The 260,974-nt window shown below is 44.1% G+C and overlaps 2 protein-coding genes across 2 annotated transcripts; both read right to left on the bottom strand.

Annotated features, from left to right (window-relative positions):
• Window positions 1-14,176: 14,176 nt before the first annotated feature.
• Window positions 14,177-44,060, bottom strand: LOC143939048 (NADH-cytochrome b5 reductase 2). Its single transcript, XM_077460938.1, has 9 exons — window positions 43,923-44,060; window positions 41,202-41,348; window positions 38,863-38,935; window positions 37,368-37,474; window positions 35,490-35,619; window positions 31,986-32,069; window positions 19,234-19,319; window positions 17,302-17,401; window positions 14,177-15,473 (listed from the first exon to the last, which is right to left on the bottom strand). Exons 1-9 carry the CDS (start codon window positions 43,923-43,925, stop codon window positions 15,301-15,303), a joined length of 903 nt encoding a protein of 300 aa, XP_077317064.1. The 5' UTR covers window positions 43,926-44,060; the 3' UTR covers window positions 14,177-15,300.
• A 4,697-nt stretch (window positions 44,061-48,757) lies between these two features.
• On the bottom strand, window positions 48,758-241,080 carry LOC143926238 (ovochymase-2-like). Its single transcript, XM_077450229.1, has 24 exons — window positions 241,062-241,080; window positions 240,811-240,908; window positions 236,444-236,535; window positions 225,910-226,082; window positions 223,077-223,172; window positions 198,483-198,634; window positions 192,468-192,663; window positions 183,079-183,105; window positions 182,907-182,997; window positions 178,579-178,712; window positions 160,651-160,791; window positions 159,069-159,199; window positions 150,908-151,001; window positions 141,096-141,227; window positions 129,088-129,162; window positions 120,209-120,395; window positions 119,967-120,036; window positions 110,301-110,496; window positions 106,333-106,469; window positions 79,359-79,521; window positions 68,592-68,696; window positions 66,470-66,593; window positions 53,089-53,219; window positions 48,758-51,024 (listed from the first exon to the last, which is right to left on the bottom strand). Exons 1-24 carry the CDS (start codon window positions 241,078-241,080, stop codon window positions 50,891-50,893), a joined length of 2,898 nt encoding a protein of 965 aa, XP_077306355.1. The 3' UTR covers window positions 48,758-50,890.
• Window positions 241,081-260,974: the final 19,894 nt, after the last annotated feature.

A 260,974-nucleotide genomic window follows, 5' to 3' on the forward strand; every position in this document is an offset into this window, starting at 1 on the left:
CAAACCAATCAATAATCGATTATTGCGATTTCCTGGTGCCTCCATGGCAGCATACCTGTGACAAGCTCCGCCTTGGCTCCTCCCTCAGGACTAGTGAATATTATAAAAGAAAAGGTTAGTACAGCCCCCGCATTCTCCTTTTTTTCCTCATACCTCATGGCAGTGAATCCTGGTCGGCGTCCTTACCTTCTGCATTCGGCAGCGTCCGTCCGGGTTCAAGCCTCTCCCGGACGCAGTTCCTTCTCTTGGGCAGCTAAATGCTCTTATAAGGTTGGAAGTCCCTTCTGTAGGATCTTTTGGGACAAGCAGTTTGTCTCTTAAGTAAGAGCTTTACCTGCAGTATGGGCGTTCAGGCTCCAGTCTATGGCAGCAGAGGTAGCAGCTTTGCTCTGTCCCTGAGGCTTGTTTTTTCCCTCCAGTCTCATCTGTCCTTCCTCTCTCCTGCGCTCTGTTTCCGCGGTCCCCATAGTCCTAGCAGGCCCCCCTTTCCTTTCCCATGTGTGTTTGTCACTCCCAGACTCACTAGGGGCCGCGCGCGGCGAGTCTGTGTCATTTTATAATAGTCTAGCGTTCCCGCCGTCGTCTGCGCATGCGCCGGCGGGTCGTATGTCTCGACGGTCTGTTTTGACGCTCGGCGCGTGCGCGGTAGCGTCGGAAGCTTCGGCGGCCATCTTTTTTGAGGGCGAATGGTTCTTTTTGCCCTCAGAGTGTCAGGGGAGGAGCTTTAGCACGACATCACTTCCCCTCCTCCTATTTATTTCCCCAGCAGCACAAGTCAAATGCCGGTGGTCAACAGGAGAATTACACTCTAGAGTTCCAGGCTATTCCCACCCCTGTTAAGGTAAGGCATGTTTTAATGCATTTGTTTTTGTACATGTGATCATCCGAATATATTGGTATAGCTCTGATGGAATGTCTCTTTTCATTAAAAGAGAATTAATTTATTAATATATTAAATTATTTAAATCGGAGCTTCCAAAAAAAAAAAAATATATATATATAAAAAATGTTTTTTAAAAAAAAAAAAAAAACACACAAAACACAACACACAGTAACGGGGGGTGGGAACCGTCACTTTTGTAGGCAAATTCCCTTCTTTTCCGTGAATCAGCGCACGACTGGTTGACGCCTTTTCCTCTGACTCTTTCCTAGCCGTTACCTCTGCTAAGCCGCCTAACATGAGCCTTTCGCCGCCCGCTCAAGATCCTACTCTACTCCCAAGGTAAGGACCTACGCCCAGGTAAGTTTAAAAAAAAAAAAAAAAAAAGAGTGCACTAAGGACGATACTTTTTGTATTTCAGTCCTGTACGCCAGAAGACGTCTAAGAAGACCTCAAGGCGATATGGAGATGACGATGATGATTCCTGTCACAGCAGAGACAGGTCACCCAGACATGGGCATTACAGAAGCGGCAGGAAAGCTTCAGCCAAGAGGCGCCGTCATTCGCGCTCCCCGAGACCTAGACCTACCAGATGTCAGGCCTGCGGAGGCTCCCCACTTCCGGACAAACTAATTTGTCGAGACTGCCTTAGAGACTATGCAGCAGACAGAGAGTCTGAGAGCCTACAGGTGGCAGATCTCCTTAAAAAGGCAGTAAAAGACTCCCTTACGGAATTGGTCGCTACAATGCCGACACAACAACCGGCATCTCCTCCTCAGGAGCTGATGGCTGAGGCCTCCATTCCTGGGCCATCCACCAGTGGAAGTGGTCATCTGTTCCCTCCCTCCTCCTCTAAGCATCAGGACGAAATGGCCATTTCAGAGGATTCCTCAGATGACACAGATGCCTCTGGCTTTGCCTTTGCCATGGTCCAGCCCTATGTGCAGGCTGTTAAACAAGCAATCGGTTGGGAGGATTCCAACGTGGAGGTCAGGAAGTCCAAATCATACTTCCCCTTCCTTAAGCGCCAGATCTCCTTCTTCCCTCTTATGGAGGAAATCAGGGAGGTGATCGAGGAAGAATGGGGGAGGACAGACAAAAGACTTTCCACCAATCGATTGGGAAAATTATACCCTCTCTCCGAGGCAGATTCCAAAATGCTGGACGGCCCGCCGGTGGTAGATGCCGCAGTGGTAAGGCTGGCCAAGAACGTCACTTTACCCCTAGATGATTCAACCTCCTTCAAGGACCCTCTGGACAGAAGGATGGACCTCGACCTTAAGAAGGCCTATCAGATGGCAGGATATGCCTGTAAACCTGCAATAGCTCTGACATCAGTGTCCAACGCACTACGCGTCTGGACAGATAATATAGAGTCGGCAATCCAACAGGATATCCCTAAAGAAGAGATAATAAGGGCATTGGATGAGCTGAAGCTCTCAGCCGACTCCATTGGAGAAGCCGCCATCGATTCCATTCGTTGCTCCGCAAGGGCAATGCTTCACACAGTAATGGCCAAAAGGACACTGTGGCTAAAACCATGGGCAGCGGACGTTGCCTCGAAGCAAAATTGGTGCAAGATACCTTTTGACGGTAAAGCCTTATTCGGGGAAAAACTTGACAAAGCCATCTCTCGGGTCACCGGCGGAAAGTCAGGCCTACTTCCTCAAGACAGGCGATCTAGACGTTTCAGATCCTCTGCACCAAGGTTCCAATATTCCAAAAATAGGGACTACCGACAATCAAGACAAGGGAAAGGCTTCAGGCACAACTGGAAAAGCACACAGTCTACGTTTCTCAAGTCCCGGAGGCAGAGGCCGGTACCTACCCCACAGGAGCCATCAAAATCTTTTTGACGCCAGGCCAGCCCAAGTGATCCCTGTGGGGGCCAGGTTGAAACAGTTCTCAAAGATTTGGGAACAAAAATGCAGGGATCCCTGGGTAGTTGCAACAATCAAACACGGTCATTCCTGGTCCTTCCTAAACCAACCCCCCAAGGACTATTTTTCTCCGACAAGGGTGTCAAGATCTCCTCAAAAGGCGGAAGCTCTGAAGCGATTTCTTCTTTCCCTACAGGAACAACGAGCAGTAGTTCCAGTGCCTCCATCCGAGAGATTTTCAGGTTTCTATTCCACCCTGTTTTTAGTCCCCAAAAGAAACGGAGGGTGGAGACCTGTGATAGACCTAAAGAGGCTAAATCGCTACATTTTTCTGGAAAAGTTCAAAATGGAGTCTCTTCAGACGATCATTCGCGTAGTCCAACCAGGGGATTGGATGTTGTCAATAGACCTGCAAGACGCCTACTTACACATACCTATACTCCCTACGTTCCAGAAATACCTGAGATTTGCGGTGGGGCAAGTACATCTCCAATTTCGGAGCCTTCCGTTTGGCCTCTGCACGTCACCCAGAGTCTTTACAAAAACCCTGATTGCCATCATAGCACCTCTGAGAGAATTGGGGCTCCGGGTGTATCACTATCTGGACGACCTTCTACTCCTGGCGAAGAACCCAACCCAGTTATTAGAACACAGGGATATCCTGTTAACAACACTAGTGGATTTCGGATGGAAGATAAACTACGAGAAAAGTCTTCTCTCCCCGACCCAAGAGATGGTCTATCTGGGAGCCCTGTTCAATACAATGAAAGGATCAGTGTCTCTCCCTCCTCAGAAGGTATCTTCCATTATCCAACAGATGAAGAAGGTGAGCTTGAGATCCTACCTGACAGCCTCGAATTGTTTGAGCCTGATAGGTCGGATGTCATCATGCATCCCTATGGTCCCCTGGGCCCACTGGCATTTGAGACATTTTCAGCTGGAGTTCTTAAGAATGTGGAACAAACGATATCTATCCCAACCCATACACCTGACAACCCGGATGCTGAGGAGTCTACATTGGTGGATGAAGAGACAGTCGCTTCTGAAGTCTCGCCCGCTAGGGCATGTCGACTGGATCATAATTACTACCGATGCCAGCGCAGCTGGTTGGGGAGCACATTCCAACAAGACCTCAGTACAAGGGAGATGGTCCTTCAATGCAGCAGGCGTGGTGTCCAATGTCCTGGAGCTCAGAGCGGCCTATCTTGCACTTCTAGCCCTGGAGTTCGAGATTTCGGGCAAACCAGTTCTCCTCAGGATGGACAACAGGGCCGCGGTATCTTATGTGCACCGTCAAGGGGGAACGCGCAGCAGATCCCTCCTGAACGAGGTGGAGCCCATATTCCTCTGGGCCGAAAGGAATCTGAAGGACCTGAGGGCAGTCTATCTGCCCGGCCATCTCAACTCAAGGGCAGACGGCCTTTCCCGCAGGTTCGCAGACATCAACGAGTGGTCCTTACACCCGGAAATCTTCAACTGGATAATGATCCAGTGGGGGCCCCTCGAGCTAGACCTCTTTGCGACAGCATCCAACACCAAACTTCCAAGGTTTATCTCGAGATTTCCGCACCCCCAGGCGGAGGCAACAGATGCCCTATCAGCCCCGTGGGCATGCGATCGGGCCTACGCTTTTCCCCCACGGCCCCTCATACCGAGGTTCCTGTCAAGACTCGTGAGGGAGACATCGACGGTGATAGCGGTTCTACCATACTGGCCAAGAAGGCCTTGGTTCCCTACGGCAATGGATCTGAGCACCAGTCCTCCAGTCAAAGTTCCAATAGTACCCCTCCTCCTGTCGCAAGGATGTCACACCCACCCAGATCCCCGCAGGCTGGACCTTCACATCTGGCAACTGAAAGGAAAAGGTTCCAATCCCTAGGGTGCTCCGACAAGGTGATCGCAACCCTGCTCAAGGCGAGAAAGCCATCCACAAACAACATATATGATAAAGTATGGAACAACTTCAGGACCTTCATGCTTGATAGAAACTGTGATCCAGGTTCCCCTTCGTCATCTCAAATTCTTGAGTTCCTGCAGGCAGGCCTGGACCTGGGTCTTGCATTGAGTACTTTGAAGGTACAGGTGTCAGCGATCTCAGCAGCAACCAGTAGAAGATGGGCGGAGGACCCATTGTTAATCCAATTTTTTAAGGCCGTCAGGAAGATCAGACCACCGTCCAAACAATCTTTTCCCACTTGGGACCTTACGGTCATCCTGGAGTCCTTAGCCAATCCACCCTTTGCCCCTTCGGACTCAATATCACTCTGGAACTTAACTTTAAAATTAGCCTTTCTGATAGCCATAACCTCCGGCAGGCGGGTGTCAGAGCTCCAAGCTTTGGGAGCAGATCAGGATCACATTATTTTTTACCCAGATAGAGTGGAACTTAGAACAGTACGAGGGTTCATTCCCAAGGTCGCTTCATCCTTGAGCATGTCAGAACCCTGGGCACTCCCAACATTTTCTGAACAGGACTCTGTCACTCTTCATGAATTAGACATCGCCTCCACTCTGAAATGCTATCTCCAAGCCACAGCTCCATTCCGGGCTTCCATCAGACTGTTCATAATTCCCTGGGGAAAACATAAAGGAAAGGAGGCATCAGCCAGAACGATCGCTTCATGGATCGTCAAACTCATCCACAAGGTGTACAGGACAAAGGGACTAGAGACCCCTTCAGCGGTCAGGGCGCACTCCACAAGAGCGGTCTCTGCCTCTTGGGCGGCAAGAGCGAATGTGTCGATCGAAACTATTTGTCGGGCAGCAACCTGGTCATCCCAACACACATTCCTGAAACATTACAGGGTGGACCCAGGAGCTCTCTCCTCAGTGGAGTTTGGCAGACAGGCAATCACTTCGGCCTTCGCCTCTTCTAAATAATAAATTCTTTAAATAAACCTCTAAGCATTATCCCACCCGTCTCAGCTAGTTATTTGTCACAGGTATGCTGCCATGGAGGCACCAGGAAAACAGAAAATTGTTCCATACTTACCGTAATTTTCTTTTCCTGGTGCCTATCCATGGCAGCATACATTCCCACCCTCGGTATTCTATATTAACGAGAATGCGGGGGCTGTACTAACCTTTTCTTTTATAATATTCACTAGTCCTGAGGGAGGAGCCAAGGCGGAGCTTGTCACAGGTATGCTGCCATGGATAGGCACCAGGAAAAGAAAATTACGGTAAGTATGGAACAATTTTCTGTTTTTTTTAACAAAAATATGTAGAATACGTATCAGCCTAAACTGAGGGGAAATTATTTTTTTTTTTACACATTTTTGGGGGATAATTATCATAACAAAAACTAAAAAATAATGTTTTTTTTTCAAAATTGTCGCTCTATTTTTGTTTATAGCGCAAAAAATAAAAACCGCAGGGGTGATTAAATACCACCAAAAGAAAGCTCTATTTGTGGGAAAAAAAGGACGTCAATTTTGTTTGGGAGCCACGTCGCACGACCGCGCAATTGTCAGTTAAAGCGAAGTAGTGCCGAATCGCAAAAAGTGGTCTGGTCTTAAGCCAGCAAAATGGTCCGGTCTGAAAGTGGTTAAAAAAAAAATGTTAGCATTCAAAAACGCCAATCTTGGCGTTTTGACTACTTTAAAATGCAAAGGAGGGATTTGGGGCCTTATAGACCCCAGATCCCCCCCCCCCCCCAAAAAAAACCTCAAAAATGCTGCAGTTGGTCCTCACTTTAGAACTACTTATTTGGGTGGTCTCTTCTTGACTCTCAGGTTCAATTTTGAGTATTTAAATTCTGTTGTTGAAGGACCTCCACCCTAATGATTCGCAATAAGCTGTAATCCTTGACTACTAACCCCGGTGCGTTTATCAATTATTTAATCATACCCTCCAAAAAAAATACCTGACACGTGACTATTGCTGATAAAAAAATAATAATTTAAAGTGAAAAAAATAAGAGAATTTTTTTTTTTTTTTAAAGCCCCCCCCATCCCTACATGCTCATGCACCAAAGTAAACGCATACGTAAGTCACGCCCACAAATTTAAACAGTGTCCAAACCACACATGTGAGGTAACGCCACGATTGTTAGAGCAAGAGAAATTATTCTAACACAAGACCTCCTCTGGAACACTAAATGGGTAACCATAAAATGTATTTTTAAAGCGTCGCCTATGGACATTTTTAAGTACCGAAGTTTGGCTCCATTTCACGAGTTTGCGCAATTTCAAAGCTTGATATGTTAGTTATCTATTTACTTGACATATCATCATCTTTCACATTATACAAAAAAAAAATGGGCTAACTTTTCTTTTTTATTTAATTCATTGAAGTATATTTTTCCCCCAAAAAATTGTGTTTAAAAGACCGCTGCGCAAATACAGTAATATTGCGCAAATACAGACATAAAATATTGAAACGGCCACCATTTTATTCTTTAGGGTCTCTGCTAAAAAATTTATAGAATGTTTGGGGTTCTTTGTAATTTTCTAGCAAAAAATACAGATTTTAACTTTTAAGCAACAAGTGTCAGAAAAAGGCCTGGTATTAAAGCGGTTAAATCCCTGTAGTGTTTTTTGAATACATTACTGCTTTTGAAGCCTGGGCTTTGTCCCTCTGCATGATGGGTTGTCACACACGGCTTACCTCTCTACTTCTTCCTGCCAGAGCTGCTGGGTAGGGATGAGCCGAACACCCCCCTGTTCGGTTTGCACCAGAACCTGCGAACAGACCTAAACTTCGTGTGAACTTTAGAACCCTATTAAAGTCTATGGGACTCGAACGTTCACAATCTAAAGTGCTAATTTTAAAGGCTAATATGCAAGTTACTGTCCTAAAAAGTGTTTGGGGACCCGGGTCCTGCCCCAGGGGACATGGATCAATGCAAAAAAAAAGTTTTAAAAAACGGCCGTTTTTTCAGGAGCAGTGATTTTAATAATGATTAAAGTGAAACAATAAAAGTGTAATATTCCTTTAAATTTCGTAGCTGGGGGGTATCTATAGTATGCCTGTGAAGGGGCGCATGTTTCTGGGGCTTAGAACTGTCCCTGCACAAAGTGTCATTTGTGCAGGAAAAAAAGTCTTTTAAAATCACTTGCGGCTATTGTCGGGTCCCGTAATACAGAGAACATTCAATGAGTGTTCTCTGCATTAGCCGACAATTCATTCATTCATTGATAAAAAAAAAAAAAAGCAAAGCGTGGGGGTTCCCCTAAATTCAATTACCAGGCCCTTCAGGTCTGACATGGATATTAAGGGGAACCCCGTGTCAAATTAAAAAAAAAAATTGACGTGGGGGTCCCCCTAAATATCCATAACCAGACCCTTCAGGTCTGATATGGATATTTAGGGGAACCCCGCATCAAATTAAAAAAAAAATTGACGTGGGGGTCCCCCTAAAAATCCATATCAAACCCTTTATCCGAGCACGCAACCTGGCAGGCCGCAGGAAAAGAGGGGGGGACGAGAGAGCGCCCCCCCTCCCTCCTGAACCGTACCAGGCCACATACCCTCAACATTGGGAGGAGGCTTTGGGGGTCTGTGACCCCTCAAAGCACCTTGTCCCCATGTTGATGAAGACAAAGGCCTCATCCTCACAACCCTGGCCGTTGGTTGTGAGGGTCTGCGGGCGGGGGGCTTATCAGAATCTGGAAGCCCCCTTTAACAAGGGGACCCCCAGATCCCGGCCCCCCCCTGTTTCAAATGGTAAGGGGGTACAAAAGTACCCCTACCATTTCACAAAGAAAGTGTCAAAATGGTTAAATAAGACAAACACACTTTTGAAAAATTCCTTTATTAAAAATAAAAAAAATAAAAAAAAGATTCCAGCGGTGCTAATCCACTCTTGCTATCCAGCGATGGGTCTCCGGGGTCCAGCGATGGATGATCATATCCAGCGACGGGGGATCTCTCAGTCCAGCGCTGTCCATACATCCTTCTTCTGTCTCCACTCCGGAGACACTGCAGAGATCCCAGCGCTGACGTTTCTTATATTAGGAGGGCGGGGCCACCCGTCACCTGACCCCGCCCCTCTGATGCTGGAGAGGGAAGCCAGGGGTTCCCCAGTGACGTGTGGGTGACCCCGCCCCCTCTGATGTAACTCAGGTTTCCGTTACATCAGAGGGGGGTGGGGTCACCCACACGTCACTGGGGAACCCCTGGCTTCCCTCTCCAGCGTCAGAGGGGCGGGGTCAGGTGGCGTGGTGGCCCCGCCCTCCTAATATAAGAAACGTCAGCGCTGGGATCTCAGCAGTGTCTCCGTTGTGGAGACAGAAGAAGGATGTATGGACAGCGCTGGACTGAGAGATCCCCCGTCGCTGGATATGACCATCCATCGCTGGACCCCGGAGACCCGTCGCTGGATAGCAAGAGTGGATTAGCACCGCTGGAATCTTTTTTTTATTTTTTTTATTTTTAACCACTTCCCACCCGGCCAATGTATATATACGGCGGGTGGGAGCCGCCTGCTCCTGATAGGACGTTCAGGAACGTCATTCAGGAGCAGCGGGATCGCGCGCGCCCGCGCAGCGGCGCGATCCCGATGTGCTCGTGTCACCCGGACACGGCACATCTCAGATCGGCAGGAGGGCTCTGTGATTGGCCCTCCTGATCACATGACGGCCGTGTCCAATCACGGCCGTCATGTGATGTAAACAAACAGCCGGTTGCTAGGCAATCGGCTCTCCTCTCCTCACACGGAAGTCACCGCTGAGAAGAGGAGAGCAGAACGCTGCAGCCGGCTGATGATCAGTGAGTATGGGCTGCTTTTCACAGCTTTTTACTCACTGATCATCAGTGTAGTGTAAACACACAACACACCACACAGTGAAAACACAGTCCCCACATATGTCCCCAAAACACACATGTCCCCAAAACATACATGTCCCCAAATAATAAAAACACATGTCCCTAATAATAAAAACATGTCCCCCACATATGTCCCACTAAAATCACATGTCCCAATGATTATCTGCACACATATGTACGTGATCACCTGCACACATATGTACATGATCATTTGCGTACATATGTCCGTGATCACACAAACCAATTATTATACACTTAACGGAATTTTTTTTACCAAAAACATGTAGCAGAATACATTTTGGCTTAAATTTATGACAAAATTTGATTTTATTGGATTTCTTTTCAAATAGAAAAAAGAAAATATTGTTTTTTTCCCAAATTTCCGCTTTTTTTTGCGCTTATATCGCAAAAAAAAAAAAACGGAGTCGTGAATAAATAACACCAAAATAAAGCTCTATTTGTGCGAACAAAATGATAACAATTTCATTTGGGTACAGTGTAGCATGACCGCGCAATTGTCACTGAAAGCGCTAGAGCGCTGAAAGCTGAAAATTGGGCTGGGAAGGAAGGGGGTGAAAGTGCCCTGTATTGAAGTGGTTAATAAAGGAATTTTTCAAAAGTATGTTTGTCTTATTTAACCATTTTGACACTTTCTTTGTGAAATGGTAGGGGTACTTTTGTACCCCCTTACCATTTCAAACAGGGGGGGGTGGGATCTGGGGGTCCCCTTGTTAAAGGGGGCTTCCAGATTCTGATAAGCCCCCCGCCCGCAGACCCTCACAACCAACGGCCAGGGTTGTGAGGATGAGGCCCTTGTCTTCATCAACATGGGGACAAGGTGCTTTGAGGGGTCACAGACCCCCAAAGCATCCTCCCAATGTTGAGGGTATGTGGCCTGGTACGGTTCAGGAGGGAGGGGGGCCGCTCTCTCGTCCCCCCCTCTTTTCCTGCGGCCTGCCAGGTTGCGTGCTCGGATAAAGGGTCTGATATGGATTTTTAGGGGGACCCCCACGTCATTTTTTTTTTTAATTTGATGCGGGGTTCCCCTTAAAATCCATATCAGACCCGAAGGGTCTGGTTATGGATATTTAGGGGGACCCCCACGTCAATTTTTTATTTTTAATTTGACACGGGGTTCCTCTTAATATCCATGTCAGACCTGAAGGGCCTGGTAATTGAATTTAGGGGAACCCCCACGCTTTTTTTTTTTTTTTTTAATCAATGAATGAATGAATTGTCGGCTAATGCAGAGAACACTCATTGAATGTTCTCTGTATTACGGGACCCGACAATAGCCGCAAGTGATTTTAAAAGACTTTTTTTCCTGCACAAATGACACTTTGTGCAGGGACAGTTCTAAGCCCCAGAAACATGCGCCCCTTCACAGGCATACTATAGATACCCCCCAGCTACGAAATCTAAAGCAATATTACACTTTTATTGTTTCACTTTAATCATTATTAAAATCACTGCTCCTGAAAAAAAGGCCGTTTTTAAAACTTTTTTTTGCATTGATCCATGTCCCCTGGGGCAGGACCCGGGTCCCCAAACACTTTTTAGGACAGTAACCTGCATATTACCCTTTAAAATTAGCACTTTAGATTTCTCCCATAGACTTATATAGGGTGTTCCGGCTTTTCAAATTTGCTGCAAACAGCCCAAATTGTTCACTGTTCGCTGAACAGGCGAACAGGCAATGTTCGAGTAGAACATGAGTTCCACTCGAACTCGAAGCTCATCCCTACTGCTGGGCTAGAGAAGAGCAAAAAGAGGACTCTACGGCTGCTGGATGGCGGTCCCACCTACCACTCAGACAGCAGAAGGGCAAGGATTGGTGGCAGAATATCCCAGGGAAAGCCCACCCAGGGAGCTGCTGGGAACTGCAGGGATTTGCGGAGGATGTTGTCCCCATCTGGAGATTTTAAACTGAGAGACTCGGTGGTACTATAAGTCTCAGGAAGAAGTTGTGCCAGATGGAGGAGGTAAAAGAAGAAGCCTGGGCTTTGAAGGGGCATGATGTAGCGCAGCGATCACGTAGGGCTGAATTAACATAGGGGCTATTGGAGCTGTAGCTCCAGGCCTCTACCTTAATATAGGCCCAGCAGTGACAGACTGACCATTTGGATACTGCACTGCATGAGACGCTCCTTGTACCTCCTGCAACAGGGGAATCTGAAAGTCAGGGGTGATCGGTGCGGCGGGGGGGGGGGGGGTCAATCACAAGCACCATCACCACGACAGTCTCCCTCTTTGGCTCTCCATGAAGCAGCTGAAAGCCACTTCACCTCCTCTAGAGGGAGATCGGTGCTTGTAATTGCGCCCCCCTGACTGTCCATTAGATTCCCCCTGCTCTGGACTCCCCTGTGTATGAAGTACTGACACTGCTCCATTCCCACAAAAAAGCATTGTGGAAAAAATAGAAAAACTGCAACAAATAATAATAAATGAAAAAATTATAAAAAAATGTAATAAATCATTTAAAAAATGAAGGACTCGTTCACATGGCTTCTCTTGCGCATACAGTGTGAATGAGTGGTTTGTTTCAAATATTTCATTTATTTTTTGTTTTCATTTTATTTATTTCTATAAAAATGCCCATCAAAATCCTCAGCACCAGGCCCATGATGCTCTTAATCCGGCCCTGCACCCAATATGCTGGTTCTGGGTTTGCCAATGTGTGTGGAGGCTGGAAATACAGGTGTAACGCGTAACATGGTGCAAATGGTGAACTTAGCCTTTAAAGGGTTAGTTTATCATTCCCAAAAAAACTGCTTATGTAGGTAAGAGGCACCTGTCAATAAAAACTAACCATGCACTGTGATTAAAGAATAAGTTACCTTTTACAAAAATAAATAAATGCACATTTTTGCAGCAAAAAAAATGTGCATTTACCATGTTCCGGTAGACTGAGTAAATTGCAGGTGTAAGATCAGGCTCCTGCACACTCTCTCCCCTACTTTCTGCCTGTACCGATATATGGGCTTCCAATTAGAAAGCTGAAAGAAGGGAGAATGGACTATGAGCTCGCTTATCAGCTCACTCATAGTCCATTGAGAACTAAAATCCGTCTACTGCATTGTCAGATGGTCTTCCACATCCTGCCTTTTCGCTAAGGCGTTGCCAACATAATCCCTGATTTTACTGGCTCACCCTCACAGAAGTCACCTCTGCCCGGTTCAAATCTGCACTCCCTCTTCCCTGTCACAGTACCTCTGAGCTTAGCTCTGCTGTGACACAGCAGACAGCAAACCATACATGCGCATAGATCATCTTGGCAACAAGGCAAGATGGGGGACACCATCTCTTGACGTTTTTCAGCCAAACTCTGGGAGGTAGACAAATGACATAGACCAATAACAGGGGCATTATCCAACTTTACTCAAAATGCACAGTTGGTTTGATCTATAAGCACCCCTTACCTGCATAATCAGATTTTGGGAAAAATTATGTAATTCTTTAGAAACAGTTTTTCCGTTTTGGATAAAGAGTAGAGTAATTAGAACAACTGTGAGGGTTGTATTGCTATCTGTCTGCTCGTTAGGACGAATTATCCCCTTCTATTACACCTGGTGACCATTATTACCAAGTGAAAAAAAACCCCCTAATTTCAAGTAGTCCCCAGAATAGTAATATGTGAGAAATCGTCCAATAGGAACACTAATTTGGGTGCTAGACCGGCCCCCAGCCCCCACAGCCTCTTCTCCCTTGCACTCTAGTTGTGTAAGGTCCTCTGGTGTCATGAAGACCAATGCGGGGCCTGCAACCCTCTATCATAAGTGAGGATGCCAAGGAAAAGTTTACTGCCACAGTATGGGAGGACACCATCTGCCTTGAGAGTGGAGGGTTGGGTAAGTAAATCTTCTTTTGTGTGTCCCCTAGACAGAAATGAAAACTTAAAGTGGTGGTAAAGGCAGAAGGTTTTTTTTTATCTTCATGCATTCTTTGCATGAAGATAAAAAAAAACTCCTGTGGGCAACAGACCCCCTTATTCTTAACTGAGCCCACTTCAATCCAGCAATGTTGCAGGACTGTCTCGGCTGCCCAGGACTCTCCCTCCTCATTGGCTGAGACGGCAGAGTAGCACCATTGGCTCCCACAGCTGTCAATCAAAGTCATTGAGCCAATGAGGAGAGGGGGCAGGGCCAACAGCGGCTCCATGTCTGAATGGACATACAAAGTGGCGGCTCAGCTGCTGGCTGTGGGGGCACTGGTCAGGGGCCAGAAGTGTCGGTTAGGAACGCAAGAAGAGGAGGATCTGGGCTCAAAGGCACAACTAGAACCTTCAGGGCCCTGGTGCAAGAAACCATTACAGCCCCCCCTGATCGCCAAGGTCCTATCGCTGGGGCCCTGTCCATGGCTCCTGGGACCATTTAAGCCCTTTATAAGCCTTGGTTCACACTACTGCAACTTGCGACACATAGGGGTTTATTTGCTAAAACTGGAGAGTGCAAAATCTGTTGCTGTGCATGGTAGCAAATCCGCTTCTAATTTCAGCTTGTTCAATTAAGCCTTGACAAAAAAAAGCTTTTGGGAGGTCAACTAGCCACTGTTCAAAGTACCCCTAGTAACCTCTGGAGGAACCCTAGGGTTCCACAGGACCCTGTTTGAAAATAGCTGATCTAGACATGTACTCACACAGCACTCATGGTACAGAATAACAGTTTAATAAATGAAACTTTAGGATGTAAAGACATCAACCAAAATGTTAACAAATTCACATTTTAGAATTATATTAGTCACTTCCAGGTATAAAATGTAAAGAGATTTTCTAAAAATATACAGCTGAAGTATACCTCCTGAGTTGTCCCTCACAGTGTGTCAGTATCTAGATTAATGCTACAAAGTCACTGCTGATTTCTTGGTAATAGTGGAATGTAAAAAGAATAAATAACTTTTGCATTGTGCCTGACTTCTTTAAACTATGATCTTATGTCATTTGTAGCACAATGGGGTTGATTTACTAAAACTGGAGAGTGAAAAATCTGGTGCAGCTGTGCACAGAAACCAATCAGCTTCCATTTTTTTTTTTTTTTTTTTGTCAAAGCTTAATTGAACAAGCTGAAGTTAGAAGCTGATTGGTTACCATGCACAGCTACACCAGATTTTACACTCTTCAGTTTTAGTAAATCAACCTCAATCTGTTTCAATGTGATCTCCATGGAAAATGCAGATCCCTATTTTGCTTATGAACTGGTCCAACCTGATCAACCCCATAATATAGAGTACTCCGCTCTTGAGCTTCTTTATCTTTCTGATTTAAATCACCTGATTGTTAAGGGAATCCTCTATTGGGAGAAATTGTGTCTGTACGTGCAATACCCATAGATCATAATCTATTGCAACAATGCAAGCCTAAATTACAGTACCAATGAAGTTTACTGCATATGTTTTAAAGGACAACTCCAACCAAAAACTGTTATTTTCATTTTGCATGATTACTGGCAAGTTGAATTACATACCATCTTTTTTTTTTAAGATGTCGTTGGTGAGATACCACCATAAGAATTCCCAGTTTCAATCAACTGTTGCAGCTGTTACAAAGCTAACACTTTCCTGAAAATTCTGTAACATTCAATAAATAACTGGGTCATTCCACCATGACAAGGTGACCTCTTTAATCTGGCTTTTTGGGAGAAGAAACTATCAGCTTTGGATGGAGTTGGCCTTAGGTCAACATGTGGCTATCTGCCAAATTTGAGGTATATTTAGTATTCTCAGTTGCCAGCATTCGGTTGTTTGGCACAGTAGCACCAGTCGTGGTTTGTTGAGTTTTTAGTAGGCGAACCTTCTGTCTTCAGGGTAGCCAAGCTTGGTCAGGTTGTCCTGACAGGCAAACTGGATCATGGGAGGGGGTCCACACATTAGCACAAGTGGGTTATCAGAAGGAGAAGGCAAGTGCTTCTTAATCATATCTGCCGTGACAAAGCCAGAGCCGTACTTCCAGCCTGAAGAAAGAAAAATCATATATAATACTTTTTGAACATGAACATAGTTTGTCAACTACCATACCGTATATGCGGCCCAAAGAAATAAGTAATTCAGACAAAGCTGGACTCTAGATTGAAGAGTAATTCAAAGGTTTAACAGCAAGGCAGCTCTCTATCACCCATTTACCACTTGCCTACTGGGCACTTAAACACCCCTCCTGCCCAGATCAATTTTCAGCTTTCGGTGCTCTCGCATTTTGAATGACAATTACTCAGTCATGCAACACTGTACCCAAATGAATTTTTTGTCCTTTTTTTCCCACAAATAGAGCTTTCTTTTGGTGGTATTTGATCACCTCTGGGGTTTTTATTTTTTTCGCTATAAATGAAAAAAACAAAAATTTTGTTTCTGTGATAAAATGATGCAAATTATTAATTTTTCTTCATAAATTTTGGCCATAATTTATACTACATGTCTTTGGTAAAAATAACCCAAATTAGTGGATATTATTTGGTCTTTGTGAAAGTTAGAGAGTCCACAAGCTGTGGTGCAAATCATAAAAAAAATGATCACATCTGATGTACTGGTGGCCTATCTAATTTCTTGTGACCCGAACAAGCCATGAAAGTACAAATACCCCCCAAATGACCCCTTATTGGAAAGTAGACATTCCAAGGTATTTAGTAAGAGGAATGGTGAGGTTTTTGGTGTTGTCATTTTTTCCCACAATTCTTTGCAAAATGAAGATTCTTTTGTTTTTTATTTTTTCCCCACAAAATTGTCATTGTAATAGGTTATTTCTCTCACATGGCATGTGTATACCACAAATAATGCCCCAAAATACATTCTGCTACTCCTCCCGAGTATTACAATACCACATGCGTGGGACTTTTTCACAGCCTGGCCACTTAGAGAGACCCAACATGCAGGGAGCGCCGTCACGTGTTCTAGGAGCATACATTACACATCTAAATTGTTGACTACCTATTACACTTTTGAAGGCCCTGGAGCACCAGGACAAGGATGGCAGATGGCACTGATATGTGGCACAGATGGCACGTGACACTGATGTGACACTGATGACAGATGGCATTAATACGTGGCACTGATGACAGATGGCACTGGGGACACATGGCACTAGGGACGGGTCGCACTGGAGACAGGTGGCACGTGGCACTGAGGACAGGTGGCACGGATAGGTGGCACTGGGGACAGGTGGTACTGGGGACAGATGACAGGTGGCATTCATAGGTGGCACTGGGGACACATGGCATGGACAGTGTGTGTGTTTTACTGTGTGTGTGCTTACTGTCACTGATGCTGCAGCATGGAAGCTCTCCCTCCTCAAACGCTGTCTCTGTGTGAGGAGGGGAGCCGGCGATGAGAGATGATCTCATATGTTTACATATGGGATCACCGCTTATTGGACAGGCTGATCGAGTGCTAAACGGCAGGCGCATTGGGGAAATAAACAGCAGGATGTCCAGGGATGACCTCTCGGTAGTTAGCTCTGTAGCCTTCTTTTGGCTATAGAGCGGGCGCGAAGTGGTTAAACTGTTTAACTGATGCATGACATTGGAGGATGGGAGTACCTAGTTGGTTTGACAAGTCTAATTAATTTTTATTTGCCACAATCAAAAATAAATAAATCAGACGAGCCCCCAATGTATTTCTGTGGCCTACCTGCGATACTTGCCACCATCACAAGAGGAGAGAAGAACTAGGTGGTCCAATGGACCAGGATTGTTACAAAACATGTAGACTAGTGCTTCAAAAGATCCACTTGATCCTTGAAAATCATCACAGCATGTCCATTTTTGATGAAATAACCCTCCTTGGTCTTACCTTGAGGAGTCCGGTCCAGAGTGTACCACAGCTTAAACTGATCCGGGTGACTCTTGGCTGCAGCCTCCAGTTCTGCACGCAACAGAATGTCCTCTTCAGTCTACAGGTAAACACCGGTAAATGACATAAGGACATCAACAGGTAGACAGCTAAATACAAAGATAATATACATTTGTGTGATCTATTTACCTGGCCAAAATTTTTTTCATTCTGCTCATCCAATACTGTGATTTACACAGCCCCACACACTGCACAGTGGAAGACCCCAAACCCCTCTTCTGCACTTCAAAGTATTCAAAAAGCCAAAATCAGCGTTTTTTAATGCTGTGGATTTTTTTTTAAATTGCCACCGTTTGCAGCCTAGTAAGCAGGAAGTGACGTCGTTACTACATCGGAGACCCGATCAAAGCCAATTCCGGCTTTGCTTGAGCCTCCAGACAGCCGGTGGACATGTCCGCTGGTCGGTCGGGTCTCCTGATGGGATGGGAGACCTGGGTGGAGCGGCGGCGGAAGGGAACATTGGCGTGGAGGAGCTTGACTGACCTGCACAGAGCCCCGACCTCAACCCGATTGAACACCTTTGGGATGAATTAGAGCGGAGACTGCGAGCCAGGACTTCTCGTCCAACATCAGTGCCTGACCTCACAAATGCACTTCTGAAAGAATGGTCAAACATTCCCATAGACACACTCCTAAACCTTGTGGACAGCCTTCCCAGAAGAGCTGAAGCTGTTATAGCTGCAAAGGGTGGGCCAACTCGATATTGAACCCTACGGACTAAGACTGGAATGCCATTAACGTTTATGAGCATGTAAAGGCAGGTGTCCCAATACAGGCATACAGTGCAAATTCAGGCTCACTTCTGCATAAAACCCAATGAGCTTCTAACCCCAGCTTGTTCAATTAAGCTTTGATAATAAAACCTGGAAGCTCATTGGTTTATATGCAGAAGTGAGCCTGATTTTACACTTTCCAGCTTTAGTAAATACACCCCATTGTGTACTTAAAAGTGGAGTATGCCTGTATAGTGTATATCTGCAAAAGAGACACACATGTGAAGATACACGCATCAAACAATTTTATAGGCTGTGATATGGGGTGATTACGCTCTTGTGGTAGATGGGTTTGTGAGATCACATCAGTCTGAATTGTATTTTTTAAAGGCTGCCCACTTTTTTTTGAAAAGGCAAAGCAAAGTTAACAAGTAAGAAATAAAAGCTCACACTACAGTAAAGTTGACAGGCTGGTTCTTTAATATCAAAAACTGAAAAAGGCTAGCCCACCTGGCTACACTTCAGCAGCAATGCTGCTCTTAGAACTGGTCTCCCAGACCATGAGTTCTTCAGGCTCACCAAGCCTTTTTCTTGTCACATCACCTTGCTGTATGGGCCCACTTCAGGCCCCCAGATAGGGTTCTCCCAGCGCCATTGTTTCTCTCACACATTGTGGGAAATCAGACTCCCTTCGGCCCCCTCTGTTGACTCGATAGTCACCTCAGACTCTCTGGACCCGCATAGCTGTCCCGACTTGGCCAGACCTATGGCCAATAAGTGCCCCCAACATAGGGTTTTGTCTCTCAAGTTGTCACCCTTCCTGGCTGGCTGTCCTGAGCTCTCACCAGACCATTGAATATTTCGACCCTGCACACATGTGCACAGACACAGGTTGCAAGCACCCAACAAAGTCCGGACGCGGGATTAAAGGTTCCATCCCACCCTGTACATTTTGGGACCTTGAAGTTCAGGCCCCAATCTAGGATTACAAAACTTGAAATTTTGAGATCCCTGTGCCATCTTTACATCCCGCTCTTAATCTCACACCGTGACAGAGCCTCGAACTGTCACAAGCTCAATGATGATCACAGAGAAGGTGGAGAAGGACCTTTATATGGATGTATGGGCAAGTTTTAAGATGGAAGAAGTTTTCTATTACCTGATTAGCAAAGATAAGATAACATTTTGTGTCATCAGTAGGATCCTGAGTAATGTGACGGATCAGCTGCAGCATTGGAGTGATACCTAGTGTAAAACAGAAAATAAATGGTTAATTAGATCTGTGCACCTTCCTAAAAATTAAGGGAAATCTACTAATTTATACTATCAATTCTTTGGTGTACAAATAAACATTTGAAGCAGAACTCCAGGCACCAAAAATTTAATTTAGGGTTCATTCATATCAGATTCCCTGGGTGTGTTTATGAGCGCATTGCCAACGCATGGCAACCAAAAATAATGGTTTCCTATTAAAGCAGTTCACACCAGTGCATTTGCCCCGCACTGAAAAGAATTACAGCATGGACTACTTTTTTTCAGCCACGTGTTCAAATGCACACAATAAATCCAACACACTGTAAGGCAAACAAAGCAAAAACATTTTAAAAAGCCAAACACAACGCATGTAAAATGCGAGTCAAAGCATTAAAGAAAACACAACATACTATAATGCAATGCGCATACATGGTGGTCTGAATGAGCCTTTAATTATATTCCTCAATAGCCAGGAAGCATATAAATCCACTTTGTGTGCAACGATTCCCCGAATGCCTTTTAAGTAGCAGTAATGTTATTACTGGAGGAGGGGATGAGGGAGAGGCCAAGCAGACTGCCTGCAGAAAACGACAGGAGGGGCAGAGATAAGACCGATCACCCAGCATAAGAAAAGAGAGCAGCAGTGACTGGTCTTTATTACAGGAAACTCCTGCCCAACGGAAAAGTACAGGAGTTGCTTAATGCTTTTTTTTCAGCAAAGATCTAGAAGAAATTCACAAAAAGACAGCGAGATTCAGGTAATTCTCATATACAGACAATATTAATTCAGCCCAGATTTCAGCTTCAGTATAGGGTGCTCCCATGGCACAAGATACACACAGTATAAGGGGTTTTCTAAGCAGACAGAGAACAGAAACTGTCTGCTTTCAGACTCTCTGTTTCTGAATGAAATTTGGTTTGCCCGTTTAAAAAGAGATTTGTGATGTAGGAGCGCCGAACCTTATGTGGATAGGTTTTAACAGGATGGGTGGCTTGTGGTCCTAGAGGCTGCTCACCAGCAACTGTGAGGTGTTGCTGGACCCCCGCAGGAGATTGTTGAAGTTTTGAACGGATGGAAGCGCCACACCAGCTTGTACAGACTTTTTAAAAGATTTATATTTTGTAACAGCCAAAATGTTTTGGGGGCTCGGCACCCTTCTCCCCCCATCAGGGCTAAAAACAGTATGGAAAGGCCTTTCCCATCCAAGTGCCTATTTCATCATCCTGTTTTTAGCCCTGATGGGGAAGTGCTGAGCCTCCGAGACGCGATGGATGTTACAAAATAAAATCTTTTAAAAAGTCTGGTGTGGCGCTCCCATCCTTTCAAAACTTCAACATTTAAAAAGAAAATTAGGGCAGTTAATGGAGGGCGGAAGGTCCTGTTATGACTCATTTATGTGTGTGTAAGCTTTAGTCAACATTTTTTAACCCAATATACAGTGAGGAAAATAATTATTTAACCCCCTGCAGATTTTGTAAGTTTACCCACTTACAAAGAAAAGAAGGATCTATAACTGTTATCATAGGTGTATGTGCTAATGTGGTACACAGATTAGTCCTGTCAATTTAAGAAGGTGCTCTTAACGACAACTAGCCACAGAATCTTTCTTCCATTCAGGGTGTCAAGTCCTGGGGAAAAAGGTGTGGGAACTCCCACCCTAGATCCACTCCCCCACCAAAAAAAAAAATAGGACACCGGGGCACATCAGGGCACAGGGCACCTCAGGTCATGGGGCACATCAGGCCACATGGTACATCAGAGCACGGGGCACATTGCACTTCAGGGCACATTATGGGGCACATCAGGGCACATTATGGGGCACATAGCACATCAGGGCACATAAGGGCATGGGGCACATCAGTCTACATGGCACATCAGGGCACAAAGCATATCAGGGCATGGGGCACATAGCACATCAGGGCATGGGGCACATTATGGGGCACATCAGGGCACATTATGGGGCACATAGCACATCAGGGCATGGGGCACATAGCACATCAGGGCATGGGGCACATTAGGGCACAGGGCATGGGGCACATTAGGGCACAGGGCATGGGGCACATAGCACATTAGGGCACAGGACATGGGGCACATCCTCTCTTCTCATCTATCCCCATTGGCTTGTGACATCATCTGGGATAGACGAGAAGAGAGGAGGGGCCGCCGGGGAGCGAACAGTACTGAGTGACATGAGAGAAAACTTACTACAGACAGGCGCTTCCTGCACTACTCGGCCTGCATTTCGACATTCGGCTCTGGCGGCTCTATTCCTGCAAGGGAATGGCGTTCCTGCTGTAAAAAAAGTGCAGGGACGCCGTTCCCACGCAAGACTCGAGCCCTGGCTGTCAAAGGACGTCAGAGACAAGATTTTAGACCAGCACAAGGCTGGAATGGGCTCCAAGACTATCAGCAAGGTGCTTAGTGAGAAGGAGACAACTATTTGATCGATTATTTGCAAATGAAAGAAATACAAAATAACCATCATTCGCCCTCGATCTGGAGCTCCATGCAAGATTTTGACTCATGGGGTGAGGATGATCATGAAAAAAGTGACAGATCAGCCCAGAACTACACGGGATGAGCTTGTGAATGATCTCAAGGCAGTTGGGACCACAGTCATCAAACAAACCATTGGTAACACAATACACCACCATGGATTGAAATCCTGCAGTGCCCGCAAGGTCCCCCTTCTCAAAAAGGCATATCTACAGCCCCATCTGAAGTTTGCCAATGAACATCTAAAGGATTGTGAGAAAGTGCTGTGGTCAGATGAGACAAAAATTGAGCTCTTTGGCATTAACTCGACTCGCCATGTTTGGAGAAATAAAAATGCTGACTATGACCCTACAGTCCCTACAGTCAAGCACGGAGGTGGAAACATTATGCTTTGGGGCTGTTTCTCTCCTAAAGATACAGACCGACTTTGACGCATTGAGGGGCCAATGAATAGGGCCATGTATTATAAAATCCTGGATGAGAACCTTCTTCCCTCAGCCAGAACACTGAAGATGGGTCATGGATGGGTATTTCAGCATGACAATGACCCAAAACATACAGCCAAGGCAACAAAGGAGTGGCTCAAGAAGAAGCACATTAAGGTCTTGCCGTGGCCTAGCCAATCTCCAGACCTTAATCCTATAGAAATAGAAGGAGCTGAAACTTTGTGTTGCTTAAGAAACTTTAAGGATTTAGAGAAGATCTTTAAAGAAGAATAGACCAAAATCCCTCCTAATATGTGTGCAAACCTGGTCATCAACTACAAGAAACATCTGACCTCTGTGCTTGCCAACAAGAGTTTCTCCACTAAGTACTAAGTCATGTTTTGCTTGGGGATAAAATACTTCTTTTACTCACTGAACTGCAACTCAGTTTATAACATTTGTATCGTGTGTTTTTTCTGGATTTTTGGTTGATATTCTTTCTCTTTCATTTAAAATACACCTATGATAAAAATTCATTTCTTTGTAAGTTGGCTAACTTAAAAAATCTGCAGAGGATCAAATAATTATTTCCTCCACTGTAGTATAAGCTTTTTTTTCAGAAAAGCAGGAAAGAACACCTTGTAAAACATTTGAAAATAATTCTAGAGCTCCCCCTGTAGCATAAGCCATATTACTTATTTACTATTAATACTATAAATTATTATTTTTTATGCATCCTACTTGTCCTGACCATAATATATACAGGGCCACCATGCATTACCTTAGTGGAGTGGCTTAGTGAACTCTAGCTACAAACACCCTCAACAAGCCGATGTAACTAATGCCTAATAACAGGACATTGATCGTCTGCTCCCTGTCATCGGGAGCAGCGATCAGTGTCCACGTCACACAAGCCCATCCCCCAATCAGTTAGAAACACTCCCTTAGGACACACTTAACCCCTACACTGCCCCCTAGTGGTTAACCCCTTCACTACCAGTGACATTTTTACAGTAATCAATGCAATTTTAAAGCACTGATCGCTGTATTAATGCCAATGGCCCCAAAAATGTGTCAAAATTGCCCGATGTGTCCGCCATAATGTCGCAGTCATGATAAAAATCGCTGATTGCCGCCATGAATAGTAAAAAAAAAAAAAATATTAATAAAAATGCCATAAAAGTATCCCCTATTTTGTAGATGCTATAACTTTTACGCAATCCAATCAATAAACGCTTATTGCGATTTTTTTTTTTTACCAAAAATATGTAAAAGAATACGTATCGGCCTAAACTGAGGAAATAAAACTTTTTTAATATATTTTTGGGGGATATTTATTATAGCAAAAAGTAAAAAAATAATGTGTTTTTTTCAAAATTGTTGCTATTTTTTTGTTTATAGCGCAAAAAATAAAAACCGCAGGGGTGATCAAATACCACCAAAAGAACGCTCTATTTGTGGCAAAAAAAGGACATCAATTTTGTTTGGGAGCCACGTGACACGTCGCACGACCGCGCAATTGTCAGTTATAGCGATGCAGTGCCAAATCGCAAAAAGTGCTCTGGTCAGGAAGGGGGTAAATCTATATCTATCTAATCTATCAATATAAAGGCATAGTAGTGGTAAAAAAAAAGCACTTGTGGATTTAATTAACCTTTTTTGGGGGGGGGGTTAATTCTCCTTTAAGGGGGTGTGGCGGGGGTGGGGTGTCCTATGCCTACATACATTTGCTGGTAGGTGTCCCTCATCCCCATCTCAAAATGTTGGGAAGTATGGGAATGGCTTAATTTTCAATTTTGTGTGTACCTTTAAATACAGAATGTGTCTGTCTGCCCTTCCATGATCAGCACAGGGACTACGTGCAGCCTCGCATGAACCAGCAACCTGCAAGAACTTTGGCCTTGTGCAAACATGAGAGTATACTGATCGAAACTATTCACTATGTGCTACTGAGAATCAGAGACTACCTTTTATAAATCAGCTTACTTCTTAAATCCTGCACTAGAAACATTTACTAATCACACTTTAAAAAAATATAATTTATCAAATTTTCTGTACATACAACACCCACATACTGCAAAGCATTTTACAGAGTACATAGAACTGTACACATTATTATTATTATACAGGATTTATATAGCGCCAACAGTTTACACAGCGCTTAAAGTGGTTGTATAGTCCTTTTTGGGACTTTTACCTACAGGAAAGCCTATAATAAGGCTTACCTGTAGGTAAAAAAAGATATCTCCTAAACCTGTACAGTTTAGGAGATATTCCCCTCGCAATGCGCCGCTGACTGCAGCGGCGCATGCGCACAGGGGATTCCCGGCTGAAAGCCCGGCAGACGACGGACCCTGCCGGGAAGAAATCTCCCGCGCGCATGCATTACTGAGAGCGCTGTCCTTTCCAAAAACAAAAATCTCGTCAAATAAAGTTATACTTCCGTATTGCACTCCAGTGCATATGAATTTTCACAATAAGAACCCACAGTCACAGTTTTCTGATAAGAAACACAGGAAAAAAAATCCTAGCACCACAAAGGTCTGGAGTTTGCATGTTCTCCCTGTGCCTGCATGGGTTTCCTCCGGGTACTCCGGTTTCCTCCCACACTCCAAAGACATGCTGGTAGGTTATTTTGCTTGTCTAAACTGGTCCTAGTATGTGTGTGTATGATTGTGAGTTAGGGGCCTTAGATTGTCCTCGAGTACAGGGACCGATGTGAACTTACAATATAGGGGTTGATTTACTAAAACTGGTGCAAAATATGGTGCAGCCGTGCACGGCAGCCAATCAGCTTCTAACTTCAGTTTGTTCAATTAAAGGGGTTGTAAAGACAATTTTTTATTTTTTTTAAAATAACAAACATGTTATACTTACCTCAACTGTGCAGCTTGTTTTGCACAGAGTGGCCCCGAATCCTGGTCTTCTGGGGTCCCTCAGAGGCTATCTCAGCTCCTCCCTGCAAGAACTAACCACCTTCATGCAAGCTCTCTCACATGGTGGTAAGTTCTTGCGGGCGCGCTTCCGTGATACGGCTGGCGGCTAAAGCCGCTCAATATATCACTCGGCCCGCCCTGGTGCACAGCGTCATTGGATGTGATTAACAGCAGCACGAGCCAATGGCTGCGCTGCTTTCAATCCATCCAGTCTAGCCAATCAACGGCCAGGCTGAGCGGCGAAGAGGACATTGCGGGGCGAGCGCAGCAGGTGAACGGGCTCAGGTAAGTAAAACAGGGGGGCTGGGGGGGGGGCGGTATTGTCAGATGTTTTTTCACCTTAATGCATCCTATTCCTTAAGGTGAAAAAACACGAACCTTTACAACCCCTTTAACCACTTAAGGACCGCCTCACGCCGATATACGTCAGCAGAATGGCACGGCTGGGCACAAGCACGTACCTGTACGTTGCTCTTTAAGTGCCCAGCCGTGGGTCGGGAGCATGCTGCCGGTGGCGCACGCCTGACCAGTGGACCTGGTAGCCGCTGGTGTCCCGCGATCGGGTCACAGAGCTGAAGAACGCGGAGAGGTCTGTGTAAACAAACCTCTCCCCGTGCTTCCTACTGTGGCTGTCACCGATCGTCTCTTCCCTTTTATAGGAAAAGACGATCAGTGACGTCACATGCCAGGCCACGCCTGCCTACAATAAAAAAAAAAACACATAACGTCATACATAACACCTACACTGCCCCCTAGTGGTTAACTCCTTCACTGCCAGTGTCATTTACACAGGAATCAGTGCATTTAAATAGCACTGATTGCTGTATAAATGACAATGGTCCCAAAAATGTGTCAAAAATGTCCGATGTGTCCGCCATAATGTCGTAGTCACAATAAAAATCGCTGATTGCAGCTATTACTAGTAAAAAAATAAAATATTAATAAAAATGCTATTGTAAACGCTATAACTTTTGCGCAAACCAATCAATAATCGCTAATTGTGATTTTTTTTACCAAAAATATGTAGAAGAATACGTATCGGCCTAAACTGAGGAAAAAAATGTTTTTTTTATATATTTTTGGGGGATATTTATTATAGCAAAAAGTAAAAAATATTGAATTGTTTTCAAAATTGTTGCTCTATTTTTGTTTATAGCGCAAAAAATAAAAACCACAGAGGTGATCAAATACCACCAAAAGAAAACTCTATTTGTGGGAAAAAAAGGACATCAATTTTGTTTGGGAGCCACGTCGCGCGACCGCGCAATTGTCAGTTAAAGCGGCGCAGTGCCGAATCGCAAAAAGGGGCTTGGCCCTTTGGCTGCAAATTGGTCCGGGGCTTAAGTGGTTGAGCTTTGACAGTAAAACCTGGAAGCTGATTGGTTTCTAAGCAGAGTTGCACCAGATTTTGCACTCTCTAGTTTTAGTAAATCAACCCCTATATATGTAAAAGCGTTGCGAACACTGACAGCGCTCTATAAGTACTTGTATAAAAATAAATACATTTCCATCCTTCTCCTTTGATTTAAGGTTGAAAATCTTCATGGTCTGGAGCACCTTAAACTGAACGAACATTTCAAACACAATACATTTTGAACAAAATTCCAGCATTACTCTGTTGCCTATTGACCTGTAACAGGAGTGTGATGACCATAACAATGGAGCTTGTTAGTTACAAGTATTTCTTTACTTCACATGGGATTTAGCTGGCTCACACCGGTGCAATTTATCGATATTGAACTGTCAAAGAGAAAAGATATACCTGTGCTTAAATCAGAATACCTTGTACATGTGTTTTAAACCCATCAGGTGCTAAAGGGGTGTGACCACATATTAACACTACAAATTCTGCATGGACCATCTGCACACTGCTATACACCATTTCCAGCAAACTATGCAATGAAAAACAGGGATATTTAGTTCACACATATTCGCAATACATATTTAAGCTGGCCAACTGCATCAAAGTAATCCCTTTTATGGCCATTCCTACACTGCTCGCTCTGCCACTTCAAATTCTACAGTGGACACCATGCCAACATGGGGCATAAAGACCCAAGGTGGGGCAAAGTGACTAGGTTCCCCATCTTGGGTCTTTATGCCCCACGTTGGCATGGTGTTCACTGTAGAATTTGAAGTGGTAGAGCAGTGTAGGACTGGCCATCAGAGGGATTACTTTGATGCAGTTGGCCAGCTTAAATATATATTGCAATGTGTGTGAACTAAATATCCCTATTTTCCATTGCAGAGTTTGCTAGAAAGGGTGTAGCAGCGTGCAGAGGGTCCATCCAGAATTTGAACTGCCAAAGACGCACCCCATTACCGGCAATGGAACTGTTCAAATCATTGCGACTCCGAAAAAGATTCCTGCTCTACATTTTGGCGGATTTCATTTGGACTTGCATTGACTTCTGTTAACTGAAGTCGCAACAAATTTAGAGGTCCCAATCGCACTGATCTGCGGCTGTGGAATCGTGCTGAAGCAGCGTGATTTTAAAGCCGCACTGGTGTGAACCAGGGCTTCGTCTACAGTTTTTTTAACCTTTTTATTTTTTCTTCCTTTGAAACCAAATGTCTGTAAACCGATCACCCAGAAAGTTCTCACTGAAATTAAATGCATTGTTGCCCAATGGTAAATACAGGGAATTACAGTTTAATCTATCACTCATATACACAATATACTCAATTTATCAAAATGTCTACGGATCATTAGTTTTAAGTGGCAATAAATTGGCACTGCTAATGTCAATCACCAAACTGTTTTCTGCACCACTGGTTTGGGCACAGCATAAAGTTAGTATGCTGAAGAAAAGGTTCGTTTGGAATTAGGAATTAGAACAGGGTAAGGAGTTATAGTACAATTAAAGGCAGCTTACATATTTTTAGTGTACTGTGAATAAAGTTCATTAAAGTGCCACATTTTAATAAGTATCATAAATAAAATCATAATTACCGCAGCATACACCTATTTGCTTGCTCTAACTACTCTATTTGTGTCTCCGCTGCTAGATCCTGATACAGTGCCTTGAACAAGTATTCATACCCCTTGAAATTTGCTGTTTGTTCACTAAGGTTATCTAACAAACCTCTGAGGGCTTCATAGAACAGCTGTATTTATACTGAGATTAAATTACACACAAGTGAACTCTACTTGCTAATTAGGTGACATCTGAAGGCACTAGATTTTACTTTGAGGTATCAGAGTAAAGGGGGCTGAATACAAATGCACACCACACTTTTCACATATTTATTTGTAAAAAATGTTGAGAACCATTTATCATTTTCCTTCCCCTTCACAATTATGTGGCACTTTGTGTTGGTCTATCACATAAAATCCCAATACATTTACGTTTTTGGTTTTTCAATTTTCAAGTGGTATGAACACTTTTTCAAGGCACTGTAGTGATGGCGGGAGGAGTATTGCAGAGCTAGCACGTTGTTGCCTTCCTCTATGCTAGCATCTGCATCTCCTACAGTAAACTACATTTCCCATGATTCAGTGGGCGGGACATAGGTGAAGCATAGGCGGGTCAGATGTGAGAAGTGGGTGGAGCCTTGACGCTAGGGCTTTCTAAGTAAAGAAAGCAACGCCCCACAATGATGTCACAGCTCCACCATTTATTTAATTGAATAACATCATAATGCAAAAAGGGGACTAACGGAACCATTTGAAAAAAGTGAGGAAGCTGCGTTGTCCCCAGAATAAAGGAAGCTGATAAGCTGGAGGGGGAGCAGGTACCCTGCTCTATATCCTTGCATTTATGTAACAAAGACAGACAATGTTTTATCACAGATTACATTTTAGTTTTTGACCTTAGTTCCTCTTATAGGGAGATATGCGCTCCCCTCAACACAGTCTGCACTGCTAGCAGTGGGCTGTATGCTGCAACTGTGGCTCCTAGACAGAGAATGTCACCCTAATGTACACTGTGTGGGCCTCTTGTGGCCATGTGCAGCTGTCTCTTCCTATCTGCAAGAGCTAGGTATATAGCTGACCAGAAGACATCACCACCACTTTTCTCCACCTCATCCAATCAGAAAAATTCAAGGCATATTTTGAAGGGTAGCCATGCCAAACGAGTGACTCCCTACAGTTACTATTAAAGAGGAAGTAAAGGCTATTTAAAAAAAAAAAAATGCAACCTGCAAGGCAAAGGCATAATGAGCTAGTATGCATAGCATACTAGCTCATTATGAATAACTTACCTGAGAACGAAGCCCCCGAAACGGTCCTCCTTCTTCATCTTTCCCGCTGCCATGTATCCCGGAGTGACTTCCGGGTCTCGCTGCTCCGGCGCTGTGATCGCCGGAGCTGCGATGATGTCACTCCCGCGCATGCGCACGGGAGCCAATGCGAGCAGCATATCGCCGTGATCTGCGGCCTGCTCAGTGCGCCTGTGCTCCGCTGTCTACAGCACATGCGCTGTAGACAGCGGTGCCTGTCTTTTTGTAAATATCTCCTAAACCGTATAGGTTTAGGAGATGTTTCTTGGACCTACAGGTAAGCCTTAATCTAGGCTTACCTGTAGGCCAAAGTGGTTTGTAAGGGTTTACAACCACTTTAAGAAGGGTAGCTGCTCAGCACAGGACCCAGAGGACGGAGGCCATCACTGTAGTAGCTTGGGCTACTACAATGACTTACAGTTTGCACAGAGGCAGATCAGGTAACAAATACGCAGTTTAAAATATAAAACAACAGCGCTTAGCTTTAAAAGAGTTGTAAACCCTTGTGTTTTTTCACTTTAATGCATCCTATGCATTAAGGTAAAAAAAAAAAAAACACCTTGCAATGTCCGGCCCCCCCAGCCGTCCCGTTTTACTAACCTGAGCCCCGAATTTCCGTGGGTGCAATCCCGCATCGCTCTTTCCCCCGGCTTCTCGGCTCTTCATTGGTTAGACTGATAGCAGTGCAGCTAATGGCTCCCGCTGCTGTCAATCAAATCCAATGACACGGGCGCCAGGGGGGGCGGGGCCGAGTCATACACTCTGCGACTATGGACGGCGAGTGTATGACACAGAAGTGCGCCCACAAGGTATCCGCCCAGCGGGAGAGAGCTTCCCAGAGGGGTTATCTAATGCGGGGAGAAGCCGTGAGAGCCGCCGTGGGACCCCAGAAGAGGATGATTGGGGCCACTCTGTGCAAAACTAACTGCACAGTGGAGGTCAGTATGATGTTTGTTATTTAAAAAAAAAAAAAAAACTTGAACCTTTAATATCACTTTAAGTGAATATAGTGCCACAGTACTGCTCAAAAACAAAAGCCATTAAACTCACTATGAAATAACTTCAGAGCATTCGGCATACACAAAGGACAAAAATAAAAACTAAAAACTGTGAAGACAACTTCAGTAAGTTGGAACACATTGAATTACATGACAAGTGAAATAACATCATTTTCTATTGAGCTCATACACATGCATGCAGTGCGACTGAGATCCTATGGAGTCACGAGGATGGGGTCTCCAAATGACATCATGGGGCAACTCAACTGGTGACATCACTGGTTGACCCTTGCCTCTTTGTTTACTTAATGGCAAGGTGAAGGGGGGGGGGGGGTTGATGGCCGGCATTCATCGTGGTTGATGATGGATTTACATTGAGGGAGATATTTATTTGTATTTTTTAATAAAGGACTTGTCAAAAACAGTGCTTGTGTTTTTGTTTACTTTTGACTTTTTTTATTTCCATAAATGAATAGGGTTACTATGTAGTCCATACTCATTCACATAGGAGTGGCAGAATCTGGGGGTCTCCTTCTTAAAGAGGGCTTCTAGATGCTGATAAACTACCCCCCCCCCCCACAACCTCTGGGCCAGGGTTGTGAGGAAGTGGACATTGTCCTCATCAACATGGGGACATTGTGCTTTGCCAGGGGATATCCCTCCCTGGCAAGTGTCGCCTCCATGTTGAGGACATGTGGCCTGGTATGGTTCAGGAGGGGGGGCTCCCTTATCCCCCCTCTTTTTGCCAGCTGGGCTGCATACTCAGATGAGGGTCTTTTATGGATTTTGGGGGGCCCCCACGCCATTTTTTAGCGTAGGATTCCCTTTAAACTCCATTCCAGGCCTTAGAGCCTTGAATACATTTTGGGTGGGTCCTCACACTTTTTGTTTTGTTTTGTTTTTGGTGTGAGGCCCCACTTAAAATCCATACTAGACCTGAAGGGCATATAGGTTTGTGGGGGACCCCCCATTCTGTTTTTTCTTTATGCTTTTGTTTACATTCAGCTGCCAGTGAGGACTCCCCTGCTGACAGCAGGGATGACTCATCGTTGTTAGGAAGCTGGCAGATGCCAACTCCTTAACAACAAATGACTCATTCCCGCTTCTGACAGCAAGAATGAGAGGCAGTAGTAAATTCATGTTTTGGAATGCAGATATGCAGGTGAAGTTGTGTTTCATTATCAGACATAAATGTCACTAAACTGGTCATACCAAGGCATGAATCAGGTAAGAGCAGGGGCGGACTGACCATTGGGCCACTCGGGCAATGCCCAAGGGCCCCATCAGGGTTGCCAGCCTCAGTAAAACCAGGGACAGTATGTTAAAATTTGTGTTTTTTTTTTTACATCTGTCTCTGAAATGTCCCTTACCGACATCCTTTTGGTCTAAAAATCCTGAGATTATAGCTGCCCCACCTCTCCAGTACCTTCTCAACCAATAGAAACATGTCTGTGTATACTGTGCGATTGTATACTGTGTGTGTTTGTGTCTACTGTGTGGCCCCATAATCTCCTATTGCCCGGGGGCCCCATGAGTTATCAGTCCGCCCCTGGGTAAGAGGTCATTTCAGCACTCACCAGTCCCTCCAGCCAACATCCCAATGTGTTTTGTGGTCTTCAGTCGAGGTTCAGACTTTTTGTCCGCTCGGATGGCAAATTCACCTGCAAAAAAAACAGTGATTATAGAGAAATTTGTATACAGGTACAAATCAGTCTTCAAAGAGAAGTATAGTAAAATAATAATAATGAGCAGACATTTTGACTTGTTATTGAAGTGGTTACCTTAAAGTGTATGTAAACCATTTACAACAAACTTCTCTTATTTGCTCACTTTTGGCCCATCAAATAGACCATTGAAAGTATTTTGTTTTATCTGTGCAAAAAATACCTGCTGATCCCATTATAAATCTAATAGGCTGATACCTTGTGCTCTCTGTCTCTGTTATCAGCCAATACTAATCAAAGTTCTCTCCATGGACTACAGAACACCTCCCCTTATATTATGGCAATAAGGAGAGGGGCTGTTCTTTAGTCCTAGTACAATTTCTGTCCTAGGGTGACAACACTCTATAGACACAGAGAGAGTGTTGTCGCTCTAGGACAAGTAGTGTGTTACGGAAAGGATCTTCAGGTGATGAATAAAGAAAAAAATGTTTTAAAAAGGATACAAATGTTTCTATCACATCTAAGGACAGATAAGCTGAATTATATTAAATTCATTTCTGAAGTGACTGTCACATTTTTACATGCTTGCTCTTCTATATTTGTATTATACATTGAAGTGTATGTAATCCCAAATACTAAAATGTAATATACACTATATATACTTTTTTTTCAACCAAACAACCTATGTAACTATGTAATAGCTACGAACACTACATACACTATATTACCAAAAGTATTGGGGCGCCTGCCTTTTACACACATGAACTTTAATGGCACCCCAGTCTTAGTCCATAGGGTTCAATATTGAGTTGACCCACCTTTGCAGCTATAACAGCTTCAACTCTTCTGGGAAGGCTGTGCACAAGGTTTAGGAGTGTGTCTAATACATTTGTGAGGTCAAGTACTGATATGAACGAGAAGTCCTGGCTCACAGTCTCTGCTCAAATTCATCCCAAAGGTGTTCTATTGGGTTAAGGTCAGTTTCTTCACCCCAAACTCGCTCATCCATGTCTTTATGGGCCTTGCTTTGTGCACTGGTGAGCAGTCATGTTGAAACAGGAAGGAGTCATCCCCAAACTGTTCCCACAAAGTTGGGAACATGAAATTGTCCAAAATGTCTTGGTATGCTGGCGCCTTAAAAGTTCCCTTCACTGGAACTAAAGGGCCAAGCCCAACCCCTGAAAAACAACCCCACACCATAATACCCCCTCCACCAAATGATTTGGACCAGTGCACAAAACAAGGTCCATAAAGACATGGATGAGCGAGTTTGGGGTGGAGGACCTTGTCTGGCCTGCAAAGAGTCCTGACTTCCATGCGAAAGAACACCTTTTGGATGAATTAGAATGGAGACTGCGAGCCAGGCCTTCTCATCCACATCAGTGCCTGACCTCACAAATGTGCTTCTGGAAGAATGGTCAAACATTCCCATAGACACTCCTAAACCTTGTGGACAATCTTCCCAGGAGAGTTGAAGCTGTTATAGCTGCAAAGGGTGGGCCAACTCAATATTGAACCCTACGGACTAAGACTGGGATGCCATTAAAATTCATGTGTGTGTAAAGGCAGGCGTCCCAATCCTTTTGACAATATAGTGTATTGCAGTTTACCAGTCCTTAGATGTGGTGGGTGCATTCGTTTTTTTTTTTTTTTTCCTTTCTTAGGCTTTTAGCCACTTTATTTTCACCTGGTGGCCCTCAATATAATACACATCCTGTCCCTTAAAAGTTACACTAATTTCTCCACTGTCTCTAGGAGGCAGCCATGGTTGTCACAAAGGCTGGACTTAAAACAGTTTACCTACTATGAAGCTCTAACTCAGCCTTTCTCAAGCTTTTCAACACAGAGGAACCCTTGAAATAGTTCTCCGGTCTCGGGGAACCCCTGCTTAAAATGAGAAATCTACAACTCATGATACATTAGTGTGATGGTCAGTGGGAAGAATGGTCCTTACACTTGCGGTCATTGGGAAGAATTTTTTCCTTACAGATAGCTAAAAAGATCAATGGTGTCGGTGGGAATTTATCCGAGAGGCAGAAATGGCCCAATGCTGAAGGAACCCCTAGCAACCTCTGGAGGAACCCTGCTTGAGTATCACTGATCTAACTGCGTTACAGCCACAGTGCACCATGTTTGATAGGTAGGCCAACCCATACATTTGCTTTGTAATGTCCTTGCACACATGGCTGTCTGGCTGCTGTGCATCCCTCCTGGCATTACATAGCACCCAGAAAAGATAGCTGCAGTGTTCAGCCCGACTGCCGATAGCCTGCCAAAGTTTATGGCAAGCTAAGGCTTAACTAGGCTGAACACTGTACAGAGTGACACTCATGATTAAGGCCCTATGCCTTGAGGGGTGAACTACTGGAATACAAAAGATCTGCTTTCCGAGCATTTGTCCCTGAATGCGTAGGAACCTAAACACAGGCACCACTTGGTACAATGTTGAGCAGCACAGTGGTGTAGTGGTTAGCACTCTTGCCTAGCAGTAAGAAGGTCGCTGGTTCAAATCCCAACCATGACATGGAGTTTGCATGTTCTCCCTGTGCCTGTGTGGGTTTCCTCCGGGTACTCTGGTTTCCTCCCACAATCCAAAGACATGCAGGTAAGTTAATTGGTTTCTGTCCAAAATTGGCCCTAGTATATGAATGGGGACCTTGGATTGTGGGCTCCTTGAGGGTAGGGACTGATGTGAGTGTGCAATGTACAGCGATAGGGACAATTGTAGACACTCACAGGTTTAACTGGATGGACTGGTGTCTTTATTCAACCTAACTATGAAAAATGAAATGTTCATCACCACTTGCCACAGAGTTTTCATAGGCTACAGGCAGTGGGACTGCACCTATCCCTCCCAGTGTACTAAAGCACCTGGAGGGACCCACAACAGCTAAATGTCTCTGTGGGAAAAAAGCTCAAGGAGCAGCAATAAAACACTACAACTGTATAGAACTGTAAAGCAGAGAAAAGAGCCCAAGTATGTAAAGGGCAAATCACTCCTTCTGCTGATCCTCTGCCTTCAGTACTCCAAGCCATTGCCCTGGAACAAGTATGCAGATTAGCATACTCAGAGTAAAGTCAGAAGTCATTATCTCTATACTTGTTCAGGGTCATCAACTCAAAGTGTTAAAGCCAGAGGTTCAGCATGACAACCAAGTAACTACAATTTGCAGAATGAGAATAAACCAACAACAGAATATATGGTGGAGATTTCCAAAAACTGGAGCATTTGGAATCTGGTGCAGTTGTCCATGGTCACCAATCAGCTTCTAACTTCAGCTTTTTCAATGACGCTTTGACACTAAAACCTGGAAGCAGATTGGTTTCTGTGCAGAGCTGCACCAGATTTTGCACGCTCCAGTTTTAGTAAATCCCCCCCCCCATGTTTCACTTAGGAAAAGTTTCCTTTTAACATACCTTTTCTTTTGTAGACTAGAAGACCATTAGGCCCCCGAAAGTCAATCGTGTCCCCTATTTTTAAGCTGTCCAAATACTGGGACATTTTTCCTCCATCTGGGAATTTGGGGTTCACATTTTTGTAATAAACCTGAAAGGCAGAACCGACTATTGTTAGAATTTCTCAAAACCTGCAGTAGATACCAATAAGATCCGGATTCAAACACCAGATTCCAAATGGTGACATTCACAGAAAGGTGCATCCTGGACCACGGACAGTTTACAGGAACATTTAGAGGGTATAATGCCCCATACACACGATCAGAAAATCAGATGAAAAATGCCACATTTAAATCGATTGTACGATAATCGGATCATTAGTACAGAGCTTTCGAGAGCCAATCGGGACAGCTCATCCGATATTATTCTATCAGACATGCACAAATTTTTTTTTCGTACGATGCCAGATCGTACGATTTTCGTTTAATCGGTACAGCTATCGTTCAAAAATGCAATACAGATGCATTACAACACATTACATCACTTCCGAATTTTTTCATTCTGTTGTATGAGAATTTTCATGACTTTAGTAAATTCATCAGATTCGACGAGAGATTAACATGCAAATAAAAACCCCCCAAAAAAAAAACGGACGATGATTTGTCCGATAATCTCATGGTGTGTATGGGGCATTAGTGCAAAGACAAACTTTACTACCTAGCCAACTGTACTGCAAAAGCAATCATAGTAATAAATTATATATTAGTGCACAACCTTTTATTTAATTTTTGGAGAAAATAACATCTTAAAGAAAGTTATGCCGGACAACTTCCTTTCCTCTGTCAGGCTCTGTGATCACAGGTCTGACTAGGGAGCAGATGGATATATAAAGCTCATCGCCTATCGCTGACTGCAAGTCTTGTTCTGAATGAGGTTATATTAGGGATGTATCACTATTCAGGGACACCAGCATTACAGCAGATATTATTTACACTAGCACTTATCAATTAGAACTTTGCGGCACCCTTGGGTACCATCTGGGCTCATCAGAGGTGCCCTGCTTCCTTATTTTTGGATGGTGTTATGCTTTTCCATGGTGCAGCAGGCCAAACGCAAGCATCATAAAGATGTGAACAATAATTCAGGGCTGCAACAGCTTTCAGAACAGGGGCGGACTGACAACTCATGGGGCCCCCGGGCAATAGTATATTATGGGGCCCCAGGCAATAGGAGAAGATTATGGGGCCCTCGGGCAATTGGAGATTATGGTGCCCCAGGCAAAAGATTATACACACGCAGACGCACAATATACACACACAGAATACACATACACACACTGAAAAGGTACTGGAGATGCTGAGCAGCTATAATCTTGGGATTAAAAAACAAAACAAAAAAAACATATTTTTACATACTGTCCCTGGTTTTATTGATGCTGGCATCCCTAATGGGGCCCTTTGGTGGCATGGGGCCCTCGGGCAGTGCCCGAGTAACCTAATGGTCAGTCCGCCCCTGTTTCAGAAGAGAATTAAAGTCTGCCTTTATCTAAACTTGATCTGCCTCCTGCCAACTGGCATGTAACCGCAGCTAGAAGGTAAGACTCGGATGTGAAAGTGGAGGGGCTGAGGACTCCAATGTGACTCTGACATAAAAGCATGGGATTGAGGACTCTGATGTGGAATGGTGAGATTTCGGACACTCCAGTGAAAGGGGGAAGGGGCTTCTGATTTCAGACTAAAGGCGCCAAGATTTTGCATATTTTTATAGGATGTTGTGACTGAGAAAAGATTAGGAAACACTGGTTTACACCAACGAAGGGGACAAATTCTCCCCACCTCCCAACCCAGTACTCTATTGTTCAGTACTACCTTTACTCGTATCTACATAAATACATTTTACCTTTACAACCAGATCAACGTGACCTTTCACCTCATCACTGGACACCGGGGTGTACGCCCGAACCACCAAGCTGCCATTGACTTTAGCTGAGAGGTAGATGTGCTGTCCTATAAAAAAGATTATATGTAATAAAAGTGTTATACTCAATAAAAAACATGCCATTTTTTTAGATTTTGCTAATTCTAGAGAATTGTAGATATCTAGACATTCAGTGGATTCACTAAAACTGAAGAGTGCAAAATTTGGGTGCAGCACTACATAGAAACCAATCAGCTTCCAGGTTTTATTGTCAAAGCTTAATTAAACAAGCTGAAGTTAGAGGCCGATTGGCTACCATGAAGCTGCACTAGATTTTGCACTTCCCAGTTTTAGTAAATCAACCCCTATGTTTATGTGAACATTCTGTGGACTATAGCTAATAGACAGCCATCATGGTATAAAGTAAGTGCCAGCTTTGCCACAAATTAATTGCATTCTCGATAATATATTTTTTTTTAAGAAATCCAACAGGGAGAACACCCACCCCCATTCGGTTCGCACCAGAACATTCGATCAGGCAAAAGATGTGTTCGAACACGCGAACACCGTTAAAGTCTATGGAACAAGAACATGAAAAATCAAAAGTGCTAATTTTAAAGGCTGATATGCAAGTTATTATCATAAAAAGTGTTTGGTGGAGTTTTTTTATTTTTTTTTATTTTGGTTCGGGGTTCCCCATGCCATTTTTATCAATGAACTTTTATGTGTATTGCCGGACCGACAATTCATTGTAGCCGGGAGTACTTTAAATTACTTTTTTTCCTTTAGAAATGCCATTTTGCTGTCAGACTGTTCTAAACACGGGAAACATGCGCCACTTTACAGGCATACTATAGACAACCCCCAGGTACAAAATTTTAAGGAAAATTACACTTTTATAGTTTCACTTTAATCATTATTAAAATCACTTCTCCCAAAAAATGGCAGTTTTTAAAACTTTTTTTTTCCATTGATACATGTCCACCGGGGTCAGGACCCGGGTCCCCAAACACTTTTTATGACAATACCATGCATATAAGCCTTTAAAATTAGCACTTTTGATTTCTCACACAGACTTTTAAAGGGTGTTCCGCGGCTTTCGAATTTGCCGCGAACACACGATATTCGAGTCGAACTTAGGTTTGACTCAAACATTGGGACCATCCCTAGTCATAATAGGTATGAAGACCCCAGAACTCAGCATATACATCTCACCAGTAAAGTCTGTGAAGGTCTTCATTTTTCCAGATCATAGTATAGCTAGTCAGTCTCATATAACTGGAAATGTGAAGTCGATTGTCACTACTACTAGCTCTCTAATAGAGTTCCAGAGAGATATAAGAAACTCTTAACCGGTCTAACTTTCCAGCAACTACTACATATGGAAAATTAAGGTTAATATTGATAATAATTTGCTGTGGCATGTACATTGATGTTGTTTTCTCCTTTCAAAAGGAGTCAATCTCATCATCTTTACCTATAGGAAGTCCCAAAATGTGCTCCGATGATGGTAGACCAAATCGGAATTTCTTGGTGTCATGACTTATTTCCTGCAAACAGCAATAATGATGAGTTAACAAAACAATTAAACCCCCCAATAAAATATATTACTGAGAGTAAGAAGAAGTAGGTTACAGTGCCCAGGATCCCATATGGGACCCAAGTCGCTATAGATGGATGACGCCCTGATTTTTTTTTTAAATGCTTATAATTAATACTGAGACAGTCTAAAGCTATTGTAGCTAAACCCGTAGTGCCCAATAATTATTAGTAAATACTTAGGCAGGCCATGCATTTTGCAATTTTCTTTCCTTCAACCATGGGATGAAAAAAAAGAATGTTGCTTGATTCCCATTCAACATTCACTCTATTGATGGGGCAATCCCTCCAGCACCGCTATTGTGTTCTGACAGCAGGAAGTGTGATGAACCTTCCCCAAAAGTAAAATACAATGATCACTGCTGGTGGATATAGTTACATAGAAGCTGAGGTTGAAAAAAGACAAAAGTCCAACCTGTGTGTGCTTTATGTGTATATTACATTGTATATCCCTGTATGTTGTGGTCGTTAAGGTGTCAGTTTTTTCAGTTTTTTTTAATTATTGATGCTCCCTGCTATAACCACTGCTTGTGGAATAGAATTCCACATTCTTACCGCTCTAACAGTAAAGAACCCTCTATGTAGTTTAAGCTTAAAGTGCTTCTCTTTTTAATAAATGGCCATGTGTCTTTTTAAATTCTCTTGCGTGGAAGAGTTTTATCCCTATTGTGGGGTCACCAGTATGGAATTTGTACATCGAAATCATATCCCCTCTCAAGCGTCTCTTCTCTAGAGAGAATAAGTTCAGTGCTTTTAGTCTTTCCCCATAGCTGAGATCCTCCAGTCCCTTTAATAGCTTTGTTGCCCTTCTCTGGACTTTCTCCAGCTCCATTACATCCTTCCTGGGGACTGGTGCCCAGAACTGGACGGTATACTCCAGGTGAGGCCAGACCAGAGTCTTGTAGAGCGGGAGAAGTATCGTTTTATCTCTAGAATTAATCCCCTTTTTAATGCATGCCAATATTCTGTTGGCTTTGCTTGCAGCAGCTTGGCATTTCATGCCATTGCTGAGCCTATCATCTACTACGACCCTCAAGTCTTTCTCCATCCTAGATTCCCCCAGAGGCTCTTCCCTTAGTGAGTAGGTTGCGTCTTTATTTTTGGCACCCAAATGCATTATTTAAAATTTTTCAACATTAAACCTCATTTGCCATGTAGTTGCCCACCCCGTTGATTTGTTCAGATCTTCTTGCAAGGTTTCCACATGCATAGAAGTTATTTCCCTGCTTAGCTTAGTATCGTCAGAAAATACTGAGATTGAGCTGTTTACCCCATCCTCCAGGTCGTTTATGAATAAATTAAATAGGATTGGTCCCAGAACAGAACCCTGGGGGACCCCACTTTCCACCCCTGACCATTCTGAGTGCTCCCCATTTATCACCACCCTCTGAACTCGCCCTTGTAGCCCATTTTCAATCCATGTACTCACCTTATGGTCCATGTCAACGGACCTTATTTTGTACAGTAAACATTTATGGGGAACTGTGTCAAATTCTTTTGCAAAAACCAGATACACCACGTCTACGGGCCTTCCTTTATCTAGATGGAGGCTTACTTCCTCATAGAAGGTTAATAGATTGGTTTGGCAAGAATGATTCTTCATGAATCCATGCTAATTACTGCTAATTATACAAGATTTTTGTAAAAAAAACAAAAAAAACAAAACAAAAAGGTATTTAGTCCCTTGTCATCCCCTATAGTGAAACAGCACAGCCTGCCCATAGACTGATCGAAATTTAGACGGTTTCTGCTGAACCAGCTGCATTTTGATCTGTCTATGGCCAGATTTACTTCTACCAGTACCCGCATGCCCACTGATGCAGAGAAAATCACACTTCTCCTGGGCCCCCACTGTGCTCAAAGAGCTGAAAAACCACGTAGTAGGTCACTACGTTCGTGATTGTTGACCAACAATTGTGTGGCCGTGTGTATGCAATACAAATTTGGGCCAACACCCTTTGCACAAAAGTTTACAGTTTTGTTGGCCAATAATCCGATCGTGTGTACGAGGCGTAAGACAGAACAAATACCTAGTTGCGAGGAAAATCCTGCATTGCTTTGGGGTAGTTTTGCATTTTTTAATGAATTCTCTACTTCATACATATACTTACCGATTTCACTGCATTTATGTGATCACATTTCGTTTCTATTGATTGCACTTCGTTTCTATTGATTGCACTACAATAAAGAGTAAAGGGAAGCTTGTAGGGTTTGTACCTGTTTTTCAATAAGAGGAAGAGGATACTTGGTGTTAGGGTCCAGGAGGGTGACCGGGTCCTTCTTTTCTTGTGTTCCCATAGATTTAATCATGAATAATAACGTGCTCACTACGACCACAGCCAGTGCTATTATCAGCATGGCGTCCTGATAAGAAAGAGAGATTGTGACATAAGGATGGGGAAAAATGCAGATATAAAAAATATACATAACTCTTGAGTTTTTTCCCCCAAAATATGAACACATACAGTATAGCATTTAGGCTCTGTTCATATTTTTACAGGCGTTTTTATGACATTTCCTGGCATTTTTGTACAGGCATTTTGAGTTGACAACCAATGTAAAGCAGTAAAATGCCTGTAATCTGCCAAAAAACAAGTTCATGTACATTTTTTGAGCGACGGGCGTTTTGCTTAAGGCGACAGAAGACTCAGATGTGAACAGGGGCCATTGAAATGAATGAGAATCGTCTTGTTGGCAGTTTTCAGAGCTGAGGCTTAGAGGAGAAAATCACCCAAAAATGCCTAGATGTGAACGGAGCCTTATGCTGCGTACACACCACTGGACTTTTCAACAGCAAAGGTCTGACGGAACGAATCCGCCGGACAATTCGATTGTGCGTGGGCATCATCAGACCTTTGCTGTCCAAAAATCTGACAGACTTTAGAAATAGAACATGTTTCAAATTTTTCTGCCGGACCCAGTTCCTATTGAAAAATCCGCTCATCTGTATGCTAGCCCGACAGATGAAAACCGACACTAGGGCAGCTATTGGCTACTGGCTATGAACTTCCTTATTCTAGTCCGGTCGTACGTCATCACGTTCGAATCCGTCAGGCTTTGGTGTGATTGTGTGTGGCCATGTCCATTCATTCGGAAAGTCTGTCGGAACTCCGCCGAAAGTCCGTCGGGAAGACTGTCAGACCTAGTCTGCTGCAAAGTCTGGTTGTGTGTACGTGGCATTAGGCTGCATTCACACTTTTGAATCCTGGGCAGATTTGCCGCGATTGTGCCCACAATTTGAAAGCGCCAATGTGTGCATAACAAATCTCGGGGCTCAAACTTGAGATGCCATTCATCTGAATGACACCTAAAATCGTGTTGTGGGTCTACCGCGATTCTTGCAAGGTAAATTGCGCTGCAATCACGGAAACCCGCATCGCATGTTGCCCAAAAAAAGTTCAGGAGCTACTTGGGTAACGTGCTTCACGCAATGTGGGTTGGAGGCACTGGGCAGCACGATTTATCGCGGCAGACCCCGCACAGCGATTTTAGGTGTCATTCAAATAAATGCCATCTCAAGTGTGACTCCCGCGATTTGTCGCTCACGCAGCAGTGCTTTCAAATGGTGGGTTAGAACCGCAGCAAATCTACCCATGATTCAAAACACTGAAGTGTGAATGCAGCCTTAGGCCCCGTTCACACCTGAGCGATTTTCACCTTGTAAAACGCTCAGCTCTAAAGCTCCAAAATGTCCAACAAGCAAAATTTCATTCATTTCAATGGTCCCTGTATACCTCTGCATTTTCTGTTGCCTGAAGCAAAATTCCTGAGGCTCAAAAAAGTACATGGGCTTCCAGTGCTCAAAGAAAGGTCCAAAAAGACATGGATGAGCGAGTTCGGGGTGAAGGAACTTTGCTGTGTTTTTCACGTTTCCTGTAACGCAAAGGTGTGATTGCAGCCCCCAAGTGCACCTATGGCAAACACTTGTCTAGGGAACTGATTCCAATAATTAAAAATATTGTGCTGCATGCTAAATTCTCTCTGTAGATAAATACTAAATAAAAAAATCAGTGGGGAATAGGTGACAGGTACTCTTTGCAATGTTAAACTCTTCCTACAAAACCTGTTTTTTTTTTGTAATCTGAGAGATGTTTGTGCATTTTAGAATTAAAAATGTGTTCCTGCTAATCTGCCAGTCCTGGCTAGGTGGTGGAGTTATGCAATCTTCTGTAATGATTATACACAGAGAGAGAAATCCATACTATACTATTTTGTGCTGCTTTATATCTATGGAATTTCCCAGAATCCTCGCCCAGCTCTGTGTGTCTGCAGACCATCCCATGGCCTGACACCACCTCATAACCTGACAGCGGCCAATAGAAACTCTCCCTTCTCTTGCTATACATCACACCAGACACGCCCCCCTCGCTCACACATGTGCTGCATTCCCAATGAACATGTTATACATTGATGGGGACACATTCTTCCTCTGACAGCCTGCTGGATGCCCAGATCTCACTCTTCATGTGAGAATCACTCCACTCATTTTTTTCCCCCATTGTATCAATCTGATCATATTAAAGATCTACATTACTGTAACAGTTCCAGTTCTCTATTATGGTGATAACTGTAACCATGTATATTGCAATGATCAAAAAGCATTCCATTGCTAGAAGTATTCATCTGCAGGCAGCAACTAAATAAACATGCATTGCAATCACAAAAAAAAAAAAAAAGGACCATGCAATAATTATACAATTATTATTATTGCACTGATGCAACCTGCAGACACTACTACAAAGAACAATGTCATTATTTCTACTATGTTTAAAAAAAGATTATTGCAAGCATGCAAATACCATGCAATCTGCAGGCATTGCACTACAAGTGTACAGCATGAAACTGCAGATCTGAGATAATATATTAGAAGTTGAAGGGTTAAATCACAAGTGGTAAAGTATTACAACACAAAGCAGGATTGAATTAAATGAAACTCACCATTGTGTATTCCTGCAGAGTCAGATGGGGATGCTTCTCACATCAAGACACCAGGCACAGCCTACAAGAGGCTCATGATTATAGTCCTCTGTCTGCCCCGCCCATCTACTACCAGCACCGCCCCCCTGCACAGGGGAAAGGGAGCTCTGATAGTAGTCTATGTGTTGGAGAATGACAGGTGGGCGGGGCTACGCTGACAGGTTGTGTATAGCAGGGAGGAATCTGCTTCTATCCCTTCCTATCAATAACAATAATAGTAAATAATATAATACTATAACTTCCAAATAATAATAACACATTTGCTTCCTATTATTATTGATAATATTAGTAGCAATTGAAAAATAATAATATTACTTCCTTATAGTAACAATAACAATGATATTTTTTCTCTTCCTATTAATAAGGATAATATAAATAATAATTAATACTATCACTTTCTAAAAACAATAATAATAATGATATATCTTCCTATCCTTAGTAATAATAATAATAATATAAATATTAATTGATATTAATGGGCTCCATTGACAACAATTCTTTAAGGACACGGATGCTTGTATGCTCAGTACTATGGCATAGGGATGAGGAGAGGGGGAGGTGTTCTGTAGTGCAGAGCAGAACCTGGGCTGGTTCTGCTCTGTGAATAAATGAACTACAAGTCCCATCTTCATAAAAATAATAATAATACTGATATATCTTCCTATCCTTAGTAATAATAATAATAACAATATTAATAATAATACTTCTTACCAACAATAATAATAGCAATAAGAATATCACATAATAATATTTCTTCCTATCATTAATAAAATGAGTAATAGTTATAATAATAATATTATTTCTTCCAAAATATAATAGCAGTAGTAGTAATAATAATCATAATACTATAAATAATAGTACTATATTTTCCTATCATTAATATTAGTAATAATTATAATAATAATATTTATTCCTAACAATAATAGTGATAGTAATATTAATACTATCACTTCTCAATAATAACAATACCAATAATAACACTAAAATCTCTTCCCATCATTAATAATAATAGTAATAATATTTCTTCCTGATAATAAAAGTAATATTAATATTAACAGTATCACTTCCAAATAATAACAATAATAATGCTATATCTTCCTATCATTAATAATATTCATATTGATAATAATAAAAAGCGTGATAGAACAGACTTGCATTTCTGTTTGCTATGGAACTACAAGTACCAGAACTTTTCCTGTCATTAATATTAGTAGTAGTAGTAATAATAAAAAGCGTGATAGAACAGACTTGCATTTCTGTTTGCTATGGAACTACAAGTACCAGAACTTTTCCTGTCATTAATATTAGTAGTAGTAGTAATAATAAAAAGTGTGATAGAACAGACTTGTATTTCTGTTTGCTACGGGCTATGGAACTACAAGTACCAGGACAAGGGCTCAATGTACAAATTATATCATTTCATATGATTTTTATATTGTTTTGAACACTGTTATGATATTGTATTTTTCAATAAAATAAATATTTTTTTCTACTTTCCTATTTGCTTCCATGCCTTAAAAGTCCGACCTGTTGATATCTATTTGGTATCTTCTTTGTTTTCCCTTGATACATTATGGATGTGGCACTGTGGGTGCTCCCTCCTTCCTATTTCTCCTACAAGTACCAGCACTCGATTTATTCCCTGGAGGTATCTCATTGAACTAATATACTGATCTCTGTTGTTCATATGCAGGTTATGTCAGTCAGAGAGGATTCCAACTCCTTAGTATTCACTCATTCAAACAGGTAGCAACCCTTGTTGCTCTTCTGGCTTGTGGTCCACTTGAATAGATAATTTTTAGCGGCAATACAGCTTTTCATTCTACTTTAAGGGGGGCAAAACTGTGGCTTAACTTTCTATTTAACTGCCCCCCCAAACATCCATGTGAATCCTGTCTAATGGGAAACAAAAAACTAGTAAATTTGGGCTCCATTGACAACAATTCTTTAAGGACATGGATGCTTCCGGTATATGCTTAGTACTATGACATGGGGATGAGGAGAGGGGGAGGTGTTCTGTAGTGCAGAGCAGAGCCTGGGCTGGCTCTGCTTTGTAAATAAATGAACTACAAGTCCCATCTGCCACTACAGCAGACAGGTGTGTAGCCCTCAATGGACTACAAATGCAATAATCAGCACACTTATTGTTGATCGATTCTTCCTTTAGATTTGTAACTGAAAAGCCGTACGGAGGTAAAGGCAGAGAGCTAGAGGAAGATTTTGCAGGAGCCTGACATTGCACCCGCAATACGCTGTTCATGGGTGCAATACTTTACAGACTCCTGTATAAAATAAATAAATGCACCTTTTTCTGTAAAAATATGTGCATTTATTATTCATTTAAAAAAATAAATAAAAAAAACATATCTATATATATAAATATATATATATATATATATATATATATATATATATATATATATATATATATATATATATATGTGTGTGAACCTAGCCTTTAAGATCCAGTTTGAGATTGGCACGCTGCTTGTACTGTACATCCTTTAAAATTATGCACCAGCTATTGTACAAGGTATATCAGCCTTGTGTAGTCAGACTGACACTTCCTTTCACGATCTTGCTATACATATATATATATAGCTTTATCTGGATTAGTTCTGCTTTAGTGCGGTTGTCTTTAACCCCCATTGTTTGTGGTTTCATTCTGTAGGAGGGAGAACTCATAAAACTAAGCTCAGTAGATGAACATGGCTGGTGCAGAGGACGTCTCCACCCTGGGGAAATCAGATTTTATCTGGAGAACTACAAGGAGGATGTTATGTCCTAACTCTTGACCAGGTCTTGGGTTTCCGTTAAAGTGGTTGTAAATCCTTACTTATAGCTAGTGAAGTGACTGGCCTCAGGTGATACACAGAGATTAAACAAATCCTCCTACATAAGTTTTACCTTTTTATCTGCAGTCTTCTCTTCATCCGTTCAAAGTGCTGAATTTACAGAAGGGTTCAGAAAAAATTGGTCAGAGTGCTGAAAGTGAGGAGAGCTCTGAGAGCTGATTGGAGGGAAGGGGCATACCCCCCCTTCATACAGTTCACAGGAACAGAGCTGAGGCTGTCAATTTGCTGGAGGTCCCTCCCCTGTCACCATTTTTCTCTTGGTGTCAGAAAAACTTGTCAGAAGTGATTCATGCTGATAGCAGAGGATTGAAGCAGCAGAGAGAAATGACACCTAGTGCTCTTAATTGAGACAAGTACACACTATTCAGGTATATGCTTTATTCGAATTTCATGTTTACAGTTTTCACCCACTTTAAGTTTTGTGTGCATGTGCCGCTTGCACAAGGACAGGTTCAAACATTGGATCCCAATAGTGACTCAATTGCTGCTTATATCATTTTATTTTAGACATGCAGTTATTTTGTTTATTTATTTTTTTCTTAATAAAACAACCCAGAAGATATTATTTCTGGATATTCTTAGCAGCATTATCAGAAAGGGAAACCTCACCTAAAACTGAAGTTTTAGAAGAAAGCTTAATGAATGACTCTAAATAAGTGTCACTAAATGAGTGAGATCTCTGTACCTGGGTTTCCAACTCTGCCTCCCTGCCATGATTGAAGGGAAGCCTTATTCCTGCCACCAAAGTTTTCATAAAGATAATGTACAGTACAACAGGGGTAGTGACACTCCCTTTGTTGCTATATGGTTGCTGGGGGCAGCACTCTCACCAAAGGATATACAGTAAATGAGTGGGTGACTAAACCTATCTGTATCCAAAAACTAAAAGATCCCGTTTTGGGTGAATTGTAAGTTTAAAGTTATTCATGGGTGTACATACTAAAGTTTTTTGCCCCCTCGTGCCAGGAATTAAAATGTAATGCCTTCCTGCTGAACAATGTTAAAGGCCAAATCCCAACAGAAACTGAGATTTCAATTTTGCATGGTTGCTGGCACACTGAAAAACATATTGGCTCTTTATACAATATATCTGATACACAAGAATCAGAAAACATTGGGTTGTATAGCCCCCTGCCTGATAAATTGGACATTGAAAGAATGAAGGTTTGTTAGCTATGCAGACATCTTTACCATACATACAGCATCTCAGATGTCTTGTCTTATGGGGTAGAAGCTAGGGGTTCACTCTCTGCCCTCCCCAGTTCATGTCCTCCAATTTAGCCATATTCCCACACAGGTTAGTAGATCTACATACAACCCTTACAAGTCATCTATATCAATGGGTTGTTACCCCATCTCCCAAAGCAGAATGGATTCAGGGGGGCTAAACTTTTCACAGTCAATAATGCAAAAGGGGGCATCTGCCTAAATTTTGATCTCCGGGCGCTAAATATGCTGATTCTAGTCCAAAAAATATGCATGGTATCCAACAGATATGTAACAGCCAGGGACACTTTCAGGCCAATGTAGAAATCAAGGATGGACACTTGCTTATCCCCATTTTTCTTTTCTAAGTATTACTGTACAAAAACAATATTAACAAAAAAAACAGAGATACAACCAGCTGTCTAGGGATGGGGTTGAGGGGTAGTGAAGCCACATTTAAGAGATGGATAAAGACACATAGGTGGTGGGTCAGGAATTATGCAAGGAAGTAGGGATCTCTGTAGGAGCATCTAATACATATAAGTAGCCAAGGACTCAACTCACCAGACTTCACTTCTAACTAAAACACCACTTCTGGATCTACTGGGCCTTTAGGTTTATCTTTCTTACTTGGGTATAGATAGAAGAAACATTAAAAGACCTCAGTTTTTTCACTGGAAAAATTCACAGACCCCAAAATTTTGTTAACAGTTTTGATTTATTATGACACTTTAATTAATTAAAATCTGCACATCGTAATACTGCATAACTAAATGACTTTTACTCACAGTGACATTCTAATGAAAATACTAGCAATGACAACCAGTTGCATGAGCAGACATTACCACCTAGTCTTTATCACATTGTGAAGCCTGTCTGATAATTTGAGATACAGACAAACTGAATTGAACTCAAAATATAAAACAGTAAACAAGACTACGTGCGAGTGTATCTATGTGTGTTTGAAACCTGCTGTAAGTTGGGTGCTTGGTTTCTATGCTTGATAAGGCCTTATTTTTTGCCTGGCACCATGAGCAACTGTGGCTGTGGCTCAGCGGGTAAAGTGTCAGTTGTACAACACAAGGGGGTTGATTTACTAAAACTGGACAGTGCAAAATCTGGTGAAGCTGTGCATGGTAGCCAATCTTCTAACTTCAGCTTGTTCAATTAAGCTTTTGGCAGAACTGCACCCGTTTTTGCAGTTTTAGTAAATCAACTCCAATGTCATGATTTTAGGTGTGAGAAGCCATGTGGTCATGCTGCAGTTGGTTGCAGATAGCTGGAGTGATAACAATTGCTTTGGGATTAGAGTCTGTCACCATGGGGCACTGTGACCCTTTTATAGTTGATTACAAGCCTGAAAAAAACAGATTCTCATGTGTTGAGTGGTCCTATGGGGATAGGTAATTGGACTAGTGGTGAAGGGAAAGGCCATTAATACCATACACATAAGCTGACAAGCTATGATGAAGGGCAAGGCTGGTCCCAGATGGTGGTTTGCCATCATGAGAGATGAAGATAGGCCTTGGGGGAGTTCTGGTGGGCAGCACAGTGGTGTAGTGGTTAGCACTTTCACCTAGCAGCAATAGGGTTGTTGGTTCAAATCCCGACCACGACACCATCTGCCTGGAGTTTGCATGTTCTCCCTGTGCCTGCATGGGTTTCCTCCAGGTACTCCAGTTTCCCCCCACACTCCAAAGACACACTGGCAGGTTAATTAGACCTTGTCTAAAAAAAAATTGGCCTGTGTATGTCAATGTTGTATGTGTTTGTAAGCATGTCAGGACCTTACAGGGTAAAGGACCATGCAAAAGCCACAGATGGACTCTGGTGGCAAGAAAGCACCCTGAGGCAATTCAGTTCACATAGGTAGTGCTATACAAGTCACTCACTCAAGTGGCTGCTCAGATGAAATGACAGGACACACAGTAGTATAAAGATGAGTTTATAGACTAGCAGCCAGGCTAAAAGAGAGAGACATTGGTGAGGCCAGGATGTGTGATGTGGATCTGACAGCATGGCAGTTGTGGAAGGGTTAGCTCAGCCTAGTCACATAGAATGGTAAGGAAAGTTGAAGAGCAAAGGTTGTGATCTGATGCAAGGGGGGTTATTATAAGGGAAGACTCACAGATGGAGCGAAATTAGTATGATGGAAAGATGGCATGGTGAGGGGGCCATAAGTGTTCTTTACAAATCAGTTTGAAGGAAAAGAGTCAATGCTGTGGACTTCATGATGGGAATACTAGGGTACCAGGGTTGCATACTAACATCAAGGAAAGGTTCATTCAGAGCTGGATTGCTAGTATTACATGGGCTCCTAACTATGGCACCTCTTTTAGGAACATACTCAAACCCATGGCTCTGCTTCAGACTTGCTCCTTTCAACCCACACAGAAACCCAGGTGCTGACTATCACAGCCGTGTCTACACTCTCAGCCAAAAGTAAACATAACTCTTCTTTATATATTTAATTTGTCAAAATATAAAATTGCATACCTACATATCTTCACCCGCAACCACCTTTCTTGATGCGTTTCACCACTGCTGGCTGATTTCTCCCATCCTTGTGAGTAAGCCTGCAGTGGTGAAACGCATCAAGGAAAAATATAGAAAGAAGAGCTACGTTTCAGAGTGTGGCTTATATTTACTCGTGGCACTTGTCTGCCACAGGGCTTTCTCAAGTGAACCACTGTACTTCACAAACTATGTAAATTATATTTGCATCTTCAATAGAAGATTGCACAGTCAAACATTCTAAAGAGGCATGAAGTAGAACACAAAAGCAGTACATGCCTAAAATACACATTTCTTTAATATTCACATTTTGTATGTTAAAAAAATCTTCTTTGCTGTACTCTTCTTTATGGGCTAATTGTGGCTATGGAAAGTGTAAGTCAGCCATAAGTATAGCTGGGAATTGATGATACTGGTGTTGACTTCTATAAGCAGTGCTGAGCCTGTTGAGTTTATGGTCCGAGGAATGGTGTCTACTGTCAGCTGGGCTGTAACAGAGAGAAAGCTGGAGAGTTATAGTAGAAATAACATAACTTGATGTCATAGCCCTTAGAAAGCAGAGCAAAGATTACACTCCTTGTTTATCTAGAGGACATAGTCCAGGAACAAACTCTTACACACTACAAAAGGCACATAGAATTTTAAAGAGATTCTGTCACTGCAGCCCCTAAACTCTTCTGAATGATTCAGAGAAGAACTGGGTGAAAGTGTTGTGGTCAGATGAGACAACCAAAATCAAGCTCTTTGGCATCAACTCGCCATGTTTGGAGGAGGAGGAATGACCCCCAAGAACACCATCCCCACCACCAAACATGGAGGTGGAAACATTATGCTTTGGGGGTGTTTTTCTGCTAATGGGACAGGACAACTTCACCGCATCCCTAGGGTCACCCGGTGGAGAAAAACATGGTGTCACCCCTCCTCCACCAACTATAGTCCTCCCCTCAGTACAGACCCCCCCTCTCAATATACACCCCCCCACTAAGTACAGACCCTCCTCCCGAAGTATGGATACCCCTACCTCAGTACAGACCCCCCTCACTAAGTACAGACCCCCCTCTCGCAGTATAGATCCCCCTCCCTCAGTGCAGACCCCCTCCCCAAGTACAGACCCCTCCTCCTCAGTATAGACCCCCCTCCACTAAGTACAGACCCCCCTCTCTCAGTATAGACCCCCCCACTAAGTACAGACCACCCTTCCACAGTATATAACCCCTCCCTCAGTACAGCCTCCCTCCAGCAGTATAGATGCCCCCTCTTGGTACAGACCCCCCCACTAAGTACAGACCGCCCTTCCACAGTATATAACCCCTTTGCTCAGTACAGCCCCCCTCCAGCAGTACAGACCCAGCCACTAAGTACAGACCCCCCTCCCGCACTACAGACCCCCCTCCCGCACTATAGAGCCCCCCCAGCACATGTCCCCCTTATTGTTTTTTCCCTTTCCCCCCTTCCTGGTCACTGTCCCCCTTTTCTGTCCATCTGCATTACAATATACTGTACAGACCTCAGAACAGCGCAGGATACACACAGCAATGTGTTCCTCGGACCTCCCTCCTCCTGTGTAGATGTAAACAGAGAGGAGGGGGAGGCAGCTTCGGTGCGCTCCATTCCACGAGAAAGGGGGAGAGCCGGTGACTTGGCGAGTGCATTGGTGCGGTGTTAGCGGTGCCGCTGCCCATGGGTGTCACCCCTCTGGTGCATGTAACCTGGGTGCGGCCCTCCCCCCCGCCCCCCTAGCGACACCATTGGATGGGGCCATGTACTGTCAAATCTTGGGTGAGAACTTCCTTCCCTCAACCAGGGCATTGAAAATGGGTCGTGGATGGGTATTTCAACATGACAATGACCCAAAACACATGGCAAGGCAACTAAGGAGTGGCTCAAAAAGAAGCACATTAACGTCCTGGAGTGGCCTAGCAAGTCTCCAGACCTTAATCCCATAGAAAATATGTGGAGGAAGCTGAAGGTTCAAGTTACCAAATGTCAGCCTCGAAACCTTAATAACTTGGAAAGGATGTGCAAAGAGGAGTGGGACAAAATCCATCCTGAGATGTGTGCAAACCTGATGGCCAACTACAAGAAACGTCTGACCTCTGTGAATGTCAACAAGGGTTTTGCCACCAAGTCATGCCAAGGGGTCAAATACTTATTTCACTCATTAAAATGCAAATCAATAACTTTTTTGAAATGTGTTTTTCTGGATTTTTTTTGTTATTCTGTCTCTCACTGTTAGAATAAGCCTGCCCTCTTTGTCAGTGGGCAAAATCAGCGGGGGGGATCAAAAACTTTTTCCGCTCACTATATAAGTGAGCTTTAGAGGCCCTCATGCTGTGATTTGTGGGAATCATATATACTTTGCTGTTCATTCACTGGACCATGTAAAGGAAAAAAAATGTAGTGCAGAGATTAGGCATTTGGCCTAACCTTGGATCTCTGAAGGCCAAAGTCTTTATCAGAAGTTGTGTAACCCTTTACAAACCCACAAGCAAACACAGCAGAAAGTTTATTGTTCACGCCTGTCATTTGATTCATGTGATCAGTGAGTTTACCTTTAAGGGTTTTATTGCTCGATGTTCCCTCATAGATTGCGATCTGTGAATTGTGCCTGTGAGATGTATTCAAGTCTTTAAAATTCAGCACTATAAAGTGGTTGGCTGGTGCTTGGACTTTAAGCTGGCAACTGAAACAAAAAAATATTAAGAGATTGTAACTCTTGGCCATCATGGAGTGCCCAACAACTTCTGAACTCCAGGAAAACAGCTAAAATACTTTGTAGTTTTCTTAACCAAAGGATTTGTATTTCTATTCATTCAGATCTGAGATTTACACAGCTCTGCCACTTAGCACAGTGCTGTGTAGTAGAGGAGAGGACCGGCTCCTTCTATGCTGCAGTTTTACTTTCATTTATGCCGCGTACACATGGCCGGACTTTCCGGCAGACTAGGTTCGACGGTCTTCCTGATGGACTTTTGGCGGAGTACCGAAAGATTTTACGAACGAACGGACTTGGCCGCACACAAACAGACTGTCTGTTAGTTTTGAACGTGATGATGTAAGACTAAAAAAGGAAGTTCAATAACCAGTAGCCAATAGCTTCCCTCGTATTTGGACCGTCAGACCAGCATACAGACGACCGGTTTTCCCGATAGGAATTGAGTCAGTCGGAAAGATTTGAAACATGTTCTATTTCTAGGTCCATCTGATTTTTTTAATGAAAAACTGGATTAGCCCACACACGATCGGATTGTCCGACAGACCGATTCCGTCGGACCTTGTCTGCCGGAAAGTCCGGTCGTGTGTACGCGGCATTACAGGTCTCATCCCCAATTTGTGACTGGACAGTCAAAGGGGAAGCAGCCTATTGATGAGCTCATCTTTCTGTCACACTGCTCGCGTCTCTTTTCTGCATTTTTTTTTGCACTGCAATGCACATGATTGGCCCCTTGGGCTGATTCTCTCCCTCACAGTTTGAGCTCTGCTGTAAAGTTACTGTGAGAGGCTGATACAAAGTCAGATTAATGTATTTACACTGCTTACATTACAAAAAAAATACAGTTATTGATGCATTAATGAATGAATAAAGGACTGAATTAATTTCTTGCCTAGAGTTTCTCTTTAAAGTAGAATTCCAAACTGGACAGAAACTTCAGTAATGTTTAAATTTCAGTCTTTTTTTATTCAAAGAATGACAAAAGCTCCTGTCAGTAGTGAGCTTAAAAATTATCATGTACTCTCAATATTAGATCAACACAGAAGATATACAAGAACAAAATGAGTAGTCAAACAAGCTCTGTAAACCAAAAATCTGTAGGAATTGAGGAATGGTTGCCATAGTAAGAACATAACTGGTAAAAGTGTCTTAGTCCGTAGGGTTCAATATTGAGTTGGCCTGCCCTTTGCAGCTATAACAACTTCAACTCTTCTGGGAAGTCCGTCCACAAGGTTTAGGAGTGTGTCTATGGGAATGTTTGACCATTCTTCCAGAAGTGCATTTGTGAGGTCAGGCACTAATGTTGGACAAGAAGGCCTGGCTTGGCCCCTTAGTTTCAATGAAGGGAACTCCTAAGTCATCAGCATACCAAGACATTTTGGACAATTTCATGCTCCCAACTTTTGTGGGAACAGTTTAGGGACGGCACAAGGGAATACTCTATAAGGGTCTTGTTAAATTTTGTTAGAGTATTTTGGAGGGTACAGGTGAATTTATCGTTGAATATGACACAACTCAGTTTTTGTTTACATTCTTGAAGTGCTCCCCTGGCTGGTTCCAGCATCTTGCAATTCTAGTTTCTAGGATCATATATGAGGTTAGCCTTCTAGCCTTTTTAAGGATTGCATTATCCATTTTCTAGAAGAGGGCAATATCAGGTGATCTGGGGATGTTAATTCCCACCACAAAGCATATTAAATTGAATAGCTTAATCCAGAATCTGGATACCTTGGGGCATTGCCACCATATATGGAACATAGTTCCTATTTGACCATAATGCCTTTAACAGTTATAAAAAGAGTGCCAATGTACTTTGGCCACTCTGGTAGGACCATAATGGAGTTTAGGGGAAAAATAGTTAAGGACAATAAGGAAGCCATGGTCTGGTAAGATCATGTATTTCCATCCCTAGGGACTTTAAATGATAACATGACCCGGTAAGGTCGTGAATATCCATCCCATTAACATAGAGAAAAAGGAAATATAAATATACAAAATAATGGCATATTTATAGGGGAGGTGGGACTTTTTGGGAAGCATATGGCAGCAAGAGAGTATTGGATTGTATTAAATTGAAACAATGTATTGTAAAATCCCATAATTCAGATAACATTGATAAAAAAGGTAGTATGTAATTAATGATAAAACCATTAACACAATTCATAATGCATATGATAACAAAAAAAGCAAAATTATAAACATTATGGTGGTAATCTCTTAAGATGGAACATAAAAATTCCTATGTTCAGCACACATAATTTGAATGTATAACAATAAATCAGAATAGTATTAGCTGCAGGACCAGTGGCTTAGCTGCCAATCATCAGGAGCAAGCACGTGTATTGTCTATAATAGAATTATTGAAAATGAAAAAATATAGAATTAAATATAAAAAGACAGGGTTAGGGGGTGGGTGTAGAACCTCCATAGCCAAGGCTTTACTTACTGGGGTTTGATGTGTTGGTGGTGTAAAAATGGGGCCCTACAAGTGGTCCGGATAATGGCTCCAACCGGGAGCTAAGGTGGGCAGCCCTGCAGATTTGGAAGGGGCGAGACCCAAGGCGGGCACCGATAGCGAGGACATCCTAAGAATGAGGGAACAAGTTGTAATGAAGAGAAGAGAAAAGGAAAAATCAAAGGGAGGGGGAGGGAGGGATGGGGAAAAGGGGGGGTGGACAAAAATAGGGGGAAGGAGGGAGGAATAGGGGGAAGGAGGGAGGGGAGAAAAGGATTAAAGGGGTAAAAAATGGGATGAAGAAAAAAAGAAAAGGACGGAGGAAAAAAAAAGGGGGGGGGGGAGAGAAAGAAAAGAAAATAGTGGAGGTGAAAAGGTGCCAGAAGGGAATATACAGTGAGGACTGGGTGATGGGGATAAAGTGAATGATTGAGGGTGACTAAAGCAAGGGGATGAGTGAAGGGGAGTGATGCCATGGAGGAAAACATGGAAGGTGAGGGTGAAGGGAGAAGGGGTAGGAACCATGTATGGTTTTATCATTAGATTCCACTAAAGTTGTGTTGATTTAGATTTTAGATCGTTTGCTATGTACTGCCATTTTGATGAGATCTCGTTCTCAATGGTGCACTTATGGCAGCCTATGGTCAAGAAGATCATACAATGATGTGGCCCCATGCCAAACTTCCATTTTTACATGAGGATTCAGTGTCAGAGATATTGGATGGGCAGAAAGTTTTAGTTTGGTCTTATTAAAAGATGTGATTTGGTAATATTGGTACAAATCAGTTGAAGGAAGTTAGGATTGTGTTTCAAAGTATAGAGGTCACCACCATTCATGATATCCCCTATTTATAATAAGACTTTATTTTCCCACCAGCAGAATTGGCATGGAGTGAGGCCCAGGGTGAATTCAGGATTATTAAGAATAGGGAATATGGAAGTGTCGATAGAATGCAGTTTTCTCCTAGCTCCCTGCCTGTCCCATATGGCGAATGAAAATGATAGGGTATGGCAGGGCACAAGATAGGAGGGTGTAGCGTACTAGGAACTCACACTTCAGTAATGTTTAATCACTTCAGCCCCGGATCGATTTACACGCTTCCTGACCAGGCCATTTTTTAAGATATGGCACTGTGTCACTTTAACTGACAATTTCACGGTCGTGTGGTGCTGTACTCAAACAAAATTGATGTCCTTTTTTCACACAAATAGAGCTTTCTTTTTGTGGTATTTGATCACCTCTGCAGTTTTTTTTTTTTTTTTGTGCTGTAAACAAAAAAAGAGCGACAATTTCCCCAAAAAATTAAAAATAAATAAATGTATTCATCAGTTTAGGCCAATATGTATTCTGCTCCATATTTTTGGTAAAAGAAAATCACAATAAGAGTATATTGATTGGGTTGTGCAAAAGTTATCGTGTCTACAATATAGGGGATGTATTTATGGCATTTTTATAATTTTATTTTTTTACTAGTAATGGCGGTGATCAGTGTTTTTTTAGCGGGACTGTGATCCGTCAACTAATTCCTATAACAAGTAACAGACGCTTCAAAAGAGCCAGCACCTCACATAACAAGGTTTCCAGGTTCAAGAACTTGTTGCTGGTAGAATCCAGAGTTCTGGGGCTCCTTTAAGTGTTAGATGCCCAAAGCTTGGTCAGCAAAGTAGGTCTGACATTCACTTTAATCATCACTTTAAACTCCAGACTTGTCAGATGGCTATTTTTTCTGTGATTTAATTGGATGTTTTAGTGTAATTCTTCTACTTTTGTTCTTCTTATTTTATCTGTCATTGATAATGTTTTGATATCCTTGTAAATTTGAATATCATTAATAAATATACAATAAAAAAAAAGAAGAAGATCTGTGTACTTACCTTATTAATCTGGACTATTTGTTCCGGCTCACCTGTGTAAGAGAGCGCTAAACAGTGGCTATGAATTCCTGGAGCCGTGAAGTCACCCATAGGCTTCAATACGTAGCTGTTGTTGGCGCCCCCCTCCCCTGCAACTGCCGCTCACTGACACTGAGGAGCCGGAGCTGCTGGATCACATGACCAGACTGGATTCAAAGTAGGTAAGTACATTGCTCTTTGGAAGTGGGTGAGGGAATATTTCTAAGAATAGTTAGAGTTAGGCTTTTTGTTTAGAAAAATGTGATCCCTCCAATGTTTTCTGGGTGTGCTCCAGGGCCTCCTCCCAGTTAATTTGTCCACATAAAATGCTTTAGTTACTTCCTCTGTACATGCAGCAGCTGCTGCTTTAGTCAAAATGCTCTTTGATCACCAAACTTTGCACCTTTTTTTTTTTGCGAGTAAGCACCCTATTACCACCGAATTTAAAATTGGGTTCTATATTTACAGTATCTCACAAAAGTACATACACCCCTCAAATTTTTGTAAATATTTTATTATATCTTTTCATGTGACAACACTGAACAAATTACACTTCGCTACAAGTAGTGAGTGTACAGCTTGTATAACAGTGTAAATTTGCTGCCCCCTCAAAATAACTCAACACACAGCCATTAATTTTTAAGCCGCTGGTAACAAAAGTGAGTACACCCCTAAATAAAAATGTCCAAATTGGGCCCAATTAGCCATTTTGCCTCCCCAGTGTCATGTGACTCGTTAGTGTTACAAGGTATCAGGTGTGAATGGAGAGCAGGTGTGTTACATTTGGTGTCATCGCTCTCTCACCGACTCACTGGTCACTGGAAGTTCAACATGGCACCTCATGGCAAAGAACTCTCTAAAGAATATGAAAAAAAGAATTGTTGCTCTACATAAAGATGGCCTAGGCTATAAGAAGATTGCCAAGACCCTGAAACTGAGGAGTAGCATGGTGGCCAAGATCATACAGCGATTTAACAGGACAGGTTCCACTCAGAACAGGCCTCGCCATGGTTGACCAAAGAAGTTGAGGTCACATGCTCAGCGTCATATCCAGAGGTTGTCATTGGGAAATAAAGGAATGAGTGCTGCCAGCCTTGCTGCAGAGGTTGAAGGGGTGGGGGTGTCAGCCTGTCAGTGCTCAGACCATATGCCGCACACTGCATGGCTGTCGCCCCAGAAGGAAGCCTCTTCTAAAGATAATGCACAAGAAAACCCGCAAACAGTTTGCTGAAGACAAGCAGACTAAGGACATGGATTACTGGAACCATGTTCTGTGGTCTGATGAGACCAAGATTATTATTATTATTATTATTATTATTCACGATTTATATAGCGCCGACAGTTTAGGCAGCGCTTTACAATGTATAGGGGATACAACACAATTACAGTACAATACAAAAGGTACAGGAGGGCCCTGCTCATAGAGCTTACATTCTAAAGGGAGGGGGTGGTGGTACAAAAGGTAATAACTGCAGAGAATGATTTGATGGGAGTGGCTCGGGGACAGATGTTAGGTGGGTGTGGGATAGGCTTCCCTGAATAAATGAGTTTTCAGGGAACTCCTAAAGGTGGACAGGGTAGGGGCTCAGCGGACAGACTGGGGCAGGGAGTTGCAGAGGAAGTTCCAAGATAAACGTATTTGGTTTAGATGGTGTCAAGCATGTGTGGCGGCAACCAGGTGAAGAGTACAAAGACAAAAATGTGAGGGGTGTACTCACTTTTGTGAGATACTGTATATGCTAGGGAAAACTATGAAAATAGTTGTTGATCCTGCCAGTAGAACCTTTCGATAGGCACTTTAATTGAATGACAATGCTTTTCATTTTGCAGTGTTGTCACCCTTTGCTGCTGCTGTAGCTGCTTAAAGGGTAATTCTACCTTTGAGGCCATGTTTCATGTTACACCTATAATTTAGCATGTAACATGAAACATCTTAAAATTCCCCAGCCCCCCGCCAAACAGCTTATCCTCCTCCACTTACTTGAATCATGGGGTACTTCTTTCCATCTGTTCAGTTTTGAATTCAGTGTGGTTGTGCATTGCTTCAGTTGTTCCAGCATATCATCCATTGACATTGAATTCTGAGAAGGGAGATTACAAAGTACCCCCTGCACTGCAGCAGAGGGGCATGTAGTTCTTAATGGAGCAAAAGTGCAGTGATGTTACTGTACTTGTAGTCCATTATTTAATTCCTCCAGCCCTGTAGCGCAAGGTTCAATCCTCGGTAGAGATCTGTGGGCTGGGGAAAGATTCTGCAGGAGCCAGAGCATTGCACCCACAATGAACTGATCATGTTTGCAATGCTCTGCAGGCTCCAATGCAAACATTTTATAAATGCACTTTTTGATCTTATTGTGGGTGCATTTATTACATTTTAACAAAACGTGGAATTCTCCTGGCACCAGGGCTTTTTTCCTCAGAGGATAGGTACAGGAACTACCCCCTTCTGAGTCACCCCTTTGTCTCCACCCCCTACCCACCTCTGAGCACCGTCCCTTGGTTCCTCCTTACCTACCTCCCAGTACCACCCCTTTTAGAGAATATAGACCCAAGAATCATTGTGTGGTGCTAAATAATTTGCATGGAATTTGTTAATGAGAACAAGAAAATCAGTAAATTGATCCCCTGCAGGCAGCAACAATAGACTCCCCCACACAACTATAAACCCCCTGCAGCAATAGATCCCACCCCAGCAACAATTAATTCCCCACACAGCAACAAGGCACCAACCACAACAAAAGATCTACCCCAGCAACATTAGACCCTCCCAGCAGCAACAACAGATCTCCCAGCACCCAGCATCAATAGACTCTCCAGCAACCAGCAACAATATACATCTCTCTTAACAGTAGATCTCTACCAGTAACAGTGTATCTACCCCCAGCAACAAAAGACCCTCACACAAATACAGATCTCCACCAGCGAAATTAGATCCCCCAGCAGCCAGCATCATTAGACCCTCCAGCACACCCCACACCCCTTGCTATTACATACATTCATTGCTGGAGGTGCCAGAACTGTGTTACCCACATTCCCTCTGAAAAAAAATCCCCCTTGCCACTATTGATAGCCCTGCCAGTAAATAGCCATGGCTGGCTCTGCCGACAGCCCTAAAAAAATTGACAACATATTGCTTTATCCATAAGAGCTGAGGGAAATGTTGTTAAAAAATAAATTCCATTTAACATTTATGCCAACTTGCCTTGAAAATGCCCAAAAAAATAAAACCTAGAGGGTTTACGTGGAATTTAAAAAGCTTAGGTGCAATGACTTGGTTACAAAGCGTCCTTGGAAAATAATTTAAAAAAGGCTGAAACTACTTTCCTAAGATACGTTCATCATCTGGAGTGTGTTACACATCACAAACAAAAGATTGCCTAGCCCACTTACCAGCTAATCTGCAAAACTATTTTGCAGGCTGGCTGGTAAGTGTGCTGGGAAATTTATGATTTGTTTGTGATGTGTCTTGCACTTCAATGTGCACCTTACTGCAAAGGCTATTTATAGGCTGGGGTGGTTGCCACTTTTGTTCAACATGTTACATATTACACCCATATTTAGGATGTAACATATAACAGGCTCCAGTACATGTCATGCAGGGCTCTGCCCACACAACCACGTCATTCATTCACAAGAATCTGTGAATGAGAAAACTACAAGTCCTGTCAGGCACCGCAGCTGACGGCTTGAAGTTCTGAATAAACTGCAAGAGTGCTGATGAGCGCACTGGTAATTCATTCACAAGCCCTGCAGCTTTCAAACTGACAGCCTGTGCAGAGGTATGGGCCGAAAGTTGTAGCGCTTGTCTGCAGAAGCCTGACATTTGCACCCGTGACTTTGCAGGCTCCTGCAAAAAAATAAAAAAATGATAAATGCACTTTTTTTCTGCAAAAATATGTGCATTTATTATTTTTTTCCCCATATAGTGAACTTAGCCTTTAACACCAATATACTATAAAAATGTTTATGCCAGCCATTCCCAATCCCAATACTTGTCCAGAGTAGGGAAAGTAAATAAATTGGGGAAATATAGGGTGTTCAGTTTAAAAACATAGAAAGAGAAATAACTGGTTGTCTATTTTCCTATGGATTCTGCTCTTTGACCAAGGTTATGTAAACTCCAAAAACTCCAACTCAAGGCTTTTTGGTGATCTATGCCTTTTTAACCTCTGCTGCTGCTTTACTCCAAAGGGGAGCTTTTCCGCTCTCTGCTGGTCAAAATGGAAACTACCGTGTAAATCTTGCTTGAAGCAGGAAAAATAGGGGATGTCAAAATGTCAGTTTTTCTGTGAATCAGTTAGATTGCTCAATGACACAAAGGATGAGATTTACTAAAACTTGTGCACACACAATCTTGTGCAGATTATTGATATTTATTTATTTTACTTTTTTTATTTTTACAATGTTATTAAAAAAAATGGTGTCATTTTTAGTCCTATTACAAGGACCTTTTAAATATGAGATCTGGGGTCAAAAAGACCTCAAATCTCTTATGCCGCGTACACACGAGCGGACTGTATGGCGTACTTTTTTTTAAATCAAATAAGTTTTTATTGTAAAGCACTTATGGTACAAACCAAACATAGGAGTAAAGTACAGTCTTACAGTAGCATTGGTTTTTACATCCAAAAGTATACAGAGAATATAGAGATACAAATAGGTTCGGTTTGAAAACTGTTGAGACTTGGAAAATATCAATAAAACCAAAAAATTTAAAGAAGAAAGGAGATAAGGAAAAAGAAAAAAGGAGCCAAAAGTAATAACAAAAGTATCGTTCTCTCATAGACCACTCCGCATCAAGAAACAGCCGCATAGGTACCTTACATATATACTACGGCCCGCAGCCCAGCACACAGTCCCATTGGTGTCTCCCTACACCCCGTACAATTACCGGATAAGGGAGAGACATAGAGTTAGACCCATCCTGGAAACATGACCATTTATGTACCTCCATATACCGGTCCTAGGACCTTCAGTTAACCCTGTAAAAGTCTGTCCTGTATAAGTTGGTGGGGAGCTAGTCCCGGGACCTCAAGCCACCCCCCCCACATGGCATTAAATTTGTGCGGTGCGTTTCTGTGTTGGTATGTTATCTTTTCTCTGATCAGCATCTCTGTATGGCGTACTTAGTCCGTCATACAATCCGACGGGCAGTCCGTCATACTTTCCACTGAACGGACTTGACCACACACGGATACCCAAACAGTCCGACGAAAGCTTGCGCGATGACGTGTACAGCACGTACGACGGGACTAGAAATAGGAAGTCCAATACACAGCAAAGCACCCTTCCGCCGTGTAAATCCTTTCTGGGCATGCGCCATTCTTAGTCCGTCGAACTAGCATACTGACGAGCGGATTGTCCGCTGAAACCAAAGTACGACGGACAGAATTTTGAAAAATCCGAAATTCTTAGTACGCCGGACTGCACGCTGAATAAGTCCGCTGAAGCCCACACACGAGCGGACTGTCCGCTGAAATGTGTTTCGACGGACTAAGTACGCCATACAGTCCGCCCGTGTGTACGCGGCATTATAGTCGCACTAAAATGCAGGGGAAAAAAAATGTTGTTTAAAAAAAAAGAAAAAGTAATTTGAAAAAAAAAAGTCCCTTTAAGAGCTATGGGCGGAAGTGACGTTTTGACGTTGCTTCTGCCCAGCAATGGTATGCAATATAAACATATGAATAGTATATGGATACTGCCTGTATACAGGCGCTTCCCGAGTTACAAACAAGTTAGGGTCTGTAGGCAGAGCCGTCTTTAATATTGATTGGACCCCGGGCAAACAATGTCTTGGCCTCCATGCAATTTCACTCTCCACCTGCTCTGAGACATAAAATAAATAGCAGCTAGACTTAAAATCAGTTTACTGTATCAGATCAGGCAGCAATTGCGATTGGTTACCAGTGGTTACAGCATATCATTACTGCTTAATGACTTGTTGCTAGAGGTTACGGCTCACTGATTAGTTGCTAGAGGTTACATCAAATGATTTCTGCTTGTTAATTGGTTGCTAGAGGTTACTGTACAGTAATACTGCTCACTACTTGGTTGCTAGAGGTTACAGCACATCATCTCCTCACTGCAGGGGAGCACGATACACATATGAATGCCACCTTTATTTACATATCAATACCGCTGGCCACAGCAATTTACTTAGTATTGCTGCCACTATTTACATATGAATGCCAGTTATTTACATGTAAACACAGGGTCTGCAGGTGAGTTATCTGTACACAACAATAGGGCAGAGCTGGGCAGCATTAGTACCAGCACTTCACACTGAGATATCGGGACACATCACAGGACTAAAACTTCAAGGGACAAGGGAATATAAACTGGGAGAGTTGGCAAGTATGAGGCAGCTGCTTTGGGGTTCACAACAATGTCAGGGCCCAGCCTTAAAGACGGCCCTGTCTGTGGGTTTGTTCTTAAAGCAGGAGTCCGCCGGGACTCTGCGTTTTTTTTTTTTTTTTAAAGCCAGCAGCTACAAATACTGCAGCTGCTGACTTTTAAAATAGTGACACTTACCTGTCCAGCGCGCCCGCGATGTCGGCACCCGAAGCCGATCTTTAGATCGTCTCTCGAGTGCTGCCGCCGCCATCTTGGGTATGGGAATCAGGAAATGGAGCCTTTCGGCTTCATTTCCCGGTTCCCTACTGCGCATGCGCGAGTCACGCTGTGCAATAAGGACGGTCCCCGCTGCCTCTGGGATCTGTGTGTTTCCCAGCAGGCAGCGGGGCACTTGCGGAAAGGGGCAGGCACTTGCGGAAAGGGGCGTAATCTACGCCCCTTTCCGCAGAGAGCTATCCCGGAAGTGGGTGCAGATACCTGTACTGTACAGGTATCTGCACCCCCCTCCCCCCTGAAAGGTGCCAATTGTGGCGCCGGAGGGGGGGAGGGTTCCGATGAGCGGAAGGTCCACTTTAGGGTGGACCTCCGCTTTAAGTTGAATCTGTTTTAGGGTTGCCACCTTTTTTTTTTTTTTTAAGCCAAACCCGAACACTTTAGCGGCACAGGGCACATTTTTTTCATAGTATACACCAGGGATATGCAATTGGCGGACCTCCGGCTGTTGCAAAACTACAAGTCCCATCATGCCTCTGCCTCGGGGTGTCATGCTTGTGGCTGTCAGAGTCTTGCTCTGCATCATGGTACTTGTAGTTCTGCAACAGCTGGAGGTCCGCTAATTGCATATCCCTGGTATACATGATAGGCTTATAAAAGACCTGGGGCATCTCACTTTCTGTTCCAATGACAATTGGATTTTGAAAATTTTGGGTTGTTGTGGAAACAAACCTTAGTGATAAAGCATCAGTAGAGGTACCTTTTTCCCATAATAACACTTACAGGAGTGAATTTCCCTTCCTGGGGGTAGATTTCCATTCACTTCTTGTTGTCTCTCCTCATTTATATGTAGGAGTCGTTTGTAAGACAGATGTTTGTAGCTAGGGGACCATCTGTAGTATACAGGCAATGTCCATACTATTAATATTCATATTATATTGTATCAATTTGGTGTGTATTGCTAGAGAGTTTTTTGTTTTGTGTTTCTTGGGAGGGTGCATGTAATCAGCACAGGGCCAATCAGCACTGTCCAGACAGAGGGTCAGGGGTCCTGCAACCTCATAGGACAGTCGGCGTAGAATGAAAACTCCTCCTACAAGCTTTAACCAGGCATTGATAGGAGTCATAAGTGCTATATACTGCTAACGAGAAAAGGTATTTAGCAGTTTATATTTACTAAATAATTGCAGTTCCATGTTCTGTGTACTGTGGGAGACCATATACAGTGAATGCAGGGTCCTGGGTTTAGTAACACTCTAAGGCCGCGTACACACGCGCGGACTGTTCGCCCAACTTTGTCCGTCCAACAGTTTCGGCAAACAGTCCGCTCAAAATTAGCATGGACGGACATGGCCACACACGACGAACGAACAGTTTGCTGAAACCGTGCGCGATGACGTGAACGGCACGTACGACGGGACGAAAAATACGACGTCCTATACACTGCATTATAGCTTTCGGCGTGAAAATCCTTTCTGAGCATGCGCGCAACTTTGTTTGACGAACAAGCCTACACATGAGCGGACTGTTCGCTGAAACAAGGTTTCAGCGGACAGTTTTTCGGAAATTCCGAAAAACCTTGTCCGTCCAACTGTCCGCTGAAACTGTCCGCTGAAAGCCCACACACGAGCGGACTGTCCGCCCAAACACTGTTCAGCGGACAAAGTTGGGCGAACAGTCCGCCCGTGTGTACGCGGCCTAAATGTTTATCTCTATACATGTTTTGAGTCAAAGAATCAGAAAGAATTGAAGACAAAGCATCGGTTTGACTGCCAGGGAACTAGCATACCCAAAACGAGTTCAGCAGTGCCAGCCGCCTATATATTTTTAATGACTGCCATTTTAGTTACAGAATCATATTCCATTTATAAAGTATGTGCTTCCAGCTTAGTAGTGCTACATGTTGTACTTTACTTTTCCTCTTCATTAGTGAAAGCCAATCCAGCTTAATGGCTTATTCTATAATTTATTTTATCACAGAAGTTGTTCGTTAGAGTTGCTGGTCGTCCAGTTTCACATACAGATTGCTACCCAAGGGAGAATCTGCAGATCTGTATATGAAATACAATTAAAAAAATAAGAAACAGCAAATATGTGGAAAACAAATCAGAAATGACTTTCTGGTAAACAATATTAGCGCTGAACAAACATGAAAATTTACTAGGATTCTTGTTTAAAAACCCCAGTATCAGAGAGATTCCCATAGCAGCATGAGACTCTCAGATATGGAATATTTTCATGTGAATGTCTCAGAATTGCTCAGTAGAGTGATGCTAACTAAGATCATATATATAGATACTCTTACCTGAACCCTTTGGGACGATCCCGACTGTCAGCGACCAGCTTAACCTCCCCTGGTGACTGCAGTAGCATCACATCCTTGCATTCTGCGTAGTCAGACTGTGGAGAGCTGCCATTGGAAAGAGCACCTAGCATAGAGTCATACATAAGCATGGTTAATATCAATAGGTGCATTATATTGTACTCTTCCATGATAGGAGGAAAGTTGCTTTCAGTTACACAGTGTAGGTATTGTGAGTTGCTGGTTGTCAGGATTGTGGACGGTGTATACATGTCCTATAGGTTTATCACCTACATACGATGAGGGGCTCCAGGTTTTGTGTTTGTTATGGAAGAAACAAACTTTGTTGTTTTCTTAGTTTTGTTCTGGGTCCTGAAGCCCACAGCCTCTGTAGCATTTTGGGTGGGATAAAGCCTCCAGTCTATGTCTTAGGCAGACCATACACAGATTTGAAAGCATTAATGGGCAGGCTGAATGTACCAAGTTGATCAATCAACTTGGGTACAACCAACCTGCTGGATTTGCTTCTGATTATCGCAAATGGCTGCTATAGATGCTTCTCCCAGCAATACCAGTCGTGCATGTTCCCCTTACAATACCTAGAAATTCCTGTGCTTACCCTGCCTCCTTAAGCCATCAGGACAGTCTGGCATTTTAACAGAATGGCAGGCAATAGAGGAGGTTTCTACAAGAACTGGCAGATTCCTCCTCGTCCTCCCTCAGAAGCTATAGCCTAACGTTAACCAATAGAGAGAGGAAATCATTCAGGACCCCCAAACTCCATCTAAGAAGCCGTAGATAAGGAAAGCCCAACAGTGCCCTGCCACATTAGACCAGACAGCAAGGGGACAAAGGGGACAGATTACAGGCAAGGTAAACACCTAGGTACAAACACAAGTTAAAGAAAGTAGGTAGAGCAACCTCCAGCTTACCTGTGTCCTGCTGGTGACAAGGCCACCTGTATCTACCTGAGCTGCAGGCTTCATTTAAGGATCCAAAATCCAGTATTAGCTCCTCTACCTGCCATTCAGGCACCAACAGGCCCTTCCTCTTCCCCTGTCCAGAGAATGAGGCATCTGATGCTTGGAAATGGCTTCAACCCTCCCGCAATTTGGTCAAACAGAAACAGTCAGGCTACACACCCAACACAGCTGCTGAATGAGTCCCCAGCAAAAACTGCTCTCACATACAGATAGAGCAGGCACCCAGACATCCGGACTGTGAACCTGTGCTGCCCATGCTGGTCCCTGTCAAAGGAGTGTGCCACTTCCAGACATGGCCTTTGGCAGGCACAGAAGGATAAAATGAACCAAGCCACCTCCTTTCCATACCGAAGAAGAGTCCTGGATGGCAGTCTAGCAGAAAACATACCCACTGCTCCCAGGGTGCCAGGTAGATAAAAGGGTGAGTGGAAGAAAAGAATAATCAAAGAAACAGATGCCTCCCTCACCCAGGTTACAGGGGATCTATCTCCTCCGACCAGAGGAAACACAAAAATTGACCAATTCAGCAGAAGGACCTAATTTTAAAGTGTGATTGGTGATGCAGTCCTGTTCCTGTTGGAGGAGGTGCCTATATCTCATTATGCTGTCTGGAAGATGATTTGGGAAAAACAAGTCTTATGCATGGAGACCCCCTCTCAAAACTTACAGTAATTATAGGATCTGCTACTCACAGCTTGGTGCCAGAAATACCACAGCATACCTTCAGAGGTCCATTGGCTTCCATGCCTTGACAGGTCAGGGCTGTTTTGACAGCAGAAGGGGTGCTTACTCAATATAAGGTGGGTGGTTATAAAGTTATGACTAATCTGTATATGCTTTTACGTTTACCCCTACCTCACCTGAAATATATATATTTATATATACACACAGACACACACACTGTATACACATATAGGTGGGGTAGGAGGTAAAGAAATTCCAACTGCCTTAAATGTGATAACATATAAGAACCAATTAGAATCCATCTTGTAATGGTCTGCCATCAGCTAAAAAAAAATTCTGATTCAGTTCCGATTGTAGTTGCTATGGGTTTCTGAATTTAAGTAATATACAAAATGAGAATTCTTTGAATAAGCAAATTATATAATTTCAATGAAAAAGTAAGTACCGTAAGCTTTTACCTGACTGTTCTTGGGAGTTGGATATCTGATCATGCTGATCTTCTGTACTGATTGATGGACTTCCTTCAGCAACATCATTCCGAAAGTGGCCCATTTCTGATGACTCTTTAATTGACATTAAATCATTTTAGTAACCTGTCCCATAAAATCATAAACCTCACTTAAGTGCCACATGACATGAAATCTGACTGTTAGAAAATAAATTTTTTAGGACCCACAGAAAGAGTTTAACTGAGGGCTTCATTTTATTTAAAGCCCAACTTTACTGACCACCACCCAACAAAAAAAACAACATACTTACCTTTTTTTCCAGCGATCCTTGGTCTGATCTAGTGACATCACAAGTCCTCTTTGCACTCTTATTCCTCCGGCAGAAATCAGAGTAAGCAATTTCAGTACAGGAGAGGAGACCGATGGTAAAGATAGATTTCAGCTTTAAATTCCCAAACCAGGAATCGGTAATAGACTTACTGGAATAAAAACGGCACGTAGTATAATGGTTTTGTTGTGAAGTAGTCTAATTGCAAGATACCTCTATAGCTACATTATCAACTGTCTGACCCAAGACAATATTCAGTAGCTTTAATTGACAAAGCTTTATTAAATCAGTAATAACATTTATTGTAGTGAACGAATCATCTGGGTTCACATTATTTCTTATGGGGAACTTTAATATACGAGTGCTTTGGATTACAAACATGTTTCTGGAACGAATTATGCTCACAATCCAAAATTTTACTGTATTTTTTTTTTTTTAATATTCACACACGTTTTGCCTTTCATTTATATTTCAAACTGAGAGGGATGTTTTACAACCACTTTAACTATGGGTGGCAATGCACTGTCATAAGATCTTCGGTATAAAGTTGTGAACAGGCACAAGTCAGGAGATTTATGACAAAAAGTGGTTATTGTGTGCATGTGACAACAATATCAAAAATTATCCAAAAATGTGGCTTGTATGGGAGGGTTGCAAGAAGAAAACCGCTCCTCAAGAAAGGCCACATGCAGTCACGACTGTGCTTTGTCAAAATACACCTTAAAGACTCTGAGGCCACATGGAAAACCGTGTTATGGTCAATTGAGACTAAAATTTAATTATTTGGCCTCAACACCAAACTATATGTCTGGCGGAAATCCAATACAGCTCACCATCCAAATAACACCATTCCTACAGTAAAGCATGGAGGTGGTAATATCCTGTTATGAGGGTGTTTCTCTGCAACAGGGACTGTAGCACTTGTCAGGATAGAAGGAAAAATGAAAGGGGCAAAAAAAAACATGAAATTCTTGAGGAAAAGCTGATGCCCTCTGCCAGAAAGTTGTCAATGAGAAGGTTTACCTTTCAACATGACAATGACCTTAAAGTGGTGTTGCCACCAAAAAATTAAAAGTGCTTAAAATTCGTAAAAAAAAATAAAAAATAAATAATTGGCAAAAAAAAAAATTTTTACTCACCTCTAAATACCGGTTGCTAGGGGGTCTCTCGTAATCTGCCTTCCTCATTGCCCAGGCTGGTGACATCACTTCCCCTCGCGCCGCACATTCACCTGGGACCTGTCATGTGTCCCAGGTGACTGTACGGCGTATCACGGCGCCCTGCGCCGCTTGCGCATGCGCAGTGGGTGCCCGGCTGTGAAGCCACAGCCGGGTGCCCACAGTATGCATGACGGCGCCGCGAGCGGAGCGGGGAGCGAGGGGGGGGGCTTCGTTCCCCCGCATCGCTGGACCCTGGGGCAGGTAAGTGTCCGATTATTAAAAGCCAGCAGCTGCAGTATTTGTAGCTGCTGACTTTTAATTTTTTTTTTTTAGGGGGTACCCCACTTTAAGCACACAGTAAAAATGACCACACAATGGTTGAAGGAGAAAAAGTCCTTCCATGGCCTAGTCAGAGCCCAGACCTAAACCCCTTTGAAAATCTGTGGAATGACTTAAAGACTGCAGCCCACCATCAAATTTAACTGAACTTGAACAGTTCTGCAAAGAAGAGTGGGCAAATATTGTAAAGTCTAGATGTGCAAAGTTAGTAGAGACATATCCCAACAGACTAAAAGCTGTAATTGAAGCAAAAGGTTATCCAACGGAATACTGACACAAGGGGGTTATCCCTTTTCCAACTCTGTGATTCTGTTTTTGAATTTTTTTCTGATATGCTGGTGTTCTATCTTTCTCTTGGATGTAATAAGAGTAAATATATCTGGATCAAACAAAAACTGTCTGTCTTCATTTCAGGCTGCAAAGCCTGCAAAAAAAAAACATCCTGCAGGACAAAGGCATAATGAGCTAGTATGCATAACCACTGCACGGAGCAGGTAAGTATGACATATTTCTTATTTATTTATTTTTTAAAAAAAAAGCTTTAATACCACTTTAACAAAAAAAAAAAAAAAAGGCCCTTCTATTGCTCCCAGCCTTCTCCAAATATCTTATCTTTTTTTTTTTCTGTAAGAGGGTGGCTAAGTTCATTCTCCATGGTCCCACTGTATGAAGGAATGTAGCCACCATCTCTTGATCAATTGGACTACGGACTATGGATGATGATTAATATTATTATACAGGATGTATATAGCGCTAACAGTTTACGCAGCGTTTTACAATTTAAAGTGGGACATTATGATCACAATTCAGTTCAATACAGAAGGAATATGAGGGCCCTGCTCATGGAGCTTACAATCTAAAGAGAGGAGGAGGTGATACAAAAAGGTGATAGCTGCAGAGGATGATTGGATGGAGGTGACTCAAGTAGAGTTCTTAGGTGGAAGAAGGGTAGGCTTCCCTATATAAATGAGTTTTTAAGGATTGCCTAAATGCAGACCATGTAGGAGCATGGGAGCCGGTAGCAAGAGAGCTAGAGAGCAAGATCTATTGGGAGGATCAGAGAAGATGATTTGGACAATATTAGCAGATGAGGTTGGTGATGTAGCTGGGGGAAATTTTAGCAGATGGCTTTGTACGTTGTGGTTAGTATTTTGAACTTTTTATGTTGGGCTAGTGGAAGCCAATGAATAGATTTGCAGAGAGTCATGGATCCGTTGGTAAATCATGCAGCAGCATTCATAGCAGACTGAATGGGGTATAGCCTGTGTAAAAGTAGGCAAGTAAGAAGAGAGTTGCGGTGGCCAAGGCGGGAAATAACCAAGTAATGAATACGCTGTTTTGTGGCGTCAGGAAGGGGCAAATTCTGGAAATGTTACGGAGGTTAAGGAAGAAAGATTTGGCCAGTGAAGGCTGAAGGAGAGGTCAGAACCTAGGATTACATCTAGCACCCTGGTGTATGTGAGAGGACCAATGGTTGTGTCGTCGATCTCAATGGTAAACTCATTGGGGTGGGGATCAGGGAGGAGAAAATATTGATGTAGCACCCTGATGTTTAGTCTGCAGCTTGTGGTCCTCCGTTTTTGCGTCCACGGGGTGTCATTGCGGCGTGACATCAAACGCCACGTTTTAGAGCCACGGGGTGTCAGATTTAAACCCCACATGGTGGAAGCCATGTTCGGGTATCCTGGGAGCTCATGAACAATACGGATGTCCATTACAGGTATTTATCTGACTGGTGGGACGGCATTCTTTTTACACATTGATGGAAGTTAAACGAAGGCCATCTTGTTTTCCTGTTTTTTTTTATGAACAGATATAAGCTGGTCACCACCTTTCTGTTTGTCTCTCTCCATGCACCTTTCCCCCCTTGGTGCCTGAGTGACCGTTGGAGGAGTACCCCATACAGCAGCATTAGGACACACTGAGGTGAGAGGTTTGCTTTGGAATTACAAGGGGACACTCGAGCTGATTCTTATGGAACAGTTTTTGACATGTTTATATATATATATATATATATATATATATATAAACATAATAAATATATATATTTATTGTCTTTTCCACACAACAGTTTGAAGAATAACTATCATATCCTTCCCTACAGGAGATCTGGCATTGTTCGGACTGGTCTTGGATGCAGGGCAGTGGGGCGACCCGGAATAATTTCCAATTGTATTTACTCCCACGCCTAATTTTGAGGTAGAGAGTTTGTGCTCTTGGTTTTTTTTTTTTTTTGGGGGGGGTGTTCACTTGTTTTGGGGGTGCTTTATGGCCATACATGTACAGGATGTATTATGCTAATCTATCATTATGTTATATATTAATATTTCCCTTTTTTCTTACCTATACACACCTAAGACTGAATGAATCATGCTCCTTTACACTTGATAATTAAGTCCTCACATCCTTTTTTCCTGACAAAGCCACATCGGCGAAACATGTTGAAACATTTGGACGTGTTACCACTTTGTATGTGATTATTTTCATTGTCAGAGATAGGGAGTTTGTGTATACCTATAACCGTGATTAAACTATTATTTACCTTTTTATGTTTTCTTAAATAAATCATTTATACATTTTTATATTAAACGTGAGTGATTCTCTATGTAGTGTACCTTTTAAAGTCCCATATCTCCAATCTATTTGTCTTTGTTAGAAGTGTGTCTACACATGCAGATGTGGTGTCTAGCTGGGTGCCTTTCCCTGCGTGGCTGTCCACCTATATAAGTCTCGAAGTCTGGAAATTAACATTGCAACTACTAAAAGGTGTCCTGACCCTAAACCCTCTCTCCCACAGTTCTGTTTAAGAGACAATAAATCTCTTTGCATTCAGGAAGTGTCTGGTGCTAGAGCTGCACGATTTTGACTAAAATAAGAATCACGATTTTTTTGCTCAGAATAAAGATCGCGATTCTTGCGGTGTAACATCATCTTTCACATTATACAATAAAAATTGGGCTAACTTTACAGTTTTTTTTAAAAAATTCATTAAAGTGTATTTTTTTTAAAATGGCGTTTGAAAGAACGCTGCGCAAATATGGTGTGATATAAAATTTTGCAACAACCATCATTTTATTCTGTAGGGTCTCTGCTAAAAAAAAATATATATATATATATATATATATATATATATATATATATATATATATATATATATATATATATATATCATGTTTGGGTGTTCCAAGTAATTTTCTAGCAGAAAATAATGATTTTTACTTGTAAGCAACAAATGTCAGAAAAGTTTTGGTCTTTAAATGGTTAAACCTCCCTCATTGGAGTTCTTTCCTTTGATCAAAGAACAAAAAGATACTTTGTTTCTACTTATTGGTTTTGTGATAAAACTTGTTAGGTTGCCTGGATTTTTTTTTTTTTCAACTGTGAGAACTCTCTGCACTTGTTAGAAAGAATCGTGACATGCTATTTTGAAGATCGGAAAGGGAAAAAGATTGCGATTTTAATTCTTAACAATTAAACATGCAGCTCTATCTGGTGCCCATGAATCTACCTTGCATTAACCCACTCTACACAGGAGCATGTCAGCTGTCCCTAGCTCTGGACATCACCTTTAGGCTTCTGGAGGCCTGGGACCTTTCTACATAACAAGCTCAGTTTTAGAAAGATTGAGTTTGAGGAAATGGTGTGACATCCAAAATGATATGTCGCTCAGGAAAATTGTGAAATGTAAGGAGATTGAGGGGGTGAGTTGGAGAGTGGAGAGATCGATCTGGGTGCCGTCGGCAAAGAGGTGTTATTGGAAGCCATGGGAGGTTATCAACTGGCCCAGGGTAGAGAGAGAATAGGAGGGGCCCAAGGACGGAGCCGTGGGGACTCAACAGAAAGAGGAGTGGAGGAGATGGTGTTGTAAATGACACTGAAAGTGCACTGAGATAGGTAAGAGGAGAACCAGGAAAGAGCACGTAGGCCAAGGGAGTAGATTTATTGAGAAGGAGTGGGTGGTCAACTGTGTCAAAGGTAGCAAAAAGGTCTAAGAGTATGAGTATGGAGTACTGGCCATTGGTTTTATAAGTTAATAGATCATTAGTGAATTTCATTAGGGCAGTTTTAGTGAAATTTCGTGGGCGTAAGTCAGACTGTAGAATGCATGAATCTATCCATAGTGCACAGAGGGGGTGGCAGGAGAGAGGGGGCAGCGTCTGTGTGCCCTTAATGCACGGCCCACCACTGGTAAGAAACTATTTAAGGAAAAAGGATATTACGGGGCCTTTACGTAATGGATGTGTACAAGTTATTTTGGAAAATAAAGGATATCTTTTAGTGTCATTTTAATCACTTCCGGACTGACTCACACCGATATACGTTGGCACTTTGAAAAGGTATATTGTTGTTATGGCAGCAGCTAGCTACCATAACCCCGGTATCCTCTTCTTCGGTGAGCAGTCTGGCTTCAGATAAAAGTGGTCTCTGCGGCAGATTCGCTGCAAGAGCACTTTTAATTGGCGGCGGGAGAGGTGCCCCCCTACGAGGCGATTGGGTCTTGTGTCCTGTTAGGTGTGGAGACAAGTGAGGGGAAGATGGCCCCCGCCCGTCTCCATACCATTGCAGGGCAGAAGCGATGTCAAAACGTCACTTACGCCCATAGCTCTAAAAGAGAAATTTTTTTAATTTTATTTTTTTAAATTACATAAAAGAAAAAATATATATTATTGCATTTTAGAGTAAATATGACATCTGAGGTCTTTATGACCCCAGATCTCATATTTAAGAGGTCCTGTCATGCTTTTTTTCTATTACAAGGGATGTTTACATTCCTTTTAATAGAAATAAAAGTACCGTATTTGCCGGCGTATAAGACGACCTTTTACACCCGAATTACACAGCCAAAAATCGGGGGTCGTCTTATACGCCGGGTGCAGAGGCTGCAAGGCATGTTTACCTGTCCGTAAATGGGGTAGACGCCGCCAGAGTGATGCGTAAACAGTCCGGTTTTCGGGACCGGGTGAAGAGGCCGACGGGTGCGCTGTATTCATACACTGTGCGCCGCTGAGCCAATCCTGGCAGGCGATGCACTGTTTTGCTGATGCAGAGCCTGTTAAGCCTGCTCGGATTGGCAGGTTGTTTCTCCAATCCGAGCAGGCATGAGTCGGAGCGGCGCGGGCTGATGATGTCACAGCCTCTGCCAATCCGAGCAGGCTTTGCATCCATACAAGAGATATTAAAATGCATTGCCTGCCGTGATTGGCTCAGCGGCGCACAGTGTATTTCTAGACAAAATAATACTATAATACTACATAATACTACAGTATACGATATACTGTATTCTTCCTGCGATTTAAAAGCCCCATCAGTTACCTTTTACCAGTGAGGAAGTGACAACTTGGCAAGCTTGCAGTATCCATAATACTGAACCTACTAGCAAAGCATCATATACAGTATATGGTACAGTATACGATACTGTACGTACTAACAAAGCATCATACATACCATACCGTACCTACTAACAAAGCAACAAGCATCATATATACCGTACCGTACTGTACCTAACAAACCAACAAAGCATCATATATACTGTACTGTACTGTACCTACTAACAAAGCAACAAAGCATCATATATACCGTACCGTACTGTACCTACTAACAAGGCAACAAAGCATCATATATACCGTACTGTACTGTACCTACTAACAAATCAACAAAGCATCATATATACCGTACCGTACTGTACCTACTAACAAAGCATTACGGTATATACCGTACTGTACCTAGCAACAAAGCATCATATACTGTGTCTTCCTGGCGCTACTGTTACGGTATATTACAAAGCATTACCATATATACTGTGAGTACCTGGCTCTACTGTACATATCCTAACAAAGCATCATATACGGTACTTTGTGTACTGGTAGCCAACATCCTGTACTGCATATCCAGCTCCAGATCTCCCCTTCATATAAAATACTGGTATGATTTATGGTGCTTTGGAGGAGAGGAGTCATTGTTGCTACCTACGGGTACGTTACCAATTGTGGGATCTCTGGAACTTGCAGTTCACCAGTTTCCTTTTTGATTACATAAAAGTGATAGCGTAATACCTGACAGATTACAATACCTGACAGATTTTAGATTTCCTGTAGTGGAAAATGGCTGATGGACAGGGCCCCAGCATGGCTCCAGCAAGGAGAAGGAAACATGAAGCCAGTTTCAAGCTCAAAGTTGTAAACTTTGCCAAGGAAAATAATAACTGTGCTGCTGCAAGACAATATGGAGTAACGGAAAAGATGGTCCGAGACTGGAAAGCAAAGGAAGATGCATTAAAGAGTATGCCAAGGGCTAAGTGTGCATTAAGAAGAGGCACCCCACATTGGCCAGAACTCGAGAAGCATGTAGCAGACATGGTGCATGAGCATCGTCACAATGGCTTTGTAGTGACACGAAGCAGCATACGGATCTTTGCACTTCAGTGGGCCAAATCTAACCCAGATCACAGCAAAGGATTTAAGGCCACTATATCCTGGTGTTCTAGGTTCTTGGAAAGGCATGATTTGGTACTGAGGCAAAAGACCAAAATTGCACAAAAATTACCTGCAGATCTCGATGGCAAAGTAAGCAATTTCCATCGATATGTAATAGAGCAGCGCAAGAAGCATGGCTATGCGTTAAGTCAGATTGGAAATATGGATGAAACTCCTATGAATTTCGATATGGTTGGAAATAAAACCGTCAATTCAAAAGGTGCCAAAACTGTGTTAATTAAAACAACAGGACATGAGAAGTCCAGTTTTACTGTGGTACTAGCATGTACAGCTGATGGTGCCAAACTAAGACCCATGATTATTTTCAAAAGAAAAACGATGCCGAAAATAAAGTTCCCCGTTGGAGTATTTGTACATGTGAATGAAAAAGGCTGGATGGATGAAGAAGGGATAAAGCTATGGCTTGAAAATGTATGGAGTAGACGACCAGGTGGACTTCGTCAAGAACGTAGCCTACTGGTGTGGGATATGTTCAGGGCTCATTTAACTCCCAGCACAAAGGAAAGGCTGAAAAGAATAAACACAGATGCAGCGGTTATTCCTGGAGGATTGACATCGTTGGTACAGCCACTGGATGTGTGCCTAAACAAGCCATTTAAAGATAGAATTCGAGAACAGTGGAATGAGTGGATGGTTAGCGGCGAAAAGTCATTCACAAAAGGAGGAAACATGCGTGCTCCACAGTTGGATGTTTTGTGCACCTTTGTCATAAAAGCCTGGAATGATATTGATGCAGAAAAAGTCATCAAGTCTTTCAAGAAGTGTGGCATATCAAATTCATTGGATGGTATGGAGGATGATGACTTGTGGCAAGATGAAGAGGAAGCCGAAGCTGAAGCCACACCATCTGATGTGGAATTGGATCCATATGATGATTGTCTTACGAATGTACCACAAGATGTCATTGATGAACTTATGATGTCAGAGGATGAACATGAAGAGGATTTTGAAGGATTTTAAGTACCAGAAAGTGAACCATTTTCATTAAAATTACCGAGTTTAAATCAAATCTGATGTTAAGTTTTTTTTTAGGTTTCTGATGGTTCATTAAAATGGCCGTGTTAAATTCAAATCTGATGTTAAGTCTGATGTTTTTTTTTGATGTTTCTGATGGTTCATTAAAATGACCGTGTTTAAATCAAATCTGATGTTAAGTCTGAAGTTTTTTTTTAATGGTGTTGCCTCGGAAGGGGGTAGTCTTATACGGCGAGTATAGCCCAAAACCTAAGTTTTCACTGGAAAAATAGGGGGTCGTCTTATACGCCCAGTCGTCTTATACGCCGGCAAATACGGTAACACTTTTTTTTTTTTTAAGAACAGTGTATAAATAAAAAATAAAAGGTAAATAAATAAGAAAAAAAATGTTTTAAACGCGCCCCTGACCTGCCGAGCTTGCGCGCAGAAGCGAAAGCATACGTGAGCAGTGCTGCATATGAAAATGGTGGTCAAACCACACATGTGAGGTACCTCCTCTGTAACTCAAAACATGCAACCTGTAGAATTTTTTAGATGTCACCTATGGAGATTTTTAAGGGTAAAAGTTTGTCGCCAGTCCACAAGCGGGTGCAATTTTGAAGCGTGACATGTTGGGTATCAATTTATTCGGTGTAACATTATCTTTCACAATATAAAAAAAAATGGGCTAACTTTACTGTTGTCTTATTTTTTAATTCAAAAAAGTATATATTTACCAAAAAATAAAAACCTGCACTTTTAAGACAGCACTGCAAATACAGTATGACAGAAAGTATTGCAATGACTGCCATTTTATTCTCTAGGGTGTTAGAAAAAAAATATCTAATGTTTGGGGTTCTAAGTAATTTTCTAGCAAAAAAAAACTGTTTTTAACTTGTAAACACCAAATCTCGGAAAGAGGCTCGGTCCTTAAAGAGGAGGGCCGTTTAAAAAAAAAATAATTTAAAGTCAGCAGCTGCAAACACTGCAGCTGCTGACTTAATAACCCGACTTACCTGTCCAGGGAGCCTGCGATGTCGGCTGCCCGAGGCCGACCCGTCCCTCGGCTCTCAGGTCCCGGCGCCGCTATTCCTTCTAAGGGAAACAGGCAGTGGAGTCTTGCGGCTTCACTGCCTGTTTCCTACTGCGCATGCGCGTGTCGCGCAGAGCTTTGTGAATGGGACGCGCTGTGTTCTGGGACACACAGTTCCCAGAACACAGCGCGACCCATTACCCAGAAGACAATGCGACGAGGAGAGAAGAAAGAAGATCTCCGCGGAGGAGGAAGAGGAAGATTAGGATGATGTGCCTAGCAACAGGCATTTCTGGTAAGTAAAAAAAAAATATTTTTTTTCATTTTTTTTTTTAGATTTTTTTGTAATTTTTAATATTTTTTTTTTCAGGGTGGCCCTCCACTTTAAGTGGTCTGTTAGGGAAAAAGTATTTTAGCTCCTGGTTTTTACCATTTATAGCTCTTGCTGTCAGCATATGGTCCACTGACCTGCCTGTATGACGCTCTGTATCCATTCAGTGAATAAGAGGATTTTTGTATACAATCCAGGTTTGGCATTTCCTCTGCAGCCAACACCCCTGCTGGCAATTCCATAAATAAAGAAGGCTGTGGGATCCTTGGAAGGGCAAACCAATGGACTGCCAGGCTGTCCCTGTACCAAAAAAAGGAAGAAGATGATTAGCAGATGGATGCATAGGTCCAACAGTGAAGTATAGAGGCTACACAATGGCAGAGTTACTGACAAAACACATCAAACTGTGCCTAAAAGCATAGACTAGGTGTAGACTAGGGATGAGCCGAACACCCCCCGGTTCGGTTCGCACCAGAACTTTCGAACGGACCCCAAATTCGAACGAACTTTAGAACCCCATTGAAGTCTAATGGACTCGAACGTTCGAAATTAAATGTGCTAATTTTAACGGCTAATATGCAAGATACTGTCCTAAAAAGGGTTTGGGGACCTGGCTCCTGCCCCAGGGGACATGGGTCAATGCCTAAAATGTTTTTAAAAATGGCCGTTTTGGCGGGAGCACTGATTTTAATGATGATTAAAGTGAAAAAAAAAGTGAAATATTCCTTTAAATGTGGTGCCTGGGGGGTGTCTGTAGTATGCCTGTGAAGTGCCACGTGTTTCCCGTGTTTAGAACAGTCCCTGCACAAAATGACATTAAACGGAAATAACATCATTTAAAACTGCTTGCGGTTTTAATGTTATATCTGGTTCCTGCAATATGGTTGAGAATCATTGAGAAAAATGGCATGGGTAGCCCTCCCTGCCCATTACCAGCCTATTTGGGTCTTGTATTAAGGGGAACCCTGTACCCATATTAAAAAAAGGAAATGCGTGTGGCCCCCAGGCCCTATATACTCAGAACAGCAGTATACAGGCGGTGCAAACAAGACAGGGACTGTGTAGGTTTGTTGTGTTAAATTGAATCTGTTTGTAATTTTCAACTGGTACATTTTTAAAGTGTAGCTCCAGTCAAAAAAACTATTTTTAAGCTTTTTGGAAAACATAGGGAAGGGTTATCACCCCTGTATAATTTGTTTTGTCGTCCATCTTTTTTCATCTCACTTGCTGTTGTCTCCTTCCGTTTGCAAGTAGGAGATGTTTGTAAATTGGATGTTTGAAAGTAGGGGCCTGCCCTATATGCTCTGCAGAAATGGCGGAACAAGGTGTTGGTTTTGCCACAACATTGTAAGCCCTCAAAGTGACTCTTGGTGGGCGCTGGAGCGCCCTGCTGTGAACGATTGTATCAAGAATTGTAATTACATGCCATTGTTGAACAGTGGTAGAAAAATTGACCTTTGGTGGTTGTGGTGCTGGTGCCACAACACTATAAGTCCTCACCGTTACTCTGGGTGGGCACAGGAAGGGGCCCTCCTGTGAAATATTATATCAAGAATTGTAATTACATGTCCCTGTTAAACAGGGGCAGAAAAATTTGGCCTTAGGCACTGCTGCTGGTGCCACCACACTGCAACCTCTCCCATATACTCTAGTTTTATTGCAGGAATTAGCCCTGCTGCAAAGCATTGCATCAAAAATTGTAATTAAACGCCCCTGTTAAACAGGGGCAGAAAAATTGGGCCTTAGGCACTGGTGCTGGTGCCACCACACTGCAACCTCTCCCATATACTCTACTTTTATTGCAGGAATTAGCCCTGCTGCAAAGCATTGCATCAAAAATTGTACTTAAACGCCCCTGTTAAACAGGGGCAGAAAAATTGGGCTGATGGCATCACCCAGAACCAGAAATGTTCTTCCAACATATCAGCGGAGGAGGAAGTGGATAGACAATCAACATAACATGACAGTCACTCAGCATCAGCATAGGCAGTCTTGAAGGGATGTGATATTTCAAAAAAAATTATTCTGTTACATCAGCTTCAGGTGCTTGGTAGCTGTGGGTGATCCAAGACTGATTCATCTTGATGAAGGTCAGTCGATCAACTGATTCGGTGGACAGGCGCACCCTGTGATCGGTAACAAAGCCACCAGCAGCACTGAAGGTGCGTTCCGAAAGAACGCTGGATGCAGGACAGGCCAGTAGCTCAATTGCATACTGTGCAAGCTCTGGCCAGTGATCCATCCTCAAGACCCAGTAAGCCAGAGGATTTTAGGTGGGAAAGGTGTCCAAGTCTGACCTTGCCCCTAGGTATTCCTGCACCATGTAAATCAGACGCTGGCGATGGGTGCTGGAACCGATCATACCTTGGGGCTGCGGACTAAAAAATTGTCTGAAAGCATCAGTCAGACGGCCACCTTCTCCACCGCTCCTTCTGACCGATGCCTCAGCAACACGTTGTCCAGGACCAGGAGTTTGTAACCTCCCAGTCTCTGGGAACGCATTGCACAGACCTTTCTGCAAGGCCTCCCGGAGATGTCTCATCCTCTGCTCCCTCTGCGATGGCAAGATAAGGTCGGCAACCTTACCCTTGTACCGTGGATCAAGGAGAGTGGCCAGCCAGTAATGGTCCCTCTCCTTGATTCCGAAGAATACGAGGATCCTTCCGCAGGCTTTGCAGGATCAGGGAGGCCATGCAGCGTAGGTTAGCTGAGGCATTCGGTCCGGAGTCCTCTGGGTCACTAAGGACAACATGATCCGCAGCTACCTCCTCCCAGCCACGTACAAGTCCACGTGTTTCTTGGGACTGTAAATCATCCCTACAAGACTGCTGCTGCTGCTGCTGATGCTGAGTGCCAGCCTCCACCTCCATGCTGACACAATCATCCTCCTCATCCTCTTCCTCCTCCTCATCCTCTTCCTGTGTGATGGGTGGCACAGCAGGAACACTGTCTGGATAAAGGGGGCCTTGAGAGGCAAGGAAGTCCTCCTCTTCCTGCCTCTGTTCTGCCTCAAGTGCCCTGTCCATTATTCCACGCAGAGAAAAAGCATGAGAAAAAGTGGCGTTTGGGGACCTGCCACTGAGGAACCGCACATTGTACAAACTCACGGAAGGGGGCCGAGTCTACCAACTGAAAAGGCAGCAGTTGAAGTGCTAGCAATTTAGCCAAGCTAGCATTCAACCGCTGGGCATATGGATGGCTGGGAGTGAACTTCTTTCGTCGGTCCAGCAGCTGGGGCAGGGACATTTGCCTGCTATAATCGGACGTGGGTGTACCGCTAGCAGAGTTCCCGGAAGCACTTGGCTGTGACACACCTAATTCTACACCTTCATTCCTCTCAGAGCAGGTTTCAGAGAGGACTGAAGGTCTAGTGGGGTTGGAGATGCCAGCTGATGAGGAGCAAGGAGAGGTCCGCTTTGTTCTTTGGTGTGGGTCTTTGAGGTACGCTTGCTAACAAGCTGCATGGCAGGTCAACATATGTCTGGTCAAGCATGTGGTGCCCAAGCGACTGATGTTTTGGCCACGCGAGATACGCTTGAGACATATGTTGCAAATAGCAGCGGTGCGATCTGATGCACTCGTCTCAAAAAAGGCCCACACCAAAGAACTTTTAGAATAACGCGCAGAGGCAGCGCCCTGCACAGGCGGAGCTCTGCGGTGTGATTCAGTCGGTGTGCTGCCCCTAAGCTGGCCCCTGGAGGGCATCCTGCCTCGTTGAACATGTGCCTCCTCCTCCTCCTCCTCCTCTCTCCTTCCAGGCACCCACGTGGAGTCAGTGCCCTCATCATCCCCTCCCTCTTCATCGCTGTAGCAAACCTGGCAGTATGCTGCAGCTTGTGGAACATGACTGCCGGATTGCTGTCCTTCTTGAGCATCCCCTCTCTCTGTGCTCACGCTACTGCCTTCCTCTAGCTGAGTGTCATCATCAGAGCCCACAAAACACTGGGCATCCTCCTGGAGCATGTACCCAACACTGTGCTCAAAGAGTTCAGGAGACTCCTCAGGAGGACGTGGTGGGTCTAGGGAAGGAGTCACTGATGATGACATTGAGAGGAGGGAAGACGATGCGTTGGCAGCTGCTTTGCTAGTACCCTGAGACTGGGTGAGAGAGGATGAGGAGGATGAAGAGGGCTTGGTCATCCACTCTACCAAGTCGTTGGCATGTTGCGGCCCAACATGTCCAGCTGCCGAAAAGAAGGACAAGCGTGTCCCATGGCCACGTGCTGATGACAATGCACCGCGTCCACGACCAGCACTGTTGTCTCTAGACACAGAGCCTGCTTGCCCTCTTTTATCGGCTCGCGCCTGTCTGCCTCTCCTTGCTGGCCTTCCAGACATGGTAATGGCCTGAAGGGAGTTGGGTAAAAAAGCAGTTGGGTAGTGTATATTGTGCTAGAGGCACACAACACCCACTAACTCCTGCAGATGCCTTTATTATAGAACACCAGAGGTAAAGGGGTATATACAGATGTATACTGTGCTGTGCTGGAGGCACACACAACTTCCAATAACTCCTGCAGATGGCAAGTGGTCTCAAATAGAGAAGAGCTATGTAGGTGGATATAGCGGTATGTACTGGGTACAGAGCACGCAGACAGCACGCACAAGCTCCTAACACTACTGACTGCAAGCTCTATTATAAAAGATAGATCACTAGCTATATAGGTGAGGTGAATATAGCGGTGTATACTGCGGTCAGGGCACGCAGACAACAACCACTACACAACAGCAAGATCGAAAATCGGCCGAAAATGATCGGTGTGTACAGTGTTGAAGGTACACAGAACACCCACTGCTTCAGACGCCAACACACTACACAAGGCCGCCGCGCTGGCGGCCTTATATAGTGTGGGGCGTGCACTACACAGCCTGAGCTATGATTGGCCACAGGCATCCTGCCTGTGGCCAATCATGGCTCTCCTCGCTGCTGGCGCTGCGATTGGCCAAGCATGCGGGGCCACAGTGCATGCTTGGCCAATCATGAGCCAGCAATGCACTGCGCCATCGCAGTGCATTGTGGGCCGTGAGCGCCACACGAATTTGGCGCGAACTGACCAAAATGTTCGGACTTCGCCGAACGGACGAACTACCGATGTTCGAGTCGAACGTATGTTCGACTCGAACACGAAGCTCATCCCTAGTGTAGACACAAACAAGAATGATTTTCAGAAAGCAGTGCCTTCACATCCTTGTGAATAGAAGCCACATGTCCAGGGGTGGATAGGCAGCCACAGAATCCTCCTTGATCCCTATTACCATTCCTGCATTGCCAGCAGAGTCATATTAGGCCCAGGCACTTGATGCTAGTACCCTGGGTCAGTTCCTGATGGGTTATTCTTCCTCTGGACATGTGTTTATTAATTTCCGACAGCCATGTCATTAGGAAGAAGAGTGGGCAACATGTCATTTTTCTTCTGGTGAGTACCTGCTTAATTGTACCTGTCATTGTTCCTTTAACTGGCACCAATGTATCTGCCATTGTTCCTTACAAGTGAACATCAGTGTAATGGACAGTACATTACATACTCCTGACTTTTGAACTCTACACACTACAGTGGGGAAAATAATTATCCGATCCCCTGCAGATTTTGTAAGTTGTCCCACTTAAAGTGGTTGTAAACCCTTACAAACCACTTTGACCTACAGGTAAGCCTAGATTAAGGCTTACCTGTAGGTCCAAGAAATATCTCCTAAACCTATACGGTTTAGGAGATATTTACCGGAAGACAGTCACCACTGTCTATGGCGCATGCGCCATAGCCGGCGGCGCGCAGGCGCACTGGGCAGGCCGCAGATCGCGGCGATATGCCGCGAGTGTCGGCTCCCATGCGCCTGCGTGGGAGTGACATCATCGCGGCTCCGGCGATTCACAGCGCTGGAGCAGCGAGACCCACCAAGAAGATGGACGCTCGGAACTACAGGGGACAGCGGTGACATCGCTGGCTCCTGTGTCAGGTAAGTGACACATAATGGACTACTATGTGATGCATAGTAGTCCATTATGCTTTACCTTTGCAGGGAATCAAAGAGGAAGTAAACCCATCAGGGTTTATTTCCTCTTTAAATTAAAGTGGTTGTTAACCCTTACAGACCACTTTTTTGCTACAGGTAAGCCTATAAGGCTTACCTGTAGCTACCCAGGATATCTCCTAAACATGCACGGTCAATGGTCCTAAAAATGAGTCAAAAGTGTCCGATCTGTCCACCACAATGTTGCAGTCCCGATAAAAATCGCAGATCACCGCCATTACTAGTAAAATAAAATAAAATAATAAAAATGCCACAAATCTTTCCTATAGTTTATAGACACTATAACATAACTTTTCTGCAAACAAATCAATATACGCTTATTGCGATTTTTATTACCAAAAATATGTAGAAGAATATATATTGGCCAAAACTGATAAAGAAATTTGATTTTTAAAACATTTTTGGGGATATTCATTATAGCAAAAAGTAAAAAAACATTTTTTTTTTCAAAATTGTCACTCTTTTTTGGTTTATAGCGCAAAAAATAAAAACTGCAGAGGTGATCAGATACCACCAACAGAAAGCTCTATTTGTGGGAAAAAAACGACATCAATTTGTTTGGGTATAGAGTCACAGTGACAATACAATTCTCAGTTAAAGCGACGCAGTGCCGTATCGCAAAAAATGGCCTGGTCATTAAGTAGGCAAATCTTCAGATCTGTAAGTGGTTAAAGAGGAACTGCAGTCTGCTCACAGAATTTGTAATAAAAACATCTTTGCCATTTTGAAGCTTCCCTCCAACCATTTTTCATATTATTTTATATATACTGTGATTCTGTACTTGCCAATTAAGCTGCAGAAATCTCCCTCCGCTAAGTGTGGCTGCATCCTTTTTAACTGTGGGCAGCGGAAGCAGCTGTCTGTTCATTTCCTGGATTTACACAGAGGCACACCTCCAGCTCTGCAGCCCTCATTGACCCTCTTACGACTCATCCCTCCTCACTTCCTGGCAAACTCTCAGGAGAGTGAAAGAGCTGTGCATGAGGTCATAAGCTTTTTTCTAGACAAGAAACAGGACGTGGGCTGTGTAAGGTATTTATTGGCAGAAAAAAAATGTTTTACCATCCAAAGTTAAAACAACAAGGGCAGAAGAATTAAAGATGGAAAGTTGAAACAAATGACTGAAGGTTCGCTTTAACCCTGCATTAACCCTGCATTCTGAGCGCAACACACTCCTTAACCCTGCATTCTGAGCATATTGTACTCCTTAACCCTGCATTCTGAGCACAACATACTCCTCAAGCTTGCATTTTGAGTGCAACACACTCCTTAAAGAGGAAGTAAACCCTGATGGGTTTTACTTCCTCTTTGTTTCCCTGCAAAGGTAAAGCATAATGGGCTACTATGCATTGCATAGTAGCCCATTATGTGACACTTACCTGCAGGAGAAGCCCGTGATGTCCCCGTCTTCCTTGCTAACAGCGAGCGTCCATTCTTCATCCCTCTTCCTTCCAGGGGCCACAAACTCTGGCTCTGTGACTGGCCAGAGTCGTGTGACGTCACACCTGTGCATACGCGTGGGAGCCGCTAGTCACGTCATGACCAGCGCTAAAAAACAGCACAGCGCGCCCTTTCTAACTCAGGGGCATGCACAGAAGAAATTGCCCTACGGCGATTTGCAAATATCTCCTAGACCGTGTAGGTCTAGGAGATATTTCAAGCACCTACAGGTAAGCCTTAATCTAGGCTTACCTGTAGGTTAAAGTGGTCTGTAAGGGCCGGTTCACACAGCAGGCGAGGCGAGGCGACTCCGACTTGCCTCGCCGCGACCTGCCACGGCCTCAGCGGCGACTTGCAAATGACTTCTGTATAGAAGTCAATGCAAGTCGCCCCGAGGTCGCCCAAAAGTAGTACAGGAACCTTTTTTCTGAGTCGGAGCGACTCGAGTCGCTCCTCTCAGAACGGTTCCATTGTACAGAACGGGGGCGACTTGCGAGAGCGAGGCGAGGCGAGTCGTGTCGCCTCGCATCGCCCGCTGTGTGAACCGGCTCTAAGGGTTTACAACCACTTTAAACCTGCATTTTTAGTGTATTACACTCCTTAACCCTGCATTCTGAGTGCAGAGCACTTATGATCCCTGCATTATGAGAGTAATGCACTGGTGAACCCAGCATTCTCTGCATAGCACACTGCTAAACCCTGCACTCTCTTCTAATACTTATTTTACTTTTGTTCTGAGTAAAAATAATTTATAAAAAAAAGTGGTTCTTACTGCCCTTTTTTTGGGGAGGAGGGAGGTGATCTTTGACTTCATTAGTGTTGTTCAAGTAGACCTCCATCACTCAAAGGTTGCCTACCCCTGATTTAGATGTTCACTGGCAAAATGTGCCGCCTTCTCCCTTTTTCTTAACTGAGCCGATTGCTCCAGTGGCGGGGACGAGCACAGCAGGTCAAGCCGCTGTCTCGGGTTCTCATAGGATAGATTGCTAGCAGTAGGAGCCATTGGCTTCCGCTGCTGTCATTCAAATCCAGTGACACGGGAGAAGAGGAGCAGCCAGCAGCGCCGCAGGGGGACCCAAGAAAAGGTGGATCAGGGTCACTCTGTGTAAAACCATTGCACAGAGGAGGTAAATATAACATGTTTGCTATTTAATAATAATAATAATAATTAAAAAAAAACGTTGCAATCACTTTAATCTCATTCACTGAGCTAAAGAAAAAAACTCTCCTGCAAGGTGAAGATCCCTTTGAAAGATGAACAGCCTATTTGCCTAAAATTAGCCTCTATCATGTAGGTCACATACCTGTGATCACTGTCTTCTATAGGGTATGTCTTACATTACATCCTCCTGACAGCTACAGTCGTAATACTATGTTGCACTTACATGCTCTTGACTGCTTCACTCCATACACAAAGTTATAGGTTACCTACCTTAGACCACTGCCCTCTATAGGATATGTTGTACATAATATACATCTGACCACTACTCTCTATACATGCTTTACATGCTCCTGATTTCTGCACTCTATAGATGTTGTTGTAGGTTACATTCTTCTGACTACTGCCCTCTATAGGTATGTTTTACTGCTGCACTCTGTAAGCTATGCTGTACATTACATACATTTTACCAAAGTGTATACTATGTCATCAAGAGGTGTTTGCCAAGAAGACGTTCTTCTTTAAGATAGGCTCAGACAAAGTGTTAGCTCTACGTTTTACATTCTTTGTGCAGAACACGTGTAATGGAAGAGTTTCAACAATGTAATCCATGCTGTAGACTTTAATCAACTAAAAAACACACACTTTTATGTAATCCACATAATCGCAGTGCAGTATAAAAATATCATCCATAAATAAGTAGCAACTACTTAAAGCGGGAGTCTGCCGGGACTGCGCGTTTTTTTTTTTTTTTTAAAAGCCAGTAGCTACAAATACTGCAGCTGCTGACTTTTAAAATAGTGACACTTACCTGTCCAGCGCGCCCGCGATGTCGGCACCCGAAGCCGATCTCTAGATCGTCTCTCGGGTGCTGCCGCCGCCATCTTGGGTATGGGAATCAGGAAATGGAGCCTTTCGGCTTAATTTCCCGGTTCCCTACTGCGCATGCGCGAGTCGCGCTGCGCAATAAGGACGGTCCCCGCTGCCTCTAGGATCTGTGTGTTTCCCAGCAGGCAGCGGGGCACTTGCGGAAAGGGGCGGGCACTTGCGGAAAGGGGCGTAATCTACGCCCCTTTCCGCAGAGAGCTATCCCGGAAGTGGGTGCAGATACCTGTACTGTACAGGTATCTGCACCCCCCTCCCCCCTGAAAGGTGCCAATTGTGGCGCCGGAGGGGGGGAGGGTTCTGATGAGCGGAAGGTCCACTTTAGGGTGGACCTCCGCTTTAAGCTGCTACACAGTATGGACAAACTAGGTCCCTTGCTGTGCTCTGTGGTTCTTCCCACCAATGACTACAGAATTGGCTTGGTATGCCTCAATATGTGCAAGTTATCTGTCTTTAATACTTTGCATCACAGATATGAAATAAGCATGCAGAATTATGAAGAAAATAGGTAAAGTTTTAGATTTGTTTATAAAGTATATATATATATATATATATATATATATATATATATATATATATATATATATATATATATATATATATATATATTTATATTTATTTATTATTATTATTATTATTATTATTATTATTATTATTATACAGGATTTATATAGTGCCGACAGTTTACGCAGGACTTTACAACATTAGGGTAGACATTACATTACAATACAATTCAAGACCGGGGGAATCAGAGGGCCCTGCTCGTTAGAGCTTACAATCTAGGAGATTATTTTATATATATATATAATTTACACTAAAAAAAGAGTTAAACAAAAAGAATTTGATGAGCAAATCACCTGAATCAGTATTTTATCCATTCATCATGGAAGCTCTGACTTGTGTTGCCTTAATGTGAAGCACTACTAGGTTCCGTGGGAAGGGTAAAACACAAAAGAACTATAAAGTGCATGAAGAAATGAAGAAAGGCAGGGATGTGAGCCAGGTCATTGTGTCTCTGGACTAGAGACCGTGGTGGCACACTGACCGTCCTCCTTCATAGCAGAACAGCCAGGCATGACAAATATTAAACACCTAAAAAGCGCTGCATGTGATCAACTCTGAAATACATGATGGCTTACTGCTGTGTTTAAAAACAGGCCTCCAGCTAATTTATAACACAGTATATATATATATATATATATATATATATATATATATATATATATATATATATATATATATATATATTACACACACACACATACTGTATATATACAGGTCCTTCTCAAAAAATTAGCATATTGTGATAAAGTTCATTATTTTCTGTAATGTACTGATAAACATTAGACTTTCATATATTTTAGATTCATTACACACAACTGAAGTAGTTCAAGCCGTTTCTTGTTTTAATATTGATGATTTTGGCATACAGCTCCTGAAAACCCAAAAATCCTATCTCAAAATATTAGCATATTTCATCCGACCAATAAAAGAAAAGTGTTTTTAATACAAAAAAAGTCAACCTTCAAATAATTATGTTCAGTTATGCACTCAATTCTTGGTCGGGAATCCTTTTGCAGAAATGACTGCTTCAATGCGGCATGGCATGGAGGCAACCAGCCTGTGGCACTGCTGAGGTGTTATGGAGGCCCAGGATGCTTCGATAGCGGTCTTAAGCTCATCCAGAGTGTTGGGTCTTGCGTCTCTCAACGTTCTCTTCCCAATATCCCACAGATTCTCTATGGGGTTCAGGTCAGGAGAGTTGGCAGGCCAATTGAGCACAGTAATACCATGGTCAGTAAACCATTTACCAGTGGTTTTGGCAGGTGCCAGGTCGTGCTGAAAAATGAAATCTTCATCTCCATAAAGCTTTTCAGCAGATGGAAGCATGAAGTGCTTCAAAATCTCCTGATAGCTAGCTGCATTGACCCTGCCCTTGATAAAACACAGAGGACCAACACCAGCAGCTGACATGGCACCCCAGACCATCACTGACTGTGGGTACTTGACACTAGACCTCAGGCATTTTGGCATTTCCCTCTCCCCAGTCTTCCTCCAGACTCTGGCACCTTGATTTCCGAATGACATGCAAAATTTGCTTTCATCCGAAAAAAGTACTTTGGACCACTGAGCAACAGTCCAGTGCTGCTTATCTGTAGCCCAGGTCAGGCGCTTCTGCCGCTGTTTCTGGTTCAAAAGTGGCTTGACCTGGGGAATGCGGCACCTGTAGCCCATTTCCTGCACACGCCTGTTCACGGTGGCTCTGGATGTTTCTACTCCAGACTCAGTCCACTGCTTCCGCAGGTCCTCCAAGGTCTGGAATCGGTCCTTCTCCACAATCTTCTTCAGGGTCCGGTCACCTCTTCTCGTTGTGCAGCATTTTCTGCCACACTTTTTCCTTCCCACAGACTTCCCACTGAGGTGCCTTGATACAGCACTCTGGGAACAGCCTATTCGTTCAGAAATTTCTTTCTATGTCTTACCCTCTTGCTTGAGGGTGTCAATGATGGCCTTCTGGACAGCAGTCAGGTCGGCAGTCTAACCCATGATTGCAGTTTTGAGTAATGAACCAGGCTGGGAGTTTTTAAAAGCCTCAGGAATCTTTTGCAGGTGTTTAGAGTTAATTAGTTGATTCAGATGATTAGGTTAATAGCTTGTTTAGAGAACCTTTTCATGATATGCTAATTTTTTGAGATAGGAATTTTGGGTTTTCAGGAGCTGTATGCCAAAATCACAATATTAAAACAAGAAAAGGCTTGAACTACTTCAGTTGTGTGTAATGAATCTAAAATATATGAAAGTCTAATGTTTATCAGTACATTACAGAAAATAATGAACTTTATCACAATATGCTAATTTTTTGAGAAGGACCTGTACAGTATACATGCTACATTGTCAAAACCAAGGCCCATAAAGATATGAAGGAGTGAGCTTGTGGTGGAGGAACTTGACTGGCCTGCACAGTTGAGTCCTGACCTCAACCCGATAGAGCACCTTTGCTTCTGGAGACTGTGAGCCAGGCCTTCTCGTTCAACATCAGTGCCTGACCTCACAAATGTGCTTCTGGAAGTATTGTCAAACATTCCCATAGACACACTCCTAAACCTTGTGGACAGCCTTCTGGAAGAGTTGAAGCTGTTATAGCTGCAAAGGGTGGGCCAACTCAATGTTGAACCCTACGGACTAAGATTGGGATACCAATAAAGTTAATGTGCGTGTAAAGGCAGGTGTCTCAATACTTGACTGAAGCTTTGTAGCCATTTCCCCTGCAATTGGTATTATTATGTTTTTTTACTGTTTCTTTTATTGGCCTTCAGTGGGGAGGAGAAAAAAAGGCACCTTTCTTTAACTCTTATGCCGCGTACACACGACCGGTTTTCCCGTCGGAATAAACTCCGAAGGTTTTTCCGATGGAGTTCCAACAGAGTTCCGCTGAAAATGTTGTACATACACGAGATCACACCAAAGTCCGATCGTTAAGAATGCGGTGACGTACAACACGGACTAAAAAAAGGAAGTTCGATAGCCAGTAGCTAATAGCCTCCCTCTCGTACTTGCTTCAGAGCATGCGTCGTTTTTGGTCTGTCGGAACAGCATACAGACGAATGGTTTTCCCGATAGGAATTGGTTCCGTCTGAAAGATTTGAAACATGTTCTATTTCTAGGTCCGTAAGAATTTTCGTAAAAAAAAAAGTCAGATGAGGCATACACGCAAGCGGAATATACGATGAAAAGATGCATTACTTATCCAATCCAGCATCCCTTGGATCTAATATGTCATTGGGGCTGGACGGAATTTCCGTTCACCTGACCACTGTAGTTGGCTGCCACAATAGTCACATGATTAGAAGTCCATCCAGTGGCCTTTTAGTCATGATGGGAGATTGAGAGCTGTCTATGACAATTGGGGGCTCATAGTAAGCATGCTTTCCACACATAAACCTTCCCCACCTGTGGATGTACAGTGGATAGAAAAAGTGTACACATCCCTGTTAAAATGTCAGGTTTCTGTGATGTAAAAAAATGAGACAAAGATAAATCATTTCAGAACATTTCCCATCTTTAAAATGACCTATAAACTGTACAACTCACTTGAGCAACAAACTCAAATCTTTTAGGTGGAGGGAAGTAAAAATAAAAAAATAAAATAATATAGTTGCATAAGTGTGCACACCCTTAAACTAACACTTTGTTGAAGCACCTTTTAATTTCATTACAGCACTCAGTCTTTTTGGGTATGAGTCTATCAGCACGACACATATTGACTTGGCAATATTTGCCCACTCTTCTTTGCAAAAACACTTCAAATCTGTCAGATTGCAGTGGGCATCTCCTGTGCACAGCCCTCTTCAGATCACCCTACAGATTTTCAGATCGGATTCAGGTCTGGGCTTTGGCTGGGCCATTCCAAAACTTAAAATCTTCTTCTGGTGAAGCCATTCCTTTGTTTATTTGGATGTATGTTTTGGGTCGTTGTCATGCTCAAAAATGAAGTTCCTCTTCATGTTCAGCTTTCTAGCAGAAGCCTGAAGGTTTTGTGCCAATATCGACTGGTATTTGGAACTGTTCAAAATCCCCTCTACCTTGACTAAGGCCCCTGCTCCAGCTGAAGAAAAACAGCCCCAAAGCATGATGCTCCCACCACCACGCTTGACTGCGTGTATGGTGTTCTTTTGGTGATGTGCAGTGTTGTTTTTGCGCCAAACATATCCTTTTCGATTGATGGCCAAAAAGTTCAACCTTGGTTTCATCAGACCATAACACATTTTCCCACATGCTTTTGGGAGACTTCAGATGTGTTTTTGCAAAATTTACCTGGGCTTGGATGTTTTTCTTCATAAACAAAGGCTTCCGTCTTGCCACTCTACCCCATAGCCCAGACATATGAAGAATACGGGAGATTGTTGTCACATGTACCACACAGCCAGAACTTTCCAGATATTCCTGCAGCTCATTTAATGTTGCTGTAGGCCTCTTGGCAGCTTCCCTGACCAGTTTTCCTCTCTTCTTTTCATCAATTTTGGAGGCACGTCCAGTTCTTGGTAATGTAATATTGTGCCATATTTTCTCCACTTGATGATGACGGTCTTCACTTTGTTCCACAGTATTGTTCCATCTAATGCCTTGGATATTCTTTTGTGCCCTTCTTCTGACTGATACCTTTTAACAATGAGATCCCTCTGATGCTTTGGAAGCTCTCTGCGCACCATGGCTTTTGCTGTAGGATACGACTAAGAAAATGTCAGGAAAGACCTACTAGAACAGCTGAACTTTATTTGGGGTTAATCAGAGGCGCACTTTAAATGATGGGAGGTGTGTACTGACTCCTATTTAACATTAGTTTAAATGTGCTTGCTTAATTCTGAACACAGCAACATCCCCAGTTATAAGGGGGTGTGCACACTATGCAACCACATTATTTTATTTTTTTATTTTTACTTCCCTACCTAAAAGATTTCAGTTTGTTTTTCAATTGAGTTGTATAGTTTATAGGTCACATTAAAAGGTGGAAAAAGTTCTGAAATTATTTATCTTTCTCTCATTTTATTAAATCATAGAAACCTAACATTGTAACAGAGGTGTGTAGACTTTTTATATCCACTATATATGTGTGGCTCAAAAAGAAGCACATTAAAACGGAGTTCTGCCCGCCCCTTTAAAAATGAACAGTCAGCAGCTATACATACTAGAACTGCTGACTTTGAACATTGGGACACTTACCTGTCCTGGAGGCCAGCGATGTCGCCACTGCAGCCGATGTTTACGTGGTCAGGTGCTGCTGCCACCATTGCAGGTAAGGGAACCTGGCAGTGTAGCCTTTCGGCTTCACGGCCAGGTCCCTACTGCAAATGCACAAAGAACGCTGCTCTCTCTCACTAGCCTGGCAAAAGTGGAGGGAGGAGGGCCAAGCTGCTGACGTAATTCACCGCTGCCCGGTTTCTGGGAAGTGGGGACTGACAGGTACCCAACCCCCCCCCCCCCCCCCCCCCCCCCCGGAAGGTGCAGATTGTGGCACCGGAGGGGGGAAGGAATCAGATAAGCGGAAGTTACACTTTTGGGTGGAACTCCACATTAAGGCCATGGAGAGGCCTAGTCAATCTCCAGACCTTAATCCTATAGAAAAATTATGGAGGGAGCTATAAGTTTGAGTTGTCAAGCGATAGTCAAGAAATCTTAAGGATTTGGAGAAGATCTGTAAAGAAGAGAGGACCAAAATCCCTCCTGGGATGTGTGCAAACCTGGTCACCAACCACATGGTTACTCTACCAAGTCCTAAGTCATGCTTTGCTTGGGGATCAAATACTTAATTTATTCAATGAACTGCAACTCAATTTATAACATTTGTATCATCTGGGGGTTTTTTTTCTGGATAGTTGGTTGATATTCTTTTTCTATAATTTAAAATACACCTATGATAAAAATTATAGACCCTTCATTTCTTTGTAAGTGGGCAAACTTACAAGATCTGCAGGGGATCAACTAATTATTTTCCCCACTGTGTGTATGTGTGTGTATATACTGTATATAAATACACGCACAGTATCTCACAAAAGTGAGTACTCCCCTCACATTTTTTAAAATAGTTTATTATATCTTTTCATGTGACCACACTCAAGAAATTACACTTTTCTACAATGTAAAGTAGTTAGTGTACAGCTTGCATAATGTAAATTTTACTGTCCCCTCAAAATAACTCAACACAGCCATTAATGTCTAAACCGCTGGCAACAAAAGTGAGTACACCCCTAAGTGAAAATGTCCAAATTTGGCCCAATTAGCCATTTTCCCTTCCTGGTGTCATGTGATTCATTAGTGTTACAAGGTCTCAGGTGTGAATGAGGAGCCAGTTTGTTAAATTTGGTGTTATCGCTCTCACTCTCCCATACTGGTTAACATGGAACCTCATGGCAAAGAACTCTCTGAGGATCTGAAAAAAAAAGAATTGTTGCTCTACATAAAGACGGCCTAGGCTATAGGAAGAGTGACAAGATCCAGAAACTGAGCTGCAGCACAGTGTCCAAGACCATATAGCAGTTTAACAGGACAGGTTCCACTCAGAAGAGGCCTTCGCCATGGTCGACCTAAGAAGTTGAGTGCACGTGCTCAGCTACAGTTCATTGATGGAACCATGAATGCCAACATGTACTGTGATATACTAAAGCAGAGCATGATCCCCTCCCTTCAGAGACTGCAGGGCAGTATTCCAACATGATAACGACGCCAAACATACCTCCAAGGCGACCACTGCCTTGGTAAAAAAAGCTTAGGATAAAGGTGATGGACTGGCCAAGCATGTCTCCAGACCTAAACCTTATTGAGCATCTGTGGTGCATCCTCATACGGAAGGTGGAGGAGCGCAAGGTCTCTCTAATATCCACCAGTTCCATGATGTCATCATGGAAGAGGACTCCATTGGCACCCTGTGAGGCTCTGGTAAACTCCATGCCCTAGAGCAGGGATCCTCAAACTACGGCCCTCCAGCTGTTGCAAAACTACACATCCCATGAGACATTGTAAAACTCTGACATTCACAGACATGACTAGGCATGATGGGAATTGTAGTTCCTGAACAACTGGAGGGCCATAGTTTGAAGACCCATGCCCTAGAGGGTAAGGCAGTGTTGGAAAATAATGGTGGCCACACAGTACACTTAGGGGTGTACTCACTTTTGTTGCCAGTGGTTTAGACATTAATGGCTGTGTATTGAGTTATTTTGAGGGGACAACAAATTTACACTGTTAGGCCGCGTGGCCACTTATATAGTGACATTGGGGCGGTGTCACATGGTATATGTCACATGGGTTGGTGTCACATGGTGACCCCGCCCCCTTACGATGTCATAGTCCCCATGTGACATCAACCCATGTGACCAACCCATGTGACATATACCATGTGACACCGCCCCATTGTCACTATATAAGTGGCTGCGCAGCGCAGCTCTGGCATTCTGGCTGGAGAGATCGTCGAGGCAACATCTCCTGGAGAAGAAGAAGAAGAAGAAGAACGGAAGGCGGCGGCGACGGCGACAGCGGCGACAGAAGACCGGGCCACCGCCTGTAAAAGAGCTATAAGAAGGCGCGGTGGCCCGGCAGAAGAACCGAAGAGGGGGACAAGACCCCCAAAGTCGGGAGAAGAGGCCGGCGGCGGGGAGGAAGAAAGCCGGACTCCTCCGCTAGCAAAAGAGCTACAAGAAGATAGCGGAGGAGTCCGGCGCGAAGACCCCCGAAGACGGAAGACCCCCGGAGCTGTGCAATAAAATATTTTATCTCGTGTGTTGTGTTTTTTTTTGGTACTTTTATTTTACAGGTGAATGGGTAGGGGTACATTGTACCCCATACTCATTCACATAGGGTGGGGGGCCGGTATCCGGGGGCCCCCTTATTAAAGGGGGCTCCCGGATTCCGATAAGCCCCCCGCCCGCAGACCCCGACAACCAACGGCCAGGGTTGTCGGCAAGAGGCGCTTGTCCTCATCAACATGGGGACAAGGTGCTTTGGGGTGGGGGGGCCGCGCGGCCCCCCCTTCCCCCAAGGCACCCCCCATGTTGAGGGCACGCGGCCTGGTACGGCTCAGGAGGGGGGGCGCTCGCTCGCCCCCCTTTCCTGGCCGGCCGGGTAGCGTGCTCGGACAAGGGTCTGTTGTGGACTTGGGGGGCACCCCCACGCCGATTTTTTTCGGCGTTGGGGTTCCCCTTTAAGTCCATACCAGGCGGCGGGGCCAGCGACGTCTCCTTTGCGGGCCCCGCCTACCTGGAGACGCGCTCAAAATGAGCGGACTTTCCTCCGCGTGTGTGGGCGAGTCCGTTCATTTCAAAAGTAGAGCGGATTGTCTGGCGGACTTAGTCCGCCGTATTAGTCCGCTCAAAAAGTGCCGTGTGTGGGCAAGTCCGTTCATTCAAAAGTTTGGACGGACTGTCTGTCGGATTGTCTGACGAACTTAGTTGGGCAGACAATCCGCCCGTGTGTACGCGGCCTTATACAAGCTGTACACTCACTACTTTACATTGCAGCAAAGTCTAATTTCTTCAGTTTTGTTGCATAAAAAAAATATAATAAAATATTTACAAAAATGTGAGGGGTGTACTCACTTATGTGTGATACTTTGTATGTGAATATATATATATATGTATATATATATATATATATATATATATATATATATATATATACATACACATACACATATTCTATACACTATTGGCAGTGAGTTATCACCTCTGCCAAGGGCGGCACTACACTATTCAGAGCCTGCAGCTTCCAGTGTCTGCAAATGGGAAATAGCACACTGCCAATACCCCCCTGTGCCCAGCTCCACTTGTAAGCCTACGCAAACATCTCCCCTTCTCTTAATCACTGTAGAAGGCACTGCATGTCTTAAACAGCTGCCATTTTACATTGAAATACTGTTTTCACCTTTTTTATTCTACGTTGCTCTTGCAGCCTACTCCCTGCTTGCACATCATAGTCCTTGCCTCTTCTGGGATTGTCTAATTATTGTCTGTGCTGGTACAGCTCCTCCATCTGTCCTCTCACCCCCCTATACCACCTTAACTTTTTTATGTAGCTGCCAGGGGGAGATGCTAAGGAGAATACTATAGATCAGCCAGTCAACTATGGTCCTCTAGAGTTGTGATTAATTAACCTCCCATCTAATGATGCCTGCATAGTTCCAGGTTCAATGCCACATGGAAGATCTAGCAGTATAATACTTTTTTTTGGCTGTCTGTAAGGGTGGCATGTTGATAACCACTATAAGGAGGTTATTCTTCTCACTAACCAGCAATTATTTAATTTTAGCAGAATTTTTTTTTTTTCACGGGTGACTTTGGGAAAAAAATATTGAAAAGGGCTGCTATAGAGTGGCAGTTTTGAGCTTGATTGGAATGTTGACCTCACATCCGAGATGGTGGCACCCAGCAGCAATCTCAGGCCTCTTGGTTTACATCAGGGAGGCTTTTACAAGTAAATAAAATGCTTACAATACAATAAAGGCACATACAGTATAACCTTATGGAAATATTTTGTTGAAATAAATGGTCTGGGGCTACAGGGTCTCTTTAACCACTTGCCGACCGGCTCACGACGTACCCGTACGTTGTTTCGTCATCCGAGGCTACCACATGCCGTTGGAGCATTCCCGCGGACTTGATGTCCACCGGTGTCCCGCGATCGTGGCACGGAGAGGCAGAATGGGGAGATGGCTATGTAAACAATGCATTTCCCTGTTCTGCCTAGCAACATGACAGGGATCTACTGCTCCCAGTGATCGGGAGCAGTGATCTCTGTCATGTTCTAGTGAGCCCATCCCCCTACAGTTAGAACATGCTGAGGGAACACAGTTAAATTCTTCCCTGCCAGTGACATTTACACAGTAATCAGTGTATTTTTATAGCACTGATCGCTGTATAAATGCCAATGGTCCCAAAATAGTGTCAAAAGTGCCCGATCTGTCCGCCGCAGTGTCACAATCACGATAAAAATCGCAGATCGCCGCCATTACTAATAAAACATTTTTTTATAAAAATGCCTTAAATCTATCCCCTATTTTGTAGAAGTAAAAACTTTTTCGCAAACCAATCAATATACGCTTATTGCTATTTTTTTACCAAAAATATGTACAACAACATATTGGCCTAAACTGTGGAAGCAATTAGTTTTTTTATATATTTTTGGGGGATTTTTTGTTTATAGCGCAAAAAATAAAAACCTCAGACGTGATCAAATACCACCAAAAGAAAGCTCTATTTATGGGGAAAAAAAAGGACGTCAATTTTGTTTGGGTACAACTTTGCACGACCGCGCAATTGTCAGTTAAAGCGGCACAGTGCCATATTGCAAAAAAGGGCTTGGTCAGGAAGGGGGTAAATCCTTCCGGGGCTGTAGTGGTTAAAGCTAAGCTAAACTAAAAGAGAAAAAAAATTGGCCCCCTGCAGGATATCATAATGTGCTAGTATGCACCACACACTAGCAAATTATGACAGACTTACTTTAAAATAAAGCCCTCCAGCAGCACGCTGTCACCGCTGACTGGGATTTCATCTTTACCTCGTCTTCCTTCCGGGTTTGCAGACTCCGCCTGTTTGAATGGCCGAGCCGCAATGCCTCTACTCCTGCACATGTGTGGAAGTCATGGTCGTGGCACAGCTATCTCAATGGATAGCATGCTGTCCATTGAGAGCACAGTGTCCATGCTCCAGTGACGTCACCGGCTGCTACTAAAGTAAATATCTACTTATAACTCAGTGTTGCCAATCACGGTTGTTTTTATGGGCAGCCCGTAAAGATCGGGCAAATTTTGCATGTCCGAAAGGTGTACAGCATACCAGTAAAAATATGCTCTCAGCCAGTGACACTCTTGGCTCGACTGCGCATGCAGATTCCCAACGGAGCTGGCCGAGACCGAGAGTCTCCAATGATCTATCTGACTCTATGCTGCTGTTTATACCCTCCCCCTTTCCCAGTGCACCTTATTTGACTTCAGCACAGAAGATGCGGGGAGGGGGAGGAATGGAGACAGCCTGCAGTGGAGGATGGACTTCCCTAGCAGAGGGTAAGTTGGCTAAGCTACTTGTAGTCATGTTGATGGCTTGTCTTAGTGGGCAGGAAGATGGGGGGAGAGGATGGGCTCTGTGTAGCAGGCTCCTGTCTCATGCTGTTACAGTGAAAAAAAAAATTGTGTACGAGAACTGCACTGCTTCAAAAAGGAGGACATTTTCTGAGATCTCCCCAAATCACTATTACACCGCCCTACCTACCCATTACCAACTCACCAGGCACAACCTCCTCTCCTGCATTACCGCCTCATGTGGCTGGGGCACAACAAATCCTATCCCAGCATGCCAGGAGAGGGGAAGCAGCAGTAATATAGATCAGGCTGATTTTCAGATGAAAAGTGCTGTTGTTGTATAGTGTGTGTCTGTATACCAGTGATTCTCAACCAGGGTTCCTCCAAAGGCTGCTAGGGGTTCCTTCAGCATTGGTAAATTTCTGCCTCTCAAATAAGTTTCCACTCACACTATTGATCTTTTTAGCTACCTGTAAGGAGGTAATTCTTCCCAATGACCACACGTGTAAGGACCATTCTTCCCACTGACCATCACACTAATGTATCATGAGTTGCAGATTTCTAATTTTTAGCAGGGGTTCCCCGAGACCGGAGAACTATTTCAAGGGTTCCTCTGTGTTGAAAAGGTTGAGAAAGACTGCTGTATACTGTATAATCATTATACATTTTTGATTATTTATTGTGCTTGGTGGTCATAAGGTGTTTATTATTCACATGTTTTTTATCTGAGTAAGTAGTGAGCACAATTGGTGTGGAAGCGCTCTAGAGTATTGTTGTTTATAATAGAAAAACAGAGTGGTGGAGTGATGGGAGAGGTGGATGGACAGAGAGATGGAAAGAATAAGGAGTAAGGGATGGAGTTATAGATTGGGTGACAAAGAGACAGATAAATTAAGGCAAGGTGGGGGAGACAGAGAAATAGAGTGATGGAGCAAAGGATGGGGTGATGAAGGGATGGAGTTCTGGAAAGATGGAGGGATGGGGTGATGGAAAATAGAAAGGGTGGAGGGATATTGGGCACAAGGATTGTTGAAGGGACAGTATAATTGAGGGATAGCATAAGAGATAAAAGGATGGGGTGATGGAGTTATGGAAAGATGAAAGGAGGGAATGATAGAGTAACAGAGGAATGAAAGTGATGGAGACAGGAGGCAGGATGTGATGGAGGGAGACAGGAGGTGAAGGGGGATGGAGATAGGAGGTGAAGGGGGGATGGAGACAGCAGATGGAGGTATAGCGGCATCCCGACCATTAAAGGCCTAATGGTGACCTCCAGAGTCAGGGAGAGTGGACATCCTTCCTTGTAGTGTGGGTTATTAGGCATGGTGAGTGTATTGCAAGTTGAAACGGGCGCCAGTCACTTTTTGGAATTCAAGAAAAGAGATTTATTGTCTCTTAAACAGAACTGGGGGAGAGAGGGTTAGGGCCAGGACACCCTTAGACAGATGCAATAGTAATTGGCAGACTCCAAGGCAGATAGCTATACGGGTAGAGGGTATTTAAGCTGGATGCAGCAACAGTATTTGTAGAACCGCTCTCTCCTATGGCAACTGAATTTTGAACAGTCAATAGAGATCCATACATGTAACTCACAGTAACCTGTTATAGATCTTCTCTCACATCTCAGAGTATCCTACTATAGCTCTTCACTCACTGAGCTCTTCCACAGCCAACTCGCTGTATACTCCTCAAGCTTTACCCACGCTAACCGGCTGGGTCCCTGGCTTGGCACTCTGCTGAAGCTTTCCCACTTTCTCACCATCCCTGCCTGGTGAAAAGGCTGCTCTGGTATTCCTTCAGACTTCCATATACTGGACTCTGATAACAGGAAAGGTCATACCTTGCTGGCGACCATTCCTCCCTTTACCTCTGGCCTTGATCATCACTTGCCCCTGGCAACAGGAGTGGTCGTCCCTTGTGGCAACTGCTTCTCCCTCCCCTCTGCAACACGGTTGGGCTTCCAGCCTGAAGCCCCAACCTTGTGCTGCCTCTCTCAAATTTGCATAGGCCTCAGACAGCCTAGCAGCCAGGTGCTCCTGGAATAGGCCTCAGGCTTCTGGCCTAGCAGCCTGGAGCCTTGTGACACACGTCCACCAAGACAGCCTTCCAGGTGGCGCCCCTATCACCTGATTCCTCCCGAATAAATAGGCACTCCCAGCAGGCCAAGGTACCAAAGAGACAACCTATTCACTCCTAGATGGATTCCCTATGCCCTTTTTATACTGCCACAGGCAACAATGCCACCTAGTGACAGAAGAGATAGGTGCATCAAATCCAAAGTTAGGAAAATAGTCAGTGAATCCCCTATCAACCAGCCAGGCTAGTTACAACCTAGCAAACTAAATTTGTTAGAAACCCTACCTACTATCAAGGTGCCACAGAGGGATAGAGACAGGAAATGATGGAGAGATGGAGGCGGGAGGGATGGAGACAAGAGGTGAAGGAGGAATGGATATAGGAGGTGATTGAGACAGGAGGTGATGTAGGGATGGAGGCAGGAGGTGATGTAGAGATGGAGGCAGGAGGTGATATAGGGATTGAGGCAGGAGGTGATGTGATGTAGGGATGGATGCAGGAGGTGAAGGAGGGATGGAGACAGGAGGTGAAGGAGGGAATGAGACAAGAGGTGAAGGAGGGATGGAGACAGGAGGTGAAGGAGGGATGGAGACAGGAGGTGAAGGAGGGATGGATGGAGACAGGAGGTGAAGGGGGGAGGGATGGATGGAGACAGGAGGTGAAGGGGGGGGGGGGGGGTGGAGACACTAGGTGAAGGAGGGATGGATGGAAACAGGAGGTGAAAGGGGGATGGATGGAGACAGGAAGTGAAGGAGGGATGGATGAAGACAGGAGATGAAGGAGGGATAGATGGAGACAGGTCTTTAGAATTGGGGACATAAATTCTGATGATTCTGGTGGCTTCCTAAGATTTCCCCTCACTTTCTGTGGTGGCTATGAAACAGAAATAAAGGGGAAATTTCTCCAGTTGGACATAATAACCCACCCTTACTATATCAAAAATAACATAAGATTTTTTTTTTAACCTTAATATCTATCTTAAACCACATTGCTAATTGCATATTGTACTTGTTTGTAGCTTAAGTACTGAAATTTGCACGTAAACTGTAATTTTGTAACTTTTGGAAAATGCCAGTAAAAACGTGGCTGTGACAGTAAATTTTGAGTGTCGTGTCAGCAAATTTCAGTCTGGTAGGTTGTCAACACTGCTGTACATACAGGTAAGCCCGATTATAGGTTTACCTGAAAATAAAAAAAGGCAATTTTACTACTGCTTTAAGGATGATCTAAAGAATATCGAGGATGAACCTGATTCTTCTGCTAACTAAATATTAAACCTTATAAACTCGGCAGGGTTGCCCTCTCTATCCGACCCTCTTTGCTATTGTTATGGAGCCTGTGGCGGAGGCTTTACGCACCTCCCCTAATATTAAGGGATTGCGGATTGGTTTGGTTGGAGGAGAGGGTAGCCTTGTACACAGATTACCTTTTAGTATTTTTAAATGATGCTGGACCCTCTCTCCAAGGGGCTTTGAAGATATTGGACTCTTTGAGACCCGTTTTACACTGGGGCGTTTTTTAGGCGCTACAGCCTTAAAAATAGCGCCTGCAAACCGCCCTAAAACAGCTGCTCCATTCACTCCAGCTTGAAAGCTGAGCGTCAGAAAAGGTCCCGCCAGCAGCTTCTTTGGAGCGATGAAGGAGCGGTGAACTCCCCGCTCCTCCCCATTGAAATCAATGGGGCAGCGCTTCTATACCAGCGGCATTTTGTGGGAGGATTTAACCCTCTTTTCGGCCGCTAGCACGGGGGGGGTTAAAATCTAAAGCGACGGTTAAGCTAAAAATAAAGCCGTTTTACTGTTGACACCCAGGGCGGAACAGTGTGAAAGGGCTCTAAATAGTCACAGGGCTAGAAGTAAACTGGAGCAAGTCCTTGTTGTTTTTAATAGATAGGGAGGCCCGTAGCACGGCTTCTAATGATATTCCATTGCAGTGGATGGAGAATTTAAAATACATAGGAGTTGTCATTTCCCGTCAAGTTTCTGAATTTATTTCCCCGAATTTGACTCAGATTTTGGGAGATATTAGGTCAAAATTGAAAGTATGGAAGTCTTTGGCTCTACCTTGGTTTTTATTGGAACGTATTAATATTTTAAAAATGAAAATAATACCAAAATGTATGTACTTATTTAGACATTCTCCCCAGTGGCTTCCTATTTCCTTTTTTACAAAATGAAACCAACTTTTTTCATCTTTTTTAAGGGGTTTGAAGAACCCCAGGTATAAATGAACCACCCTGAATCCTGATATATATATATAACACCTCTACCCGACTGGAAGCGGTAGTAGTAGGCTCAATGGATGCTCTTAAGGCCCTTTTATTTAGGGGCCATAAGGCACCATACCAGTTGACTCCTTCAATGTTCATTATTATTCGATCCTGGGAGGCCGGTCTTAGATGTAAGCATTATCCTAAGGCCCCTTTCACACCGATGTTGTTTTCAGGTGCTACAGCGCTAAAAATAGCGGCAGAAAAAAACGGGCCCTTTCACTACAGTGTGAAAGCCGGAGGGCTTTCACACTGGAGCGGTGCGCTGACAGGACGGTGAAAAAAGTCCTGCTAGCCGCATCTTTGGAGCGGTGAAGGAGCGGTGTATACACCGCTCCTAAACCGCTCCTACCCATTGAAATCAATGGGGCAGCGTGGCTATACCGCCGGCAAAGCGGTGCTTTGCGGGCTGTTTTAACCCTTTTTAACCTTTTTAACCCCTGCTAGCGGCCGCATACCGCCGCTAAAACGATGGTAAAGCGGTGCTAAAAATAGCGCCGCTTTACCGCCGACGCCACTCCTGCCCCAGTGTGAAAGGGGCCTTAGGGTGCGTTTTCTCCAAGTGCCCCTTTATGGTTTAATCCTACTCTTCCTCAACTTTTTAAAGCACCAGAGCCTATTGCATGGACTAAATATAATATTAATTACTTTCTCAAGTGATTATTGATCAGAAAAAACGATCTATTTTTTCTACACTTACTTCAACTTTTAATGTTCCAAGCTCCCATTAATTTAGATATTTCCAGCTTCTTCATACTTTTCATATACAGTTTCAACAGGATTGTTTAACAATTAGACAATCCACTTTGGAATTAGTGTTTAGGTCTGTGTGCCTGGGTAAGTCTATTTCAAGATTGTATTCTCATCCTGCCAGAGGTTCTTAGAGCTAGGTGGGTGCAAGATATACTAGATTTAGATATGGAGGATTGGAGGAGTGTGAGGGGGTTTTCGTTTGCAATCTTTGATATCTTTGAGAGATTGCATGATCCAATACAAACTGGTACATAGAGCATATATCACTCTACGCAGACTTAAAAATATAAATCCTGTGTGCTCTTCAGAGTGTTGGCGATGTGGACTTGCCCATATATAGCTATTTTTTGGGTAGAAATGGTGGATTTATTGAATTCTATCACTTCAGCTCCCGGTTTCAATTTCTGTCTGTTTATTGGGTTTGGTAGAGACTATTTTTCCAACAGTGTCTGAGTGAGTGTTTGCTAATATAGCATTATTTTACGCAAGAAAAGCTATTGCGTTGCATTGGAAGAAACCTCGTCCCCCTACACTCTCATATTGGAAGCAATTGGTAAATAATAATCTTCCATTGTATAGAGATACCTGCATGAATAGGGGTTGTCCTAGTAAGTATGACAAAGTGTGGGCAAAGTGGCTGGACAAACCGTAACAGGATCGAATGCCCATGGGGGCTATTGTGTATAATGCATTCCCATATGAGAAATGTTTGGGGTCATTGGCGAAAGAGGGAATCAATGTTTACTATATTTATTTTTCTTTTCTTCTTTTCCCCTTTGGATTAATAATTGTTATATTTTGAAAATTGTATTATTATATCTTTGGTTCAATGTGTATGTGTTTTTTGTTTTTCCTGTTATTAAGAAATTTAACAAAAAGATTTGAAGAAACCTTATAAACCTTTCCTATACCTTCAATATAAAATATACTTACACGGCAGTTATAGCTGGCTTGGCCTTTTGCAGTCCCAGCACAGGACTTGCTTCTTGCAAGTCTGCCATAGTAACTTTCACAAACACCATCTGTCTCCAATGGGACTTCCATCTGCTGAAGCTTTGTAGCCATTTCCCCTGCAATTGGTAGCATTATGTTATTTTTACTGTTAATTTTATTGGTCTTCAGTGGGGAGGAAAAAAAAGGAATCTTTCTCTAACTCTTTGCCATCCAACCCAGTGTCCCCTTTAAGTGGGTCTAATATGTCCTGGGGGTTGGACGGACTTTCCAATCACATGACCACTTTAATTGGCTGTCACAATAATCACATGATCAGGAGTCCATCCGGTATCATTTCAGTCATAATGGGAGATTGTCTATGACAATTGGGGCTCATAGTGAGCATGCTCTCTGCACACAAACCTTCCTCATCCATGAATGTATATGTGCGGCGTGTGGGCATTAAAGCACACCCTCTTTGCTACTACATATATGTGTTAATATTGAAATCACCTGAATCTGTATTCCTGGAAGCATATGTAGCACCCTCTAGTGTGCTAGTGTACAAAGTTGCAGTGTAGGAAAATTTAGCCTGGCTGAGAACTGGGTTGAATCTGGGTCAGGGCTGTGACTCAAGGAGGCTGGATGATTCAGCGAGGAACATCTCTGGTGACTCCCCATGCTTTCTGGAGCCTTGGAGAAGCTTCCAGAAGTAGAGGGTGGAGTCTAGGAGGACCTTCATGGAATATCGGCCCCAGCCAATCCCCAGCAAAGTGGGCTGACAGGGGGTGGGCCACCTCATAAATACTCTTGATTCATGCCAGCAGAGGCAGTAGGGTGGAAGATGAAGACAGTGTGCTGAGGAGGCTGTCGGTGGCCCTTGAGGGTGCCCCCTAGTCTGGGGAGGGAGGTAACCTCAGGCCTGGGGCTCGGGTGCTGGGGGGACCCTCCTCTACAACACACTGAAGATTTCTTCTGGGAGACAAGGGAGCAAGTAGAGGTCAATGAGAGGAGGTCTCCAGAGAAGTCAGTCAGGTGGGCTGTTGAGTGTTCAATCTGGGAGGACTGTAGAGAGAGTGTAAGTCTGGGAGGAACGTGGAAAAGTAGCCAGCAGAGCTAGTGAAAGGGGCAGCTGCAGCCAGGCAGGCTGGCAGTGCCTGTAGAGGTGGTGCTGGGATCAGAAGCCACAGGAAAAATGTAAGCTGGACAGTGAACTTTTCTACACAATCAAAGAGACCATGGCCCCTGCAAGTAAAGGGCTTACAGTGGTGTGAAAAAGTGTTTGCCCCCTTCCTCATTTCCTGTTCCTTTGCATGTTTGTCACACTTAAGTGTTTCGGAACATCAAACCAATTTAAACAATAGTCAAGGACAACACAAGTAAACACAAAATGCAATTTGTAAATGAAGGTGTTTATTATTAAAGGTGAAAAAAAATCCAAACCATCATGGCCCTGTGTGAAAAAGTGATTGCCCCCTAAACCTAATAACTGGTTTGGCCACCCTTAGCAGCAAAAACTGCAACCAAGCGTTTGCGATAACGTGCAATGAGGCTTTTACAGCGTCCTGGAGGAATTTTGGCCCACTCATCTTTGCAGAATTGTCCTAATTCAGTTACATTAGAGGGTTTTCGAGCATGAACGGCCTTTTTAAGGTCATACCACAACATCTCAATAGGATTCAGGTCAGGACTTTGGCTAGGCCACTCCAAAGTCTTCATTTTGTTTTTCTTCAGCCATTCGGTGGTGGACTTGCTGGTGTGTTTAGGATCATTGTCCTGCTGCAGAACCCAAGTTGGTTTCAGCTTGAGTACACGAACAGATGGTCGGACATTCTCCTTCAGGATCTCTTGGTAGACAGCAGAATTCATAGTTCCTTTTATCACGGCAAGTCTTCCAGGTCCTGAAGCAGCAAAACAGCCCCAGACCATCACACTACCACCACCATATTTTACTGTTGGTATAATGTTCTTTTTATGAAATGCAGTGTTCCTTCTACGCCAGATATACTTGGACACACACCTTCCAAAGAGTTCCACTTTTGTCTCATCGGTCCACAGAATGTTGTCCCAAAAGTCTTGGGGATCATCAAGATGTGCTGTGGAGAAATTGAGACGAGCTTTGATGTTCTTTTTGCTCAGCAGTGGTTTTCTCCTTGGAACTCTGCCATGCAGGCCATTTTTGCCCAGTCTTTTCCTGATGGTGGAGGCATGAACGCTGACCTTAACTGAGGCAAGTGAGGCCTGCAGTTCCTTGGACGTTGTTGTGGGGTCTTTTGTGACCTCTTGGATGAGTCGTCGCTGCGCTCTTGGGGTAATTTTGGGCGGCCGGCCACTCCTGGGAAGGTTCACCACTGTTCCATGTCTTCACCATTTGTGGATAATGGCTCTCACTGTGGTTCGCTGGATTCCCAAAGCTTTGGAAATGGCTTTATAACCCTTTCCAGACTGATAGATCTCAATTACTTTCTTTCTCAATTGTTCCTGAATTTCTTTGGGTCTCGGCATGATGTGTAGCTTTTAAGGATCTTCTGGTGGACCTTACTGTGTCAAGCAGCTCCTATTTAAGTGATGCCTTGATTGTGAACAGGTGTGGCAATAATCAGGCCTGGGTGTGGCTAGAGAAATTGAACTCAGGTGTGGACAACCACAGTTATAGTATGTTTTAACAAGGGGGGCAATCACTTTTTCCCACAGGGCCATGATGGTTTGGATTTTTTTTCACCTTTAATAATAAACACCTTCATTTACAAATTGCATTTTGTGTTTACTTGTGTTGTCCTTGACTATTGTTTAAATTGGTTTGATGTTCCGAAACACTTAAGTGTGACAAACATGCAAAGGAACAGGAAATGAGGAGGGGGGCAAACACTTTTTCACACCACTGTATGCTTTGATCTTGCCTTCTCAGATCCACTAAAATTGTCTCAGCTGAGTTTTTCTGGAAGCATGTGCTGGAGGAAGTGAGGAGTGTATATAGACTATACAGAAGACAAGTTGTTCCTGAAGTTGTTCAAAGTCAAGTGGGAATCCCATAATAACCCTACTCCCTATCAAAGTTCTAATCCCTCAATAAAATAACAAAAGAAAGTGCTGAACTGTTTTCTGACTCTTGGGGACTGTGAAAATTTGGTGCCTGGCTGTGCAAGGTGGGGAATCTCATTTCACCTGCGGCTCCTTAGGGGGTGAGCTACACATATTTGCATTCATTTTAATAATATGTTTAGTAGACATATGTGAGGTTCCATTTAAAATATAGACATCACATAGACAATTCCTGGGTCATATTTTAAAATGGGTCACAACAACTTCTGAGGACTAGAAGAAGGAATTGAAGACCAATCTGCAACTAGATAATAAGAGGCCAGTCCATCCAAAAGTAATATTTTGGTTACATATGGAGCCTGGTGGGCTGAGACGGCCCCACCTTAATGTATCATGAATCTCTCAGCCATAACTCCAGATTTTGTTCCTGCTATGGTAGTTTTCGGTACCCTTCACCTTTACATGTTCCAAAATGTCCTGTAGCATTCTACATACTTTAAAATACATTTAAAAATCCAACAGTTACCAAGACGATGGATTCCATTATTCTTAATCTTTCCCAAATTGTTTTACTCTGAATATCACCAGGTTCCATTTTCCCTACTACCTCTGCACCCGCCCCATCACCACACTCTCTCTATTAAAACCAGCATTTTTCAAAAAAATCCAGCAGGTATGTTAGACTACATTTTGGACTACAAATTTATAAGACCTTTCTCTGGGTGACAGTGTTTAAGTCTATTTATAAATGTTTTCACCCAAGATCCCCATATTTTTCTAATGGCAATTAATTAAAAGAAGGTGTAAATCCTGGGTGAAAGTTAGGTAAATTGTGGGTAAAAACATTTATTAAAAAAACCCTTATACTCTTCCTTCCTTACTGTATTGGCCCCATAGACCAGGGCGGGACTTTACAGTACACATACCTTCCCCATTGAGATCCCATCCAGTTACCACGCAGATGAAGGAAGACGTCAACTCGTTTTTTGAACGAGAGAAACACACTGGTTGTACATTATCATTCAACTGCAACGGTTCTTTCAGCTGGAGCAGAGCAAGATCATATTCCAAAGTCAATGAATTAAATTCAGGGTGAAATATGATTTCTTTTATTGAACATCTCTGGAACAGAACAAAAGATAAAGTTCTTAGACATTTACTAAGAATCTCATACAGAATAGTATTGGCATTTTAAAATGATCTCTTAAAGGAGCACTCCTTTGGACTTAAAAGACATGTCTATATTTCTCAGACGATGCAGCTGTTTGTTTTTTCCCCAGTGGCTATGTGAGATTTAGCTTAACATGGAGAGTTTTTTATGCCACGTACACACGATCGGAATTCTGGCCAGAAAAATACCGATGAGAGCTTTTCATCGGAAAATGCGACCGTGTGTATGCTCCATCGGAATTTAGCTGTCTGAATTTCTGACAGCCAAAAATTGATAGCATGTTCTCAATTTTCCCAACGGAAAAACTTTCTATCTGTAATTCCAATCGTGTGTATGCAATTCCGCCAAAAATCACGCATGCTCAGATTCAACTACGAGACGGAAGCTATTGGCTACTGGCTATTAAACTTCCTTCTTCTAGTCACGTCGTACGTGTTGTACGTCACCGCGTTATAAATGATCGGAATTTGATGTGACCATGTGTAGGCAAGACAGCTTGAGCCAAATTCCGATGGAATTCCGTCAGGAAAACCATCAGAGCTTTTTCCGACGAGAATTCCGATCATGTGTACGCAGCATTACAAGGACTTTGTCCACTTGGCAGAATGTGTTTTAGTTTTTTTTTTTGGCAAATTTAATTCATTCAAATGTCAAAGTAACAGCATTTTTTCCATGCAAGGATTGTTCAGCATAGCAATGAACACCAACATCTTCAGCCTCCCTGCTATTTGTCGTAAATCTATTTCTCCTAATTGTTACTAAATGCACAAATTTAAACAGCAGTTAGTGCTGCAGACCTCAGCACTTACCACCTTTGCTGTGTGGCTTTCTTTTAAGCTTTTGCCTTTGAATTCTTTCTCTTAAACATCTTTCCTTCCTTGGTCCTGTCTTTGGATGGTTCCATCCCCTTACAGGACCCCATGGGGGCACTTTAGCATGTGCGTTCCCTGCTGGCACCTAAAGGCATTACATGCATTGAGTGAAAGATAGCGATAGCCACCCCCTCCTGATTCCCCCTGCTCCATGCCTCTGTGTTATCCCTTCAGTGCATGTGTAGCACCCTCTAGTGTGTGCTAAAAGTTAGTGTAGTGTGTGTTAGAAGTAAGGCCGCGTACACACGCGGGGACTGTTCGCCCAACTTTGTCCGTCAAACAGTTTCGGCAAACAGTCCGCTCAAAATTAGCATGGACGGACATGGCCACACACTACGAACGAACAGTTTGCTGAAACCGTGCGCGATGACGTGAACGGCACGTACGACGGGACGAAAAATACGATGTCCTATACACTGCATTATAACTTTCGGCGTGTAAATCCTTTCTGAGCATGCGCGGAACTTAGTTTGACGAACAAGCCTACACACGGGCGGACTGTTCGCTCAAACAAGGTTTCAGCGGACAGTTTTACGGAATTTCCGAAAAACCTTGTTCGTCAAACTGTCCGCTGAAACTGTCCGCTGAAAGCCCACACACGAGCGGACTGTCCGCCCAAACACTGTTCAGCGGACAAAGTTGGGCGAACAGTCCGCCCGTGTGTACGCGGCCTTAGAGTAGATAATAGATAGTTTAGCTCAGGGCTAAGCCTGAGCTATGGAATCTGGGTCAGGGTTCACTAAAGTTCAGGGCTGGGTGATTCATCCTAGCAACTCTCTCGTGCCTGCCCCTGGTCTAGAAGGTTGGAGAATCTTCTAGAAGTAGAGGATGGAGGTAAGTAGGAGCTGCTTTGAATATTTAAGGAGCCACTCCATAAATAGACATAAGCCATGCCAGCAGGGGCAGGGTGGAAGATGGAGATGCAGTGTTGAGGAGGCTGTCGGTGGTCCCCATGGGTGCTCCCATAGTCTGCCTAACTTGCAGAGTTCTTGCTGTAGGTTCACCACTGAAACTTTGCAATTGCTAGAGATTTACCATGCACATTTGCTACAAATTGGAAAAGTGTCAAATAGAACTTTTGCTTCAAGAGCTCTGCAAGTGTAAAACTTGCCAGTGAAAATGTGCAACAAGTTAACAGACTTACAATTCAACACTGCCACAAATTTGTGAAAACTTATCCTTGCTATTTGGAGCATTAGGGTGTGCAGTCCCAAAACTCAAACACACATGCCTTTCATTGCAGCCTCAGCTTCACTGGGCATTGAATAAATGGGAAGTGCTCTGTGCTGAGCGGCATTCCTATTCATTCACAAACTGAAGCATAGTAAACACAGAATGTAGCCAGTCTCCCTTGAAGATAGAGGTGTGCTTAAGTCTTCAGCCTTTCCCTAGAGATCTCTGAGAGTCAGCCGGGTGGGCTGGTAAAGTGTCAGTCTGGTGGACTGGTCTGGAGAGTTAACCTGGAGGGTGAAATTTCAGGGGACAGGTGTGTAATGAATAGGAGTCATGAGTACAAAACTAAAAGTACAGCAGTCAGGGGTGTTAACACAGTGTAGGGGGTAAGAAGAGAGCAAAATCTTACCCCCCTCCCGCAAGCAATACTCTCACCCACTTTACCCTTTCAACAAAAATCCCAACTCCCTCTCCTGAAAAAAAAAAATCCACCACTAATCTTTATGCTCACCCTCCACCCCCTTTATTCTCTCCCTCCCAGAGCAATCCCCCTCCCCCCAATAAAAAACAGATCCTCTACCCCTATCCTCAGCACAAGTCCTCCTTCCCCTCAATTCCTCCTAATACAAATCCCCTTCTCCAACCAGTACAAACCCTCATTCCCCCAATACCCCTCTCAAAATAAATCCCCGTCTTCCATCACCCATCATAAACCCTCCTCCCAATAGAAATTATCTCCCCAAAATCCCCCCTTCCAGCACACCATGCTCCTCATCCTGGAGCAATTCCTCTCCCCTTGTCCTCTCCAGCGCAAATCCTTTTTCCCCCAAGACCCTCTTACACAAGCCCTCTCCCCAGGTCCATCCCAAATCCTTCCACCTAAATCCCCCCTCCCAGTACAACCCCCCCCAAACACAAATCATCTCCCCCTTCTAATACAAATCCATACCTTCCAACTGTCCCAGTTTTAATGTGCCTTTCCTGAGACTTGAACAAAATCCCAGTGTCCCATGAATCTAGGCCTGGAGCCCAGCGCAGGAACAAGTTCTGGCACTTTTATCCAGTAATTTGCCTTGCAGGAGGGCGCTAGTGTGGGCATCCAACACAAATTCCCTCCAGATGCCATGCTCATCCCCTCTGTGGCAGCTTACATCACTGTTTTGGGGGAGGGGTGTAATAGATATGTGCTAGGGGGTGCTTTGGAAGAGCAGAGTAATTGTGCTAGCGGGGGTGAGTGGTCAGATATGTCCTGGAGTGGTGCTTTGTGAGGGGAGAGGGCTAGTGCTGGGGGGGTCAGATGTGTGCTGTGTGGTGCATTGGGAGGGGAGAGAGCTAGTGCTGGGGGGGGGGGGGCAGATATGTGCTGGGGGTGCTTTGGGAGGGGAGAGGGCTAGTGCTTGCGGGGGGTAGATATGTGCTGCGGGGACGTTATGAGAGGGGAGAGAGCTAGCAGGGGGGAGAGTCAGATATGTTCTGGGGGGCACTTTGGGAGGGAAGGGGGCTAGTGCTAGAAGGGGGGGGTTGGATATGTGCTGGGGGCACTTTGGAAGGGGAGGAAGCTAGTGCTATATGGGGGGGTTGGATATGTTCTGAGGGGCATTTTGGGAGGGGAGGTGGCTATTGCTAGAAGGAGCTTGCATATGGTGGCTAGTGCTAGAAGGGGTTATCAGATTTCAAATTCATCCCACTCTTCTAGCATATGTCCTCTCTCATACCAAAGCCCCCCCCCCAGCACATATCCTCTTAGCCCCCCAATCACTCCACCAAGTGTACATCTTTTTTTTAAAGTTTCCTCCTTCCCAGCCACCCTCTCCCCCTCCACTGTCCATCGACAGAGCATTGAAAACTTTGTACAGATCTGAGATCAGCACGTGTCCCTGCTAACCCCCCCCTCCTCCTGTGTGTGCATATACAGAGTAAAGAAGGAGAGGGAGGAGGCAGCTTTGTTCTGCTGTGTGATTGATACAGGCTCCCGGGATGGCGGAGAGGGGAGACAAACATCTGATAGCCGAGCAGGCATGTCATTCCCGGTGCAGTCCGATTTGAATGATGTATGAAACACAAAATCCCACCGCTCTGAACAGAAAAGCCAAAATTATGAGATGGACGGTGGCACACCTAGTCCAGGTGCTCTGGCTCAGGATGTCCCTCCCACATCCAGAAACAAACCACAAATGTACATAGAAGAACCGGCACCGCTGGAAATTCAGTCTTCAATTTTATTGTTGTCTTATGACCATGATAAAAAGAACACGCAGACGTGTTTCGGCATGCAGGCCTTGTTCACAGAATGATGCGTCCGGGTCTGAAGCAGATAGAAACCCGAACACACCATTCAAAAACCAGGCTGTCTGGGAGAAACTCGTTTAGGTGGCAACCCTATGTGGAGGGCTAGTGAAAGGGGCAGCTGCAGACAGGTGGGATGGCAGTGCCTGAAGAGGTGGTACTGGGACCAGTGGCCACAGAGAAGTTACCAGCTGTTTCACTGCAACTGTGCTACACAAAGAGGGGCTATGAGTTCCTGCCTGTAATGGGCTATTGGTAATCTGACTGAAAACCTGTCAGATCATTCAAGTGATTAAGCTGGAGCAAACAAGTGCTGTGCAGAAGGAAAGTGAAGGTGACTGTATATAGGTGTATATAGAAAGATGTCCCTGACATTTTGCTGAAGTCAAGTGGGCATCCCATAACCTCCCATCCTTATCCAAGTTATTAACCCTCTAATAAAAGAACAAAAAAACAAAGTGATGGACTTTTCTCTGACTCTGACTGGTGCTTGTGAAGATTTAGTGTGCCTGGCTGTGCAGAAGTTCATCTGCAGTCCCTATGGGGGTGTGCTACACATGTGTAGCACTAACCCCCGAAGGAGCTTCTGGTTATTTTTGGGCTTACCGTTGCCTTCCGTTCTCCCTGTGACACTTCCAGGGGATGTCCCGTGGTAGATGGCCCAGTAACTTGAGACTGACAACAGATCCACTTGAATGGATTTTATTTGCAAAAACTCGAACCATTGAACAGTCTTTCAACTTGGAATCAGAGGGTTGGGAAGGAGGTTCAGGTACTCTCAATGTCAAAGTCTATAAACAGTAAAGAACTTGCTTACTTTGACTGCATCCAGAGAATAGCCATTCGCAGCTGGATGAACACTCAGGTTGGACAGTCCCTCTCTCACAAGGTCTAGCAGCCAACCAGGTGCTTATTCAGGAACAAAGTCTTTTTCACAGACGTTGTTGAAGAACACGTAGGAAACTAAGCTGTAGAACACTTGTAGGATACCTGGATCTTTCAGCCTGCTTGGCGATATCCACAAGATTGGATTCTCTCGGTAACTTCAGCCCTTCCAGGCTCTTGTTAAGAAAACCAAACTCACATGTGGTGTTCTTCTAAAGAGTCCTCCCCTGGAATGCTTGAAGTACAATGGGTCTCTCCCGAACTGGAGACAGCACCCAACCACCTCAGAATCCTCCTTTAGTTTCCCTACCTCGGGCTAGCCAGTCCCAAGGCATTAAAATTGGGTGGATGCACACCCCAGGCCATAGCCTTCCTGGGGGAGGACCAGGACCTAGTAGTCAGCACATCATACTAGACCGGAACCCCGAACCACGTGACGTCCGTATCTTAAATACCCTCTCCCAGAGGACACAGCGAGAGGGCCACTCCCACTGGCTTGGCTCCGAAAGAGAGTAACTCAAGCGCCCGACCAGACCATAGCTTGGTAAGTGTTTATACACTCATACCAAGTAAATTGATTACCGGCAGTATTTAATGGTTTATTAAAATGCATTATTACAAAAAATGTCATATTACTTTAAATCCCAACTCCAGACAACTCCTTTCCACCCCTCCTTTTCACCCTGCTATAACCCATCCTGCCAGATGTTTATTTTTTCTTAGCTGGTGAAGCAAATGATCTCATCTAAGTCCTCCCATTTTAACGCCTGGCTGAGGGGACAACTAATCCAGCACCACATATGCAGCCAAAGCCCCTGATTCAGATACCTCTGGATAACATTTGTCCTCTTCTGGATTCAGAGAGGTAGTGATGTGGACACCTGAAGAAGGACCCCAGCAGGAAGTAACCAAAGAGAGGAATGCCCAAACTCTGGCGGATAATGCGACCACGGCGTCCACAACAGACCCTTGTCCGAGCACGCTACCCGGCCGGCCAGGAAAGGGGGGCGAGCGAGCGCCCCCCCCCCTCCTGAGCCGTACCAGGCCGCGTGCCCTCAACATGGGGGGGGTGCCTTGGGGAAGGAGGGGCCGCGCGGCCCCCCCACCCCAAAGCACCTTGTCCCCATGTTGATGAGGACAAGGGCCTCTTCCCGACAACCCTGGCCGTTGGTTGTCGGGGTCTGCGGGCGGGGGGCTTATCGGAATCCGGGAGCCCCCTTTAATAAGGGGGCCCCCGGATACCGGCCCCCCACCCTATGTGAATGAGTATGGGGTACAATGTACCCCTACCCATTCACCTGTGAAAAAAAGTACAAAAAAAACACAACACAGGGTTAAAATATTTTATTGCACAGCTCCGGGGGTCTTCCGTCTTCGGGGGTCTTCTCGCCGGACTCCTCCGCTATCTTCTTGTAGCTCTTTTGCTAGCGGAGGAGTCCGGCTTTCTTCCTCGCCGCCGGCCTCTTCTCCCGACTTCGGGGGTCTTGTCCCCCTCTTCGGTTCTTCTGCCGGGCCACGCGCCTTCTTATAGCTCTTTTACAGGCGGTGGCCCGGTCTTCTGTCGCCGCCGTCGCCGCCGCCTTCCGTTCTTCTTCTTCTTCAGGAGATGTTGCCTCGACGCTCTCTCCGGCCGGAATGCCAGGGACGTGCTCCGCTGCCACTTATATAGGGACAATGGGGCGGTGTCACATGGCTTTATGTCACATGGGTTGGTGTCACATGGTGACCCCGCCCCCTTACGATGTCATAGTCCCCATGTGACATCAACCCATGTGACCAACCCATTGTCCCTATATAAGTGGCAGCGGAGCGCGTCCCTGGCATTCCGGCCGGAGAGAGCGTCGAGGCAACATCTCCTGAAGAAGAAGAACGGAAGGCGGCGGCGACGGCGGCGACAGAAGACCGGGCCACCGCCTGTAAAAGAGCTATAAGAAGGCGCGGTGGCCCGGCAGAAGAACCGAAGAGGGGGACAAGACCCCCGAAGTCGGGAGAAGAGGCCGGCGGCGAGGAAGAAAGCCGGACTCCTCCGCTAGCAAAAGAGCTACAAGAAGATAGCGGAGGAGTCCGGCGAGAAGACCCCCGAAGACGGAAGACCCCCGGAGCTGTGCAATAAAATATTTTAACCCTGTGTTGTGTTTTTTTTGTACTTTTTTTCACAGGTGAATGGGTAGGGGTACATTGTACCCCATACTCATTCACATAGGGTGGGGGGCTGGTATCCGGGGGCCCCCTTATTAAAGGGGGCTCCCGGATTCCGATAAGCCCCCCGCCCGCAGACCCCAACAACCAACGGCCAGGGTTGTCGGGAAGAGGCCCTTGTCCTCATCAACATGGGGACAAGGTGCTTTGGGGTGGGGGAGCCGCGCGGCCCCCCCTTCCCCAAGGCACCCCCCATGTTGAGGGCACGCGGCCTGGTACGGCTCAGGAGGGGGGGCGCTCGCTCGCCCCCCTTTCCTGTCCGGCCGGGTAGCGTGCTCGGACAAGGGTCTGTTGTGGACTTGGGAGGTACCCCCACGCCGATTTTTTTTTGGCGTTGGGGTTCCCCTTTAAGTCCATACCAGGCGGCGGGGCCAGCGACGTCTCCGTCGCGGGCCCCGCCTACCTGGATACCCGCTCGAAATGAGCGGACTTTTCTCCGGGCGGGAAAAGTCCGCTCATTTCAAAAGTACGGCGGACTGGCACACACACGGGCGGATTGTCCGCCGAAATGCGAGTCCAGCGGACAGTATTTCCAACATTCCGAAATACTTAGTCCGCCAGACTGCACGCTGAAAAAGTCCGCTGAAGCCCACACACGAGCGGACTGTCCGCTGAAATGTGTTTCGGCGGACTAAGTAGGCCAGACAGTCCGCCTGTGTGTACGCGGCTATAGGAGCCATGAATGACTATCTCTTGTGGGCAACACCCACCTTTCTCCAATCAGTTTCACACCCATGCAAGGACCCATTCCCTGCTGAAACAGACACAATCTACATCTTTACACGGTAACAGACCATCCATCAATCACTGCTGTTAATATCATCCCCTAACATGGAAACCCAGAAAAACTGGTAATTTCTGCTAGTTTGCTTTATCATTGGGATGTACTGGGGGGCTATGCTGTGTCTACATCAGTTTTTAGTTGTATTACTTTATTGTTTAACCACTTGCCCACCAATGTATGTTTGTAAATGGCTGCAGCTGTTAGCTTGGTACTGGTTTTAACAACCAGAGAAAAAGTGATCCGGCTGGCCTTTCCGATCACTTTTATGGTGCTCTCAAAGTTTACACCAACAGCACAACCTGTGCTCAAACAGCTGCACTGGAAGATAGGGGAGACATTGGGGGACCGCCATCGTCTCTATAAAAAAGTACATGTCAGCTGTCCATGCTATCCCATAGGGAGCTTGTTAGCCCTTAGTGACAGCAATAAGGTAGTAAAGTAGAAAAAATAAAAAGTGTAAAATAAAAACTAAAATAATGTAATAAAATAAAAAAATTTAAAAGCACCCCGTACACACCCCATATAAAAAGCGCAGCATAGGGAGAGCACATGTATGTAAACATCACTTGCACCACACATGTGAGATATTTTCACAAAGGTGGGAGTGAGAGTATTTTTTCTAGGGCCATAATTCATGGTAAACTCTCAACTGATAACCTGTAAAGGTTTTAAAGCATCACGTAAGGAGAATTTTGAGTACCATATTTTTTTGCAATTGCATAGGCATGTGCAATTTTAAGGCTTGACATGTTTGGTATACATTTACTCGATGCATCCCAATATTTTATATTTAAAAAATATGTTTTATAAAAAGCTGCACAAATATTGTGTGACAAAAAATGGCAATTATCACTAAATTATTCTCCACGCTCTCTGCTTCCATAAAATATATACTTACATTAATTTCTAGCAATGAAATGCAGATTTTATCATATGTGCAAAAAATAAATAAATAAATGAATAAAAAATTGCCCCAGTAGAAAAGATTACTGGTGTTAGTGCTGTAAATTCTTCAGGACTGAGGTTGGGGTGAATAGCTAATTATTTAGCTATGAGGCTCCATTGACAAAAATTGTTCTCCAATAAAGAAATGCCCTTCCATATCACTGTCACAAACACAGTCATAAAACTTTACTGGGAGGTCTATAAAACAATCTGACCATTTGGAAAGCACTCAAGTGGCAACCCTGTTGGCTTGCAGATAATGAGGAAACAGTCAAACCTGGGTATCTTGCAACATCTCCAGATCATGCAGTCCAGCAACTGCCCGCAACAGTTCACGGAACCGTCTTCTGCAATACAAAACTGAGTTATAATTCAAATACACGAAAGATAATAGATATATTTCACTTATTGGATAAGCACGCTGGCTACACACATTTCAATCATGAACTAATTGGCAAGTCCTGGCTATATATTTTATTTTATTTTATATGGTTGGGTATACTTGATACTACTACTCACTTGTGTGCAACACAGCTGGCAGCCGTTAGGACAAACCGTGTTGTCACAATCACCCCGCTGCAGAAGTGTTTACTACCAAAGCTTATGCTGACGTGCCAGGGCCAAGAGTTTGGAATGGCTTCCTCCGCGGTAGTTATGCTCTGGTTAAAGAACATAGGTAGGATCGGAGCAGCTGCACAGCCTGTGTCTAAAACAAAATTAAAGACCCAATAAGCAAGTGTGGGGAGGGGAAATCCTTACTGTACAACATTGACTTTCTGATCATTTCTTTAAGATGGAGTTTGATCTGCTTATATTATGATTTACCTTTTTCTTCCTCTCACCACCCTCACCAGCAAGCCAGGTATCTACAACGAAGGTGCTCGGCAGGGAGATTACCTTTCACTTCCTGTCCTGATGGCAGTTGTTTTTGGGTTCGTTTTTTTTAGCCCTCAAGAATAAATGTATAACAATAAATGTATAAGAAAGGTATGGCACCATCTCATATTTACCCGTCATCAATTAATATTCAATTTAACCTAGCAAAAATAGAATAATAAATTGGGATAATAATTTAGTGGCTAAGAAACAATAGCAAATATACATCTGTGAAAAAAAAAACAGCGAAGAAACAGTCCAAATGAGTAAATTCTATATATCTTCACACAAAATAAAAGAAAAAGAGTCCAATCACTGTGATTCAGAGCAAAAAAACCTTCAATAGGTGCTCCACCATAGATCATGCATACAAAATATACATTCACCGGAAAGGAACTTTAAATCAAAAAAAGCCTGGGTCAGTATATGATATATCTCATTCAGCAATACAGATGGAAACCAATTCCTTTCACTTTGATGGAAATCATTGCGCAAACATGTTTGCCCAAGTTTGACCAAGCAAACATCAAGGTAATGTGCACTTAAATTAGGATGTGCTATAAGTTAGTAGCACCGACATGTATGACTCTGGGGTAGATAAGCACACGGTATGTTCCAAAGCAGCAGTGTAAGGAACCTGCGAAACTGCATATGACGTCAGTGGAGAGTGGGCATGCAGCCTCTATGCATTTCATCTTACCCGCTCTCCACTGACGTCAGATCCAGTTTCACCGGTTCTTTACCCTGCTGGAGAGCGGACATGAAGCCTCTATGCATTTCATGTTACCTGCTCTCCACTGATGTCATAACCATTTTCGCGGATTCCTTAGCCTGCTGCTTTGGAACGCACAGCACAGCTGAACATACAGCATGCTTATCTACCCCAGAGCCATACATGTCGGTGCTAACTTAAAGCACATCCTAATGTAAGTGCACATTACCTTGATGTTTGCTTGGATTCACTGTTGCCAAACATGTTTGCGCAATGATGTTTGTAACTTTTTTCTGAGTGAATGCTTGATTTCCATCAAAGTGAAAGGAATTGGTTTCCATCTGTATTGCTGAATGAGAGACGTCTTATACTGACCCAGGGTATTTTGATTTAAAGTTCTGTTCTGGTGAGTGTGCATTTTTAATGTATAATCTATGGTGGAGCACTAACTGAAGGTTTGTTGCTCTGAAACACAGGGATTGGACTCTTTTACTTTTACTTTGTGTGAAGCTATATACAATGAATTCATTTGGACTGTTTCTTCATTGATTTTTCACATATATATATATATATTTTATTGTTTCTTAGCCACTAAATTATTATCCCATTTTATTATTCTATTTTTGCTGGGTTAAATTGAATTGTCACAATATTAATTATTAATTATTAATTCATTCATTATTTCTTTGTTTTCTGATAGAGCCTTGGGTTGGGAAAACCCTCTATGGGAGATGCAAAAATCCATTGTCCTGAGTAACCCAGAGTTTATGGCTTGCTTTAAAAGGGTATTTGACGTTCATGCATGCTCCACTTCTGCTGCCAAGAGCCTCATGTCCATCAGAGTACAAGAACTGTTGCCGATTATGCCACTGAATTACGTACTCTAGCAGCAGAGGTCGCTTGGAACCATGAGGACCTCATAGCTGCATTTTCTCATGGTCTCTCAGATAAACTCAAAGATGAAATTGCATCATGATTAAGAACGCCTAACCGATTCAGTTGATTACAGAATTATTTGATCACCTCAAGGGAGCAACGGTTTTCACGAAGCTCGATCTGAGAGGGGCACACAATCTTGTGAGGATCAAGGAGGGCAATGAATGGAAAACTGCATTTAACACCAAGACAGGACATTATGAATACCTTGTAATGCCATTTGGTCTTTGCAACGCTCCTGCAGTTTTTCAGGAGTTCATTAACGATGTCCCCTGACATATATTGCAGCAATGTGTGGTGGTTTATCTCAATGATATTCTCATGTATTCGAAATCCCTAGAGAGCCCTCACACAGATGTCTCCCGTGTGCTACAGAGGCTGAGAGATAATAACTGTATTGTAAGTTGGAGAAGTGCGAGTTCCATCGTGAACAGGTTAAAATTTATGGCCTTGGCCCATAGTTCTACGTCCATTACAACGTTTTCTTGGCTTTGCCAATTATCAGAAATTTATTCAGAACTTCTCTCTGGTCAAACCCCTGACTGATATAACCAGAAAAGACGCTAACCCACACAATTGGTCTCTAGAGTCCATTAAAGCCTTTGAGTTTCTCAAGGCTGCTTTGTTTCAGCTCCTGTGCCGGCACATCCTGATCCTATGCTACCATTCATTCTTGAGGTTGATGCATCCGACACTGGAGTGGCGGCCCTTCTGTCTCAACATCCTACCTCAGAGTGCTATTTATCCTTGTGGCTACTTTTCTAAGAAATTGTCTCCTGCAGTATGCAAATATGAGATTGGGGACAGAGAATTGTTAGCTATCATTTTAGCTCTTAAAGAATGGAGGCATCTGCTCGAAGGTAACACTGTGCTGGTCCTCATTTTGACAGACCATAAAAATCTCACATTCTGGTCTGAGGCTAAATGCTTATCTCCCAGAAGAGCACAATGGGCTCTTTTTTCTGTCAAGCTTCAATTACATAGTCTCATTCTTACCCGGTACTAAGAATGTAAGGGCTGATGCATTGTCATGACAGTTTTCCTACACTTCCAGGAATGAGTCGGTGCCTGTTCCTATATTACCTCCCGATCACATTCTGGCTACTGCACGCAGCAGTCTCACCTCACCTTTGGGTTGCAGAATTTGTGTCACTCAGATCCAGTCTACTCCGGAGAAACCTGGAGACCGCTGATTTGTCCCTGAGAATCTCTGCACTGCTTTGCTCCAGACTTACCATTCTGCCAAAATGGCTGGCCACCCAGGGAAGAATCAACTCATTTGAGCTATATCCCAACAATCCTGGTGGCCTAGTCTCTGCGCTGATGTAACCACCTTTGTAGCCATTTGTTCTGTGTGTGCACACAGTAAGACACCATGACACCTTCCAGTGGGCCTCCTACAACCCATACCAACATGGAGAGAGGCCTTGGACCTACCTGTCTATGTATTTATTTGTGGAGTTACCCAACTCCCAGGGCAACACAGTTATTCTTATGGTGGTTGACCGGTTCTCGAAAATGTCACATTGTATTCCACTAAAGAAGCTGCTAACATCCAAAGAACTGGCATCCATTTTTGCTCATGAGATCTTTCGGTTACATGGGCTACCCAAGGTCATGTCTGACAGGGGTACCCAATTTGTCTACAGGTTTTGGCGAGCCTTTTGTGCACAGTTAGGAATAAAGCTTTCCTTCTACTCTGCATATCACCCACAGTCCAATGGGGCCACAGAACGAGCCAACCAAGCCTTGGAGCAGTTTCTATGCTGCTATATTTCTGACCACCATAATAACTGGTCAGACCTCCTACCATGGGCAGAGTTTGCTCACAATTGTGCCGTCAATACCGCTTCCCAATTGTCTCAGTTTATGGCGAATTATGGTTTCCAACGATCCATGCTGCCTGACTCATTTGTTCCTAAAAAAATTCCTGTGTTAGAGGAGCATCTCCGCGATCTTCATTCCACTTGGGTGCAGGTCCAAGGGTCCTTGTAACATGTCAGTGAGAGGTACAAACTCCATGCTGACTGTCGACTCCTATCTGCGCCTTCCTAGAAGGTTGAGGAGAGGATCTGGCTGTCATCTCGTAACCTCCGACTCCATGTTCCCTCACTGAAACTGGCACCACGATTTATTGGGCCTTTCCGTATTCTCCGTAGGATCAACCCAGTGGCTCACGCATTAGACCAACTTCTAATATGCGTATTTCAAATGTTTTTCATGTCTCCTTATTAAAACCTTTGGTGTGCAACTGCTTCACCTTCTTGGTACCACGTCCTCACCAGGTGCAGGTCGAGAACGATGAGAAGTATGAGATACAATCGATCATTGACTCCCGTAGGTTCCGTGGGTGCATACAGTACCAGGTTAATTGGAAAGAGTACAGTCCGGAGGAACACTCTTGGGTCTCATCCTCGGACGTACATGCTCCTGTCCTCCTCCGTGATTTCCATAGATGTTTTCCCCTCAAACCTGGTGGTCTTCAGAGGGGGAGGGGTCATTGAGTAGGGGGAACTGTCAGGGCTGGGCTCTCCGCACTTCCTTTTGTGTGCTCAGGTTGCTCAGCTGTCGGTTAATTGCCAGTACTCCTCGTTCCACAGTGGCTCACATGTTGATCATCTCCTGCTCATCAGTCAAGCCCACAGCCAGCCCCTTCTGGCTATTTAAACTGCCTGGTTCATTTTTTCAATGCATTTGCCTTAGTCAATATATCTAGAGACTTTCTGCTTTGTTCCTGTTGAAGACTTTCCGGGCTAACGGCCCTTCTGGTTCCTGATCCTGTTTGCTGCCTTCTTGATTTCCTGGTTTCCTGATTTCCTGGCTTGTTCTTACTAACCAATTTGGCTAACGAATCCTGGCTATGTTTTGACTACGTTTACCAGTTGCACCATTTTTACCATTTTATTAAAAGGTGTGATTTTTACTGCATTTTCTGTTGCCGTCTTTTTCATGGTTCCTGACATGTTTACAGTTTGCATTGTTAGGGTAATGTGATCAGGCCTTTACCTGATCTTGTGTGCTAAATATGCTGTGTGAGTTTACAAAAAAGAGCTCCACTTTGCACCTAAGCAAGTGTCATCTAGTTCTTGAGTGCTCAGCTATTATACCTGGTTCCAGACTGGAGAAAGCTGTATCTTGGCGAAAGCAACCAGTCTGGGTGCCAGGTGTTCCGTTACAACACTCTTCTCATTTGTTTGAGGCCAGGTTTGTTTTAAAATTGTATTAAACCCAAAACCAACAATGTAATATATTGCAGGTTGCCAATCATTAGAAGTGGTGGCGGCATTACATGTCAATTTTAGGTTTTTTACCCCTCTGTTTTCACCTGATGAACTGGCCACAGTAACACACCTTCTGTATTAAAGTGGTTGTAAACCCACTATGCGCAAGTCACAGTATCCTCTCTGTGTGGAGTAAAGTGCTCCAGTGTCTGTTTTCTAAAAAAATTTAATAAAATGCAGCTATATACTTGTTTACAGAGCGGTGCTCACGTGACCCACCGCCTCTCTTGGCCTGACAGCTGCAGCGAGCGGGGCCAAAAATACCTTGCTGATGTCAAACAGAAGGGGAGGAGGAGAGAGGTGACGAGTCACGTGATCGCCAATTGGCATTCTGTAAACAGGTATATAGCTGCTTTTTTTTGTATAAGATACAGACACAGGAACACAGACACTTTACATTATTAAACAGAGGATGGTGTTTAAAATCAACTGTCATTTCAGCAAGAAGGGAGGAAGCAGGCACTGACACAGAGGCAGAGAGAGAGGGGGGAGAGGATGGAAGAGAGCACAGAGGAGAGGACAGGAGACCTCTGGTGATGGAGGCACGTAAACTGACCACAGTGCCAGGGCTCAGTAGCCATAATGAACCGTGGTCAGTTTACAGGGGGAGGGCAGAAACTGGCAGGATCAGCCAGATATTTCAGGTGATACAGGGGTGGGGGGCAAATTACACAGCAAAAGCACTGTGCAGTATAAAATACTTTAAAGGGACAGGATTCATTTTTTTTTTTTTTTAGGTTAACAAACACTTTAGGAGTACTCCCACTCTGGATGAAGGACCACAAGGTGCATATTTGGACACCAACATTGTCAGTCCAAGCCAAACAATAGCTCACACCTAATATAGAGTTACAGCAAACAGTTTTTTACCTGATCATTGTAAACACCCCTACCATTGTTAAATGGTTTGTCTCATCCCTGTGCAGTGGTATTTCAAACATCATAAAAAAAAAACAAAAAAAAAAAAAACATTTACTGAATAAAAAACAAAACATATTATATACCTTCAATTTTTTTTTATTATATTAAATATGGTATTATGCCGAGTAAATAGATACCTCACATGTCATGCTTTAAAATTACGAGGAATTGACGTGAAATGGTGCCAAAATATGGTTACTAAAAAAAAAAAAAGGCGACGATTTAAAAATTTCTACAGTTTACCAGTTTAGAGTTACAGAGAACGTCTAGTCCTAGAATTATTGCTCTTGCTCAGACATTCGCAGTGATACCTCACATGTGTGGTTCGAACACCATTTTCATATGTGGGCATGACCTACGTATGCGTTCACCACTGCACATGAGCATGAGAACACTTTAAATATATATATCATTTTTTTTATTAAATTAAAATTTTTACACTGTACCTTTAAAAAAAATATTTTATCACTTTTATTGCTACCACAAGGAATGTAAACATCCATTGCTATAACTATACAGTATGACAGGTCCTCTTTATGGAGAGATCAGGGATCTAAGAGACCCCAAATTTCTCCTCTACCCTTAAAAGCAAAAGATCCAAAGATTTGGTCCTCCTAGGGCATAGAGATGAGCAGAGACCATCTTTCCTTTTCTCATTTCTGTGCCCAGCCACCGCCGGATTGGTTTTCAGGCTTAATGAGCCACAAGGTAAGCATGAAAACCACCGGAAAGCAGCGGAAGGAGGGGGCGACCCCTCATACTGCTTCTAAAAGTGAACCAGTGGTGAATCGGCTCTTCGGACCACTTTTATGAGAAAGACCGATGCCCGAGGGAAAAAGTGATACCTGGGTTACAAAGTAATTATGTATTTTCCCAGTTAGGCGGTAACCAAGTCAAAAGACAGGTATAGAACATTTTCGCTAGCAACTAGCAATTTCTTAGTACAGGTTTGGCTTAAGACTACAGGTTATTAAAACAAATGATGTGCCAAGCAAGTAAAAACTACAAGCTATTGTAGATCATGAAATAGTTGACACTCCTGTGAGGTGTTAACTTCTGTAAATGGCCTGGACATCTCTGTGAGATGGTTGCAGTTCCATCTTTTTTACATTTTTGTATCACTTTGGCTTCTGTATTCTGACCGATAAGTGAAGCTTTGCTGATCTTGTAGCCTTCACCATTCTCATGTAAAGAAATTATTTTGTTTCTCAGGCCTTGTGACATTTCCCTTCCATATGGTGCCAGTGCGGACAGCATGAAATGGGAAGATATTTTCTTTGTTGTGAAGTACCGAATTTATCGACATATAACACGCACCCCAAGTTTAGGAGGGAATTTAAAAGAAAAAAACTTTTAGGAGGAAAGTTTAAGGAAAAAAACTTTTTAAATGCCTATCAATGCAGCCTTGTCAGTGTCATTTGCATCCTTCCATTGCAGCCTTGTCAGTCATTTGCAGCCTTCCATTGCAGACTTGTCAGTCATTTGCAGCCTTCCATTGCAGCCTTGTCAGTCATTTGCAGCCTTCCATTGCAGCCTTGTCAGTCATTTGCAGCCTTTAATTGCAGCCTTGTCAGTCACTTGCAGCCTTGCATTTAGCCTTGTCAGTCACTTGCAGCCTTGCATTTAGCCTTGTCAGTCACTTGCAGCCTTGCATTTAGCCTGGTCAGTCACTTGCAGCCTTGAATTTAGCCTTGTCAGTCATTTGCAGTCTTGTCTGTGGCTTTTCCATTTAAAAATTGCGCCGCCGAGATACAGAGCGGATGTCCTGTTTATCTCAGCGGCGCTCGGTAGTTCTCGGCCGCTCTCAGCCGCTTTTGGCTATTTTCGGCCGCACTCGGCCGTTCTCGGCCACACTCAGCCGAAAATAGCTGAGAACGGGCAAAAATAGCCGCAAGTGGCCGAAGATAGCCGAGAACGGCCGAAAATACCCCGAAGCCACAGAGAGCGGCAGAAAGGGTTAAAAATAGTGGGGGGTCGGCGTATAACACGCACCCCCAATATATCCCAGATTTTAGGGGGGAAAAAGTGCGTGTTATACGCCAATAAATATGGTAACATCCTTTTTTGTTTCTAATATTTTCATTGGTGGTGTATTCATTTTTGCAATATGGTCTTGAATTAATTAGTTACTTTTTTGTGTGTGCAAATTAACAAATCTTGGTTGCAATCAATGGTCCGCATTTGTGGGAGTACTTTGTGGTATAGTGTCCCATAGAAAATGTTAATTCTGAAAGGAAAGTAACGGTTTCCTGACAAATCTGTCGGGGTGAACTCATTCAGTTTGTGCAGTCTATTGCATTATGGTGTGCACCCCAAATCTCAAACACACATGCCTTTCTATATATAAGTATATGCTTCAGTTAGGGATGAACACAGTGAGTGAGTGTGTTCACTGTTCATTTAGAAAAGGAAGGGGCTGGAAAATTACATATTTACCAGTCCCCTCCCCTATTTTCAATTCTAAAACATCCCCCACAGGAGCCAGGGGGGAGAGGAGAGGAGGGAAGCCACCATCACTGTGGGAAAGGAGGGGCACAACACAAGGGGAAGCCCCAGGCAATAGGGGGAATCGTCACAGCAAGCAGAGATTAGCGATATGCCCAGGCACACGTGGTACACCCCTGCACATGCCTATTCACTAAAATACTCTTACAATATACAAAACCATTTACCAGCATCTGCAAGTCTGTTTCCAGGTTTTGGTTGCTTATTTGATCCTCCAAAATCTGTAGGTTTTCTTTCCGAGGCTGTAATGTTATAAAAACATAGTAATTAACATTTTAGTACAATGTTTATATTATTAATTTATTATACAGGATTCATATAGTGCTAAAGTGTTTTTCAAAATAAAGGGAAATGGTGCAGTTACAATACAATTCTTTACAAGAAGGTTAGGAGGGCCTTGGTTGTCAATTGCTTTAAATATTCTTATATATTGTATATTTATGCACACATATATATATATATATATATATATATATATAAAACAACCTTTTGTATATCAAATGTAAATGTTATTATTTTAGGAGATTTAAATATTCATGTTGATACCCCTTCGTGCCATCCCGCAGCGGAATTTCTTCAGCTGCTGGATTGTTTTAATTTAAAACAACTCGTTGATGTCCCCACACATACTAGGGGGCATACCTTGGATCTGGTCATTACGAATTTTGCTCCTTTGACTAATTTGCAGGTGTATGACCTAGGTGTGTCAGACCATATGGCTATTTCAATGGATTTGATATCATCATCCAGTTGTTATAAGCCCAAGCGGGACATTTGTTTTAGAAACTTAAAAAATATAAATCCTGAACTTTTGGCAATGGATTTTCAGCATCTATCTACACAATTTTGCTCTGTTGATGATGCGGTGGCTTATTATAATAGCCAGCTTAGCAGTCTGTTGGACTTTTATGCCCCACTTAAAACGAGAGCTGTTACTTTTACTCACTCAGCCCCGTGGTATACAGATGAGCTTTGTAAGATGAAGGCAGTGGGACGGGTTCTTGAACGGCGTTTTCGAGCCTCTGGCCTCACTGTCCATAAACAAATTTACCGGGAGCATCAACATCTATATGCACAGTCCCTTAAAGAGGCTAGGTCGCAGTTCTATTCTAAAGTTATACAAAATAGTTCAGGAAATTCTAAGCAGCTCTTTTCAACTATAAATCAATTGCTTAAGCCAAATTCGCCATCGACTACTGCTATTTCGGAAGAGCGGTGTAATGAATTTATGGATTTTTTTAGATCCAAGATTGATCATATCCGTTCCTCTCTGTCTGGTCCTTTGGCTCAAACTGTCCATTTAAACTGTTTTGTGCCCCGACAAATGGATCATTTACCAGAGGTGTCATTGGAAGAGGTACAGGGTATTGTTAAGCGAATGAAGCCCACAACCTGTTCCTTGGATCCTTTTCCAACTCCACTGGTAAAAACGTATGTTTTAGTTTTAAGTCCATTGATTACTGCTGTTGTTAATTACTCTTTTCGAACTGGCCATGTTCCTTCCATTTTAAAAAGTGCTGTTATTAGACCACTGCTTAACCACTTGCCGACCGCCTCACGCCGATGTACGTCATCAGAATGGCACGGGCAGGCATAAGCACATATATGTACGTCCTTTGCCTCCCGCGGGTCGGGGGCCCGATCGGGCCCCCGCCCGGTGCCTGCGGCGGTCGGTTTTCGTTCGGGAGCGATCCCGGACGAGGGGACGGCCATTCATTCATGGCCACCCCCTCGCGATCGCTCCCGACGAATGGAAATCCCCGGTGACATCACTTCCTCTCCTGTAATGTAAACACAGGAGAGGAAGTGATGTATTCTCTCCTCCGTGTCGGTATTTTCCGTTCCGACACGGAGGAGAGCGGATCAGTGAGTTGCACCAACACATCCCACACACAGTAGAACATGCCAGGCACACTCACACCCCCCCTTTACCCCCCGATCACCCCCCCAATTACCCCTGCCCCCCAGTCACAGTGACACCAATGTCATTTTTTTTTTTTTTTTTTTTTTTTTTGCATTGGTGTCATTTGTGACTGTAATAACTGTTAGGGCAGTTAGGGTTAGCCCCCTTTAGTTCTAATGTACCCCCCTAACCCCCCCAATAAAGGTTTAACCCCGTGATCACCCCCCGTCGCCAGTGTCACTAAGGCTGGGTTCACATTGCAGCGGTTTATGAGAACGAATGTGATTCGCACCGCACTGCAGTGCAAATCACATCCGATCTCTGTGCGATTCGAGTTCAGCCATTCGCCGCACCCGCCGCACCCGCCACACCCGCCGCACCCGCCGCAAATTCGCACGGGACCCTTTTTTTGGCCCGCAGCAGAATCGGATCGCATGGGTGTTCACACCATGCGATCCGAGTTTGCAGATCGCACTGCGATATGCGAACTGATCTGGGGGTGTCAGTAACATTTCACTGACACTCCCAGCAGTTCGCATAGGGCAGTGTGAACTGCCGCCGGGAGGCATGCGATGCGGGAACCCGCCGCGGATTCGCGGCGTTTCCGCATCGCTCCAGTGTGAACCCAGCCTAATAAGCGATCATTTTTCTGATCGCCGTATTAGTGTCACAGGTGACGCTAGTTAGGCAGGTAGGTATTTAGGTTCGCCGCAGCTTTTTATAGCGCTAGGGACCCCCATATACTACCGCATAAAGCCCCCTGATTGCCCCCTAGTTAACCCTTTCACCAGTGATCACCATATAACTGTTACAGGTGACGCTGGTTGGTTAGTTATTTTTTTATAGTTTCAGGGCACCCGCCATTTATTACCTAATAAAGGTTTAACCCCCTGATCACCCGGCAGGTGTCATTTGTGACTAATAACTGTTAGGGCAGTTAGGGTTAGCCCCCTTTAGTTCTAAGGTACCCCCCTAACCCCCCCAATAAAGGTTTAACCCCGTGATCACCCCCCGTCGCCAGTGTCACTAAGGCTGGGTTCACATTGCAGCGGTTTATGAGAACGGATGTGATTCGCACCGCACTGCAGTGCAAATCACATCCGATCTCTGTGCGATTCGAGTTCAGCTATACAGATAGTATGGCTGAATTCGTGTCGCACCCGCCGCAAACTCGCACGGGACCCTTTTTTTGGTCCGCAGCAGAATCGGATCGCATGGGTGTTCACACCATGCGATCCAAGTTTGCAGATCGCACTGCGATATGCGAACTGATCTGGGGGTGTCATTAACATTTCACTGACACTCCCAGCAGTTCGCATAGGGCAGTGTGAACTGCCGCCGGGAGGCATGCGATGCGGGAACCCGCCGCGCATTCGTGGCGTTCCCGCATCGCTCCAGTGTGAACCCAGCCTAATAAGCGATCGTTTTTCTGATCGCTGTATTAGTGTCACAGGTGACGCTAGTTAGGCAGGTAGGTATTTAGGTTCGCCGCAGCTTTTTATAGCGCCAGGGACCCCCATATACTACCGCATAAAGCCCCCTGATTGCCCCCTAGTTAACCCTTTCACCAGTGATCACCATATAACTGTTACAGGTGACGCTGGTTGGTTAGTTATTTTTTTATAGTTTCAGGGCACCCGCCATTTATTACCTAGTCTCACTAGTGTACCCCTAAATTTAGGGGTGTCTACTTTCTAAAATGGGGTCATTTGGGGGGGGGGGGGTTTGTGCCATCTTGGCATTTTATGGCCTTCAAAACTGTAACGCCCTTAGAAAGCCTGAAGGCGGTGCTTGGTTTTTGGGGCCCCGTACGCGGCTAGGCTCCCAAAAAGTCCCACATATGTGGTATCCCCGTACTCAGGAGAAGCAGCAGAATTTATTTTGGGGTGTCATTTCACATATGCCCATGGCATGCGTGAGCAATATATCATTTAGTGACAACTTTGTGAAAGAAAAAAAAAGTTTGTAATTTTCCCGCAACTTGTGGCAAAATATAAAATATTCCATGGACTCAACATGCCTCTCAGCAAATAGCTTGGGGTGTCTACTTTCTAAAATGGGGTCATTTGTGGGGGTTTTGTGCCATCTTGGCATTTTATGGCCTTCAAAACTGTAATAGGTAGTGAGAAGTGAACTCAAAAAATTACGCCCTTAGAAAGCCTGAAGGCGGTGCTTGGTTTTCGGGGCCCCGTACGCGGCTAGGCTCCCAAAAAGTCCCACATATGTGGTATCCCCGTACTCAGGAGAAGCAGCAGAATTTATTTTGGGGTGTCATTTCACATATGCCCATGGCATGCATGAGCAATATATCATTTAGTGACAACTTTGTGAAAAAAAAAAAAAAAAAAAAAAAGTTTGTAATTTTCCCGCAACTTGTGGCAAAATATAAAATATTCCATGGACTCAACATGCCTCTCAGCAAATAGCTTGGGGTGTCTACTTTCTAAAATGGGGTCATTTGTGGGGGTTTTGTGCCATCTTGCCATTTTATGGCCTTCAAAACTGTAATAGGTAGTGAGGCGTGAAATCAAAAATTGACGCCCTTAGAAAGCCTGAAGGCGGTGCTTGGTTTTCGGGGCCCTGTACGCGGCTAGGCTCCCAAAAAGTCCCACATATGTGGTATCCCCGTACTCAGGAGAAGCAGCAGAATTTATTTTGGGGTGTCATTTCACATACGCCCATAGCATGTGTGAGCAATATATCATTTAGTGACAACTTTGTGTAAAAAAAAAAAAAAAATTTTTTTTTTGTCATTATTCAATCGCTTGAGGCAAAAAAATAAAATATTCAATGGGCTCAACATGCCTCTTATCAATTTCCTTAGGGGGTCTACTTTCCAAAATGGGGTCATTTGGGGGGGTTTTGTACTGCCCTGTCATTTTAGCACCTCAAGAAATGAGATAGGCAGTCGTAAACTAAAAGCTGCGTAAATTCCAGAAAACGTACCTTAGTTTGTAGATGTGACAACTTTTGCGCAAACCAATAAATATACAATTATTGACTTTTTTTTTACCAAAGACATGTGGCTGAATACATTTTGTCCTAAATGTATGACTAAAATTGAGTTTATTGGATTTTTCTAATAACAAAAAGTAGAAAATATCATTTTTTTTCAAAATTTGCGGTCTTTTTACGTTTATATCGCAAAAAATAAAAATCGCAGAGGCAATCAAATACCATCAAAAGAAAGCTCTATTTGTGGGAAGAAAAGGACGCAAATTTTGTTTGGGTACAACATTGCATGACCGCGCAATTACCAGTTAAAGCAGCGCAGTGCCAAAGTGTAAAAAGACCTCTGGTCATTTACCAGCAAAATGGTCCGGTCTGAAAGTGGTTAAAAAATCCACTTTTGATCCGGAAGTCCTTTCTAATTATAGGCCTATTTCTAATCTTCCCTTTTTATCTAAGGTACTTGAGAAAGCAGTTGCAAGTCATCTTCAGGATCATCTCAAGCATAACAGCCTTTTTGAAAAATTTCAATCAGGCTTTCGTTTTGCTCATAGTACGGAGACCGCTCTTGTTCGGGTTACAAATGATCTTCTTATGTCATCTGATGCCGGTTCTCCGTCTTTACTTATTATGTTGGATTTGTCAGCTGCGTTCGACACTGTCGATCATGGCATTCTTTTAGATAGTCTTCGTGATAATGTTGGACTAAAAAATTTAGCCTTCAGTTGGTTCGAGTCATATCTTACAGATAGGATTGAACAAACTACATTGGGTCATTTTAAATCTAAACCGCATATGGTTACCTGCGGAGTTCCCCAAGGGTCAGTGCTTGGCCCGATTTTATTTATTCTATATCTTACTCCCTTGGGCCATATTATAAATCGTTATAATATTTCTTTCCATTGTTATGCTGATGATACACAGCTTTATGTAAAAGCTGCAGCTGAAACTCCTTCAGTGCAGTCACCCCTATCAGTCCTTACCGCCTGTCTGGAGGAGATAAAGGAGTGGATGGAACAACATTTCTTGCAACTAAATAGCTCCAAAACTGAGTTTATTATGATTGGAACATCTCACCAGATTAAATCATCGCTGATAACAAGTATTGCCTTTTCAGGCTCTAAAATTCCAGTTTCGTCTGTTGTCACTAATCTTGGTGTAAAAATGGATTCCCAACTCACTTTTGAAGCTCATATAAATCAAGTATGCAAGACTTCTTTCTACCACCTTCGTAATATCTCTAAACTTCGTCCTATCCTTTCTTTTTCCGATGCTGAAAGATTGATTCATGCCTTTGTCTCCTCCAGGCTGGATTATTGCAAGGCACTTCTCATTGGGATTCCGAGAAAGAGCATGCAGAGGTTGCAATACGTTCAAAACTCTGCAGCGAGGATCCTAATGAGAGTGCGGAAGCATGAGCATATCACTCCAATTTTAAAATCTCTTCATTGGCTGCCGGTCTCTACAAGGATTGAGTATAAGGTCTCTCTTCTTGTGCATCAATGCATACATGGACAAGCTCCACCTTATCTTAAGGAACTTCTTAGATTGCAAAATCTACCGCGTTCCCTTCGCTCAACTAATTTGAATTGTTTAGAGGTTCCAAAAACTAGGTTGAAAACCATGGGAGATAGGGCTTTTTGTGCTGCTGCCCCACGTCTGTGGAATGCTTTGCCTGATAGTCTGAGGGTTTCTCAGTCTACTGAAAATTTTAAAAAGGGGTTGAAGACTTTTCTTTTTAGCAAATGTTTTGTAAATTAAGCGGTTTGTTTGTTTTTATTGTAATTATGTAGCACTTTGAGGTCTTTTGATGGAAAGTGCATTATAAATAAAATTTATTATTATTATATATACAGTATATTATATATAGAAATAAAGACATTGTAGATAATGGCAGCAACCAACCCTACAGGTTCCATATATAAATCTTTTGCATAAACCCCTGTGCCTAGTGAAAAATATGTGTTTAAATGCATAGATTTAAAACAAAGTGACCAGAATAAATGGAATAAAATAAGAAAGCAGCAATCTATAATATGCCTGAATACAGACACTAACAACAGATCAAATATGTGAATAAATTTCAACACACTAAATCAGGTACAAAATTATATATACACATTTGTGAGTGAAGCAAGTCTCCTCCAACCTACTCACTGGTGCAGTAGAGGTCTATCAAAGTATCCGCTAAGAGGTGGTGGCCGATTAGCACTAATATTTGGATAAACGTTTCGAGTTTGACAACTTTGTAATATTGCACAAGTCACTTTTTTGGTGATTGAAGTGGTTCTTTTTAGCCACCTTCAGGTATAATCCTTTGTCAGAAACATCTACGCCCACCCACTTTTAGGATTGTGGAGAACCAGAGGCTCCAGCGGGGTTAAGTACTTAAAAGTGGGGGCTCTACCGGGATGTTTCTGTTCTACAAGCAAGTTACCAAGGCAACGAGCCAGAAACAGTCAGACAACCATTCACTCACACATTCACTCACATCCTTGGAATCCTGGCTCCACTCAAAATGAACACCACCTGCAATGCAAAGAAGCATGTCAAACATAGCATCTATTTTTTAGAAACATGAATTCCATATTTTACTAAACGTATTTGGGCACTCTCACCCATTGAAGGTGATTTTGTATTTTGTTACATTATCGTTGACAAGTTTATTGATGTATTTTGAGTCTGTGTCTTGCCAATGTAGCAGAATCACCTGGCATAGACCGGTATTAGATTAAATATAATCCTACGATAATTCAAGGTGACATGGTCCTCCAGAATGCTAAATAGGAAAATATAATTTTCTTTGGAGCTATGCAATTCAAGTATTTCTTCAAATGGCATATAGTAATGACCAAGAACATTCGATTTTTGAACTGAATATGGGATATTTTGTCAGTTTCATCTCTGCATTACACACAGTTGAAATGAAGTAGAAGGCCCAGTGAACACTCTGGAGTGTAGTAAAGTCTATTTATAAATTTGAACTGTATAATTTTCTACACCGGGAACTATAAACAATATGAAACATTTTTGGAAGGCAACTTGATTTAATATCATATTTCTGGAGTTTCTTTTTGGTTGATACAACCAAGCCTTTGCTTTTATGGGGGTGGTCTGGAATGTCTTTGTTGCATATCTGAAAGAAGAGATCAGGCCTCCATCAAGGCTCTGGACCGTCTGTTGTTATAACTCAAACTGGAAAGGGACCATAGCTGACAAGATGATTGATGAATGTCCTGCTACAGAGGATCAAAAGTTCAAAGGCATTGAAGATTGACCAGGATACATAGACATGGACAATGCTGTCTCCAGAGGCCAATACAGCAGGATGGACAGTAATATAATATATTGAGGAGGACTGCCCCATAAATATGTGATTCGTCAAAAGTCTAGATGGGTTGGCAATGGTGTTGGGTCTGGATGGTGTATGAAGTATAAAAGGACTGAACGAGTCAGAGAGCCTCTTCTCTCTCTACCCTTATCGCTCTTGGCTTGTGCCTGAACCGCATGGCTCTCTCTCCACCATTTTGAGCCTCATGGCTATCTCTCTGCCATTTTAAGTCCAGCCGAGGAGACCGTGTGATAAGTATCTTTGATGTTCTTGTATTATATGTTCTGGTGTTATATGCTTTGCAATAGGCTTGTGCAATTCTTTTCATAACAAATCGAAATTCAGCCAAATTTTGCATCTTTCGGACATTCGGATGCATCCGAATGTCCGAATAAAAAAATAACCAATAACAATGAATACGAAAGAAATATAACGAATGAATTCGAATGGATTCAACATGATTCAGTAATTCTTTAAAGATCTAATGAAACAAAAGGTCAGCTCAAAGTAAATCTTATGGTCCAATCAGCTGATTGATTTTGTGCTGGAGGTTGGATTACTGGCAAAGTGCATTCCTGAGAACTGAGTGAGAAGGGTGTTGTATTGCATTCAAGCCGAGGAGAAGAGATATTGTCATTGTGTGTGTTAAAAGATTCAATAAACAAACGACTTTCCAAACTACGAATCATTATCACGAATGTCTATACATACATAAATAGCGAATTTCAACGAATACGAACGAATGAATTCGACACTCTACGAATAATAGCGAATTATCCGAAAACGTATTATCGTAACATAACGAATATAACAGAACGAAATTATGTATTTTACGAATGACAACGAACTGAAACTAAACAAAATTTTCCATTGTGCACAAGTCTACTTTGCAATATCTTTCTTTAGTATTTTCATGTTAGTGTTTTCATATTTTCTTGGGAAATAAATAAGACTTTGTTTTTTAAGCAATATGCTTGGGTTTATAGCTAACCTTATATTATTGTGATATCAATAGTAACACGTGATCAGAGTTTTAATAGACTAGCTAACTATAGGAAAAGACAAGGTATTACGTAGGTGCAATAGATAGAGGGAATCCGTTCCTGGGCGCACCATGTTGTATCTGGATGGACATACATCTTTGGTTGCTCCACTAGGGTAAATTAGGTGAAAAATGGACTGGGCCATGTCAGAATATAGACAAGGCCTTTTGCTAAGCAAGAAAAACCCTTCCCACATGTAATAATTTTAGTTATTAGCGTCAGATTACGTAGTAGAAAAAAAAAAAGAACAAATTGTGGCTGCATCCACTGCAAATACATTGTAGTGGGAAAAAGTGGGGAGAGCCAGCCCATCATCTGCTACTGCAGCTTGGAGTACCATGCGAGAAATGTAAGATTGAGAGCCACTCTGGATAAAGGACGAAATAGGGGTGTTACAACGTTCAAACCACTGTTTGGTAAGGAGTATCGGTGAGGCTTTAATCCAACTCTTCTCAATCTTTCCAACATAGAGGAACCCCTGAAATAGGTTTCCAGTCTCAAGGAAACCCTGATAAAAATTACTATATCTACAACTCATTAGTGTGATAGTCAGTGGGAAGAATGCTCCTTATACTTGTGAATATTGGGAAGTATTACCCTTGTAATGGAAATTTGTAGGTTCTGTATATAATTGTATGTATTGCACGATGCCCTCACTGTGCACACGACACTAACAATGTTTTCAGTACATGTTTTGCATTCTTTCAAGTCCTGATTAGAATTACCCTGCCTATGTAACGCCCCTTGTTACCATAAACGTACAATTGTAATATTAATGTGATGCCTACGTAATCATGTGTATAAAAACCTTCAAATGCATCATAATAAAGGAGAACGGTTATTTGGAAAGATGCTGAGCGTATCTTTTGTGTCTGTTCCCTACTGCAGTAGCTATTAATTTGGAACCACTAATCAATATGAGGATAGGAGTTGCCTATCATCAAAATATCCATTTCACCCTCTTAGCCCTTGTACACACGGTCGGAGATTCTGACAACCAAATCCGTCTGAGTAATTCCGTCTGATTAATTCCGGAAGAGGTCCAGAAGTGATGTTGCATACACACGGTCGGACTAAGTTGTTGGAAAATCCGATTGTACATAACGTGATGACGTTATTTCGTTACGACGGGACTATGTTCAGGCTAGTAGCCAATAGCTTTGGTCTAGGAATTTGATCTGAGCATGCGTGGCACTTTGTCCGTCGGAGTAGGCTACACATGATCGGATTATGTCCGATCGGAGTATGTCCGATCGGAGCATTTTGTCGGAAAATTTTACCGGCAAGTTGGAAAAATTGGTCCGTCGGATATTCCGACGGAAACAGTTCGATGCAGACCACACACAGTCGGAATATCCGACGAAACATTCCAACGGAATCTCCGACCGTGTGTACAAGGGCTTACAAATATATAAAAAGATCATTGGTGTCAGTGGGAACTTATTTGAGAGGCAGACATTTCTCATTTTTTAAGGAACCCCTACCAACTTCTGGAGGAACTCTGGTTGAGAAACCCTGCTTTAACCACTTCCTGACCGCCTCACGCCGATGTACATCGGCAGAATGGCACAGGCAGGCATATTGGCGTACAGGTATGTCCATTTCTATATGCCGCCCTGCCATCGCATGGTCGGGACCCCCGTGAGTCCGGTTTCGGGTCCCGCGGACTCCATTGCTGCGGGGATACCCGCAATCATCTCACGGGGTGGCTGACTGGGGAGATGCCATTGTAAACAGCATCTCCCTGTTCTGCCTAGCAACAAGTGACACTGATCTCTGCTCCATGTGATTGGAGCAGAGATCAGTGTTCCCTAACACAAAGCCCAGCCCCCCACAGTTAGTAACACACCCCTAGGAACACTTAATCCCTACACTGCCACCCCCCGGTTAACCCCTTTACTGCCAGTGTCATTTACACAGGAATCAGTGCATTTGTATAGCACTGGTTGCTGTATAATTGACAATAGTCTCAAAAATGTGTCAAAAATGTCCGATGTGTCCGCCATAATGTCGCAGTCACAATAAAAATCGCTGATCACTGCCATTACTAGTAAAAAAAAAAATTTATAAAAATGTCATAAAACTATCCCCTATTTTGTAAACGCTATAACATTTGCGCAAACCAATCAATAATCGCTTATTGCGATTTTTTTTACCAAAAATATGTAGAAGAATAAGTATTAGCCTAAACTGAGGGAAATTTTTTTATTTTTTTTAGATATTTTTGGGGGATATTTATTATAACAAAAAGTAAAAAATAATGCGTTTTTTTTTTCAAAATTGTCACTCTATTTTTGTTTATAGCGCAAAAAATAAAAACCGCAGGGGTGATCAAATACCCCCAAAAGAAAGGTCTATTTGTGGGAAAAAAGGACGTCAATTTTGTCACACGACCGCGCAATTGTCAGTTAAAGCGACGCAGTGCCGAATCGCAAACAGTGGTCTGGTCTTAAGCCAGCAAAATGGTCTGGTCTGAAAGTGGTTAAACAGAAACATGAATTTGGATAGGAACATCATTTTGATGGGATGGATCCTGCAGATAAGGTTCAGTGGTGGGGACCCCCATAGTTGTAGATTAGGTTTCATTTGTTAAGAAACTGGGAGGATGGTGAGGGTAGGGAAATTTGTTAAATATTGTGGACCATTGTTTCCAGGTATTATAATACTCTAAGACCCTCTAGACCAGGGATATGCAATTAGCGAACCTCCAGCTGTTGCAAAACTACAAGTCCCATCATGCCTCTGCCTCTGGGTGTCATGTTTGTGGCTGTCAGAGTCTTGCTATGCCTCATGGGTCTTGTAGTTATGCAACAGCTGGAGGTCCGCTAATTGCATATCCCTGCTCTAGACCCTCATCCCTTTTAAAACCATGTACCCCTCTGTCATTCTTCTTCACAGCACCAAATTACAGGAAAGAGTTTACAATGTTTACAGTGTTAAATGTCTTACATTGATCACTATGGAAGGAGATTTTTGCTCGAAATCCGATATGATTGCCACGAGAGTCAGAAGAAAATAAAATCTGCATTATGTTGGAGGTGCTCTCGACTGGATCAGGAATGGATTTTCCACAAAATCTTCCTACAAATTAAAACATACTTTGTGAACAAAACTTTGAATTATCTGGCTTTTTGATGTCTTAAGTCAGAAAACAGCAGGGGGGGCCCTAACTAACTCACTCTCTTTTTAAGAAATGCTTACTCCTTTTCCCTGCAGGACAATGTCTCTGGAGAGTGCATCCAGTGGCCCCCATATACTTATCTAACCTGCCCTCTCCTGCAGTTCATTACACCTTCAGGGCTGGTAAGAATACCCCAAACTTCCAGGTATAGAGGAGCATGTCACCTGCTTTCCTTTTTTGGTGCCCTGGCCCAGCAGCCAATTGTTAGGCCCAAGCACTGTCACATGCCAGGAAAAGACAAATTTAGTGCCAAATGCAGAGGAGCAAGGAGAGTATACAGAAAGGCATTCAAGAGATGTCATTTGCAGAGATACTACTGGCATGGACTAGGTAGCAGTGTCTCATTAAGTATTTTTTTTGTTAATTTAAATCTTCTTTTTAACCATTCTTAGGTAAACTATTTTTAATTTTTGTTCATTCTATTTTTATAACATAAAAAATACAAAATAGAAAAAAAATAGGATTTTTTTGTACTCATCGTAAATTCCTTTTCTCTGTAATTCACCGACCGAGACAGCTCCTCTCTTAGCCATTGGGTTGTTATTCCCACCTTTAGGAGAATACTAGGCAATACATGTTATGCAACACACAGAACTTTCAAGTTCTGCCCAGGGGGCGGTCCCTTAGGTAACAACCCTCCAGCCTGCCATGCAGTCATCAGTACATCAAAAAGCAGTATAACGTAAAGAGAAAAAGGAGGGGCGGGTGCTGTGTCATTCGGTGAATTACAGAGAAAAGAATTTTACGGTGAGTAAAAAAATCAAATTTTCTCTTATATTCACTGACCGACACAGCTCCCCTCTTAGTCATTGGGGCACCCCAAGCAATGCCAAACGAGGGGTGGGAAAACAGCATAAAAAACTTCATCCACCATGGCAAGTGGGAACTAGTGAAACTTTACCCACAAAAAAACAACAGTGCGTGGAAAAATCCATCCACCACAAAACTAGGGTACCCTCAACAGGAGTGACTACCCACAACAGCACCAAAAACTGCAGAATGTAATGCAACAGTGCATTAACTTAACGGTACTGTGTTTTTATCGAAAAACCAGGAAAAAAGAAAAATATTGCATACTCAATTGCACCTATACGGTCGCCTGCAAAACTTTGCAGCCAAAACAGGCATCAGCTGATGTACTGACGTCTACCTTGTAGAACTTGGTAAACGTGTGGACAAATGACCAGGTCAGTGCTTTACACACTTGAGTGACAGATGCTTGTTGTCGGAAGGCCCAAGATGTTCCAATTGCCCTTGTGGAGTGGGCCGTGACTGGAAAGGGGGGCACCTGCCCCTTCAAGGCATAGGCTTGTACTACAATCTGTTTGATCCACCTGGAAATGGTGGTCGACGAAACCACCATGCCTTTCTTTGGACCACCCACCAAAACAAACAGTGAGTCTGACTTCTGGAAGGGAGCCTTGGCAGACAAATACACCGTCAGAGCCTGAACCATGTCCAGAGCGTGAAGGGCCACCTCCTTAGGATGTGCCGGCTTAGGACACAGAGATGGTAACACAATGTCCACATTGATGTGAAATGCCGAAACCACCTTCGGCAGAAAAAACGGTTGCGGACGCAACACCACCTTATCCTTGTGGATAACCAGGTAGGGTGACTTGCAGGACAAGGCCGCCAGTTCCGAAACCCTCCTGGCCGATGTAATGGCCACTAGAAAGACCACTTTCTGGGAAAGAGTCAACACAGGGTTCTTCCTGATATTCTCAAATGGCTGTTTTTGCAGCACCGATAAAACCAGGTTAAAATCCCACGAGGGTAACAGTGGACGCACCGGAGGGACTACACCCCTTGAACAAAGGTACTCACCAGTGAGTGAGACCCCAGGGGTCATTGAAAAAAAAAAACAGCCAAGGCTGATATTTGTCCTTTAATGGTGCTTAACGCCAACTTCTGGTCTACTCCTTGCTGAAGAAACAGCAGGATCTTAGATATAGCAAAGGAGCGCGGATGCCATCCTTTCTCCTCACACATGGAGATATAGGCCTTCCAGGGACGATGATAAATATTACTGGAAGAGGATTTCCGTGTTCTCAACAAAGTGGGGATCACCGAGTCCGACAGACCCCGGTTCCTCAATGACTGGCTCTCAATAGCCATGCCGTTAAAGCCAGCGATGGTAAAGCAGGATGGAGAATCGGACCTTGAGACAGAAGGTCCTCTCGTAACGGCAGTCGCCAGGGGGCGTCTGCCACCAGCTGCACTAGGTCTGAGTACCAAGGCCCCTGAGGCCAATCTGGGGCTACCAGAATTACTGGTATCCCCTCAACTTCCACTCTGCAGAGCAGACGTGGTAGTAGCTTTAGTGGAGGAAAAGCATAGATCAGCTGATACTGACCCCACGGAGCCACCAGCACATCTGACGCGTCTGCCCAAGGATCTCTTGTCCTGGACACGAATCTCGGCACCTTCCGATTGAGACGAGAGACCAGAAGATCCACGTCTGGTGTGCCCACCGCAGGAACAGCAGCCTGAAAACCTCCGGATGCAACGCCCATTCTCCTGGGTCCAGCATCTGGCGACTCATATAGTACGCCTGCCAGTTCTCCACTCCCGGGATGTAAATGGCCGACAGGGCCGGAACATGTCGCTCTGCCCACCGAAGTATGTGAGCGCTCTCCCGTGCGGTGACTGAGCTTATTGTTCCTCCTTGGTGATTGACATACGCCACTGCAGTGGCGTTGTCTGGCTGGATCCTGATTGGACGCCCTCGCAGTCTCATCGACCATGTGGAGAGGCATAGCCTGATCGCTCTCAGTTTGAGCAGATTGATCGGCAATTTGGATTCCTCCATCGACCAGAGGCCCTGAGCCGACTGAACCCCCATCACTCCACCCCAGCCGTTGTGATCACTGTCCATTTTAGAGGTAGGAACGACTTCCCGGACTGAAGCACTGGGAACCTCAGGCACCACATCAGTGAATCTCTGACTAACTGGCTCACCTCAATGGTGATTTGTCCCACTTTGTCAAAATCTCCTTCTGCAGAACTCTGGTGTGGAACTGGGCATACGGTACTGCCTCAAAGGAGGCCACCATGAGTCACAGGACTCGCAATGCAGAAGCGAAGCGAAGCGGTTCATCAACAGTTTTACCATGGCTCTGAGAGTCTGCAGCTTGTCTGAAGGGAGAAAAACCCTCGCTTCCCTGGAGTCCAGCAGCAAGCCTAGGTACTCCAAAGGCTGGGTCGGTACTACCACCGACTTCTTTAGGTTCAACAGCCACCCAAATTCTTGCAGGGTTTGCGTGGTGATTGCCACATCCTCCTTTAACTCTGAGGTGGAAGATGCTCTCAGGAGGAGATTGTCTAGGTATCCCACGATTGCGATCCCACGTTGCTGCAGCAACGCTAAAACTGGAGCCAATACCTTGGTAAAGACTCAGGGGGCCGATGCCAAACCAAAAGGGAGAGCCACAAACTGATAGTGGGCTTCCCCGACTGCAAACCGCAGAAACTTTTGATGCTGGAGGCATATGGGTATGTGCAGGTACGCATCCTGGATGTCTAAGAATGCCAGGGAGTCCCCTTGATGGAGTGCAGTGACTACTGAGCGAACTCATTCCATTCTGAACCTCTGCACTTTCACAAAGTGATTGAGGGCTTTTATATCCAAGATTGGACGTACCATTTCCTTCTTGGGAGCTAAAAACAGGTCTGAGTAGAACCCCGGGAAATGTTCGGGTTCTGGAACAGGTACAATCACCCTGCAAATTCAGCAGGTCCCTTACGGCCCCCAAGAGGGCCTCCTGGCAAGCCGGGAGAATGGGAATGCTGGAGGGGAAGAATCTGTTTGGTGGCCAAGAGAGAAACTCTATCTTGTAGCCTGAGGAAATCAGATCACAGACCCATTGGTCAGACAGTCGAGAGGACCACTGGGCTGCAAACTCCCGAAGGCAACCCCCCACCTGAGACATGGGTGGGGGCAAACCTTCATGCAGTAGCACTTTTGTTCGCAGGCTTGTTAGGCTTGCGGTTCCAGGGACGTTTCTGTCTTTTCGTGGTCGTCCTGTCAGGCTGGGGACGTTTGGCTGAAGCTCTGGGCAGATGAAAAAGCCATTTGTGAGCGGAAAAGGAGGGTCCTTGCCTACGGCGTGGCTTCTTAGCCTTCCTGGCCTGTGGGAGTTGTGTGCTTTGTCGCACACGGACCCGGACGGGGACTCAGCCTCACTGTCCAAACGGTCCTGGTCTGAAATGACAGAGCAGGGGTCACCAGCCTCAACAGGGCCAGAGTCTGCGTCAGAGCTCTCCTCAGAGGACGGGGGGACAGGGGCCGCTTTTTAGCACCTTTGCGCCCACGCACCACCTCCATCTTGGCAATGAACGAATTGAGGACCTCCTACAAGGTGTCCAAAGGCACTGCGCATTCCGAAGGCAAACCGGTTGCAATTGTCTGGATTTCAGGGGAAGAAACACCAGTCTCTGAAGCCATGCTGACCCTACCCTGTCTGCCACGCGAAGGGGACTTAGGACAGTGACAGTCCCACCCTCCTTACTGCTGCTGACTGAGGGGCTCTTTCCTGCAGGACTCATCACTCTGAGGGGTTCTGCGCTATCCAGCAGGTAGTGCCTGTAGTCTCTGTTGGCTCCCAGGTGCAGAGGAATCAGCTCTGTGTCAGTGAAAGCAGCTGCTAATGGCGCTGAAACCACTCTGTAGCATGCTCAGGCTTAAAGAAAATGGCCACCAGGGCCAGTATAAGGACATAAAACACAGGGAAAATGGCCGTCAGAGCACAGGAGCACATGCTGCCCTAGAGAACACTGAAAAAAGTGTTCAGGTTTCCAGAAAATGGCAGCTGGCGTCCAGTATAAGGACAAATCAGAGGGAAAATGGCCGCCGAAGCCCAGGAGAGCATGCTTTCCCTTGCCCACACCTAAGATGGCCGCTGATGCAAAAGCCATGAGGGACAGGGAGAAACAATGACGGTGAAACAGCGCTGCACAGGACACAAGCACAGCCTGACAGGCACCTTCCAAGGACATGAAAAACAGGACCCAGGACACAGCCAGCCAGCGCAACCCCCCCCCCCCCCAGGTGAGAGCCCCCTGGAGAGCCCCTGCACAGACACACACACACCGCTCTGCAGCATCCCCCACAGGGAGGGGGGGAGGGAGAAAGGGACAGGGAGAGAAGAGAGGGAGGTGAGGGACCCCCGAATCGACCTCCCAGTGAATGGCCAGCTGCTCAGCCCCACCGAGGCAGGGAGAGCTGTACTTACCAGTCTTGCAGAGCTGGGAGACATTCCACAACAGACCCACTCACTGATCAGTACAGGGTGGCTGCTGGCCCGGCACACTGTGACGCAGACATCAGTAGCCCGGTCATATGTGTGCCCCGGAGCATAAAAGCTCACCGACCACCTCTGGAGCTGAGGTTTCATCGTGGCTGACCGAGCGCGGAGCTCTGGTCTGCACACGCTCGATGGCCGGACTGGGGAGACTACAAGGATAAGAGTGACCAGCCTGTCACACAGCCAGCTATTGATAGCAGATCACAGGATTTCTCATCTTGAGCAAAAAGCCAAGCTTCTGCAGAGAAAAAAAGACAGACCGCTGGACCCATCCGGGTTCCTAGGTCCTTCTCCTTCACTAGGCAAAATAAAACTGATGACTGCATGGCAGGCTGGAGGGTTGTTACCTAAGGGACCGCCCCCTGGGCGGAACTGGAAAGTGCTGTGTGTTGCATAACATGTAATGCCTAGTATTCTCCTAAAGGTGGGCGTAACAACCCAATAGCTAAGAGAGGAGCTGTGTCAGTCGGTGAATATAAGAGAAAAGCCTTTATTCCACTTGCAATTAAATTTACAAGATTTTACCAAAATTGAATTTTAGTGTCATTATAAATGGCAGCATTTTACCATAAAATCAACACTTTTTATCTGTAGTAATGTGTTGTGGTAAATCCCAGCTTTGGGATGGAAGTAGAAACCCTTGCTGTGGCCCCTCCACAATGCAAGAGTTAAATGCTTGTTACCCCTAGGGCAGGGGTCTCCAAAATCTAGCACATAGACCACATCCTGCCCGCTACCAGATTTTTTTTGACTCCCTAACTAGGGTAAGTGATGTATCCTCAGTGCGCTGATTGAGGATTAAGGTAAGCAGAGACTGTCTATGACCTCTGCTTCTGATGTAAGTGAGCACTCTGCTGGAAATCCTGATGTCAGAAGGGACTCTAATTGGGACGCTGAGGTAAGGGGGCACTCTGATGGGGACACAGATGTAAGGAGGAACTCTGATGGGGACCCTGATGTAAGAGAGAAACCTGATAGGGAATTTGATGTAAGGGGAGACTCTAATCGGGCCCTGATGTAATCAAGGACTCTGATGGCCAGTGCCAGGACAAGGTCATCCATGCCCAGGGCAAAGTGATACATAAGCAATATTTTATAATTACAGTGCCTTGCGAAAGTATTCGGCCTCCTTGAACTTTTCAACCCTTTGCCACATTTCAGACTTCAAACATAAAGATATAAAAATTTTATTTTTTGTGAAGAATCACCAACAAGTGGGACAGAATTGTGAAGTGGAATGAAATCTATTGGATTTTTGAAACTTTTTTAACGAATAAAAAAATGAAAAGTGGGGCGTGCAAAATTATTCGGCCCCCTTGCGTTAATACTTTGTAGAGCCAGCCTTTGCTGCGATTACAGCTGCAAGTCGCTTGGGGTATGTCTCTATCAGTTTTGCACATCGAGAGACTGAAATTCTTGCCCATTCTTCCTTGCAAAACAGCTCGAGCTCAGTGAGGTTGGATGGAGAGCGTTTGAGAACAGCAGTTTTCAGCTCTTTCCACAGATTCTTGATTGGATTCAGGTCTGGACTTTGACTTGGCCATTCTAACACCTGTATACGTTTATTTGTGAACCATTCCTTTGTAGATTTTGCTGTATGTTTGGGATCATTGTCCTGTTGGAAGATAAATCTCCGTCCCAGTTTCAGGTCTTTTGCAGACTCCAACAGGTTTTCATCCAGAATGGTCCTGAATTTGGCTGCATCCATCTTCCCCTCAATTTTAACCATCTTCCCTGTCCCTGCTGAAGAAAAGCAGGCCAAAACCATGATGCTGCCACCATCATGTTTGACAGTGGGGATGGTGTGTTGAGGGTGATGAGCTGTGTTGCTTTTACGCTAAACATATCGTTTTGCATTGTGGGCAAAAAGTTCGATTTTGGTTTCATCTGACCAGAGCACCTTCTTCCACATGTTTGGTGTGTCTCCCAGGTGGCTTGTGGCAAACTTTAGACAAGACTTTTTATGGATATCTTTGAGAAATGTCTTTCTTCTTGCCACTCTTCCATAAAGGCCAGATTTGTGCAGTGTACAACTGATTGTTGTCCTATGGACAGACTCTCCCACCTCAGATGTAGTTCTCTGCAGTTCATCCAGAGTGATCATGGGCCTCTTGGCTGCATCTCTGATCAGTCTTCTCCTTGTCTGAGCTGAAAGTTTAGAGGGACGGCCAGGTCTTGGTAGATTTGCAGTGGTCTGATACTCCTTCCATTTCAAAATGATCGCTTGCACAGTGCACCTTGGGATGTTTAAAGCTTGGGAAATCTTTTTGTATCCAAATCTGGCTTTAAACTTCTCCACAACAGTATTACGGACATGCCTTGGTCTTCATGATGCTCTCTGCGCTTTCAACAGAACCCTGAGACTATCACAGAGCAAATGCATTTATACAGAGACTTGATTACACACAGGTGGATTCTATTTATCACCATCAGTCATTTAGGACAACATTAGATCATTCAGAGATCCTCGCTGAACTTCTGGAGTGAGTTTGCTGCACTGAAAGTAAAGGGGCCGAATAATTTTGCACGCACCACTTTTCAGTTTTTTATTTGCTAAAAAAGTTTAAAATATCCAATAGATTTCGTTCCACTTCACAATTGTGTCCCACTTGTTGGTGATTCTTCACAAAAAATAAAAATGTTATATCTTTATGTTTGAAGCCTGAAATGTGGCAAAAGGTTGAAAAGTTCAAGGGGGCCGAATACTTTCGCAAGGCACTGTACCTGTGTAGCGCTAACCCCCGAAGGAGCTGCTGGTTATTTTTGGGCTTACCATTACCTTCCTCTTCTCCTTGTTGCACATCTAGGGGATGTCCCCTGGTAGGTGACCCAGTAACTTGAGACTGCCAATAGATCCACTTGAATGGATTTTATTTGCAAAACTTCAACCACTGAACAGTCTTTAACTTGGGATCAGAGGGTTGGAAAGGAGTTCAGGTACTCTCAATGTCAGTCTATAAACGTTAAAGGAACTTGCTTACTTTGACTGCATCCAGAGAATAGCCATTTGCAGCTGGATAAGCACTCAGGTTGGACAGTCCCTCTCTCACAAGGCCTAGCAGCCAACAAGGTGCTTACTCAGGAACAAAGTCTTTATCACTGACATTGTTGCAGAACACGTAGGAAACTAAGCTGTAGAACACTTGTAGGATACCTGGATCTTTTAGCCTACTTGGCGATATCCACAGGACCGGATTCTCTTGGTTACTTCGGCCCTTCCAGGCTCTTGTTAAGAAAACCCTTGTACGTGGTGTTCTTCTAAAGAGTCCTCCCCTGGAATGCTCGAAGTTCAATGGGTCTCTCCCGGACCGGAGACGGCACCCATCCACCTCAGAATCCTCCTCTAGTTTCCATGCCTTGGGCTAGCCAGCCCAGAGACATTAAAGTCGAAAGTTGGGTGGAACCGCACCCCAGGCCATAGCCTTCCTGGGGGCTGGTCAGGAGGACCAGGACCATGTAATCAGCACTTCATACTGGACCAGAACCCTGAACCACGTGACGTCTGTGTTATAAATACCCTCTCCCAGAGGGCACAGCGAGAGGGCCACCCCCACTGACCTGGCTCCAAGAGGGAATAATTCAAGCACCTAACCAGACTATAGTTCCACGCCTGCCACAAGAGACAGTGCCCCCTGTGGCCAGGCTGAACATCTCACAGTCCATTCAGACTGACACAGAAGTCAAATTTAGACAAATAGACCCAAACCAAACTAGTTTGGGTAAAGTTTTAACTTTGAAAAACATAGCGCGTGCTCTTCAGGAGCCTGGCGCTACACCTGTCTAGAAAAAAAATGGGAAAAAATTTTATATGCATCTTTTTCAGTCTTGACCATCATGGATAAAGAAAGAGAATATCTACAAAACATCTACACATTCCCTGCAATTTTTGCCAATGCTTATCATATAGAATATAACATTTATTATTATATTATATTTCTGTAGAGATTCCCTTTGTGGGGTGCTCAAAGTATTTTATTTGCAGTTGAAGCTGCCAACAATATCATACTAGGGCCAATTGACCTATTAGTTCTATGTAATGTGAAAGGAAACACAGCCTAGCACAAGGGGAACATGCAAACTCTATGCAGATAGTGCTTTGACGGGGACACTAGGGCTCTGGTGCTGCAAGGCAGAAATCCTAACCACAGATTATGGTTTTGATTTTTTTGGTTTGGACTTGCCCTGTAGTGACATGCTGAGTACAATAAAGAATGATTCAATGCTTCTTTCCAGATTTACAGACATGGGGACAGCAGTGACTGCAGTAAACTCACCTGCCACATCAATTTTATCCAGATCATTATACATGAGCACATAATCAAAAACACAGCCTCTACTCTGTTCAACTTCAAAGACGATAAACGTGACCTAGACAACAGAGAGTGAAAGCTGAGCAGTAAATAAAGTGCGAATATAGAACCTTCATGCAGCCAAACTGAATAACATATATTGTATTAAGGGCCATCTTTAACACAGGGAAAAAGGGGCAGCTGCCCCTTGAGCCAGCGCTGCTCGCAAATAGTTTTCCCTGTGTAGCCGGGCAGTGGATCCCCTTTTCCCTCCGACTCATCTGCTTGACCTCATCGCTAGTTTACTGTGCCTGCAGCTGGCTGTGCTGTGACAGGGGAGAGGTGAGCTGCAGGTTATCTGTGTAACTTCCTGCTCACAATCCCCCCTCCTGTTAACAGCAGGGAGATTAACCACAGGAGTGTGATCCCCATTTACCACCCGATCTTTGTCCCACCGCTGGGATGTACACACAGAGTGGACTGTGTGTGGACTCCCCCCTTCTTCTGTCAACAGGTGGGGGGGGGTTAATAAAACAGAGAGAGGACAGGAGAGGGACACTCTAGTCAGGAGGAGAGAACCATATTTTCCCGGACAAAGTTTGCTCCTCAAGTTGACTACCCGGGCAGAGTGTGTGAGAGGACCATGCTGGGAATGCCATTTGAGAGAGAGAAAACCTGTGCCAGCAAAAGCTCACTGCGGTATGTAGGACTACAGAGCATGGTCTGAGTGCAGAGGGACAAAGCTGCTTCCAGGATAAGGACCTACTGTTCTGTCAACCAGAGCTGCCACGGTGTCAGGGCTGGCTTAGCCCTTCCTCCTCTGGGCTGGCCGCTCAGCTATCGGCTAATTGCCAGCTCTCTTCTCTTTCCACAGTTACCAGCTGTTCCAGATGATGCTCGTCTGACCTGCCTATTCAAAGCCTTCCAGCTCACTCTTTCCTTTGCCTTTGCGTTGGTCACATGACTAGGAACCATCTCCTGCTGTTTGTTTCAAGACTGGCTTGCTGACATCCCTCCTGGCTTCTATCCTGCTTGCAGTTGCTCTCCTTGGATCCCTGACGTCTGGACTGGCTGATTACCCGATCTAGTTTATGAACTTAGGGCTGGCTGACTACCGGATCTGGCTACTGGACTCTGGCTATGCTTGACTATGCTTTTTCCTATTTACCTTTTTATTTTTATTAATAAACAAGTGTGATTTGATTGTACTTCTGTCTCTGTCTGTTTCATGGTTCCTGACACATGGGCAACCCAGAGTGAGTGGACACCTGATCAGAGGGATCACTGATACTGTGTCTGCTGAGAAAGCCTTGTGGTCACTACTTGTCACTGCCGCCATAGACTAAGCCATTCGGAACTACCCACCATTGGTGGAGGAGGTGGGGTCAGGAAAATGTTTGCCCAGAGTCCAATCAATATTAATGATGGCCCAGTTGTGTGTTTGTTATTTGTGCCTCTACATTTTTTAGATGCTCATTTCCACAAGGCCAACAAGGAAAGAGTTTTTTTTATGAAGGGGTTTGGGATCTGTGTTTTTCAAAATTAAAAGAAGTATAGCCAAAGCTCGTTTGGCTGTACTTCTCCTATGGATCACTGGAGCAATTCGTTTTGCACTCCTGTGACCCGTTTTCAGCAGAGAGCGGGCGGAAGTCCGCTTTCCACTGACATCACGGATGTCAGTCCAGGCACCGCAACATCCCAAACACAGAGCCTGGACCCACCAGGTGCCTGGACTGACACCCCGCTCAGCCTCTCAGTGAGCAGCTGAGAGACTGAGCTGGCCTCCCCTGCCCCTCCAAAGCCCAGCACTCCAATGAGCGAGGAGAGAGCAGAGCAGAGAGCAGTGACTGACAGTCTACAGCTCTCTGCTCACAGAGCTCTGAAAACCAAGCCATTGGTGGTGTTCGACCACTTGGTTCCCAGTGCGGAGGTGCCGGGGGACAGATGAGCATCGGGCCGCGTAAGAATGATGGGGGAGGGGGGATTCCTTTACTTTTCTTTTAGAGCAACACTAAACTCTGGTGAAAAAACAAAAATGTTCTCCATGGTCTCATTGTATGTAGGAACATAGCCACATTTCTTGCTCACTACTGAACTGGACAGGGACTATGGGATTTGTAGTGTGCATAGAATAGTGCATGTACAATATCTCCGAAAAGTGAGTGCACCCCTGAAATTTTTGTAAATATTTTATTATATCTTTTCATGTGACAACACAGGAGAAATTACACTTTGCTACAATGTAGTGAGTGAATAGTTTGTATAACAGTGTAAATTTGCTGTCCCCTCAAAATAACACAACAAACAACCATTAATGTCGAAACTGCTGGCAACAAAAGTGAGTACACCCCTAAGTTAAAATGTCCAAATTTGGTCCAATTAGCCATTTTCCCTCCCCGGTGTCATGTTACTTGTTAGTGTTACAAGGTCTTAGGTGTGAATGTGGATCGAGTGTTTTAAATTTGGTGTTATCCCTCTCACTCTCTCATATTGGTCACTGAGAGTTCAAAATGGCACCTCATGGCAAAGAACACTCCTGAGCATCTGAAAAAAAAAATGTTGCTCCACATAAAGATGGCCTAGTCTATAAGAAGATATCTAAGACCCTGAAACTGAGCTTCAGCACGGTGGCCAAGACCATACAGCGGTTTAACAGGACAGGTTCCACTCAGAACAGGCTTCGCTATGGTCGACCAAAGAAGTTAAGTGCACGTGCTCAGCGTCATATGCAGAGGTTGTTTTTGGGAAATAGATGTATGAGTGCTGCCAGCATTGCTGCAGAGGTTGGAGGGGTGGGGGGTTAGCCTGTCAGTTCTCAGACCATATGCCAGGGCATCAAATTGGTCTACATGGCTGTCGTCATAGAAGGAAGCCTCTTCTAAAGATGATGCACAAGAAAGCCTGCAAACAGTTTGTGAAGACAAGCAGACTAAGGACATGGATTACTGGAACCATGTCCTGTGGTCTAATGAGACCCACATAAACTTATTTGGTTCATGGTGTCAATCATGTGTGGCAGTAACCATCTGAGGAGTACAAAGACAAGTGTGTCTTGCCTACAGTCAAGCATGATGGTGGGTGTGTCATGGTCTGGGGCTGCATGAGTGCTGCCAGCACTGGGGAGCTACAGTTCATCGAGAGAAACATGAATGCCAACATTTACTGTGATATACTGAAGCAGAGCATGATCTCCTCCATTCAGAGACTGCCTTGCTAAAGAAGTTGAGGGTAAAGTTGATCGACTGGCCAACCAATGTCTCCAGACCTAAACTGTATTGGGGCATCCTCAAATGGAAGGTGGAGGAGCTCAAGGTCTCTAACATCCACCAGCTCTGTGATGTTGTCATGGAGGAGTGGAAGAGGATTCCAGTGGCAACCTGTGAAGCTCTGGATAACTTCATGCCCAAGATGGTTAATGCAGTGCTGGAAAATAATGGTGGCCACACAAAATATTCACACTTTGGGCTCAATTTGGACATTTTCAGTTAGAGGTGTACTCACTTTTGTTGCCAGCGGTTTAGACATTAATGGCTGTGTGTTGAGTTATTTTGAGGGGACAGCAAATTTACACTGTTATACAAGCTGTACACTCACTACTTTACATTGTAGCAAAGTGTTATTTCTTCAATGTTGTCACATGAAAAGATATAATAAAATATTTACAAAAATGTGAGGGGTGTACTCACTTTTGTGAGATACTGTATCTAACACACACTGCTCATTCCTAACAAAAAAAAGTGAGGGATAAGGGAGAAGTTTGAGAACTCACAGAAGATATTATCAGGAGGCAGATACACACAGCAAGACCCCTTGGTTTTCAGGCGCTTTAGCGGTAGAAATAGCCTCTGCTAACCACCTGAAAACCACCTCCCATTCACTACAGTGTGACTTTATACATTCGGGTGCTGCGCTTGTGGGATGTTATGTAAAGTCCTGCATGCATCATCTGTGGGGCAGGTTGAGTGTGCTGTATTTAGCATTCCAAAAATGCCCTGCCCATTGCAGTGAATGGGCAGCGATTTGAAATGCCTCACAACGGGAGTTTTTAACCCCTTTTTTGGTGTTAAAACCACCCCGCTAGTGGCCGAAAAGCGCTGCTGAAATGGATTATTTTGGGGGATAAGTATATTGTTGAGTGTCACTTTAAAGAGTGGCTCCAGGCCCCCCCCCCCGAAAAATAAAATAAAAGTCAGCAGCTGCAAATACTGTATCTGCTGACTTTTAATATTAGGGCACTTACAGTGGGGATTGAAAGTTTGGGCACCCCAGGTAAAAATGTATATTAATGTGCATAACAAAGCCAAGGAAAGATGGAAAAATCTCCAAATGGCATCAAATTACAGATTAGACATTCTTATAATATGTCAAAAAAAAGTTAGATTTTATTTCCATCATTTACACTTTCAAAATTACAGAAAACAAAAAATGGCGTCTGCAAAAGTTTGGGCACCCTGCAGAATTTATAGAATGCACTGTCCCCTTTGCAAAGCTGAGACCTGCCAGTGTCATGGATTGTTCTCAATCATCATCTGGGAAGACCAGGTCATGTCAATCTCAAAAGGTTTTAAATGGCCAGACTCATCTGACCTTGCCCCAACAATCAGCACCATGGGTTCTTCTGAGGAGTTGTCTAGAAAACTGAAACTGAAAATAGTTGACGCTCACAAAGCTGGAGAAGGCTATAAGAAGATAGCAAAGCGTTTTCAGATGTCAATTTCCTCTGTTCGTAATGTAATTAAGAAATGGCAGTCATCAGGAACAGTGGAAGTTAAAGCAAGATCTGGAAGACCAAGAAAAATATCAGACAGAACAGCTCGCAGGATTGTGAGAAAAGCAATTCAAAACCCACGTTTGACTGCACGATCCCTCCAGAAAGATCTGGCAGACACTGAAGTTGTGGTACACTATTCCACTATAAAGAGATACTTGTACAAATATGGTCTTCATGGAAGAGTCATCAGAAGAAAACCTCTTCTACATCCTCACCACAAAAATCAGCGTTTGAACTTTGCAAATGAACATATAGACAAGCCTGAGGCATTTTGGAAACAAGTTCTGTGGACCGATGAGGTTAAAATAGAACTTTTTGGCCGGAATGAGCAAAGGTACGTTTGGAGAAGAAAGGGTACAGAATTTAATGAAAAGAACCTCTGTCCAACTGTTAAGCATGGGGGTGGATCAATCGTGCTTTGGGGTTGCATTGCAGCCAGTGGCACAGGGAACATTTCCCGAGTAGAAGGAAAAATGGATTCAATACAATTTCAGCAAATTTTCGATGGTAACTTGATGCCATCTGTGAAAAAGCTGAAGTTAAAGAGAGGATGGCTTCTACAAATGGATAATGATCCTAAACACACCTCGAAATCCAGGGCGGGGGTTGGTTACATCAAGAGGCGTAAACTGAAGGTTTTGCCATGGCCTTCACAATCTCCTGACCTCAACATTATTGAAAATCTATGGATAGACCTTAAAAGGGCAGCACGTGACAGACAGCCCAGAAATCTCAAAGAACTGGAACACTTTTGTAAGGAAGAATGGGTAAAGATACCTCAAACAAGACTTGAAAGACTCTTGGCTGGTTACAAAAAGCGTTTACAAGCTGTGATACTTGCCAAAGGGGGCAGTACAAGATATTAACTCTGCAGGGTGCCCAAACTTTTGCAGACGCCATTTTTTTGTTTTCTGTAATTTTGAAAGTGTAAATGATGGAAATAAAATCTAACTTGTTTTGATATATTATAAGAATGTCTAATCTGCAATTTGATGCCATTTGGAGATTTTTCCATCTTTCCTTGGCTTCGTTATGCACATTAATACACATTTTTACCTGGGGTGCCGAAACTTTCGATCCCCACTGTACCTATCCAGAAATCCAGCAGCAGGCCTGTACTGGCCATCGGGACTACCGGGAGTTTCCCGGTGGGCCGATTGGCTCAGTGGGCCGGTTGTCAGACAGTGTGGTATGTGTTTGAATCACTACACTCTCCCTGGACTCTCCATGTCTGTCCTGTGTTACAATAAGGCTGGCGGCGGCGGCGGCAGCGGCGGCGGCGGAGGCGGCGGCGGCGGCAGCTCAGCTCCTGCACTCGGCACACAAGCACCACCCCCTCGTGACGCTGCCATTTACTCCCATAACATTACAGGCTGCCTCCTTGTCCCGGCGCCATGACGTCACTCACGGCCGGAGGGCGGAGGCAGCCCGGGGACGTGGGAGGAGCCGGAGCATAGTAAGCTGCTGCCCAAGCTTAGCTGCTTGTGACTGCAACCAAGAGGAGCCAGCGCTGCCGAGGAGGAACCTGAAAATTCCTTGCAGCAAGTCCACTCACCCAGACAGCAGCACAGACAGGGTCAGGGGACAAAGAAAAGTCGATCAGTGTAATTCAAGTAAGCACTAAATAATAAGCTAATCAGATGCTATATGGGATGCAGGCTGCATGGCAGCATGATTAATAATAAATTGAGAGTCTGACTGTTAATGTTAGTGTCTGTGATTTCTGTAATATACAGCATGGTGGGGGGAGGGGTAAATGTACTGCCACTGGCCATGGTAACTGATGAATAATTTAATGGCACTGGTCATGGTAACTGATGAATAATTTATTGGCACTGGCCACGGTAACTGATGAATAATTTAATGGCACTGGCCACGGTAACTGATGAATAATTTAATGGCACTGGTCACGGTAACTGATGAATAGTTTAATGGCACTGGTCACGGTAACTGATGAATAATTTAATGGCACTGGTCATGGTAACTGATGAATAATTTAATGGCACTGGTCACGGTAACTGATGAATAGTTTAATGGCACTGGTCACGGTAACTGATGAATAATTTAATGGCACTGGCCATGGTAACTGATGAATAATTTAATGGCACTGGTCACGGTAACTGATGAATAATATAATGGCACTGGTCACGGTAACTGATGAATAATTTAATGGCACTGGTCACGGTAACTGATGAATAATTTAATGGCACTGGCCACGGTAACTGATGAATAATTTATTGGCACTGGCCACGGTAACTGATGAATAATTTAATGGCACTGGCCACGGTAACTGATGAATAATTTATTGGCACTGGCCACGGTAACTGATGAATAATTTAATGGCACTGGTCACGGTAACTGATGAATAATTTAATGGCACTGGTCACGGTAACTGATGAATAATTTAATGGCACTGGTCATGGTAACTGATGAATAATTTAATGGCACTGGTCACGGTAACTGATGAATAGTTTAATGGCACTGGCCACGGTAACTGATTAATAATTTATTGGCACTGGCCACGGTAACTGATGAATAATTTATTGGCACTGGCCACGGTAACTGATGAATAATTTATTGGCACTGGCCACGGTAACTGATGAATAATTTATTGGCACTGGCCACGGTAACTGATGAATAATTTAATGGCACTGGTCACGGTAACTGATGAATAATTTAATGGCATTGGTCACGGTAACTGATGAATAATTTAATGGCACTGGCCACGGTAACTGATGAATAGTTTATTGGCATTGGTCACGGTAACTGATAAATAATTTAATGGCACTGGTCACGGTAACTGATGAATAGTTTATTGGCATTGGTCACGGTAACTGATAAATAATTTAATGGCACTGGCCACGGTAACTGATGAATAATTTAATGGCACTGGCCACGATAACTGATGAATAATTTTATCTTATTTTTTTACGCAATTGTGTATAGTTTACATACTGTTTTTGTGCGTGTTTGCAAAATTAAAGTGGGCCGGTCTGAATGAAGTCCAGGGCCAAATTTCTGTCCCAGTCCAGCCCTGTCCAGCAGTGCCCTCGTCCGAGCCGATTTTTCAGTCGGCCATCGTGTGCTGGCGCCACCATCTTAACTAAGGGAAATCGGCAGTAAAGCCTTGCAGCTTCATAGTCAGTTTCCTACTGCGCATGCACGAAGCTCGGGCCAGCTATGGGGGAAGGAAGGGTGGGGCGAACCACCTACCCGCTTCATCCTCCCCCCAGAAGGTGTCAAACGTGGCAGAGGAGGCAGATAAATGGAGGGTCCCCTTTTTGGGGGAGCTCTGCTTTAACCTTGCAGTGTGGGAGCAGCTCGACTTTACTTTCCTTAGATAGGCTTTAACAACCAAGTGCCAGTAATGCCTACCTTTATCCTTAAAGATGCTGGACAATTGATAATCCAATGGCAGTCTAAGTTGCTGCTGTATGTTTCTGGGTGATTTAATGTCTGTATTTCTCCTTCTTCAGAAATAACAGCAACAGATCCGCAATAAGAATCTGTAAGGACAAGGATATGTTGATCTAGCACTATAAAAACATCACCAAAGATTAAATTTCAGTAAAAAATAATAAAGAATGCACATCAGTGCTGGAGAGGAATAACGCTGTATTTGATATTGTCATCTGTAGCCTTGGAACCAACTCAACCTGCATCTTCTCTGCCCCATGTGATCTCCTCAACAGTCTCGCTCAACCTTTTGAACATGGAGGAACTCCTAAAAGGACTTTCCAGGTCTCAAAGAACCCCTGCTAATAATTGTTAGTAAATTAGTATGTTGGTCATGGGGAAGAATGAATTACATTTGTAGTCAATGGGAAGAATCCCTCTTTTACAAATATATAAAAAGATCATGCCACTAGTAACTTATCTGAGAGGCAGGAATTGCTCATTGCTCAAGGAACCTGTAGCAACCTCTGGAGGAACCTTAGTTGAAAAAGACTGACCTAAAAGGTATGGTCCAAATCTCGAAATCTGAGAGGCCATACTCTTCTATACAGAGATGTGCAGGGAAATATTGTCAGCACTTATGAAGGGATGCTTTCACAAGTGTTCACAGTGGTTGTCAAGTGACCAGAGATGTTAATTCTAGTCAATACAAGGCAAAGCGTTCCTTCATTCTGTGCAAAGGTACTTCCCTGCACAGCTTGTCATTGTGGCACCACCAAACTACAACATCATCATCTCATTGGTAGTCTAATGACCAAGTGAGTGGGAGCTCAATGTGACATCTAAATGACTTGTCTCAGTTGTGGCCCCCAGCTGGTTCCCCTCTTGCTCTATAGCGGCCTGTTGGCTTTTACATAAATAAAAGTACAATTAGTGCTTGTGCTAGCTAGCATATTGATCAGTTACAGATCTTTGATAGTCCATATTAAAGATTCGTGATCTCTTCAAACTAACAGCTAGCCAGTGCAATAGCCACATTCTGAATGCATGGGTGAGGGCAGCTCATATAGGGCGGTACCTTTTAATAACTTCCTTCAAAATGATTTGGGTAGAAGGACCTCACTGATCATTAGTTTATCTCTTACCCAAAAACAATAGACCTAGCATGTTGCTTTATTTATTAACTTTTATTTCTTTCTAACTGATCATAATCAAAGCGAGAGTGAAGGGCCCAAAGATAAAGAAAAGCTTCCTTAGTGTGTAGTTCATCGTGCATCTTCTTACAGGCTCATTTATATTACAACATATACATATAAATCATATAGTGGTCACTTTTGAAAAGGGTCAGCTTTGAAAATTGCAGAGGAACTATACAGGTGGAACAGCCTCTATACCGAATACCAATATATTGTCTCTGGCTTTTATGGTGGAGAGTGGCTTCTTTTTTCTTTGTTGGATGGTTATCATTTTTTTAAACTGCCCATGTTTGAAAATCACTATAGGCTGGAATTAAAAACACAACTTCATATTGCATACACAGCAATGTTTGTAATAGAAACACCTGAATATTCTTCTGGCTCTACCGCCAGGTAGGACAGCGTAAATCCAGTCCTATATTCTTGAAAATCTGAGATGAATTTCAGGTTGACTTTATTTTTTTGGATAAGTAAAGGCCGAGGACGATCACTTCCACAGAATTTACCTAGAATGAAAACAAAATGATAAGAAACCAACTCTGTCACTTGAAATAAGAGGATAGTCTTGCCGAAATGATTGGACAATGAAGAAATTGCTTTTACATTTTGAAGGAAAAGTAAAATGATTTTTGTTCATTCATTTTTAATTGTTTTTTTAATTTAAAATTTAAAGATGAATTCCAAGTATGGATTTTTTTTTCTGTTTCAATTGTTTTTATTAAATATTTTAAAAAGAGTACATACATAGTTACATAGTTAGTAAGGTTGAATAAAGACACCAGTCCACCCAGTTCTACCTGAGTGAGTGTCCACAATCGTCCCTATCCCTGCACATTGCATCTCATCAAGATGCTCCTCCATTATATATTATTTATTTAAGGTACCCATATATTGCTGTCAATTTATGCAGCGCACCACACACACATTGGTCCCCATATACAAGGAGCCCACAATCCAAGGTCCCTGGCTCACATTAATATACTAGGGCCAATTTTGGACAGAAGCCAATTAATCTACCAGCATGTCTTTGGAGTGTGGGAGGAAACCGGAGTACATGGAGGAAACCCACGCAGGCACAGGGAGAACATGCAAACTCCAGGCAGGTAGTGTCATGGTTGGGAAGTAAAAGTAAAAGTAACAAAAGCGGGGGGCGTGGCCTGGACATGCTGGGATAGAGACGTGCTTGCCTTGAGCTCCCGGCCGTCTCCCGCTATCCCCGACCGCTCCGCTTGTTCAGCGACGAAGCATGCACACCGCCAGACGAAAGAAGGCACTGCGGAAGCTCCGGGCGTCAGAATCAGCCTCTCAGACCCCCGCAACGGGCGATATCGAGCGATTGTTCCGCCGCTCTCACCAGCTCACCCCGGAATCCAAGATGGCGGCCGCACGTGAGGTGGGTGAGGAGTCCCTGAGTGCTTCCCCGTGGCTGCCGACGGGAGCTGGGATGTCGGACCTCTTAGCGGACACCCCTCCAGAGCTGCAGGCTGAACCCAGCTGTCCCTCACATCAGTTCACACATTCCTACCTGCCTGACCCGGAGCTCAGGTCCCTCCTGCAGGCGCTGCCCACGAGAGCAGACATAGTAGCTCTTATAGGCACTGTGGAAGCAGCTCACAAGAAGGAGATCTCTGTGATTAGAGCAGAAGTACAGGAGCTGACAGTTAAGGTGTCTGCGGGGGAGTCTTCCACCGCAGCATTGGACTTACGGGTGGGATCCCTGGAGGAGCGCCTTGTGCAGCACATGGAGGCGATTACGGACCAACAGCTGCAACAGGAAGAAATGGAGGACCGCAGCCGGAGGAACAACGTCCGAATCCGGGGTCTCCCGGAGGCCACGGGCGCAGAGGACCTGACGGACACGGCACTGGCCATCTTCCGCCACGTTGCCGGAGGTGAGCTACCTGAACGGGTGACCCTGGACCGCATCCATAGGGCCCTGGGCCCTAGATCAACAGACCCGGAGAGGCCCAGAGACGTAATCTGTAGATTCCATCACTACACACACAAAGATCTGGTTATTCACAAGGCATGGGAGTCGGGTGACATGGAATTTGATGGCGCCAATGTTAAAATTCTCCCGGACCTTTCCCGGGCAACGCTTCGCCGCAGAGCAATGCTTAAACCCCTGTTGGACCTGGCCCGGCGACGCGGCGTTACCTACAGATGGGGTTACCCTCTCTCAGTGACTTTCCGCAGAGATCAAGGTTACTTCACCCTCAGGAGACCGACATCGCTCCCGGCATTGTTTGAATTCCTTGGAATGGAGCCAATCACCCTCCCCAATTGGTTGGAGTTCCTGCCCCGCTACACGGCACGCCAAGACCATCAACCGATGCGTAGGGAGAGATCCCTACCCAGACGCAGGGGGAGCCGTCGCCTTGGCAGAGCACCCTTGGAGGAGGCGCCCAGAGAGATCTAATGCCCTGGAGTGTGAGTACATCCCTTACTGTGTTTTTGCCATTGACCCCACTTGCCTCACCTTGTTGCCCGGATTTTAAACTTCACCTGGCCCCCACCCATTCTGTGTCCCGGAGAGACGTTACTGTCCCTGTCACACCTGGTGAATGTAGTATACTTTACCCTTGGGGACTTACACTTTGAGGGCTTTGGGAGGTGGCTGGGGGGTGGTGTTGACATCCCCTGAGGCTGGGCGTTTCTGCTGGGGTGTCGGAGACGAGTTTTTCTGGAACTGAGTGCGGGGACACCAATCAGACATTATCACACAACGCTGAGCTGGAACTGGGAGTCCTGAATGCCTTTATCCTGCCTCCCGGTAGGGCCAGGGGGTACCATTTCAGGGGATTCTGGGGTTGTTTGGTTACTGGGTCCCTTGCCCTCCCGGAACAGCACCTATACCCTACATTTCTCTAGCCGACAGGAGTGCTGTGGCTGCCCCGTATGGATCTTTGGACTCTGGCCCATTTACCTCTCTCTCACAGACTGGGGGTAGGAAGGATGGAGGTGAAGTGCAATTCACAGAGACATGCTATGTAGTGATGGGGCTCCCCTCCTGGAGCTCGGTGTGGATGAGGCTTTACGCCACCAGAAGGTAGTGGGTGAGGGGAGGGATACTATAGGTGGCTCCAAGGTGGGGATGTATAGATTATGTATTCCTAGCCGGGGTCAACCCTACAAGTTATGTTTTCTTTGTGGTTCAATGCTTCGCTTATTGACAGTTATATGTTGTTTTGAGCGGTTGGGGGGGGGGGTGGCCGGGAGCTCGCCTATCGGGCAGTGTCCTTCCATCTCCCCCACTTAGGCCTGCATATTCGTCTGGGGGGTGTTTCACCCCTCCGGCGTACTATATGCGTATACCGTGTAATTACACGGATCGCGGTCTTTTGACCGTGCATTAGTATTGTGGTTTACTTTAAACGCTTTCTATTTGTTTGATTTATTTGTTTTTCTCTAATCTCTTCTTCTTCTGCTTCTCTCTTATCTCTCCTATTTCTACTATCTACTGTCTTATTGTTTCACCTACTCTTAATACTCTAACCCACCCGTCCCTACCCTACCCCCTTTACCCCCCCCCCCCCTCCTCCCGAATAAACGGAAAATGACACTAGACAACCTAAGGGTGTTCTCTTTGAACGCCAAGGGGCTTAATACACCCGAGAAAAGGCGGATGCTACTGCATGACCTCAAAAAAGCCTCTGCGGATATTGCTTTCATCCAGGAGACCCACTTCAGAAGCGACAAGCTACCCTACTTACGGAACAAACACTTCCCCATAGCTGTTCATTCCACCAACCCGACGGCGAAATCCAGAGGGACTTCCATCCTAATCTCTAACGCAATCCCCTGGCAAACGCAAGATTCCCTCCTAGACCCCGCGGGACGATTTGTATTCCTCAAGGGCCGTGTGGGTGACATCCAGCTGACGTTAGCGACTGTCTATGCCCCTAATGAGAATCAGGTAGGGTTTTTGGAACGAGTTTTGGGTAGACTTCAGAGCTTCTCCCAGGGTCACCTGATTCTGGGGGGGGACTTTAATGTCCCCCCGACCCCGTCATGTGATACCTCGACTGGCAGATCGTCCATTCCCCAGGGTCATTTGCAACGCATAGCTAAAACTTTCCACAAGGCCCAGTTGATCGACGTTTGGAGGCTCCAACACTCAGGTGAAACTGACTATACGTTTTACTCTACCCCCCATAAGGTCTACTCCAGAATTGACTTCTTTCTGATACCACATGGCCAACTGCATAATGTCCGGGAGATGTCAATTGGCAACATTACTTGGTCAGATCACGCACCCATTTTTCTGAGCTATACTATTTCTGATCACACAACGCCTAGGCAACGGTTCTGGCGACTTAATGAAAGCCTACTTCAGGTTCCTGAAGTCTTTGCAGATGTGCTTAGGGAACTGGAACTATACTTTCAAACCAATGATGGGGGGGATTGTGATCAGGGAATTGTCTGGGAGGCGCACAAGCCGGTCATTAGAGGCATCCTGATCAAACATGGAGCCCGGATCAAAAGGGAGAGACAACGACAGCTCACCCTCCTACTGCAAAAACTGGCGTCTCTAGAGTCCGCGCATAAGCTTGCCCCTTCTCGTGCCTCAGAAATGGATTTGGCGACAGTACGACGACAGGTCACGGACCTGCTGGCGTATAAGGCCAAGGCAGCTCTGCAATTTTGCCGCAGAGTGAGTTATGAGTCGGGGAGCAAATGTGGGAAGCTATTGGCGAAGCAAGTTAGGGAACACAGACTCTTCTCCTACATCCCCAAGGTGATCAGTAATGGTGGACAACCTGCGACTCTACCCATACAGATCGCACAGGAATTCAGGGATTTCTATGCGCGACTTTATAACTTACCAAACCCCTCTACCTCACCGGAAGACATGGCGTCCTACATTAATGACTCTCGCATGAAGTCGCTCTCCCCAGACGACTGTGCTGAGTTAGAAACCCCGATTACCCTCTTGGAAATACAGACAGCCTTGAGTGCCATGAAACCTGGGAAAGCTCCAGGTCCGGATGGGCTCACTCTTCAGTATTACAAGACACTATTCCCGATCATAGGCCCCCGCTTACTTAAATTGTTCCACGCCTTGGACGCAGGGACACCTCTAGCTAACGAGACCCTTAAGGCCCATATTACGGTGTTGCATAAAGAAGGAAAGGATCCAACCGCCTGTAGTAGCTACAGACCGATATCACTGCTGAATACAGACCTGAAAATCTATACGAAGGTCTTGGCTACCCGTTTATCTCGACATATTCAGAATGTGGTCCACTTGGACCAAGTGGGATTTGTTCCCACGAGGGAAGCCAGGGACAGCACGTCTAAGGTCCTGAACCTACTACACGTAGTACATTCCGGAGGCATACCCTGCGTTTTCTTGAACACCGACGCAGAAAAGGCGTTCGACCGCGTAAATTGGGACTTTATGTTCTCAGTCCTCAGACACATAGGCCTAGGGGAGGTGATGATCAACAGAATAGCTCACATATACTCGAGCCCAACTGCGCAGGTAAAGGCAAACGGAGTGCTCTCCGACCCCTTCCCCATTAGGAATGGCACTAGACAGGGCTGCCCCTTATCCCCCCTGTTATTTGCACTTTCCCTGGAGCCCTTTCTGGCGACTATTAGACTCAACCAGGACATCCAGGGTATACAGGTCGGGAAGGCACAACATAAGATCTCCGCATATGCGGATGATCTCCTCTTTTCTCTGGTAAATCCGTCGGTTTCTCTCCCTAATCTACTTAAACAATTCGAGATATTTGGCCGCCTTTCTAACATGAAGATTAATTTCCAGAAGTCGGAAGCAATGGGAATAGCCCTCCCATCTAACATGATACAGATGCTCCGAACGAACTTCCGCTTTAGGTGGACATCAGTAGCGTTGACCTATTTGGGCACTAAATTATCACCTGATTTATCCCATCTCTATGAATTAAATTTCCCCCCTCTACTCGCGGAAACTAAGATCTTGTTGAGCAAATGGCAAACGAACTTGCACTCCTGGTTTGGGAGGTGCAACTTGTTAAAGATGTGCATCCTCCCGAAATATCTCTATTTATTCCAGGCGCTGCCGGTCAATATACCGACGGTATTTTTTCAGAGGGTACAGGCACTGTTCATGCGTTTTGTCTGGGCCGGCAAGAAAACCCGTATACCACGGTCACAGTTAACGTTACCGAAGCACTACGGCGGGCTTGCGATCCCAGATGTGAGGAGGTATTACCTAGCAGTACATTTGGGAAGAGTCATTGACTGGCAGCGTCATGGTAATCTAAAACTGTGGGCGCAGATCGAACAGGAACAATCCCCTGTCCCTTTGAATAGAGCACTATGGTGTTGGGAAGATTTGCCACAGTCCTTAAAATCGCACCCTTTAATAGGAAATTCACTGAGAAAAAGCAGACAGGCAGTGTTAAGTGTACAGCAGACGTCCACGACCTCGCCCCTAACGCCCATTCTAGGCAACCCCAAATTCCCTCCGGGCATGTCATCCATACACTTCCGGACCCTACGGGAGTCCGACATCACAGCCGCATCTAATTTTGTCCTAGGAAATAGATGGCCATCTATTACAGAGTTGACAGATTCTGCAGGTCCCTTCCGTATGCCCTTCTGGCCGGCGGCACAACTACATCACTTCCTACACTCTTTACATGACCCACATCAATACTGTAGACCCCTTACTACATTTGAGGATTACTGCTCGGGCAGGGAACCACTTCCCCGGGTCCTGTCTGGAGCATATACCCTTCTTAATACACCCCCGGTCCAACCTGAACTGACTTGCATTGAGAAATGGGGCGTAGATCTCCAACGTACTTTTGACGCAGGGCAGGTCCACAGGATGATACACCTGTCTCTCAAGTCTTCCATTTGTTCAAAGACACAAGAAACGAATTATAAGGTTTTGACGAGATGGTACTTGACTCCCAGCAGACTCCGTGCCATGTTCCCGGAGACCTCAGATCGGTGCTGGCGATGTGGCACGGATAAGGGGACATTGCTCCATATTTTTTGGACCTGCCCCAAACTGCTAACATTTTGGCACTCGGTACGCACTATATCTCAGGACTTCACGGAATTCGTGATACCTGATGATCCCGCCTTCTTCCTGCTGCATGTCTCTACCATGCCGCTCAAGACCTATAAAAAATCTATTCTACGACATTTGGTGAATGCGGCCAAGGCCTGCGTTCCCCTCATGTGGAAACAGCAAAACCCACCTACGGTGGCATTGTGGCTGAGAAAGGTTGAAGAAATCAATAAAATGGAGGACTTGATTTTGACAGCAGCGGATAAACGTGAGGTGTATCAGCAGAAATGGACCCGTTGGAACCTATTCAAGTATTCAGATGCAGGGAGACCCTTATTTGACGCCTGACGTGTTAAATAGTGTATGTTACCCGGGGGCTCTACTATTGAGCCTAGAGACCCTGCGACCCGCCTCTACAGATTTGTCTACCCGTTACCCCTTCCTCCCTTCCCTCTCCCTCTTCCCCCCTCCTTCCCCCAATCCCTATCTCTACTTATTGCTTCTCCTTCTTTATTTTCAGACTATCCATTCTCTCTGTTTTCTCTGGTGATTCCAGTTCACGTATTTTACATTGCACAGTGGTGATATATGGTTGTGGTCAATTATATATGAATGGAGGATGGTCATCAAAGTGGCTACTTTCAATATACGTCTGTGCATTTCACAGTGCCCTAGGGCAACCATAGATATTCGATCTGAGCTGGATTTTGTCTTCTACCGGTGCTGCGCACCTGTTTTCACCAATCTCTGTTACCTATAGGATATGGTCACCAGACTGTTTGTTTTTTTTTTTTCTCTGTTCTATGTACCGATAAAATTAATAAAACTATATTTGGAAAAAAAAAAGTAACAAAAGCACTTTACAGAGCAGCAAACAATCCTCGCAAGGTCTGTATAGACAAAAGGTACATGAGTGGGGCAAACAAAACATCAGAAAAACTTGGCAATTAGGTGGGTATTCGCTAGGCTCTCAAGTTAGCATTTGACCACCATCAGAAGTGAACCGGAATAACATACTTTGTGTTGTAACCTGGGTATAAAACATCAAAACGATTGTGGACAGGACAATAAGAAGTGGTCTTCCATACAATTACATCTTGGATCATAGTGTGGGACAACAAAACCCAAGATAAAGGTCAAGACCATCTTAAATTGTAATCTCTGGAAGTAGGCCCAACATGAAGTAAAGTCCACATGTATGGATGTATTTTTATATTGAACTTGGACCAATATACAGTAAGTATGCATATATTCAGTAAGCATGCTTAAATATTCAGTAAGTCCAGGGACGTCCTCCCAGCAATTGGAGTCCGCGCTGCAGCCGTCTTTCGGCTATAGCGTGGACGCCTAGTGTTTAAAATGTAAAGAAGATATGGTATTTAAAACATAAACAGGTGGGGTCGGCGGGGCCCATGGGCTTGAGCCCAGTCAAGCCCAATGGTAAGTCGGGCCATGGGTGCAGCAAGACATGCCCCCACTCCCTCCTCCTATTAATTCGACTGATGGCAGCACAGGATCTTATAGCTCCACTGTCACCAGTTTCTCCTGTGAAAGCAACAAGCAGGGAGAGTGATTTGGGTGCCAGAGACAGAGCTGAAGATGTGCCATGGAACCAGGTACATGTTTAGGGACAAAGGAGGGTAGGACAGGTAGTGGGGCATTTTTTACCTTAAAGGGGTTAAAGGGGTAAAGGTACGTGTTTTTTCACCTTAATACATTCTATGCATTAAGGGGAAAAAACATCTGACAATACCGCCCCCCCGCCCGCCCCCTGTTTTACTTACCTGACCCCTCGAAAGTCCCGCGCTCGCCCCCGACATCCTCTTTGTCGCTCAGCCTGGCTATTGATTGGTTACAGTGATTGGATTGAAAGCAGCGGAGCCATTGGCTCACGCTGGTCTCAATCACATCCAATGACGTGGTGTGCCCGAGTGATACAGTGAGCGGCTATGGCGCTCGCGTGAAGGTGTTGAGTCCTTGCGGGGGGGGGGAGCCGAGACAGCCACCGAGGGACCCCAGAAGACCAAGTTTGGGCCACTCTGTGCAAAATGAGCTGCACAGTGGAGGTAAGTATAACATGTTTGTTATTTGAAAATAAAATTATCTTTAGTGATCCTTTAATGCAGAGAATGCTTTAACGTTTTTTTTTTACCTGAATGTATTCTCTGTATTAACCACTTCAGCCTTGGAAGATTTGGCCCCTTAATGACCAGGCCATTTTTTGCGATACGTCACTGCGTCACTTTAACTGACAATTGCGTGTGAAATTGTACAAAAACAAAATTGACGTCCTTTTTTTTTCCCACAAATAGAGATTTCTTTTGGTGTTATTTGATCACCTCTGAGGTTTTTATTTTTTGGGTTATAAACAAAGAGCAACAATTTTGAAAAAAATCTTTTTTTTACTTTTTGCTATAATCTATATCCCCAAAAAATCTATATAAAAAAACAAAATGTATTCATTAGTTTGGGTCAATATATATTATATATTTTTGCTTTTTTTTAAAGTTAATGTTGCTAGTAATGGCAGTGATCTGCGATTTTTAGCAGGATTGCAACATTGCAGCGGACAAATATGAACCCAAATGACACTTTTGGGGACCAGTGACATTATTACATTGATCAATGCTATAAAAATGCACTGATCAATGTAAAAATAACACTAGCAAGGAAGAGGTTAACACTAGGGGGCGATCAAGGGGTTAAGTGTGTTCCCTGGTGTGTTCTAACTGTAGGGGGGACCAATCACTGGAAACAGTAGATCTCTGTCATGTCTCCTTTCAGAAAGGGGATCTGCTTGTTTACACTGGCAGATCCCCGTTCTTCCTCTGTACTAGGTGATCGCGGGTAGACATCGAGTCTGCCCAACCCACGGGCACGTGCCCGCAGTGGGAGCGAGAGCTCGCCACCAGCAGCATGCGCCCACCTGCAACTGCGCCTGCACGAGCCGCTGTACAGCTGTAGCAATTCGCACAGGAGAGCCGACGTACCGCCATGTAACCACGGCAGCTGGACAGCTAGTGATTAACGGTATAGTCTACCTTATGAGTAAAACAGCCCATGTAGACAAAGGTCCCCAGTATATTACAATGCACTGTGCCATTTTGTAAATACAATGCAATGTGATGGCATACCACTAGGCCTCTGCTGGAACCCTTTAACCATACCTAATATATTTCCATATTGTTTATCTTTGTCTGTCTCTAATAGCTTCTGAAACACAGCAAAAAGTTGCATGCTCTCTTTCCATGACACATGTGCAAGTAGGGTTGCCACTTCATCCCTTTAAACCCCAACACATATTAATTACACAGGTTCTGAGGCTAATTTATTGCAGATAAGGAGCTAAGTGAGTTTAATTACCGCCTTATATTAATTACACAGGTTCTGTGGCTGATTAAGGCTGTAATTAACCACTTAACAACCTCCCCATAGCCGAATAACGGCTACAGGGCGGTTGCTTAACTCTGAGAGGCCGTTATATCCTCCCAGAATTCCGTTCTCACTTGAGAGCATCCATGACCACTGGGTCGGATCATGGTAAACGGCCGCGATCAAATGACGGAGTGATCACTTGTAAACAAACCGGTGTCATGTTACGACGCCGGTTCCTCCCTCCCCTCTCTGTACCGATCGGTGTCAGCAGCGCTGTGGGCTGCATCTGCAGTGCCCACAGTACTGCTCACCGAAAATTAACCACTCAATTCTCTGCCAATACCCCGCCAATACTCTGCAATGCCCGCCAATACTCTGCAATACCCCGCCAATACTCTGCAATACCCGCCAATACTCTGCAATACCCGCCAATACTCTGCAATACCCTGCCAATACTCTGCAATACCCCCCCCCCTCCCGCCGCCCTCCGGTGCTTCTACCAGCTCGCCAATTCGATCAAAGCCAGAATCTTTTTTTTATTTTTTTATTTCAGGCTTCCCAGCCTAGAGGTGAGATGCGGGGTCTTATTGACCCCATATCTCACTGTAAAGAGGACCTGTCATGCCATATTCCTATTACAAGGGATGTTTACATTCCTTGTAATAGGAATAAAAGTGATCAAAAAAATTATTTTTGGGGAAAAAAATGTCAAACTAAAATAAATAAAGTAAAATCAACAATAAATTTTTTTTTTTTTAAAGTGCCCCTGTCCCCATGTGCTCGCATGCAGAAGCAAACACATACATAAGTCCTGCCCACATATGAAAACGGTGTTCAAAACACACATGTGAGGTATCACTGCGAACGTTAGAGCGAGAGCAATAATTCTAGCCATAGACCTCCTCTGTAACTCAAAACATGTAACCAGTAAAAAAATGTAAAGCGTCGCCTATGGGGATTTTTAAGTAGCGACGTTTGGCACCATTCCACGACCGTGTGCAATTTTGAAGAGTGACATGTTAGGTATCTATTTACTCGGCGTAAATTCATCTTTCACATTATGTAAAAACATTGGGCTAACATTTAAAGTTTTTTTTTTTTTTTTTAAGCACAAAACTGTATTTTTCCACAAAAAAAAACGCGTTTGAAAAATTGCTGCGCAAATACCGTGCGAGATAAAAAGTTGCAAAGACCACCATTGTATTCTCTAGGGTCTTTGCTAAGAAAACATATATAATGTTTTGGGGTTCTATGTAATTTTCTAGCAAATAAATGATGATTTTTACATGTAGGAGAGAAATGTGAGAATTGTCCTGGGTGCTCCAGAACGCCTGATGGTGCTCCATGCATGTTGGGCCTCTGTATGTGGGCACGCTGTGTAAAAGTCTCACACATGTGATATCGCCATACTCGGGAGTAATAGCAGAATGTGTTTTGGGGTGTAATTTATGGTATGCATATGCTGTGTGTGAGAAATAAACTGATATTATGACAATTTTGTGAAAAAAAAAAGGAAAAAAAATCTTGATTTTGCAAAGAATGGTGGGGAAAAATTACAACTTCTAAAAACTCATCATGCCTCTTACTAAATACCTTGGAATGTCTTCTTTCCAAAAAGGGGTAATTTGGGGGGTATTTGTACTTTTCTGGCATGTTAGGGTCTCAAGAATTGAAATAGGCCGTCAGTACTTCAGGTGTGATCAATTTTCAGATATTGGCACCATAGCTTGTGGACTCTATAACTTTCACAAAGACCAAATAATATCCACCAATTTGTACTTATTTTACCAAAGATATGCAGTAGTATAAATTTTAGCCAAAATGTATGAAGAAAAATTACTTATCTGCTAAATTTTATAACAGAAACAAAGAAAAATTCATTTTTTTTACAGAATTTTCTGTCTTTTTTCTTTTATAGCACAAAAAATAAAAAACCCAGCGGTGATTAAATACCACCAAAAGAAAGCTCTATTTGTGTGGAAAAAAATGAAAAAAAAATCATATGGGTACAGTGTTGCATGACTGAGTAATTGTCATTCAAAATGTGAGAGCACCGAAAGCTGAAAATTGGTCTGGTTATTAAGGGTGTTTAAGTGCCCAGTGGTCAAGTGGTTAAACTCACTTAGCTCCTTATCTGCAATAAATTAGCCTCAGAACCTGTGTAATTAATATATATTTGGGTTGAAAGGGATGAGTTGGCAACTCTAGGTGCAATGCACCCTCACCAGAGGTTCAACTTTGTTGGGATAGGAAGAGCATGCAATGTACATATGCCATGTCTGAAAAAGAGAAGCACACTGCCTTGACACTGAGAACTGAGACATTGAGAATAATTGTAATTGTAATAATTGTAATTGTAAAAGGTAAACAACATGGGAGTACATCAGGTAAGCTTTGGGAATGCCAGCAGAGGCCTACGGGTTTGCCAATTACATTACAATGTATTTTGAAAAAGTAACATTGTAATATTTTGGGGCCCCTTGTCTGCATGGTCAGTTTTACTTGTAAAGTGGACTATACCTTTATTTTGCCTTTGAGTATGATTCATGCTCTCCATTTCTGCCCTAACGCTTTCATTTTGGACTATTTAACACCAACTCTTGGTTTAGCTACTCTACTGCTCACTGCCATTGTATCTTTGCCTAATCCATTGCCTCTTACCTAAGCCAGGTGGGTTCACCCCCTGCCTGCCTACATTCTTTCATAGACACCCCAGCACGGATCTGACTTCTCTAGTTTAACCATATTGGGAAGTAGGGATGGGCCAAATGGATCCCTGTTTGGTCTGCAAAAGAACTTTCGAACACTGGAAAAGTTCTGACCTAAATAACGAACCCCATCAAAGTCAATGGGTCTCAAGCATCAAAAATCCAAAGTGCCCCTTTTGCAGGCTTATATGCAAGTAATTGGGAATACAATGGTTATAGGGGTCAAGGTCCTGCCCTAAGGGACATGTATGAATAAAAAAAAAGTTTGTAAAAATGTCATTTTTTAAATGAGCAGTGATTTTTTGATTTTTAAAGTGAAAGCATAAAAATGAAAAATTCCTTCCAATATAGTGCCTGGGTGGTCCCCTTAGTCTACCTGTAAAGTGGCGGGTCTGTACCATGTCTAGAACCTGCTGTAGCAATCATTGCATTTATAAAGCCAAAAAAAAAAAAAAATCTCTGCAAGCTGCCTTTATTTTTCTCAGCAAGAGCTGGGGAGCCAGTGTGTATGATGAGGCCACAATGTAGTGCACTGGGAACAAAATTAGAGATTTTTTGGATACATTCTGGTGTCCCTTTGACTTTGGATAGAAGTAACAGGTGTGTAAAAATTGGTCTTTAGGCACCTCCCCACCGTAACCCTATAGAGGGAATCTTGATGAAAGCAAGAATTGGCCTTGCTGTAAAAAATTGCAATGATATGCACCTGTCATACAGGTACAGAAAAATGGGTCTTTGGCTGTTAATTGTGCCCATGCAACCTATACCAAAAATATTCTTCCAGATTAAATGATCGAACACCCTCAAAGCTAGGCAGTCTCAAAGTCCTGCAGAGATTCCACATCCCAAAAAGACTTAATCAATGATATCGGCATCAGGGGCTTCATAGCTGTAATCCAGGACTGATTCATTTTTATAAAAGTCAAACGGTCCATGGAGTCTGTGGACAGACACGTTATATGATCAATAACAAAACCTCCTGCAGCACTGAATGGCTGTTCTGAAAGCAGCTGGATGCAGGGCAGCCCAACAACTCAACAGCATACTGGGCAAGTTCTGGCCAGTGGTCTATTCTCATGACCCAGTTAGTCAGTGGATCGTCAGCTGGAAAGCTCTCCATCTCTTTTCTGGTCCTGAGGTAATTGTCCACCATGTGATGCAGATGCTGCCGATTAGATGTGGAAGCTGCCAGCCCTGGGCGGCTAAGACTAAAAAAATTCCGAAAAAGCCTCACTTAGGCCTTCTCTAATGCTCCTCTCTTGACCAACAGAAGACTCAAAACTATGTTTTACACGACACTGTAATCTACTGGAGTCAGGAAAAATGTTCAAAAAAAATTCTCTTTAACGTGATTTTATCTTCTGCAATCTCTGTGGGGACGGTATGAATTCTGAGACCTTCCCCTTATAAAGGGAAAAAGGGTTGCCAACCAGTAATCATCCTCCTTTATGCCACCTATTCTTTCGCAGGCTTTGAAGCATAAAGTGAGCCTTGAAAGGAAAGGAAGTCCTCCTTTTCCTCCTGCTGCTCTGCTTCCAGTGCTCTGTCCATAATGCCACGCAGAGTCTGCTCCAGCAGGAACACAGCAGGGATTGTGCCACTGATGCATGCACTGTCATGGCTCATCATCCTTGTGGTATCCTCAAATGGTGACAATACAGTTCCATGCATCCTTAATGACCAGGCATTGGCATGGGAAAAAAAAGCAGAGGCAGCCTGAGCCTATCGCCATGCCGTACTCGCAAAGGTACTCATTGATGGCCCTCTGCTGCATGTATAGCCACTGCAGCATTGCCAAAGTCAAGTTCCACCTGGTGGGAATGTCACAAATCAGGCAGTTTACGGCAGGTGGAATTCCTGCTGAATTTCATCCAACTGGCTGTGTATGACTGCCTGAAATGGCTGCAGACCCTTTTGGCCAGCTTTAGCACATCTTGCAACCCTGGGTATTTAGGAAACGCTGCACCACCAAATTGAGGAAATGTGCCAGGCATGGCACATGTGTCAACTTTCCCTGTCTAAGAACAGGTTTGAAGCATTATTGCACACCACCATTCCTGGATCCAGCTGGTGTAATGTGAACCACCTCTGGGCCTGTCCCTGCAGAGCTGCAACAATCTCTGCTCCGGTGTGACTCCTGTCCCCTAAACACACCAGCTGAAGCACTGCATGGCACCTTTTACCCTCACTCATGAAATAACCCTTTGAACTCTTAGGGGGTACCTGATGTTCATAGGACAATTCTGCAGAGGAAGGCATGGAGGTGGCGGAGGAGGGGGTAGAGCTCCCAGGTCTGGGATCATCACATCTAGCTGTATGTAGATGTAGGGGCACAACAAGCTGTAGCACCAAGCCCTGTCCTGTATCCTTTTGAGTTGCAAGCAGAGTTACCCAGTGTGCTGTGAACGAAATATATCATCCCTGCCCATGCTTGCTGGACCACGTGTCAGCAGTAAGGAGGATTTTACGGCTGACTGCCTTGCCCAACAATGCCAAAACATTCCCTTCCATGTGATGCTAGAGAGATGGAACAGCCTTACGTGGAAAGTAGTAACGACTGGGAACCTGCCATTGTGGTACAGCACATTGCGCAAATTCACGGAAGGGGGCAGAATCCACCAGGCTGAAGGCAGAAGTTGGAGAGCCAACAGCTTTGACAAGCTTGCATTTAGATGCTGGGCATGTGGGTGGTAGGGACGGTATTTTTTTCCTGCTGCAGCAGATGGGGCAGAGAAATTTGCTGGCTACAGCTGGTGTTGTGCTGCTGACAGGTGTGCTGCTAGGACCTGGGACACCCTGTGCTATACCTTCATCCAAGGAGCCAGGTTTATCCACTCTGGCAACCGCAAGGGACTGCACACTTGTCTCTGCTTTTGTGACAGAGGATGAGGAAGGTTTAGTAAGCCAGTCCAGCACCTCCTCTGCATGCTGTGGCTGGATAGCATGGGCAAACTCACTAAATAGAGGAAATGATGCCCTGCCTGAGGACTGACCACCATGTCCACCTTTGCCTGTGCTTACAGTGCCAAGGGAACGTCTGCCTCTCCTTGTTGTCTTCCCAGACATTATTGGGAGGGAGGGGGTGGTGCTTATAAGCAAATGTAAAGAAGAAATGGAAATTTGCACGTAGATGCACTTTAATCAATGTAAAGTGGTGTTTGGTGCATTTTAATTTGAGTACTCACACTACACAGACACACTCCACAGATACACTATAATATACTGCAATATAATGCGCCACAGAACTATATGGCAGTGAAGCACAGAACTATATGGCATTAAACCAGCAGTAACGCACACAGAAGTAAATGGCGTTAAACTGGCAGTAACACACAAAACTATATGGCATTAAACTAGCAGTAACACACAAAACTATATGGCATTAAAGTGGCAGTAACACACACAAAACGATATGGCATTAAACTGCAGTAGCGCACAGAGAAGTAAATGGCGTTAAACTTGCAGTAATGCACAAAAGTATATGGCGTTAAACTGGCAGTAACGCGTACAGAACTATATGGAGTTAAATTGTCAGTAACGCACACAGTTCATCGCCGCAATGCATTGTGGTTGGTTCGGGGGGGCTGAACAAACAGTCAAACAAATAGTTTTTTAGGATGTTCGGCGAACGAAAGTTTGGACCAAACTTATGCTCGGGCTGAACCGTTCGCCCATCCCTATTGGGAAGCAGTGACTTTGTTTAGATTCAATAACCTAGCACAACTGCACCCTTGGGTGCCATCTGGGCTTCTCAGGGGTGCCACGCTGCATCCTTTATTTTTGCTACCAGCATCATGGAAATGCATAACACTAATCAAGAGCAGCTAGTATGCAGAGCTGCCCCAGCGATCAGAAGGGGTTGGAAGCAGTGGCGTAGCGCGGGTTGTCAGCACCCGGGGCAAGACAAGTAATTTGTGCCCCCTAACCTGTGGACTTTTAGCCTCCCCGAGTCCCTTCAAATACAATAGTACTGACCTACCTGATTCCTATACTGACCACTACACTAACCTACTTGATTTCAACACTGACCAACCTGATTCCTTTACTGACCATTACACACTACACTGACACTACACTACACTACACTGACCACTATACTATACTGTCCACTACACTGACCACTATACTATACTGCCCACTACACTGAGAACAACACTGACCACTATACTGTCCACTACACTATACTGACAACTACACTGACCACTATACTGTCCACTACACTACACTGACAACTACACTGACCACTATACTGTCCACTACACTACACTGACCACTACACTGTAATATACACTGTCCACTCCACTACACTGAGAACTACAATACACTGTCCACTACACTGACCACTAGAACTGTCCACTATACTAAAAACTGACCTCTATACTACACTAACCACCATACTACACTATACTGACAACTATACTACACTAACCTCCATACTACACTACACTAACCACCATACTGCACTACACTGTCCACTATACTACACTACACTGACCACCATACTACACTACACTGACCACCATACTACACTACAATGACCACTATACTACACTAATCACCACACTACACTACACTGACCACCATACTAAACTACACTGACTGACTGACCACCATGCTACATAACTACACTACCTTCTCCCCCCCCCCCCCCCGAGCCAGTAACACGACTCTCACGAGGGAGTCTCACTCTCACTCATCTTCTTGTCTTGCTGGCCTGCATCAGTCTGGAGGATAGGAGGAGAAGACAGCGGCGGGACACAGGAATTTAAAATTAGGAGGAGGCAGCCAGTGACACATACTGGCGCCCCCCTAAATGTCACACCCGGGGGCCACCGTACCCCCCACTACGCCACTGGTTGGAAGTCAGACATCCTCTACATTTGCATGCTGCCATAGTCAGAGGGGACTGATGACTGATGTGGAAGAGGGGATGATGAAAGGAGGGGCTCCTGATGTAATAGGTAGGACTATGATGTGGCCAGATTTTAGACTGGGTTGCCTGGAGAGTTTGCATACTTTTAAATGGTGCTGTAACTAAAAAATGTTGGGAAACACTGATCTAGCACAAACGAACATGAAGTGTTCTCAATTAGAAATAAGGAATGTGCTTCAAAGCCATAATTGCCCTTTTGAAAAATTTTACTTTTGGAATTTTATATTTCTAATCACTGCTTGGAAACATACCAGATAATACTCACCAACTAAATATCCTTTTTCAAAATAGACAGCCAGATAATCCATGTCACAAGCGTAATCAAATTCCACATCAAAACGAACAAAAGTGAGCAAAATGTGCTTTGTTTCAGGAACCAATATTGTCCATGTACACTTCCTAGGATGAAAAGCAGTGGTCAGAACACAGACACAATAAAAAGGTACGGAAACTTCTGATCAAAGTTTTCTTTCAGATCCCTTCCCTATTCCTGTGAGCTGAGGTAACCCATCCACCCCCCCCCCCCCCTCCCAAAAGCTCTACTCCTAGTAAGTTCTTACTACCAATGACAACACAGCCAGTCCTTCCCACTGGCTTCTTCACCCAAAGTTCATGCCTGCTCAGTAGGGTCCAATATACTTCTTTCAGCCAGGAGATGGATAGTATCAGAAACTATAGAGCATTGGTGGAGGAGCTGGGCTACCTCAGCTCAGGGGTTTGGGGGTAAGGAGTAAGGAAACATACTCTTAAGCCGGCCATAGAGGGTTTGAATCTTAGCTGGTTCAGCAGGGAATGGCTGAGATTTGAATAGTCTATGGGCAGGCTGATTGTACCCAAGCCCATTGATCAATTTGGGCAGGGCTGTCTTTAATATTGATTGGACCCTGGGATAACATTTTCTTGCCCCCCCCCCCCCCCCCCCATGCACATGACTTTGGCTTGTTGATTGCCACTCACAAATTAGTTGCTAGAGGTTACTGCACATTATTACTGCTTACTAATTGGTTGCTAGAGGTTACTGAAAATCCTTTACTGTTCAATGATTGGTTGCAAGAGGTTAATGCACATCATTACTGCTTACTGATTGGTTGCTAAAGGTTACAGCACATCATCTCCTCACTGCCTGCACACCATGGACTGGGGAGGTGAGGGGGCCCACACATTCACCACTAATGTAACAGGGATTTACACTGACCACTAATGTAATGGAGATTTACACTGACCACTAATGTAATAGGAACATTCACAGGAACCACTAATGTAAGGAAGGATTTACACTGAACACCAATGTAAGAGGGACATTCACACTGGCCACTAATGTGAATGAAAAGAGTGTACACCAAGCCCCAATGCAATGATTAGATTAAAACTGACCACTAATGTAACTGAGACACTGAGCCTGCATTCATATTTGTGTGTGTCGGGAAGGCGTGCAAGACTACTTTACTGACACCACAGAAATGTGCTGCCCTTTATCAGATACACAGCAGTGCCATTAATCCTTAATGACACCCTCACGCATCTGCTGAGATGTGCGTATTCACTTGCACCAAAATTCAGGCCAGGGTGCTGTGGCACCATGTTATTTTGAAAAAGGGTTCCTAGTTCACAGTTGTAGGCAGGACTTTCAAGCATGACCCTTTACCTCCCCGATGGATAGCATTCAGCAGAAGTGATGGGGGATATGACCTCAGGGGGCATGATATATATATCAATGCCGACTCTATTTACATATGAATGCAGCCATTCCGTGGCTATTTACTTATTAAATCCCGCCGCTATTTCCATATCAATGCAGGTTATTTACATGTAAAGACAGGATCTGCAGCTGAGTAATCTGTACACAACAATAGGCTGAGCTGAGAAGCATTAGTAACAACTTCACGCTGAGATATTGGGACACAGCACGTGACTAAAATTTAAAGGGACAAGGGAATTTGAACTGGGATAGTTGGCAAGTATGAGGCAACTGCTTTGGGCCCAACAACAATGATGGGGGCCAGGGCAGATTCCCCTTTTGCCCTGCCTTAAAGACGGCCCTAGATTTGGGTACAATCAGCATGTTGGCTTTTTCATGTGATTAGTACAGTGGCTAGCAGTAATCACTGTGTGTTCTCCCGGCCAGGACAGCTTCCTGCTCCCCCACCAGGAGAACACAATAGCTCTGTGTAAGGGATTGCCCATCAACACTGACTTTGTCGATAGGTTAATGGAGCGATTTTCTTTCAGACAACTCGTGGTTACTACTTACCTAGGGCTGTTGCATCCTCTATAATTAGTTTTAGGAATATAACCCAGGAGAGATCCCAAAGTCTGGAAGGTTTACCCCCCTCATGACCAGGCCATTTTTTGCACCTTGTGTGGTAGGAAAATGCTGGAGCGGGTTTCAAAGCAACCTTGCATCTTCTTCAGGTTCTGAAGAAGAAGCAAGGTTGCTTTGAAATGCGATCCAGCTTCAGCATTTTCCTACTATAAAGGGTGGCTTTCTTGCCCTGGGCTCTGTGTTGCATCCATGGCTTTGGCTTTCCAGTGACAGGGGTTCCCTGCTTCCAATCCACCCCCGCTCCCTTGCCGGTGGCCAAGACAAGGCATACTGGTTTGTGTTTGATCTCTGTCCCAGAGGCTACCCCACTGCCATTGTGAGCTCTATTTTAACTTTGTGAGTGCTTTTTTAAAATTATCTATTACAATTACACTTGATATGCTACACTATGGTTGTTGCGCTTCTCTCCCCCTCCCAGTTTTTCGTCCCCTAGAGCCGGTGTGGCTCTAGTTGCTGTAGTTGCTGTAGTTGCTGTAGTTGCTCTAGTGGCTCTAGTTGCTGTAGTTAGCCCAGAGTGCTATACAACACACTACTAATCTAACATTTGGAAGTACTGCTTCATTCCACCATGGGTGTGTGGTGTGCACACCCATGCTGGAATGAAGCAGTACTTCCAAATGTTAGATTAGTAGTGTGTTGTATAGCACTCCGGGCTAACTACAGAATCTAGCTTACATAAGTTTTATCTGTTATTTGGTTTTGTACTGTGATACAGTTTAATATTTTTTGCATTGTTTTACATGGCTTCACACTGTAAATTCAGATCTAGCTCATTGGGGCATCGATTTCTAACCGGTGCATCTTTGTATGGGGGTGGTTTCATTTCAAGAGGTTGGTGCACTGTAATAATTCTGGTTGTTCCCACATTTTGATCCCTTTTCTTGCTATAGAGCAGACCTGAACTAATTAAAGTAGTTGTAAACCGTGATTTTTTTTTTTTTTACCTTCATGCATTCTATGAATGAAGGTGAAAAACCTTCAGTATGCAGCCCCCTCTACAATATCTGATAAGGTTTTAACAAAGGATCTTGAAATTGCATTAGCCATGTAGAGTTCATTTCAGTCTATAGCTCAAAGGGCAATAATTCTATACTACTAAGATAGCTAAATACTTCTTACTGCACAGAGGGGGATCTGGGAGGTGAGTCTGCCTTCATTTTTTAACAGAAATGTAATGGTTTAGTTTTCCATAACAGTCCTCCTTGTGGGACCACCTATTACCACAAGGCCCATAGCAACCATACGGGCCGCTATTGCTATTCCTTACCCTTTTCATCTCCCTTTCTTTCTTTCCTTACCCCATTCCAGGGTACATAAAAATCTATGATTTTTTTTTTTTATGTAAAAAATAAAATCAGATTTTTAATTAGTTTTTATCAAATTAATTAATTTTAATAAAATGCTTTTGGAGTAAAAATCTATCTAAATATAGTTTTCTATTTAAGATAAATTAATCATTTAATTTATTGAGCATGAAATGGAGCTTAGTTATGTAGCATAAGCCTGTATATTCTGCAATATTTTCATTTTTGGTAAAATCATTCAATGAATCCAAGCTCTGCAAGCAGAGATAACATGCACTGCATTGAGGCGTTCACACAATTTCACAGTAAGCATGAGATAAAAACAAAGTTCAGGAATATTCCCTTATCCCATTGTTTTGCAAATCTATGTACATTACAAACTGTATGATTGAATCGGTTCTGATATCGCTGTTTTACTAACCTGACAGCTTATTATTCTAAATAGGAAACCTTATTTTGTTTGCAAATATTAAAGATTCTAACAGCCAGCAAGTTCTTACATTTAAAGAGCACCTGTCATTTCAGATCCTTCATGGCATCGCCTGCTAGTGGGCATCCACTCACCTGCTGCTGCCACGTCCCTCATCTTTTTTTGTCACTGCTGTATCACCAGCCGTCCCATTAAAATAAACAGGACTGACGTGAGTCAACAGCGGATCAGAGGAGGAGTTGCTATGGGACAGAAATAGTTGCTCTTTAAAAATTATGATTTAAATGGTGTTGATTTAAAACCAGCCTTTTTACTAGTGATTTAAATCAAATCCACCCTATCCCTTTCTCCTGCTTTCCTTTTTTTCCCTTTGCTTTCTTGTCTCCCTTCCTTTCCCTTGAAATATCCCTTTTTCCCTGGAATGAAAAGATACTGTAGTATTTCATTTGAACTGTTCTATAGAACTAATTATCTGAGTATCTTCCTAGAATATTATTTTCTAACATTTTCTCTTTAATTAGGAAAAATGTACTTACTCATTATTTGAATAATATTTACTGGGGGGTTTGGGTAGATTTAAAGTTCCGTTAGTTCCCTTCAGGAGCTCGTCTTTTGCACTACAGTTTTCTGTAGGTGACAGGATAGAAGACTCAGTCAATCACAATGCTGGAGATGTTATTAAGCAATTCAGTTGCAGTGTGTACTTACCTAGAGCTTTACTTGAGTTTGAACTTTCTAGTTAAATGGCAGGAAAAAAAAAAAGTGTTATAAAACAACATTGCAATTGGACATGAAAGTAAAGTAAGAGTGCCAATAGCAAGAGATAGGGGATTTTACAGTGCAGAAACCTTCTATGGAATAATTTTACAGACACGTGGAATAAAAAAACAAAAACAAACAACTATAATTTGATTACAAAACTCCTACATTAAGAGGCACCAATCCAAGATGGGCATCTGACTCCTCCTTGAGCGTCTCTTTGGGATCACTTGACCATTAATCCGTTTCATCTTCACATACCTTTCACCTTTTGCCTCCTATACTCATGATCACCTGCTGAGAGGCTGTCATTAGATCTAATCACTCCCTCAGGGTGCATACCTGTTTTGGGAATGCATGCTTGAATTGATTTATTTACAGTATTTATTGGCGTATAACACTCACTTTTTCACCATGAAAATCGGGCGCAAATAGCGGGTGAGTGTTATACGCCAATACTTCACTTTTAGCTGCCTCAGAGGCGACAGGGTAGTGGGGCGACTGTTCTGTCTATCATAGGAGATTCTCACAGTATGTAATCTGCTCCCCTCCCTGTCCCCTCTAGGCTGCAGATGGGCATCGATCGGGCTGCACTAATGGCAATGGTGAGGCTGTTGCATTGAAGGCAATGGTGAGGCTGCTGCATTAATAGCAATGGTGAGGCTGCTGCATTAATAGCAATGGTGAGGCTGCTGCATTAATGGCAATGGTGAGGCTGCTGCATTAATGGCAATGGTGAGGCTGCTGCATTAATGGCAATGGCGAGGCTACTGCATTGACAGCAGTGGTGAGGCTGCTGCATTGATGGCAGTGGTGAGGCTGCTGCATTGATGGCAATGGTGAGGCTGCTGCATTGATGGCAATGGTGAGGCTGCATTGATGTGGACTGATGAGGCTGCATTGATGGCACATGTGAGGCTGTAGATGGGCACTGACCCTTATTTTGCTTCAAAGTTCCTCATTTAAAATATAATTTTTTTTCCTGAAACTTCCCTGTTAAAACGAATGTGCGTGTTATACGCCTGTGCGAGTTATACACTGATAAATACGTAAGCATTTTCGTATAAATTTTTATTTCTGTACATTTTTTCTACGTATTATATTATTTTGTGATATTATTTTTCTTTTTTAGTATTCATATTGAAGCCTACCCTATGAACCCCTGCAGAAGCCTTGCGTGCAAAAGGCATTGGGATGCTGCGCCTCCCTTTCGATATATGTATATTCTACGATTATGATGTGACATTATTTTCCCTTTCAGTAACCATATTGAAACCTACCCTATGAACCCCTGAAGAAGCCTTATCTGCAAAACACGTTGGGAGGCTACGCCTCCCTTTGGATATATGTATATTCTATGATTATGATGTATATTTTGAAATACAATCATATCTTTTTTGGGGAGGTGTCTTTTTCAACGGGCTTATCAATATTATTCAAAAAACAAAAGAAGTGATCAAAGAACAATACTGTAGTTAAATAATCCCTCTCTCCCAGCACACATAGACCAATATTTCATATATTACTGGATATGATCTTTGCACCAGGGAATATGTCCTTCCATCTAAATATCACAAACAAAGATAGCAGCAGCAAGCCATGTGCTCACATCTGTAGAACACCATATTCCCTAGTGCAAAGATCAGATCAATACAGGCGTATGTTCTGGGTCTATCTGGTAAGTTCATTACCATAGGGGAGTTTACACACGCAGTGTGGTGACGGGATCCATGATTGGACATATACCCTACATAAACAATATTAATGGACTTGTGATTTGATTGATTTTTGGACAATTGATTATGCACTTTATGATATTTTAAATGTGGAACAACTTTTAGCGCTGCTAATGTTATAGCTGGACTGTAACATATATTTGATCATCAATATTATTGGTTGTAGTTGGCTTTACCATTATGTGTGGGCTTTTTTAGAGGCTTGGTGCCTCTAAAGCCGCGTACACACGTAGCCGTCTGTCCGACGTACTTAGTCTGGCGGACTTCCCGCCAGACTGTCCGTCGGACTTTCCGAACGGGCTACTTGCCCACACACGGCACTTTTTCAGCGGACTAATACAGCGTACTAAGTCCGCCGTACTATCCGCCCTACTTTTGAAATGAACGGACTCGCCCACACGCGCGGAGGAAAGTCCGCTCATTTCGAGCGGGTCTCCAGGTAGGCGGGGCCCACGAAGTAGACGTCGCTGGCCCCGCCGCCTGGTATGGACTTAAAGGGGAACCCCAACGGCGAAAAAAATCGGCGTGGGGGCCCCCCAAAGTCTTCTTATAGCTCTTTTACAGGGGGTGGCCCGGTCTTCTGTCGCCGTCGCCGTCGCCGCCGCCGCCTTCCATTCTTCTTCTTCTTCTCCTGGAGATGTTGACTCGACGTTCTCTCCGGCCGCAATGCCAGGGACGCACTGCTCTGCGACTTATATAGGGACAAGGGGCGGTGTCACATGGGTTGATGTCACATGGGTTGGTCACATGGGTTGATGTCACATGGCGACAGTCCCAGCATCCTCCGGGACTGTGACATCGTAAGGGGGCGGGGTCACCATGTGACACCAACCCATGTGACATCAACCCATGTGACACCGCCCCTTGTCCCTATATAAGCCGCAGCGCAGCGCGTCCCTGGCATTGCGGCCGGAGAGAACGTCAAGTCAACATCTCCAGGAGAAGAAGAAGAAGAACGGAAGGCGGCGGCGGCGACAGAAGACCGGGCCACCGCCTGTAAAAGAGCTATAAGAAGGCGCAGTGGCCTGGCAGAAGAACCGAAGAGGGGGACAAGACCCCCGAAGTCAGAAGAAGAGGCAGCGGCGACGAAGAAGAATGCCGGGCTCCTCCGCTACTAAAAGAGCTACAAGAAGATAGCGGAGGAGTCCGGCGAGAAGACCCCCGAAGACGGAAGACCCCTGGAGCTGTGCAATAAATTATTTTATCTTGTGTGTTGTGTTTTTTTTGTACTTTATTTTACAGGTGAATGGGTAGGGGTACATTGTACCCCATACTCATTCACATAGGGTGGGGGGCCGGTATCCGGGGGCCCCCTTATTAAAGGGGGCTCCCAGATTCCGATAAGCCCCCCGCCCGCAGACCACGACAACCAACGGCTAGGGTTGTCGAGAAGAGGCCCTTGTCCTCATCAACATGGGGACAAGGTGCTTTGGGGTGGGGGGGGCGCGCGGCCCCCCCTTCCCCAAGGCACCCCCATGTTGAGGGCACGCGGCCTGGTACGGCTCAGGAGGGGGGGGGCGCTCGCTCGCCCCTCCTTTCCTGGCCGGCCGGGTAGCGTGCTCGGACAAGGGTCTGTTGTGGACTTTGGGGGGACCCCCATGCTGATTTTTTTCGTCTTTAAGTCCATACCGAAGGAGACGTCGCTGGCCCCTCCTACCTGGAGACCCGCTCGAAATGAGCAGACTTTTCTCCGGGCGGGAAAAGTCCGTTCATTTCAAAAGTACGGCGGACTGGCATACACACGGCTGGATTGTCCGCCGAAATGCGAGTCCGGCGGGAAGATTGAAGTGTAAAACTACATTCTAAGTCCGCCGTACTTTCGGGTCAAAAAAGTATGCCGGAGGCTACACACGGGGGGATTGTTTGGCGGACTTGAGTTTGCCGGACTTTTCAACCCGCTTGTTTGATCGTGTGTACGCGGCATAATTTTTAATGGAGTTTTATAATAAAATCATAGTTTAAAAAAAGAATTCCATGTGTCTAAACTTTTCGGTTAGAAGGTTTCTGCACTGTAAAAAATCCCATCTCTCTGCTTTGATTTATTTTTTCTTAATCTCTTTAAGATGTGGTGCTCAATAAATCAACTGGTCCTTATATTTAAATTAAGAGCACCAACAGAATTATCTCTAGATATCTAAAGCCATTAAAACACATACAATGGTAAATATCAATAACTGATTGATGCATATGTGATTTATTAAACTAACCAGATATGGAATAATAAAAACAGCGACACTAACAAAAACAATAATAAAAAATAAAAGATGTCATGAATCGGAAGCAGTCCTCAAAGAAAAAAAAGAAAAAAAAATAGGATTTTTATAACAGCTTACATGTAAAATCCTTTTCTTTTGAAGTACATCATGGGACACAGAGCCATAGTAATTACTATGTGGGTTATAGTCCACCTTCAGGTGATGAACACTGGCACACCCTAAACAGGAAGTTGCCTCCCTATATAACCCCTCCCATATTGGGAGTATCTCAGTTCTGTACCAAAGCAATACACATGTATACTAGAAAGAGGGGCGGGACCTCTGTGTCCCGTGATGTACTTCAAAAGAAAAAGATTTTACAGGTAAAATTATTTTTTCCCCGTCAAGAGGACCCAGGGAATTGCTCGTATTGGCTGAAAAGGCTGCTTCTGTAAGCGGACAGGACTAAAATTAAGTCCTCAGGGTTCAGGGATGACCAAACTGGAGGATTAATCCGCATTACCCCCTGAACAAAGTTACGAACCAGAGAGAGTGAAGCAAGTGGTCGTTGAAAAAAAGGCAGATAAGGCTGACAACTGTAGGAATTCAAGGACATATTTCCTGGGGTGCCAACCCCTGGATTCGCACTAGGAGACATATGCTTTCCAGATTCTATAGTATAGGACTCTGTAGGCCAGCTTCCTAGCATTAACCAAGTAGAAACTACTGAAGCTAACAGCCCACGATCTTTTAGAATATGGGTTCAATAGCCAAACCGCTAATTTTAGCATTTGTAAGGTAGGATGGAATACCGAACCTTGCGAGAGAAGGTCTGGCCATAGTAGTGGGATTCAAGGGTCCCCTACTGCCATCTTTACGATCTCAGCAAACCAAGATCTCCTTGGCCACAAGAATCACCTCTTTCCCTTCTTGCTTGATCCTGAAAGAAGGCACTGAAGCAGCAGAACAGGAAGGAATGCATAGATCAGTGAAATCCATGGAATAACCAAGGCATCTGTTCCAAATGCCATCGGATCCCTTGTCCTTGACACAAAGTTGTCGATCTTGTTGTTGAACCTGGACGCAAACAGATCCACATCCACAATTCCCCATCTTTGACATATTGACAGAAAGATATCGGGATGAAGGTACCATTCTCCTGGGAACAATTGTTGGCGACTCACGTAGTCCGCCTGTCAATTCTCTATCCCTGGAATGAAAAAATTGCTGATAGGCAAGGAATGTTGTTTTCTGCCCAAGATAGAAATATTCACCTCTTTCTGGGCTGCACGACTTCTCGTGCCCCCTTGGTGATTGATATGGGCCACAGCTGTGGCATTGTCGGATTGCATCCTGACAGAACAATTGCGTAGTCTGGGCGTCCAGGCCTCGAGGGACAGGCCTATTTCCTGAATCTCTAGAATATTGATGGGCAAGGTCAACTCTGATTTGGACCATTTCCTTTGGACAGATGCTTCTTCCAGGACTGCTCCTTAGCCAGAAGGCTGGCATATGTTGTTACCACCTTCCAGGTAACTGGTAGAAAGCATTCTTGGATATCAACCACCAATTGAGGCTCTGACGCACATCGGGTGATAAATGCATTGGAAAGTCCAGAGCTTGGACCCTTTTGTTCCAAGTTGACAGGATACTGTTTTGCAGCAGTCTTGAAGGAAACTGCGCTAAGGAACGATTCTTTTTTTTTTGACCAACTGAATCAGTTCCCTTATGGAACTGATCCTTTTCCGGGGCAAAAAACACTCTTCTGAGCTGTATCTATTATCAGCCCCAAGTACTGCAATCTCCTTAATGGTTTTAAGGAAGATTTCTCCAGGTTAAGAATCGAACCTAGGTAATTCCAGGTAGCTGACTGTGGTGACCAAAGTTTGGTTTAAGCAGGCTACCAATCGATCTATTAAGAGAAGATCGTCTAAGTAGGCTAGTATTGTTATACTTTGAGCCCTTAACCTGGCCAAAGGTTGAGCCAGGACCTTTGTAAACACTCGAGGTGTAATAGCTAGACTGAAAGGCAGAGCTACAAACTGGAAATGAAAATTTTCTACTTCGAAGCGTAGAAATTTCTGGTGAGCGGGGAAAATCGACACATGGAGATAAGCATCCTTGATGTCGATTGACGCCAGAAGTTCTCCCCCTTGTAGGATGGAGACTACTGATCAGATTTGATTCCATACGAAAAGAACGGATATTCAAAAACCACTTTAGATCTTTGATACCTAAATTGGTTCTGACATCCCTGTTTGGTTTTGGAACCGTGAACAGGTTTGAATAAAACCCTAAACCTTGCTTCTTACAAGGGGACCATTAATATCACTCTTTGAGACAAGATATGATCCAAAGCTAGAAAGAGACTTCTTTTTCACTGGATCTCTGGGAATGTTTAAACTGAGAAACGAGGAGACAGGAACTCTCGGAACTGTAGTTTGTAACCTAGGGAAATTGAGGAAGCCACCTATCTGTCCTGACATTGTTCCTGCCAGACCCTTGAAAGTTGTAGAAGCCTTCCCCCCACTCGAGCGAGTGGGGGTGCCCCTTCAGAAGGAGGCTTTAATATTCTGTTTTGTGGGTTTCCTCCCCCAGGTACTTCTTTGACCCTGGGACTGACCCTGAGGTTTACTTTTGAATCTGATGGTGGAGGCCATTGTGACTGCCTGGAGGCTGATATCCCTGGCACTGGAGAAGAAGCACATTTAAAAGAAAAAAGCTTCTTAACCGGTAAAAGGGAATTTTTCCCATTAGAAGTTCTTTGGATATACTTATCCAGATCGTCTCCAAATAACTGTTCACCATAAAAAGGGAAACTAGCCAAGAGCTTTTTGCATGGTGCTTCGGCTGACCAATTTTTCAATCATAGGATTCTACACACATGTACCAGCCCTAGCATGAACAGTGAGGCCTGGAGAATAGAATCTTTCATAGCGTCTACTGTAAAACACAACGCTTCTGATATCAAAGTCAAATCCTGGGCCTGCTGATCAGGAAAAACTGAGTACCTCTATAAACTGGTCCTATAAGGACTGAGATACTCCAATCGCTGCCAGCGCTGACTGAACCTGCAAGAAAATTTTTATTTTATTTTTAAAAAGAAACTCCAACTTCTTATCTGTTGGATCATTTAGCATATGAGCATTGTCTATTGGTCAAGTCATAATTTTGTTTACAGAGGAAATAGCAGCGTCAATTGCTGGAATTTTGGAAATTGGAATTTCCCATTATAAAAACTCTTCCTCCATAGGATAAAGTATTGAAAACTTTTTTGGAGGAAAAAACTGTTTATCTGGGTGCTCCCACCCAGAACACATTAGCTTTCCTAGCCAAGAATGGATAGGAAAAACATGAATCAGATTGGGGAGGCTTTAGTGAATCCAAACCAGAAGTGGGCTCATCCACTGACTGCGTTACTGGCAGTAAAAATGTGGAGCGGACCAATTCAATGAGAAAGACTGTACCAACAACCTTTCCTGCGAACCTGACACTTCTGTATCAGGTTCTTCGGAAGAGGAGACATCAGCCTCTTCCTTGTCCTTTGAAAGAAATTCATCATCTCTTGCTCCATGTTCCTCAGTAAGAGGGTCCTGAGCAATGGATGGGGACCTGCTATGCTTAGTCCCACTCTGGGATGCGATTAAGCATCAATCTTTTGCTTCAAACTGAAAATGGTTGCAGAAAAAAAACCTCCTTAGTAATATACACATGGACTGCAGTGTTTAAGAGCAGCTGCAACACTTGCCCCTCCTGATGACTCTGACACGCACCTAGTGGTGAGTCCGGATGGCAGAAGGAGACCTTTCTTGCGTCCCAGACTCACAGCCCCTGGTAGAGGAGACAGGAGTCAAAGGAGTCGAAAGTAGCACGAGTGCCTGGCAGGATCAACAGCCGTAGGATGGATCAGGTGGCTCTCAGGAAGCTGTGTCAGGATCAGCAGGCCTTGGCAGCAGGAGACAGGAGCCAGCAGGTAGTAAGGCACACAGGAAGTGATGAGTCCCTCAGGAAAAGGCACACCAGGAAGTCAGGCAAGCTGGGTCAAACCAGATGATCGTTACAGAAACAGATGCAGGAGGCATGGACAGGGTCGTGGAGCAAGCCGGGGTCGTAGCGGATAATCACGGATGGACCAGAGTATGAGGCAGATGCAGAGTGGTGGACAAGCCGGAGGTCAGAGGCAGGCAGAGAGCAGGGAAGGTCACAGGTCAGGCCTGGTCACACACACACGATCGGGTCAGATCAGAAGGTACGGGAACGCTGTAGATCAAGCAGCAAGAGCTGAGGGGAGAACCAAGTTTAAATAGCCCACCTGGTACCGGTAACCATGCGTGCACCCGCTCGCCGATGCACGCAAACGCACCAATGAGGAACCACTGCTCCCAGCCAGCCTTTCCTTACATTGCTCCCCCCCCAAGGGGCAGCCTCCGGATGCCCAAGTGGGCCATTTTTTCAGGATGGGCCCTCTTGAAGGATTGGATCAGATGCTTGGCATGTATGTTATCTTCAGAACTGTACCCCTTCCATTTGATACGGTTATTTCTCTTCCTGCAATCCATTATTGCCTCCACTTCAAACTCCTCTTCGCCATTGACCATTATAGGAGCAGGGGGATCCATAACACGTCCTGGGAAGGGGATAGAGATAGCAGGTTTCTGGAGAGAAATGTGAAAAACAGGGTGTACCCGAAGTGCTTCTGGCAGTTCCAGTTCGTATGCCACCTCATTGATTCTCCTCTTAACTGAGAAAGGGCTCAAGAACCTGGGACCCAGTTTCCTTGAAGGGCAAGCAAGTCGGAGATTAATTGTAGACAGCCAAACCTTGTCCCTAAGTTCCAGAATCAACTCCCCCCGTCTTTTTTTTATCAAAGGTCTCTTTGTTAAGTCCTTGTGCCCTGGTCATGGTTTTCTGCAACAGTTTATTTTTGGCAGTGAAAAAATCCACAGTTTCAAGGACAGCAGGCACTGAACATTCGGGAACAGAGTTAGGCAGGAATGATGGGTGGTAGCCATAATTAGCAAAAAACTGAGTCTGCTTGATGGTAGAGTGAGTAGAATTATTATATGCCAATTCGGCCAATGGCAAGAGAGAGAACCAGTCGTCCTGAGAGAAGGATGAGAAACAGCGCAGGTACTGCTCGAGAGTCTGGTTCGTTCTCTCTGTTTGCCCATTTGTCTGAGGGTGGTATGCTGAAGACAATGATAATTCAATGCCAAGGGAGCTGCAAAGTGCCCTCCAGAACCGAGAAGTGAACTGAACTCCCCTATCCGGGAGATCGCGTTTCAGGATGCCCCTGCTTAGGTTTTCACTTGCTTGCGTGCCTGCTCATTGGTAAATTTTAAATATTTACATGCAAAGTTAGGCAAATTCTCAGTTAAAGGCATACAAAAAATGTTATGGCAAGTACCTTGGCTGAGGTTTAGACTTAGCCATTCAAGCATTTTTTGAACATCCGTGAAGATCCCTGGTGACCCTCTCTTCTCTGCGAGCTGCATCATATTGTTGGACCATTTGCGTGCACATCCCATGCCCCATGAAGTTACACCAACCAGAACCCACCTTCCATGACTTCGAGGGCAGAGGAATGGTCCCCCAGAGTCACCCTTAAAAAAAACAAAAAAAATAAAAAAAACATTAAAATACTGTAACCATTTGTCAATACTTGTTCGGCTTGATCTACTATATATGCCTCATTTGAAATTAGACTCATATCTGAATGATACACTTATGATAAAGGCTTGCAAACATTTCACTGTCAAAATATCTGCCAGATGTTGAGGTGATGTTTGGTGGGATCCCCCATAGTGCCATACACCAGTCTGAGTCTTTTGCATCCTGTCCTGCAGCCAAATAGCAAATCATGCCTTCAATACCTGGAGAGAGAACCAGGTGACTTAGCATTTTTCTGTTACCTGTTTCTGAAGGTGAAAATCACCTGCGTGGGCAACCATCTTTCTGTTAAACTTTAAGTTTGTATAGTAAAAGTGATCTGGAAAGCCTTAAAACCCTGGTTCGGCCCGAGCATAATTTCAAGCCGAAATTTTATTGCTCGGAGAGCATCTGAAAAAATGGGTCGTTTGACCATTTATTCGCCCCCCCAAACCAACCACAATGCATTGTGGCACTGAACAGTGCATTGCAAGCCCTGATTGGCTGAAGCAGTGAAAGCTTCAGCCAATCAGGGCACAGAACACTGTCAGAGTCATGATTGGACACTGTCATCATCACGTTATCCAATCATGGCTCATTTCTGCCCCACGGTATAAAAGTATTCTTTCAATGGCAGCCATTTTCAGTGTGATTTCGGCGTGGAGAGAGATAGAACAGGGCTCTGTTCAGTGCTATTAGTTAGTGTGCTATACTGTGCTATTTTGCTTCAATTGTCAGTGTAGAATATTAGTTTAGTGCCAGTCTAGGGATAGTGTGAATGTAGTGAGGAGGACCATAATTCAGCTTTGCATAGCGTGCAGCTAGAGTAGGGACAGCTCAGATAGTTTCAATGTAGTGTAGTGAGACTGTGTCATTCATACATACATACAAAAGTGTAGAGTAGGGACAGCTCAGATAGTTTCAGTGTAGTGTAGTGAGACCGTGTCAGTAATCTTGACATTACTGTATAGCTAAAGTAGGTACAGTTCAGTACAAGTGTAGTAACGTTTGCATTACTGCCAATTTAATGGCATATCGTTTTTTGTGCGTTACTGCCAGTTTAATGCCATATACTGTAGTTCTGTGTGCATGACTGCAAGTTTAATGCCATATAGTTCTGTGCGTCACTGTACATTTGGCACATTATATTGCAGTATATTATAGTGTATCCGTGGAGTGCGTCTGTGTAGTGCTAGTACTCAAATTAAAGTGCACCAAACATCACTTTACATTGATTAAAGTACTTCTACATACAGATTTCCACTTCTTTTTACATTTTCTTATAAGCACCACTCCCTCCCTTCCAATAATGTCTGGGAGGACAACAAGGAGAGGTAGATGTTCCCTTGGCACAGTAAGGGGTCCAGCAACAAATGTGTCCATGGGCAAAGGTGGACGTGGTGGTCAGTCCTCAGGCAGGGCATCATTTCCTCTGTTTAGTGTGTTTTCCCGTGTTATCCAGCCACAGCATGCAGAGGAGGTGGTGGTCTGGCTTACTAAACCTTCCTCGTCTTCCGTCATGCAAGCAGAGACAAGTGTGCAGTCCCCTGCAGTTGCCAGAGTGGATAAACCTGCTTCCTTGTCCACATCTATTCCTGCCATAGCCCCAACATCAGCCATGGAGGAGTCAGCAGAGTTATTTGACCACAGCATCAGCCGCTTGCTCCTTGATGATGCCCAGCCATTACTGGATTCAAATGTTGGTTCTGATGTTGAGGATGACAGGAACATGAGCCTACAGAGAGGGGAGAACACTGCTAGACAAATTGGCATTCATGTTCCCACAGCCGCAGTGTATTGCCAAGTTGTCTTCAGTGGTAATGATGACGGAGGAGAGAGGATGATGAGGTCACTGATGCGACTTGGGTGCCAGATAGAGCAGAGGAGGAAACTTAAGGCGAGGCGGCACAACCCCAAGGAGGCCAACATCAAGAAAGGGTAGAGAGCAGCCACCCTATTCCATCATATTCTGCAGCTGTTAACTCTCTGCCCACTCCCCAAAGCTCAGCTGTCTGGGTAATTTTTAGCACATCTGCAGCAGATTGCACTGTTTCTATCTGCAAACTGTGTGTCAGGTACATCAAACCTGGCAAAAACACCAGCCATTTGGGTACCAAATGCTTAACAAGGCATTTAATATCCAACCACTCAGCCCATTGGCAAGAGCACCTAAAAGCCACCCAAAAGGGGCATAAATCTGTCCCTCCTCCTCCTTACCCACTTCAGTCTGCCCTTGCTATACCGAGTCATTATCTCTCAGCAGCCTCCACTGACAGAGATGATGGTATAGCACAGGGTGTCCCAGGTCCTAGCAGCACATCTACCAGCAACACACCACCTGCTGTAGATTGAAGCTGGCTTCTGCCTTTCAGCTTGGTGGATTCTGCCCCTTTCCGTGAATTCGCACAATGTGCTGTACCACAATAGCAGGTTCCCAGTTGCTACCACTTTTCACGTAAGGCAGTTCCATCTCTCTACCATCACATGGAAAGGAATGTTCTGGCGTCATTGGGCAAGGCAGTCAGCTGTAAAATCCTCCTTACTGCTGACATGTGGTCTAGCAAGCATGGGCAGTGATGATATATTTTGTTCACAGCACACTGTGTAACGCTGCTTGCAACTCGAAGGGATGTAGGCCAGGGCTCAGTGCTGCTGCTTGTTTTCCCCCCTATGTCTCCATACAGCTGGTGGGGATGATGAAAGACCTGTGAACTCTACCCCCTCCTTCACCACCTCCATGCCCTCCTATGCAGAATTGTCCTATGAACATCGGGTACCCACTAAGGTGCCATACAGTGCTTCAGCTGGTGTATTTAGGGGACAGAAACCACACCAGAGCAGAGATTCTTGCAGGTCTGCAGGGACAGGCCCAGAGGTGGTTCACACCACTTCAACTGGAGCCAGGAATTGTGGTGTGCGATAATGGGTCAAACCTCCTTTCCGCCCTTAGACAGGGAAAGTTGACACATGTACTATGCCTGGCACATGTCCTCAATTTGGTGCTGCAGTGTTTCCTAAATACGTACCCAGAGTTGCAAGATGTGCTAAAGCTGGCCAGAAGAGTCTGTAGCCAATTCAGGCGGTCATATACAGCCAGTGCTCAGTTGGATGAAATTCAGCAGGAATTCCACCTGCCCGTAAACTGCCTGATTTGTGACATGCCCACCAGGTGGAACTCGACTTTGGCAATGCTGCAGAGGCTATACATGCAGCAGAGGGCCGTCGACAAGTACCTGTGTGAGTACAGCATGACGACAGGCTCAGGCCGCCTCTGCTTTTTTTTCCCCACGCCAATGGCTTATCGTTAATTGTATTGTCACCATTTGAGGAGGCCACAAGGATGGTGAGCCGTGACAGTGCATGTATCAGTGACACAATCCCTGTTGTGTTCCTGCTGGAGCAGACTCTGCATGGCATTATGCACAGGGCAATGGAGGCAGAGCAGCAGGAGGAAGAGGAGGACTTCCTTTCCTCTCACAGCCACTTTATTCAGACACCATCATTCCTATGTCACAGAACACACAGGAGTATAGAGGGGAGGAGGATGAGGAGGAGGATGCTGGCACTTTCATAGGCTTCAGAGAAGAGGAAGACATGTGTCAATCTGTAAGCGATGACTTTCCATCCCCAGGATCCTTGAGAGTAGTATGTGGCTGGGAGGAGGAAATCCAGATGCTGTCATTCCGAGTGACCCAGAGGAGCCTGCTTCTTAAGCCTCAGCAAATTTTAGGTGCATGGGCAACCTCATGCTTCAAAGCCTGTGAAAGGACCCAAGAATACGTGGCATAAAGGAGAAGGATGATTACTGGTTGGCAACCCTCCGTGGACCGCTTGACTTTTTAAAAAATCAATCAGCCCTGGATTACCAGCTATGATGCAACTGATGCCGATGTCACTGGTTAAGTCTTTTTGGGATGTGGAATCTCTGCAGGACTTCGAGGGCTTCCTAGCTTTGAGGGTGTTTAATCATTTCATCTGGAAGAATGTTTTTGGTATAGGTTTCATGGGCACAATTAACACCCAAAGACCAATTTTTCAGCACCTGTTTGACAGGTATATATCATTGAAATTTTTTTTTGCCTTCATCGAGAGCACCTCTATAGGGTTACGGTGGAAAGGTGCCACCAACACCCAAAGAGTACATTTTCTGTACCTGTATGACAGGTGCATATCATTGCAATTTTTTACAGCAAGGCCAATTCTTGCTTTCATCAAGAGTACCTCTACAGGGTTACAGTGGGAAGGCGCCACCGACACCCAAAGACCAATTTTTCGGCACCCGTTACTTCTATCCCAAAGTGACACCAGAATGTATCCAAAAAATCTCTTTATATAATAATTTGTTCCCAGTGCACTACATTGTGGCCTCATCATACACACTGGCTCCCCAGCTGTTGCTGAGCAAAATAAAGACAGCTTGCAGGGAAACTTTCATTTTTTTGGGCTTTATAAATGCAATTATTGCTTTAGCAGATTCTAGATATGGCATTTTTCAGGTATACTAAGGGACCACCCAGGCACTATATTGGGAGGATTTTTTTCTTTATGCTTTCACTTTAAAAATCCAAAAAACAACGCTCATTTAAAAATAAATTTTTTTTTTTTATTGATACATATCCTCCAGGGCAGGACCCAGACCCCTATAATCATTGTATGCCAAATTACTTGCATATAAGCCTTTAAAATGGGCACTTTTGATTTTGGTGTTCGGGTCCCATTGACTTTAATGAGGTTCATTATTCGGGACTGAATTTTCGTGCTGTTCAAAAGTCCTGGTGCGAACCGAACAGGGGTCCGTTTGGCCCATCCCTAATAGAAAGTAGTAAATCTGTTGCACAATCTGCTTACTGCTCCTGTCTGTGCTTGCATTAAAGCTAGAGAATAGATGAGAGCTCAGGTATCCTAAACTCCTCATTATTCAAACTTTTTTGGGGATTTGTGAAATAAACTAAATTATTCTCAGCTAGATGGATGCAGCATTGGTCTGATGCTTCATCAGTCCCCCCACCGTCTCCAGACTGAGACTGGATCGATCAAACACTGCTAATCGCTCAGTTATCGGTCTTCAGTCTGCAGAGGGCTGGTGACTGTCAGTCACCGGCTCGTTGCTCTGCTCCTCCAGTACTCACTGAAGCGCTGGGCTGTGCAGGAGGTGGGAATGGCTGGCTCAGTCTCCCAACAGTTCACTGAGAGACTGAGCCAGCTGCCGGTCCAGGCATCTGAGTGGAGCCCAACTGTAAAGTCTGGATCTTTCCAAAGCCTGGACCAGCGCTGTGATGTCAGCTGACAGCAGGCTTTAGCCCGCTGTCAGCTGAAAATAGGTCACAGAAGTGCAGGACAAACTGCACTCATGTGATTCATAGGAAAAGTGTAGCCAAAATAGCTTTGGCTATACTTCTCCTTTAAAATCGCACTTTTACAGTAGCTGTAGACCAGATCATTCCTCGCCAAGCAGCACATGTAAACCAACAGATTGGATGCAAGTGACACTGTACCTTAAATGGACACATGACCATGTTTAGTCCATGTCATTGGTTTGGATTAGGATGATTTTGGAAGGCACCCACGCTCATCTCTACTTGAGCAAAGTGTTGGAATTGTCTGTACAAACAAGAGTCCAGCAGTCACATTCTAGTTGTTTATAGTGCAAATTCCCTCTAATTTTAAATGAAGACCTCTAACAATTCTGATGGTGCTGATAATGTCATCGCTGATTCTGGGACTGGCCAGAGTAAGATATGTGAGTGATTAGCAAAATAGGAAAAACAAAAACCTGGCATGCGTCTTTTCCTCCCTCTGGAAATCCAGCGCATACTGCAGTTTGAAATATCGCACGTGGGCCCAAAGTCTGCATCACACGCATACAAGTCTTATGTTCCACAATTGGCAGTGTCACCTTCTGTAAAACAGTAGCTACTGGACCATCTGGAAGATGAGACAGAAAATAAAGAAGCATAACACATCTCCATTCTAAAAGCCTGGGATTAAAAGGAAAACTACACGTGGCTAGGGTTGTGAAATATTGCAGCTGCACACGGGTGGTCATTTGTTGCTGTCATGGAGCAACACTTCTGAGAATTAGGAGGTTCGCATCAAAGATAAAATGGATTTCTGGGCACTGGAAGACAAAAAAATAAGAGGTTAATCCGTAATTTTGGGATAGTGGGTGGAGCCATGCAAATCATTCCTTTATGCTACTGTGGCCAAATATATCTTGAAACGTTGTTTTACATTTACAGCTTAATATTATAGAACAATTTAAGAGAGCTTTGCCGTGTTTCTCATTAATTGCATGGTAGGCTTTTTTTTTATTTCTTTTAACCCACATCTCTATAAGGCCACTTTGACACGTGCGGACGGTATGTCCGTATTTCATCCATCTGTTTTCGGATGAAATACGGACATGCATGCATCCGTATGGGATAGCGGGTGTCAGCGGATGTTCATCCGCTGACACCCGATATCATCTGTCCCCACTATGGTCCGATTCTCCAGACAGAGGGAAACCCTATTTTTCTATCTGTCTGCAGAGCGCATCGAATGAACACGGACAGGCGATCCATGTTCATCTGATTCCCCCATAGGGGAGAGCGGAGATCTGACAGGGCGGTCCCTGCACAATGTGCAGGGACCGCCTTGTAATGCGCCGGCTCAGCGGGGATCAACGGAGAGATCCCGGCTGAGCAAGCGGATGTTCACGGGGCAGATCATCATGGATCCGTCCCGTGTGAAAGGACCCTTAGGTGTCTGTTCCATTGTCTTGATCAGTAAGCCCCACCCCATAGAATCCAGGGGTTCTTAAACTGCACTGATGATGGCCAGCTAGCCTGAAACAGCAATATTCAATTTGGAATAAATGACTCTATAATGTGGTATCTGCACTATAAACCAGCAGTTCAGGATGTACACTATATTGTCAAAAGTATTGGGAACTTTAATGACATCCCAGTCTTAGTCCGTAGGGTTTAGTATTGAGTTGGCCCACCCTTTGCAGCTATAACAGCTTCAACTCTTCTGGAAAGGTTGTCCACAAGGTTTAGGAGTGTGTCTATGGGAATGTTTGACCATTCTTCCAGAAGTGCATTTGTGAGGTCAGGTGCTGACTTTGGACGAGAAGGCATAGCTCACAGTTGGGGCATCTTTAAAATTGATTGGACCCTGGGCAAACATTTTCTTTGGGCCTCCACAGCTTCAATCAAGCCCCCTGCTCTGTGACATACAGTACATAGCAGCTAGACTCGATTTAGGTCAGACAGCAATTGCGATTGGTTGCCAGAGGTTACAACATATCATTACTGCTCATTAACTGGATGCTAGAGGTTACAGCACACATTACGACTCATCAACTAGTTGCTAGAGGTTACAGCACATCATTTCTGCTAAACCATTGGTTGCTAGAGGTTACTATGCATCATTACCACTTACTTATTGGTTGCTAGAGGTTACTGTGCATCATTACCACTTACTTATTGGTTGCTAGAGGTCACAGCACATCAATACAGCTCACTGATTGGTTGCTGAAGTTTACAGCACATCATCTTCTCACTGCCTTCACACCATGGACTGGGGAAGTGAGGGGACTCGCCAATAGACAGAAGATTCCTAGAACTATTTTTAGCAATGAACAGAGCAAAGCACACACAGCTTTGAAGGTTAACTGAGTGCATCTAGGAACAGAGCCCAATAGGAGCAGTATCCCTGAGGACAGGCTGCCAGAAATAAATGACTAGTCATGCCACCTGCAGTACAGCAGTGTGGAGGGGTAAACTATGTACAGAGTGCAGGGTTAAGGAGTGTGCTATGTACAGAGTGCAGAATTGAGGGGTGAGCTGTGTAAGTAGTGCTGGATTGAGGGGTGAGCAGTGTACATCGTGCAGGGTTTAGGGGTGAGCTGAGTGCAGGATTGAGGGGGGAGCCATGTACAGAGTGCAGGATTGAGGGGTGAGCTGTGTACATAGTGCAGAATTGAGGGGTTAGCTATGTACGGAGTGCAGGATTGAGGGGTGAGCTGTGTACGGAGTGCAGGATTGAGGGGTGAGCTGTGTACGGAGTGCAGGTTTGAGGGGTGAGCTGTGCATGGAGAACTGGGTTTAGGGGTGAGCTGTGTACAGAGTGCAGGATTGAGGGGTGAGCTGTGTACAGAGTGCAGGATTGACGGGTGAGCTGTGCATGGAGAACCGGGTTTAGGGGTGAGCTGCGTACGGAGTGCAGGATTGAGGGTGAGCTGTGTACATCTAAGTCCCCCCCCCAGTACAAAGCTCTGCTCTCCCCAGATTCCAGTTTGGAACTCACCCCCCAATCAACACACAGCATTCCTCTGGCATCAATCCCCCCTCCTCCCCCTTCCAATATTCAGCATTCTGACCACCTAAATAACATCAGGTGAGTGGGTCTGCAGAAGAGAAGCTGTAACGCACTACATGTCCGTGTAGCAGCTTCTGCCTGTGTACATCCACCGCCCCCTCTGCTTCTCCTCTCTCTCTGCTCTCATGTAGAGATAGATAAATTAGTTGTTATGCAGAGCAGAGAGGGTTCTAAACGGCTGCCGGGGGAATGCTGTCACTTGTAAATACAGCAGCGCTTCTGTATTTACAAGTGACAGTAGTGAGCATCTCAGCAGCCAGCGCCGGATCATTGAGGTGGAGGAACTCAGCTGAAAAAAACCAACGGGCGGGGCTTGGCCTGGCGAGCGATGGAGTAAGACATGGGTAGCGGGAGCTCCACTCTCCTGCGAAACAGCCGGAATGTGACTGTGTACCTTTTTACTCACAAAGCTGCCTGTGGACCCAGGGAACAGGATAAACTATGTCACCGCCCAAAAAGACACCCGCAGCGGTGGATAAGTTGGCTAAATTCTGACATGATGGGAATGACGGGCAGGCCAAAGATGTCGCTGCCGTATGTCCAGGGGAGGACCAACATGCCGTAGAAACAGCCAAGGTGCTGGATGCCATAGCTGCTCTTCGGGGCACCCTTACAGCTAAAATAGATGAGGTGAAGATCGATATTTCCCTCCTGAGGCAGGACCTCTCTAAACGAAAGGACAGGATTACTGAAACTGAAACCCGTATCAGCAATGCCGAGGATCTCTTACACCCCTTGCAGCGTACCACTGAAGACATGCAGAGGCAGATCCAAGAGCTCCACTCCCGTCAGGACGACATGGAGAACAGAATCCGCTGATGCAACCTCAGGTTTATTGGATTACCAGAAAGAGCTGAAGGTAAAGACCCGGCAGAGTACCTGGAGAATCTCCTCATAAAAGAGTATGGTAGGGAGGCCTTTTCATTCATGTTTGCGGGGAAAGGGCACATAGACCAGCAAAGTCTCTATCTGCAGGAGCACCCCCCGAACCTTCATTGCAAAATTTCTGAACTTCAGAGACCGGGACAAGATCATGCGGCTTACCAGAGAAAAGGGAAACAAACAAGTGGGTAATGGTCAAGTGACGGTGTTCCCGGACTTTTCTAGTGAAGTGCAAAGGAAACGGTCGCAGGTCCAGAATGTCAAGCATTCCCTTAGTGTGCTCCACCTTAAATACGCCATGCTCTTTCCGCCCAGACTTAGAGTGCTAAGTGCTAGGTACTTATGCGCCCACGGAACCTAAGGGAGTCAACATTGGACTGTACTGTACTTCATATTCCTCATGGTTCTCAACCTGTACAGGGTGAGGACGTGGCACTGAGGTGGTAAAGTGGTTGCAGACCAAAGGTTTTAATAAGGAGACATGAAATACATTTGAAATACATATATTAGAAGGAAGGTCTAATGCGTAAGCCACTGGGTTAATCCTGTGAAGAAAACGGAAAGGCCCAATAAACTGAGGTGCGAACTTCAGAGAGGGAACACGAAGTCGGAAGGTTTGCGAGATGACAGCCAGATCCTGTCCCTAACCTGGTAGGAAGGGCAGGCAGGTGTCTGCGGTCAGCATGGAGTCTGTACCTATCATTAGCATGTTGCAAAGCCTCCTGGACTTGTGCCCAAGTGGAATGAAGACCAGGGAGATGCTCCTCTAATGCAGGAATACTCTGAGGAAAAAACAAGTCAAGCAGCATGGAAGGTTGGAAACCATAATTTGCCATAAACGGGGACAATCGGGAGGCAGAATTCAAGGCACTGTTGTGAGCAAACCCATGGTAATAGGTCTGACCATTTGTTATGATGGTCAGAAATATAGCAGCGTAGGAATTGCTCCAAGGACTGATTGGCTCGTTCTGTGGCCCCATTAGACTGCGGGTGATAGGCAGAGGAGAAAGTAAGCTGAATTCCTAACTGTGCATGAAAGGGCTCACCAGTACCCCTGTCCGAGACAATCAGCTTGGGTAGCCCATGTAAACGAGAGATCTCCCGATCAAAAATGGAAGCCAGTTCCTTAGAAGTGGGAAACTTCTTAAGTGGAATACATGGACACATCTTTGAGAACTGGTCAACCACCATAAGGATAACTGTGTAGCCCTGGGAGTTTTGGTAACTCCACAATGAAATCCATAGACAGGTGGGTCCAGGGCCTCTCTCCATTGGGTATGGGTTGTAGGAGGCCCGCTGGAAAGTGTCGTGGAGTCTTACTCTGAGCACACATGGAACAGGCAGCTACGAAGGCAGTTACATCAGCACGTAGACTAGGCCACGAGAATTGTTGGTAAATGGCCCAAAGAGTTGATTCTTCCCAGGGTGGTCAGCAGCCTTGGGGGAATGGTAAGTCTGGAGCATGGCAGTACAGAGCCTCTCTAGGACAAAGCAGTGGTCACAAGGTTTCTCAGGAAGAGCATGGACCTGAGCAACAAAAATGTTGTCACCCAAAGGAGAAGTGAGACTGGTGCGAACCATAGCCAGAATATGATCAGGAGGAATCACAGGAACCAGAACCGACTCCAACTTGGAAGTGGAGGAAAATTGTTGTGACAATGCATCAGCCCTTACATTCTTAGTACTGGGTTAGAATGAGACAATGTAATTGAAATTTAACAAGAAAAGAGCCCATCACACCCTTCTGGGAGAGAGGTGTTTAGCCTCAGACAAGAGTGTGAGATTCTTATGGTCAGTAAGAATGAGAACGGGCACAGTGGTACCTTCGAGGAGATGTCTCCATTCTTTCAGGGCTAAAATTATCGCCAACAGCTCTCTGTCACCAATCTCGTAATTGCACTCCGCAGGTGAGAATTTCTTGGAAAAGTAGCCACAAGTATGCATAGCACTCTCAGAGGTAGGACGTTGAGACAGAAGGGCGCCAACACCAGTCTCAGAAGCATCAACCTCAAGGATAAAAGGTAATGTAGGATCAGGCTGTGCCAACACGGGAGCAGAAAACAAGGCAGCCTTGAAACTTTCAAAGGCCTTAATGGACTCCAGAGACCAACTCTGTGGGTTACCGTCCTTTCTGGTCATATCAGTCAGGGGCTTGACCAGAGATGAGAAGGTATGAATCAGAGGCATAACTAGAACCTTCAGGGCCCCGGTGCAAGAAACCATGAAGGGCCCTCCTGACCCCGTTCCACAGCCCTTGGAACTCATCGTGGGCCCTTCACTCCCATTGCGAGCTGTAGGATCTCCCTCCGGCTAGCAGTTTACTTCCCGGGTCTATACAGTGGAGAGGGGAGGGGCTTCTGACCTGGGCAGGTATCGGCTTTAGTGTACAAGCAAAGTGAATCACTTGTTTACTTAAGCCGATACCTGCCTAGGTCAGGGGCCCCCATAACTGCCAACGCTTCAAAAAAGTTTTTAGGGACACCTTTTTTTAATGCATGTCCAGAAAGCCATTGGAGGCAGGGCATTTACTTTAATTAGGGACGGGGCATTCATTTAATATGGGTCTAGTTCTACAAGAAGTGTAAAATTAACATATTTATGTGTTGGGAGAAGCTTTCCTTACCTCTAAAGCCTCTTTCATATGGGCTGTTTGATCAGTCCACCCGTCAGTTTTTCAGGCGGACCTGATTGGAAGCTCCATTCACCTCTATGGAGCGGCGGAGGTCAGCACTGACATGTCCACTGACACCCATTGCTATCCAATACGATCCTGTCCATGAGATCCAGACGGATGGTGATCCTATTTTTCATCTGTCTGGACGACTGGATCGGCTGAGATGAAAACAGAAAAGCGGTCCATTTTCATCCAATCTCCCATAGAGGAGAGTGGGGCTCTGACAGGTCTGTCCCCGCACAGTGAGTCCGCCGGGCGGATCTGCCATGTGTGAAAGAGCACTAAAGTTTACGGTTTAACTTTTGTGACATGTGGTGAATACTGGGGAGAGATGCTGCTGTGGGGACCCAGGACACCCCATGAGAGATTGAGAGTACATTCTCTGAGTGCCCAGTGCTAGCGGTGATACTGCATGTATCTATTATTATTGTCACTAGGACATTAGGATGCTATATGAGATATTATAATAAAATGCATGATGATGTGAAAAATTGCTAAAGTGACCCTATATTCTGTGATATATATAAGTAAATATAAAAAAAAAGTCACACTTTCACAGTATATATGGTGACTTTAGCAATTTTTTACATCTTCATACATGTTAAGAACATCTCCATTGGAAGCCTAATGTCCCAGTAACAATAATAATCAATTAAATCTGTAATCTTGATCACTGACAACAAAATATTACACTGGCTGGCAGGGGAGATGCTGAGGTCCATCTATTTTAGTTAAGGGTGGAGGTGTACATTTGTAATGTCATTTTTATAAGGTGATGCTGGTGAGAGAAAAAGCAAAGTAGTTGTGCTGAAATAGGCCTGAATAGCAAGGAGATCAGCTTATGCAAACAGATGAACAAATGATTCAATGACTAATGAAACCTAGCAAAGTTTACCTCTATCAGTATCTCTACCATCTTCTTAAGTCTCTCACAGGGTCTCTCTATGCAGCTTGAGCCTTGCACCTGCACCAGAAGATGGACCAGGTGCCATCACATTTGAGGCTGGCCACATCCCCTCCCCGAGTTCAGCCCAATCAAAATGCAAGCCTTGGCAGGCTCCGCCTCTGGCATGTTCTGCTAGAGTAGAATTGAGTGTACCTGAGAGCCGCCTGATCCGCTGCTGTAGAGGAATTTGTGATCTCCACAGATTGGGACAGTTGGCAAGTACGGAGGCCCCTCCCCTCTGCACTGTATAGAGGAAAGTCAACTGATTGCTGGAGGGAGATCCCGCAGCTTGCAAGCACCACAGAGCTGCCGATTGCCCCCTCCAGCACCTCCAATGCATAGTGAAGTGACAACCGCACATGCAGGGGGAGATGCTGGGTCATGTGCCCCCCCCCCCCCCCACTGTGGCGGAGCGGCAGGGCCCAGTCGCAAGTGTGACTGGTGTGATCCTGATTGTTGCGCCACTGGTACGAATAAACTTCCGATAATAGTTGGTAAAGCCCAGAAAAGCTGCAGAGGATGTAAACCCACGGGTCACAGCCACTGTAAGACTGCCGAAAGTTTCTCTGGGTTGAAAAACAAGCAGGGGAAACATAACCCAGGAATTTAACCTGTTCACGATGGAACTCGCACTTCTCCAATAGAGATTGTTCTCTCTTAGTTAGAAGCACATGAAAAACATCTGTGTGGTGGCTCTCCAGGGACATGGAAAATATGAGGATATCATCGAGATATACCACCCCACATAACTGCAACAAATCTCGGAGGACATTGTTAATAAATTCCTGGAAAACTACTGGGCCGTTACAAAGGCCAAAAGGCATTACGAGGTACTCATATCCTGGTATTAAATGCAGTTTTACACTCGTTGCCATCCTTAATCCTCACGAGATTGTATGCCCCTCTCAAATCAAGCTTCGTGAAAACTGTTGCTCCCTTGAGGCGGTCAAATAATTCCGTAATCAACTAAATTGGACAGGCATTCTTAATCGTGAAACGATTGGGACCCCTATAATCAATACAAGGTCTCAGTTCACCGGTCCTCTTCTACACAAAGAAGAATCCAGCACCAGCAGGAGAAGAGGATTTGCGGATGAAACCTTGAGAAAGTGCGTCTGCAACATACTCCTCCATGGCCTTATCCTCCAAGACTGACAAGGGGTAAACCTGGCCCACGAGGGGGTATGGCACCAGGTTGAAGGTCAATTGCGCAATCATACGGCCGGTGTGGAGGCAAACTACCGGCTTGACCTTTGTCAAAGACATTGCTAAAATCGCGGTACTCCTCCAGCAAGGAGGAGAGTGAAGAGGTGCACAGGACCTTGGCTACCTTCTGGAAGCATGTCTGACTGCATTGTGGTAACCAGGGGAGAACCTCAGCACGGAGCCAATCAAAAGAGGGGTTGTGGCTCTGTAACCAAGGAAAACCAATAACCAGCAGAAACTTAGGTGAAGAAACAACTTGGAATTGGATTATCTCATGGTGAAGTGCCCCTACAGCCATGGACAATGGGATCGTCACATAGGCACGCTGTAGAGGTCTCCCATCAAAGAGCCTCAATGGCAAGTGGAGTGTCACGCAGCTGCAGCGGAATTGAGTGCTTTGATAGAAAGGCAGCATCAATGAACAGGCCTGCAGCCCCAGAGTCGATTAGAGCCTGAATTTCGATGGAAGACTCTGCCCAAGAAAGGGTAATCGGACCCAGGGGCTTATCCTTTTTGATAATTGGGGACAAAACAACTCCACCTAAGGTCTGTCTGTGACAGAACCTCAAGGTTTGGGCATTCCCTGGATGGGTAGGACAAGACTTCAAAAAGTGACCTGCCTGGCCACAATAAAGGCACAATATCTCCCTCCTTCTAAAGATTCTCTCATCTGCAGAGAGACGCGTGAAGCCCAAGTGCATTGTTTCACATTCACTGACCAACTCGGTACCAGGAGGCATGAGAGGTGAGGGAGGCATGAGTGGGACTGCAAAGCTCGGAGGCAAATGTACATGAGGCTTCCGCAAGCACTCCTTAAAAGAGAGTCTCTCTCTGAGTCTGGAGTCAATGAGGATGGCAAACGTGATTAACTTCTCCAGATCAGTGGGTATATCTTGGGCTGCTATCTCATCCTTGATGGTATCCAAGAGACCATGAGAAAAAGCAGCCACGAGGACCTTATTGTTCCACGCAACCTATGCTGCCAGAGTACGGAATTCAATGGCGCATTCGGCAACAGTTCTCGTACTCTGTTTGATGGACATGAGGCACTTGGCAGCGGAAGCTGAGCGTGCGGGAACATCAAATACCCTTTTAAACAAATCCACAAACTCAGGGTAGTTCAAGACAACAGGTTTTGTGTCTCTCATAGAGGGTTTGTCCAGGCCAAGGCTCTCTCAGAAAGAAAAGATATCACAAACCCTACTTTGCTTCTGTCCGTGGGAAACACCTGGGGCAGCATCTCAAAGTATATCTCAATCTGGTTGAGAAACCCTCTGCATTGGACTGGATTGCCCCCAAATCACTGGGGAAGCAGAGCGGAACCAGACATACCACTTATAGAGGTAATACTCGAGGCGGGTGCCTGCACAGAGACTGGAGCAGCAGCAGGGTCGGGCCTGCAACATAGGCTGTACCGGGGCAGCCACAGTGGGAGATTCCAGGTGAGCTGTGCATCTCAGGAGTGTTTGTAATGCCATGGTAAACTGATCCGTGCGATGATCCAGTTTATCTAATCTGGAAAAAATATTACCAACAAGTGGATTGACTGCATCTTCTGAACTCATGGCCTTCGCCTACTGTCAGAAACCATGAAATTAGACTGAGATAGAAGCACAGTTAAATCACACTTGTTTAATAATAAAAATAAATAGAACAAATGTAGTCAAAACATAGCCAGAGTTCAGAAACCAGAAGGGACAGACAGACAAGCCACACGTTAGAGAGCCAGAGATGAGCGTAGAAAAACAGCAAGCAGGATCTGGAGCCAGAAGGGATGTCAGCCAATCAAGTCTTTTAACAGGAATGCAGGAGAGCATCTCTGTGGTGTTGACTAAGGCGAAGGCAGAGCTCCTTCAGACTGGATGGCTTAAAGTGGTTGTAAACCCTTACAAACCACTTTGACCTACAGGTAAGCCTAGATTAAGGCTTACCTGTAGGTCCAAGAAATATCTCCTAAACCTACACGGTTTAGGAGATATTTTCCGAAAGATAGGCACCGCTGTCTACGGTGCATGTGCCGTAGACAGCGGCGCGCAGGTACACTGAGCGCACCGCTGTCAACGACGGTATGCTGCGAGTGGCGGCTCCCGTGCGCATGTGCGGGAGTGACGTCATCGCGGCTTTGTTGAATGACAGCGCGGGGCAGCAAGACCCACTGAGAAGATGGATGCTCCGGACTACAGGGGACAGCGGTGACTTTGCTGGCTCCTGTGTCAGGTAAGTGACACATAATGGACTACTATGCGATGCATAGTAGTCCATTATGCTTTACCTTTGCAGGGAATCAAAGAGGAAGTAAACCCATCAGGGTTTACTTCCTCTTTAAGTAGGCAGGACTGACCAGCAGGATATCATCAACAGCTGAGTAACTGTGGAGAGATAGGAGCTGGCAATTAGCCGACAGCTGAACAGCCAGCTCAGAGAGGGAAGGGCTGAGCCCAGCCCTGACTGCAAGCCAGTTCAAGTTCCTCCACCCCAAACTCGCTCATTTATCATGCAAGTCTTTATGGACTTTGCTTTGTGCAGTGGTCTTAATCATTTGGTGGAGGGTGGATTTTGGTGTGGGGTTGTTTTTTAGGGGTTGGGCTTATCCCCTTAGTTCCAGTGAAGGGAACACTTAAGGTGTCAGCATACAGAGACATTGTGGACAATTTCATGCTCCCAAATTTGTGGGAACATTTTTGGGGATGGCCCCTTCCGGTTCCAACATGAATGCACACTAGTGCACAAAGCAAAGTCCATAAAGCTGCAAAGGGGGGGCAACTCAATATTGAACCCTATGGACTAAGACTGGGGTGCCATTAAAGTTCATGAGCGTGTAAAGGCTGGTGTCCAAATACTTTTGACAATATAGTGTACCTTTGGCCACATGGGCATAAAGCAGGCATGTCCAAAGTCCGGCCCGGGGGCCAATTGCGGCCCGCGGTCCGGTTTTGAACGGCCCGCCTGGTCTTTCTCAATTTATTGTGCTGCGGGATCAGGGCTGTCAGATCAGCCGATCCCCGGCACTGTGAGAAGCTCCGTGAGCTTCAAAAGTGAAAGTAAAGTGCAGAGGATTGTGCTGTGCTCTCTGCTTCCCCCTACAGTGCAGTACCTGGCTGAATGAGGAAGCTGCAAAGGTACTGTACTACAAGCTAGATTAGTGTTAAAAAGGCCTTTATTCATGTGTGTGTATGTATGTGTATGCATGTGTCTGTATTTGTGTGCATGTATGTCTGTATGTGTGTGTGTATGTGCACATGTGTCTGTATGTGTGTGCGCACATGTGTCTGTATGTATGTCTGCACATGTGTCTGTATGTATGTGTGTGTGCACATGTGTCTGTATGTATGTGTGTGTGTGCACATGTGTCTGTATGTATGTGTGTGTGTGCACATGTGTCTGTATGTATGTGTGTGTGTGCACATGTGTCTGTATGTATGTGTGTGTGTGCACATGTGTCTGTATGTATGTCTGTATGTGTGTGCATTTATGTATGTATGTCTGTGTGTGTCTGTATATATGTCTGTATGTACGTGTGTGTGCACATGTGTCTGTATGTCTGTATGTGTGTGCATGTGTGTCTGTATGTATTTCTGTATGTGTCTGTAAGTATGTGTATGTATGTCTGTATGTGTGTGTGTATGTGTGTGCATATATGTCTGTATGTGTGTGCGGCGTGCATTTGTCTGTATGTGTGCCTGCATTTGTGTGCTTGTGTCTGTGTGTATGTTACTTTTAATCCGGACCCCCCTCCCCCCCTTCTTATACCATCAAAACTGCTTTTGTAGGGCTTGTGTGGGATATTAGCCAGGACTGCTGCTCCTCTGAAAAGCAACCCATGCACAGATCTCTTTTCAGAGGCATTTGAATGGCGGTAAAGAGGCATTATGTTGCCTCCTCACCACCTGTTTTAAGCCCGTAAATGCAACATCTGTGTGGCTGTGTACTGTGTGTAGGGCAGCCCATTAATTTCAATGGACTTCCCTACTCACAAAAATGCTGGGAAAGAAGTTCCCGAGCTTTTTTTTTTTTTATTGCACTGCACCAAAAGCACCCTACATTTTCCAATGTGTGGGGTACCATTAAGAATTAACGGTGCCCCCTAAAGTGCAGAGCATTCGTCTGTGTGTCGGGAACGAGTGCGACAAAGGCAAGAGAATTCTTGTTGGGCAGTGTATTAGTGCTCGGATGGACACACTTAGACCGAATTTTCAATGGTTCAAAGAATGTCAGGCAAAATGGTCGGCCCTCAGGCATGTTCACTTCATCAAATCCGGCCCACTTTGAAAAAAGTTTGGACACCCCTGGCATAAAGGAATGGTTTACATGGCTCCAACCACTGTCTTAAAAGGAGGGAAAAGCCTCTTATTTTTTGTATCTGTGATGGAAGTGAGACAAACAAATGGCTTATTTTTTTAGAAGTCTCTACTGTTTTTCTCATAAATGTTTTTTTTAATTCTTTTTATTGAAAAGTTTATGAGTTATAGATACAAAACAGAGCCATTGGGGCACACCCTGGCTAACTGGTGCATATAACTATGTGCCTAACAAGATACAACTCATAACTTACTCATAATTAACCAAATATCACTAAGCTCTAAACACATACTGCTCAGGTTATAGTCGACAGGATAATGATATGAAATATTGCATTTTGGAGGACCTTCTTACCCTTCTAGCTATCAGAACTGGATACTATAAGAGTAATGAGATTAAAATATTGGTACAATATCTGTAGGGGCCTACCCAACTGCTCACCTATCCTAGGTATATATCCCAGCTCCATGTAAAACCATGTATATCTTCAGGAAGTTTAACTAGATTGATCTACTAAGGTCTGATCGTCAACAGTACAATCCAAGTCTGTCTGTCCATATTTCTTGGGGCAGCCGTGGGTTAAGTATGTTGCTTTATAGAGGGGTATCCAGCATTGACTGACTGTTTCCATAATGACAAGGTATAGGGTCCAGCTGACTTCAATTTGAGAACTATGGCTTGCATAAAATAGGAGGATACTTATTAAAGTGCATGTTGCTTTAGCGAATGCCAGCGGTTCTACTAAGAGGCAAACACTAACCGTCAGGGGGATAGAAATAGTGGTTATTGCTCACTAATTAAGTAGAGGGCTTTTTGGTTTCTTCTGGCCCACCTCACCTTACGGTGTCTAGTTGTTCTGTTACAGCATTTAACTCCTTCCCAACTGCGCACTGTAGCTTTACTGCTACAGCGTGGGCCGGCTGTGCAGAATCACGTATATATGCAATTCTGCATTTCTGGGTAGGAGGCACGCATGCGCCTACCTGCCCAGCAGATGATGCATCAGAGTACATGCTGATCACTGGGTCCCAGTCAATGATTGACTATTGGTACCCGCTGATTGGCTCTGAGCTTCCCCGAACACAGCTCTGTGAATGTTAACAACACAGAGCTGTGTTCAGTGACAGGGGATCTTGTTGTTTGTTCACTGCTAAGCAGGGAAGAAAAAAAACGATATTCCTAGTAAAATCAACACACAGTTCATACATAAACACTTGTTAGGGACATATTTAACCCTTGGATCACCCTAGATGTAAACCCCTTCCTGCCCAGGTGTCACCAATACAGTGACTGCATATTATTAGCACTGAAATAATGTCACTGGTGATGTCAGTGGCAGTTAGATGGTTCCCCTCAGCATCAGTTAGTGTCAGATTGTCTGCCATACTATTACAGTCCTGTTAGAAGTCGCTGATCGCCACCATTACTAATATAAAAAGAAAAATTACAGTACACAGTTAGGTCCATATACAGTATATTGGCACATTTAATTTTTTCAGGTATTTATCAAAACATATTCAAGCTATAGTTATATAATGGATATTGGCTGAAAGTACACACTCTCGAGTTTAATTTGAGGGTATGTACATATCCAAATCAGAGGAAGGGTTTAGGAATTACAGCTCTTAAGTATAGCCATTCCCCTTTTTTCAAGGGACCAAAAGTAATTGGACAATTAAATCAAATCCTTTGTTAATTCTTCATAAATTAAGCAGGTAAAAGGTCTTGAGTTGATTCTAACTGTGGAATTTGCATTTGGAATCTATTGCTGTGAACCTACATCAAAGCAGCTGTCCATGCAAATGAAACAGGCCATTGTAAGGCTTCAAAAACTAAACACATCCATCAGAGACACAGCAGCAACATTAGATGTGGCCAAATCAACAGTTTGGTACATTCTGAGGAAAGAACGCAATGGTGAGCTCAGCAACATAAAAAGGCCTAAACAGAAGAAAAGAGTGGTGGATGATCACAGGATCCTCTCTATGGTAAAGAAAAACCCATTCACAACATCCGGACAAGTGAATGACACTCTCCAGGAGGTGGACATATCATTGTCGAAGTCTACAATCAAGAGAAGACTTCACAAGAGCAAATACAGAGGATTCACCACAAAGTGCAAACTATTCATAAGCTTGAAGAATAGAAAAGCCAGATTAGACTTTGCCAAAGTCATCTAAAAAAAGACAGACTATTTCTAGAAAAGTATTCTTTGAACGGATAAAACTAAGATTAATCTGTACCAGAATGATGGGAAGAAAAATGTGGAGAAGGCTTGGAACAGGTCATGATCCAAAAGCACAACGTCATCTGTAACACATGGTGGAGGCAGTGATGGCATGGGCATACATGGCTTCCAATGGCACTGGGTCATTGGTGTTTATTGATGGTGTGACAGAAGACAGAAGCAGCCAGATGCATTCTGCAGTGTTTGGAGATATACTGTCAGCCTAGATTTAGTCAAATGCAGCAAAGTTGATTGAGCGACACTTCACAGTACTGATGGACAATGATCCAAAAAGCACTGCACTGGAATATTCTGCAAGGGTCGAGTGAATCACCTGATCTCCATCCAACTAATCATGCATTTCACTTGCTGAAAGCAAAATTAAAGGCAGAAAGATCCACAAGCAAAGAACAACTGAAAACAGCTGCAGTTATAGCCTGGTAAAGCATCAGAAAGGAGGAAACAGTCTTTGGTAATCTGCATAGGTTCCAGACTTCAGGCAGTCATTGCTAATAAACGATTCTTAACAAAATATTAAAAAATTAACTAACTTTTTTTATGATTATATTCATTTGTCCAATTACATTTGACCCCTGAAAATGGGAGGACTGTGTATAAAAATGGTTGCAGTTCCTAAAATTTGTACTTATATTTATGTTCAACCCCTGGAATTAAAGCTGAAAGTCTGCACTTTAAATTCTTTTGGATTGTTTTGTTTTAATTTTATTCTGTTGGCATACAGAGCCAAAAGTGTGAAAATTGTGCCTGTGTCCAAATATATATTGACCTAACTGTATATATAATAGTTTATAGACGCTGCAACTTTTACACAAACCAATCAATATATACTTATTGAGATTTTTTTTTTCTACCAAAGACATGTGCCAGAATAAATTTTGACCACAAAGTATTAAGAGAATAGATTTTTTGATTGATTTTTTATGGGCAATGTTTTATAGCAGAAAGTAAAAAAAATATATATTTTTTTCAAAATTGTCAGTCTTTTTTTGTTTTTATAATAAAAAACCCAGAGATCAAATACCACCAAAAGAAAGCTCTATTCGTGTGAAAAAAATTATATAAATTTTGTTTGGGTACAGCATTGCATGACCACACAATTGTCAGTTACAGTAGCATAGTGCCGAATAACAAAAAATGTCTTGGTCATGAAGGAGGTAAAACTTTTCTGAAGCTGAAGTGGTTAAAACAGAACTTCACCCAAAAAAGGGAAGTTCAACTTTTCTGCCTCCTCCCCCTCCTCTAACACCTTTGGACACAGAGTATTTTTGGGGTAAAAAAAATAAAAAATGTTTGTGCCGGGAATGTCAATAACCCAAAGACCTGTGAAGAACTGGTTTGGGTGAGGACAGCGCTGGATACCTGGACAGGTACTGTAAGTGTCCTTATATTTAGACTCCTTTCACACTGGGGCTGTGCGGGCATTATCGGTAAAGTGCCGCTAGTTTCCTACAGTTCAGCACAGCAAAGGAAGAGCTCTTAACCCTTGTACACACGGTCGGACATTCCGATGGAAAATGTCCGATCGGATCGTGTGTGGGCTTCATCTGACTTTTTCCGTCCGAATGTCTGACCAACAAATTTTGAGAGCTGGATATAAAAAATTTCCGACAACATGATCCGATTGGACTTTGTCCGAACGTTTGTAGAGAATTCCGATTGGACAAAGTGCCACGCATGCTCAGATCAAATTCCTAGACCAAAGCTATTGGCTACTAGGCTGAACGTAGTCCCATCGTAACTAAATAACGTCATCACGTTCCGAACGATCGCATTTTCCGACAACTTTGTCCGACCGTGTGTATGCAACACCAGTTTCGAACAAAATCCGTCGGAAAAAATCCGATGGATTTTGTTGTCGGAATGTCCGATCGTGTGTACAAGGGCTAACAACCACTGATGTAGCTGAGTGGTCTATACAACAAGCACCCTCAGCTTTCCCCTATCACACATTTTACTCAAGACCTGTAGTCTAGAAATGTGTGGGCTTGATACAATCAATCACTTGCAGCACCAACAACACCAGCAACCTAGGTTGACCGTTAGTATACAGGGTCAATTTACCAGATGAGATACATTTTTTTTGCCTATTTATTGTGTAGTGCTAGGTCAGGATGAGAACAGTGATCTCGCTAACAAAATGACCAATTCAAGTTACCAAGCTCACTGAGATTTCATTGAACTTAGCCTCAAAACTATGCAGATCTCTTAGGCCGCGTACACACGCGCGGACTGTTCGCCCAACCTTGTTCGTCAAACAGTTTGACAAACAGTCCGCTCAAAATTAGCATGAACGGACTTGACCACACACGATGAACGAACAGTCCGCTGAAACCGTGCGCGATGACGTGAACGGCACGTACGACGGGACTAGAAAACGACGTCCTATACACTGCAATGCAACCTTCGGCGTGTAAATCCTTTCTGAGTATGCGCGGAACTTAGTTTGACGAACAAGCCTACACACGAGCGGACTGTCCGCTCAAACCAAGTTTCAGCGGACAGTTTTACGGAAATTCCGAAAAACTTTGTTCGTCAGACTGTCCGCTGAAACTGTCCACTGAAGCCCACACACGAGCGGACTGTCCGCTGAAACACTGTTCAGCGGACAAAGTTGGGCGAACAGTCCCCGCGTGTGTACGCGGCCTTAGGTGAAATAAGCCTGAAATAAAAAAAAAAACATTACATGGTTTATCGACTTAGCCATGCAATCACCATATTAGCACTGACATGGTGACTGCATGACTTTGTTGATTAGCAAAGTCACGTCAGTAATACTTGCCACTGCATTTCTTTTTATGTGCAACTAAAAAAGAATACCTTTCCTAAGCAAGACAACACCCAGTTAAGATATACACTCAAACAATGAGGGAGGATGTGAGACCATAGCGGACTTACAAATGCTCACATCAGGACAAGAAAGCTCAAGAATATAATAAATGAAAAAATGGTAAACTTTATTAGAGAATTCACGCAAACATCTTAACCAATAAAGAGAGATTCCACAGGTGAATCGCCCATCAAAACCTGTGGGGTCCTTTCTATGACAATACCAAATATACACAGGTGAAATAAATGGCTGTGGAAAAATGTATAAAAAAGGATCAAAACAGAAAAACAAAAAAACAAGACATGTGGTATAAAAACAATGCTAAACACTGCTATTAAAGATCCCCTCCTATGTTTCCTCCCGTATTCCATATAGACCTAGCTGAAGCTGATAATAGATGAATGTGGGCCAGGCAAAAAATGCACACAGTTCTATCCAAAAATGTCCTTTATCAGGCTCAATGAATGTGCAGTCAGGAATAAGTTCCACAGATTATGGCATATAATATATAAAGTCAGGGATCCAAAAGATCAGATATATGTCCACAGCTGTAACAAATTTACCTGAATGTGCAAGTATCATCCGTCATCTGGTGGTGCAGTCATATGGCATAACAGAGACCCAGTGTGTGCCACTTGGTTGAATATACAGCGCTTACTGGTATCCAAAAAGGTCCTTTTTGTAATCCGTATCAGGTTCAGTGGACGTGCAATTAGGAATAAGTTCCACAAATAGTGGCATGTAATATATAAAATCAGGGATCCAAATGATCAAGTATATGTCCATAGCTGTAACAAATTTACCTGAAAGTGCAAGTATCGTCCATCATCTGGTGGTGCAGTTATATAGGATACCAGAGACCCAGTGTGTGCCGCTGGTGTCACGCTCTTCTTGATCGAATATACAACGCTCACTGGTATGACTTCAATGGAGGTCCTGGCGGAAGGATACCGCTATCAGCTCAGTCACCATCTAGAGACAAACGAGTGGATTCCTAGTGGAGCGGAGCAGTTGCCGGTCACAAAAAAGTTATGCAGCATGGATCTCATGGATCACACATGAGTCTATTCAGGTCACAGGTGAACTCAAAAAGAGCAAGTCTCCATTAGTATCCAGCAGAGGGAGCTCTGAGTAGAGAATGCACCGATCTAGTGAGGATCGAACAGAAAGTCTCTATGCAAATGCCCAAAATGGCCGTAAAGATGGGGGATCATGCGGGGGGCGCACAGGAGGGGGTGACAGCAGCCTTAGACCACGCTAGGTCAATGCGTTTCATGCCCTCAAATGGCACTTCAACTGGACAAGGTACAGAGGGGCAATTGTCACTTAATATAGGGTCAAATAACCAATCATAAAAGTGCCCCTGTAACAGTGAATTTTTGATTCTGCGCCATCTTGTGGATGGATAAAAATACTGCAGCCAAAATTTGTAATTAAGCTAATAGTGGATGCAAACTGATAGATCTATACTCATATATAATCATACAACATTATATATTAGGCCACCAGAGGTCAAAAATAGAAGGTTAAAATAGACAAATAGATACACTGAAAGTATCTGGATTAAAGCGGGAGTCCGCCGGGAGTGCGCGTTTTTTTTTTTTTTTAAAAGTCAGCAGCTACAAATACTGCAGCTGCTGACTTTTAAAATAGTGACACTTACCTGTCCAGCGCGCCCGCGATGTCGGCACCCGAAGCTGATCTCTCGATCGTCTCTCGGGTGCTGCCGCCGCCATCTTAGGTATGGGAATCAGGAAGTGGAGCCTTTCGGCTTCATTTCCCGATTCCCTACTGCGCATGCGCGAGTCGCGCTGCGCAATGAGGATGGACCCTCTGCCTCTGGGATCTGTGTGTTTCCCAGCGGGCAGCGGGGGACTTTCGGAAAGGGGCGTAATCTACGCCCCTTTCCGCAGAGAGCTATCCAGGAAGTGGGTGCAGATACCTGTACTGTACAGGTACCTGCACCCCTCTCCCCCTGAAAGGTACCAATTGTGGCGCCGGAGGGGGTGAGGATTCCAATGAGCGGAAGGTCCACTTTAGGGTTGACCTCCGCTTTAAGTTCTACAGGAAATAAAGTATATTGCCAGATATTATAAATCTTATGTCATACCAACACAGGTGTTCATAACTGTGGGGCTATGCAAGATACAAAGAGTACAGATTCTCATACTTATGCTTCCAGAAAGACCTTCAGGCTCAGCTCTGCATTAAGGTCTAGTGGCTGCAGAGTTTGGAGCCTGAAGATCAATCTCTTTTCATGTCTCAATAAAATGGTATTGAAATCCCCCCTGTGTTGGGATATGTTAAGGGCAAAATGAAGTGTTGTGCTATAGGAGTTTCCTCTTTCAGACGGATACTTTTTAAGTGCTACGCAAATCGTATCCTCAGTTGGCGTTTGGTTTTTCCAACATAAGATTTAAGACAGGGGCACTCCAAAATGTAGAGCACCCCTGTAGTGCTACAATTAATGAAAATTTACATATACCGCAATGTCCACAGGGGAACATGCCCTTTATCCTTAGCATTTCCGTGAGACAGTTTCTAGACTCAACTAGATCATCTTTAAGGTTTCTAGCTTGTTTGGCTGTCACTATAGTTTTCAGGATGTCAGATCTAGTAAGGATGTGCCAATGATTGGTCAAGGTGGCATGTACCTTAGGCCATTGGGTCCCGAAGGGGGTAATGAATTGTACTAGTTCATTAGACTTGCTTTTCCTAATCTTAGTTGTCCCCAAGAGGTCAGCTCTAGATCTCTTGCTGGCGATCATTTTAGCTCTTTTTAAAGTGCGATGGGAGTATCCCCGTTCACAGAATCGCTGGTATAGCCATTCCGATTCACGGTGATAGTCTTCCTGTGAAGAGCAGTTCCTTTGAATTCGGAGCAACTGGCCTATTGGAATCCCTTTAATCAAGGAACGTGGGTGATGGCTATTGGCAAGGAGCATAGTATTAGCCGCAGTCTGTTTGCGGAAAGTTTGGGTGACCGATTTACTTTCTTCAATTCTAATGGATAGATCAAGAAAGGAAATTACCACAGGGTCTATCACATAAGTCAATTTAATGTTACGTGTATTAGTCCCAAGTTGCTCCATAAATGTCAGAAGTTCCAAATGGGTGCCGGTCCACACCATGAAAACATCATCGATGTATCGCAGCCAGATATGCACATGGCTGCGGTACATCGACGAGGCATACACGTTGTCCTTCTCCCACCATCCTAGATGGAGACAGACATATGAAGGTGCCCACGGGGCTCCCATAGCCATACCTCTAAATTTCTGATAATAGTGGTCTGCGAACATAAAGTAATTGTGCTTAAGAGCCATCTCCAAAAGTTCCAAAATAAATTCATTTTGTGCCCCCATATTGGGAAAATGTTGTTCCAAGAAATGATGTACTGCCAGAATGCCCCACTCATGGGGGATGGACGTATATAATGACTCTACGTCCAACCCCACGAGGAGGGCCCCTACGGGGACATCTAGATCCAAGATCTTATTGAGCACATCCCCTGTGTCTCGGACATATGAGGGGAGACTTTCAACCATTTATTTTATGAGGGAATCAATGTACTTGCCAGTTTTCTCCAGAGGTCCCTTAATGGCAGACAGAATCGGTCTGCCAGGCGGGTTTTTTAGTTGTTTATGTATTTTAGGTGTAATATAAAATACTGGTACATTAAAGTCAATAACCTTAAGATAGTCATACTCCTTCCTAGTGACAAAGGAGGATTCAAGGGCCCACAGCAATTTCTCATTGATGAGTATGACTAGTTCCCCAAAGGGGTTATGGTCCAGGCGTATATATGTAGAAGAGTCGGATAAAAGTCGACGTGCTTCCGACTCATACATCTCTGTGGATAATAATACCATGTTTCCTCCCTTGTCACTAGGCTTGATGGCTACTTGTTCAGACTTTCTAAGTTCCTTAAGTGCATGACGTTCATCCCGGGGAAGGTTGCCTGGGGCATCAACTTCCCAATCCACTTTGGCAAGGTCTTCCTGTACCAAATCAAGAAAAATGCCAAGTCGTTTGTGCTTTCTGAATTGGGGCATGCTGGTGGAACAAATACGTAATTGTGGCTTTCTCCTCCATTCAGGGGTCTCAGGCATTTCATCATCGCTGGAGGGGGGTTCTCCCTCCTCCAATAAGGATAATAAGGATTCTAATTGATTAATTGCTACTTGTTCATCAATATTGAGTTCATGGGTAGCATCTGATTTAGTAGATTTATCCATGTACAGAGATCTAAAGTGGACCTTTCTACGGAACAGGTTAAGGTCCTTGTAGATTTCAAATTGGTCCATATTGGCGGAGGGAGAGAAAGAAAGGCCCCTACTGAGAAGTGATAAATGTCTCTTCTCAAGTTGGAAACTGGATAAATTAACAATTTTTAAGATCTCCAGCTCCGTAGTCTATAGACTTGGAAGTGCCCAACGGTGCTGTCTCTGGCTTCGGGTTATTGTGTGGTTCCCTTTCTGGATCTCGCTTCCTGTCTGTTGTCTTTTGTTTCTTCCTTTGCCGCGTGATCCTTCGCCGCCTGTTTCTGCTTTGCCCTTCTTTAAAATGCCTTTGGTGGGGTGATTGTCCTCCAACTCCAGCGAATCTTTGTCCAAAAAAGACACTGAGTTGGTAGGTTCCTCTTCACTATCAGAGGATGGGGCACTGGCGTCGGTACCCGTCTGAGACGGAAATCTACGTTGGCGTAAAATCTCCCCACTAGCCCAATCATCTAGGTCACGTTTAAACTTGCTCTGCTTAATATTTTTAAGGGCTTTTTGTGTCCTATCTACTTCCTTTTTGAGTATGTCTTTGAATTTTTCAAAATCAGCATGATCTTTAAATGTTCCAAATTCTGTCCACTCTCCACTATCTGTGACTGTAGGGTTACTCCCTGACTTTTTTCTTCCTCCACAATAAGTTTTAAGATTTCCAAACCATGCCTAATGCATTCTTTCTTACATTTGTCTAAAAAATTCTCTGTATGTAAATGAGTCGCAGGGGAAACTCTCTCTCTAAGTCCACAAAGTATTATTCCTCTATCTATATAGGATTCTAATGATAGAATATCCCATTTGCGATTAAGTGATTTAATTATCAACTTCTTGTGGACTTTAAAGAGAGATTTGATCTGATCTTGTGCCTGTGGCTCAGTGGTTTGAGTATACATTCACCTGCCACCTGCCACTTTATTAGGTATACCTTGCTAGTACCGCCTACTGTTGGACCCCCTTTTGACCTGAGAACTGCCTTAATTCTTTGTGGCATAGATTCAACAAGGTGTTTCCACAGAGATTTTGGTCCATATTGACATGATAGCATCACGCAGTTGCTGCAGATTTGTCGGCTGCACATACATGATGCAAATTTCCCATTTCACGACATCCCAAAGGTGAAACTCATTGTCACGTTCAAGAAAAACTATTTGAGATGATTTGAGCTGTGCACACGGCACTAATAATGTTTTCATTACATGTTTTCATTCTTTCGAGAAATGATTAGATTTTATAATTAGTCTGCCTATGTTATGCCCCTTGTTAGCATAAACGTACAATTGTAATATTAATGTGATACCTAATGTAATCATGCGTATAAAAACCTTCAATTGCGTCATAATAAAGCAGAACAGTTATTTGGAAAGATGTGGAGTGTATCTTTTGTGTCTGTTCCCTACTGTAGTGATGATTAATGTGGAACCACTAATCAATATGAGGATAGTTGCCTATCTATAAAATGCCCAGGTCAGAAGTCATCAGAAAATGGGTACACTGTAGTCATAAAGGGATGGACATGATCAGCAGCAATACTCAGGTAGGCAGTGGCGTTTAAATAGGTAATAAGGGACCCAAAGTGTGCCAAGAAAATATCCCCCACACCATTACCCCACCACCACCAGCCTGAACCGTTGATACAAGGCTGGATAGATCCATGCTTTCATGTTTGCACTAACTTCTTACCCTACCATCTGAATGACGTAGCTGAAATCAAGACTCATCAGACCAGGCAATTGTTTTCCAATCTTCTATTGTCCAATTTAGGTAAGCCTGTGCGAATTGTAGCCTCAGATTCCTGTTCTTAGTTGACAGGAGTGGCACCCAGTGTGATCTTCTGCTGCTGTAGCCCATTTGCTTCAAGCTTCGATGTGTTGTGAGTTCAGAGATAGTATTCTGCATACCTTGGCCGGTCTATCATCTCCAACCAGTCTGCCCATTCACCTCTGATATCAACAAGGCATTTTCGCAAACACAACTGACACTTACTGGATATTTTCTCTTTTTCAGACCATTCTCTGTAAACCCTAGAGATGGTTGTGTAAGAATCCCAGTAGAACAGCAGTTTCTGAAATACTCAGACCAGCCTGTCTGGCACCAACAACCATGCCACGTTCAAGGTCACTTAAATCCCCTTTCTTCCACATTCCGATGATCGGCTTGAACTTGAGCAAGTTGTCTTCACCACATCTAGATGACTTGACTAAATGCATTGAGATGCTGCCATGTGATTGGCTGATTAGCAATTTGTGTTACCAAGCAACTGAACAGGTGCACCTAATAAAGTAGCCAGTGAGTTTATAATAATAATGAAAAATATGAAATATCTAACATTATCTTTCTAAATAATAATGGGCCTTGTAATTAGGACAGGTCTCAAATAGTTGAAACAAGCTTCACTAACCCCCCACCCTCCGTAACCATATAAAGCATATTACATCCATAAAACCACTTCCTGTGGAAATTGTTCTCTTCCCCAGTTTTCCTAATTTTTAATTTCCTTCATCCCTAGTTATCATCTTCAAAGTGGTCTTACAGAGCGAATGAGTATGACCATGGCTAACTCAGATTAGGAATGGTGGGGACACTAAATAGTCGCCTGGCCCATAAAAAACAGTCTGATCATCTCACTATAACAGAAGCCTCTCACCTTCTGACGTGCGTCCCCATCCAAGTGCAACACATAGAAAGCCTGCTGGAAAAGACTCATCTGGGCTCGGCAAGCAGGCTGGCTGGATTTTAACACCTGCAAATACAGAAAAATTGAGGACATGGGAACTCAAGTGCAGATATCTCACCACAAGGCTTCCCAAAAAACAAAATTTGTTGGTTAGTTATACATACAAGCAAAGATTGATACTGGATACACTGACTTTGCGGGCAAAGACTCTTTTTGCCTGGTTAAGTATTAAAGAAATCCTAACTTACTTTTTAAGCCTGAAAGTATAATTAACTAAAGCCTGTCCTTATATTATCATCTAAGAATCTTCACTTCAATAGAACCACTATACTGGCACATCAAAAATGTATACCAAACTCAAGAGGAAAAGCTTTTATTGGACTTTACTGGTACAGAAAGAAACACGCATATATTAAAAAAAAATAAAAATCATACATTTTTATTACAAAACAATCCATAAAATCACATATAGACCTTGTACAGGTCGTAAAAAGAAAGGCCAGTGTATTGCATCATCAAAGAGTATAATTTTTTTTTATATTTTTTTTTTGTAATACATTTTTTTATTTGTTTTATATTGTATGTGTTCTCCTTTCTGTGCCAGTACAGTCCAGTGATATCTTTTCCTCTTGAGTCTTCTAAGAATCTCCTAAACACCAGAAGACACAAGACCAATCGCCCATACAGGGAGATACAGAAGCAGAGCCCAGTCTTTATTACAGGAACATCTGCACCAAGTACAAGTTATATTATGCTGGATTACTGCACATTTCTGGAAGAAATACACATAAGCCTCTGAGATTCAAGTAAGAATATACTAGACAAAATTCTTAACATAATGAATATATCCGTAACTAAACACATTTTTCAGTTTCGGATAGATTTGTTATGTTACGAATTTAGTTTTGTTATGAGATTTCGTTTGGTTTCAGAATTTGTTTAGTTTGGTTTCGTTAACCACTTAAAGTGGTTGTATAGTCCTTTTTGGGACTTTTACCTACAGGAAAGCCTATAATAAGGCTTATCTGTAGGTAAAAAAAAAATATCTCCTAAACCTGTACAGTTTAGGAGATATTGCCCTCGCAATACGCCGCTGACTGCAGCGGCGCATGCGCACAGGGGTTTCTCGGCTGGAAGCCCGGCAGATGCCGGACCCTGCCGGGAAGAAATCTCCCACGCGTGTGCGCGGGAGTGACAATATCGCGGCTCCGGCCACTCACAGCGCCGGAGCCGCAATACCCGGAAGAGATGCCGAGGGAACATGTCAGCTCCCTCGGCGTAGATCTTACCAGATGTCGGGGCCTCGTTCTAAGGTAAGTATTTCATAATGAGCTAGTATGGGGTGCATACTAGCTCATTATGCCTTTTACTTTGGAGGTGGGAAAAAAACAAAACACATCAGCGGGTTTACAACCGCTTTAAGCCCCGGACCATTTTGTAGGCCAAAGACCAGAGAACTTTTTGCAATTCGGCACTGCATCGCTTTAACTGACACTTGCGTGGTTGTGCGATGTAGCTCCCAAACAAATGGCGCGCATTTTCCTGTCCGTGCCATTCTGCTGACGTACATCACCATGCGCTGGTCGGCAAGTGGTTAAAATTTGTTTCATTTAATAATTTTTGAACGAATTCCACCTTTTCAAGATGATTCAATTCGGATCAGTCGAAATACGATTGACCAATTTGAATTTTGTGGGAAGAATAGCTGGTTGTTAAGCAACGGGCCGGGAAGCCGGCCACGCGCGTTCTTAACAACCATGACTCATTATCTGTCAGCTGGCCTCCCACTGATGGATAAATGTAAAGAAAAGAATGACGGTATTGCCAGGTAATAGAAAAATGTTTTTAAAAACAGAGTGGGGTGCCCCCAGTCCATATCAGGCCCTTCACCACGCCAAAATGAAAAAAAACGGCATGGGGTACTCCCTAAAATCCACAACAGACCCTTATTCGAGCATGCAGCCCGGCAGGTCAGGAAAGGAGCACTGACCCTCACCCCCGAACCATGCCAGACCACATGCCCTTGTCCTCATGTTGATGGGGACAAGGGCCTCATCCCCCATGTGGCCGGTGGTTGTGGGGGTATGTAGGCAGGGGGCTTAAAGGAAATCTGGAAGCCCCCTTTAGCAAGGGGGTCCCCAGATCCCAGACCCCCCCATGTGAATGGGTATCGGATACATAGTAACCCTACCCATTCACCAAAAAAGTGTCAAAAAATAATAAAAACTGAGAATTTTTTACAAATCTTTATAAAAAAATAAAAAAAGCATCCCCCGATGTAGATCCATTGTCAATCGTGCCGCACCCAAAATGTTTTCTTTTTTTTACTCTCGCCAACACGGAGGCCATCTGCAGGCCCCTCCATTTGACATTTCTTATATAGGTAAGGGGCCGGCACCTGTCTACGTCACCTTGATGGCACCCCCCTTCTGACGTCATGGACCCAGCATGCACCCTTAGCTTTGAGTTCAACTTTAGGGCTGGGGGATTGCTTAAAAAAGAACATAAATTATCAAATTGTCCTTTAATTGCTGAAGGCAAAAGGTGGTAGAGTTGGCCGAAGAATCAAAACTCTGGCAGCCATTTTTTACTGTATAGTCACCATCAGGTGTGTGAGTAGCATCACCACAGTTTTGGAGAAAAGGGGAAAGTGTTGAGCTGTGCACAGTTTCCAGCAAGGTAGCTAGAATATATGTTGTGTAACATTGAATCTTGAGATTATATTTGTCTAGAACTATCCTTTGAGTATATAATACATTCTGATAAGAGCATCTTAAGATCATCTTTGAGTAACATTTCTTACCAAATACAATGCGCCCTTCCAACACCAAAATAGCGATATCATAGTTGATTGGCTGGTTAGCAAGAAATTTGGGGTGCAGAATCACTTTGAATATAGAGAAAATCATCTCAGAACTTTCTTTGACAGCGACATCATGGTCTCCAATACACACCTTAAAATTACTTGTAAAGTTCCTGTAAAGACAAAGAAATCATCCAGACAATTCCAGGCAAGATATGGGAATAAATTAATAGGACAGAGCTATTCAATGGAACAAATGTTACAAAATAAAAAAACCTATAAAAGAAAACCCCTTTCTTAAAAAAAGAAAACCCAGCTCAGAAAAGGTCAATGATTTGACTGGTCTAGATCTAAGCTATTGGGATCATGTTCCTGGTAGGTGGCCACACTAATTTCCCCACCACCTTATTTCAGCTGTGCTCTTTACACACCCCAGGCAGAGTTTGCCCCAATGCCACAAAAAAAGCCCACTTACAATGCCCCACACAGAGAAGCCTAAAAACTCAAACAGAAGCCTCAAATTAATTAGGCATTATGAGAAGTTTTGGATATGTTATGTTTGGATAGGAGTCAACAAGATTTATCAAGAAAAAACACCATCCCTACAGTGAAATATTAAGGTGGATCTTTGCTGCATTGGGGGATGAGCTACAGCACAACAGGGAATTAAGTAAAAATTGATAGCAAAATGAATGCAACATATTATCATAAAATGCTGGAGGAAACTTTGAATTGTTCAGTCTCCTGTATGTGGAGCTCACTTGGACTTTCCAGCATGACAATGTGACAGTGATCCAAAAAAAGGCCAAGTCGACCCTTCAGTGACTGCAGTACAAAAAGTGAAGGTTCTGAAATGGCCATCGTAATCTCTTGACCTCCGCATTATTAAGCCACTTTAGAGAGATCTGAAACAAGTATTTCATGTTTGACAATCAAAGGATTTACAGAACGTGGAGGCTTTTTGCCAACCAGAACTGGTAGTTTTACCACGTGAGTAATAAAGGGACTTATTCACTATTTCAAAAGATTGCAAGCCATCATTGATGCTAAAGGAAGCAATACATAGTATTAAGAACCAAGGGTATGCAAGTTTTTGAATAGGATCATTTTATTATTCCCTTGATTGTGCTGTTCTGTGATGCCCAATTGTTTAAAATGAATCACATTAGAAATAAAATAAATGTTTTTGGTGTGGTCACACACATTTTCTTTAAAAAAAAATGGTCCACCTACAAATTCTTAATGTGCTTAAATATCCAACAAAGTACATAAAAACAGGATTTTAAAACAGCTTAACTGTAAAATCCTTTTCTTTGATGTACATCAGGGGACACAAAGCCATAGTAGTTACTATGTGGGTTTATATGGCCACGATAGGTGATGGACACTGGCACGCCCCTAAGGCAAGACGTGTACTGCCGTATATAACCCCTTCCACAACTGGGAATCCTCAGTTTTGTAGCCAAGCAATACAAGTGTATACCAAGAAGGGAGGGACCTCTGTGTCCCCTGAAGTATATCAAAGAAAAGGATTTTACAGGTAAGCTGTTTTAAAAATCCTGTTTTCTTTTCATACATCAGGGGACACAGAGCCATAGTAGTTACTATGTGGAATGTCCCATAGCAATGGCAACTGAAGGGGGGAGACACAACAAAAAACAGGAGGCCAGAAGACTCATACTGCAGCCTGCAGTACACTGCGCCTGAAGGCAATATCCTCATGACCTTTAACATCGATTTGGCTAAAATCTGGTAAATGTATGAACTGAAGACCAAGTTGTGGCCTTACAAATCTGAGCCATAGAGGCCTGATGATGCACCACCCAAGAGGCACTAATCGCCCTGGTTGAGTGTTCTTTAACATGAAAAGGAGGAATTTTCTTCTTTAAACCATAAGCCTGAATAATGACTTGACAAATCCACGTGGAAATAGTGGATTTTGATGCTGCCTGTCCTCTTTTTGGACCATCTGGCAGTACGAATAAAACATCTGTTTTACAAACCTGAGTGGTCACTTTTAAATACCCTCTGACCGCTCTCACTACATCAAGGGAATGTAGTGCCTTCTTTTCCCTAGATCGGGGCTCTGGGGAGAAAGAAGGAAGAACAATATATTGGTTTAAGTGATAACTTGTCACCACCTTTGGTAGGAATTCAGGATGAGGACGTAACACCACTTTATCTTTATGTATGATCAAATATGGCTCCTTACAAGACAGAGCCGCTAGTTCTGATACTCTTCTAGCAGATAAAATGGCAACCAGAAAGACTATCTTTCTAGTCAAAGGAACCAAGGGAATTTCACATAAAGGTTCAAAAGGCTGTTTCTGCAAAGCCGATAAGACCAAGTTTAAATCCCAAGGATTTACAGGTGCCTTGATAGGGGAACTGATCCATGTTACCCCCTGAACAAAGCTGCACACTAAAGAGTGATAAGCCAGAGGCTGTTGAAAAAATATTGATAAGGCCAAGATCTTGCCCTTGATAGTACTCAAAGCCAGCTTCATTTCTAATCCCATTTGCAGGAAATCAAGGATCCTACCTATGACATATTTCCTGGGGTGCCAACCCCTGGATCCACACCAGGAAACATATGTCTTCCAGACTCTAAAGTAAACGATTCTGGAAGCCGGCTTCCTGGCATTAATCAAGGTAGACACTACCGAAGGAGACAACCCACGATCCTTTAGAATGTGGGTCTTAATAGCCAAACCGTTAAATTTAGCGTGTATAAGGTAGGATGGAATACTGGACCTTGTGTGAGAAGGTCTGGCCATATTGGCAGAGTCCAAGGGACCCCTAGTGCCATCTTTATGATCTCGGCAAACCAAGATCTTCTGGGCCACGCTGGGGACACCTGAATCACCTCTTTTTGTTCCTGCTTGATCCTGCGAAGAAGATGCAGAAGTAGCAGAACTGGAGGAAAAGCATAGATCAGAGAAAACTGATCCCATGGGAAGACATATGCATCTGCAAGCTAGTGGATCCCTTGATCTCGACACAAAGTTGTTGACCTTGTTGTTGAATCTGGACATGAACAGGTCCACGTCCAGAGTACCCCACCTCTGACATATTGCTAGGAAGATGTTGGGGTGAAGAGACCAGTCCCCCGGAAATAATTGTTGGCGACTCAAGCAGTCCGCCAGCCAATTTTCTATTCCCAGAATGAATATTACCGATAGGCAAGGTACTTGTATTCTGCCCAAGTCAGAACATGATTCACTTCTTTTTGGGCTGCACGACTCCTCGTGCCCCCCTGGTGATTGATATAAGCCACAGTCGTGGCATTGTTGGACTGATTCCTAACAGGACAATCCCTCAGTCTGACTGTCCAGGGCTTTAGAGCCAGATGAACTGCCCGAACCCCCAAAATGTTGATAGGCAAGGTCCTTTCCAACTTGAACCATCTCCCATGGACAGAATCCTCTTCCAGCACTGCTCCCCAGCCTAGAAGGCTGGTATCCATTGTTACAACTTTCCAGGAGACTGGTAGAAATGATTTCCCCTGCTGGAGGTTGCTGGATACCAACCACCAATTTAGGCTCGGATGCACGTCGGGAACCAGGCGTATTGGAAAATCTAAGGCCTGAACCTTTTTGTTCCAGGCCAACAGGATTGTGTTTTGCAGCAATCTTGAATGAAACTGCATGTAAGGAACGGTCTCGAAGTAGGCCACCATTTTTCCCAACAATCTCATGCACAACCGAATGGAAGGCTTTCTTTGCTTTGAATGAGTTGAATTAGCTCTATAATGGAACTGATTCTTGTCTGGGGTAGAAATACATTTTTCTGTATGGTATCTATGACCAGACCCAAGTACTGTAATCTCCTTGATGGTTTTAAGGAGGATTTTTCTAGGTTGAGAATGCAGCCTAGAGATTCCAGGTAGTTTACAGTTGTGACCAGACTGTGGTTTAGACCTGAAACTGAATGATCTATTCAAAGTAGATTGTCTAAGTAGGCTAGGACTGTTATGCCTTGACCCTTAATCTAGCTAGAGGAGGTGCCAGAATTTTTGAGAACACCCGTGGTGCTGTAGCTAAACCGAATGGCAGGGCCACAAACTGAAAATTATGATTTTCTATTTCGAAGTGCAGAAATTTCTGGTGAGCGGGAAATGTTGGCACGTGGAGATATGCATCTTTGATATCGATAGACGATATCGATAGACGCCAAAAACTCCCCTCCTTGGAGGATGGCAACAACCGACCGGATTGACTCCATGTGAAAGGATCGATTCAGATCTTTGAGATCTAGAATAGATCTAAAATAGGTGTTACTTCTCCGTTTGGTTTTGGAACCGTAAAAAGGTTTGAATAAAAACCTGTGCCCTGTTCCTCTAAGGGAACCTCTGATATGACTGACTGGGATAATAGATGATCCAGCGCTAGAAGGAGAGCCTTCCTTTTCTCTGGGTTCTTGGACCTTAGAAACCAAGGAGATGGAAAATCTCAAAACTCTAGTTTGTAACCTAGAGAAACAACAGAAGCCACCCATCTGTCTTGACATAGTTCCTGCCAGATCTTTGAGAATTGCAGGAGCCTTCCCCCCCCACCCGAGCGAGCGGGGGTGCCCCTTCATAAGGAGGCTTCAGCATTCTGTTTTCTGCCCCAAGATCTCTTCTGACCTTGGTGCTGCCCTTGGGGTTTTCCCCTTGAACTTGACGGTAGAGGCTGATGCCCCTGGCACAGGAGAGGAAGCACGCTTAAAAGAAGAAATGTTTGAATTAATTCTTTACTGGTAAAAGAGAGCTTTTGCCATTAGAGATCTTTTGTAGGTATTTATCCAAATCATCTCCAAATAGCCGATCACCATGAAAAGGGAAACTGGCTAAGAGATTTTTACACAGTGCTTCGGCTGACTAACTTTTCAGGCATAGAACTCTGCGAGAATGCACTAGTCCAAGCATAAGCCATGAAATTTGAATGACAGAATCTCTCATAGCATCTACAGTGAAACACAGTGCGTCTGATAAACCAGCGCATTGTTGGGCCTGTTCATCAGGCAGAACTTTAAGCATCTCCTCAAACTGTTCCTTAATGGACTGGGATACGCCACTTGCGGCAAGAACCGGCTGTGCTACTGAACTTCTAAAGACATATGGCTTTTAGAAAGAAGCTCCAACTTTTTATCTGTTGGATCCTTTAACATTAGTGCATTATCCACAGGACATGTGAGATTCTTATTCACTGAGGCAATCGCAGCATCAATCGCTGGAACCCCCCATTTCTTATAGCAGTCCTCTTCCATAGGATAAAGTGTGGAGATTCTCTTAGGAGGTTAATATTGTTTATCCGTATGTTCCCATTCAGCATACATAAGCTTCCTTAGCCATGCATGAATAGGAAAGGCATCCCCAGATGGAGGAGGTTTTACTGATCCCAAATTAGAGGTGGGATCATCAAGAGCCTGCGCTGCAGGCAGCAAAAAGTTTGAACGAACCAACTTAGTAAGAGAGTGCACAAGCAACCTGTCTTGTGATGTAACTCCTTATATATTAGGATCCTCAGAAGAGGATAAACCAGCATCTTCCAAATCTTTGGGAAGATCTACCTGATCCCCAGGCTCCTGAACCTCCAAAAGAGGGTCTTGAGCACTAGATGGGGATCTGCTACGTTTGACCTCACTATGGAGGGATAAAATAGCATCAATCTTCTTCTCCAAACCAGCAATGGTAGAAGACAAAACCTCTCGTGTGAGATACTCAGGGGCTGAAGTGTCTTGCGTGACTGCAACTACAGATTCCCCTGACGGCTCAATCTGACCGGCCGCATCACTCTCAGAGGAGGATGACATTGGAAATGGTTTTAGTTTGTTGTGTAAACACTGACCCTTTAGAACCGTTAGAGGAGTTCTTAGTCCCTTTGCCACTCATAGCTTTAAAGCACAAAGCAGAGGCACTACCAGCAAAAGAATGTACACTGCTAGGCTATAGTACAGCGCAATAGTTGCTATTAATCCTAGCCTGTAACAGTACAATGTGTCCAAGGGAAATGCCTGTGTCACCAAACCTGATCCAGCCAACTTCTCTGCTCTGTCCCTCCACCACCAGGCAGTAGCTATACACACTGTGCTTAAATCACTTCCTGCACGTGTGGCCGGCGTCTGACGCCATAAGCGAAATATGGCCCCCCATTTCCTTTCAAAGGAAAGTGCTTTCCCGCGTGAGCGGCATCTGCAGACATGGCGGGGATGGTAAATCCTCCGCTGAGCGGCTGCAATCTCTCCCTTTTAAAAAAAAAAAGGAAACTGCTTTGGTATCCTATCCCCCGAAGAGGAAAAAAAACAATATTGGGGGCTTTTGGCTTCACAGCTGGTTTCCTACTGCATGTGTGTAAAGGGTGCTTTCTCAGATTTCACAGCAAGGTTATTAAGCCCCTAGAGGGTTCCATTTTGGGGAATAGAATCCAAGCACACTGGTAAGTATCCAATTTGAAAAGAGAACCTAAAAATGTAACTCTTTGGATATTTAGCATGGACACCTTGAAACCAAACATTTGGAATGCTGAAACTGATTTAAAAAAATGTATTTTTAATTCATGACTCTTTATGCTTTTGTATAAACTTGAGCATTAAGAGAAGTCTGGGAGATATATAAGGAGAACAACACAATTATTTTATAAAATTTTACTTATTAACTTATTAATTTGAGTGTTTTGGGACTAACATGATTTTGTACTTGTAGTGTATGATTTTAGAATGCTAACTATTTATAGATCATTTGAAGTGTTAACATATATGGGTAATTAAGAAAGGGTATATATGTAGCTACAATAATAGTTCTACACCCTACGAGCTCCAGAAGAAGTCAATGTCATGTAATTACACTGGTTGATGATTCTGCTGGTAATGTGTATTGAAGTGTATGTACTTTCTCACAGCATAAGAATATGTAAGTGGTTTTAGATCTGTTATTAAGGTGGGTTTAATAAATGGTTTATACTACACTATGGGTGGCATGTCTTTACTTTACCTTGAGCGGAACTAAAATTACCTCCACTTCAGTACAGTAACGTCCAGGAGCTGTCTCCATGTCAAGGACATTCTCTACCTGGGTTCTTCTGTGTTTTACATCCTCAGCCACCCTGATTGGATGGCTCCAGATGATGTACCACATATGCATGCACATTGGAATTCATTCATGCCAACCCCCAGCAGATGCCGGGATTGTACACTGTGCTATACATGCGCAGCTCAGTGAACACATTAGAAGATTGCGAGTAGAAACCTATCAATTTGTTTTAAACTTTAGTTCTTCGAGGAAAGTAATGTGAATGTTTTTGATTGTACCTACCAAGGATCTAACTGGTTGGTTTTAGTAGCATGTTTATTCATATTGGAGAATTTATGTTTTAATATAAGGCTCTTCTGACCTTCCTTTTGATTGAGGGTAATCAAATCAGGTGAATTTTCTAACCATGAAATTAAAAGAAGTATGGGATTTGTTTTTTGATTAGGTTTTTTTCATACCTACCTAGCTCATTGGAGCTCTGGGTTTCGGAGGGAGTGGGAGCAGTTGGCTCAGGCTCTCAGTGGTGGTCGCAATCTTTTCCGAGCCTGGACCAGCTCTGTGACATCAGTCAAAAGCAGGCTGAAAAGGGGTCATAGGAGTGAAGAAAGAATTGCACTCCTGTGAACCCCAGGAGAAGTACAGCCAAACAAGCTTTTTGGGGAGGTTCTCAGCAGAAGTCTGATCACTGGAAGAGAGCACACTAAGTTCTTAGCACAGCTGAAGAACTGACCATACTGTTTTCTCATGGCTAGTGTAGTCAGTTTTTAATAGGAAAGCAGAGGGGCTGGCAGAAACATCAGAGATTACACACAAAGGAAGCAATACAAAGAGAACAAGATTGTTTTTCATATTACAGCAGGCACATATCATAAATACAAAATGTTGGGTTTACATACTCTTTACAAACCTTCAGCAACTAACACTTTTGGGTGTCTGGAATACCTTCATCCCTACTGTGAGTTAGGCCGCGTACACACGGGCGGACTGTTGGCTCAACTTTGTCCGCTGAACAGTGTTTCAGCGGACAGTCCGCTCGTGTGTGAGGCTTCAACGGACAGTTTCAGCGGACAGTTTGACGAACAAAGTTTTTCGGAAATTCCGAAAAACTGTCCGCTGAAACTCGGTTTGAGCGAACAGTCCGCCCGTGTGTAGGCTACTTTCGAAATGAGCAAACTGTTCCCGCTCGGAGGGAAGTCCGCTCATTTCGAGCGCGTGTGCAGGTAGGCGGGGCCCGCGACGGAGACGTCGCGGGCTCCGCCGCCTGGAATGGACTTAAAGGGGAACCCCAACGCCGAAAAAAATCGGGGTGGGGGTCCCCCCAAAGTCCACAACAGACCCTTGTCCGAGCACGCTACCCGGCCGGCCAGGAAAGGGGGGCGAGCGAGCGCGCCCCCCCTCCTGAACCGTACCAGGCCGCGTGCCCTCAACATGGGGGGTGCCTTGGGGAAGGGGGGGCCGCGTGGCCCCCCCACCCCAAAGCACCTTGTCCCCATGTTGATGAGGACAAGGGCCTCTTCCCGACAACCCTGGCCGTTGGTTGTCGGGGTCTGCGGGCGGGGGGCTTATCGGAATCCGGGAGCCCCCTTTAATAAGGGGGCCCCCGGATACCGGCCCCCCACCCTATGTGAATGAGTATGGGGTACAATGTACCCCTACCCATTCACCTGTAAAATAAAAGTACCCAAAAAAAAACACAACACACGAGATAAAATATTTTATTGCACAGCTCCGGGGGTCTTCCGTCTTCGGGGGTCTTCTCGCCGGACTCCTCCGCTATCTTCTTGTAGCTCTTTTGCTAGCGGAGGAGTCCGGCTTTCTTCCTCCCCGCCGCCGGCCTCTTCTCCCGACTTCGGGGGTCTTGTCCCCCTCTTCGGTTCTTCTGCCGGGCCACCGCGCCTTCTTATAGCTCTTTTGCAGGCGGTGGCCCGGTCTTCTGTCGCCACTGTCGCCACCGCCTTCCGTTCTTGTTCTTCTTCTTGTTCTTCTTGTTCTTCTCCAGGAGATGTTGACACGTCGCTCTCTCCGGCCGGAATGCCAGAGCCGCGCTGAGCGGCCACTTATATAGTGACAATGGGGCGGTGTCACATGGTATATGTCACATGGGTTGGTCAAGAACGGAAGGCGGCGGCGACAGCGGCGACAGAAGACCGGGCCACCGCCTGCAAAAGAGCTATAAGAAGGCGCGGTGGCCCGGCAGAAGAACGGAAGGCGGCGACAGAAGAATGGAAGGCGGCGACAGAAGACCGGGCCACCGCCTGCAAAAGAGCTATAAGAAGGCGCGATGGCCCGGCAGAAGAACCGAAGAGGGGGACAAGACCCCCGAAGACGGAAGACCCCCGGAGCTGTGCAATAAAATATTTTATCTCGTGTGTTTTGGGGTACTTTTATTTTACAGGTGAATGGGTAGGGGTACATTGTACCCCATACTCATTCACATAGGGTGGGGGGCCGGTATCCGGGGGCCCCCTTATTAAAGGGGGCTCCCGGATTCCGATAAGCCCCCCGCCCGCAGACCCTGACAACCAACGGCCAGGGTTGTCGGGAAGAGGCCCTTGTCCTCATCAACATGGGGACAAGGTGCTTTGGGGTGGGGGGGCCGCGCGGCCCCCCCTTCCCCAAGGCACCCCCCATGTTGAGGGCACGCGGCCTGGTACGGCTCAGGAGGGGGGCGCGCTCGCTCGCCCCCCTTTCCTGGCCGGCCGGGTAGCGTGCTCGGACAAGGGTCTGTTGTGGACTTTGGGGGGACCCCCACGCCGATTTTTTTCGGCGTTGGGGTTCCCCTTTAAGTCCATTCCAGGCGGCGGAGCCCGCGACGTCTCCGTCGCGGGCCCCGCCTACCTTGACACGCGCTCAAAATGAGCGGACTGTTGCCTCGTGTGTGGGCGAGTCCGCTCATTTCAAAAGTTGCGCGGACTTAGTACGACGAACAAAGTTTGCCGTATTTGTCCGCTCAAAAAGTGCCGTGTGTGGGCGTGTTCGTTCATTCAAAAGTTTGAGCGGACTGTTTGACGAACTTAGTTTCGGCAGACAGTCCCCGCGTGTGTACGCCGCCTAATGGTTCCAGCAGCTGGCTTCTACATCACTACAGTGCCGCTGCAATTTCCTACCTCTCTACAAGTCTTGGGCTCACATGAAATTCAGGTGAGCATGGGAAACATGGGGGGGGGGGGGGTGTGGATTCAGGAGGGGGGCATCCCCTTCACTGCCATGCAGAAGTGAACAATTTAGAGCATTGAGTGATTGACCGAACTCTCATTGCTTTCTAGTCTGAGAATGTTTTTAGATGTCCTGGGAAATCTTAGGCGGTGATTGGACAATTGAGCAAACACTCACTGCTCTCCAACTTGAGAATATTTTTGGATGGCGGGGGCCCATCTGAATTTTGAAGAGGCCCAGGACATCTAAGCATAAGAGGGGGTCAAAAGGGTGTTGCTACCTTCATTGCCACATAGAAGAAATTGGGCAGTACTAAGTACACATGAAACAATCTTATTTAAGTACAAAGAAGATATATAGTCTTACTTGTCAGTTATGCAGTGAGCAGCTGTAACAACATGCTTGTCGCTAACAATGGTTCCTCCACAAACATGTTGTGATTTTCGTCTTATAGATACCTGGGCAGGATTAATTACAATTAAAAATATATATAATTCATAGACACCAGTACTTTTTATATGGTTACATAGGTTCAAAATAGACATGTCAATGCCACTCAAAGTAAAAATCAAAACACAGAAAAAATGATTGTGCGACTTTAACATCCTCTTCCTCCAGCTGAGTCCTCAGATTCGGAAGGAAAAAAGAGCATTATTACCTACCATTGTAAAACTTTACAGGTGCAATGACTGTTTGTTCCAGTGCATTTTTAAAATGGCAATGGGCTTAAAGGGTCCTGCAGGTCCTGTCAGTGGCAGCTGGGGTCCAGCACTAAGTCCAGGAACTAAAACAATCAGTTCCAGCTCTTTTGATCTTAATACACCATGCTCCATAGGACACACAATGTTTACATTGGGAGTGTTTACATTGTGATAACACAGCACTTCCTATTAGTATGAAGGTTTGCACAGAGCTGTTATGATCTGTCCACACTTTCTCTGCAGCAGTAGATCAATACTATAATCACCTAGTGCTGGGTGATTGCAAGCAGAAAAAGATAACTATCATAGAAGAAATGTGTTGCTGCAGGGGGTAGGGGTGGGACAGGTCTTCACCAACCAGATCTTACCTAAAATAAAAATATTCCCGCCACAAAAATAATTCCTGAGGTTTCCGCAAATATTTTGGATAAACTGGATGATATGTGCATCAGATGCTTATGCAAGTGTATTTAACACCATTTGAATTTTTAACTATTATGAACCTGTGAAAAAGTCATCATTGTGCCAGTTTGTGCCCTCACCAACACGACTCAATCAATCAGTAAAAACACCCCCTAGTATTTCTGGCCACAGCCATCTTTAGTAGGGGCAGATGACTCCTGTAGCATTTACTTCCTGGAATCCATCTGCCCTTAGCACAGGCACCCAGGCAGGGGAGTGTACTTAGCTGAGAAATCCCCTCCCCACCTGAAGACTCCTGGTATCTATGACATAATTTGCCTATGCCAGGAAACCAGGAAGTAACTTAAGAAATGTAATTGAAAAAAGGTTTATAACAAGTAAATTTACTAAAGTTAAAGCGGAGTTCCACACAGAAATGGAACTTCCGCTTTTCCGGTCTCCCCCCCCCCCCCCCCCCCTCTGATGTCACATTTGCCACCTTTCAGGGGGGAGGAGGGAGCAAATACCTATCTAATACAGGTATTTTGCTCCCACTTCTGGACAGAGATACCCACGCCACCAACGGGAATCTACACTACTTCCTGTCCCCCCCCTGCTGCATTCTGGGAGACACACGGGTCCCAGAAAACAGCAAGGACCAGTGGAATAGCGCAGCGTGAGTCGCGCATGAGCAATAGGGAATCAGGAAGTGAAGCTGCAAGGTTTCACTTCCTGATTCCCTTACCGAGGATGGCGGCAGCAGCACCCGACAGCCGAGGGACAGATCAACTTTGGGTGCCGACATCACATCCTAGACAGGTAAGTGTCCATATTTTAAAAGTCAGCAGCTGCAGTATTTGTAGCTGCTGACTAAAAAGAAAATGCCAGAACTCTGCTTTAACAGCATAAGGATTAAAATAGTCAGTCTTGATTGAGAGAGTGAAGTTTCACTTTAATGTTATGCGGACAATTTACCCAAACCAATTTTTGGCCCTGCATGCATTCCAAGCATTAAAAGGGGAATAAACCTCTCTGAAAGTATAATGCATATGTTCACTTCAAGTTTTTATGTATTGTAGCGGAATGATAAAGCTCAACTATAATTTTAATCAGCAGACTTTGTTAAATATATTTTGAGTAAATATATGGGGGTGATCAAATTGCATAAACATAGTGTTGGTAAAAAAAACAAAAAAACAAACAAATAAAAATATATATGTATCCAAAGTTTGCTACCAATTCCAACCTCTTCACAACCGTGCTATAGCCAAAAGACAGCTACAGTGCGGTTGCACATTTTCCGGGAGGGCGCCTATGGATGTCCTCCAATGATCGCTGTGGCACACATTGACAGGGATCTGTGATCAGCTGTGTCCTTAGGACACAGCTGATCACAGATTGGGGTAAAGAGCCAAACACAGGGGCTCTTTACCACGTAATCAGCTGTGTCCAATCATAGCTGATCCCGGCGTAAACAGGATTTGCCTGTTATAAGCATTCCTCTCCTCACGCTGTCAGCAACCTGATAATCAGTGCAGTCCCAACAGTGCCCACCCCTGCTACCAATCAGTACCCACCAGTGGTGCCAATTAGCGCTGTCAGCCAGTGCCCATCAATGCTGCCTGTCAGTTCTGCCTATCAGTGCCCATCAGTTGCGCTTATCAGCGCTGCCCATCATTGCCGCCTATCAGTGCAGCCTCATCAGTGTCTCCTCATCAGTGCCCATCAGTGCAGCCTGTCAGCATATATCAGTGAAGGAGAAAAATTACTTATTTACACCTGGCCATACACCTATAGATTATCTGCAGATTTGCTATGGTTAGATGGAAAAGGTGCAACAGATTTCTCCATGTTCGCTAAACGGTGTGGATAGAGGAATCTCCAAATTTTTTTCATTTGTTTAGCAAAATTAAAAAACCCCGTGGTGATTTAATACCGCCAAAAGAAATCTTTGTCTCAAAAAAAAATGCTAAAAATTTTCTTTGGGTACAGTGCTTTGTGACCGTCCAATTGTCATTCAAAGTGTGACAGAGCTGAACACTGAAAATTGGCCTGAGCAGGAAGGGGGTGAACGTCCCAGTAGGCAAGTGCTTAAAGCCTACCTATGTGTCCTAAAAAATGACAAAACAATGTATAATGCGCTAGAGCAGACTAGAAATCCTAAGACGGTAAAGTATGAGGAACCAAGACATTGTTGGAACCATAAAACACTCTGCGACTAAAGGGGATTTAGGGATGAAAAAACCCAGGACTTGTGTGGTTAAAATAAACCTGTGCTTAAAGAACATGAAGGCTGCCATTGCTGAACCCTCCTAAAATGTGTAGTTGTTCTGCTATCATGGTGTCCTGTTCTTTCAGACGCACTGCCTTGGAACACATATGCAAGAGTAGATAGATTTGTTACTTTAGTCCTAAAAATGCTTCAGATTTATCTAAACATGCTTTAGATTTTTGCCAAGAAGCATTTTAAATAGAAGTGTATCCAGGAATAAAGTTACTGATATACAGTTATTTGATAATATGTTACAAAGTTATTTAGTTTTTGGACTGTGCCTTTTAAGAAGAGGAACTTTTCCTGACCATCTCTGACTTTTATGTTGAGGTGTTCTAGGTATGGAAGCCAGGAAAGGAATAAAACTTTCTTTGTAGGCAAGCAGTCTTTCCACGGGGTAGAGCATGTTCACTTTCAAAATGAATATTTATCTTAGTGAATTAAATCAAAAATGATAATTCACTTTTTAAGACCAACCATAGGGTTAGTTTACATTTGCTTTAAAACATGGCTTCAGACATGCTTTGTTAAAGCTCCCTGAATGCCAGTTAAAGCTCCTATCACTAAATAAAATGGTTAGCTTACAGTCCTTTTACACCTTACTTTTGCATGGTGCTTCAATGAGGCTTTGATGGGGCTTGGATGAGGCTTCGGTGGAGTTTTGATAGGCCTTTGGTGAGGCTTGGATGAGACTTTGTGTGGCTTGGATGAGGCTTCATGTGGCTTCAAGCAAGCTTTCCCATAGACTTCTATGGAGGCTTTGAAGACGCTTTGAAGCCCCACCAAAGCGAAATGGGGTATCATTTTTGAAGTGAAGCTGAAGCAAAGCAAAAGCAAGGTGTTAACAGGACTATAAGCTAACCATTTTATTTATTGACAGGAGCTTCAACTAGCGTTAAGAGAGCTTTAACAAAGCCTGTCCGAAGCCTTGTTTTGAAACAAGTGTAAACTAGCTGTTAATGTGTGTTGAAGCCGAAGCAAGTGTAAATGAGTCCTTAATTTAAAACTTTACCAAACCTACTCCAAAACTTTATAGTTTCTGACAAACTCAATCACACTGGCCCCTGTTATCTCTTGGGCACTCCAGTGCCAAAATCTTCCAGCTTGAACTTTCTCGTCCCAGCTGCCATAGCTATTATAAAGCCATTGTTGTCACTCTTTCCATAGTAGATTTTCCACAATGTACTGTATAACTTAAGAATCCAGCTGCAAAAGAGTGACATTTTCATTGTGGCAGATATAGCTCATCACTGGTTTCTGCAAAAATCAACTTCCTGGTGCCAACCCAAGACTAAAATATTACTGTTAAGTGAAGTTAGCCTTTAAGAATACATTTACAGCATAGAACATGAACTCACGATCCAGGGGTAAGCATTTTCCTTTGCTGTCGACCCACCGACAATTCTTGAGAGAAGGCTGTAGTCATTTACGGAAGGTCGCTCTCCACACCTGGCAGCTAAATTGACATTTGATGGAGGTTTAGAGAGTATCTTTGAAAAAAAAAGCCAACCCATCTCCTGCCTTTGATGCCCATTAAAAATTAAACCACTTAGAACATGGGTGCTCATACTATGGCTCTCGAGCTGTTGAACTACAAGTCTCACCATACCTCTGCCTTTAGTAGTCATGCTTGTAACTGTCAGTGGTTTACAATGCCTCATGGGACTTGTAGTTCTGCAACAGCTGGAGGGCCACAGGTTGAGAACCCATAACTTAGAAGGAGTTTTAGATATTTCTGTAAAGTACTGCACTGCCTCCGTAGGGCAGACCTATACTTAAATTCTAAAATGTGTCTGTCTTACAGAAATTCATTAGCATAGTGTTACGTGACAAAGCAAATCAGTAAAAATGTACCTTTAGCATATAATTCTTGATTAAAAACATTTTGGCACACATGACAGAACCCACACAACAACCTACACAATCTCTGCTCATTTAGCCTTATGGAAGCCAATTAGGACTTTTATCATCATCAGATATATCCCTTCCACGCCTACTTTCACTCCCAAAAATATGGTGGTTGCAGAATGGATGTCTTAGCAAAATTAACCCTTGCAGAATGCTTACTCCGAGGCATTTACAGCTGATTTGGTTTGCACAGATGTTAAGGCTGACCCTCTTTAGGTCCACTTTAAAAAATAAACTTTTGGCTAAAGCCTCAGAACTCAGGAGCTGGGCTTACACATACTTTAAAAATGACCCATTATACCCAGATTTGGCGACTTTAACCTTAGAAATAGACAACTATACATTAAACTTACATACAGTCATTACTCATATCTTATTAGCTGTTAGACTAATGATTACTAGATACTGGAAATTACAATTGGCTCCCAATCCTTCAGAAACAATTGAGTTGGACAGTACCACTTTTGTTTAAGGAAAACTGCTAGCTATCAGACAAGATAGATATTTAATATTTGGGAGAGCCTGGAAACCTTTGATTTTAGGGATGGCTAAGTATTAATATTTATTATTGTTTTCATTCTTATGATCTTTTTGTGCTGCATTTCTCCTTTATATATCTTAATTTTATGTACTACTTTCCTTTTTAAATATGGAAAGGTTTTGTTTTGCCCATAGGCGCTGTTTGTACTCACTATCTAAAATACTTAATACAAAATGAATGTTAAAAAAAAAAAAAAAGTACCTATGATATAGAAATTTTCCATATTACGTCTTTGCTTGCACCTCTATAAAAGTTTAGCTACACTGAGATCAAGTTATTCTAACAGATCCAAGCATTTATAATGTATTAACACCATCTCCCAACAGCTTGATACTTGCTGCATAAACATGTTCTAATATCTGTAGACTTATCTGCTTGCCTGTCTTTCTGTGCTACAAATATGTACTTACGTCCGTCGTTACTTTCATAGTTATATTGTCCTCCTCCAATAGTAAAGTACACTATCAAAATGAAAAAGACTGCACACAGAAATGTTCCAATTGTTCCCATGTTCTCCCATCTAACTAAACAGGAGCAAGCTGGCAGCAGGTTTATAAGAGCACCTTGGGCATCGTGGGAGATCCCGCTTTGATGAATTAATCTGGTTGATCATTGACATTATTCTGGTGAAGCCAACCATTGTATATTTGCAGCAACGTGGCCAACGTGAAAAGTATTCAAGCATAATTAAAAAATAAGGTAAAGCTATAAAATAATTCTTGATGAGACAAACAAGGCTGGCACAAAGCTCTGTTTTAATGTTATGGTTTCTTTTTAAAAGAAAAAGGCCTCGTTCACACTATGGTGCAGAAGTCAGTTTTTCTGCACGCATTCTGCAAAGGCACAAGAAAAAAAAAGAAACAATTGTTCCCTATGTTCCTTGTTCACACCACAATACTAGTATCATGTGTGGATTTTTTATGCACAGGAATCTGCAACCTGTATGCAGTTCTCTGTGTAGCAAAGTTCCGGCCTCCTTTAGTCTAATGAGAACCTCCAGAGACAGCTGACATCCTTCTGTATAGTGTGGGTTGCAAGGCATAGCAGGTCTAATGTAAGGTAGATCAATGGGCACCAGACACTTCTTGAATATGCAAAGAGATTTATTTATTGATTTATTATTGATTATTTATTTATTGAACAGAACTGTGGGAGAGAGGGTTTAGGGCCAGGACACCCGTAGGTAGTTGCAACTCCAATTGGCAGACCAGGTAGACAGCCATGCAGGGAAAGGCACCCCAGCAAGGCACAAAATCTGCATGTGTAAAAGCGCTGTTTCCTATGGCAACAGTCTTAGAACAGTTCCTAACACAAACTGTAACAAACTCCTTTGCTTTTATACAATCACTTCTTGTAGAATCTCAGCCCAATGAGCTCCCTGTCTCTCTCACTAGACTCGCCTATTCACTGCCACTGAATCCTGTGAGCTCTTCTAATCTTCTTACTTTAGTATCTTCCTCAAGCATCACTCCTGCTTCCCTGTTGGGACCTTGGCTTGGCACTCCAGATACTCCTCAAGCGTCACTCCATTGGCTGGGTCCCTGGCTTGGCACTTGCTGAAGTTTCCTGATTCTTCACCATCCCCGGTTGGTGAGAATACTGCTCCGGTACTTGCTTAAGCTACTCTCTGTGGTCCCTGGTAACAAGATAGTTGATCCCTTTGTGGCAACAGCTTCCCCTCTACCTCTGACCGTGACAGGTTCCCTGGCTAGCAGAACTGTCACTTCTGGTTGGACTGCAAGCTGCAATCCCAATCCTACGCTGTTCCCTTTCTTCTAAATAGGCCCTCAAACAGCCTAGCAGCCAGATGTGCCTGGGATAAGCCCAAAAACAGCCTAGCAGTCCAGGCAACACAACACAAGTCCACCCAGACAGCCATCCAGGTGGCACAGAACCCTGATCACCCGACTCCACCTTAAATACATAGGCTCTCCCAGCAGGCCAAGGGGCCCAAGAAAACCCCTGCCCATTGGCTGAAACACTCCATATACTCCCAAACCATCCCTGCATCGCCCATGTCTCATCCAATGTCACCAGGTACCCGGCCACCCAGCGACAGAAGAGAGAAGTGCAGCGACTACAGACCCAGGGTGAAATCAGTTGATCACCAACATTGGCCAAGGCAACTATACCTGGCAGGTAAATTTAGGAGCAATCCTGCCTAGACTTCAGGGTGCTACATCCTCCCCCTGCCTACAAAACAACATCTTGGAGTTTGCAAAAGAAAAAAAAATAATTTGAGCTCTCAAGCCTGAGAGTGAATGTCCTGGCAAAACTTGGATGGGTGGGGAAACAAGGAAAGAATAACAATAACAACAATGCACGTGGCATACCACATGGAATAAACATGTATAACAGATACATGAATGAATGGTAGTTCACACAGGGCAGTTAAATATCAGACACTATGTACAATTAATGTGTGACATACCACCCAAATAATGGAGAAGAAAATATAAACAGTAGCCTTACACCCTATCTATCTAATATATACAGTAATAAAAAAACATGAATGGTTAGCATTTTCATCCACATTAGATCACTGTCTCTCCTTGTCCAAGGAAGACGCATTGGTGCACCTGAAAGAGAAAAACAGCAATGCAAATGCATCCTATCCCTATAATAACATAGTACAATATATACATGAGTGATTGTTACTTGTCCTTGTTGTTACTTGTCCTTAGCCAAGGATAGCATAGCAGTGTAAGTACACCCTATGGTAGGTCTGAACCATATACATATAGAAGTGGGCCCCATTCTCAGCTGAAAATGCCACCCCCTTCCCATTAATATAAAGAACTTTACTTAGCATGTTCTTTCAAACTACTCATAATAAGAATAGGGATTCATTCAGGTCAGCACTGCTCACGCCACCTGATGAAGCATGGGTTAGTCCATTATTCGCAGAGAAGAGGTAAGAATTGGCCCCTTTGCCACAGCCTATTCTACCTGAGTAACTAATTTTCACTCAGGATAAGCAACACTTCCCAGCAGTTTCCCTTCTTTAGGAGTAACTCCGCTGACAAGAAGGCACAGCTGCATTCAGGCAACAAGCAGCCAAACCATGGTGCAAGGGACCGCACTCTTGAACACAGGTCCCCTTGCAATAGTAGCCTCGCTCTGTCCGCAAGACAGCCAGGGACTGAGAAAGATTTCCTCATTAGTTGAGGAACAAACCTGCTGAACTTCACATCAGCAGATTACATTTCAGAAGGAGGCATACTGGCAGCTTTCAGAGTACTGGCCAGCACGACTCAAATGGAGACTCCCTGTATATTCAGGCAGCATTCAGTCCAGCACAATCTCAGCAATACAGCCAGCAGGAATGTTCTCCACTAGCAATACATTTTGTGCAGAAGTGAAGTGACTTCCAGCAAAGCACCCTTAACTCCACTCAGCACACATTTGTATTCCACGTTTTTTTTATTGAACAGATACACTTCCATGGAGTTTACCAGTAGTACCTGGGATCTGGCAACTTCAAATCCTCTCCTTTGGTATCTACCATAGTAATTGTTTGATGCCCTTCTTGTCAGGCCTGCTGAAAATTACACTGTACAGATACATTTTCCTGCAGTAACCCCAGGTGTGTAGCACTGAGACATACCTCTCGGCAACTTTTGGTGACAGTTTTGAAAAGTCTATCTGAAGATGGATCCGCCCATTTGGTCGCTTTATCCAAAATTCCCTCTTCTAGGTGAGGCGGTATGTAGGGATACAGGTACCTGTATTCCTCAGGCACTTTCTTTATAATTATCCGTTGTACCTTAGACAGCCAAGGCAGGGTCTTAGGGTGTCCATACCCGGGTAGGAACTGTGCGTCTGGAGCATGCTGAACCAGGTACCCAGCAACGACTTCTGGCTTGCAATCAGGTTTGGTCACAGGCACAGGCTTAGTAGTGTGAATTTTGGGGACCCATCGGGCCCAACGATCCTCCTCAAAGGACCTGGTAATGCGTACAGATGGAGCTGCATTGGTAGCCAGCTCAATTTTTACACTAGCAGCAGTAGCAACGAGAACTTCATCCGCCTCTATTTCACACATTTGCTCCTCTTCACTTTCGCTCAACTTCCCTGTCCAGGATAAAGTGTCCGAAAACAGTTCAGACAATCCATCAGTGGGGATGTCTGAATCTTTTATGGTGGAGCACTCTTCAGCAGGGAGATAGTTGCACTTGGCTTTAACTGGCACAACCACATTGTCTCCCTTAACGGCCACGGGTATCACCTTCCCTACAGGCACACGGCTTTCATCCCATGCAGGCTTACCCGACTCCGATACTCTTTTCCCTGGTGGCTCGGACATCAAGAAGGGCAGATGGGCCCGACTGCTGCCTTGAGGGTTAACCCGGAGCGCTGGGTCCTGGGGCAGCCGCTGAGACAGAAGGAGCAACTTCCTGTGATGGCAGGTGGGCTTGTGATATCATTCCCAGCCGGGATAGGGACATTCTTGTCCCAATCAGCCTGTAGTATCCACGGCGGTTGAGCTGGTTCGACTTCCTCGAGCAGATGCTCCCCGCAATGTCCACAGACGATCCAAAGCCTCAAATGCGTGGCAAGACTGGAACACTTCCCGCAGATCAGTCTCAAGGCCTCATAGCCTCCAGCCGTGTAAAAGGCAAGGTTACCCTTTGGTATTTACCATACTCCATTGCCAGTCAGAACAGGTTTAGACTCGCTCAGGCCAAAACCAACACCTGGAGCATACTTTCTCCAATCCGACATCTCGCTTCCAAACTGCACCATCTTCCTCAACCCACAACCTGGCACACGTGGCAGAACTTCCTGATCCATCTCTACAGAGCAGGCGCTCCTTCCCCTGCCAACGGATTGGTGCAGCTCCTTTCCGGAAATGTTAACGTCCACCTTCTGCATGCTGCTGTGCACCAAAACTGTAATGAAGTCTATTTTAACCCTCACAGCGTTGGCGGGAAGTGTCAAAAGACTTGTTGGTTCTTCTCCACTTTGTTAGAATGCAGAATAACTCAGTCTATGAGAAGTAGAGATGTTACTTTCCGCTTTCCCATGAAGCCAGATGAAATCCTGATGCAGCTGCAACTGGTTGCTATGGGCGACTGCTGCGAGGATGTCTTTGCCCCACGCTGGGCGCCAAATGTAGCAAAGTCCCAGCCTCCTTTACGCTAATGAGAACCTCCAGAGCCAGAGATAGCTGATATCATTCTGTATAGATTGAGTTACAAGGCATAATGGATGTAATGTAAAGTTGATTTCATGGGCACCAGACACTTCTTGAATGCAAAGAAATTTATTTTCTCTTCAAAAGAAATGGAGGAGAGAGGGTTTAGGGCCAGGACACCCGTAGGATGTTTTAATGTCAATTGGAAGACTCTGATGCCGCGTACACACGACCGGACTTTTTGACAGCAAAGGTCCGATGGAACGAGTCCGTCAGACAATTCGATCGTGTGGGCTCCATCGGACCTTTGCTTGCCAAAAATCTGGCGGACTTTATAAATAGAAGATGTTTTAAATTTTTCCACCGGAAACTCAGCTGGACCGAGAAATCAGTTTATGTGTATGCTAGTCCAACGGACAAAAGCCGACGCTAGGGCAGCTATTGGCTACTGGCTATGAACTTTCTTATTCTAGTTCGGTCGGACGTCATCACGTTCCAATCCGTCGGACTTTGGTGTGATTCTGTGTGGCCAAGTCCATTCATTCGGAAAGTCCGTTGGAACTTCGCCAAAAGTCAGTCGGACCTAGTCCCTCAAAAAGTGCGGTCGTGTGTACGCGGCATTAGACTTCTACAGGTAGACAGCCATGCAGGGAAAAGCACCCAACAAGGCACAACATCTGCATGTGTAAGAGCGCTGTCTCCTGTGGCAACAGTCTTAGAACAGTTCCTAACACAAACTGCTTTATACAATCACTTCTTGTAGAATCTTAGCCCACTGAGCTCCCAGTCTCTCTCACTAGACATGCAGATTCACTGCCACTGAATCCAGTGAGCAGTATCTTCCTCAAGCATCACCCCTGTTTCCCTGCTGGATCCCTGGCTTGGCACTCCAGATACGCCTCAAGCGTCATCCCACTGGTTGGGTCCCTGGCTTGGCACCTGCTGAAGTTTCCAGATTCTTCACCATCCCCGGTTGGTGAGAATACTGCTCCGTTAGGAGGTTGAATGAATGAATGAATGAAATACTTGTATAGCGCACAATGCAAACTGAATCGCCTCTAGGCGCTGTAGCGAGCTTTGATCATCTGCTAAAAGAGGAAGGTCTTCAGTTTTTTCCTAAAAGCCAGGTGAATACCGATGTAAGCTGATGTAAACTCATGTCTCTGCAAGTGAAATCTGCTTGTTTTTTTCCATCAGTTCCCATGTATGGTGTGAAAAAGCCCTAAGGGGTGTGTTTTTATTACGTCATAAGGCCCCTTTCACACAGATGCCTTCGCTATGCGGAATCCACTTGCTCAACGCCCTCTCAGTTATGACAGCTATGCAGAGCGGATATGGACACAGTCCCGCTCTGCACTATGGGGCAATTGGATGGAAACAGACCGAGATTTCCATCTGATGCCACCCTATCTGCCGGACAAATGGAAAATGTGCCCACCATCTGTCTGCTTTTGGCAGACAGGATGGGATCAGATGGCGGTGGGTGTCAGCAGACAGAGGACAATGCAGGGTCTGATCAGGTCCACCTGAAAAAATGACAAGTGGACCTGATCGGACATCCCATGTGAAAGGGGCCTAAGAGATTTTGTATGTCAGGTCATGACCAGTGTAGCACAGATATACACTCTCTGCTGATATAGCCCCTTTTACTCCTACCTCTTTTCCCTTAATAATAGACCACACAGTTCTTGTGGAGTAAACTGGCCACGACAGCCTTTATTAAACCAACCAAATAAAACTCCAAATTACTTTAATAATAAATAACATATTGACACATATAAACAACAAAGAAACAACATGTTTCACCTGATTGATTGGTCAGTGACGGAGCTAAACTCCTTCTTACCATATACCTATATATATATATATATATATATATATATATATATATATGTATGTATGTGTATATGTATGTATATACAGTGGTGTGAAAAAGTGTTTGCCCCCTTCCTCATTTCCTGTTCCTTTGCATGTTTGTCACACTTAAGTGTTTCAGAACATCAAACCAATTTAAACAATAGTCAAGGACAACACAAGTAAACACAAAATGCAATTTGTAAATGAAGGTGTTTATTATTAAAGGTGAAAAAAAAATCCAAACCATCATGGCCCTGTGTGAAAAAGTTATTGCCCCCTAAACCTAATAACTGGTTGGGCCACCCTTAGCAGCAACAACTGCAACCAAGCGTTTGCGATAACGTGCAATGAGGCTTTTACAGCGTCCTGAAGGAATTTTGGCCCACTCATCTTTGCAGAATTGTCCTAATTCAGTTACATTAGAGGGTTTTCGAGCATGAACGGCCTTTTTAAGGTCATACCACAACATCTCAATAGGATTCAGGTCAGGACTTTGGCTAGGCCACTCCAAAGTCTTCATTTTGTTTTTCTTCAGCCATTCGGTGGTGGACTTGCTGGTGTGTTTAGGATCATTGTCCTGCTGCAGAACCCAAGTTTGTTTCAGCTTGAGTACACGAACAGATGGTCGGACATTCTCCTTCAGGATCTCTTGGTAGACAGCAGAATTCATAGTTCCTTTTATCACGGCAAGTCTTCCAGGTCCTGAAGCAGCAAAACAGCCCCAGACCATCACACTACCACCACCATATTTTACTGTTGGTATAATGTTCTTTTTATGAAATGCAGTGTTCCTTCTACGCCAGATATACTTGGACACACACCTTCCAAAGAGTTCCACTTTTGTCTCATCGGTCCACAGAATGTTGTCCCAAAAGTCTTGGGGATCATCAAGATGTGTTGTGGAGAAATTGAGACGAGCTTTGATGTTCTTTTTGCTCAGCAGTGGTTTTCTCCTTGGAACTCTGCCATGCAGGCCATTTTTGCCCAGTCTTTTCCTGATGGTGGAGGCATGAACACTGACCTTAACTGAGGCAAGTGAGGCCTGCAGTTCCTTGGACGTTGTTGTGGGGTCTTTTGTGACCTCTTGGATGAGTCGTCGCTGCGCTCTTGGGGTAATTTTGGGCGGCCGGCCACTCCTGGGAAGGTTCACCACTGTTCCATGTCTTCGCCATTTGTGGATAATGGCTCTCACTGTGGTTCGCTGGATTCCCAAAGCTTTGGAAATGGCTTTATAACCCTTTCCAGACTGATAGATCTCAATTACTTTCTTTCTCAATTGTTCCTGAATTTCTTTGGGTCTCGGCATGATGTGTAGCTTTTAAGGATCTTCTGGTGGACCTTACTGTGTCAAGCAGCTCCTATTTAAGTGATGCCTTGATTGTGAACAGGTGTGGCAATAATCAGGCCTGGGTGTGGCTAGAGAAATTGAACTCAGGTGTGGACAACCACAGTTATAGTATGTTTTAACAAGGGGGGCAATCACTTTTTCACACAGGGCCATGATGGTTTGGATTTTTTTTCACCTTTAATAATAAACACCTTCATTTACAAATTGCATTTTGTGTTTACTTGTGTTGTCCTTGACTATTGTTTAAATTGGTTTGATGTTCCGAAACACTTAAGTGTGACAAACATGCAAAAGAACAGGAAATGAGGAAGGGGGCAAACACTTTTTCACACCACTGTATATATATATATGTATATACACCAGGGGGCACTGCGGGACTTTTTCCATAACCTCATAGGCCTCCAGCTGTACCGCTTGGAGACAATCACCGTTCCCGTAGTGCAACAACACCAGTATTCATCAAAACTTTTGATGTACACACCAGACGGGCCATCTACCGACGAGCCCCCCACCCACTTTACCACCTCTATAACTGCTACCGTCACTGACCGATAAATAAATGCCGCCAACCCCAGCTGTCATGACGACCAATGCCTCCGATCCTGCAATGACAACAAACAGACATTAACACATCCTTACTGTAAAACCAATCCTATAAGGGAGGGTGGGTGGGAAAAACTGCCTCCTCGTGTCTTCCTCCTTTCCGACTACCCGTTCCAGCTCCGCCCCCTTTATATATGGCCGCTCCCCCTCTTTCCAGTCCCACCTCTACCCTCCTAAAATCCCACCCCTTTGTGTGTCACTAGACACATGGTCATGTCCGGCCCTCCTCTATCCCTTCCTTTTAGTCCGGTCCCGCTCCAGTCCTCTCTTTAAGGCTGGAATCACACTATTGTGAATTTCCCCGCATCCAAAGCGCATGTCAGGAGACAGTGACTGGTTCTCAATGGAGCAAGTTCACACAGCTCTGGAACAGCTGCAGAACGAATTGCACAGGTGTCACGTGCGTCTTCTGCTCCATCTCAGGTCCGAATTCAGCCAAAAATTCAGACCAAAATCGGACCTAAAATGGTAAACAGGGACACGACGGACCCCTGCTGTGAACCCAGCCTAAAAGGATAGTTGAGCAAGTGATACTCACTGAAGCCTGATGTCAGTATTTCTATAATAATGTGTATATTTTGGTTACATTTAAGAGTCTAAGATACCCACACTTTGGTAGCTCAAGAGCCATATCCAAATACAAGTTTTCCACAATTTTTTAAATGCGTCTGTAGGGCTCTGTGCCTATTTTGCCAAATAAGTCTTTGTCATGTCAGATGTTGCTTTTGAATGAGAACACCTGGCTCATAATCAGCATTTCAATACATCCCCAAGGTGTTCAGTAGTGTTGAGGTCAGAGCTCTGTGCAGGCCACTTAAAGTGGAATTAAACCCATCGATTTAAACAGTTAAAAAAAAGGCATGCCGGGAATGCACATTGGCTGTGCTCTCAGCCAAACTTTCAAACCATCCAATGGCTGGTGTCATAACGAATCACATGTGCAGCACCATAACAGTTGAAGTCTTAAACAGAGGCAAAGATGGCAGCTTCCTTGGCTGAAAACGATAGGGGAGTTTACTTCCACTTTAAGATACTTCCCACCAAGCTCATCCAACAATGTTTTTATCAAGCTGGCTTTGTACACAGCAAGCCCCCATACACACTATTAGATTTTCTGCAGATTTTTGCCTTCAGATTTACCAAAACCATATAATGAGGTCAAACCTTAATGCCACTTACACACGGTCGGGATTTCCGACAACAAATGTTCGATGTGAGCTTCCGACCGTGTGTAGGGGCTCCATCGGCTATTTGCCGTCGGAATTTCTGACAACAAATGAGTGAGGGCTGGATCTCAAATTTTGTTGTTGGAAATTCCGAGAGTGTGTAGACAATTCTGACGCACAAAAGTTCACACATGCTCAGAATCAAGCAGAAGAGCCACACTGGCTATTGAACTTCATTTTTCTCAGCTCGTCGTACGTGTTGTACATCACCACGTTTTTGACGTTCGGAATTTCTGACAACATTTAAGACAAGCTAACATCCATAGGAAATAAATCCACAGTTTTGTTGTCGGAATGTCTGATCGTGTGTACGCGGCATTTAGAGTTTCAATTTGCATGCAATCAGGCAGACCCGTGCGCTACATGGTTTTGGTAAATCTGAAGACAAAAATCTGCAGAAAATCTAATAGTGTATATGAGGTCTTATGCTGGAACAGAAAAGGAGCTTCCTCAAACTGCTGCCACATGGTTGGAAGCCTATAAATGTCCAATATATCTTTATATACTTTATGTACAAGGCTATATCCTGGCCTAGGCCGACAAGGCTTAGGCCTAGGGCAGCACTTTGCAGGGGGGAAAGCTTGCGCTACACTATTGGTGTAGTGCCAGTCTTATGGGGTGGACTGGGCTGAGAGGCAGATTAGTCTAGCGCCCCCATAAAGCGGCCGCACTGCTTCTGGTATGCGGGCGGCCGGCATTCCAAAACTGTAGGGGGAGGCTTCTAATTTTGACTGTCCTATCATCCTGAACCACAAACCTTCCTCACTCTGCTATATGTTTTCTGCTGCACCATTGGCATGGTTATATTTTCTTAGTCCTCCATAAAATTATCAGAAATTTGTGCTTAAAGTAGAACTATAGGCAAAACTTTGTTTTTTGGGATATAATAAGGGAGGGTTATAGTTACTGTCAGTTTATTTTTTACCATCCCTGTCCCATTTCAGAGATTTCCCTTCACTTCCTGCCCCATAGCAAAACAGGAAGCGAGAGGAAATCTATGCACATTAAGGTAATCCATTGAACCAAAGCCCCCCCCCCCCCCAGGTCCTCAAAACTAGTGTCCCCACTTCAAAATTAGGGGCTGCACTAGTTTAGTCAGGCCTAGGGCAGCACAAAACCTAAATGCACTACTGTGTTGTACCCTTCAAAAAAACACCTGAACTCAATAATGGCCACCATTATTTTCCAGCACTGCCTTAAGCCTCTTGGGCATGGAGTTTACCAGAGTTTCACAGGTTGCCACTGGAGTCCTCTTCCACTCCTCCATGATGACATTGCGGAGCTGGTGGATGAAAGAGACATTGCGCTACTCCACCTTCCGTTTGAAGATGCCCCAGAGAAGCTCTATATGGTTTAGGTCTGAAGACATGCTTGGCCAGTCCATCACCTTTACCCTCAGCTTCTTTAGCAAGGTAGTGGTCATCTTGGAGGTGTGTTCGGGGTCGTTATGTTGGAATACTGCCCTGCAGCCCAGTCTCCGAAGGGAGGAAGATCATGCTTTGCTTCAGTATGTCATAGTACATGTTGGCATTCATGGGTACCTCAATGAACTGTAGCTCCCCAGTGCTGGCAGCACTCATGCAGCCCCAGATCATGACACTCCCACCACCATGCTTGACTGTAGGCAAGACACACTTGTCTTTGTACTCCTCACCTGGTGCCGCCACACGTGCTTGACACCATCTGAACCAAATACGTTTATCTTGGTCTCATCAGACCACAAGACATGGTTCCAGTAATCTCTGTCTGCTTGTCTTCAGCAAACTGTTTGTGGGCTTTCTTGTGCATCATCTTTAGAGGCTTCCTTCTGGGATGACAGCCATGTAGACCAATTAGATGCAGTGTGTGGCGTATGGTCTGAGCACTGACAGGCTGACCCCCCCCCCCCAGTCAACCTCTGCAGCAATGCTGGGAGCACTCATACTTCTATTTCCAAAAGTCAACCTCTGGATATGATGCTAAGCACGTGCACTCAACTCCTTTGGTCAACCATGGCGAGGCCTGTTCTGAGAGGAACCTTTCCTGTTAAACTGCTGTATGGTCTTGGCCACTGTGCTGCAGTTCTGTTTCAGGGTCTTGTCAGTTTTCTTATAGCCTAGGCCATCTTTATGTAGAGCAACAATTCTTTTTTTCAGATCCTCAGATTTCTCTGCCATGAGCTGCCATGTTAAACCTCCAGTGATCAGTATGAGAGAGTGAGGCCGATAACTCCAAATTTAACACACCTGCTCCCCATTCACACCTGAGACCTTGTAACACTAACGAGTCACATTACACTGGAGAGGGAAAATTGCTAAGTTGGCCGAATTTGGACATTTTCACTTAGGGGTGTACTCACTTTTGTTGACAGCGGTTTAATGGCTGTGTGTTGAGTTATTTTGAGGAGACAGCAAGTTTACACTGTTATACAAGCTGTACACTCACTACTTTACATTGTAGCAAAGTATCATTTCTTCAGTGTTGTCACATGAAAAGATAATAAAATATTTATAAAAATGTGAGGGGTGTACTCACTTTTGTGAGATACTGTGTGTGTGTGTGTGTGTGTGTGTGTATATATATATATATATATATATATATATACATACATACACATATGATTCTTAATTATAGGTAATTGGCGCTACCTCCAACTAATTATTTTCAATAAAACTATTACATTTCTCAAAACCTTTATATCAATCACCTTAACCTGTCCCCAAGAACTGCGTGAATTAAACCCGTATTCAATGTTATATCTCAGCTACATCCCATTCGTGCAACACCTAGGACTCCACAAAGGGTGATTCCACACCACTTTATATCGCCTCTACTAAGTGAACTAGTGCCACTTGTTTTTTGTGTTATTTTACATATAATTTCATTAATAGCCAAGAAATTCTAATCAAAACCATATATAGAAAGTGATAACTTACATTATATGACTAATCAACCTCTAATGTCAAAACCAAGAAGCCTAAGACCAAAGTCAAAAAATTATAAAAAGTAACAAATATAAAAAATATATAAAAAATAAAAGACCCAAAGCACAAAAAAACAAAAAAACAAAAAAACTAAAAAACTTCCAGCTGACTCGCAGTATAAAGGCCCCTCCCTAAAATAGGGAAGAAAACCTGCCTGCGATTTTCATACAAATCACTTGTGTTGATTAATAGATTCACTAAATTCCCCTACATTAATTCATGTGAAAGGAAAAAAGGAAAGATTTCTTCATACATTACCAAAAAATGAATATATAAAAAATATATAAAAAACGTGAGAGATATGTTTACATCCAATAAAATGTTGACACCAATCCAAAAAGCTTATGAAGATGTGAACAATGCAAACAATATATATAGAGGATAAACAATATATATATATCATAGAAATATCATAAAAAATAAAAATAAAAATATTTCAGTCCACAGTGAGTCTTCTATCAGATATATCAGTGTGCAATTGTGCCTCTTCAAAATACAGGAAAGGTGACTTTCGTGAGAGTGCCTGCGCTTTTATTGGTGACTTTCGTGCTTGTTCCCCCTCAAGGGTCCCCACTCACCAGATCCATTCACCCCCTAAGGGGTTATACGCCTTTAATCTGTATCCCGTATGTCCGGAGACTCCACCATCCACTTGTGTCTTCAGTATGTCCTTCTCAGGGTTTTTATTGAAGGTGTAGGTGAGTCCTTGTATCCACTAATGGTTCCTCAAAGGAAAAAAGATTCCCTCATAGTGTAGTATTTTTTGATTAAATTTAGGGAAGAGAGGGGAGAACAATCTGAAATTCTTCTTAAGAGCAGGTATTTTTAGTTATGTAGAAATAGTAGGAGGCTAATAGTCACTTAAAAAAATACTTTATTGCCAAAAAAACATTTTTTACAATGCTCTACAAAAAAAGGGGGATTTTTTATATGCAAGATGCAGTCTAAAAATCATACATCAGCATACAGCACCGTATGTATATTTATATACGGCTCATCAAAAGAAAAAAATGCAACAACCCTTTTCAGCAAGAAGAAAGGGGGAATGTATTTAAACACCAAAACAAAAATACAGCACTGATTCCGGAAAAAGAATTTCTTCAAGACTCCACAAGTTATAAAAGTAAAAAATACATAAAGAGTAAAAATAAAAATAAAAAGTCACCTACAGCCCTTTCCATGCGTCCATAGGACGGCTGTACTCAGTCCTAGAAAGCCCTATTTCCCCAATGCTATAGTCCCCTTTCCCCGGTGGGGTTAAATGGTGGTCTGCTCAGGGGGCCGTTTACCAGGCTTACATAGGCTGTTAGTGGGGCTACGTAGGGAAAAGATCAAAAGCAAAAAGAAAGAACCTTATTGATGCTAAAAATTTTGTAAAAAAGTTATTGGGCTCGCTTCCACTCAGCCCAAGTAATCAGCTAGCCGGTCTGCCACAGAGCTATTCCCTTGAACGCGCGGCGTGCGTTCCAGGCTGCGTTCCAACGGGTCTGGCGCACCGGAAGTGACGTGTGTGCGTAATGACGCTGTACGCGTTTCGTCAGAGACGTCCTCAGCAGCGATCGTCTCTGACGAAACGCGTACAGCGTCATTACGCACACACGTCACTTCCGGTGCGCCAGACCCGTTGGAACGCAGCCTGGAACGCACGCCGCGCGTTCAAGGGAATAGCTCTGTGGCAGACCGGCTAGCTGATTACTTGGGCTGAGTGGAAGCGAGCCCAATAACTTTTTTACAAAATTTTTAGCATCAATAAGGTTCTTTCTTTTTGCTTTTGATCTTTTCCCTACGTAGCCCCACTAACAGCCTATGTAAGCCTGGTAAACGGCCCCCTGAGGAGACCACCATTTAACCCCACCGGGGAAAGGGGACTATAGCATTGGGGAAATAGGGCTTTCTAGGACTGAGTACAGCCGTCCTATGGACGCATGGAAAGGGCTGTAGGTGACTTTTGATTTTTATTTTTATTTTTATTTTTACTCTTTATGTATTTTTTACTTTTATAACTTGTGGATTCTTGAAGAAATTCTTTTTCCGGAATCAGTGCTGTATTTTTGTTTTGGTGTTTAAATACATTCCCCCTTTCTTCTTGCTGAAAAGGGTTGTTGCATTTTTTTCTTTTGATGAGCCGTATATAAATATACATACGGTGCTGTATGCTGATGTATGATTTTTAGACTGCATCTTGCATATAAAAAATCCCCCTTTTTTTGTAGAGCATTGTAAAAAATGTTTTTTTGGCAATAAAGTATTTTTTTAAGTGACTATTAGCCTCCTACTATTTCTACATAACTAAAAATACCTGCTCTTAAGAAGAATTTCAGATTGTTCTCCCCTCTCTTCCCTAAATTTAATCAAAAAATACTACACTATGAGGGAATCTTTTTTCCTTTGAGGAACCATTAGTGGATACAAGGACTCACCTACACCTTCAATAAAAACCCTGAGAAGGACATACTGAAGACACAAGTGGATGGTGGAGTCTCCGGACATACGGGATACAGATTAAAGGCGTATAACCCCTTAGGGGGTGAATGGATCTGGTGAGTGGGGACCCTTGAGGGGGAACAAGCACGAAAGTCACCAATAAAAGCGCAGGCACTCTCACGAAAGTCACCTTTCCTGTATTTTGAAGAGGCACAATTGCACACTGATATATCTGATAGAAGACTCACTGTGGACTGAAATATTTTTATTTTTATTTTTTATGATATTTCTATGATATATATATATTGTTTATCCTCTATATATATTGTTTGCATTGTTCACATCTTCATAAGCTTTTTGGATTGGTGTCAACATTTTATTGGATGTAAACATATCTCTCACGTTTTTTATATATTTTTTATATATTCATTTTTTGGTAATGTATGAAGAAATCTTTCCTTTTTTCCTTTCACATGAATTAATGTAGGGGAATTTAGTGAATCTATTAATCAACACAAGTGATTTGTATGAAAATCGCAGGCAGGTTTTCTTCCCTATTTTAGGGAGGGGCCTTTATACTGCGAGTCAGCTGGAAGTTTTTTTGTTTTTTTGTTTTTTTGTGCTTTGGGTCTTTTATTTTTTATATATTTTTTATATATTTTTTATATATTTTTTATATATTTTTTATATTTGTTACTTTTTATTATTTTTTGACTTTGGTCTTAGGCTTCTTGGTTTTGACATTAGAGGTTGATTAGTCATATAATGTAAGTTATCACTTTCTATATATGGTTTTGATTAGAATTTCTTGGCTATTAATGAAATTATATGTAAAATAACACAAAAAACAAGTGGCACTAGTTCACTTAGTAGAGGCGATATAAAGTGGTGTGGAATCACCCTTTGTGGAGTCCTAGGTGTTGCACGAATGGGATGTAGCTGAGATATAACATTGAATACGGGTTTAATTCACGCAGTTCTTGGGGACAGGTTAAGGTGATTGATATAAAGGTTTTGAGAAATTTAATAGTTTTATTGAAAATAATTAGTTGGAGGTAGCGCCAATTACCTATAATTAAGAATCATTCCATTAACGCAGGTTGTTTAGTGCAGCCTGTGTATATCAGGGAGGCAGCAACCTCAAAAAAACGAAGAGGACTTTCATTAAACTTTCTAAACTAATAAGGTTAAAATCAGATAAAAGAATTCAAACCAATAAAAAATTACATAGAGTACAAGGTTCCAGGTATAGATCAATACTTATACATATTCCTGCTGACCAAGACCCACTCCATAAGCGCGGCTTTATTTGTATATTCTTCATACATACACATATATACACTATATTACAAAGAGTATTGGGACCCCTGCCTTTACATGTACATTAACCAACCCTTTGCAATTAAAACATCTTCAACTCTTCTGGGGAGGCTGTCCACAAGGTTTAGGAGTGTGTCTGTGGGAATGTTTGACCATTTTTCCAGAAGTGCACTTGTGAGGTCAGGCACTGATGTTAGACGAGAAGGCCTGACTTGCAATCTCCGCTTTAATTCATCCCAAAGGTTGAGGTCAGGACTCCACCCCAAACTCGCTCATCCATGTCTTTATGGACCTTGCTTTGTGCATTGGTCCAAATAATTTGGTGGAGGGGTGATTAGGGTGTGGGGTTGTTTTTAAGCGGTTGGTCTTTGCCCCTTAGTTCCAGTGAAGGGAACACTTAAAGAGGGAGTCCACCCGAAGAAAAAATATTAAAAGCCAGCAGATATAAATACTACAGCTCCTGACTTTTAATAAATGGACACTCACCTGTCCCAGGGTCCAGCGATGTTGGCAGCCAAGGCCGATCGATCGCTCGGCTCTCGGCTGCTGCCGCTGCCATTCTCAGTGAGGGAATCAGGAAGTGAAGCTTGTGGCTTCACTTTCCGGTTCCCTACTGTGCATGCGTGAGTCGTGCAGCGCAATGGGAATGGTCCGCTCTGTCTCTGGGACCCGTGTGTGTCCCTGCAGACAGCGCGGCGGGACAGGATGAAGCATAAACTCCCGGAAGTGGGTGCAAATACCTGTCTTAGACAGGTACCTGCACCCCCCTCCCCCCTGAAAGGTGCCAACTGTGGCACCAGAGGGGGGGAGGGTTCAGATGAGCGGAAGTTCCACTTTAGGGTGGAACTCCGCTTTAAGGCGTCAACATACCAAGACCTTTTGGACAATTTCATACTCCCAACTTTGTGGGAACAGTTTGGGGATGGCCCCTTCCTGTTCCAACATGACTGCGCACCAGTGCACAAAGCAAGGTCCATAAAGACATGGATGAGAACATTTTGGGTGGAGGAACTTGACTGGCCTGCAGAGTCTTGACCGCAATCTGATAGAACATCTTTGATGAATTAGAGCAGAGACTGCGCACCAGGCCTTCTCGTCCAAATCAGTGCCTGACCTCACAAATGCGCTTCTGGAAGAATGGTCAAACATTCCCATAGACACATTCCTAAACCTTGTGGACGGCCTTCCCAGAAGAGTTGAAGCTGTTATAGCTGCAAAGGGTGGGCCAACTCAATATTGAACCCTACGGACTAAGATTAGGATGCCATTAAAGTTCATGTGCGTGTAAAGGCAGGTGTCCAATACTTGGTAATATAGTGTGTATGATTATTATATATATATATACCGTATATATATATATACATATATATATATATATATATATATATATATATATATATATATATATATTTTTTTTTATGCACATACTGCCCCACTGTTATATTCTCCACACTTCTCTCCTGCATATCCTGCTCATTGTCATACCCTCTCTTCTGCAAATGCTGCCGCCTTCATACCCTTTAAATCTATCTCCTGCACATACTACCCACCATTCTACCCCCTGCAAGTTTTTTGTTGCAGATCAGTAGTAAAAGCTTCTACTGATCTATTACTTGTGGTTCCATAAAGCAGCAGGCAAGCTGTTACTTGTAGTCCTGGGGACCAGCAGGCATGCCAATGTGATACTAGTAAGTTCCACAGCTCTAATATGCAAACTGTTCTGGTTCTTGTAGTTCCACAAACGTGCTCTGTTCTTACTTGTTCCAGCACAGGACTAAATGATATAGGTGTTGACCAGTCTGACCCGCTGATTAATATAATCAGCTACATGGATAGTCCCTACCCAGTCTGGCTATCTGTCACTCAGTCATGGTACAGCCAATCAGAGCAGCACCTTTTGCTTCCTGTCAGGCTGCAGCCATTCATAAAGGCTTCTTATTTTTTGCCTTGTCTATGTAAAGCCTAAGTTATTAAAAAATATTAAAAAGTTGGCACAGGTGACATCACTTACCTTCTGTGTGTACTAATATAGGTAACCACTACATACATACAGAACCACAGACTCAGCTATCTGACACTGTGCATGTGAGATAATAACAATAGGACAGGAGCACACTATCACAAGGATTCAGTTACACATTCAAAAAATTATGGGCAGCTGCAGTTAAACTATTAGAACATAGGAATACTTGCAT

This window comes from Lithobates pipiens, unplaced genomic scaffold, assembly GCF_037356315.1.
Source record: "Lithobates pipiens isolate NorthernLeopardFrog02 unplaced genomic scaffold, aLitPip1_a1.2 Scaffold_10, whole genome shotgun sequence".
NCBI classification, from domain to species: domain Eukaryota; kingdom Metazoa; phylum Chordata; class Amphibia; order Anura; family Ranidae; genus Lithobates; species Lithobates pipiens.

Bases quoted from the DNA above. Each gene is read 5' to 3' on its own strand.
- LOC143939048 (XM_077460938.1), bottom strand. The intron at 35,620-37,367 runs GTAAAATGTATT...TCTGCCTTTCAG, and splicing joins ACGTTGATCTGGTTGTAAAG to GTTTATTACAAAAATGTGAA. The intron at 32,070-35,489 runs GTATGTTAAAAG...TTTTTTTTGCAG, and splicing joins TCTAGTCTACAAAAGAAAAG to GTGAATTTGCCATCCGAGCG.
- LOC143926238 (XM_077450229.1), bottom strand. The intron at 141,228-150,907 runs GTGAGTTTACTG...TTTAATTTGTAG, and splicing joins GGATAAAATTGATGTGGCAG to GAAGATTTTGTGGAAAATCC. The intron at 120,037-120,208 runs GTGAGTAGTAGT...TTTGTATTGCAG, and splicing joins GCCAGCTGTGTTGCACACAA to AAGACGGTTCCGTGAACTGT.